At 45.3% G+C, this 288358-nt stretch overlaps 3 protein-coding genes, 1 long non-coding RNA gene and 1 pseudogene across 5 annotated transcripts; all 5 read left to right on the top strand.

The window, feature by feature from the left end:
- The first annotated feature begins 27868 nt into the window (after positions 1-27868).
- VPS4B (vacuolar protein sorting 4 homolog B) lies at positions 27869-53011 on the top strand. Of its 2 annotated transcripts, none has more exons than XM_016223540.2 (11): positions 27869-28075; positions 34883-34994; positions 36191-36347; positions 39123-39190; positions 42405-42524; positions 45397-45553; positions 45961-46109; positions 46599-46680; positions 47601-47820; positions 49893-50033; positions 51444-53011. In XM_016223540.2, the coding sequence occupies exons 1-11, from the start codon at positions 28049-28051 to the stop codon at positions 51543-51545; spliced, it is 1335 nt and encodes a 444-aa protein (XP_016079026.1). In that variant the 5' UTR covers positions 27869-28048; the 3' UTR covers positions 51546-53011. The 2 variants fall into 2 exon arrangements, with proteins under 2 accessions (XP_016079026.1, XP_016079025.1); XM_016223539.2 differs by lacking the exon at positions 27869-28075 and adding an exon at positions 31707-31899.
- An 8014-nt stretch (positions 53012-61025) lies between these two features.
- Positions 61026-98884, top strand: KDSR (3-ketodihydrosphingosine reductase). Its single transcript, XM_087819146.1, has 10 exons — positions 61026-61198; positions 65951-66040; positions 70927-70983; positions 74810-74875; positions 75070-75165; positions 82091-82282; positions 86714-86797; positions 89820-89903; positions 92446-92547; positions 94696-98884. Exons 1-10 carry the CDS (start codon positions 61091-61093, stop codon positions 94813-94815), a joined length of 999 nt encoding a protein of 332 aa, XP_087675272.1. The 5' UTR covers positions 61026-61090; the 3' UTR covers positions 94816-98884.
- Positions 98885-105481: 6597 nt separating this feature from the next.
- BCL2 (BCL2 apoptosis regulator) lies at positions 105482-267132 on the top strand. The gene is made up of 3 exons (XM_087819144.1): positions 105482-106211; positions 106439-107296; positions 264342-267132. Exons 2-3 carry the CDS (start codon positions 106733-106735, stop codon positions 264474-264476), a joined length of 699 nt encoding a protein of 232 aa, XP_087675270.1. The 5' UTR covers positions 105482-106211; positions 106439-106732; the 3' UTR covers positions 264477-267132.
- On the top strand, positions 179272-180958 carry LOC148092798 (proteasome activator complex subunit 1 pseudogene; annotated as a pseudogene).
- An 83-nt stretch (positions 267133-267215) lies between the features above and the next one.
- Positions 267216-269533, top strand: LOC107545432 (uncharacterized). Its single transcript, XR_001604019.2, has 2 exons — positions 267216-267723; positions 269040-269533. It is a non-coding gene; the product is annotated as an uncharacterized LOC107545432 (long non-coding RNA).
- The last annotated feature ends 18825 nt before the right edge of the window (positions 269534-288358 follow it).

The following is a 288358-nucleotide window of genomic DNA, read 5'->3' as shown; positions in this document are numbered from 1 at the left end:
TGGAAGGAATTAAGAATGCTTGGCTGTGTCTCCTGGGTACACATGCACGCACACCCGCACAAGTTCTGGGCAGTTTTCACTTTCTACATTTAGGTCCGGGTGTCTTAGAAACCGCAAAGAGCCTCAGCAAAAGAATAAATTGATAAACAAGACTAAAAGTAGAATTTACAAGTAGTAAAAGAGGGGATGAAGACTGTGAAGAGAGGAGTGTATATGTAATATTTCATACTAAATTTCTTATTAAATAATGGACATATAAGTACTATCACTAAGACAACTTATAATGCAACTTATAAGCTTTTATTGCATACCCAGCCTTTTCCCCAAAGCAATTTTATGTATCTTATCTCTTTCGAGTCGGCTTTGTGTTGGGATTCTAATTTCACAAATGAGCAATTAGAGATGTAAGGAATTTCTAGGAAGAGTTGGAGTCAAGCTCACACCCAGAACTCAGACTCTAAACCTTGAGCCTGTACAAACAGCACCCCACTTCTCACGGCTCACGAGTAAATTAAAGTACATATTTTTAAGTGAACAGATAAGCATGGAGTCCTAAATATAGCTCAAGAATGGAAGGAAACAAATGAATCAAGCACAATTCCCTCCACATTAATTATCAGTGTTCTGTTCAAAGGGGATTTCGAGGGCAAAGCCCCAAGGCCGCCCACGAAGCCGAACCACTATTCTACCCTGACTCACTTGGTTGGAGCCAAGCTCCACCCTGCCCCCTGTGCTGAGCGCCCTTCCCCGGCTGCCCCCCGAGACAGGGTCTCCCACGGGGCCCTCTGCCGTGGAGCCAGAATTCCTGCACACGCCCACACCAAATTATATTGTCAGCGCCAGCACTTGCTAGTCCTACAGAGATGATGTAATCACTCTTCTTGTGCAAAATCAGGCCTCTATGATACTAGCCTTCAGCCTCCTTTTTCCTAGGTCTTTGTGTTCCAGGGTTTGATAAGCAAGCTAGTGATTACCTGCTCATTCAGGTCATGGCTTCGCTGGAAGGTATCATTAGCCAGAGGAGGAGCCCGAGGAAAGTGGAGCGAGCCTTTGGGGGGCTCTGGAGCAGGAGGCGGTTGAGTGAGAAGGGCCACACCCCTCCTCCCTCCTCTGCCCTGGCCAGGAGATGACAGGCTGTGCTTAGATGGCAGGCACCCAGGAGGGCAGAGCTGCCTCCAAGCCCGGGGAACGCTCGAGAGGCCTGCGGCTCCTTGCAGGGGAAGAAGGCAACACATAGGCTCATGGACACATGGATCGAGGGTCAAATAGAAAGAAACACGCCGGACAAATTAAACAATTTCTCTCCCCCAAAAATAAAACATGCAGCATTTAACTCGGAATGAATAGTCTCTCCAGCACCTGAAAGGTGTCAGCCTTTCTTTCCAAGGAGGAGCTGGATTGCCAAGTGGTCATGCATGATGCCCACAGGCGGGTTTTAGGTTAGGGGTGGTCTTATTGGATAAGACAAATCTAACATCAGGGGCCAAAAAGGCTTCTGGGTTTCCCACTCTTGAAAATCACCTGTGTTAACCTCCCCCGAATGCACCGACCACGGCGCCTGAGCTGACCAGACGAGCTCCCCCAAGGTCTAAGCAGTTAGAGGCTGTTGGGGCAATGAGTCTGGGTGGACACGAGTGTCATATGCTCCTGCTCCCAAGTGTTGGGATTCTTTTAACTTCAACACCTGTCCAAGGAAAAATCTGAGTGCCGGCCCCCTGTTGAGAAGACTGAGTCCCAAGAATTATATTGTCTCCTGTTTGAGCCAGACTCACAATGGCATGTGGTTTGTTCGCATGAACTAAACATGTTCAAACTCGAATACAAATACTATCTCCTCTTTACAGGAAGTAATCTGCACACACTACAGAGGCCTAACTCAGAGCAGAAATGACTGTTACCTCCCAGCTGTCTGGTGCTCAGTGATTGAAGAGTCTGAATCTAGTGCAAAGTTCTCTGTCCTTGTCCCACTATAGGGATATCTGGAGTAGCAAACTGTGGCACAGTGTTTGTTTTTAGTCAACTGACAAGCATGTGCTCACACCTATCGAGTGTCAGGCATGACAATATCGAATACTTCATCGATAATCCCCAGTGGCACAGGGTGGCCCCTAGTTTCGGCACACTACACAGCTCATAGTGTCAGAGCTGAGTCAGTGGGCTCGAACCCCCTTTTTCTCTGGCCTTCCCTGCGTCTCTCTTCCTCAGCATGAAATTTAAAATTGAGCCATACATAAATTAGAGTCTCCTCTTTCATGGTGACACTCTCTTAGCTTGGGGCAAGTGGCTCTCCTAGCTTCCTCCAGCCTCCATTTTCTTATCTTTGAAATGAGGTTAATAACACCTACTTGTTATTCCTACTTGTTATCAGGGGAGATGGGAGAAGTAATTAGCCCCGAAATGCTTTGAAGATGAGAATGCGCCCTTACTCTGTATGCTCTATTGCCTGGCAAAAGATGCCGAATTTCCCATTTGCCTTGGCATGTACTTCAGGAAAACCAACGAGGAGACTGTACTAAGAGAGTCTGTATGGTTAATTCTTGGCAAATGAGGTCACATAGTCTATAGCTGCAGTCTTTCCCCCTCAACAACTTACTGTTTTGAAAACAAATGTGAAAAAGCCCAACATTAATTTTTTCTTTCCTATGAAAATCTCAGGTAGCCTAATAGTTCATAACAATGTTCCTTGTATAGATGTGTTCCAGCTGATAAGCAAAGAAAAAATGATAGGATTACAACACCATTTTATAACCCTAATAAGTGAACTCATCTGGGCTATGATTGGCGAAGGCTGACACATCACAAAAAGAGGCACAATCGGACACTGTGTGTTTCTTGATGAACGTTTACAGCATCACCTTTCAAGTAGTCTAACCAAAAAAGAAAAAAAAATCAGACCTGAATATAATAAAGCTTCCAGATTTAACTACAAATTTCAGGAAGTATAAGGAGTAGAGAACTTTATACCGTAGAGATTTGGTCAGCAAAATCCAGAATACAGGAAACTCTACAAGCATACGACCTATTTTCATCAGCAACTGAACTGCAGAAACCAAAAGAGCTCCAGGGGGAACATATAAATTCAATGAGATTTATGAGATAGCAAATAATCAGTTATTTGGGTCATGCATCACACACATTGTAAATAAAAATAATGATGACAAAACCAAGGAGATTTGAACACTAACTGGATTTTGATGATATTAAGAAACTGATGTAGTTTTTTTCAGGTGTGATTCTGATATCAGGGTTATAATTTTTTTAAAAATCCTCCTCAATTAGAGATATCTACTAATATTTTTACAGGTAAAATGAGGGTTTATTATAATATTTCCTCTACTTCTGAGTATATTTGAAATATCCCATAATGAAAGTTTAAAAAGAGGGAGAGAATTTAAAAATTAAAAAGAGAAAGAGGTATACAGCCTCTTGATACAAGAAACTGGGAAACCTGCTAGACATAATGAATTAATTTTGAAGACAGACCATTTTACCAGTTCAGGAAAATTTCAAGGGCAAGTGGCATCAGAGCAATCAGAACCCGGCAGAGGGGGAGAGAAGACAACCAGATGCATTAGAAGAGAGGTGCATTAGAAGCAGTTAATAAAGAGCGCCAGGCTCTAAGCAGACACCACCCATCAATAAAGAACCGTACGCCAGTTAGGAGCCAGGCCCTCGACTCAGGTTTATTTTTTTATAATTTTATTACATTTACTGGAGTGACATTGGCCAATAAAATTATATAGGTTTCAAGTGCACAATTCTATAACACATCATCTGTATATTGCATTGTGTGCTCAGCACCCCAAATCAAGTCTCCTTCCATCACCATACACTGTATTTGACCCCCTTTATTCTTTCCTACCTCGCCCAACCCCCCCTACCCTCTGGTAACTACCATACCGTCCAACTTGGGTTTAAAAACTGGCTTCAGCCCGGCCGGGCGTGGCTCAGCGGTTGAGCGTCGACCTAGGATCCAGGTGATCGGGTTCGATTCCCGGTCAGGGCACAGGCCCGGGTTGTGGGCTCGATCCAGGACTCTCTCATCATTGATGTTTCTATCTCTCTCTCCCTCTCCTTTCCTCTCTCTGAAATCAATAAAGATATGTTTTAAAAAAAAAACAAAAAACTGGCTTCACACTTAGATATGTGAGCTTGGGCCAATGGCTTAGCCTCTCTGTGCCTCGGTTTCCTCATCGGTAAGACAGAAATGATAGTAGTATCCATCTCAGGGTTGTTGTGAGAATGAAATGAATTAATTAAAGTGCTTAACTAATTAAGCACTTTAGTAATTAATTAGCAAGTATAGTGCTTAAGCATAGCTTAGCATATTGTATGTGCATGATAAAAGTTATTATTTACAGGTTCTAAAAGCAAATCAGCTGATGTTCAACACCACTGATTTTCAGAGAAATATAAATGGAAGCCACAATGAGATACCACTGTACATCTATAGGACTGCTAAGCTTAAAACGACTGGGCGCATCAGTGTCGGCAAGAATGTGACGGAAACGACCTGTTGGACATTGCTCGTGGGAAGTAAAATGGAATAGTTATTTTGGAAAGCAGCTTAACCATTTCTTAAGAAGAAAAATATACACTCAGCATGTGATCCAGAAATTGCACCCAAGAGAAATGAAAACATATATCCGCACAAAGATGTGTACAATGACATTCATAACAGCTTTATTTGTAATAGCAAAAAACAAAACAACCCCCATGTCCATCAGTAGATGAGTAAACAAATTTCAGAATACCCATGCCAAGGAATGCCATCAAGCGATTTCTGTAAATGAACAATGAAATGTGCAGCATCCTGGATGAAACTCAAAACTTGGTGAGCCGGACACAAAATGGGTACATACCATAAGGTTTCATTGGCACCGAACTATAGAAAAGATAGATCTAATCTATAATGACAGAGATCAGGGCCTGCCTGGAACCAGGAGTGGGGGCTTGACTGGGGAGAAGCAAAGAGAGTCTTTTGGGTGATGGAAACATTCCATAGATTTACCATGCTGGCGAATACATGAGGCGTGCATTTGTCGAAACGCAGACACTTAAAACTAAACACTAAGAGTGGGTAAATTTTAGCATCTGTACTTTATACCTCAATGAAGTGGATTTGTAAAAATGAATGTGTTATTCTGTACTGGATCCTGAACCAGAAAAAAAGAAAGGAGGGAGGGAGGGAGGGAGGGAGGGAGGGAGGGAGGGAGGGAGGGAGGGAGGGAGGGAGGGAGGGAGGGAGGGAGGGAGGGAGGGAGGGAGGGATATTTTCTTCTTTAGCTCTATCAGACATTATTAAGACATTGGGGCAACTAGAAAAATTTGAAAAGAGGTCTGTGGATTTGATAACAGTATTATATCAGTGGTAATTCTCTGATTTTGATCATTGAACTGTGAACATATAGGAAAATGTCCTTGTTTTGAGGAAATGCACATTGAAATATTCAGAGATAATGGGGCAATGTGTCTATAATTATTCTGAAATGATAGGAAGAGGAAGAGAAAGAGAGAACAATCAGGTCAAACAGTGACATTTGGAGAATTTGGGTGAAGAACACAATAGAATACCATGGAATTATTTGTCTTATCATTGCAATCTTTTCTGAAAGTTTGAAAAGTTAAAAACAATCAATTTGAGCAACTTTAGAGTAGGTGGAATTTTAGAACTTTAGTTGTGGCCAGTAATGCAGTTGAACTGGGAATGTCAAACCAAATATTTTAAACCTGAGAATATAAAATTTGAATATAGAATATTCAAATAGCAGAACCCCAGAACGGGCCTACAAAGACGTAAGGGGTCCCGCCTAGGCAAGAAGAAACCAGAAAGGTCTAGTGATCAGGGTCTGAAGGACTCCAATGAACAGACATGGTGTGTGGCAAACTCAGAGGTTGGCTGTTTCCATCCAAAGCTGAAGGAATCCAGCTTCTTTCTCCGACCTCCCATCCCTGCTCTTCTTACCCCACAGAAGGGTTGAAGGGAAGATCTGGAACCTGGCTGTGATTATACAGATGACAGTAACCAAAGCCATGTACTTTTATGAAGATAAAGAGCATCCACTCTTTATAGAATATTTCTGTTTTCTCTTCATTTTCTTATATTTCCAAATGTACTTCAACATATACTTTTGCAATTTTTCAAGACCCCATAGCACAAGTAACAAGAAGAGAAACCAATACTTTTGCCTTTCCAGAGATATTCTAGATACAAACTTCTGTATTATAATTACTAATTATTATTTTGATCAATGTAATACCTAAATGTATCATAAAAATTTAAAAATCATGTAAAGCTAGAACACAAGCCTACAATAAGTAATCCTTTATGCAGATGAAAATAAGTTTTTTCAGAATTCTCTGTGACGAATACCAATGATTCTATGTTGAATCGCACACATACACGAGATAAAATCTAGGTGTCATCTTTTCCAGTGCTATGGTTAGAATGTCAGAGTTGCGCAAGAGTGATGTCATAAGTCAACTGTAAGCGCGAGTAAGAGAGAAGTAGGCAGCTTGGTGATTACTCCAAGATTCTCAGTGTATCTCCCGATCTAGAACGTGTTTGGCAACACCCAAAATCCCCTTTGTGTAAGCTGTGATTCTCATCTGAGGGGTGTGGTGTCTTTCGATAATCTTATAGTAATGTAAGCAATGTACAGTAATTCCTCACACTAGAAAAAATTCAGGTGTGAAGGAAAAATCCTAGAATGATGAAGAAAAACATTATATGTATCAGAATTGTCTGTCACACACAGAAGCCCTTGAGTTAACCAGTTGCCATGGGCTGAATATAAATGCCCCCCCCCCCATCCAATGCCCAATGGGATGGTATTAGGAAGTGCTTAGGCCACGAGTGCGGAGCCCTCATGAATGGAATGAGTGCTTTATGAAACAGATCCCACAGAGCCCCCCACCATATGAGGACAGCCGTCTATGAACCAGAAAGCAGGCCCTCTCCAGACACTGAACCTGCAGGTAGCTTGATCTTGAACTTCCAGACTCCAGAACGGTGAAAAGCAACTTTTTGTTATCTATAAGCCTTAAAATCTGATGCAATTCACCTTACTAGGCTCTGAGCTTGCTTGGAACTCAACACCATTTCTTCTTTCCTATTTCTTCCTCTTGGAATGAGATGTCTAGCATATGTCTGTCTATTATATTTCAAAAGCACAGGACTCATCTTGTTTCACAGATTCACAGCTGGAGAGAAATTTTGCCTCAGGATGGATCATACCTCAAGTCTCACCATATTTGTTTTAGATGATATTTAAATGAAACTCTGGACTTTAGAGTTGAGGCTGAAGCAAGTTAAGATTTTTGGAGTTACGGGGATGGAATATAATTTGCATGTATGAAGAACATGAATTTTGAGGGGCCAGGGGAAGAATGTTATGGACTGAATGTTTGCTATTCCCCCAATTCATATGTAAATATCTCTCTCTCTCTCTCTCTCTCTCTCTCTCTCTCTCTCTCTCTCTTTCTCTCTCCCAGACACAGAAGGAAAAAAAGCATCTGTCTAAAAGCCAGGGAGAGAGTTTTTGCCAGGAACCAAATTGATCAGCACCTTATCTTGGACCTCCCAGCCTCCAGAACTGTAAAATACACCTTTCTGTTGTTCAAATCACCTAGTCCATGGTATTTATTATGGCAGCCAAAGTTGACTAATACAGATACTAAGACAATTCAATGGGAGAAAAAAATAATCTTTTTAACAAATGGGGCTGGGAGAGCTGAATATCCACATGCAAAAAGATAAACGTGTACCCTTACCTCACACCATATACAAAAATTAACTCAAGATGACTCATTGACCTAAATATTAGAGCAAATGCTATAAAACTCTTAGGATAAAACATAGGAGTAAGTCTTTGTGATCTTGGATTAAATAATGGTTTCTTAGAAATTACGTCAAAGCACAAGCAATCACAGCAACAACAAATAGATAAACTAGACTTCATCACAATTAAAACTTTTGTGATGCAAAAGACAAGAAAGCGAAAAGACAAATATCTGTGGATCACACACACACATATTGCAAATCAGAAAAGGTCTTGGATCCAGAATATATAAAGAATTCTTGTCTCTCAGCAATAAAAAGACAAATGACCCCATTTTTAAAACTGGGTTAAGGATTTAAGTAGATGTCTTCCCAAGGAAGCTATATGCGTAGTCAGTAAACATCTGGAAAAATGATTGACATTATTAGTGATTAGGGAAATGCAGATAAAAACCACAAGATCCTACTTCACTCCACTAAGATAGAAGTAATAATAAAATTTAAAAAAGATATAAAATAGGAAGCGTTGAAGATGTAGAGAATCGGAGCCCTTGTGCAGCTCTGGTTGACTGTAAAATGCTACAGCTGCTTTGGAAAACGGTCTGGCAGTTCTTCAAAATGCTCAATACAGGACCCAGGAATTTCACCCCTCAGTGTAAGCCCCCCCAAAATGAAAACATATTTATACATGAACGTCCATGGCAATGTTATTCATAACTGTAAAAAATGAAAACAAACCAAACGTCCATTAGCTGATGAACAGTTGAGTAAAATGTGGGATAGTCAGACAGTGGATATCACCGAGCCATAAAAAGAAATAAAGTCGGATCCACGCCACGACATGGATGAACCTGGAAAACATTATGCTCAGTGACAGAAACCAGACACAAAGCACCACATATTGTATGACGATTCATGTGAAATGCCCAGCGAAAGCAAATCTGTAGGAGCAACACCCAGATTAGTGGCTTCCTGGCACCAGCAGAGGGGACTTTATGGGCAGTGGTGGCTCATGGGTACAGGGTTTTAGGGGTAATGAAAGTGTCTAAAATTAAGTAGAAGTGAAGGTAGAACAACTCTGTGAATATACTAAAAAAACTGTGTCCTTTAAAAAAGTGGATTTTATGGCATGTGAGCTATACCTCAATGAAGCTGTTATGTAAGTCAGAGTGACCCGTAACTGCTAGTAGCCAGCCGGCTGCGTGTTAGGAGAAAATCATGCTTTTCTGAACACTTGTTGCTGGAATGGGGGCTGTTCTAGAGGCTCTGGGGAAAAGACTGGAGGTGACACGGGGGCTGCCGGAGACCGTCGCTGGGAGGCGGGTGGGCGCAGCCATTCAGCCCTCAGGCTGTGTTATCTGAGTACCAAAGGGGACCTATGCAGATACCCTGGGGGGTGGCTTGTTTTACAATTGCACGTTATACAAAAGTAAGGCTTCTCGGTAGCATCCTAGTTACCATTCCTGAGTACTCCCAAAAAAAAAAAAATCTAAAACCTAGAATATTAGTTCCCCTTTTAAACTCAAAGTCTACCTTCAAAATCAAAGTTTTCGTGTTGAGAAAAATGCACCTATGGATGCAGAAAAATTTGTGAGATTCCTATATTTAATTGAAAGGAGCACTATACAGAGAGCCCTTCCCTTAATATGTGAGTTAATGAAGCGATGGGTGGGGCAGCTAATGGCAGTGTCCAAACCGCCCCAGGCCACTGGGAGCTCTCTCCGTGAGTAGGCAAGAATCTGCTGAAGTCAAGACCAAGCCCATTAGTGGGGCAGCCAGTGACTTCACGAGTGAGGCAGAGGGAGAGAGGACAGGTCACTGCAGTGGTCACACCCCTCCATCGAGGCTGTGTCAGATCAGAAGTGAAACGCTGCAGATGAGGGGATAAGAGATTAAGTAGTCTCTTTGCATTTTTATATGTGAATTAATGTTCCACTCAGATTCAAAACAACTATTGAACTGAGAGAAACAAGAGGCAGTGCCTGTTTGGGAGGAACTAACCAGCTTCGTGGAAGGGGTCTGCGCCACAGTGAGTGGAATCACTGGTCTATATGGGGAAAAAGAGATCTCACTTTTTCTCATGCCCAAGATTCCTGTAAGTCAGAAACTGACGAGGTTGTGTCCAATTGGCTAATCATTCATCACATTACATGCATGTGACCTACGGAAGCTTATAAAATATTATATAATATCTTATATAAAAGCATTCTAATTATCAGTTCATTTGCGTTCCAAAATTGAATCCAATTTACTTTTGTTTTTCCATAGCATTTCTCTGAGGAAGGAGACAGCAAGATATATTGGGTCTCTGGCCCCAGAATCCAATGCTGGTTTCAACGTTTATAAAATATATGTCCTCAGGTCTGTGGGCAAAAAGAGGCCACTTGCTAACCTAACTATCGCAGGGAAGGCCTGTGTGGCCTCCTTGCAAACTCAGAGATCTAAAGTAACCACAAAGGCTGGTCTGAAATGAAAACTTTTGAACTAAATGCAGTTTATGGTGGGTAGTCAAGTTTAAGCTAGACTCTTCCCTGACAAAGGTCAATCTTTACCTTAACTAAGCCTGTCTATTGTCTTTTGCATCTATGATAACATTCCTTTGGAATGTCAGGATAACTTCCCTTTTTTCCAGATCCTTTAGGGAACAACCAATGCACTGAGAGGGAAACCATAAATCATCTCATTGTTTTATCATGTTGATTGTTGATTGTTAACTATCCTGGGCCCACCTATGTAACAGAAGTATGTGTCTATCATATTACTTTTTATCCAACCCCAGAGGTTTTCCTGCTCTGCTTTCTCCCACCTCCCTAACCTATCACCAGTGGATTTCATGTAACCCACTTACAGCTCCTCCTTTGATTGTAATGTATAAAACAAGGTGCACAAATACTATTCTCTGTGGCATTATCTCAGTCCTTTGAGATTCTGTTTCCCAGCATTTGTCAACAGTTTGGCTCAAATAAACTCACAAAAATTCTTCACGGGTTTGAATGTTTCTTACATTAACAGATTAATTGTACAGCTTTTCCTAGCCTCAGTGTTATCATCTGCAAAATGGAGATAATTATACCAAACTCATAGAATTGGTGAGTCTTAAGTGAATACTTTAAATTGTAAGTAAACCCATTGCCCATGTGTGCAATCGAATGCCAACTTTGCCCTACAGCTGTCTAGCTAGAATTCTCCTTGCTCAAGCTACATGTCAGAGCTGCCTGGGAGCAGTTAATATGGACAGTTCCCAAGCTCTAACCCCAGAATTCTAGGGTAATGGATCTGGGGTGAGGCCCAGGCATCAGTATTTTAAAAACGTACCCTAGAAATTCTAAATAGCAACCAGGGTTGAAAATCACTGGGTAGGTGTATTCTCCAATTGTGATCTAGGAATCAGTTTCAACAGAATCACCACCAGGGTTGGTTGTAAAATGAGAATTCTAGGGCAGGGCCCCACCCGATGCCTATTGGGTCAGAATTTCTGGGAGGAGCCCCAAAATCTCCATTTTTAACAACTTTCCAAGATAATTAGTATGTGTACTAAAATTCAAGTCCAGGAGAGGGGGTGTAACGAATGCTTCTTGAACCTGGTTGGAAAGACAGTTCTCTGAGCCCCACCCCCAGAGAAGATGATCGTCTTTCATATCTCGTCAAGTGTCTGAAGCTTGGAGCTCACTCATCTAGGCTTCCCCCACATCTATCATTCAGATGAAAAGGACAAACTGTCTGATCCAAAATCTGTATTCAAGATGAGGACACTCCTAGACCAATTTAACTATCACATTTCAACATGAAAGATTATGTAGGAGACACAGATGCCTATTCAATTAGGAAGGAACGCGACTTAGTAACACGTTGGGATTCCCCCCCTTCCCTCACCTCTTTTGAACTTCTTGCAATCTCCAGCTCAAGGAGAGAAAAGAAATAAAAATAACACACTTATTCAAGAAGAATATATTCATGAAGATAGCCATTAAAATTACATATACAGCCCGCTGGCGTGGCTCAGTGGTTGAGTATCAAGGTATGAACCAGGAGATGGTGGTTCGATTCCCGGTCAGGGCACATGCCTGGGTTGTGGGCTCGATGCCCAGTAGGAGGCGTGTAGGAGGCAGCCGATCAGTGACTCTCTCATCATTGATGTTTCTATCTCTCTCTCTCTCCCTCTCCCTTCCTCTCTCTAAAATCAATTTAAAAATTACATATACATGTATATATACATATATACACATAATTTCATGCACATATACACTCATATACAGACACATATATATGTATACACACACATATTCATTGGATCTATTTAAGAATATGTTTTCAGTGAACTGATCCTGCAGTATATTGGCTTTTGGGAAGTTGACTAGAGCACCGATTCTGATCAAAGGGAATGTCCTGTTCCCTGAATAAACCATTTATTTTTTTGCCGGTGCACCTGGAATATTTCATTTCCCTTCCCTCTGCCAGTGAACTAATGCTAATTAGTATTATTAGATTCGGGAAAGTTCTTTTGGTTGCAAGAACTTTCCCGATCTAATAATACTAATTAGCATCAGTTCACAAACAAACTTACCTGAAAACTAAATTAAAAAGGGAACCGTGTAGGCCCATTTAACCAAGTGGTGGGGAGGGCAGGAGTGGACCAGGAGTCAGTTCCTTCAGAACTTTTCCTCATGCAGCTCATTTCTACTTCTCGCTGCCTGTTGGCCTTACCTCGGGCTGCAGATGGGCTTCCCCCAGGCGGAGGGGACATGGGCTCCAGCCACTTCAGCCACACATAGTAATACATCATCACCAGAGAGCACAGGCTCTTTCCTGCCAACTCCACTCAGAAAACCCTCAAGGAAATGTCCTACTTGTCCTGACTCTGGGCACAAGTCCATCTCCAGATCAGTGACTGTTGTCTCAGCCTGATATCAACAGAATATATATCCTTATAGATCTTCGAATCCAAGTTGTTCATTGCAAAGGGGAACACCCTTCAAATGACCTTGCAGAGACCTTAGAGCAGTTCTCATGTTAATGATTAAGCAATAACTACTTTAATATTCATAATAAGTCAAACATCTCCAATAATTTTGACTTCATTAATTTGAAATGTATTCTCAAATGTGATTCTTAAATCACAGCATACATGATACTGTGATTTGTACTTGCTTAAAAGTTCAAAATAACTTAGCTTTTATATATATGTTAATACACAATATAAGACTAAGCACCCCCCTCTACTGCTCCCATAAAATGTCTAGCAGAACTCACTCGTTTCCTCAGAAGACGAGATATGTGGCTTTAGGATGAGAATCTGATCGGGTAGGTTCTCTGCCCAAGGTCTGGGCACAGTTCCAATGGGATTTGTTCCAATCGGAACACCCCGAACAGGCCCCTACAAGACAATCGCCAGATTCCAGTTTCTAGAAATGAATGCATTCCTCTTACACATCCGAAAAGAACGTTTCTGCAGGGCCTGGGCAAGCCCCGTCTGTCTTCAATGGATCTTGGCTCAACACAGTGAACTCACTTTGAGAAAGGCCTGGGAAGGAATTTGGGGAACAGTTTAAAAAAAAAATCCCATTTCAGGCCCTCAGTCACCCCAGGAATGGACTCCTGGACTGAAACTTTGAGGAGGGAACTCTGAGTACACCAACCCGTCACCTTCCCTGTGCCTTAGGGGTGAAGGTTTATGTGGTGAGAGGAAATCACACATATATGTATGCTTTGCAGAGACACATTTACATCTGAAGGAGCTGGAAGCAGAGCAAACTGCTTCCCTGGGGACCCTTTTCTCTGACTTCCTGTCAGTCCCCTTGTCACTGCCCAGGAGTGACATCATCGCTGCCTCACTCGGGCAGCACATTTTGAAGACTCAACCTGACCGGCTCAGGCATGCTGGGTGTGTTTGCAGGGGAGGGGAGTAATTTTCCTATAAGCTACCACATGCTTTTAATTTATAGCATTTTCAAACATCTAGGTATTTACTCAAGGTCAAAAAAATAAGTGTTAATGCCCAAGAAATAAAATAAGCAATATTGTTTCCTCCAATCACAACACATAAAATAAAAAAAAGTAATACAAGTTGTTTAGAGGCATGGTGGAATGGCTCCCAGAACACAGGTTAAGCTCTGCCTCCTCTGAATTCCTTCACCTCTGCTACCAGGACACCCCCCGACTCAATTCCCCTCAATCCCAACGCCTACTGTCCCTCGTTCCTGGTGCAGACCCGTGATCCTATTTCTCCCCAGGCTCGCTCCTCTGTCCTGACTAGGTCTCGCCCTCCCGAGACCCACAGCACCCACACGGGACCACTTTCGAGCCCTGTTCTCTTGGGAAGGCAGAGGGCGCCTTGTGGGATGTCACTGCAGGTAGCTCCCCCTCCGTATGCATCCCTCGCTGACACTCTCGGGCCCTGCCGCCCCCCCCCAGGAGGGCCAGGATTAGTGAGCAAAGAAGCTGAAAGGCGGAAAGCAGAAAGGGCGAGAAAGGGGGAGTGTTTGGGCAGATGGGGCTCCCCGAGGCCCCACTCCCACTCCAGGGAAACAGAAGACCCTGTCCTTTCGGATGGAGGGGGAAGGTTGGGGAAGGTAACGCTCCGTGTGGGAGCCTCACCATCTGCCTGTCTCTTGGAAAGTCCGGGGGGGGGGTGAAATGAGAAGTAAGGGCACAAGATCAAGTCCCCTCGTAAGTTTCCAAATTCAAGAACAGCCAGGGCCTGAGCCTCAAGCCCTGGAGGAGGCCCAGGGAGACAGCACACCCCACGGACAGGTTCTCCCCGGGGTACAAGCTGTGGCAACCCTGCAGGGGAAAGGCAGTGAGAGAAGGCGTGGGCATTGGGGGGCCTCACCATGCCTCCGCCACCCCCTTCCAGGGGCCTCATGCAGCAGGGATGCAAAACCATCCCCTCCTAGCATCTCTCTTAGGAAAGGAAGTGTGCCCAGAATGACAACCCTGAATGTGACGGAGTTTGTTCTGAGTGTGACCGAGTCTAAACAAGGAACGTCCTCTCCAGATTACTGAAGGTAGCTGGACCGACAGACTGTTTTCTTTCTCAACATTAAAACTAAATTCAGTTATCAAGAGACGCATGTTTAATGTCTAGGTTTTGAAAGTTCGTCACACCACATGCTTAATTGGCCCTATATCGTCCAATGTTTCCTCGCATGCCTTTTTCATCTCCATACATTTAATTCCTTGGGATTTGACTTTTTCCCCCAGGACATCTCCCATCTTCCAATCTTTTCTAGTGGAAAGTGGCTTTAGTCAGGTCTCCCTCGTGGACGCCTTCGATGACCGCCCTGCCTCCTATTTCAAATATTCCCATGGCATGTTCTCATCAGAGGGTTTATTGTACTTATAATTATGTGTGATTATCTATTTTACTATTTATTTGCTATTATTATTTATTATTGCGATTATCTCGCCAACTGGACTATAGGATCCATCTCCTTTAGACGGCACCCATCCCCAGGGTCCAGCCTGGCGGCCGCCCTATAGCAAGCATTCAGTAGAATCTGGTAGACACTCTACACACAAACCTGCACCTCACGAAACCTCACAGATATATCTATACAAACCCTTTTGGAAGGCAAGACGACACCATATGTAATCGCCAACAATATTATGGCCTAATCCACCGCAAATACAGTTAATTTACAGCTGAAGTAAAAGGCTGGCCCATTCCACCCGTTTCAAAGGGCTGCTTCTAAGGACGTGCTCCTGCCAAGAAGCCTGGTCCCCAGCTGTCGGCATCTTACCTGACCTTCCAAGTCCAATTTACAACTTTCAAAATTCTATATCTTACTCCTAAGGGCACTCAGTTCCACTTGGGCTAGTTCAATAAGGACCCCCATTTCAAATGACCTTGACTTTTAGCTTTCCCAATTCTAAGCAGGCCCGGAGACAAAGTTGGCCAATATGGGGAGGGAGAAAGAAGAGTTACGTCAACAGCCCTGCCGGGCGTGGCTCAGCCGTTGAGCATCGACCTGGGATCCAGGCGATCAGGGTTCGATTCCTGGTCAGGGCACATGCCCGGGTTGGGGGCTGCAGCCGATCAATGATTCTCTCATCACTGATGTTTCTCTCTCTCTCACTCCCTCTCCTTTCCTCTCCCTGAAGTCAATAAAGGTATATTTAAAAAAAAAAAAGAGTTACGTCAACATAGAAGGAAAGTCTTGGGAGGGTGTGTGGGATGCTGGTTCAGGCCTGGTCACAGGCATGGAGAAATGGAAGTCCCTTGCCTAATGAATTCCTTGCGGGGTGGCTTTAATTCCCCGATATCCCATACCCTTCTTAAAGCAGCAGCCCACGGACTGCCACCCGGTCAGTTTAATTATGTATTTCTCAGACATTGTCTGGAAGGTACCGTACACCCAGGACGCAGAGTAGAAAGGCATAGACCATGTCCTCGAAGATTCCCGGCCAGGTAATAGAACAAATAAGTGAATGGTTATCATTCAATGGGGGACAGTGACAGACGGGGCAGCCCACGGGGTAAACTGAGAGCAACGACCTGAGGAGCCAGGACACTCTTGGAGAAGAGGAAGGGTTGGGAAGGGAAGGGGAGGGGAGGGGAGGGGAGGGAAGGGGAGGGGAGGGGGGGAGGGGGAGGGGGAGGGGAGGGGGGGAGGGGGAGGGGGAGGGGGAGGGGGGGAGGGGGAGGGGGAGGGGGAGGGGGAGGGGGAGGGGGGGGAGGGAGGGGAGGGAGGGGGAGGGGAGGGGAGGGGGAGGGGAGGGGGAGGGGAGGGGAGGGGAGGGGAGGGGAGGGGAGGGGAGGGGAGGGGAGGGGAGGGGAGGGGAGGGGAGGGGAGGGGAGGGAAGGGAAGGGAAGGGAAGGGAAGGGAAGGGAAGGGAAGGGAAGGGAAGGGAAGGGAAGGGAAGGGAAGGGAAGGGAAGGGAAGGGAAGGGAAGGGAAGGGAAGGGAAGGGTGAGCGGTCGTGGTGGCTGAGAGAGGAGAGAGCGAGGTCCTCGCCTTTCCGAGCGAAAAGCCCATAGGGAAGGACTGAAGCTGGGAAATCCAGAAGCAGAAATGCACCCGTGCCCTTTGCAGAACTGGAAGTCGATTCTAAAATGACCAGTTCAAAAGAGGTGCGAGAGGGGGCCTCTGGGGAGAGGAAACATGAAAGGAAAGGGGGGATGCTTCCCATAACAAACCACGTAAAACTCATGCGTGTCCCTGACAGAGCCAAGAACCAACAATAAAAAGGGGAAACATTCACTGAAGCCTCACTGTGAAAGCTGCCTGATATCCACGTGTGGAGATGCCATGTCCTTCAGCAATCTCCGTTGTTGGCCATTTAAGTTGTTTTCCCCCCTAATAAAGCATGGCCACGCTGAGCAGCGCCATCCACCGAGCTGGGTCTGCATCTCTCTCTGCCTCCCCGGGCCGGCTCCCATCCTGGGCCGAGGCCAGTGGACGCGGTTAGGAGGGCCGTGCCCTTCCGTCAGAGCCCATGATGCCTTCTGATTAGACCCCCAAAAAACCCCCTTGGGGACAGAGACCTTCAGAATCAATAACATACTTAATCCGTTTAATTATATACTTATTTTAGTTAAATTACACATACTCATTCATTTGTTTAATTTTATGTATACATCTTACGTTTAACTAGCCACCCGCAACCTCAGACCCCAGGAGGAGGGGAAGGGAAGCCAGCCAGTGTGCCACCGCCAGAGTCGCGGTGTGTCGGCTATTCCTGGGCCCGGGACACAGCAGCCGCCCGCCCGTCACCTCTGGCCAGGCCGGCGGGCCCTGGGTTCAGCTCTACAGCCAGGGGCTGCACCACCCTGGGAGCCGGCAGAGACTTGCCCGGATCGGGTGAGGGGCGAAGAGCCATCGCCCACTGTCCAGCAGGAGTTCGGCACCCAAAGCCAGCCTCGTGCTGATTCCCCGCCGCCCTTCTCGTAAGCGTAACTCTGCCGGAGAAGGTCCGAGCGGCCCAAAGCTCCGAGCACCGGACACCAGGCCCCTTTCCAAAGCCTTGTACAAAGTGACGCTCAACCAACAGCGAGTCAAAAACACATGAACCTCCAGGCCCCTGCAAACCAATTTATTCGCGTTTAATGATCCTTTACTAAAAGGGTTTTATATCATTGTGAGACGGTGAGAATTGTAACTTACGACACAGCTAATGGCATGTCCCTTAGTCCCTGTGCTTGCTGTTGGAGTCGCCCTGGTCCCGTGCTGTTTAACACCCACTGGCCCCGAGAGGCCACTGAGCACTGGAAATGCGACTAGTCCGAATTGGGAGGCACTACAGGTGGAAAGCACACCCCAGGTTTCAAAGGCTTAGTGCAAGAAAAGAATGTAAAATAACTCACTAACTTGTTTTTATTTTGATTCCGTGCTGAAGCGATACAATGTTGGATATATTGGGTTAAACAAAGATACATACTTAAAATCAACTTTGCTTGTTTTGTTTTCATGTGGCCACTGGGGGATCTAAAATTACATTTATGGCTCACGTTTGTGCTCTGCATTATTATTTTTTATTATTATTAATTTTAGAGAGCAAGGAAGGGAAGGGAGGGGGAGAGAGAGAGAGAGAGGCATAGGAATGAGAGGGAAACATCAATCGGTTGCCTCCCGTATATCCGGGAATCAAACCCACAACCTTTCAGTGCAAGGGGCCGACGCTCCAACCCACTGGGCCACCCAGCCAGGGCGCATTATTTCATTTTTATTGAACAGCATTATTCTGCAGAGAAGCACTTCCCTATGAAGAACTCTATTCTAGGGTCCTGTAGGCCAGTATTTACTTCTCAGCAGGTTTCCTAACCTGTGTCTCTTCTTGTTCCTGCCCTGAGGCTGCTACCACCTCCGACAGTTTTCCAGGAGGTAGGGAGGGGGTACACAAAACTAACTTTTTGAATCCCTGCGGGCAGCTGGGGTGGTGAAGACCTGTAGTTTTTCAGAAGAGCCAGGAGAGGGAGCCCTTACCACACTTAGGACTGAAAAGCAGTTCTTGTGGAATATAAATTCTTTGTAACATTGTTCATTGGTTAACAGATAGGTGGATTGAACTAAGAAAATTAACTCATTCTTATTGAGTGGAAGAATTTCCTTAAAATTAGCAGATAGACCTGATATTTGGGAACTGCTTAACTATCAAAAAAACTATTTAAAAGGAGCCCAGCCGGCGTGGCCCTGTGGTCGAGCATCTACCTACGACGCGGGAGATTGAAGTTGGATTCCTGGTCCAGGGCCCAGGCCTGGTTGCGGGCTCGATCCCCAAGGGGGGCGTGCAGGAGGCAGCTGATCAATGACTCTCTCATCATTGATGTTTCTTTCTCTCCCTCTCCCTTCCTCTCTCTGAAATCAATAAAAAAATATATATTTTTTAAAAACTGTTTAAAAGGAGAAATAATATTTGAACTCCTATTTTAATTTTTTTCTAAAACTGTTTTTTAAATTTTTATTTTTATTTTTTTAATCCTCACCAGAGGATATTTTTTCCGTTGCTTTTCAGAGTGGAAGGGAGAGAGAGAAAGATAGAGAGAGAGAAACGTTAAAATGAGAGAGATGCAGATTGGTTGCCTCCCACTCATGCGCTGACCGGGGCCAGAGATTGAGCCTGCAACCGAGGTAGTGCCCTTGGCCGGAATCGCTCTAACCACGGAGCCACATTGGCTAGGGCCTAAAACTCTTTTAATTAAAAATTTTAAAATAATTTGAATTCCTGCCAGCTGGTGTGGCTCAATGGTTGAGCATCGACCATGAACCAGGAGGTCACAGTTCGATTCCCGGTCAGGGCACCCGCCTGGGCTGCAGGCTTGACCCCAGCAGGGGGCGTGCAGGAGGCAGCCGATCAATGACTCTCACCATTGCCGTTTCTCTCTCCCTCTCCCTTCCTCTTTCTGAAATCAATAAAAACATATTTTAAAATAATAATAATAATTTGACTTCCCCTTTTGGGACTTTAGATACTAAAGAGTAAAATTCCAAAATTTCCTGATGTAGCCAACTACTTTCTTGATAAAGGAGCCTTATCTTTGTCATTTGTATAAAATATTTACTACCAAAGGGTGTCATGGTAGCCAGTATTCAATGCCCTGTCATAATTAATGTTCTTAATGGCAGTTACTCCTCTTAAACTAATTATCCCCAGGTTCTGCTCCTCTTTGGAAATTTCTGGCAGTATTTGTATAACAAATTAGTTTAATTTGATATTGCCATTACTCAGAGTTTTTGCTTGCAAACAAGAAAAACTGACTTGGTCTATTTTAAACAAAGGAGGGAGAATTCGTTGAACAGACATTAGGACAGCGATAGACCTGAAGGGAAGGCCGGAGAATGAAGTTCAGGAATCAAGCAGGAGCCAGAGGAGGGCAGAAGTCTCCCCACTCAGCCACCCACTTGTCACGGCCACACCCAGGGCCAGGTTCTGGGGTCCAGCCGCGCTTCCCCTTACACTTTGGGCGCTTGCTCAGGAGTCGAGAGCTCAGACAAGCTGACATCACGGGTTCGTGCTCTGCGCCCCGGAGGACGGCCGGCCCGCCCCAGCCTCCACACTGAGGCCCTGCCTCCCCCCTGCCCTGGGGGAGCCCGGGTGCTCTGGCTGAACTGTGTTCTCCAAGAAGAGGCACGTTCGCGTCCTAACCGCCGGTACCCGTGAATGGGAATATTTGGAAATAGGGCCTTTGCGAATGTAACTGAATCAAGGCGAGGTATACAAGAAAAACATTGTAACTGCGCGTGGTGATGGATGCTAAGGATACTTACTGTGGTATGTTGCACACCTGAAACTAATATGATGTTATGTGTCAATTATATCTCGATGGAAATAAAACTAAGATGAGATCATACTGGATTTGGGTGGGCCCTACGGCCGAGAGGGCCGGTGTTCTTATAAGAACAGGGACATTTGTTTACAAAGGCTCGGACGCGAGGAGAACACGATGTGGCCACGGAGGTGGACACGGGGGTCATCGATTTACAGGCCGAGGAACGCCAACGATGACAGGCAACTGCCAGGAGCTGGGAGAGGCGAGCAAGGACCCCCCGGGGCCTGCAGAGGGAGCTCGGCCCTGCCAACACTGCACGGGGACTTCCAACCCCCAGGACGGCCTGCCGGTCCTCTCTGCTCCCCTCTCCATTCGGGGATGGATCCTCTGCTCTCTGGGGTCAGGGGCGGTGCCTGCTACAGGCAGCCACCAGCCAAAGCGGCAAAGCAGTTTTTGGCTTAAAAGCAGCAAGAGGTTTCAGAGATGACCTAGCTCATCCCCTCCCCAGACAAGCAAACTAAAGATAAGAGCAGCTTAATGACCTCCCTAGAGTCAAAAAGCAGTTCACCGGGGTCTTCTGGCTAAATCACACAGCGTTTTACCCGAGCCCCCCCCTTGACTGTCTGAGAAAGGCCACGAAGCTGGACACACGACAGGTCGGCACCAGCGACAAGCCCCGGGCCCAAGACCAGGGAATGGGGTAAAGGAATGAACCTGAGGCTGACTCTGGGAGCAAGCATCGCAGTGTGCAATTGAAAGCGCTTCTAACTTGGCGCTTGACGGTGGTCGCTGTGGGTGCAAACGGTGAAGGGAAGGAAGTGGCCGAGGCCGGCAGAAACCTGCATGTGTGTCTGCGCCGGCCTGAGAGAAAGCGGAAGCGCCCACCAGTGTCCAGATGCGGCAAAAATGCAGAAGCGTGGGGCGGCGGGCACGCAGCAGCCAGGGGTGGCGGTGAAAAGGGGGAGCCTGAAGGGAAGGCTTGAGGTCAGTGCCAGGCCGAGAAGCGGCTTCACCCAGGCACACCGGTGCCCTGACCACCTGTGCAAACCGTGGGCATCGAGCGGCAGGGCTAACTAACTGTAAGATCGGAGTACAAGGCATCACCCAATACCTTCCTAGCGTAAGGGGCTCCCGCTGGAGCCCATTAGCAAGTTCTCCTGAACTATCAGGCCCGATCGCCATCTCCATTACAGACGGAGGCATTGCGCTGTGTCTGCCCCGAGATGCCTTAGAAACCGCGGACTGTTACGAAGCCTCTTTTATTTTCCCAGAGGGTTAACGCTACGCCTTGGCGTCGAGTCGTTCCTAGAGGTAAAAATCAAAACCACCGCCGCGTATTGAACGCCCACTACGGGCCAGACATCGTAGTTCACCATCTCTCGTCTTTGCGGTAACCTTGTAAAGCAGGGATCGTGAGTCCCGTTTGAAAGATAAAACCGTTTCAGAGCAGCGGAGTGCCTGTCCTCGGGTCGCGTTTCAACATCTTGAATACTTTCTGCTGTAGGGTAGCACCTCGGCAACCGGGCACAAAAACAGAACTGCAACTTAAGCATCCACGGTAAATCCAAGCGATGGAGTTAAGCTTTCCGGCAAGGCGTTGGTTTACAGCGGCCAGAGCTTGCAGAGAGTCTCTAAGGACCTTTCTAAGCTCAAAACGCAAGGCAGCCTCATAGCTTGAGTATAGAACCGGGGTCTTCTGATTGAATCGCACAGCGTTTTACCCAAACTCCTCTCTTAACCCTCTAAGAAGGGCCACGAGGCTGCTGAGTGGGAAAGTCAGGATTGGAACCTGGGACGTCCAGACTCCAAGCCCCGAGAGAGCCCTTTCTGCCTCACAGGCCGCAGACGCGGGGCAGTAAAATCACAACGTCCCCGTTGGCACTTCTGAAATATATTTGTGTTGTAATACCCTTTGGTTAGACAATGAATGCACAATGCTGGCCTTTTTCACTCGGGAAATTTAGAAGGAGCTTGGAAGGTTAGGTGCCTTTCGCATAATAGTCGCCTCAATTTAGATTTGTTAATCGACATATTGTCCCCTTGGATCAATTACATGATACTTTACAGTCCGGGGTCTTTGAAGAGAGCCAACTTCTCAATAAGTTAGTGTCTCCATCTCTCTCCAAGGTATATGTTTCCCCTGACCTAAATCTACCCCTTAGGGGCTTTTATAATATCCCTTTCCTGGAATTTCCCACTGGCACCAAAAAAAAAAAAAAAAAAAAAAAATCACTTTCTTTGGGGGTATTCCTTGCCTTGAGAGGGAACCTGAATCTTTGGCTTCTACAAAGTTCCACCATCTTAAAAAATAGGCCGTAAAATATGAAGAATGAAAGCTGAGCATTTTGGTCTTTCCACGTCTTTGTTTCTAATTTCCCCGAGCATGGCATTGCTTATTATAACATTTTTAAACACCTGTGAACACCTGATCATAAGGATCAGGTGTAAGGTACGTGTCGTTAACACCACACGACTTTGATAGACTCAGGTTGCCTCTTTATGAAATTTATTACAAAACTGCTTTGGAGGCTGCTACTAGTTGTCATTCACATGTTACTAAGTGTCTTTTGCATGATAAATGTTCGGCCCAATGCTTTGTTGCGCTAGGTTAGGTAAGCCAAGGATCTCTTCAAGACTACCGGGGGTGCAGGGTGGAATTTTCCAGTGAAAAACACAGCTATTTTACAACTTCAAAAATATCATTGGCCAGGAGTTGCCCTTGGGAGTAGCGGGCCTGGCATAGAATATCCTATTTTTGCAGCACGACCTTAGGATACAATTTGGTAATGAGATCATTTGGCAACCTTGAGCTTTAATACAGTGAAATTAAATCATTGAATTGGCTGTAGTTTTTAACCTATCTTTCATCTTCCAAGGTGGACTTTGGCCAAGATTATGAGTACACACTTGAGCTTTCAAGACTTCCATTTTGTAATTATAATCTGAATAATGTGAGCACAGAGTGTCTTTATGTGAACACATGGAAGTTCCTTCGCTGTATCTGAAGTTTCCTCTCTGGACACAATGTAGCCCCCCCCCCCCCATGACCACTGTAGCCAGCATTTCTCACCACTTATTTCTAACTCAGAAGACATACATTGTATTTATCACTCATGGTTACAGTGAAGACTGCTTTCTGTTTGTAATTCCTTGATTTTTCCAAGGATATTAGACGTTCTTGGAGAGGCCTGGTCTGACTTCTCATTTGGATACATTTAAACATTAGAGTCAGGGGCTACATATAACACGAGCTCAATCGGCACCGGTTGGTTGCATGATTGAAAAGCATAACAGGCAGGTTTCAGAGATATTGCAGGTTTGGTTCCAGACCACTGCAATAAAATGAGTATTGCACTAAAGCAAGTAGTAATATTTTTGCTGGCGGAGGGTCAACTGAGAAATGCAATAGAACAAGGTATCAGCCTGTGTTGATGCGTTCAAGTGTAAGTGTGTCATCAAGTCTATTGTGTCTTCTTAGAGTCCCATCCCACATGCTTTGATTCCAAAGTCCAACAAATAGAGTAGGAATGGGAGTATTAAATGTCTTATCTAGTTAGAAGATTGACCTTCAGGGTCATTGAAACAACAGCTTCCAACAGAACGGTTTTTAGGTTTGGCGATTTTTGGTTTTTCATTTCACCATTGAAATACATCAGTTTCAAATCTGTTTTTAAATACTAAATAGGGAAACTGATAAACCAAAAAGAGAAAGTTGCCAGCTGATAGTCAGTCTTAAGGTGGTCAGGTTGACCTTTTACTCAGGGCTCCCGGGTCCTGTCCCCACACCCTCTCTCCCCAGGTTCTCAGCCTCATCGGTTACTCAGACATTTGCCATAGGGCCATTTGCTAAACAGGCAGCTAGTAATTAAATTGTTCTACACATAACCACAACCAACTTTTTTTTTCTGACACGATACCCTTTTGAAAATGTTTGCAGATATAAGTCTATGCACCTGAAAAGGGAAAGACCCGGTTGAGCAGGAGTAGGGAAAGGTGTTTGACATCAACTCTCGTAAGTGCATTATCGTGTGCCTGGTAGTCACAGCCTGGGAGGTGATGGGGTTAGGCTGCAAGCGTCTTGAGCGCAGGGACCTCACCTTTTCTTCCATGCTAATTATGCACATCATATTTGCCCAAAGGTCATCAACAGCGTAGGATGGCTGCTTCAGCCAACACACCCTCCATCACATGGTTGGCTGATGGTTGATGGGTCAATTCTCAAACCCGCTTATCTATCCAGAAGCTCTCCGTGGCTTCCAAAAATAACAAACAGCAATCAGGGAGAGGGCTGGGCCTCCGGGGTTACTGAGCACATTCAGAAAGGTATGCTTCCTCCTCTGAGCACAGGTTTCCTGCCTAGCAGCAGCCTGAGTCACATCCTTCACATGATCGGCACTGTCAGAGCGTCATTGTTCTGTGCCAGGTCAGAGCCGGTGATTCAACAAGTGGCTGGTGTGCTTCGAGGGCTTTCATATTATGCATTTCCTTTAAGATGGTCTGAGTGAGATGGATTCGGTCCTGGGCAGGCTGGACAGGGACCCTGTTGCAAATTAAATATCCACAAATGCCGCCCTACCAGCCTACTGACCCTTCTCATTGTGTTAGGACGTGTGGGATATCGGTACAACTTATTATTGCCGACAAAAGATGGATTTTTGGTTGTTTGGTTTATATTTGGCATTTAAAGCAGCCTGGCATGTGGTGGATTCAATATCTCAATGAACTCTCTCTTTTCACTAGTATGTGTCTGTGTCTTCCACTAAATTGTAAACTAGTAAACAGCGAAGGCCGCATCTTTGTTCATCTTCATAAGTCTCCTAATGCCTCGTAGACGTGTGTCTAGTGGGTGTTCGGCGAATGTCTAGGGATTGAATTGAAAGGTAAATTGGAGTCTGATTGCATCTCCAGGCAAAATCAAGTTTATTTCATAGTTGGTAAGAAACCAGCAACTTATTTTAAGCAGCTCCGTTAAACGGTTTCATACGTGTCAAGTGTCTATTAACGCTCTGAGAGCTGGAGTCAGTGTTTTATCTGTAAATGGAAGGAAACCAAGGAGAGAAAAGGAGCACTGGTAGATGGAGACAAAGAGAGGGCTTTGAGCCTTGAGCCTAGATGACGCAGATTTAGTGATATCACTCTGAGGAGAGAACAGAAAAAAAGTTTTGGGGTGGAAGATAATTCATTTGGCTTCAAATGTGTTGGGAGAACCCTGCGGTTTTTGGAGATCTCTGGAGTTGGACGTAAATGCTGGGCACAGGACAGGATGGGCATAGGGGTTCTAGCTTGAAGCCATTTCTATTCTGTTTTTATCTGAAACCCAGGAAGGGGAAAGGTGAACAGAGATGTGGTTCTGAGGCAGAAGACATCAGGCTGGAGGAAATTCTGCAGGTGGAGAGGAGTAAAAAGGAGGGGCGGTGAAGGAGAAAGAGAAGGAATGTAGAATGCTAGACGAGAGGGATTTCTAAAATTGGGTAGTTGACAGTGTCAAACATGAAGGAGGACAGTGCTTTAATGACGCAGGAGATGGCGGATGATTAGAAAGAATTAGGGAGTGAGGGGACATAAAACGGTGAAGTGATTAAACATCTACTCCCTTTCCTTCTGAAACCGGACACAGGGGTCCAGGCTGCCTGTCGCTACTTGAGTCAGTTAAGCAGAGATGAGGTTGAATCATACATGCGCGTTTATTCCAATAATGCTGGCAATACGGGAGAGCAGCAGGATTTGTCCGCATAAAATCTGCTCCATGGGCCCCTCACACGCCAGTTCCTTATGCTGGGTAGAAGGACAAAGATTATACGGGGAAGTGAGCAAAAGGAACAAGCCATGGGTATAACGGTTTACAGGTCACAGGAGATGTGGGCTGGGAGGGAGGCGAAAGGGCAGGCGCCTCCGGGACCCCTTTGTTCTGGGAACAAGGTTGTTAATCTTTCCACAGCGATAGGCAGTTCAGGAGAATGGATCACACCTCGAATGTCCCCGGGAGCGCACAACTCCCAGCCAGGTTAGAAAGTGCTTTTTCTAATTAGAACAATCACAGTCACCAGATTAATGATTAATATTTCTTATAACCATAGCTAACCATCACGGTCCCCAGGGCAGGACCCACGTCTCTGCCCCCAACACCTGGAGCTTCTGTGGGGGAGGAAGAACATGTCCTTGACCCTCAAGGTTCTTCTGGATGCTCTAATAACCAAACAGATCCGTACGGGAACCCTGCTCACCTGAGAGAGTCAGGGACCCACCAACTCCCCGGGGGAGGCTCAGAGATAGAAGGGACCTGGAGCATACCTGACATTCTGAGCCAGAAGTTATGAGATTCAAAGGGTAAAGCCAGCAGATGCTTAGTAAATAGAAGTACGTCCTGCCCTACAGAGAGATCAAAACACGTTATCTCCAGTAATTGCTTCTTACGGGCCAGGCCCCGCTTCAAGCTCTTCCAGGCAAAGGAGGCGCGGAGGTTCCCCCGAGCCTGCGACTCAGGGCGCCGCAGCTCAGTCCGCCTGCGCCGCTGAGACACACCGGGCGACTCGCTCGGAGCCCCTCAGCCGGGAGGGAGGAGAAAAGGAGGACTGTGCCTGCAAACAACAGCGAGGCGCAGGAAAGGTCTGATTTGGCCCTGCCCTACCCCTCACTTACAGGATCTCATGCAAAGCCCTTAACCTGCCCAGCTATTAACCTTGTTGTTGTATAAACAGCAGCTGATCCCCCAGTTTCACAAGACTCAAGCTCCCCAGGCTGCGGGCTCCCAGGGCAGCATGACATCAGGCCTCCGGGCAGCATGACGTCATGCTTCGGAGCACCTGGCGAATGCCTGTGGGGTGAAGGTGAGGTGGGCGCGCCCTCCGCGCCCCGAGCTCCACGCTCAGGGTCCCGCCCCCCTGAGCGCGGCCAGCACGCTTCGCAACCTGAGGTGGGAGCTACGATCACCCCCGTTTTGCAGAGGAGGCGACAGAATAAATGAGGCAGGTAAGGGACCCAAAGCCCACAACCGGTGGGTCTTGGGAGACCGGATGATTTTTTTTCAACTCAAAGCTTTAGAGACAAAAGCATGTTCCACGATGGGGAGCGAACGGAGCCAGAGCCAAGAGCTCATCCTAAAGCATAAAACTCCCGGGCAAAGAAGAAAAGAGAATTGTTCCCGCCCGGACCCCAAGCCGGAGCTGCCCTGCGCTGCGCCGCGCCCAGCCTGACTTCCGCCCAACCTCCGCGGGTGGCAGGGAGTCCTCTCCTGGTCTCGCGATGCCCCGGGCTGAAGCGAGAGCTGGATGACTGAGAACTACTAGGCAGTGCGCGTGATGATGACGTAAGCGGAACGGCTGGGGACCAGAGGCGGGACGAGAGCCCGGAGGAGCTCGGGATTGCGGAAGTTTTGTAAGGAGGGTCTGGCCGCTGTTGGGGCTCTGCGTTGTTTTGGAACAAGTTCCAGAAGGAAGGCCGCTGCTGGGGGTCGGAGAGTCGCCAGCCTGCGCGCACTGGGGGCTACACCGGGCGCGACTCGACGTCGCCGCTGTTGGTCCTGTGCCCTCTCTCCTCCCCAGGGAACCGCCTCGGATCTCCGCCATGGCGTCCACCTCGCCCAACCTCCAGGTATCACTGTTCTCCCTCCCTCTGGACGGGAGGCGCGGGGCGGGGGGCGGGAGGAGGGAGGCGGCGGCCGCGCCCCCAGTGCGGGGTGGAGGAGGGCGGCGCCCAGCCGCCGGTGGGCGAGTCCGGTGCTTTCCGCCCGCTTCCGGGGTCTCCCAGCCCATGGCTTTCTGAGACCTTTGACTTAGGTTGAGGCTTTAATTTTTTTCCTTCAGACTAGCCGAATTTGAATCGAACCGGGCAGAGCCGTGAACAGACGCTTCAGTGTCAGAGAGTGGAAAGCACATAATGTTTTTGCAGAGCACGGCTCTGGACCAGTTGAAAACAGGGTGGTCTTAGTTCTCAAGCTGGTACGGCAGAGCCCTTCTCTTCCAGCTGCCAAGTGAACAGAAACGTGAGAACAGCCTTGGACTCTGAAGAATCCGTGGATTCATTGATCATATGCAGTTGTGTGCACTTTCCCATGACTCCCAGAATGTAGTATATAAGATCAGGGGATGCTTTTTAATTACTTTGTGGCTCCACTCCCCCACTCCCACCGCAGTGAGCACGGTATTTTGTACATAAATCACGGAATACTAAAATTTTAGACTTAATCGTTAGACTTCTGTGGAGTGGACATTGAGAAATTTCTGAAAGTGTCTCCCATCCTCAGAATGGATCTGGGGCTTCAGTGGGGTTTGGAATGTGGCTTCGCCTGGAGGAAGCCCCGTCTGCCGGGTCAGTTTGGGACAAAAGAGTAGAGTGAAATACTTATATTGAATCCTTGCCTTGGTCTTGCAGTAGTTGTTTGAATGGGCATTTATTGAGCGCCTGGTACAGGCACCAAGGATAATGGAGAAACTACTTAACTCGGGATCATTGATCCTGAAGAAGGACCTCTGAAAGTGGACCCATTTAAATGGAGACCGAAATTTCACAAAAAAGGAGTGGAGGGGGAAGAGGTTTGCTTGGGACCTTGATCTTGAAAATGGACTGAAAAGATTATGGACCGAAAATGTATCTTTCACAAGATATTAAAATTACAACAATGACTTCTTAGAATAAAGAATAAGTCACATGTAGATTTGTGTATCTTTTCCAACAAGATTGTATTAAACTGAAATACAACAATCTTCACTTAAGGATAGTCTTTTGTAGTCCCATTCACAGAGGATCTCCTAGTAAATGTACTTGTGGAAAAAATATTGGTCATTTGATGAAAGTATTGTTCCTGTGAGTATCAAAGGCCATTTCTTTTGAAATGCTCATCTCGCCATCATCCTTTGTGGTTTCCCAGTTAAGCAGTTTCATTCCACCAGGTCTTTATTTGTCAGACCTTGCATGTGACTCCGGCATTCTACATGCCTTTAATCAATTTATTGATGTCCTTTTGGAAGATTTGAGGTTTCACTTTATAACCAGTTTGCATTATATTTGAGTTGGATTGTTGGATGTTCTTGAGTCAGCTACAGATTGACCCACATTATAGGCTTACTGTTAAACAGGGAGAGATATTGAGTTATTTTATTAGTGGTGGTTTTACAGATGCGCTTTCTCATTCATACTTTTCAACCTTCTAACCTAGAACATGTAAATAAAAAATACTCAAATAACTTTCCCACCAAACAAGGCAAATATCTCCATAGCCATGTACTTATAATCTAATGGAGGAATGCAGATAATTAAAAATAAAAAATTATAAAGTAATTGAATGCTATAATAGAATTGGAGGTTAGTGTGGCAGGGCCGAAAAGAAGGGTGTCTTACACTTCCAGGGCAAATGAGTAACAGTCCACAGAGGAGATCATTGTGAGCTTAGATCAAGTGAAAGGTATTGACACTAATTGTCTACTTGGTGGTTGATTTGATCTCATTAATCCTCAAAACAGCTCTTCAAGGGGAATATTATTCCAGTTTTACAGTGTAAGAAGCAAAAGCATATAGTAAGGTTAAATTTTCCCAAAGACATATGGTTAATTAATGTTGAAGATAGTTTTGAATCCAGGCCTGTCTGCTTACAGGTTTGTGCTTTTTTCACTACAGGATTATGCATCCTTAGACAAGAAAGTGGAACTCATTCCAGGCAGAGAAAAACAACACATCCTTAGTCTATAAGTGTAATAAACTTTGGAGAGGTTTGGGAGAAATTGGAAGTAATGCAGTATGCAAAGAGCTCAAAGTTTACTCAGGCCTGAATATTTTTTGGAGTGTAAACTATGCCATACATTTTTCTAAGTCTTGGGGTATCATAAAATAACTATATCATTCTTGACTTTAAAGGGCTTATATTTTGATATGAAAACAAACATGTAAAGTGATTAATAGGATATTGTGTGGTCATTGGAAATCTCTCTAGGAGGCAGTGGAAATCTGGAGGAAGCACAGGACTAGGTCACCTGAGGGTGCTTGGAAGGGCTTTGCAGCAGGAGGACCATGACTGTGCTGGGTCATGTGGGAGACAGGCAGACAGTGGGATCAGGTATTCCAGGTGAAGAATACACCAAGGCATGAAGTCTGGGTTGTCTCAGTTGTCCCCGTAGCTTGGTATGACTGAACTGAGTGCAAGGTGGGAGGATGGGCCTAGGTAGGACATGTCACATAGATGACTGATCCTCATCCACGTCTAGATGGGGAGTCATAGACAGTAATATGCTCAGGTTTTTGTTTTAGAATGAAACTGTCATGTACAGGGGACAACTTGACTGGTAGCAAGCCTCAAGCAGGGAGCCAGTAAGGCAGGGTTTTGTGTGATGGGAGATGGTGCCACCCAAAGTAGTGTAGTCCCAGTTAAAATAAAGAAGAAAGGATTGGTCAGATACAGTTGAGGACAAAGAATAGTCAGGCTTGGATCTGCATTCAGAAAGGGAGGGAGGAGTCTGAGATTTCTTCTAGATTCCTGGATTGGATGTCTGCGTGGGTAGGAATTGGTTCTGGGATTACAAGACAAGGGGCATATTTGGAGCCTGAACTCCTTAAGTTTGAAATGCATGTGGGGACAGTCAGGAGGAAATGTCCATTGAGCAGTTGGATGTGTACTTGCAGAACTAGAGAGAGAGAGCTGGTCTGGAAATAAGGATTTGGGAGTTACTAGCATGCAGATGGTAGCAGAGGTTGTGGGCATCTTACAGAGTTTATAGAATGAGGAAAAGCAAGGACCAGGATAGAAATCCTGGGGAATATCAGCTTCTAAGGAGAGAGGAAGGGGATCCTGAAAAAGAATCATTATATAGTCAAGTAAAACCAAGAGCAAATGGTGCTGTGAGAGTCAGAGGAGGAAGCCATGTCCAGAGGTCTGTTACTAGGGTTAAATGCTGCTAAGAGTGAGATTGGCAGTTGAGAGATTTGGCAGTCGGGGAGCAGGAAGCATTGATGTGGGAGGAATTGAGAAATGGACATGAATCTCAGGTTCTCTTTGGACTTTGCTGTGGAGATGAAAAGATAGAAGATGGTAGCTAGAGAGAAACCTAGAACTGGGGAGAGCTGGTGTGTTTTAGTCTGTGTTTGCAGACATGAGTCTAAGGTTGGATTTACATACATTTTTATGCTGAAGAAGGCAAAAGGGAACGGTTCAGTTGGGGTGAACAGTAGAGTGGCATATAATTGGGCGGAATAAATGTCATAGAAGGAAGGTGGGGATGGGCTCAAGAGCACAGGGAAAAGAATTAGCCTTGACACACAGGGGCTGGGACATCTTTCCTCTTGAGATAGGTGATTCTAGAATTTGCCCAGTTTCCCAGGGTTTTCTAGTGTGGACGCATCATGGTCTCTTAATCTGAAAATAGTACTCCCAGATGTTCCCAAGCCTGTACTTCAGTATTGATGACTGGATCCTGACTCATCCTGGGGTAATGTATCCATTCAGTCTCATGCCAGCCTCTGTGCTAGACTCCGGATTATGAGAGTGAAATCAGTAGTCATAACTCCCATCCTCATGGAGTTTATATTCTAGTGGGAGAGGACAGGCAGAAACAAAACAAAACCCACATGTACAGGAACAAGCCACTGGAATGATTTTAAACAGAAATGAGATGTATTTTAAAACGGAATAAATTTGGAAGTCACCAGCATACAGATAATCAGCTTAAATGATCAAAAACAGATTACATAGGGAGTAATCAGAAAGAAAGGAACCCGGCCGGGCATGGCTCAGTGGTTGAGCATCGACCTAGGATCCAGGAGATCAGGGTTTGATTCCCAGTCAGGGCACATGCCCGGGTTGTGGGCTCGATCCCCAGCAGGGGGTGGGTGTGCAGGAGACAGCCGATCAATGACTCTCAGTGATGTTTCTCTCTCCCTCTCCTTTCCTCTCTCTGAAATTAATGAAGACATTTAAAAAAAAAAAGAAAGAAAGAAATGAGCCCCCTGCCCAAACTCTGAGGAACCCTAATATTTCAGCATCATGTGCCAGAAGAAGAGTCAAAGGAGACTGAGCAGGAGCTTCAGAGTGGTGGAGAAAGACTGGGAGGGTGGTGCTCCAGAGTTCAGCAGAGGGCCGTGTTCAGGAAGGGAGTGATATCGCAGAATATTGTCAGGAGATCACGATGAAGATGGAACCAGCCTTTGGATCTATCATCATTAGAGAGCCCTATTTATTTACTTATTTAAGGTACAGTGGTACCGCAGTTTTCGAATGTCTCCGTTGACGAACATTTCGGTTTACAAAGGCTGTAAACCTGGAAGTAAATGCTTCAGTTTTCAACACACCGCAGAAGTCGAACATGCCACACAGGGTCCACTGAGGGCAAGATCCTGAAGCCTAGCTGTCTGCTGTTGATCCCTCGGTTTTCAAACGTTTCAGAACTCGAACGGTCTTCTGGAACGGATTACATTTGAAAACCGAGGTACCACTGTATGTCTTTATTGATTCCAAAGAGAGGGAGAGAGATAGAAACATCAATGATGAGAGAATCGTTGATCAGCTACCTACTGGGGATCCAACCTGCAACCTGGGCACTTGCCCTGACGGAATCGAACCGGGACCCCCACCCCACCATCCCTGTATCAGTATTCATTCCTTTTCGGTACTGAGTAATACTCCATGGTATGGATGTACCACAGTTTGTTTACCATGCAATCATTGATGGATCTGGTACATCCATGTACAAGTTTCTGTGTGAACTTAAGTCTTCATTTCTCTGAAATTACTGCCCATAAGTGCATTGCTGGTTCATATGGGAGTTGCATGTTCAGATTTGTAGAAAACAAACCAACCAGTTTCCTAGAGTGGCTGTATTGTTTTATATCCTACCTGTAGTATATGAGTGGTCAATTTCTCTCTATCCTCACCACCTGTCCTCACCACCAGTCTCTCTGTTTCTTCACCACCATTTGGTATTATCACTATTTTTTATTTTAGCTATTCTGATAGATGTGTAGTGACATCTCATTGTGGTTTTAATTTGCATTTCCCTAATGGTTAATGATGTTGAACACCTTTTTATGTGCTTATATCTACACATCCTCTTTGGTGAATTGTCTATTCATATCTTTAGCCCATTTTCTACTTGAATTCTTTTTTTAACTGTTGAGTTTTTAGAGTTTTTTATATATTATGAATACTGGTCTTTTGTTGGGTATGTGGTTTGCAAATATTTCTCCCAGTCTGTAGCTTGTTTTGTGATTCTTTTAACAGGATCCTTTATAGACCAAAGGTTTTTAAGTTTATGAAAAAATTTATTCTTTTATATATTGTGCTTTTGGTGTCAAGTCTAAGAACTAAGATTTTATAATTTTACATTTTTTACTTAAGTCCATAATACATTTTGAGTTAATTTTTGTATGAAGTATGGGGTTTAGGTTGAAGTTCTAGCTCTCTTCCCCCACCTCTCTTTGCGTGTCTGTCTGTCTGTCTCTCTCTAGTGTGCACTTATGGATATTCAGTTGCTCTCACACTATTTCTTAAAAAGCCTGTTGTTCTGCCATTTGCTTGCTTTTGCATTGTTATCACTCAGTTGGATGTATTTGTATAGATTTAGTTCTGGGAGTTTTTTCCTAAATACTTCAAAAGTCTGTGTACGTTATGGACATTTTTAGAAGATGTGGATGTAGAAAATGAAAAAATTAAGTCTTATCAAAGATAAGTTCTGTTAAATTTCCTTCCCATCTTTTTTCCTGTGCTGTTTTTTTTTCTGTTTCAAATAGTTGCATTTGTGCTACATGTAAAAATTGTATCTTTCCAAAATCTTTCATTATAAATATATTCCACATTATTACAAATGTTCCTTAATATTATTGAATGATTCTATAATTTTCCGTCGTGTGGCATCTTTGTGCTGTTTAAAATTTTATTTACCGAGGTTTGTTGTTTTTTTTTAAAAGACCTTTCTGGTTACTGTCTTTGCTCAGTTACCCTTTTAGTGAATTACTAGGTTAAAGACGGGTACTTTTTTGACTCTTGATGCTTCATTGGCCTGTTGCTTCTGAAGGGGTTTTACCCGTTTACATTTGACTGTTACATGTTTTAGATAAAGAAGTATTTGATTTTGAGAATTTCCCTAAGTGCTTTTTAATTTGAATTTTAGATTCTTTCTTTATTATTCTGTACTAGCTCTAAGCTTGACTTTTGTTGAGTGCAAATTATATGAGAATCTGAGTGATTGGTACTAGATAAACTTGTATACAGATAGCATTTACCCATATAACATTTAATTTGCATTTTATAAATAGCTACAATTTATAATAAAATGTTATTGTGATTTAGAAAAGAAGATAGATTGTTTCAAGGTTGTTTTTATTTTTTAAACTTTCCGTATGATTATTTACTTCAAACTTATGCTTTGATTTCGATGGTATGATTTTGTTGGTATGATTTTGCTTCTTTTCAAACAGAAAGCGATAGATCTTGCTAGCAAAGCAGCCCAAGAAGACAAAGCTGGAAACTATGAGGAAGCCTTTCAACTCTACCAACATGCTGTGCAGTATTTTCTCCACGTAGTTAAATGTAAGGCCACAGTTTGCTTTTTTATTTAAGAACACTAAAAGAAAAATGTATTCTATTTATGAAAATTGTAATATAATGTCGGAAAATTTTAAACCATCAATTTGCAAATATATATATATATATATCCCACTAGCTTTCTAGTATGCATCTAGACAGGTTTTAGGTACTCAGCTAACAAAAATGCACAGCTATTATAGTTATACTTTGCATACTCGAACATATGAAAATGTCATACAGTCAATGGAAGTAAGTTTTTATTTTAATGTACCAAGATTATGTAATCTGAACCTTCTCATTGTCCAAGCATCTCTTTGAAAATACTCTGTTTTAAAAACAGGTTGGGAAACATATTTTTTTTCCATGTATTTTCCAAATATTGGATGCTCACCATGTGCCAGGCACTGTTCTAGGCACTGGGACCCAGCAGTGAGGGAAAAATGGGTAAAAACTCTTGCTTTCATGTATCTTAAACCTAATGCTGAACATAGGTGAAATAAGATGTTAGAAAATCTATCTTCCTGGTAAACTTCAAGTTACTTTTAAATAAAAATTTTAGCAGTTGGATAATTTAGCATTTTCCTTTGAGCTTCCCATTTAACCTGAGATTTTTCTGTCAAATTAAAGTGAAACTAAGAATGAGTTGTAACATATAAGATGTAGGGCTAATCCCGTGCACTGTGTATAAATTGCGTATATTGTTGAAGTCTACTTTCCAGGTAACTTTCACAGAGGCCTGCCTGTGTGTGGTATAATTACTACATTGATGGTACACATAATATGTGGGATTTCTGTCACTGTTCATACTCTTGACATAAAGCGTATGTAGACATTAATGGAAATGGTTAACCTTGCTTTATATCTTTTTGTCTTATAATTGGTTTTATGTGAGATAAGCAGCTTTCAGCTATCTGCACAAAATGTAAGGGAAGTGTATGAAACCCGCAGAATGTTAAATGATTTCTTGCTATCCAACATTAACTTAAATTATCTTAGTGCCTTGCTCAGATGTCTTTCTGACTCAAACCCACTTTTGGTCTCTGACCTTGCTGAGAAGATTGATAATCCTTGGTTACAATGAACTAGAGATGATCTTCCTCCCCTAAAATAGATTTTGCTTGTTCAAAAGTATATTTAAGAGCTTAAACATGTCCGGATAGAACACTAATGGAGAAATCTCTCTCATTTTCCTTTAATAGATGAAGCACAGGGTGATAAGGCCAAGCAGAGTATCAGGGCAAAGTGTACAGAATATCTTGATAGAGCAGAAAAGCTAAAGGAATACCTGAAAAAGAAAGAGAAAAAACCACAGAAGCCAGTGAAAGAGGGGCAGCCGAGTCCAGCCGATGAGAAGGGGTATGTATTTTAGAGCATTAGATTTTATTGTATCTAATTAAAAGATAAACTTAAATTTTATTTGTGAAATAAATTTCTTTCATTTAAACTAGGTGTTGGCCAACAGTGACTCATGGGACAAACCTGCAGCCTGTTTTTGTAAATAAAGTTTTATTGAAACAGAGCCTCACCCATTCATTTATCCATTGTCTATGGCTGCTTTTGTGCTGTACCAATAAGATTGAATAGTTGCAACAGAGATTGACCCACAAAACCTAAAATATTCACTGTCTGGCCCTTTACGGAAGAAGTTTCCCAATTCCTACTTTACCAAGCTTAGGGTATGATATATCTCAAATGACCCTCCATGACCACTTGGTAGTAGTAGGAGAAAACATTTGTAGGAATGGTACTCAGTTCTTTACTGTCTGGCCATTATGTAACATTGAAGTTTAAAGTTATGATAGGAATGATCTGTGAATTAAATCTTTGATTAGTAGTATTGACTCTTAGTCTGTACTAACCACATGGACAAAATAAAAAATGACTCCAATAATGTGAATAATTTTTTGGATACTTATGTAAAGTTTTTTTATGTTAATTTGCTTTAGATTTGCTTTTATTTTGTCATTGTAAAGAAATCAACACAGCATAATTTATAAACATCTAAACCCAATTTTGGAATGTCTTCCCAGATGGGAGATGTATCATTTACAGATGTAAAGTTTATTATTCAGTATGTTGGTGCCAAACTCTGTGCTGAGCAGTGGGAACATATTCTACACAGATCCTCTGACCATTTTGTTAATTGGTGCCAGAAGTGGTTCCAGATGACAACACGCTCTAAGAAAATGAGATTCTGGGATGGGGTTATCTGGCTTATTGGGTTTGAAGACAGGAAGTTCTGATTAGCTTTAGAGGATGTGATATTCATACTTCATGGAGTGCAGTGGCACAAGCTACTTAGCCAGTCCCTTGTGGTCACCAGGAATGGAGCACCTGGAAGACAGTGCTGTGAGGGCTTGGTGGCTACTACCATAGGCCAGTTTGAAGGACATGAGCAATATAAAAGTAGAGTTAACCAGCAGCTTCAAACTACACGAGAGAGTTTGAAGAAAATTTTAAGCTCAAGGTTTTATATTCTTTGTTCATGGTCAGGGAACCAGGGATTTTTTGTGATACTGAAGGATATTTTACATTGTACAGCTATAGCATTGACACAGACCCCAACTGATCTTGTGGGTTATTGAATTCCAGCAGAGATTCAACTTCACCAGCTTTCTTATATAAAAGTGGGACATTTATTGGAAGACTGGGACTCCAAACTTGAAGTGAATCTGTTGAGAAGAATTCGGTTGACTCCGAGAACCTGGACCCCCGACTCTCCCTGAAACTCCCTTCCCAGCAAACAAGCCCTTTCCTCCCTGAGAGTTGAGGCATTTCAGGTCTTGCTTGAAGACACTGTAATGCTCTCAGATGGTTACCTAGCAAGGGGATGCCAGCTCTGAATTGAACAGCAGGACCCACTTTGACTAATTTAAGCAAAAGGGACTTATGATAGTGGATTACCTTACAGAATTTGGGGGCCTGGGAATGAAGCGTGGATTCCATATCACTAGGAGAAATACCCAGCTCTACCAGGGTTGTTTTGGCAGGGACCCATTGCTGTCAGTTCTCCTGCCATGCACTTCTGATGCCAGGGAGTGGGGTTTCAGTCCTCCACCACAGCTTCCTCAGAGCCAGTGCTTTTGCCTGCAGGTGTAAACCTTGCATGCAAACCCCACTTCTGTTGCTTGCTTCCTTCTTGGAGAAACTAGTTTCATGTGAAGCCCTAGCTGCAAGGGAGCCTAGGAAAGGCAGTGTTTATCAGTGTGGCATTTATTGTACAAGAAAGCATGGTAGAGGGAGGTTGGCTTGAGTGTCAAGTGAATCACTTTGCAGTCCTATGATAACCAAAGCAATCCCATTTTGGGATAACACTGTTAGGCTTTTTATCTGTTTTTATATTTTATATTTTAAAAATGATATATTGCTCTATTTTTTGCTTTATCACCTTTTCACTCAACATGTAGCATGAACATCTTTCCAACAAACTTTGTACAATATTCGTTTTGTCAAAATTGCAGTGCATTGCTGATTTCTGTAATTGAACATGCATTAGTCTGTTTTCCCTGTTGTGAGCAGTGTGGCATGATTATCCTTGTAGTTAAATCCTTGAACTCATTTTAAATTATTTCCTCAATAAATTCTTAGTTATGAAATGTCTGGTTGGTGTGCTTGTTCCTTAGGCTCAGTTTATTTTCATGAGAAGCTTCATTTATCCCTTGGAACCCCCAGACTAAGGGTTATAGACCTTTGTACTTTAAATAATGAATATTGGGTCTTTTCCTCCTGGTTATGGCTTCCTGCTCTAATATGTAGTTTGCCTGGTTCTGGTGTTTTTATTGTTGTTTACAGCTCTTCTGTAATTCATCATAAATCTTTTGTGGGATAAGGTGTGGGGCATGCATTTATGAATTAGCCACATACGTAAGTGTGTCATGGGAATTTGGAGCTAGTTACTGACTTCATTCTGGTCTTTTTGCCCCTTCTCTGTTCATGATTCCATATTGATGGATAATATGCCTGCTTAATAGTTTATTTAATATATTCTTAAAAGTAATAAAATAAGCATAACTTCTCATGTGAATTTCTTATTTTGCCACTTACAAATATTTCAAGTTAATCTTTTCTTCATTCTTGCCTTATTTTGATACAATGAGTCATCATTTGAATATGTTAAATTCTTTTTATTAGGAATGACAGTGATGGGGAAGGAGAATCTGATGATCCTGAAGCAAAGAAACTACAGAATCAACTTCAAGGTTGCTTTAGATTTCATTTTTAAATTTACTCTCTTATTTAAAAAAACTCATAGTGTATTGTCTTATTTTAATTGCTTCCTCCCACCCCGTATTTAAATGAGGTTCAAGAACTGGCTTTGGTTCCCAGTAGTCACTTGCTGGTCTTCATAGGATTTTCTCTTTAGGGTCTCTAATGGGTTTTTTTCCATGCAGTAAAAATATTGTTTGGTTTTTTTAGCTGCCTTAAAAAGCCTGTCAGTTAACTTACTCTCTTTCATTTTGTCTTGCTTTCCCCCTAGTAGAGAAGGTAGCATTTAGACTAATAGCACACTACCAAATCGGAGGGTATTCAAATTTTCTGTCAGAGGAGCAGAATGAATTAGGACTTACACTTGGCTTATTGCTGTTGCTTATTTATTGATGATTTATTTCCTGTTTCCTACCTATTCTCCCTCATCTGCTTTTTTATTTGATTTCAGCACTGCCTTATATTTATCTCTTTCCACGTTCGTTTTTGCCTTCCATGCAGAAGAAAACTCTTTCGTTTTCCTCAGCTGTAGTCTAGTAGCAGGATGGAGGGAGCATAGATTTTGGATTCTACCCCAGGTCAGCGGCTTAAATCTTGGGCAAGTTCCCTAACACCTCAATCTGAGACCCCAGTTCTAAAATTGAAATTAATATTTTCCTTTCAGGGCTAGTAAAAGATTTCTGACAATGAAAAAACTGCCTGGTATTATATTTAACAAATTCTAGGAACTCAATAATTGGTAGCTCTATATGTAGTAATCTATTTAATTGCTGGTTTCTTTAGTTACTGAGATTGGATTGTTTTTTTAATGTTAGCTGATGATTTTTCAAGTTGAAATTTATGTATTTGTTCATTTGAATCTTGCCAAATAGAATGCATAACTGGGACAGATTTCCATTATATAGGCTCAGGTGGGTTCGTGAATGGTGGATAGTCTCTTCATTTTGGTAATATTATAACTGTCTCACCAACTCCACTGGGATGTATAAGGATAGTGTCTTAAAAAGACTACAGTTAATGAGGATATTTTTATATACTTAGAACTTCAATGGTAGATGTAGTCCAAGGACAGAACTGAGTTCCCACTGCCACACCACTGCCTGTGGCAGTGGGGACACACACTTCGTGCTTAGTAAGTTTGGTTGGGCGCAACCCAGTGATCGTCCCGAGTGGCCTTATTTCAGTTGTAAGGCAGAAAGCTTTTTTCGCTCTGTCTTTTTTGGGTTTGGTTTGTTTCCCCTCTCTCCAGCCCTGCCCACCCACTCCAGGTAAAAATCAGATTGTATCTTTAATTTTGAAAAGATACAACTCAGTTTTTAATTGGGAATTTTTCTTTAAAAATCAGTCAAAATAAGGACCAGAGATATATAAAAAATAGAAATGTGTAAGACATTGAAATGAAGATATTTATTTAGAATTTCAGGATGAAGCAGAATCTGAAATGTGAGTCCTAGTCTTTCATATCTGAGAGCCCTTTTTTCTCATCTTTTAATTGAATGGTTTGCTGATCGAGTTGTAGAATATAATGTATAATAAAATATTGTGTAATATATATTTTTTCCTCTTTTTTCCTGAAACCTTTAAATCTTCTGTTTTAGGTTATGACATTAAGTGTAATATTTGATTGATAAAATTAAGAGTTTATGGTTTGAGTTTTTGTTAGCTAAATTTGATATTCATTGACTTTTTGAGGTTAAACAACAAATTAGCATAATAAGTTGGATAGTCAAAGGGTAAAATTATATAACAGGAAACAGTCAGATTATTTGGCCTTTATTTTCCAGTAATCCATCCCTCCGTTTAATTTTACAAACCATTAAGCAATGTCTAATGATTAATATTACTTTTATTATTTTTTAATCACTAAACATTCCAAAATTACCTTTGAACTTTAAGAGAAACAGTGTTAGTTAAATGTGAAGATTAATGTGTATTTAGAAAATTCATAGCAAAAACCTTTAGTTGACCAAATGGTGCTTATATATAAAGTAAATTTACTTTTGTTTAACTCAAATCCTATCTGATGAGGTACATTATTTCCCCATGTAGGGTTACTAATCTGAGTGGAACATAGAGATGAAAAAGTGAATTGGTTTTCTTAATTCATACTCAGTCTGAACTTTAGAATGCAAGACGTGTTTATGGTTTTATTTCATTTTAATCTATAGCTAAAGATTTTCATAATTCAGGGAAGTTTCAGAGGATAGCTACTCTTAGAATAATGGATGATATTTCCTAATGAGAAGAAATACCCAGAAACTTAATTTCATAGGTAAGCAGTAGATTGTGTAAGTGGTAGTGTTTTATTATACATTACACGTCACTTAGGAACAAGCTGCTTAGTGGTTTGTAGATGAGCAACTTCTATATGCTGGAAAATTGGAAAAGCTTTGATGAAAGATAAACTAAAAAGTTTTGCCAATAGCTATATTGAAAGAAATCTTTTGTGGACTCTTACTGTGACAATTGCTGTGGCTTTTGAATATATGGTGTTCAGAAACTAAGTTTTTAAATAACTTTGTTAATATAGAAAGATTGTAAATAGGTCTGTTTAGAAGCCAAACAGAAAATTTTGCAAATCTTAGGAAAGTATTGCAAATCTACAAGAGGACATTTTTCTCTCTCTCTCTTTCATCATCCCCTCCTCACCTTCCTTTATCTCCCTCCCCTCCCACCCCTTCTGTCTGTCTGTCCATCTATCTCTCTATCTTAAGTTAAATTTGTTAGGTGTATTTTCTTTCTGTGGTTAGAGGAGAGTATTAGATCACCATTTTTTGTTGTTTGGTTAAGAGGAGAAATAGTAGATTTCAACCCCCATTGAACAAGCTCTTTTGAAACTCCAGAATTAGTGCTGTAATGTAACATTTGGTGCTTTTCCAAGCACTCTAATATTTATTATGTCATCTGACCCTTACACTAACCTGTCTTAGTAGTTTGGGTAGATGATAGTATTTTCATTTCACAGTGGGGAAGCAGTCATAGGAAAGTGACTTTACCCTGGGTTATCTAGCCATCCACCCCAGGTTCCTGACTCCTACTACTTCCTGCTCGCAGCTACTTCCTCGTCACACTCTTTCAAGAAAGTTGTTAATACATAAAATTTTTCCGGTCTATTTTATAATATATTTCTTTAACATTATTATTTCATGTTGTCTTCTAAATATGATGAAATAGTCCTCAATTTAAAGATGACATAATGTTTTGTAGGTGCCATTATTATGGAGCGACCTGATGTGAAATGGAGCGATGTTGCTGGTCTTGAAGGAGCCAAAGAAGCACTTAAAGAGGCTGTGATATTGCCTATTAAATTTCCTCATCTTTTTACGGGTGAGATGACTTTTCAGTAATTTTTTTTTGATGATTTTTCAAAACCGCATTGAATTCTTGTCACCACATCATGAGTTATTACCTTAAATAAATTCTAAGGCAGTGATATGCCTTTATATATAGATACTTATTCCATATACATATGCATCTTTAATACACATACTGCAAAACAATCTGAATGTCAGCCAGTAGGGCAATCATCAGTATGCAGTGGAATGCTGTGCACTCATCAAGTAGAGTGAACATCTACATCCAGAAGTTTAGATCTACATTATAGTTAACATGGAAGAACATCCACTCATATTATAAAGATCAAAAAGCAAGTAATAAAATTTGTATAGTATGATTCCGTGTTTGTTAAATAAACGCATGCTGAGAAGTAGGTGTAGACGGATAGACATAAATAAGATGGGTGGTTTTTACTTTTTCTTTTGACTTACATCTGAATTTTTTTTTTTTTGTAGTAGACATGTACTAGTTTTTATTTGAGTGTTTCCATTTCTTAAAAAGAGGAGTAGGGATTATTTACTATTTTCAGATGCAGTGCTTATCCCCTAGTGGCGGAGGGACGGCTCGTGGCACTGTGAGGAGAGTGCTGTTAACCCACCAACTGGGTGGTTGAAGTTACAGCTCCAGCACTCGGTGGTTTGTCTGTGCCACACCATGCCTTCTTGTCCTTTTTGTCACTGCTAACCTGTGTTTGTGACTTGGCTATACCCACAGTCTTACAGTGACACAGAGGTGTGGTTTTTTTCCTTCTAAAAACAAGCTGGTTTATATAGAGAGCAAATCTGTGGTGTTGACCTCAAACGGAACAGGCCTGGACAGTGGTGATGTGTAGTGCAGTGATAGAGAGCAAGGATCATGTGGGCCCCGTCGGCAGCCTGGCTTCAAGATACGACTTACAACCTAACTTCAGGAATATGAAATTAGCAGTATAAAAGTTGACATCATAATCCTACAAAGGTACAGGTACAGTTGAGTTGACTTCATTTTATATTACTTACACCAGTGTTTCTCAAGCATGAGTCATTTATTTATCACCGTCATGAATTTTTTTCGTATGTGTGTGCCATTATAGAAAAAATATTTTTCTTTAAACCATTAACTTTTAGAGCAAAGCTTTATTAAAGCACAGCATAAATATACAGAGACATGCAGAAGCCCGTAAGTGTTCAGCTTCATAAATTATCACAGAGTAACTATGCCTGTGTAATCATCAACCAAATCAAAAAGTGCTACCTGTAACCCGGAAGCCCCCCTGCCTCTTTCCTGCCCAGCAGTAATCACTCTCAACTCCAACACCATGGAGTGTTTTGCCCATATTTGAACTTTTTTTTTTTTTAAATATGTCTTTATTGACTTCAGAGAAAGGAAGGGAGAGGAGGAGAGAGAGTTAGAAACATCAATGATGAGAGTAATTGTTCTGCCGCCTCCTGCACGCCCCACACTGGGGATCAAGCCCACAACCCGGGCATGTGCCCTGACCGGGAATCGAACCTTGATCTCCTGGATCCTAGGTCGATACTCACCGCTGAGCCACACTGGCCGGACTGTATTTGAACTTTTAAATCATCTCACTTATTTTACTTAGTACTGTTATTTTAGAAGACTGTTTTGTGTTTACTACAAATGGAATAATTAGTGTTTGTCTAATACACATTAAAAAGGTAATCATTTAAATAAGTATTTCTATATCACCTGAAAGCACTTTAAATGCCACAAATGGTATATGTACCACAGTTAAGGAACACTGACTTATAATTGCAGATATTTAAAATAGGAAAATAGAATTCAAGTAAAGTTGAGGCCTTTGAAACAATAAATATAACAATATTTAGTTTTGCCATTAGTTATCTGCATATCATTCTTATGCAGACACTATGTACCCATCCACAATCTGCATTTAGCAGTTTTTCAATGTATAGTTGATACTTTATTGACAGGTGTAACAGCCTGATTTCTTTTAGGCAGTATCATAATTTCTCTTTAGGGACATTGAGATACAAGGAGTTGTTCACATGTTGTATTTTGGGAAAACTATTTAAGGTAGAATCCCCTTGTCATTACCCAACTATTTGAATGAGAGTATGCTACCTGTAATAATAACCCACACTTCCTTGTAGAATCAAGAATTGAGCAGAACTTCACAAGGGTCAACCAAACTGTTAGTTTCATTTCCCCAAAGGTCACAAATGTTTAAAAGAAAGTTTTTCCAGCTGCTTTTACCTTGTGGATATAGTTTCTCTCACAATACATTTTTTTTAAATTTTTATTTATTGATTTTAGAGAGGAAGGGAGAGGAGAGTGAGCTAGCAAAACATTGATTTGTTGTCCACTTGTTTATGCATTCATTGGTTGATTCTTGTATGCGCCCTGACTAGGGATTGAACCTGAGACCTTGGTGTGTAGGGACAATGCTCTAACCAATTGAGCTACTTGGCAGAGGCTCTCTGACAATATTCTGATATCAAGCAGCATACGCAGTGTATGGTCAAAAGTGCCTTTTAATTGAACTCTTTTTCTGCACTAGTCTGTGAGCCGGTGGGGGGCAGAGATCCTTTTGTATTCTTAGTTCTCTGTCTGCACATGCGGTTTCTGTACAAAGTGGTTGAATGAATGAGCGAGCAAGCAAATTAATTTCCTGTTTGAAGGATTATATTCATGTAAGCTCACTTTTGACAGTGGTCTCTAAAAAGAGCAAATAAAATACATTTAAGACTTGACTTTGATTTGTTAAAAAATATTTTCTTCTACTGATAGCTTTAGAGTGAAAACCTCTTCACAGTATTCTTCAGGATGGAGGATGTCTCTGGTAATTTAAATCAACAGTCTTGAAATCCTCATGTTATTTTTCTTATGCAAATTTCAGGCAAGAGAACACCTTGGCGGGGAATCCTCTTATTTGGGCCACCTGGAACAGGAAAGTCCTATTTAGCCAAAGCTGTAGCCACAGAAGCAAACAACTCAACATTCTTTTCAATACATTCCTCCCACCTTGTTTCCAAATGGCTAGGTGAAAGTGAAAAGTAAGTAATAAATTGATTTCTTTTTTTTTTTCTTTTTTTAGTTTTTCTTTGCCTGGTAGTCACTATATCACTCTATAAAGCAATGGATTTCTTTCATCATTATTGGACATTCAGAGAAGTGACATAATACAGGTTTCATTTCTCTGTCATGTCAGTCCCTAGTTTGGAATTTATTTCGTAGGGGAAAGATAACACGTATGTATAGTTTAGTAAATTGTAAAGTGAATTATCTAGTTGTAGCATTCTTATTTTGTGGACCAAAACATGATTAGGCCTATGAATGAATCTATAGAGTTCCTGTAATACTGTTGTTTACTGTAATACTGTATTGTTTTGTTTTCATCTTTTCATTAAGCCGTATGTTGTGTACTATATTTTAGAAACTGAAAGCTTCTATTTGTTTTTAGGCTAGTTAAGAACTTATTCCAACTTGCCAGAGAGAATAAACCTTCCATTATCTTCATCGATGAGATCGATTCTCTCTGTGGCTCAAGGAGTGAAAATGAAAGCGAGGCCGCACGTAGAATTAAGACGGAGTTCCTAGTTCAAATGCAAGGTGGTGTCCCTGATTTCCAAAATAGCTCCTGTTGTATAACCATTATTATAACAGTAATGTAAAAAATTTAAGCAGAATTTGTTCATTCTAACAGACTGTTCCATATGCTGTGTTTCATTCTGATTGTCTTTCACCCAGTTGTAATCGTCTTATAGGACTTGCTGGTATAAACGTTAAAGAGACCCACGTATTCACTTGTACAAGGAACAGTATCAGTAAAAGGAATGCGTAGACTTGAAATGAAATCTCTCAACTATTTTGAAAAGAATATTAACGGTATTTGTCTACAGTCCAGGAGATTTGACTCTTGGGATATTTGCATCATCTTTTTGTAATTTGGTATTTGATTCAGTACAGTTTTTTTCAGAGAGAGACTCTCAAGATGAGGTACTTTGGTGTTAAAGCATCACGTTGTTGATAGGGCATAGAGATGAGGTTTAATGAACACTAAAATAACAAATTATTTAAAATACTGCCTATTTGATGCAGGTGTTGGTGTGGACAATGAGGGGATTTTGGTTCTGGGAGCTACAAATATACCCTGGGTTCTGGATTCTGCCATTAGGCGAAGGTATGATGCCGCAGTAAATATCTTTTTTCTAACTACAGATGTGCCAAGTGAGTAAGAGTCCCATTCTTTCCAGTGAGGAGTCATTCTGATGAGTTTTCAGAATCTTTTTAATGTGCCCTAACCCTGCAGTCCCCTGCCTTGGGAGAAGAGAGGCGGGCATCTGTTTGTTTGTTTGCTATCTTGAAGATACGAGATTTTCACACACTGGAATCTTTCATGTTGCGAAAGATAACCCCTAACTCTTAGTTTTGATTAAGCTTAGTAGGCACTGATGCTTCAGAAATTTACAAATGTAGTTTGATATTTCAATGAAGAACCCTCGTTTAAAACTTTAGCAAATTGACACTCACACAAGTTGAAGAATGATAACCGAGATATATTTTCAGTTAAAAAATATGTCTGTAATTTTTAAATTGCAGATGAAACTTGAGCTACAGGAAAGGCATCCACTTTAATGATTTTTACTGCTTCACAGTTCCCTATTTCATTCATTTAATTTTACACGTAAAAATTACCACTTCAGTTTTTGCCACTTTTATCCCATGCACTTGATGGTTTACCAGTATGCTAGATTACCATGTGGTACCAAGAAGATATGTTCTGGAGGACATGTCATGTCATGAATTCCAGACATGTAAACACTATGGCAAGAAAACCCAAAAGTCATGTGAGACTCACCCATTTCAACCAGTTCGCTGGCTATTCTGGTTTTATTGTTTTATGTCCTAGACATTTTACCTTCACTTTACCTAAATATATGTTTAATTCTGACACATATGGGCCCATTTAACTTACTCCGCTTAACTTTGTACAAATGAAAATATCTAAATATCTTGTTTCTTCTTGAAACTATCCTAATTTTCAGTTGAAATGAAATATATATAGTAATATTCTTGATGTAATTTGTTTTTCATTTTAAGATTTGAGAAACGAATTTATATTCCTCTGCCTGAGGCCCATGCGCGAGCTGCAATGTTTAAACTGCACTTGGGTACTACTCAGAACACTCTAACAGAAACAGACTTCAGAGAGCTCGGCAAGAAAACTGAGGGTTACTCAGGGGCAGACATAAGTGTCATTGTGCGGGATGCACTTATGCAGCCTGTGAGAAAAGTACAGTCGGCCACTCATTTTAAAAAGGTAAGGAGCTTTTATCCATCATCTCATGGTTTTTAAAACAAATTTCAAGACCATCATTGATTTGTCTCCAAAGAATTTTAGGAAAGTTTTAGTTTTATATAATAAATGAATTTACATAATAGACATACTTGCATTTCATTGAAAATAAGTTCTTGAAGAAGACTTGACTTTGGGTGCTGAACACACAGTATGGTACACAGATGATGTATTATAGAATTGTATACTTGAAACTTACGTAATCTTATTAACCAGTGTCACCCCAATAATAAAATACATACTGTAGCAAATAAAAAAGAGCAGAAGTTTTTCCATAGTTTGTTATTACGTAGCCATTATTAATAGTCCTAAAGTATTTTAAAATTTTCTATGCAGTGATTTTCAAAGTACTTATTATTTTGATGTAAGTGTAGAAACTTAAATGTATAGTTAGCTCTGTGTAAGTAGAATATTCTAGAGCAGAGTCTGGTGTATTTGTACCTCATTAACAAAGTGAAAATAATAGCCAGTATTGTTTAAATATCGACAGGCTGGCACCGTGTTCTTTTACTGTTTCATTGGATCTTCACTCAAACTACAAGAGGTGCATACAGCCACCTTGATAGTTAATCTGAGGCATAGATGTTAACATGGTTAAACTGGGACTTGGAGGGTAACACAGTTTGCCAAGGTACAACTAGAGGGGCAAGAGGTGTGATTTTTTTATCCCCCCCAGGAAAGGAACACTTCTGAATCTGAAGTCTCAATCACTCTGCTCTCCTGCCCCTCCCGGGCACTGTTTTGTGTGCATGAGCAAGTTCAGCATAGATGGTTGAGTTAGAGTTGGGTAAAAAGCCTGTGGTCTTGGGGTATCCAATTTAAGGAACAGTATAGGTAATTTGGACCTCCTGCTGCGGACAGCAGTATCCAGTGTTACTCATGAACAGAGATGTGAAAATCCTGAAAACTGTTAGCACACTTAACCCAGCAATATATGACAAGACTAATATATCATGATTAAGATGCATATGTGTGTCTTATATACCACAATAAAATAAATTATTTTAATGATGACCTTGAATTAAAACCTGAATTTGAAGCCTAACTCCACAATCTGTTATATCTTCCTGAGCAAATTACTACATTCTCTATTTAAGGTTCACTTTCATCATCTCTAAAATAGGGATGGTAACACTACTTCAAAGCGCTGTTGGGAGAGTGAAATGAAGTAATATTAAAACGCCTGTCATGGTACTTAATAGCCCAGTAACTGTTACTCCTCTCTCCTTCTTCTGCCGTTTCATTGCTGGGAGAAGTATAGTAGACTTAGGATCAAGTTCTGCCACAACCATTGTATTTTCTCTTAAATTCCTTTGCCATTTCCTTTCCTACCCAGAGCTTTTCATTCAGCTCTCTATAATGCATACTACCAGGGACAGCCTCGGCGACCCTGAGGCCAGGCCCTCGTTGGGAATAAGGGTGAAGCTGCCCAGTCACTTTTAACATTAGGCCTTTGTATCACCAACTACAGCACAACTCTCTCTCGCTCCATCCTTTCTCCCATCTCTCAGTCACCAAGAACAAGTTTGCCTGTTTATCAAATATCAAAAGTACTAATCTGGGCCCAGAGGTAAGTCACAAAGCACAACAGTTAAAAAACACAAAAATCCCTGCAGCTGAAATTTTTGTGAGGAAAGACAGACAATAATAAATACAGAATACGTATTTCTATTTTTGGTCTCAAGGATTATTACCACTCAGTAAGTGTTAGAGAAATATTAGCCATAGATAGCTGTTTTTTTTTGTTTGGGGTTTTTTTCTGTTTTTGTTTTTTAAATCTTAACTCATTTCTCCCTGTAGTCATTGTAGGAAATTTCAAAATATAGAAAAGCATCAAGAAAAAAATTACAATCAAGCAAAATCTATCCCATCACCCAGAAATAATCACTTTTTGTTGTATATTTTTCTATTTATTTTCAGAAGTAAACATTTTAATGAAACATAAAATAGTAGCATATTTCCAATTTCCTGGCAATCGCTTAAATCTTAATATTTAATTTGTTCAGATAACTATTCTCTATTACTCTTTATTTCAGGTTCGAGGACCTTCACGAGCTGATCCTAACAACATAGTGGATGATCTGTTAACGCCCTGTTCTCCCGGGGACCCTGGTGCCGTTGAGATGACATGGGTGGATGTCCCTGGGGACAAACTTTTGGAGCCAATTGTTTCCATGGTTTGACATTTTGTTTTATTTTAAGAACAATTTTAAAACATACTTTGTAATTTATCAAAGATAAAAATTTTCAGTTATGTAAAATTAGCTAGAAAATGTTAGCATGACCAGGCATGCTTATTTAATACTATCTACTCAGTTAAAAAGGTGTAAAAATTAATTGAACTTAAAAGATAAAAAGTAATCATCTTTAAAATGTTTTCTTAGGCTTTGAGGAAAATTTAATTTTAAGTGAACTATTTTTCAAAAACACAGGTTTCTGACTTTATAGGTCTTATAGTTGGGATATTATTACCAAACTGCTCATATATATTGCATAAATTAGTCAAGACTTACTAAAAAATAGGATTGGTGAAAAAATTTTTCCCCTGAATCTCATATTTGGTAAAACATTCAGAAACTCTAATGCATCTATCATAATATTAATAATGGTATTTTCTGTTTTACTTCTCAAGGCTTTATAGAAAGTTTTAAATAATGCAATGCTGAAAAAAATTCTGAAATAATTTTTATAAAAAATTACATTTCTAGTATTTATATTAAAGGAATTAAAATAATTCATTAGGCTTTATTTTGTAAGGCATACATTTTTTAGAGAACTTACTGTCATTGAAAAGGTATATTTGTCATGTTCATGCTTTCTTATTGATAAACACTCTTTTTAAAATTTTCTGCTTCTGTTACAGATATTCAAAAAGCTTTATGTCAGAATGAACAGTAACTTCCAGGGGAGAAACTTTTACATGATACGTAGACATAGATATAAAGACCTCTGTGAACATATATATGTATATAAATATATGAGTGTGTACACACACACACACAGATATATTTGTGTTAATCATAATACTTCTCTGAGAAGTTATTCAGAAACCCATTTTTTGTTTCAATCCTTGATTTATTAGTCTTGGTTCTTTTGACCACTTTCAGACTATTTTACAGGAGAGACAAAGCCATAGCCTAGAACTTAACGAAACCCTAATATTAGCCTATTTTCTTACCATTTTTATCTTAACTAATAGTACTCTGTTTCATATAAGTGAGTAACTATTTTTTTGAGTTGCACTGGGAAAACCCCTCTCTTGTTTAAGCAAAAAACCAGTAAGGTCAGAAGAGAGATTGGGGGCATATTTTGGAGGGTTCTGATCCTCAGGCTAAGAGAACTGACTCTTTCTGCTGGGTAATGAGGAGCTATTGAAGGTTGTGACCAGGACAAGGCGAGCAGTTGGAAGTTTCTGTGCAGAGGAGTAACGTGGTCAGGGCTGTCCTTTAGAAGACTAAGAGTTTATTGTCAGTAGCTTATGATAAACTCCAAATATTCAGATCTCACCTTAGTTGAAAGTCAGTAATGGTGACGATAATGCAGTGGTTAAAGCTATTACTAACACTCCTCCCTCCTTTCCCTGACAGGCGGATATGTTACGGTCACTATCTAGCACAAAACCCACAGTCAATGAACATGACTTGCTGAAATTAAAGAAGTTTTCTGAAGATTTTGGCCAAGAAGGCTAAACCAAAGACGAGGAAGACGTTTACCATGAGTGTTCTTTCTGACAGGCATTTTTGCCTTTCTTGGACAGCATTCAGATTATTTCCAGTAAAACACTTTTATCACAGGGAAACATAGATCTCACTTCAGCGTTCCTCTATGTTTTACATGTATTTTTGTTCTATTACCAATTAAATGCTCTTATTAACAAAAATTATGAAATAATGGGCTCTGAGGAAATGAGTGATACATGAATGGCAAAACAGAAGTTACCCAGTAAAAAAAATGGTTAAAATTGATTGAAATACAAATATTTTAAATTCTTATGAATAGTGGTCTTTGTAAAGAACATTTATCTTTTTTTTACTGTAATGAAATAGGGCTTATTTCATATTTTGTAAAAATTCTTAAGCAGCATTTTCATCAATGTAAATTTATTTACTGTGTTAAAAATTTTTAATGATAGAACCTTTACTCTCAGGGATGGGTAATAAAACAGCAAAGTTCACTGTGATTGGGCTTGGAAGATTTTGAATTATGTTCTGGCCAAGGTTCGTGGATTTTTTTTTTTGGTAGGTTGACGTTTTTCTTCATGTAGATTTAAATAATTTCTTTAAAAGCTGCAAGCTTTTGTATTAACTAAATAACACCTTTCACTGTGCAATGTCAAGAAAAAGACTTCCTAAATTAGGTACTGTCTTTATCTTGAAGGAGAAAATTATTTCAAATGTGGCTTTTTGTAGCAAGATTAACCTAAACCAGCAGTAAATAAATAATGTCCTTTTAAAATAATTCTGCCATAAAATACTGTAATGGGAACCTGTGCTAAAAGGAATGGCTTCCCTTTGGATTATGGGAAGTGTCTTGTGTGTGATGTTGGTGTGTCTGTGTACATACATACATATATATATAATTTTTTTAATATAGGGTAGCAAGGGTCTTTTACCGTTTTAAGTTCAGGGAACTGTGTCCTGGCCCCACATGTTGTCAGTATGATGTTTTGTGAAGCTTTAGAAATAAACTGATGTCTCATTCAATAATAAAATTCAGACATGACACTATGTTATTTTAATATTTTCAAGTAAAAAATCGGGGGGGGATACACTTTTGCACCAACACTAAGTTGTGCCTTGTACATTTGCACTGGCTATACATGCAAAGGATTATTAAGTTAGCTACAATGAGGTAGATGCCTTTATTACTATAAAGCTCTACCTTGCAAATGCTATGGAATGACTTGCATTTTAAAGTATATTTGCACATTTACATATGCTATATGGTTGCCTTAGGGTTCTTTGTACAGATTGTTTTTTTCATATTAAATGGAAATCGTAGGCCTAAAACATGCTGTTCTTATGTGAAGTAAATTGATATAACCTAGTATTGTGTATATTCTGTATATGCTTCTTTATTTTGGGGTCTTCTGTATAGGAAAAAATATTATCTACATTGATTAGATACAAAAAATAACTTAAAATTATTAAATCTGTTTGAGTTTCTGCTTTCCATTCTTTTGGGTCTACATCTAGGAGTGGAACCGCTGGATCCTGTGGTAATCTGGGTTGAACTTTGAGGATCTGCCGAATTGTTTTCAACTGTGACGGCACCATTTTACATCTGTACCAGCAAACATGAGGGTTCCGGTTTCCCCACATCCGCACCAACTCTTGCTGTTGCTCTTTTTTATTTCGTTTTGTTTGTTTTTTGTAATAGCCATCCTACTGAGTGTGGTACATATTTGTCATTTTTAAAATTAAGAAAAAAAATGTCGGAATCACAATTTACGTAGACCAAGAGTGCAGTGGTAGCCTGCTTGAGGGTAATAGCAGTGGGATGTAACCCCATTACAGACCTCTGCTGTTTGTTCCGTTGGTCATATCAAGACAATCCTTACAACAATTTTGGTTTTGTTTTTTTCTCCATCATGGATTTTGTATTTTTTGAAAGTACTGTTTGTCTTAATTACTGGATTTTTTGGCCTCTGCTTTGTGCCCTGAGTGCCTCAAGCCCTTCACCCTTGTCTCATCCCCCTGTGTTTATAGACAGCAGCACAGTTGCAGTAAAAGAAAGAAGGTCGAACTTACTTCACTAGGGCTCTTTTTTGCTAAACCTATCAAATTAGTAGCCACACGTATTTTACTCTCCAGCCTTTGAGCAAAGAGCTCCTGCTGATGTGCAGGGCCAGTGGGTACCAGCAGCGTCAAAGAGCCATCATTTGGGATTTCCTAAACGGTTCTTGATTTTTACCAAAAGTAAGCTTTTTTGGCAGTTGGGTCTAAAATCTAACCAGGCTTATTTTACCTTCTGCATGAATAAAATGCAAAGAACTTGAGGAAAATACAAATTGCATCTGGATTTCCTAACACCTAAGAAGAGAAGTTGTCGGGCTGGCTGTTGGGTGATACACGTTAGTACAAGTTGGGTTCTGCAGAAGCCATGAGGGCCAAGATCCACACCTGTGAACAGAAGGGGGCGGGAGTTCCCCGGGCAGGAGGGGGAGTTAAAATCAATGCAGAGCCTTCCTGTGTACCCAGAGCTTCCAACCCAAGGCTGACAACATGGTATGATCCAACCAAGAAATTAACCACTAACCACACTACAACTGTTTTGATTTAAATTTTTTCACTAATGTCCTTTTTCTGTTCCAAGGCCCAATCCAGGATGGCATTTAGTCATCCTATCTCCTAGTCTCCTTTAATTGGTGATTTCCCTCAATCTTTCCTTGATTTCATGAGCTTAAGATACTTTCTTTGTTGTTATTTTTGGATTTGAGACACTTCGGAAGAGTTTTGGCCAGATGTTTTGAAGACTGTCCCTCAATTTAGGCCTGCCTGATACCTTCTCTCAGACAGGTTTGGGATTTAGGGGAAGTGACGGCATAAGCGATGTGCCCACCAGCGTATCGAGTCACGGTCTTACTCTCAGTGATGTCCGGCACCTTTGGTCGCGTGATTAAGATGATGTCTGGTGGGTTTTTTCTATTGTAAAGTTACTATTATTCCTTTCCACACTCTGTTCTTAAGCTAGTTACCAAGTCCAGCCTTGAGGAAAAGGGAAAGGAAATTAAACTTAGCCTCCTAGAGGGAGAGACTTCAAGAATTTGTGGGTATATGTTAAAATCACAGTATTAGATAACTCTTTGGGAGAAGCTGCACTGAGGCTATGCATCATTCTGTTTCTCCTTAGTTTTGCACCCACTCGTCGATCTTGCCTACAGCAGCAGTTATTACTCTGTGTTCTAGTGGTGATTTTCAATTTCTCTCATTCCTGCTACATTTTTTATTTGGAATTCTGTTCATAAGAGTGGCCCTTTCCCAGTTTCAAGCCTGTATCTTTTCTTTTTAACTGAAGAGTTTTACATTCTAAGCTAAACCTCAGAAGGAAAGTCTAGTAGTATTTTTAATCTTAATTTATGACATAATATGAATTTAACTGCACTTTTTTTGTGTCAAACAAAATACTATTCCTGAATGTGGCACATGGTACCTAAGGATGATGATGGAGTGATTATGAAGAAATGAACGCCAAAATATTTGTACTCACTTCATTTGAAATAGGATTTGGTGTGTAGTCATCACTGATAGTGAAGTGTTAAAACCGTACGTAGTGTGTCCTTAAGGAGATGCACTGATTAATGAAACAATACAACCGTCAAGACTAAAGTAGAATTTACATTTCTAAAGAAATAAGTTCAAAACCAAAAGAACTTGAAGGAAGATTGAATTATACAGCCAACCAGTAGAGGCTCATGGGGGCAGTAGGGCTGTGCAGAGTAAATGACTAGAAACCCATGTGCACTTGCTGAGCCGTCAGCGCCAGACTGCAGCAGGGGGTGGGTGGGCTTGAAGTGAATCTGCATTAAAGTAGCTGAGGACCATTTTCCAATAACCGCAACTTAACGCTCAGAAACTGAGGACCAATTCATAAAACAAGCAAAGCTGAGTACCTTTATTGCAGTTTCATGGGTGCACAGATACTGGTAATGGCAAATTTTTTTTTTAAATATATATTTCAAAGAGAAGAAGGGAGAGGGAGAGAGAGAGGACCATCAATAATGAAAGAGTCATTGATCCGCTGCCTTCGCACGCCCCTCACTGGGGAACGAGCCCGAAACCTGGGCATGTGCCCTGACCAGGAATCGAACTGTGACCTGGATCCCAGGTCGATGCTCAATCTCTGAGCCACGCCCAGCTGGGTGGTAATGACAATTCTTTTAGTATATATGTAATTTTAACATGACAATGTTTTTTTTTTAACCCTCACCCGAGGATATTTTTTCCATTGCTTTTTCAGAGAGAGTGGAAGGAGGGAGAGAGAGAAACACCCATGGGAGAGAGACACATCAATTGCTTGCCTCCCACACATGCCCCAACCAGGGCCAGGGCCCGAGTCTGCAACCAAGGTTCGTGCTCCTGACCAGAATTGAACCTGGGGCACTTCAGTCCTCGGGCTAAGGCTCTAACCACTGAGCCAAACCGCGTAGGGCCAGAACATTCATTTCTAGATTCCTTGCTGACAAACACAGCTAGCTCAGAGCTTTCTAAAACTTGGAAGGATTCCTTTGTCACCAGATGTGTCCTCTTGTTTCCGTTTTCTGCAGGAGGGTGCTCTAAAGGGCAGCTGCCGGGCCTGGACAACTTGCTGGAGTAGTTGCTTTGATAAGGAGCTTGTGCCAGCTTGTCAGTCAGCTCTCTGCTTCCTTCTTGCTTTGCAAAATAGGCTTAGTGAAGTAACATTTGTGGATTCCGTAATGTTTATAACTTAAATTTGAAATTACTTGACAGCATGATGCCAGCTAGGGCATGCATAACAAAACACTGCAGACGCCGGGGGCGGGGTGGGGGAGCTTAAACAATTTCTCACAGTCCTGGAGGCTGGAAGGCCAAGATCCTGGTGCCAGCAGATTCCGGTTTCTGGTGAGAGCTGTTTCCAGCTTTCAGAAACTGCCTTCTTGCTATGTCTTCAAATCTGCCAGGACCTTGATTTTGGACTTCCCAGCCCCCAAGACTGTGAGAAACAAACTTCTATTGTTCATAAGCCACCCTGTCTCTGGTGATCTGTTACAGCAGCCCAAGTGGACTAAGACTTAATACTTTCTTCAAGAAGCTCTCGTGGGAAAACTGTTTCTTTAATTATTACATGTTCAGTGAGCGAAATACAGATTAGCTGGATCTAAAACCCTGGCTCAACATTCTTTCCTTGAGGATCTTATAGATCTATCATTGTCCTCTCGTGTTGAATGTTGCTATGGAGAAATCTGAAACTAGCCTGATTTCTTTTGTAAGTAAGTGACCTAATTTTCCCCCCCTCTGACTGACCAAAGTCTTCATTCTTTTAAAATCCGATGTGTTTTCTAAAGGTTTCATAGTTTTGCCTTTAAACCCAGGATCCCTCCTGTATTAGTCAGGGTTCCCCAGAGAGACAGAACCAATGGGAGATATGTCCTCTTTGGTGATGTTAGAGAAACACTCTAATGGGAAAGGCAGTGCCCAGAAGAGTTTCATAATGAAGTGGGATGGGTTTTGCCGGAACATGCTACCAGGAAATGCAAAGAGGTTAACTGTGTTCATGGCAAACAGACTCCAGGGCTGACTTTGGAACCATCTGAGGAATTCCTGGACCTGTAGCGCCCTTGGCCACTTGGGCAAGTGTCCTATGCATAGCTCTCTATTGACCAAAAGAAGATCTGCTTGTTTTTATGGATGTCAGATTAAAGATGAATGGACAGCAGCCTGTTTGGAAGGCTGCCATTCTGAAGACGGTAAAAACCAGTTCAGTTGGCTGAGTTACATGCTGTTAGTCCCTATTTGGGTTGAACCAACTCCTGGGCACTGGCTAATGGCCTGGCCATACAGTCAAGTAGAAAGGCAATAGAAAACTGGCCGTTAAAGAGAATTTTTCTGTGCCAACAAGAGCACAGAGGCTACTGATGGCTATTGGGCAGATTCCCCAGAGGGAAGGTGTGACACAGAGCTGGAGGCAGGCAGATGCTTTTAGCCCTGGAAGTTTACAAATGGACCTTGACCAGAATAGACTGACTCTGGACTGGGATTTGCATGCCCAGAGGTAGATGCAGTGCTCAAAACGCTATAAAAGACTGAACCAGAATATTGCACCAGTTTGGACCTCCAAATTACGTTTCTTCAGACCTCGAAGCACATTTTACAGCACACAGAGTCTGACAGTGGTCAAAGAGAGAGCACATCGAATGGACATAGCGTGTCGCACATCATCCTCAGAGTAAAGGTCTAATAGCGCGTCGAAAGAGGCAGTTGGAACAGGGGAGGGGAAGGTAAAGGCAGGGAGGGCTGACTTACAGGCCTTGGTGAGTGTGTGCTCACACTTAGCAGAAGGGGGACCAAGGACAGTCTCCACTACACAGATTCCACCACTTTTCTGGGGTCTGGAGGAGAAAGGGTGGGAGAGGGTGCTAGTGTGCCTATGTAGTTCTTGTGACTACACTTTTCTCTTTTCTCCATATCACCTTAACTTTTTTTTTTAAATACATGTTTTTATTGATTTCAGAAAGAGGAAGGGGGCAGGAGAGAGAGAAACATCAATGATGAGAGAGTCATTGATCAGCTGCCTCTTACACGCTTCTGACTGGGGATCCAGTCCGCAAACCAGGCGTGTGCCCTGACTGGTGATCCAACTGTGACCTCCTGGATCCTAGGTCGACGCTTAACCACTGAGCCACGCCAACTGGGCTCAACTTTCTTTTTTTCTACCTGGTACAATAATATGGTGTAATGCTGTCACTGTCTTATTAGTGAGATTGCAATGCTGATATTGATGGTCAAATCTATAGGGCAATTGAGTTAAGAGCCTTCTACTCCACACTGCCTCCTCCAAATATTAGATATCTGTTTGTTTATCTGTAGGGCAGCTTTGAACAAAGACCAGGTAGTGACCTTGTAGTAAAGAATTTGGCCTTGCCCAAAGAGAAGGTCTGCCTTTGTCTTTGGCTTCTGGGAAGTAATCAGGAATGTCATACCTGAGAGCAGTGTCTTTGTTTAGATGAGGGCTGGCCAAACTGGATTTTAAGGAGGGCGTGGCCATGTCAGAAAGACTGACCATGTGTTATACATGGAAGCTTTGTATCATGCATTAGCAATTGACCTGGTGACTGAGTCCAGCCATAGGGTCAATCAATCAATCAATCATCAATCAATCACACCCATGTAAGGAAGCCCCACTAAAAGTCTCTGGGCACCGGAGGAGCTTCCTTGGTTGGCAGTGCTCCATGTAAACGGTCACACACCAATGCTGGGAGGGTCGCACATCCTGAGTCCATAGGAGATGGCAACAGAAGCTGTGCATTTAGAGCCCCCCATACTCTGCCCCAGGCATTTTTTTCTTTAGCTGACTTTGTCGTAAACCATAACCATGAGTATAACAGTTCTCTGTGAGTTCTGTTAATCCTTCTAGAGACTTAGCAAACTTGAAATTTGTGTCACAAGTCTTGGGGCCTGTGCCCTTACACCTTGTAATTTGGCTAACTCTGGGCAGTAAGTTAATAAAGAAGAAAAACTCAGCTCCTTTGCTCCTGAGCTCCTTAGTGTTTCTAAAAACAACAGAAAGGAAAAGCAAGCAAGCAAAAATATGTGCCTTATGCAAGTCAAAATCACAATGAAATGTCATTTCACACCCACTAGGAAGGCTGTGATGAAAAAGGCAGATGTGCTCCGCCGGTGTGGCTCAGTTGAGCGCAGTCCCATGAGGTCACAGGTTTGATTCCTAGTCAGGGCTTATGCCCGGGCTACAGGCTCTGATCCATGTTTCTTTCTCATTGGAGTTTCTATCTCCTCCTTTCCTCCCCCTCTAAAATAAATAATATAATAATAATAATAATAATAATAAAGACACGAGAAGTGTTGCTGAGGATATAGAGGAATTGGAATCCTCGTACATTGTTGATGGGAATGTAAAATGTAAAATGGTGCAGCTGCTTTGGAAAACAGTCTAGTAGTTTTGGTGAAACAGAGTTATCACAAGATTGTCAATGTAAGAACCGTCAAACCTATAGACAATTTTTATAAAAGTGCATTTGAGCCAAACAGGATAAGCCTGGAAGCAAGCTCTCAACACACTGAGATAAATGCTTCCAAGAAATGAGTGTGCAGCTTCTTTTGTGCATTTAGAATTAAAGAGGGAAGGAAGGAAGATTACCTGAAGGTGGGAGAAAGCAAGGAGGGGATTGGGTTACAGGATAGTTAATAAGATTATGTGTTCAGGGGCCTAAAAGGATAATTTCAAAGGTGTGTAAACCTAGATGCACAGAAACAACAGACAGGGCTTGCTTAAGGCAAAGGTAAGCCTTTTATTAAAGTTCTTGGGGCATGACTACCCAGCACCACCTGCCCAGTTAGGAATTTATGACCAGACCACCCTGTAAGGTTGTTTCCCAGAGAAACCCCTTTCCAGCCACAAGATCCAGCAATTCCACTCCTAGGTCTACGCCCAAGATAAATGAAAACGTGTCCTCACAAAAACCTGGATGTGAACATTCACGGCAGCATTATTCGTAAAAGCCCCCAAATGGAAACAACCTAAATGCCCATAAATTAATGCCTGGATAAATAAAATGTGCTCTATCCATACAATGGAATATAATTTGGTGATAGAAACAATGAAGTACTGACGCGTTGTACAACATGGATGAACCTTGCAAACACTGCTAAGTGAAAGCAGCCAGATACAACAGGCTCCAGAGCATGTGATTCCATTTATATATGCCTGTGATAAGCAAATCTATAAAGACAAACACTGGGGATTGCCTAGGGCAGAGAGGAAAAGGGCAGCGACTGCTAATGGGCGCAAAGTTTTGGGTACAAGGTTTTTTGCTGGGGGGAGAGGGTGTAATGAAATGTTCTAGTATTGATTGCAGTTGAGGGTTGCACATCTCAGTATAGTAAACATTTATTACGAACTTTAGCTCGGGATGTAGATCTCAAGGGTGTTTTTTTTTCTAATTTAAATCTGGTAAAAAAGATGAACTGAGCTCAAGGCACTGAATCATGTTCCTCTGAACAGCGACAGCGGGCCGTGACCATTTTCTCGGCGCGCCCAGGCCGGTGAAATGGAGGCCGGGATTTCGGACCTTGCACCCGGGCCTCCAGGCCGCGGGCAGGGTCCGGCCGCACAGCCCGCGCGCGGATCGCTCCGCACCGCCTCCCGCCAGGCGGGCCGCGCGCGCGCGACGTGGCGGATCCGCACCGCCGAGCGCGCCCGCCGCCCACGCGCCACGGGGAGGCCGGGAAGCCCGCTCTCCGCGGTCCTGAGTCGCCCGCGACCCGAACCGGCGCCTTCCCCGCGCCCGCGCAGGGGCGCTCCCGGAGAAGGGGGCGCGCCGCGGGCGGGGGCGCCGGGGACCCCGGGGAGGCTGCGGCGCGGCCCGGCCGCCGCGGGCGCGGAGCACCCGGCTCCCGCGTCCCCGCGCCGCCGCCCCGCCCCCTGCCGGCTCCGCCTCTTCCCCTCGGCCGCCGCCCGCCGGGAACCCAAACACCGGCTCCCGCTCGGCGACCGCGCGAGATCCCTGCGCCGCCCGCCGGGCCCGCGGCCGCGCGCGATGCTGCTGCTCGTGGGCACCGGCCTCGTGGCGTTCGTGCTGCTGCTCTACATGCTGTCTCCGCTCATCAGCCCCAAGCCCCTCGCGCTGCCCGGCGCGCATGTGGTGGTGAGTGGCCCCCTCCCGGCGCGCCCCTCTCCGAGCCCGGGGCACCTGCCGCCGCGCCGGGCCCCGCCCCCGCCCGGGGCCTGGGGGCGCGTCCTCCGCCCCCGCGGGCTCCTCGCCGCGCTCTGGGGGCCGGGGCGCCCTCGGCGATCCCGGCGCGTCCCCGGGACGGGCTGTTTTTGTCCTCAGCTTCCCGACGGGTCCACCGAGGGGCTGAGAAACTTTGTCCAGGACGCAGCGGGGAGGCGGGAAAGGGCCGGGCCGGGGCGCTCGGGGCTGGGAGGCGGCCGTGCGAGGGGCACACCGAGCCGCTGCCAAAGGCGCCCCGGGGGTGAAACCGGCCGGAGCTCGGGGGGCCGGGCGGCCTGGCCGGCGGGAGGCGCCCGGGGACCCTCAGCCGCGTCTACACTGCGCGGCCCGGGCGGGCTGGGGGCGGTTCCAGCGCGACCCTGCGCCCGCGCCGCGGAGCCCGGGGGACGCGCGCATCCTCCCGGCCGGTGCCTCGGGACCGCGGGGGACCCGCTCGTTTCCCGCGGGAGGCGCAGCGCCCCCCTCCCGCCGAGGAGGGGCCCCTTTCCCGGGCGGCCGCTTCGAGGCGCAGGCTCGGAGGCTGTGAGTAAGGACAGGCCGCTCGTCACTCAGCTGGCGGCACAGATCCTCCCGGGGCCCCGCGGGTGACATGCTTGAGGGTCCTCCCCGAGCCGTGGTCGGACAGGATGGGCGTTTCCTTCAGCGCGCTGGACACCTGGACCGGCGTCGTGAATGAGAAAGGGGGTGTCCTTGAAGTTCTCTTTTGTGAGGCTGTGGGCGAATTGCCCACTCCTGCTGTCCCCGACGGGGCGGGGGGCAGAGGAGGAGGGGAGTGTGAATTCTCTGGGAGGGAGCAGGAGGGAGAGAGGAGCAGAACCTGACCGACCTGCCAAAGGCTGGCGGCGTCTGGTCCCCCCGCAGGATAACGCCGGCCACGGAAGCATGGCTTTCAGAGCTGCGCTCTTTCAGAACTTAGGCTTGCAGAGCATGCCTTGGAAAAAGGCGAAGCCAAAAGGAGTGATGGAAAGCAAGCTTGGGCCAGAGTTTCCAAGAGGGTTTCACTTAACCTTCACCCCGTCCCCCAGCCCCATCAGGCCGCAGGCCGCAGGCAGGTGAGATGCAGGACAGGTCTGGGATAGGCCAAGAGGAGTTTCTTCTTTTCACTGCCCAGGTGTTAATGTGCCCTTGTAAGTAATGTGAGGGTGGTGCAAATAATTCACATGATGTCGCCATCTGTCCTCTTTTTTAATGTCTTGAGGGGAGTGAAAACCTAATTATTTTTCCCCGAGAGATGCGTGAGGACCAGCCCAGGTGGTGGTGGGAGAGGGAGCTGATGCTGGGAATGCCTGCTCGGGTGGGAGCATGGACAGGCTGGCTCGAAACTATTTCGTGTTTCGTTTTTAGAACAGTTCTTACGGGCTAGTGTTATCGCCCTAATTACCGCGCAGAAGTCTTACAGGGTATGTGCTTATTTACATCAGCTGGTTTTGAAAAAGCTGTTTAATCGACTTGCGTACTGGAAAATCAAGTTCTCGTTTTTTGGGGATGGCTGGGAGCAACTCTCCTTGTGACACCCTCCCCTCTCTTGCCCTCAATAAGAGGTTTAGGGTGTGATTAAAGAGTTAGTAACATTTAAACAGTATTTCCAGTGAGTAATAAGAGGGAATGATAAAGGAAGAGAAATTAAACTGTTATCTTTAGTGTCCCACATCTGGGCTCAGTTTACCAATTGTCAGGCAACTCAGTACATTGTGAACATCTCTTATATTATTTGCTTACAACTTCCAGAACAACGTTGCCCCGAAATGGCTTATTCTTAGGTGCCTTCTAAGAATTAGCTGGCTTGACTGAATAAGGTTCGTTTCCCATGAACCATGACCCAGAAGTTGAAGTCCTACTCTTGCTCTTATGGAAAAATCTTAGAAGTGATCAGGTCGAACAATTCTTTGCTTTGCAGTTATTTCACACAGCAGAGTGACTTATTACAGTCTAGAAAAGGGCAGCAATAATAACAACAGCTAATATCTATATGGCACTTTACAGCATGTACATTTTCTCATTAACTCCATAACTTCAACTTCCATTCATTCATTGAATAATGAATAGAAAAATTTTACTTATAAGCATTCTTGTCGTCATATCTTTCAGAGAAATGGTACCATACGCCATTCTGCAAATTAATGTAGTCAAGTGTTTATTTTGCAGCTGCTTGTGTCTTGCACTGTACTAGAAATGAGGGAGATGAATTGGAATGGGTACTGGTCCTCAAGGGACTTACAGTCTGGCAAGGGGACTAAGACATGTACATAAGGAACTGCATACAAGGTAGAAAGTGACAGGAAGAGAATGGGACTGAGTGGCAAGTCAGGAAGAGCTGCTTGGAGGAGGGGACGTGGAGCTGGCCTCTGCAGGATAGGCAGGATTTGGAAATGTAGGTATGTGGGGGATATTGGGTGGAGGGACATTTAGGCAGCAGGAACCTCATAAAACAGCCAGGATATTGTTAGATGTCCTGTTAATTGCTATGGAATTGGAATGTCCGGTGCAAATTTATAAACCGAAACCACCCATGAAACAGCTCCATAGCAGAGGCAACTGCTCACCTAGGCAACAGGTATGTTTTTACAGTAATCTGTAGGTAATTGGTTTGTGACCCATCAAAGAAATTTCATCGCTGGTGGAAAGATGGGGCTAGAGAGAAGGAGGGGGTGGCTAGGAGTGGCATGGAGATTGGTACATTGTGTAGGAGGGGCTTTAGGAAGATTTAAAATCATGGGATGGGTCAGGGATGTTCATTACAGCACAACTAATACCTAACAGTAAAGTATTGGAAATAATCCAAATGTCTGACTATAGGGAAATGGTTAAGTTTTGATAGAGCTGTGAGTGCAATATTGTAAAGCCTTTTAGTTTTTTGACATAAGATACTGCGGCCTGATTATTTTTAAGTAGGATACAGTACCCTGTTAGGACAGATGCGTCCTGACACTTCCCTTCCCCTTCATCTGACAGCCCTGAGCCCCCCACTCCCCTGGCCCATAGTATATAAAAATCTGCATAGGGAAAATGACTAGAAAGAAAATACTGCATTTGTCTTATTAAGTTAAATATATATTGAGTCCTTCCTATTTGTCAGACACTGTGTAAGTGCTAGGAATATAGTGGGGAGCGAAAATAGAGTTGGTATTTTTAATGAAGTTTATGGGGCGGTGATAGGAGAAATGGTTGTGAGTTAAATAATCACACCAATCAGTCCCTGGCTGTTTGCCCCTGTGAGTGCCATAGACTGAAGGATAAAGGATGCACTGCTGAAAAGTGGGTGGAGGAGATGCCGGGGAGTCCGGGAAGGCTTTCCTGAGGAAGCAGTGTTTGAGCTGAGATGTGATGGGTGAGTAGGTGCCAGCTAGATGAACAGAGGGCAGGAGAGCCTCCCTGCCGGGGACATAGGATGTGCAGAGGCCCATTGTGCTGTTGGCGCGAGAGCGTGGATCTGAAAGACTGCCAGGATGGCTGAGCTGTAGATGGTGAGGGGCAGAAAAGCTGTGCTCTTCAGGATTTCCATGCGATCATACATTACTTTATAATAAACAGTCACTGACAATATCACAAGACGTATGCAGGTGACCGTTCTTTGCATCTCTTGTAGAGCTGGTCATGCAGAGGAGGTATGCAGTAAGGAAATAAGATTCACTTAGCATTGGACTCAAAGGCAGACTAATGTTTTATTATTTTTTTTAGTATTTTTCTTTTTTAATTTCAGTTGACATTCAATATTTTATAGTAGTTTCAGCTGTACAGCATAGTGGTTAGACATTTATATAATTTACAAAGTGATCTTCCCCAGTAATTCCAGTACCCACCTGGCACCATACATAGTTATTACAATATTACTGACTATATTGCCTATGTTCGACTTTATATCCCTGTGACTATTTTGTAACTACCAATCTGTATTTCTCAATCCCTTCACCTTTTCCCCCAACCCCCCCCCAGCTGACAACCATCAGTTTGTTCTCTGTATCTATGAGTCTGTTTCTGTTTTGCTTGTTTGTTTATATTTTAATTTAATTTTAATTTTTTTATATATTGTTTTTTAGATTCCACATATAAGTGAAATCATTTGGCATTTGTCTTCCTCTGCCTGACTTATTTCACTTAGCATAATATCCTCTAGGTCCATCCATGCTGTCACAAATGGGAAGATATCATGCTTTTCTATGGCTGAGTAATACTCCATTGTATACATGTACGACATCGTTATCCACTCGTCTATTGATGGGCACTTGGGACTCATGTATTATTTATTAGCTAGATTTATAGGGCTCTTTCCCTCTGCGAACTCCGGAAAATAGTATAGGTATGCAGTGTATATACAGGATGTCCCCCCAGAACGTATACACACTTTAACAGCTGATTCTATTACATTTTGAAAATGAAATATATTTTAATAAACTGCCTTTGTAAGTATTCAAAACGTGTATACATTTTTTTGGGACAACCTGTATAGTTCAGTGCTGAGTACAACAGTGGCAGCAGCCCTGCTGATGGTACCATCTTCTGTGTTTGCACTCATCCCGTCCATGAAGTCTGAGGTGAAAAAGCGACAGTAGCTAAAAATCTAGTTCTTATATTGGTTTTTAGAGCCCATCATAATGATTTTAATTGAACTTCCCACAGAAGGGAAATGCCAAGTGCTAAGGAGACGTTTCTTATTTTTGCTTTTAGGTCACGGGGGGCTCCAGTGGAATTGGAAAGTGCATTGCTATCGAGTGCTACAAACAAGGTGCATTTATAACTCTGGTTGCACGAAATGAGGTAAGTCTTCTAGGCATGTTATTACTAACTCACTCAATTTTCAATTAGTCAGATATCCTGGTGTGATACCTGGCTGGAAATCTCTGGTTTGAGGTTTGCTTCCTGAACCACTGGTTGTTTCTCATATTCTGGGCAATTTCTTGGTCGAAGTCAGATCAGCTCCACAAATATTTATTTAGTGCCAGCAACAATTAGGCAATACCATAGAGGCTGCTGATCTTGGGATGGGAGAAGCCAAGAGGAAGTTAAGCAGCACACTTGGCCGTGGGAAGCCCTGGAGGGCCTTCCACCCACCAGAGGTGCCAGCAGAAGCGATGGTGGAGCTGATATCTGAGTCCTGAAGGATGCGTGGATATTTCTAATTTGCTTATGACATGATGCACATCTCTAGTGAAACCCTGACCCACTGAGGAATCTCAGTCCTCCCCAGCAGTTGAGCAAACCGTGCTTTTCAGTTCATACTTTTTATTTTAATTTTTTTTATAGATGTCCCCTCTTTCCCCCCATAGATCTTTTCCACTCCGAATCCACCCAACCCCCGGCCTTCCCCATACCAATGTCTGTGTCAATGGGTTATGCTTATAGACATGTAAGTTCTTTGATTAATCTCTCCCTACCTGCTTCCCCACCCCCACCTTCCCTCTGAGATCCCTCAGTCAGTTCCATGCTTCTATGTCTCTGGATCTATTTTGTTCCTCAGTTTATTTTGTTTATTACATTCCACATATGAGTGAGATCATGTGGTACTTTTCTTTCTCTGACTGACTTACTTCGCTAAGCATAATATTCTCCAGTTCCTACATGCTGTCCCAAAGGATAAGAGATCCTTCTTTTTTACAGCTGCATAGTATTCCATGAAATAAATGTACCACAGCTTTTTTGTCCACTCATCTACTGATATGCACTTGAGAAGAATGTATATTCTGCAGCTTTGGGGTGAAATGTTCTGTAAATGTCAATTAAATCCATCTGATCTAGTGTACCATTTAGGGTCACTGTTTCCTTGTTTGATTTTTTTGTTTGGAAGATCTATCCAGTGAAATCAGTGGGATGTTTAAAGTCTTCTAGTATGACTATCGCTGTGAATCTCTCCCTTAAAGTCCTCCAGAAGTTTTTTATAAATTTAGGTGTTCCTATATTGGGTGCATATATGTTTATCAGGGTTATATCCTCTTGTTGGATCAATCCCTTTAGTATTATGTAATGACCTTTCTTGTCTCTTGTTATGATCTTCATTTTGAAGTCTATTTTGTTCAGTATGAGTATTGCTACCCCAGGTTTTTTTTCATTTCCATTTGCATGGAAAGTTTTTTTTCCATCCCTTCACTCTCATCCTGTGTGAGTCTTTTGTTTTGAAGTGGGTCTCTTGTAGACAGCATATATTTGGGTCATGTTTTCTTATCCAGTGAGCCACCCTATGCCTTTTTATTGGAGCATTTAATCCCTTTACACTTAAGGTTATTATTGATAGGTACTTATCTATTGCCATTTTAATTTTTTATGCCTATGTTTCTCTCTCTCTCAGTTTCTACTTCTAATTATAGCAGTTCCTTTAACATTTCCTGCAATGCTGGCTTGGTGGTGATAAACTCCTTTAGCGTTTTTTTTGTCTGGGAAAATCTTTATTTCACCATCTATCTTGAATGGTAGTCTTGCTGGATAGAGTATTCTTGGTTTCAGATCCTTGTTTTGCATTACCTTGAATACTTCATGCCATTCCCTTCTGGCCTGTAGAGTTTCTGATGAGAAGTCAGCTGACAGCCTTATGGGAGCTCCTTTGTAGGTAACAGATTGCTTTTCTCTAGCTGCCTTTAAGATTCTGTCTTTGTCTTGAATGCTTGGCATCATTTTAATTATGATGTGTCTGTGCGTGGGCCTCTTTGGATTCTTTCTGCTTGGGACTCTTTGTGCCTCCTGAACTTGTGTGACTTTTTCCTTCACCAGGTTAAGGAAGTTTTCTGCCATTATTTCTTCAAACAAATTCTCTATCCCTTGCTTATTCTTCTCCCCTTCTGGCATTCCTGTGATGCAAATACTGTTACATTTTATGTTGTCTCACAGGTCCCTTAGACTGTCCTCCTGTTTTTTAATTGTTTTTTCTTTTTGGACCTTTGAGTGAGTGATTTTTTTCTACCCTGTCTTCTAATTCACTGATCCGATCTTCAGCTTCCCCTAATCTGCTGTTTATTCCTTCCAGTGTATTCTTTATTTTGGCTATGTCATTCTTAATTTCCTTCATAGTTCCCATATCTTTTTTTATGCTGTTGAGCATCCTTACAGTCAGTATTCTGAACTCTTACGTCTGATAGAGTGCTTATTTCCATTTCATTTAGCTCTTTTTCTGGAAACTTATCTTGTATTTTCATTTGGGGCTTATTTTTTTTGTATCCTCATTTTGGTTGCCTGTGTGTGTTTGTTTCTATGTATTAGGTAGATCTGCTAGGACTCTCAGTCTTTTTGGAGGGTCTGTGGTGCAGGCCAATGTCAGATGCAGTTTGTGACTGGTCCTGAATACCCTGTTTGGAGCTATCAATTACCCTCGGCTTGAGGTCCCCTCTGTTGGGGCTGGGTGCAGTTGGACAGGACCAAGATGCACACCACAGTCTGCTTTTCCAAGGCCTGGGTCCAGAAGCAGGTCAGGCAGAGACTCAAAGCACTCTGAAGTCTGCCTCTTCCTATAGGCTGATTAATCTGATTCTCTTAATGAGCCTCAGGCTGTAGAAACTCCAATGGGTAGGGTGAGAGGTTTTCCATCAGGGTAGGGCAATTGCTTCCCCCTGAGGCAAAAGCTGCTTGAAAGATAAATGTCTTCCAGTGAAAGAAGTCCTCTGCTGTATGGGGGAATGATTCAGCACAGGAATCTAGAGAGGTGACTTCTGAGCTCTATCTCCAGAGCCTACGCAACCCTAGATTCTCCTCACACAGCTCCAGTGCACTCTGCCCTCCCTCTGCTGGAGTCCAAGCTGAGTGGCTGCACATGAAACTTTGTGTGTTGGCCCTTTAAGAGGCTGCCTGCATTTCCAGCTGTCTCTCCCTGGCAGACAGAAACCAGGCTGCTTTTCACAGCCAGATGTTATTTGAGCACCTTTCTCAGTTCTGGTGCTCTTGGCTGGGAAGCCTATCCTGGGGTTTAGACCCCGGAGTCCTCATTGGGAACCCCCCACAGCTGAGATATCCCCCTAAACCTTCAGCTGTGGCCTGTGGGAGCCCAGCCAGCCCTCTGGTGCCTCCGCACTTCCAGTCTCTATGCGGTCTCCACTTTCCCTCCTTGGTTATGAGGGTGCTCTCCAGCTAGTCTTCCCCAGCTGCAGTTGGTTATTTAGGATGGTTTTTCTATATTTTAGTTGTAATTCCAGTTTGGTCCCGGGAGAGTGTCAGTGTAGCCATCTTTAATCTCCCGTTTCTCTTTTAATTCGTGGTCTGTTGTTCTTTCTCAAGTTGCTTCCATGCCCCATGAAGCAGTCACACTATTGTGGCATCCAGTCCTCTTGCTCCCTGGGGCGGGGGAAGTGACCAGGGTTGTATTGTCCACTGTGATTGTTCTGAGGCTGGCATAGTTGGCTCAGCAGGTGCTCAGACTTCCTTGTTGAATGAAGATGTGAAGGAGGTGATGGAGGGAATGGGAACAACAGAGTGGCATCCGTTCCTGGGGACTGGGATGTCCCTGTGCAAAAGGAGGGCAGGAGTATGGTGACTGCTCAGGTAGAGGGTGCACAAGTGAGCAGGCCTCAGTGGAAATGGCTGGCCATGGGGGGCACTGGGGAAACATTCAAACAGTGACAGAATTAGGCTTGGGCATCCATAATCTCTTTAAAATCAAGAAAGGCAGAAGTAGCTACCTTTTATGTATGTAATGACTTCTCTAAGAGAGAATTTGCTTTGGCATTGACGCTGCCTTACAGGAATGGAAGCATAACTGTAATAAAGGCGTTTTGTGAGGTTTAAACAATGCCTGTGTTTGACATGAGGCAGACGAAAAGGAGGCAGGGAGGCCCATGTTCCGAGTGCTCAGAAGGCCATTGTGTGGTCCTTGCGTGGATGGAGGTGAAAGAGCAGATGTGCCTTCTGGCCTCTAGAAGTCCTTCACTTTTCTGATGTAATTTTTTGTTTTGATTTTCGCCAAGTCGAGTTGTGTATATCTTTGTTCATAAAACAATATTATTTTATTATAGACACAATGATGTTTAGAAGACAGTTGTGTCTTTCCATAGGTTCACTTTCTTTTTTGTGCTTTTCTGCTGTTGTGATGTATCTGAATTACATCTTTTATAGCAAATTAAGACATTGTAGTCTGATGTTTGTCTTCTTGAAAATGAGTGAAACAAGTGAAATTGAGACGTTGGAAGAATTACTGTTATATGGACAACTTTGCTTGTCTGTGAGGAGTATTTTTGAGAGTAGCCAGGCATAGATTTATCCAGTCCATCTGAAAAGTGATTTTTACTATGTTTGCTTTTATAGCAGAGGAGGGAAATATTATTGGGCGATCTCTCGACATGGAATCATACGCATTCCTAATTGCATATCCACATGGCTGTTCCTGTTTTATATCAACTAAATAATGTCAAATCAAAACATTGATTCGAACTGATAAGATGACCATCAGCAATTAATATTACTCTTAATTGGGATTTTGAAGTTCATTTATTTTTCTATTATCTTTCTATGCAATGAATTTAAAAACTTGCTTTACTTAACCATAGCTTAACGTACTCTGCAGCTGCTTTCTTTCGTCAGCGGTGGCCCATCGCTGCACAACATAGGTGCTGTCTTGTGTGTTTCCTAGAATTTGATAAGTACTTACACAAAGCATTACTTTTTCTCTCCTTTTGAACAAACAAGCAAATAGACAGTCGCCAGAACTAATTGTTCTTTCTTGCTTTCAGGACAGGCTGGTGCAGGCAAAGAAAGAAATTGAAAAGCACTCCATTAATGATAAACAGGTAAACTTACTGTCTGCCGGATGCCTTTTCTGTACAACCAACACAGATGCATAAAGGGGAAAAAAGGGCTACTTCAACTGAGTAGTTTATTGAAAGATGTAAGAGTTTCCTCATTAAAATTCAGATTAGACTGTTGTGAAAAAGGTGAAACTGTTTGAATTGTTTAGAATTTCAGATTATGACAAAAACATATCATATAGACTCTGACACACATACACACACAGAGACGATTAAATAACAAAATGCTTTACTAGAAAATGATTTTATTTCAATTATTTATTTAAATCAACTTTATACCAACACTTAAGGGGAAAGGGGCATTTAAAAATATCTTTGGGTTATAGAATTGTTTGATAGGTAAAATGGTGTGTGTGTGTTTGTATATATATGTATACATATATATAAAACGTATATTTTAGTGTAGAATATAGTAACACAATAACCATACCCTCATCACCCAGCTTAAGAAATGGAATTTTCCAGGGCTCCGAAGCCCCTCTGTGAGCCCCCGTCAGCCTCATTCCTAGAGGGAATGCCAACCTGATTTTTGTGTTGAGCCTTTTTTTGCTTTTCTTTATAATTGACCATAAATGTTTGATCGTACATAGTATATTGTTTCCCTCTGCTGCTTTTTGAACTCTGTGGCATCATTTTTTTGACAGCTTTATTGAGACAGAATTCACCTAGCATGCAGTTCCCCGATATAAGGTGTACCTCTCAGTGGTGTATAGTGTACCCACAGAGTTGCACAACCATCCCAAGAGTTCATGTAAGGACATTTTCATCACCCCATAAAGAAAGTCCATACCCATTAACAGCTACTCCCCATTCCGTCCCAACCCCTCCCAGCCCCAGTGCATTACTAATTTACTTTTCCTCTCTCTAGATTTGTATGATGTCATTCTTTATGGACCCTCTTGCAACTTGATTTCTCCACCTGATACTATTTTTAAAGTTCCTCTGTGTTGCTGCATAAAGCTCATTCTTTTTTTAATGCTATATAGGATTGTCTTATATGTATAGACTACCTTTTTGTTCATCAAGTCTACTGTTGGTAGATATTTAGGTTGTTTCCAGTTTCTTTGTTAGTTTTGCTTCTTGCTATTACTGAAGTTTAGCTCTTTATGCACATGAGCAAGAATGGAATATACCCAGAAATGGAATTGCTGAGTTGAGTATACGTGTGTCTTCAACCTCAGCAGAATGGTTACACTGTCACCAATGTGGTTGCTGACTTCTGTAGCCCCACATTCTTGCCAACACTTGGTATTGGCCGATTTTCTAACTTTTGCCTTTTCGGTGGGTTTCAAATCATATTTCATCGTAGTTTTCATTGCCTCTTTTTCCCACCAGAACATATTAGAGATCTTTTCATGTCAATAAAAAATAAAGGTCTCATCTTTTATAGTATTGGGTATCCCAGAGTTTATTTAACCAATCCCCTGTTGTTGGGCTCTTGGCATTTTGGTTTTTGTGCTATTGCATTCTTTGCTACAGGTAGAAATCCTCATTCGCGTCTCCTTGTGCACACATTCGAGTTTTTCTCTAAGAGCGTGGCCTCTGCCTATACTCCCTTCTCTGAAGCCCACAAATGTTTGCAAGCTGCCAGCTCAGCAGACCTCATTTTTTCCTCATATTTGTTAACTTCTGATAGAGAAGGAAGTCTCGTCTAAAACCAGGGAGCTTGGATGCTCATGGCTGAGGGCCAGCCAGCCTTGCCTGCTGCCAGCACCAGCTCTCTGCTCTGAACCTCATTGTTACTCTTGCCCCCTCCTCATCTATCCAAGGCTTTAGGTCCTGTGGATGGTTCTTGACTTCAACATGGGGAGGGGAAGATATCCGGGCTGGGGTGGGCCAGAGGGGCCTGACCTTCTGTAGGGCCCAGAGCGAGCTTGTCGTGACTCTTAGCATAAGCAGTGCACTGTGGGCATTTTTTTTCTGGTAATTTGTTAACATTTCTTTTTTTTTTTTAAATTTCACTGTCTGAGGTATAGGTTTTATTTGTAATAAATGATTTAATAATGTATAAAAAGGCATGTTTAGAAATAAATCCCATGATTCCTGTTCCCTTTTTATTTTATTATTATTTTTTTAATCCTTACCAGAGGACATTTTTTCCATTGCTTTTTCAGAGCGAGTGGAAGGGAGAGAGAGAGAGAGAGAGAAAGAAAAATAAACATCGATGAGAGAGAGACACATTGATTGGTTGCCTCCCACTTTCGCCCCAACTGGGGCTGAGCCTGCAGCCGAGGTACGTGCCCTTGGCCAGAATCGAACCTGGGACCCTTCAGTCCATGGGTCGACACTCTAACCACTGAGCCAAACCAGCCAGGCCCTGCTCCCTTTTTGAACAGTTGTATTCTGTGCAATGATACAGGGATAAAGTCCAGGGCAATCTTCATGAGTCTGGAATACGTCACGGCACATTTGCGAAGGGGGGTTTTTCTTTTCCTTAGGAATTTAGATCATTGGATGGGGTTCCCTGCATTAAGGAAAACTTCCTGCCTGAAAACCCCACGGCCATTCATCCCTTTCGCCTCCCATGCACGGCTTCATTTCTCACAGTGCAGTTTCTTAGAGCCAGGAGGGATCTTGGTCATTGATAGTGTCTGGCACCCTTATTGTACAGGTGAGGTCACCGCAGCCTTTCAGGTTCTGCTCAGCTAGTTAACCCTTCCTGCCGTCCGTCTGGGCTGCGCATCCCTGGTCATGGCTGGTTTGTACCAGGTGGGCTCTGGGGCTGGGCTCCCTGACCCCTCGTTTAGAGAATCTATTGAGTGGCTGTCAGTCCAGAGGCAGGGATCTCAAGTGAAACTCAGAAGGAACCAGACATGACTTAGCTCCCTGCTCAGCTCCCGCAGGCCAAGATCGACCCTTGTTCTCCTAAGATAATGTCCCATGGCCCAGCCTCCGAGCAGGGCCCAGGCTGAGGAGGCTTCTGCTAGTAGATATTGTCTGCATCTCTCTCTATTCCACCTGCTGGTGTTCAGTCCCAACAGGGCAGTCACAGCTCTGATATTGCTCCAAGGGGAGTTGTTCTTTAAGCCTATTTATGTACAATTTGTGTATTCTTTATGTAATGCATGTGTTCATTTTAATAACCACACCCATTTAAAGGTATATACACATGTGAAACTAGCCCTGAAATGCAGATACAAGACGTTTTCAGCTTCCCCCAGAGTTGGGCCTCTCCCCTTGCAGGCCATTCCTGCCTCCCTCCTGGCTGCAGGTGGTCGCCGACCTGCTGTCTGTCACTATAGATTAGTGGTATCTCAAGAGGAGCAATTTTACATTTCTTTCTTTTTTTTTTACTTCCAGCCTTAGTAAGGTGTAATTGACAAATAAAAATTGTATATATTTAAGGTGTACAATGTGATGATTTAATGTATGTTTACATTGTGAAATGATTACCACGATCAAGGTGATTAACACATCCATCATTTCCCATGGTTACTTTCTGTGTGTGTGGTGAGAAACACTTAAGATCTGCTATTAGTAAATGTCAATTATACAGTAGGTCAGTATTAGTAATGACAGCCTTCATGCTATACATTAGGTCTCTAGAACTTACCCATCTTATACCTTGAAAGTTTGTACCCTTGACCAACATTTCTTCTGAGTTTGCTCAAAATAGTTTTCTATGAAAACTGCCAAGAAACTTAGACTGTGCTAGTTGCATTGTCAACAGATTTCAAGCCATGCAATTGGTGCATCCAAAATTGGACTCCTTATCTTTTGGAAAGAATCGTCCTCAATCTTAAAAAATCTTTTAAAAATAGTCTCAGATGCCTGCATAGCTTTCATCATTATTTTCTCTTTCTAACAGGTGGTGCTTTGTATATCAGTTGATGTATCCCAAGACTATGGCCAAGTAGAGAATGTCATAAAACAAGTAAGAGGTTGGGCTAATTGGAATTAATTCCTGTGCCTTTTGTTTGGTTCTTAGCATTTTGCTATGTGGTTTGAAATTGGTAAATCTTCCTAAGAGATCTAATAGTTTTATAGATTTTATTTATTGGCATTGATTTGCTACTGAGTGATTCTTCTTTTGTCTTTGTTAATGTGTGCTCTGATACATTGTTCCAGGCACAGGAGAAACTGGGCCCAGTGGACATGCTTGTAAACTGTGCAGGAATGTCAGTTTCAGGAAAATTTGAAGATCTTGAAGTTAGTACTTTTGAAGTAAGTAAAATTTGTTTTTTGATTATGAGGTAGCCCATACACTAAAACTAGAACAAGGCCCTTGGGTAAAGGCTTTACAAGTGAGATAGATGAAGTGTGTCCAGATGTCATAGAAGCTTTAGGAGACTGGAAGAAACCTGAACAAGCTTTTGGTCCCATTGCCATGACTGTCCAGCCTTAATGGTTAGGTGAGTCCCTCAACCTTCGTTTTCCCAGTTGTAAAATTGGAACAGATGACTGTGACGAATTCCTGAGGTAATAGAGAGCCCTGTGTAAGCCGGCAGATGCTGGATTTTCATGTGTCAGTATTTTTATTTTTACTTTTTAATTTTTTTTTAAGTGTCAGTATTTTTAACATGGAAAAACCAAAAAGTTGAGCAGATTCTTGAAGAGTTCTCAAATCAAAATTTAAAAAATAATGCATCATATTTATGATTATATTTTTATATGGGTTTGACATGGAACCTCTCCTAGATATTTATTTCAGCCCTAAAGAAATGGACATCAGACCTGAAATCTTTAAGTGCAAAACATTTTTTTAGTTGACATTGCATCAGCCACCTTTTTCTTAATGTTCTACGAAGCTTCATCATAGTCATGGGTTTTAAATGCTTTAGTCTGTGAAGTAGAATTGTATACCCTTTAGGAAAGGGGACTGTTGGAGCAGTAGCTCAGATATCTTGCTTCTGGGGCACTGTGGGAAGGCACTGTGAACTCTGTGATTTAAAGTCAAGTTGGGAGAGTTCAGATGTAATATAATCAGAGTGGTGCCTTACCTGGGGCTTGAGAGTCTTAAGGCTCCTTTATCAACTAGGCATAAACATGGTTGACTGGCATATCTTTATCTGTGAGTAATCAAGGGGCATTTTGAAGATTATTTCAATAGCTGTATAAAGAATCAGTTGGGGGAAATAGTTGTAGTAGTGACCTTGGCCTGAAATGGTGAGGGAGGGAGTTCAGAGGTGGCCAGCACAAGAGCAGGGTGTGCGTGTGTGTTTGTGTGTGTGCGCGCGTAAGGTGATACAGAGGGACAATCAGTGGACTCCCCTTGACGGAGAGTAGAGGGCCGAGAGGATTGAGGTGTGATTAGTTGCATGGTTGTAATAAATGAATGCCCTGTTTTACAGCTGGGATCTTGGGAAGCGGTGCGTGTCTGCTCCGGGACAGAGGGAGTCGGGTGATTTGCACTGTGCGTCTGATGGAAGTGGGAAGAAACTGAATGACTGTGTTGTAGGGTGTGTAACTGTGAGCAAGAATCGAAGAAACTACCTGTACAGTACCAGGGAAATGCCTGTATGTGGGTGTCAGTGACAGGCAGACAGTGTGACGTAGGTGAGGTGAAGGAGGAGGAAAATAATAATATGAAGCTTGTGAAACAACAAAAAAGCACAATTCTAATCTTTTTTAAAAATTCACTTTTCTCTCAACCTTCAGTCTCCCATTCACACTGTTCCTTTCTGTTCCTTCCTTCATTCCACCCTCCCGCCCCCCTCTTTTGTTTAAAAAATCAAACTCACAATTTATTTCTTTCCCACATCTGCATCTCTCCACACCTGCAGCATCTCTCCACACCTGCAGCATCTCTCCACACCTGCATCTCTCCACACCTGCATCTCTCCACACCTGCAGCATCTCTCCACACCTGCATCTCTCCACACCTGCAGCATCTCTCCACACCTGCAGCATCTTTCCAAACCTGCATCTCTCCACACCTGCATCTCTCCACACCTGCAGCCACCCGAATGACTCTTGCTCTCTGCTCTGCAGCAGGTACAGCAGAAAGGCAGACTCTGGCATTAGGCTAAACCAGTTTGAGGTCTTAGATCTAATGGTTTTTAGTCTGACCCTTTGCTCACTCTCTTATCTCAGGCAGATCTTCCTTCCTTTTCCGGCCCCAGCTCCCATCTCTGAACCGGATAGACAGCCCTCAGAGCTTTGAGAATTAAGTAATATAATGTGTGCGTGAGGCTTAGCCCATGGCAGCTGCTTAGTAAATAATGTTCTTTCCCTGCTACTCATTCAACCCACAAATACTCGAGAAAGCCTCTGTGCGTTCAGCATTGCTCTGTGGTCGAGAAAATAAAGTCTTGGCCCGGTGATGTGGGCCGGTCTCCACAGGAGCAAGCAGACAGCAGTGTGATTTCAGACTGGTACGTGCTGTGGGGAAAGGAATGGGGCTCTGTGAGGTGGTGTGGATGGAGGCCCAGCCTGGGGACTCTGAGACCTGGAGAACTAGGGGAAAGGGACCTGGGAAGAGATCTCAGGTGGAAGGGCCAGTAGCTGCCCAGGCCCCTGGTGGGAGGAGCTTGGCAACCCCAAGGACGGACCAGCAGGCCTGTGTGGCTAGAGCAGCCCAAGGGATGGGTGGAGTGGAGCAGGGGCCAGGTCTGCAGTATGGGTTTTAGTTTGGAGCCTCTCAAGTTTTAAGCTAGGCTAGGCAGTGGCGTGATCTGCGGTTTTTAAAGGATCTCCCACTGTGTCAGGGAGACTTTTAGGAGCTTTTGGGGTCGTTAAGGAAAGAAATGGTGATGTTGGGAAGTGGATAGAGGTAGAGTATTGGGCAGCCATGAAGTGTGGGGGGCAGGGGGCAGGCAGGAGGCAGGGACAGGTCAGCACAAAGACTCAAGTGGCTGATAGGGGATGTTGGAAGTGACCCCAGCCCCAGTGAGAACTAGCCTTCTAAAAACAAAGGACTGTTAATCCCAAACCTGGGGCCTCTATTCCAGTGACAGGGTCTCAGACCAGGAGGCCCTCTCTAGCCTTAGTCCCCTTACAGAAAGGCCCTTCTTCCCCTGGCTGCCCTGAATGGAGGCAGCTGGGGACCATCACCTTCCAAGGCCCCTCTGCCCTCTGCCCTCTCCCATCTCGGGCTCGGGCACTTGCCTTGTTCTGGTCAAGTCGAGGCATGGGCTTATGATCAGTGAGCACTGTTAGAACACACACCACCGCATATGATGCACTTTCTGAAGCTGGGGATTCATTTTTGTTTAAATTCTATCTCAGTTACTTCTGTTTAGCTCCTAGTTTTAAGTTTTACTTTTATTGACGTTCACACGCACATAAGATGCCTGTGCACACTACTTTGCATGTGCTGTCGTCACAACTCATTGCCAGGGACGTGAGCCCGCCCTGTGTGACTCCGAGAGCAGCAGACACCTGGAGACCTGCACCTGGTGTCCTCTGGACTCTACCCTGGGTGCCTTTTGCCCTTGCTGATTTAGCTCTTTGTCCGTCACTGTAATAAATCTTAGTCATGAGCACAACTCTGTGCAGAAGAATCCTGTGAGGCCTTCCCATGAATCACAAAACTGGAGGTGAACTTGGGGACCTCCAACACACTTCACTTTCCTTTTTAATGCTTTTCTTTGTGGTTTCTTGAAGCTGTGTCTTGTTTTTTCTACCTGTGGATATGAATGAGAGTTATTTTACATTTTTGATTGGGATTACATTGACTCTATTGGCCCACTTGGGGAGAACTGACATCTTAACAATATTGTCTTCTAACCTGTGGACATGGTCTATATCTTCACATAGGTTTTCTTTCATTTCTCTCATCAAGGTTTCATAGTTTCAGTGCCTGGGTCTTGCACATTGCTTTTCAGTATTTTTTTTTTTTTTTTGATGCTTATATAAATGTGTTTTTTTTAAATTTCAGTTTCTGAGTGTTCATTGCTAATGTAGAAAAATAGAGTTGATTTTTGGATGTTGATCTTGCAATCTTGCTAAACGCAGTTATGAATTCTAGTGCTCATTGGATTTTCTACATCAAGGATCATGCCACCTGCAACAGTTTTACATCTAACATTCCCTTCTGGACACCTTTATTGAGCTGGCTGGAACTTCCAGTACAGTAGTGAGAGCAGACTTTCTTGTCTTGTTCCTGATCTTAGGGAGAAAACATTCTGTTTAAATGTTTAAATGTGATGTTAGCTGTAGTTTTGTTTTTGGTAGATGCCCTTTATCAAGTTGAGGACGTTCCCTTCTGTTCCTTGTTTGCTGAGAGCTTTTATAAGGAATGGATGTTGAATTTTGTCAAATGCTTTTTAATTTTTATTTATTTTTACTTTTTTAAAATATATCTTTATTGATTTCAGAGAGAGGAAAGGAGAGGGAGAGAGAGAGAGATAGAAACATCAATGATGAGAGAGTCATTGATCGGCTGCCTCCTGCACGCCCCTGACTGGGGATCAAGCCCACAACCCGGGCATGTGCCCTGACCGGGAATCGAACCCTGATCGCCTGGATCCTAGGTCCACGCTCAACTGCTGAGCCACACCCAGCCCGGCGTCAAATGCTTTTTTAGTATTCATTGGGATGATCATAGGGTTGTGTTTGTTTAGTTTATTAATATGATGAATTACATTGATTAATTTTCACGTTAAATCAACCTTTCATTCCTAGGATGAAATCACACTTGGCTATGCTTTCTTATTTCTGTGTTCTTGAGGGATATTTTCTTCTCTCATAATGTTATTTTCTGGTTTGAGAGGAAGGATAATGCTGGCCTCGTGGTACGAGTAGGGGAGTATTCTCTTTTCTCCAGGTTTCTGGAAGAGTTTGTGTAGAATTGGGATTATTCTTTCTTAAATGTTTGGTAGAATTCACCGGTGAATTCCGAGGTTTTTTTCGTCTCTCAAGGAATTTGTCCATTTCCTCTGAGTGACTGAATTGATTAGCACAAAGTTATTCGTCATATTCCACTATTATCCTTTTGTTAATATCCATAGAGTTTGTAGTGATGTCCCCTCTCTGATTCTTGATAGTGATCATTTGTGTGTCCCCTCTCTTTCCTGACCGGGATGACTAGAAGTTTATCAGTTTTCTTGATTTTCTCAATAACCAGCCTTTGGTTTTATTGATTTTTTAAAATTGTTTTTCTGTTTTCTATTTCATTGATTTCTTCCATTATTTTTATTATTTCCTTTTTTCTGCTTGCTTTTGTTTTAATTCACTCTTCTTTTTATAGTTTCGTTGGGTGGAAGCCGAGGTCATTGGTTTGGGGACTTTTTCCTTTTCTAATACAGATGTTTAAGGGCTGCCCATTTCCACCCAGGTCCTGCTCAGTAGCATCCCACCAGTTTTGATCATGTGTGTTTTTACTTTCATTCAGTTAAAAATATTTTTTAATTTCCCTTTTTGTTTCTGCTTTGTCCTTCGGGTTATTTAGAAGTGTGTTGTTTAGTTTCCAAATATTTGAGTGTTTTTCAGAAATCTTGCTCCTGTTGATTTCCAGTTTAATTCCCTTGTGGTCAGCCAACATACTTCGCATGACTTGAATCTTTTCACGTTTATTGAGATTTGTCTATGGCCCAGAATACAGTCTATCCCATAGCCCTTCCTTGTGCACTTGAAAAGAATGTGTATTCCGCTGCTTTGGGTGAAGTGTTGTATTAGTGCTGATTAGGTCCAGTTGACTGATACATAAATCTTCTGTATCCTTACTGATTTTGTGTCTACTTATTCTATCAATTATTGAAAAGTGGTATTGAAGTCTCTGATTATAATTGTGAATTTGCTTCTCTGACTGTTTTTTTTAAAAAACAGATTCTTAGTCGATACTCCTGTCTTTCAGCCTCCCTGAGATACTTGAGGCTTTTGAGGGTTCTGTGGTACAATCCTGCTTTTTAGTTTCTCTGCTCCTTGCTTAGCATTCAGCTTTCTGTTAAGCTGGTTATCACTTGTCATTCTGTTCTTCAACTTCCAAACTATTACTGCTATTATTTTCTTTCCTATTTTTCTTTGCTCTTGTGGATTCTTACCCTTAAAAATATAAATTTTTACTGACATTTTAATGGGGTCTCTGAAGGGAACTGAGGTTAACACTTGGATTCAGTGTGCCATCTTTTTTCAAGTACTGTTTTAGAGAATGTTTATTATTATAACAATATAATTATATTAAAAGGCATTTGTAGGAAAATGGTAACACAATCACATATAATTTCCTGTATTTCCTTGGGTTCACTCCTGTGTACATGTGCTTTTATTTAATATTTGAGATAGTTCCAGTCACAGTGTACATCCAGTCTGCCCTCTGCTTTTTCTAAACTTACAGAATAAATATTCCCCCTCTTGGTTTTTCTGGTCATTATTTCTAGAAGTTATCGAACATTCTATTGAGTTAACATTTAATGGTGGACTCAGAAGTTCCCCCAGTGAAGTGTTTGGTTTTATATGGTGATAGATTTAATATTTTTACAAGACTTTTAACATAAAAACATTTTAATGCAAGTAGTCTTAGATTTTCAAGTTAAAATGTAAGATTTTTAAGAGTTCCCTGGATGAGGGGAAATAAATACACTGTGGATACTTACATAAAATCTTACCCATCATAAATAAGAGCCAACATTTATTGAGTACTTACTGTGGATCAGGTGCTGTGTTAGCACTCAACTTGTGTTTCCTCTTGTAGTCCTTGCAGCAGCCCTGTGAGATAATACCATTATTAACCCAGCTTTTAGCTGTAGAAATAAGTAGAGTGTTTGACTTCCTGGCTTATTGTCAAATAGGTAGTAAATGGTAGAGCCAAACCTTCACACCACAGTCTATGCTGTTAACCACTGTCCCAGTCTTTCTTTCGCATGGAACTAAAGGGCTGGACCTATTTGGAATCTCATTCCTAAAACTCTTTCAAAAAGCACCACCTGCAAGGGGAAAACTAATTTTGACCCGTTTTCAGCCAAGACATAACTGTGGTCATGGTGAGAATGTGAGATCGGCCTGAGACAGACTTCAGATGGTAGATCCTAAGCATTGTGGCTCGTTGACAGGGTCACTCAATCATTCGTTCATTTAACAAATCCACAGAGCTCCCAGTCTCTTGGGCTCCACTGAAGAACTGCCAACTGGAGAGCAGACTGAGTTCTTGGGAGCGCAGCCTTGTGGCTTTGACCTTCCTCACGCCTCATGGCCTCTTTGCTCCCTGCAGAAACTAATGAGCATCAACTACCTGGGCAGTGTGTACCCCAGCCGAGCCGTCATCACCACCATGAAGGAGCGCCGGGTGGGCAGGATCGTCTTTCTGTCCTCCCAGGCGGGACAGGTGGGACTCTTCGGTTTCACGGCCTACTCTTCATCCAAGTTTGCCATCAAGGGGTTGGCTGAAGCTCTGCAGATGGAGGTAAATGCTGTTTTCGGTTTTATATTTTATTCCTCTGGGCTCAGCAAATGTTCCCCTTTAGTTTGTAGCTTCTTTACACATGTTGTTATATTGAGTTAAAGATTTGTAGATTTGACATTAGTGAAAGAGAACTGGTTTGGTGCTTGAATTTTGCAGTTAAAAAGCTAACATTTTTTTATTGCATAAAATGATTCTAGATGTGACAGGCAAAATGGTTGTGATGTTTTTGCTTGCTTAATTTAATACACAAAGTACTACTAATGTCTTCATTGCATTATTGGCCTGATACTGTGTGAGTGTGTGTAATAGGGTTAACCAGATATTTTATTCTCTAAAGATGTGTCTTTAACAAAAAGATCTGTCCTTTATGACTGAATAATAGACTTAGCATGTGTGTGAGGGGAGAGGTGAAGCTGTCTAGCTCTCAGCTTTTACACTAATCATTTAACTTGGTCTCAGTTTACTTATCTATAAAATGAGAGGGTTGGGCTAAAAAAAAAAAAGTCATTTGGCTCTCCTAATACTCCTATTTTAATTCATTAAAAAAATATTGATACAAGTGATTGCCTTTTGTTTTCACAGTTAATAGCACATTTTGCAGAGGAAGGGTGAGACTAGGATTAGTATCAGAGCAAGTGCTTGTCACGACGTGACAGCCTCACACTCAGCTGTGTGAAATAGACTTCTGCATTCCTGTCACATGGGGATGCTTAGAGACTATCACACTTATCTATCCAGAGTCATGCACTGAAAAAGGCAAGGCAGAGTTTCACTATCGCAGTGTATGCAGAAGTATGTATGCAGAAGTATAACGCTGTATCATGATGTAAAACCCAGAAGAGAATTCATTGTGGCCAACCCTCTTTTCTAGTAACAGTGTGATTTGAGAATCTCATTTAATGACTTAGATCAGGAGAAGGAAAATGTTTTTCTGTAATGGACCAGATAGTAATATTTTAGCCTTTGAGGGTTAGGTGGTATCTGTCATAACTACTCAAGTCTCCTGTGATAGCAGAAAAACAGCCATGTGTAATGCATAAATGAATGGTTGTGGCTTTATTCCAGTAAAACTTTATTTATAAACAGGTGAAGGGCCAGATTTGGCCCACAGACCATAGCTCACTGACCCCTGAATAGAAAATCCCTAGAAGAGCCCTGGATGGTACATAGAGAGCCACACTGCCTAGATACTGGACGAGCATTGTGGTAGACAAGTTGTTCAGTCAGTGACAGAATCCTCAGATGCCACTTAGGGACAGATAGGCCGTGCCATTCTCCTATTAAAGGAATCACCCCAAACTTCATTTTCATCAACTTGCTTAATACTTTTAACCAATAATCAGTCATTATAATATGAGTAGCCAAGAGTACACATATGACTGAAATTTCAAACAAGAATACTGGAATTTCTTTTGCAACTTTTACTTTGAAAAGTCCCTTCATAAATCACCATTTTATTTTTATAACAGTTTTGTGAAATATGTGAGGCAGACGATGTTACCTTATAGATCAGAAAACTGAGTTTTTAAGAAGTTCCTGGAGTTGCTCAAAGCACGACTTTGTGACCGAAATAGTAACAAAGCCCACAGCTTTGGGCTCCGCCTTTGCCTCTCTGCTGCAGCAGATGTGTCTGTAATTCAGGTCAGAAGGGCCCTGATTCATCTCACTGGCTGTCTCAATCCTGGACTGTGGTCTTAGAAACCTAGCAGGTGAAGGGCATTGGAAATGACAGCTCTGCCCATTAGGGCTTTTCACCCCTACATCTTATCTTGTGGACCCACCTCAGGATTCACTAATTTAGGGCAAAGTGTATAATGTGAGTGGCCTGGTTTTACTTCCGGTAGAATGGAGATGTTAATGAAGAGGGACACATTGCTAGTGCAGAGACCCTGCAGCCTCTTTGCGACAAGAGTGATTCACACGCTGCAAATAGCTGGGCTGGGCCTGGCAGTTGGCTTGACTTCTGTCTGTATTTGGACTCCATTGAAAATGTCCTCACGTAAACAGAAAATAAAATGAAGAAAACCTGTATCATGAAGAATAGGTTTGGGGGGAAATAAATTCAGTAATCCAAATCTAGTTTGTTCAAAGTCGAACCCTCATCATAACAAATATTTCCCTGCAAACTTCTGGTGCTGTGTTTTTGAGACATGGATAATTGAGTCTCTTTGGCCAAGGTGGTGGTGGTTTCTGTGAATGAAACAGATCTTAGAGAATTGCTCAAACGTTAAATACTTTAGATAACCCTTTTTGGTTTAACTCTTAAGTCTTCCTGTCCACCCCACAACCTTGCCCCCAAACTAACGTCAGGCCCTAGAAATGCTGTGTGTACGGTGAACAGTTCTGAAAGAATGCTTCATTACATTTGTCTTTTGAAAAATTCAGTCTCTTAAGTACAGATACATCATTTAAAGATTTTAGTTAATTTTGGGGGAAAGCAGAGACCCCATGTAAGAACACTAGGGCTCCTGTCCTTCTCTGGTGTCGTCCTGCTCAGCCCCTCTGCCCCCCTTCCCACCCGGCCATAACCTCGAGTTTGAGAAACACTGCTTTGAAATGCTGTCTTACATTGGCTTATGTGCCACCATCCTTACTATTGGGGACACGGCAGCACAGAAGTAACCACTTACTGGCTTTTTAAAAATTTCTTTTTGTATTAAATTTATTGGGGTGACATTGATTAATAAAATTACATCGGTTTCAAGGGTACATTTCTATGGTACGTCATCTATATCATTGTGAGCCCCCCGCCCAAAGTCAAGTCTTCCTCTGTCGCCGTGTATTTGACCCCGTTACCTTTACTACCACGCACCCCCCTCCCCTCTGGGAACCACTGTACTGTTGCCTTGTGTCTGTGCGTTTCTGTTTGTCTGTCTTGTTTGTTGGTTTGTTGCTTTCGGTTTTATGTCCCATGTGTGAGCTCTCTGGTCTGTGCACAACAGTGGGCAAAGCCATGGGAGAGTTTTAAAGTCTCAAAAGCCAGGGGAAGAGAACTCTGCTCATCAGCTTCACTGCCTGGCCCAGATCCAGAGCTACGTAGGCGCGTAGCTGGGCCTTGAAGCCACACGCCCGTCTGTGCTGAGGGAATGAGCTCTGGCGCGCTCGGTGCACCGGAGCCCAACCAACAGAGGTGTCACCTTTGCTACTGCACTTTCCAGGCTGGCTGGCCAGGACCTTCTGTCTGCAGGTTTCTCTGGGCCCTTACAGCGCCCCCAACGGGCTTCAGAACTGTGCTCACAGTTCCCCCACCCACAGGGGGAAAAGGGCTCTATGATAAGAGGGGACCACGGGATGCTCTCAGAGGCTGTTGCATTAGGCAGTCCTGTTGTGTTTTTTCAGCATCCTTAAGAGACTGAGTGGCCGACCTTAGTACCAGCTGCCTTCCCACTTCCAATTCATGGGGACCAAACACCGAGCCAGTGGCAAACAGGTCATGGCAGAGATTTTGATGGTATGAACCATCACCCTTAGAGTCGCTAAGAATCGGTGGAGCAGGGCTTTAGAAAGGGTGTGTCCCACCTGACCAAGCTGTGTCCTGGAATTGTTGGGGAGGTGTTTATGAGTGGGAATGTTTAAATGTAGAGGCACAGCGGTGAGGGCAACAAGCCTAAGGGCAACATGTTCTTCCATCCAGGAGCAGGTGGGGTTCCAGGTAAGGGAGGGAGCTGTGAAGATAAACTGTAAGGGTTTCTCTATGTCAATGAGATACGAGGCTGTCTGCAAGAGAGGTGCTTGGCTCAGCTGACTTGGGGGTTCCACCTGCGAGAAGATTCCTGTTGGCCAGTTCTGTGAAGGAGGAAGTGACTCCTGAGCCCTCACGGGCAGGGCTGGCTACACAGAGAGCCCCTGAACAAGCAAACTTCTCGGGGTGCATACAGTTCTAGACCCGGGTCTGGGTGTCACGAGAAGAACACAGGAAGGGGTCTGAATATCCTCAGCATATCCTGTAGATGAAATCACTGTAACAGGAGTTTCAGAAGCAGCGTAAAGGAAAACACATTTGCAGCCTGACGGTGGAGGAGCAGACTTAGGCCTCGCCTTGAACCCGAGGGGCACGCAGAGGGCCGGGAGACCAAGGGGATTCCTTTTAGCGTTGTCTGTTTGTCACTGGCAGCAGCGGGCGGGAAGAAACCAAGAAGGGGTGAGTGGCCGTACCTTAGGACCAGCTGTCTTCTGGAGCAGAAGTTAGGATGAGCTTTTTGTCTTTATTTCTAAATGACCTTGGTGGAGAGGCGTGGGAGGCATGTCCTGACTCAGATCGTGGGTGGTGGTTCTGCACTTACAGAATGACCTGTTGGTCTGGGCCACCTTTGAGGAAATCAGGGCAGAGTTTGTTACATACACATGCGTGGCACGCAGTGCGGGCTGGCGAGGGTGGACGGGAATTGCATCTTGTTTACCGAAGGGGCATCCGTTGTTTCTGAAATGCAGGTGAAGCCATATAATGTCTATGTCACCGTCGCCTACCCACCTGACACGGACACCCCTGGGTTTGCAGAAGAAAACAAAACAAAGGTAAGTATTCCTCTGTGCCCCGATTCAGGTCTTAACATCGGAAACCCGTTTTCTGATTTTTCTCTTTTCACACTTCAGCCCACAGGCCATTTTCATCAGTTAGGAAATTGAGTTTCTTTCAATTTATGTGCTAGTTAGAGGCCTCTGAAATTTTTGGAACTTTCATTTCAGATCTTGGACAATGCAGCCATATTTTCGAAGGCCGTGAGTTTTGCTAATAATCTTTGAAGCCTTATTGAATTATTAAGGTGTTTTCTTTATGATGGAGAGAGTACAGCCTGGATTTTTAGCTAATGAGACGATATTCTTTAAAAATCATGTTCTCCCCCTGAACTTAAAGACCCGGTGGCTGTTCCATTGTCTCCCTGTGGAGGTCTAATGGGCACCTCAGACTTAACATTTCCAAAACGGACCTTTTGATTTCCTCTCATTTCCCCTTGTTACTTTCCTCTCATTACCTGGCGCCCACCGTTCACCCAGCTGCTCAGGTGGAAACCGATAAGCCAGCTTCAGTCTGCCTCTTGGCTCCACTGTCAGAATATATTGTGGATCGGACCTGTTTGTTTGTTTGTTTTTTTAACTGCACATGTCACTTCCATTCCAGCAGTAACAGCCACTGATCTTTTTGCCCGAATTCCTTTACTAGCCTTCAGAGCGGTCTGCCTGCTTCTGTTCATCTCCCTTGGGGTCTGTTCTGTATGAAGTCGATAGTGACCTTTGTGAAGCTTAAGTCAGGCCTTGTCACATCCCTGTTTAAAACCCTCTTGTGCAAAAACAAAACAGAAAACAAACCCGAAAGAACGAACACCTCTTGGGCAGCATGGTCCAATAGAATGTTCTAGGATGACAGAACTGTTCTGCATTTTACTCTCTAATATGGTAGTCACATTGTGGCTCTTGAGCACCTGAAATGTGGCAAGTGGGGTTGAGAAATTGAATTTTTAATTTTATATACTTTTAAGTAACTTCAAGTTAAAACATTGCATGTTGGTCGTAGCTTCATGTTAGTGCGGTACTGGTGGCTCCCATTGTGCCTGGAACAGAATCCAAAGGCCTTGAGCCTTGTAAGGTCCCACAGTTGTCTGGACCTCGGCCACCTACCTGCCCACAGCATTTTCTCCTCTTATGCTCGGTTCCGTGAGCTTGCGAGGCCTGTGGTCACCTGCGGGCTTCACTCTTGCTGTCGCCTCTGGATGTTTGCATGGGTGATTCCCTGTGTCTTCCCATCTCTGTACAGAGGCCACTTCCCTGCCCTCTGCGGCTCTGCCAGCACCCCTGGGCGTTCACCATCCTCTGGCTTTATTATTTCTCCATGGTGCTTATGACCGCTGGGCACCTACATGATATACAGGACTCTCGGTGGTCCTGAGCTGAATACAAGCTTTGCATTTTTTTTAAGGAACCTCCTCCATGCCGTGATGCATAGTAGTCACCGAGCAAAATCAATAAAGTGGAGAAAGGAGTCAGTCAGAACTTCCCGCCTGCACTGGCGCTGCTTGTTTTCCTCTCTTCCGTAATAATGCTCAGTGTGAAGCTCCACAGCATAAAAATGGGCACTTACGCTCCACACACCGTATATTTGCTAAAAGGTGTTTATGATTTAGAAGCTTTTTTCCTATTCATTTCTCTTCGGCTCTGCCTCTTTGAAAATTACTGCTATTTCAAAGGAGTAAATTTAAGCCAACTGTCTGTCTTAGAATAAGCGGGGAACCTGCTAAGCGGATTTGCAGCATTTGCTACGCAGTCTTGTAGTTTGAAGCCAACACTGACAGGGTGGAGATTTCCCTGTGAAGATTTGATTTTGATGTTAAGTTGGGTGGGGTTTTTCCCCTCCACTAAAATGCTGGACGGACTTCTCGGGGCAAATCAAATCCTGCACTGGTCTGTGAGCCCTTTAGGGGGCGCCATAGTGCTTTTAAATCTAATGTGTGTTGACCACCTGGGGTTGTACCAGCCTGGTGGTTTGGAAGAGTGAATGGCGGCCCTTTCAAAAGGGCCTTTCTCCTAATTCAGATTTGTCAAGACGTACTGGACTTTCATGAAGTGCTGTGCTTTTCTATTTTAAGAAGATATATTCTGGTTTTAATTTTAATTCTTTTAAGCCCGCATGCTAAATACAAATTATAGTTTCATGCAGTTTAAGGCTTCAGCTTTGAAACTTCTGACTGAAAGTCCCTAAAGAGTTTTTGAGCATTTGTGTGCAGGTTTCCACAAAGAAGACTCAAAAAACAAACAAACAAAAAAACCAGGGAGAAAGACCCTGCCCACGAAGAACTTAGGAGGTAAATTGTAAATACTCAAGTAGCTATAATATATATTAAGGCAGACATGTTCAAGGGAAGAGAAATTGCTGCCACTTAAGAGCTCACGGAAGGCTTTTTGACCTCAGTGACAATTGAGATTGACCTTTAACAAAAGGCTAAGATTTGGGGTTCTGATGTCCCCACCTAGTAAGAGCACACAGCTACATTTTATCTTCCAGCCTCCTCATTGCCTCTTCGCAGGTCCTTTAAGAAACAGTTGTGGTGCTGAGCAGAGCTGCAGCTGTCCCTGCTCAGGACCCCAGCTCTGTCCAGGTGCCAGTCCTCTGCTGGCCTGGGCGGACGGTGAGAGCAGAGATGCAGGTCACAAGAGCAGACTTGCTCAGGGCACCCAGTCTAGGCTCCTCGTAAACACCATCAGTCAGGTGTCTGACCAGCAGTGAGGACTCAAGGAGGGGTGTTTCTGGTCTTGTACCAGTGATGGGTTCTCATTCAGGCTTTGATGGTCCTCGCTGGGGCTGAGACCCCACGTAATACAGAGAGTGTGGCCAGGGCCTCTTTGTCTGGGTTCAGCTACTGGGCTGAATTTTACACAATGACCAGGTAGAAACTGATTTAGAATCCAGATGGACCTAATTCTCAAAATAGGAATCTACTGAAAGGTAGAGAACTGGAATTATTTATAAATCGGGGGAAGAGGGATGTAAGAATGATTGGTTTTTTAAATTAATGGTATTGATGTGTCTGTTTTTCCACTTTAGCCTTTGGAAACCCGTCTTATTTCAGAGACCACGTCTATTTGCACACCAGAGCAAGTGGCCAAACAGATTGTTAAAGATGCCATAGTAAGTCGTCCTGATTTTATTTATTATATCTTTTGGGCCAGTCAGATTCATCATATCTAATATGGGACTCTGCTTTTCTTCCCCCAGACACGTTATCGATTCCACGTTAATTAGCAGGCTTCTGGAAATGAATTATATATCTTAACCTTAGGAGTAGACTGATCAGTGTGGGTGCCTGGGAACATTAGTCCTTTAAAGAGAAAATGAGACTGACCTGTGATGTGTCAGCGTGTGTTCTATATACTGCATGTGGCATGCTGCTTTGTCTCTTCTTTCCCACAGGACTTTTAGTTCTAGATTAGTTGAGGTTCCTGATTGCCAGACCCACCAGCTTTCTTTCACCTTCCTGGTTCACAGAATCCTTTTCCCAAATGTTCACTAGTAAGAAAGTACAGCCAGCCCACTGGGCCATCCCCTGTCAACCCAGCCACGTGCATCTGGGCTACTGAGTTAATTTGGAGTCCAAAAAGTGTACCTTCAGAAACCACGTGCTATTTTGTAGAACAGCGCATGTGCCACACGCAGGCTTTTGACAATATTCCTGTGACCACAGCGCAGCCAAACAGCCAATTATGAGGGATGTCTGTAAACCTGAGGCTCACACTGAACTTAGGAAATTTGGGGACCACTGGAATGAGACGTGTCAGGACGCTGTGCCTGAGGCCCACCAGAGCAGAAAATGGGAAATCTCAGACTCTGTTAAAACACATGCAGACGTTGGGAGAACTTGACCCTGCCGTGTTCAAAGGCATAGAAAGTCAGCACCATGGATGGGGCGGGCTCTGTTTTTCCTGCTTATCTCCAGTGAAAGCAAACACTCTGTGTTTTTAATGATCTGAAACAGCTCTTTGTATCTTGGCAGGATTCATTTTGTCTGGTGGTGCTCAAACTTCCTCACCTCTTGACCGCTTTACACACTAAATGGTTGACAACCCCAGAGAACTTTGGTTTACATTGGTTACGTTTGCCATATTAGAAGTGAAAACTGTATAATTTTAAAAATATTTATAATTCATTTAAAATAATAAACCGACTACATTTTTAAAAATGTTTTTATTGATTTCAGAGAGAGGAAGGGAGAGGGAGAGAGATAGAAACATCAATGATGAGAGTGTCATTGATGGGCTGTCTCCTGCACACCCCCGACTGGGGATCGAGCCCGCAGCCCGGGCATGTGCCCTGACCTGGAATCGAACCCCAATCGCCTGGATCCTAGGTTGATGGTCAACCGCTGAGCCACACCCGGCCGGGCAGCCCATTATATTTTAGTGTAACATATTTACAACCATAATTATTTCTCAGAACAAACCTTTGGTGAGACGAGAGTCTTGGTTTCACACTTCGGTCGTCTCTTCAATGTCTGTGTTCTTGGAAGACAGCCAGGTTCTCAGAGCTGCTTCTACCTTCAGTCTGTTGTCATATGTGGTTTTGAATGAGGGACAGAAAGAAAATCTGGCCTTACACACACATGTGTAGTTAGAAAAGGGAGGGGTATTTTATAGGCTTTTCAGATCATTGTGGACATTCTTTTTTAGTATTAAACCCAAACTGGATGAATGGTAGTTTCTTAGAGGTTAGTTGCTGTGTGGAATTGGAAACTCCATTAATGAACCTTTGTTCTCTGTTGCAGTAAAACCCACTGGTCTTTGCACTTGGAGTGCTTTGTACCCATTCATGATTTTGGAACATCATACATTAGTCATTTGGAAAATATGGGTTTGCTGCGTTACCCAAAAAATTATATTCATTGATGTCGCTGCTGATCTTATAAAAGTTCACATACCAGGAAGCTGACAGTTTCATGGAAAGCTCAGATTTTAACACTGGCCACAAAAACTGCTCATTTCATTGATTGTCTACAAGATATTTTCCGAATACCGAGCGTGAATAACCGTAGGTTCTCTGTTCATGGTTCTTTGATGTAAAAATGGTATTCCATGGAAAAAACAAATTTCATGACGTAGGCCGTAGGAAGAGGGCATGTCTCCAGGCAGCAGCCCCTTGGGTTTGGTGCACAGCGGAGTCTCCTTTTGTTACCCAGAATATTAAGAAGACATGGCCTCAAGGGTTGAGATTTAATAAAATGATTCATTTTCGTGCCTTATCAAGAGCATTTTAAAGCAAAATTGACATTTTAAAATTGTATAAGCTCTTTCAAAATTTCTATTTTCTTTGTATTTATTATGGCTGGTGTGTGTGGCAGTGGAGAGGTGCCACTGCTGTGGTTTGTGCTAATGAGCCATCATTTTGCAGATGTCACTCAGAGAAAAAGGACTTTAGCGCTTTAGTATTATTATGAGAATTGTTTTGTCCTCATGGACCTCCCCCCCGCTTCATGGACACCCAGGGCCCATGGACTGACCCATAGTTTGAGAACCTTCCATCTAGCCATTCAGCCCCTCTGCCAAGGCCACATTCATTTCTGAGCTGCAGCCCATGGTCTGTTACCCTCTTACCCCACTTAAATGACACGCTTCCCTGTTTCTGGGACGTTGAATTGGTTAATAACTACTATTGCCTCTTTTTTTTCTCTTCTGTCCAGCAAGGAAATTTTAACAGTTCCGTTGGCTCAGATGGGTACATGCTCTCATCCCTGACCTGCGGGATGTCTCCAGTCACTTCTATTACCGAAGGGCTCCAGCAGGTAAGCTGTGCCGTGGACAGCAGATGGACAGACAGACAGACAGATAGTGCCTCTCATTAAACCTCGATGAGGAAAGGCTAAATAAAGGAAGACTTAGCAACTTGATCTGAGCAAGTGAAAAAGTTTTTATTAAAGTATCAACTTTTTCCCTTCCTCTACGAGGGATGTCACTGGGAAATAGGTGAAAGGTTTAAGGGGGCATTTGGACTGGGAAGAAGCTGTCGGTGCTGGGCCCTGCAGACGCAGAGAGAAAATGCTGTCTCTGCGGTTGGGCGTTAATCTGGGCTCTCCTCTGGTCTGAAGTGTTTGGAAAATGGAATTCTCCTCTGTCTAGAGTAGTTTAGGGGTGGCCTTGCCTGACAGTACTGGGATATTAGACCAGAACTCTTTGTCTAGGTGAGTCAGAACACAGATAACCAACTTAGGGAGATAGAAGTAAGGGACTCAACACAATCCCCACCCTAATGGCTACTATAGTTCATCCAGGACGCAAACACTTAACTGCTCCTTGAAGTGCTCGGTGCTGTGTTTGCTGCTGAAGAATCAGGTGTGAACTCCAGGGGATTCACAGTCTGGTGGGAGAGACCCATATGCATGGTGATGCTAATGTAGTGGAAAGTGACTGAGTTGTACCAGAGGGATTGCTCTGGAAAGACAACACCGTGGACAAGAGAGGGTGGATGGAGGGCAAGGAGAGGGCGGGAGGGCTGCCTGAGCAGGGGCTGCCGGTGCCCATGGGCAGTTATAACAAAGGGCTGAGTTAGGTGCGGTAGACCGCATCCAGGCGAAGGTCCGAATGACTTAGCTGTTGGTTTCCTCTTTTCTCTGTGATACACCCGCGATGTTGTGATTCCCTCTCCGGCGTAGGCGCTCTAGTAGACCTAAGCTCTCTGAGGGCACAGGTGGTGCCTGGCGCGGGGCAGGAACTTGAGAATGCCTGCGTGGAACACGCACGCGAGTGCTGCACAGCCCCTGTGGGCCGCCTTCATTCTCCCACGGCTGTACGAGTGATGTCAGATCTAAAGCTTCAGCCGGTGCCTGCGTCCTGAACTCAGTCTGGATACATTTCTTTCCCTTGGGTTGTGATGTTCCATCCACATTAGGATCATCATTTTTATGGCTATTTAAGTGCTATTCACAGCTGAGCTATGAAATATAGAAATAATGAATTTCCCTTTTTGCACAACCTTTTGTTTTCCCTGAACTGTTATGGCTCCTTTTAGTGTCCGATTTCTGTGTGTTATTAATAATGACTGTCTTCTTCTTTGCTCAGAAAGATCAGGTACTCTATCAGCTTCACCTTCTGGAACAAATTCCTCCTGAAACCTGCCCCTATGTCTGTGCATGGCTGACCCTCCCCTCAGCCTTTACGGTCATCCTGGGGAACGCCTCTGCCTCTCTCTTGTTTGGGGTCCCCTGCCTCCTGATTCACATGACTTTACCTTTCTTTGTTGTCCCCCTCACGGTGGCTGTTTACTTCTAGTAGCTTTCTGTAAAAAGGGTGCGCGGGAGGCAAATTTGAGACCTTGCATATTTGAAAATGTTTCTCTTTGCAGTTTTATGCCTTTCAAGAATTCCATTTTGAGATGCTGGTAGTGAGTCTTTTAGAGTAAAAAGTGAAAGTTAGCGGATATGGTTATTTGCCATCTTAACCCTGAAACAGTAATTGTCTTTCTCCAACTGATTGTCTTTGCAGCTGGGGACTAAGTTCCTGGAGGGCAGGCCTATATCTGTTCTCAGAACCCGGCATATGGTCTGACTTTGTAACCAGAACATAAATCTTAAACCAAAAAGCCTTGATTGTAGTTTGGATATTTGAAATGCCAGAGTGAATTTTCCCTAGCTATTAGAACCTCAAGACTGCTAGGAATCCCTCTTTTGTTCTTTGTTTAATTTGAATTTGTTAATTGGACATCTATTCTGTGGTTACCTATCTGGCAGGCACTGTGTATCCAGTGGTGCAGAGCCGACAGCTTCTGTCCTCAATGTTTTACTGACACTAACAAAGTTTTCATTATATGTATCCTTGCAGCAGATGAGAAAATGTGGCTCAGAAAACTATTTTTTAGAGACATATCCTAAAATCTCTTGAAGTTACTGTTGTATTGTACTGTTGGCTGAGTTCATGGGTCTATCTTTTTCTTACAGGTGGTCACCATGGGCCTTTTCCGTATGCTCTCTTTGTTTTACCTTGGAAGCTTCGACAACATAATTCGTCGCTGCATGATAGAAAGAGCAAAATATGAAACTGCAGACAAAACTGCCTAAAACCTTGGGAAAAGAATATTTCTAAATAATGTGAGCAGCTTGCTGCTGGATGGGACCCAGTTGTTGGCCCACGGACACTTGGGTATTGCTTTGAATATGTCAGATGGGACCAGCGGACTTCGGCAACCTGGCTGCAAAGCGAGGGGGTAGAGGTTCAACTGCAGACAATATTATTAATACTATGCAAACATGGAATAGGAGAGCATCTGATCCCTGGGTGGAGAGGTGATGACGGTGTGGGACGTAATAGGTGCTAGCAGGGTTGTTAACCGGATTCCAGAGTGATCATTTACATTTTCTCTAGTTACTCTTTTCTTCCCCCATAGAGATCAAGTCCAGAAATCTACTTCATGACACATAAGATGTTGTGAGGACTTCTTAAACCTTCCGTGAGAGGCAGTTTATGGGTTTCTGGGGCTTTTTTTTCTCTTTTCTCTTTCATTTAGTGTATTTTATTCAAGATGAGTTTACGCGTTGCTGATGAATCCCTGGCTCACTGTGCTTCTTGCCAGTGGACCCCTGTGGATTCTCTCTCTGATCCTATGAAACTCCAAAGGGGATGGGAGAGGGCAGTGCAGGGAAGGGAAGGAGATGGGCATTTTCCAGTCAGAAAAAGAATGCTTTCTTGTCTTCTTTAGATTCAAACGCTTCGGGCACTTCTCATTTTTCACTCGTGGGGAAAGGCAGCCTCCTAAAATGTTTCTTGAAGAGAAATAAAATCTTAGAAGCCTAAATGTTTACAATTTTTTTCACTAGCCACGATGAGCTGAAGTTTCATTCCATTATAGTTTATTCTTCTCGTCTTTTCCTTCCCAATTTTGCTTCTACTACTCTAATATTTTTGTAAAAAAACACAAAAAACAACCCATTAAAAATTTCTGATTTGACCTTTTCAATTCATTCACGAACTAACGAAAACTAAGAAAAACAATGAAGCAGTGTGATGATGTTCTCGTGGTAGATAGTAGCTTTTAGGAAAGGCTGGCGTCACATATTTAAATTTCACTCATTAAGAAAAGAAAGTTGGACACCAAAGCCAATCTCGAAGATACTAGATTTTGAAGTAAAACGACTTCCTGTTGTTCCTGTGACCGTCGCAGCGACCCTGAGAACGTTCCCTTTGGAGCACGTGCTCGGGAAGCGCCCTGGTCACTGGAGCGGCTCAGCTCCGGAAACCTCGCCCTGCGCGCTGCGTCCAGACTGCGGGCCCTGCCGTTCATTTGGTGGATTTCCATAGCAAGTGCCTCTGGTGAGTCTTAGCCAGAGCCACCTGCTTCGTCCTGTCCTTGTGCTCCTTCGAGTAAGGACGGCCACCTTCATCACGACACGATGCCCCCTCCTTGCCGTCAGGATGCGTGTCTGGAGCACCTTCCAGCTCATCTGGGTGAGAACAGACCACTGCTTTCAAAGAGGAAAGTTGTTTTTTTTTATTGTTAAAAGAAACTCTACAAAAGATTAAAGACCAAAAAACCATAGCAAAGCTTTTTTTGCTCTTGAGCGTTTGAACCTCTTGACTTAATTTTTTAAAAGTAAGATGTTTGCCTGCCCGGCCAGAGTGGCTCAGCATCATCCCCAGCACCAAGAGGTTGCTGGTTCGGTCCCCAGTCGGGAGCATGCCTGGGTTGCAGGGTTGATGGGGGGCCTACAGAAGGCAATCGATCGCTGCTTCTCTCTCACATCAATGTCTCTCTCTCCCTCTCTCTCTAAGCATGACCTTGGGTGAGGATTTTTTTTTTAAGTTTAAAAAAAGTGAGATGTTTAATGGCTCTAATCCATGGGGTCTTATTAATCAAGATGTGAGAATGGCACATTAAACACTATCAAAGACAAAAGAAATTACTATTTAATGTTTAAGTTGCTTGGGATGATTTCAGTGCAGTTGATGGGGGTGGGTTGATGCCCTCATGGGGTCATGAATCTTTCAGTCTTAGGTCGCCATTGTCTGCAAACTCTGCGGAGTCATATTGTGCAGACTCTAAAGTCGAGTAAGAGCTGTATTTTCCTAATTTGAAGAAAACAGTTACATTTCATATCTGGATTTTTCTCAATTTTATTCTTTTCTCATCAGTGTTCCTCACATGTTGGCATCTTCTGCTGGTCTCTATGGAAATCTAGTCCAAGACAGTGTCTCATTTAATAAAAGTAATTAACAGTAGTTATTTCAATATTTATTTCTCAAAGTGTCCTCATAGATAGTCCTGTGACTGCAGGTGATCTGCTGCCTGGACCCCTGGTCTGTGGTGGGAGATGATGTCCCCAACCCGTAGCTGATGCTGAGGCATGAGAGCAGATTTGTGGAGATCATGATGTCAGGGAATGGGCTTGTCAGAGATGTCACAGATCCACAGTCCCTTATCCAAAAAACTTTGCGAACTAAGGTGCTTTTTTTTTTTTCTATCTAAATTTGGTGCCATAATTCACTTGATAGGAAAACCTGACATAAACTGACGTGAAATTATTATAATTTTTATTCATACCACTTCATGGACTTCATTCATTTCACCTGAAGAACTACCATTGGGTTTGATTATGGGGATTGCCCCAGATTCTGTGGAAGTGTTTCGTCACATCCAGTATATGCCCCATACTACCTGTTCAAAATGCAAAGAATTGTGAATTCTGAAACGCACCTGGCCTGAAGGATTTTGGATAAAGGGATTATAGACATTTAAGCAGCAGCATGCAAAAATCTGACTTCAGCAAAAAAATGAAAATGTCACAAGGCAAATTCTATTTTTTATGTTTTTGGCTCATTTCTTGTACAACTTTTTTACATTGCCCTTTTTCTTGGGGGAAGAAAAGAAAAGGCCCTGAGTCAGATTATTAGGGAAATTATTGGCTTTTAAAAATTTTTTTTAAGGGATCACATTGATCCAGTGCTTTCTGTCATATTAGAAGTGGATCAGTCTTCCCTATGGCGGGAATTTAATTATAATTCTGTTGAAATGTTGGTTCTCTGACCAGCAGCAGCTCATTTATGCAAGTTTAGTTCTGAAGAGCCTGCCGCTGCTAGGTTGGTTGTACTGCTTTATTATAACATATTTGTGAGTCTATGTATTTTAAAATGTTTAATGCCACTCAGCCAGAGAAATTCTGAAATGTTGGGACCCTTTGTAGTTGAAAAAGGTATAAAAAATACTTTTTTTTTCTTCACTAAAACAGAGTCAAGGGAATTGTTTTTTCCTATATTTTTTAAATTTAATTTTCACAGCTGAAAAAGCATTTTTTCTCTTAATGATAGCCTCTGTGCATTAATAACTGGTGTTGAGTTGTAGTCTTTATTTGGTTATGTTAAACCATATATTGAAAGGTAATATTGAGAGACTCTTTCCAACACTTAGATGACAAAGTATTTTGGTAATAGTTGCTTCCATTCCAAGAATTGTATGTCATTGTCTTTCTAGAAGAAGGCAATGCTATAATAATTTTTTTTTAACTGAACTATATCATCAACAGACTTAACTTTATTGTATCATATTCTAATTTAAACTTGTCTTTACTCACTCGACACTTAGATACTCATACTTTCAGACTCAAGATGCTTTGTCTCATTTCTTTTAATTCTTAGTAACTCAGTTTTTAAAACTTCCTACTAATTATAACCTTCCGTTTTTCTGGACTAAATCTCGTTTAGTTCATTCCAGTGATGGCAGATTTGCTATTTTGAGGAGGCGATAATAGGTATTTTACATTTGCTTGATGTCACAACTCTAAAAACATTTTTATTTTTTTAATTTATTTTATTTTTTAATCCTCACCTGAGGATATATTTTTATTGATTTTAGAGAGAGAGGGAGGGGAGAGAGGGAGAGAGAACCATCCATCAGTTGCCTCCTGCACACACCCCGACTGGGGATTGAACCCCCAATCTTTTGGTGCACAGGACGATGCTCCAGCCGAGCCCCCTGGCCAGGACTCTAAACACCCATGAGAGTGCACATGGATATTTTGATATACCTGAGAACTTGGGTTTGCTACTTTGAAAGCTTTTGCAGCAGAATTGTAGCCTAATTTTCATACCTTGTATTTCTGAATCTCAACAAAAAATAAATGGGGAATAAGCTTTGCAGATTTGAAAACTTACTTTTCTAGAAATTTGCATTTATGAAGATACACTTAAGCAAAACATGGCCTCTTCCATAACCTTGCATCTTAAACACTTGACAAGGCTTGATTTTTATCATTTTTAGATGGTGATTTTTCAACATACTTGATAAAATGAACTCTTGTTTCAAATAAGTTGTGTTTTTGTGACTCTGATGTGGGATATATGCGTAAAACCAAAAGAAAGGTGGAATTTAGTAAAATTTCTTAAGTAATTATGTTTCATATACAAATAAGTTGATTTCCCATACTTTAAACCTTCATATTCTAATAATGAAATATTTCCTAGATCTTGAAGGGCATAAAATACTAATGCGTAAAAGAACACGCCTTGGTATTTCTCAGTCCTTCAATAAAAAATTTTAAGTCACATTGGGGAGAGATTCCTTGGACATCTTGGTTTGCAAACTCCACCTTTCTTTAAATTTTAGCAATTGATATACATAAGTGGCATATGATATCACTTCTAAAGCTTTTATTTTCAGACCTTTGAAAAGAAAAAATATTTCTTCTGTTCCACTTCTGATTTTGTAACTTCCATTTTCTCTCATTCGACATATATTTGTTGAGTGCCCATGATGAGCTCAGTATCCAGGCACCGGGCACATAACTCTGCGCAAACAGCATGTCCCCCCACCTCGGCGATTACATTTCTTGCTGCTTCCCCCCCCATCATCCCTCTGAGGGCTCTTACAAGTCTTCTTGGAGAAAGGACCACTCCTCATTCCTTTCTTTGGCTTGGCGCCTCTGAATTTTATGCCACAAGTATTTGAATGCCAGGCACTATTCTAGGCTTGGAATGCTCAAAGGAAAATATGGTCCCTGCTTGCAAATGGTTTATAATCTAGAGAAAAAAAGTATGTCAGAAATTAGGACTGGCTCCCACACTAGCTGTGATGAAGATGTAAGTAATTAAAGTTGAAAACATAACCAGTACCAGTCACTGTTGTGAGCGCTTCACGTTGAACTCATTTAAATCATACTCTAACCTTCTGAGTACACAGTCCGTCCCCCCCCATTATTTGAGGGGGATATGTTCCAAGACTCCCATGGGATGCCTGAAACCGCAGATAGTACTGTACCCTATAGATACTATGGTTTTCCTGAGTTGAAGTTATAAATTAGGCACAGTAAGAGATTAACAATAGTAATAAAATAGAAGAATTGTAATTATGCTGCTATAAAACTTATGTGAGTGTGGCATTATTAAATAATACTAGGGTGACTTGAACACAAGCACTGCGACACCAGGACCATTGATGTGATAACTGAGACGTCTGCTAAGTAAATAATGGGTGTGGCATACCCACTGTGTGGACAAAGGGATGATTCACCTCCCCGGTGGAACAGAGTGGGATGGTGAGAGATTTCATCACAATACTCAGAACAGTGTGCAATTTAAAACTTAGGAATAGCTTACTTCTGGAATTTTCCATTTAATATTTTTGGACCTCAGTTAACTGTGGGTAAGTGGGGGAGTGTCGACTGTAGTGCCATTTATATCCCCATGTTATAAACCAGGGCACAGGAACTCGCCCAAGGTCCACCTACTAAGTGATAGAGAGGATCCAGATCCCAGCTTTCTGACTTCTAAACTCCCAGCCTCTACTAAATCTCTTCTAGTGGCACAAGTAAAATCCTAGGACTGCCCAGGAAAGTCAGGGATGGTCTCACAGGGGAGATGAAACTTGAACAAGTATGAATTCGCCATGAGAAGCTTGGGTGCATTTCAGGGTGACAAGCAGGTGTGCAGAGGTAAAAGATGTGAGAGATGTTGGCATATTCCAGAAAGCACACGAAACGAATACAGCTGCAAGAAGAAAAGTGGAAGGGTGCCCAGGTGGTGGGCTTGGGCCACATCATACCAGGCAAAGGAGTTGAGATTTTAGTCTCTGACAAACTTTGAGCAGAAATGTGAAATGGCCAGATTTCATCTTTAGAAAGATCCTGGTTCCCCTTGAAATTCAGGGGTTGCTGAGTCCGTAGGCCTTGGAATAAACAGTCATTTGTTTGAAAGGTATCACGTTAGATGCGTATTATGGGTTCAGTCGTGTGCCCTCAAAACAAGTTGATGTCCTAACCCCCAGTACCTCACAAGATGGTCTTATTTGGAAACAGAGTCTTTACAGAAAGAACCAAGTTATGGCGAGCTTAGTAGGGTCCTAAACCAGTATGACTGATGACCTTACGATAGGAGAAAACAGACAATGCAGAATGCCATGTGACCACGGAGGCAGAGACGAGTGATGCCGCTACAAGCCGAGGGCTGCCAGCCACCACCAGAAGCTGAGAGGCAAGGAAGGCTTTTCCCCTGGAGCCTTCAGAGGCAGCGTGGCCCTGCTCACGCCTTGATTTTGGATTTCAAGCCTCTAGAACTGTGGGAGAAAACACTTCTGGTTTAAGCCCCCCAGTTTGGAGTATTTTGTCATGCCAGCAATAGGAATCAAACATATTACTCTTGATATTTCTACACGTGTTCATCGGGAATTAATACCTGGGAGATACTGTGCTCTGTGCTAACTAGCATAAGAGAACAAAAGTTTTTGCACATTAAGAATGTCAGTTCTTTGTCTCAACCCCCTCAATACCTTGGTGGTTCATGTTGTTTGGTTCTATGAGTGCAGTTTCAATCCAGTGAGAGCAGTAGGCATTTGAAAAATATAGGTTTCTCTTCTTCTTTTATTTCACCTTAAAAGCAAAGTCATTAATTTGAAAGGAAAAAATTACCGCAGGTGAATTTCCTGTGCTTTCCTTTGTAAACCAAAAGTAAACGTTATTTGCCTGCTATGAACTTGCATAAAGAATGATTGATCTGCTGTTCATTGCCTAGTTTTAAAGGTTGTTGCTTAATTGCTCTAAACATTTTTGAGGATTAGGAGCCATCATAAATTAGTCAGGTGGGTTTCTGAGTTAAACCAAGGCTTGTTGGTTTAGATTTGACAAGAGTTTTCTGAGGATGACAAGGATGGTTTGAGAGCATGGAGCGGATGACTCAGGTGTGATCACTCTTATAGCAGAAGACACTCTGGAGCATAAGTGAATTGGGAACAGTATTACTCTTAGTATTTATATTAGTAACTAATTAGTAACATTATTACATGATGTTTGCCAACAGAGTATACGAACTATCTGAAAGGGTGTGCCACTATTTAGCATAAGAGTTTATAATGTATAAGATACTTATGCCAACTATATCTCAATAAAGCTGGAAACAGTAATTTAGAAGATACTTGAAATTGGAAATTAGTACTTTGGATTGTTTATCCAGGTCTGTGAAATGTCATTTTTCAAGCAGTTCATTTTTTTCTTTTGTGAAGACTAAAGGGACTACTTGATTTTACTCTCTCTAGTCAGTTTGTTTTGTGTGTGGATTTATTTCCACTTCAATTTACCTAAGTGGTTTGAGGTCATGTTTTATATTTTTAACTCTCTCATCTTACCTATTAGTTATCAATTTCCTCTGTGAATCTGTGAATGGTGTCTTTCCTCATTTTAAATAAAAAGTTTAATAGTTGGGAAAATTTTATGCATACCTATATTAAACATTAGTATAGTATGCCCAGATTAGATTAATATTCTTTTCGAATTTCATAAACTTTGGAAATATTTATGTTGGTGATGAAGAGAACTTTCTGAATGATATTGCTAAACATCAACCAGTAGGTGGCGAAAACTGGCAATAAAAAACTTTTTGTTTGGCAGACTGGAGAATAAAGAAGGAAAACACAGGCCTTTCCGACTCTGCATGCAGTCTCCACTCCCTGGGTCTTGGTCTTTTCTCTTCCTGGTGCTCCCCTCGTCCTAGAATCCAGCCAGGCAGAGCTGGCAAAGGCTTGTCCATTGGCTCCTAAAAGTGGAAGACAGCCCTAGCCAGTTTGGCTCAGTGGTGAGAGCACTGGCCCGAGGACTGAATGGTCCTGGGTTTGATTTTGGCCAAGGGCACATACTTTGGTTGCAGGCTCAGCCCCGGTTGGGACATGTGAGGGAGGCAACCAATCAGTGTGTCTCTCACATCGATGTTTCTCTCTCTCTCTGTCTCTCTGTCTCTCTGTCTCTCTCTGTCTCTGTCTCTCTGAAAAGCAATGGACAAAAATATCCTTGGGTGAGGATTTAAAAAAACAAAGTGGAAGACATCTTAGGAAATGAAAAGTGCGTAGCAGAAACATTTGGAGGTTGTTGGAAGGTCTCTGTCACAGATCTGAGGTTAAAACCCAGGACTCCTGACCCAGGCCAATGCTGCGTCTGCCACCTCATCAGTGCCCAGAGACAGTTCATGCACACACTTCTAAGGAATACGTGACCTCTTTAGAGTCTAAGACGTGGAATCCAAATGGAGGAAGGGTTTCCCTCTTTCCATTCAAAGTCCCAGGGAATATCATCCTTAGCCAAGCAGCTCATGCAGATCTGTCCTGAGAATGTTAGAGGATGGTCAATACGCCACGTAAGGAATGGGCCTGGGACATCCGTAAAGCGGGGCTCTATGCGGCAAAGGAGGGGAGGGATACGGAAGCTTTTCGTTCTCTGGGAATGGGGTTATGTTTCGTTCTGGCTGCCCCTTTGCAGAAGTACAATCTCTTTTCCAGCTCTGTCCTCTCATTTCCTCACTCACAGGCTGGGTCTCACAAGCACCGAGGCTTTCAATTCCTCTTAAGTAGCTTTGGAGGTTCATGACAAGGCTCTGAGAAGATCCCCAAACCAGAATGCTGTGGCATTAGGCGGGTTTCTACTAATTCTGTGGGAACATATTATCTCGGGTCAATCTATACCCAGCGTCCACCTCCAGGCCAGAACGCCTCCTGTCACTGCCATGGGTCAATGGGGACTCTGTCACAGCCATCGGAAGACAGGGCAGAGCATCTCCCTTCCTTCCCTCTTGCCTGGACAAGAAGTTTGGACCAGGCACCCATTCCCACATGCAAGAGGTTGGCAGGGGGGCTGACTGGGAATGATAAAGAAAGGAACATCATTTTCTGTGCTTATTTTACGAATAAATGCTTTGATTTTAGACACGGAGCAAGACAAAGATAGCGTCTCAACAAATTCGTACAAAGTGCAGCGCTCATTTGTCATGTTTCTATGACCACAATAATCCAGTGTCCCTATATATTTGTACTTGGGCCCTAATAAGTAAGCTGCTATGCTTTTAGTAAACATTTTTTCTCTCCGGGCTTTATTCGTCAAAGACTCTTAGAGATAAAAATAGTGAAGCTCCTGCAACTTGATTGCCGACTTGGGCTTTTCTCCAAGGGGCTATTCATGCTGATGAATTAAGAAATGTGTGTGCTTGTGTGTGCCTATATGTGTGTGTGGCTAACTTGAGAAGGTGTGGCCATCTGGGATAGGCTGCTAGGCGACCGTGGAGGCCTTTGGAAACCCACCCACCCCGGTGTTGGGGCTGCGGGCCTGAAAGTCACCATGTAGACCTCAGAGCCCAGCCCTAACCCGGGGCCCAATGTGTCAGGAGCTGAGCAAAAGCATTTAGGGAACCATTCAAAGCCCCTCGTTCCCCCCGCTGGCCCCCCGAGAGCCCCCTCTGGCCTGGGTCGGGGATGGTGTCCGCAGAGTGTGTGCTCTGCCTGGACACCTAGGAAGCAACTTGAAAGTAAACAAGACGCTAATGAATGTGCGGCGACGTCTCCCTTTACCCGAGGGGAGCGCTGAGGTCCCTGGGCTCGAGGTCAGGTCGGCCTCGGCGGCCGGGCGCTGGCAACACGAAGGGTGACCCCCCCCCGCCCCAACGCGCCCCCCACGCCGCTGGGAAGGGTCGCAGCGACTCCCCCGCGCCTTCCCAGCGCTTGTTTTCTTGGACGCACCCAGCCAGCCAGCCAGCCAGCCAGCGGCCCGGCCGCGTGCGACTCCCCGCGCGCCCGGCTCCTCGCGGCCCCGAGCGCCGCAGGCCGGAGGAGGCCCCGCGCACACCCACCGCGCCGCGGCCGCGCGGGAGGCCTGCGCCCGCCGCGCCACCCACCGGCCGGGCGGAGCGGGCGGAGCGGGCGGAGCGCGAGGAGCCGGCGGGCGGGGGCCGTCCCAGGCGCGCCCTCCCCGGGCCGCGGCCCTGCGCGCCATGTGTCCCCGGCGGAGCGCGCGGGTCCCCGCCCGGCCGCGGCTCCTTTAACCCGGGAAAGGGAGCGGGGCGGAGGGGGGCGGCAGAGCCGCTCAGAGGAGGGCTCTTTCTTTCTTCTTTTTTTGAATGAACCGTGACGTACTACAGGAAACCAGTCGGTTCCAGCGGAGAATGAAGTAAGAGGCCGGCCCCCCCGCCCCGCGCCCGCCCCCGCCCCCTTCCTCCCCGCCCCCTCCCCGCCCGCCCCGCGCCAGCCCGCCCGCCCTCGCGCCCTCGCGCCCGCCGCTCTCGGTCTCCCCGCCGATCCGCCGCCGCCGCCGCTGCAAGCGAAGGTGCCGGGCGCCGGGCCCTCCCCGCCGGCGCGGCCGTCATCGCCCGGAGCGGGTGCGCGGCGGGAGCGCGGGGAGACGGCCGCCGCCAGCGCCGCCGCGCAGGAGCAGCAGCGGGAGCAGGAGGAGAAAGGGTGCGCAGCCCGGAGGCGGGGTGCGCCGGTGGGGTGCAGCGGAAGAGGGGGTCCAGGGGGGAGAACTTCGTAGCAGTCATCCTTTTTAGGAAAAGAGGGAAAAAAATAAAACCCTCCCCCACCATCTCCTCCTCCCCACCCCTCGCCGCACCACACACAGCGCGGGCTCCTCGGCTCTGCACCGGCGGGCCGGGCGCGTCCTGCCTTCATTTATCCAGCAGCTTTTCGGAAAAGGCGTTTGCCGTTCGGAGTTGAATCAGAAGCGGATTCCTGCCCCCGTGCCCCGCGCGCCCGCCGGCCCCCGAGCCCCGTCCCTCCCCCCGGGGAGGCGTGAAGCGGTCCCGCGGCCGGGGGTCCATGTCTGCGCCCGCGCGTGTGTGCGCGCGCGTGTGCTGCCGAGAGGGGGGACCTCGCAGGACTTAGGCAAATACCGGACTGAACATTGTAATTCATCTGCCGCCGCCGCTGCCTTTTTTTTTTTTTCTTTCTTTTTTTTTTTTTTTTCCTCTCGTGCTCTTGAGATCTCCGGTTGGGATTCCTGCGGATTGACATTTCTGCGAAGGAGAAGTCTGAGGCTGCCTCTGCCAGGGCTCCTCGCTTTTACCGCGCCCCCACGCACCCCCAACTCCAGATTCACTTGGAAGTTTCGCAGCAGCTGTCACCGGGGAGCCCCGAAGGTCGATGGGTCTCTGCCTTACGCGTCTGTTTTGTTTTCACAATAAAGGAAACTTGACAGAGGATCATGCCGTCCTTAAAGAATAACAAGTAAGTTCTTCGCGCAGGCAGTTGGCTTTGATGTAACTTTTAATGGCAACATTTGAGATTTTTCACTCTAAGTGCATTCGAGGACGTTGACTGTCCAGGCAGCTGAATCCGTTCCTTCTGGCGTGTGGTTGTCGTGCGTGTGCCCTGCCCCCCCCCCCCCCCGCGTGTAAAGGGAGATGCACCTGATTTTGGCTTATCGGTGGTGTTGTTTTTTTTTAACCTTTCAGGATCACGGAGGAAGTAGACTGAGACTGACAATAATTAATAATGTGCCTCATGAAATAAAGATCCGAAAGGAACTGAAATAAGAATTTCCTGCATCTCATGCCAAGAGGGAAACACCAGAATCAAGCGTTCCGCGTGACTGAAGACACCCCCTCATTCAAGAATGCAAAGCACATCCAATAAAATAGCTGGATTATAACTATTCTTCTTTCTTTGGGGGCCGTGGGGGCGGGGACGGGGGCGAGAGGTGCCGTTGGTCCCCGGCTGCTTTCCTGTCGCTCTTCCTCCGGGGAAGGATGGCGCACGCTGGGAGAACAGGGTATGATAACCGGGAGATAGTGATGAAGTACATCCACTATAAGCTGTCGCAGAGGGGCTACGAATGGGATGCGGGAGACGCCGGCGCCGCGCCCCCCGCGGCCGCCCCCGCGCCGGGCATCTTCTCGTCGCAGCCGGGGCGCAGCGCCGCGCCCGCCAGGACCTCGCCGCCGCCGCCCCCGGCCGCCCCCGCCGCCGCCGCGGGGCCCGCGCTCAGCCCGGTGCCGCCCGTGGTCCACCTGACCCTGCGCCAGGCCGGCGACGACTTCTCCCGCCGCTACCGCCGAGACTTCGCGGAGATGTCCAGCCAGCTGCACCTGACGCCCTTCACCGCGAGGGGACGCTTTGCCACGGTGGTGGAGGAGCTCTTCAGGGACGGGGTGAACTGGGGGAGGATTGTGGCCTTCTTTGAGTTCGGTGGGGTCATGTGTGTGGAGAGCGTCAACCGGGAGATGTCGCCCCTGGTGGACAACATCGCCCTGTGGATGACGGAGTACCTGAACCGGCACCTGCACACCTGGATCCAGGATAACGGAGGCTGGGTAGGTGCACGTCTGGTTGGATGGGAGTCCGGGATGGCAGGCCCCGGGCGCGACGCGGGGGCTGGAGTGTGGGTGGGCTCCCGGGCCACGGGCTGGCCCCCGAGCCAGTGAAGTAAAACCAGGTGTGTTGTTTCCCACCCTCCCTTCCCTCGTACCAAACGCGCCCCGCCTACCCCACTGTGATCGTTCCCTCCTACCCAAAAGCGTTTTCCTTGCCTGCCAGCTGGTGAGGTTCAAAGACCCGGCATTTCCTATCCAGTAAGATCTTGGTTGATAAATGGGATCCCTCCAGGGTTCCTCAAACTGGGAGTCCCAAGAATCCCCAGCGCCACAGTTACCTGGGCCTGAGTCGCTTGTTGAAATGGGAGAGCCCAGGTTGAGTCCTGGGAGTCTGCATCCTACACAGACTCCCCCCCCACCCCCACCCCGGGGGTTTTCTTCTTTGTACTAAAATTTGAGAACCACCCAATTAGAAGAACAGACTGCACCAGAGGACCAAGGCACCGAGCCTTTTCCGACTCACTTGGTAAAATCTACCCAAAGCGGAAAACCAATGCAGCCCCTGTCCCTGGAAAGCTGACTTTCCAAAAGCCCCCGGGGACCCCAACCTACAGGTGTGGCTCATCCCCAGTGGGCGTGCCCGAGTGACTTGAAGAACATTCAGCCGTGGATGCTTTACTTGGTCTCGTCGGTGACAGAATTTGCATTGGCTGCACACTTTGTGTTCTATTTCTATACCTGGTGTATGATTTTAAAGTTTACGGAATTTTAGCCTCTTAGTTTTCACCACCTAGAACCCACGTCACTCGGTTCCTCTGCTGAGCAAACTTGCGTCTACAGTGCCTGCATGGAGCAGAGAAGAATTGATTCCTAGCTGTGACTTTAGTTGAAGTGATCGGTGTCTGTAGTTTGAAAGAATGCCTGTGAGATGATTTTGTTTTATTTTTTTCCCGGTACTGTGTCAGATAGAGCTTCCATCGTGCGACCATAAAGTTCTTTTTGTGTGTGTGATTCTTTGGGGGAGGAGAAGCATTGGCATTGAGATCTACACCTTATATCTAAAATTACTAACTGGTGAAAAAGTAAAAGAGGAATAGTTTTTGTCTGAATTTTTTTTTCGGACTTTTGTTTTAATCTGAAGAATTACCTTTGGAGAAGGAATCAATTCAGTGCTTCCTTCTATAGTCTCTAGGGAGAATTACTAATGTTATTGTTTTATAGGACCTAACGGGAGCAAAATGCCTAGGAATGATTACCAGTGGATTTGATTTCAAGAAGCATGTTATGTATTTTACTACAGTTTACAAAGTGTGCTGATATTAAGGGGCCAAAAAGAGGAAAGGCCAAGAAAAAGTATCTGGCTGACATGAACATCTGATCCCACTTGACCAAAGTTGACAAAACATTGATGACACTTTTCAGTGTTTAAAAGGAAAATCGACTAAGATACCACCCCTCCCCTTGTTTAAATCTCTATAATCTAAATGCTCCTTGGAAATTGTTTTTTGAGATCCTATATTATCAGATCTTTAGTAATTCTGGAAGAATTCACCAAAGGGTGGGAAGAATATTTTTGTTAAATGTTTGGTTAAGTAGGTGGTTTTATTTTTAACCACTATAACCAAAGAAGTAGAGACTTGCAGACGCCAAAAACGATCATTTTAAGGCCAAAGTAAAACTGATTAAACAGCTTTTCTGTTTCATATTTTTTTATGAAAAATAAAATACCTAAAAATGTTCTTTCTAGTCGAAAGAAAGCCAAGGTGGTAACTGTCATCTGTCAAGCTATTTAATAAAAAGATGGGAAACAGAGACATATGGTTATGATCGAAATTAAGACATAACCTTGATCTTTGTTGTTGAGTTGTAGTAATCTCATGCAGTTGAGTGCTCTTTTTAAGTGAAGCCTTGCTTTTCCTCCTTATAAAATAGAGTTTTTGTTGTAGAGCCCATCTTTGTGGTCAACAGGTATCTGAGGTTAATAAATGTAGAGGCTATATTTTATGATGCCAAACCACAACGACATACCATAGAACATGATAACATTTTTTTGACAAAACCTCTTATAGTAAAAATAAATCAGAGAGAAGCACAGATGGCTGATGGTAAAATGTGTAGTTTTCGGAACAACATATAGATGGGCGACTCTGGAGGAAAACAAAGGAATTTGGCAAAAAAGTCTATATCAGCAGATGCAATCGTAAGTGGACATGCCGGAATAAAAGTGGCAGAAATGATTTACCCGTCCTTTCGAATGTGCATTCTTAATCTAAATCCTTGTTTTAGACGTCTGGCGTACAGACAGATTTTCCTCCAAATTTGCATCTGTTGAGGGTTCCGTCTCTAATGATATGTTGCATCTTACAGTGAAAAGTACTCTTAATAACAATAATAAAGTTTCAGGAGAGAGCTAGCACATTCTTTTGACGTTTGACAGTGACTTGCACTGGGTCCAGGACTCTGGATCAGCTTGCCTACTGAATATATACTGATGGGGGCTTTAGACTTGACATCACTGCTTTTCTTTGTTGCTGCTGCTGCTAAGTCAGAACCTCTCGTGGCCGAGGAAACGGTTTGCGTTCCACGTTCCATGACTTGGAGAAAGCAGGGCCTTGGGATGAGAGGCAGTTGAGAGATGGTCCCAGAATCCTACACATTAAAGAAAGACTAAAGAAGAAATTGGGTGCCGAGTGGGATGTGGCTTTATTCCTAAGTCTGCACAAGGCCTTGTGTGGCATCCAGAGAGAGGCACTGCAGAGGGAGCAGAGAGATAGCAGCAGTTCCGGGGAATGTCTAAGACCCTGCTGGGCGAAATGGGGTTCGTGGACCAGCAGCGTGGGAACGTCGCGGAGATTCAGAAGCTCAGGTCCCACCCCGGAGCTGGGGAGTCAGAATCTGTGGTCCACACGATCTACAGGTGTTTGTGCGCGTGTTGAAGTTAGAGATGCTTGGCCACCATCATCTACCATTCCTGGGGACATCTTTTACAAAGAATGACAATCTGGGATGGATCTTCCGGTGTCCCTTTCACAGGGCCATGGTATTACCTAGAATACTGAGTATCTCCCACATGTCCGCTCGACTGATGGGACCCTTGGAAGATACAGGTTGGAAGGAAAGAGACGGGAGATGAATTATGATAAGCTCAGTCTTCTCCGGAATGTTTTTCATGGTAGCTATAGAGTTTGTATTGGCATCGCCCATTAAAACAAGATAGCTTTCCTGCTCCGACGAAAGGCGGGAGATTTAGCTCCTTTAATAGCTGCGTTAGTTATTATTTTATCCCCTCGTAACACCGTTGAAATTCTGTAGATGGGTTTACTGGCCCCGACACTACTTCCAGATGAAGGGGCTCTCGCAAGCAAAGGGCTGAGATACGGGCAGGTTGATGGTGAGTGAAAACTGACAGCACCCTCCAGACTGAGAAATGTGATATTTAGTTTCATGTCTTAGAAGAGAGCGAGATGTGGGCTAATGAGATGGCTTACCAGGAGCCTGCCTTCATTCTGTTGATGAGATGGTGGCCCGCCTTTTTTTTTTTTTTGTCTTTTGGTCTCTGTGGTTAAGGAAGACAGAAACTTGCTTCTCCACATCCAGTAGAGGTAGCTTCCTTTTTATTAGTTGGTCGACAAGCAGTTTCTCTTTTCTGTATCTAGTCCATGTCTACCAAAACATTTGATTAACTGGAAAGCAATACCATTCTCATGCCTGTGTACAAAATACATGAAAAAGCATCCTTTTTCCAGCGGCTGAGTATCGGCCGGCTAATGGCCAATTTTGGCAGCAAAATGATAAGATTAAAAATAGTCTGAAGATGATCCAGCCTTAAATGATATATTTAACGATGAACTTTCCTTGGGAAAGTGCATCTTTCTGCCTGCTAAGAGCCACGTGACCCCTTTCAATAATTCATTTTGTAGGGAAAAAAAATAAGGGCATTATTGCTCCTAGAGTTTGCAGTCATGTGCTGTTGAGTAATTATATTTCTGGACCTTTGTAAAATTTCACAGTGCGCTCAGTTCTCTTTTCTGTGTTAAGGCCTTGGTCGCTCTTTCGCGTCCCTTGAAAACGTGGCTCTCTTTTACGCCTCCTGCTACCTTTCGCTGCGCTTTCTAGCGAGAGCTCATTGATCTTTTCAGCAATCCTTGATCGAACTGGTACATTTCTGATTGCTTAAATGTCACTAGGCCACACGGCACACCAGGAAACAGAAAGCCACAGATTTTTTTTCATTTTTTTTTAAGCCAAACTCTCATATATTTTCCCTTATCTCTACTCCCAGGCGTCGTCAGCTTTTTGGAGGAATGATAAACCGCTCACAAAGCAGGGGTGTGGGTGCCCCATTCATAGTGGCCTCTCCCACGCAGACACCCCGCACCCGCTTCGGCGGCCCCTCTTCACGTCTTCGCAGTAGCCCGGCCAGGCAGGGTCTCAGCAGCGGTGCCTTCGCCCTAGGAAAACAACACTGTCTTTGTGGAGTATAGGGTAGTGCGCAGGTAGAAAGGTTTTTCCCCCAGAGATATATTGTATTTGAGGTTCAAAGGTTCTGTTAAACCTTTTTAAGGTAATCTAATATCACCTTATTCAGGTATAGCAGTAACCTCGAAAGCTGGTCGCCCTTTCCCCCGGCCCCATACAGAGACCACTCAGTGAATTTATTTCACTCTGAAGCTTCTCTTTCATTCCTCTTGGTTGAATTCAAACAAAATTAGTGTTTGACATCTAAATGGAATTGACCATGAAAATCAGCCAGGGACTGAGACAGTTATTCAGACACGATTGCGAGTCTTCTGCGTGCCCTGGGTTAGCGAGGGGGCGCAGGAAGGGAAGCCTTACCCTGTCCCGGGTGACCTCACAGGCTCGTGCTAGGCGGCTCAGTAAACTAATAGTTACCCTGCAGCCAGCCGATGGGCATGATCCTAGAGTTTAGAGGCAAAGGAAGAAAGCAAAGTATGTGTTCTTTTGGACACACATCGATCTTTGTCTAAGAAAGTTATTTCTAATCATGTGGCTGTTCGTATGTGCATTAGGCCTGATGTAAATGGGAGGAGAAACGTAGATACATTTTGAAATTCTGTGTAACACAGACATAGGCTTAAGAGAACTGAAAAGTAGGGGGAGTTCCCTTGTTAAATATTTACCCATTAAGCGCTCTTTCTACACATTAAGAGGACTTCATAAGCACCAGTCTGTCGTTCTTAAAGGATTTCATTAGTTCTTTCAAGTAAAAGGTAATCAAGGCTCTGATTAGGGTGGCTAGAATAGCTTCCTTTGGAGGACCGTCTTCCTTAAATCGTTCTTGCATGCAGGAAAGTGCAAGTCGACTTTGAACCAGAACAGGGGGTTCTTCCTTTGGGAGAAGGGAAAAGAAAAAAAGGGTTTGTTTTATTTTGGTTTTAGGTTATAGTGCTGTTCGGTTGATCAAGAGGCTCCCCTTCCAAATCGCTCTTTGCAGGAATTCCTGGCCCACCGTAACCGGCTCCCAGAGAGCAGGTGTTCGCCGTCTCGCTTCTTGGCCCCGTGGTCCTCTCTCTTTAAATGGAGGTTGTAAAAGTTTTGAAATTACAACAAAGCCGTTTGCGTTTTTAAAGTGTTTTTGTGGACGGCCTCTCGTTCTGATCTACGCTCCGTTCTGTAGTGCTGACATTATTTCTCCCCTCTTTATTTGCCAGACAGAAGAGAAAGCCTGTCCTTCAGGGAGAATGATGATTGAGCGGCTATTTCTCTCTCCCCAGCGCCATTTGGGCTTTCTCATAGGGACCCCGCCGCATCCCCCACCGCCCTCTACCTGCCCCTGGCCCCACCCCAGAGAGGACCCTGGGTGTGGTTCTGTTACACTCGAGCACACGAGGGGTAGGCTTCGGCTGAAGAAATAGCGTTATGTGTGGGTAGCCGAAAGAGGCAGCAGGAAAGGGGTCTGACCCGAGCTCGAATGAACCTCCAGTCCAGTCTTACTAGAGGCAGCAAGGCAGGGACCATTTCTGCCCACAGAGGCCGCGCTTTCCCCCGGGGGCCATGCATTCCAGCGCTCTGCAGGGAAAAGGGAGCATCTGCCGGCGGAAGCTTTCCCCGCTCTGGCCTCAGCCGCGGGAGATTAGCGTGAGGGCTGACTTACTAAACTCAAACTAAAGGCCCTTACCCTAAAGACACTTCCCCAAACACCCTCTTGAGAGTGTGCGAAAGGGACTGTCCCTGCGATGCCGGGGTGGCCATTTGTAGCAACGTGCTGCGAGCTGCCTGGGTGGCTGGCTTGAGCGACTGGTGGATTCTCCCAGAGGGTCCACTGTAGGCCTGCCTCTCGACATGCTGCGCACCGAGGCCACGCTTCACCGGGAAACGCTGTGTTTGGAAAATTGCTATTTCCATGCTTCTCCTGGTTTTTTTTTGCCTTCAGGATTTTCAGGACTAGAGCCATATTTCGTTTCTAGTTAGTCATCAGCTCACCAGCTGCCCGGGGCTTCACCATAACGACTCAGAAGCTTATGACGGACTGAAGTCTCCTCTTGACTCTGTCCCTGAAAACCACCCAGGACCCACTGCGTCAAGTGACGCTTCCGATTTTCAGGAAAGATTTTACCATTGACAGTTCCAATGACTATATTCCTCTATTTTTTTAAAAAATTGATTTTGAAGAGAGAGAGAGGAAGGGAGAGGGAGAGAGAAACATCAACGTGTTGTTCCACTTGTTTGTGCGTCATTGGTTGGTTCTTGCATGTGCCCTGACTGGGGATCGACCCGCAGCCTTGGCGTTTTGGGACAAGGCTCTAACCAGTTGAGCTACCCGGCCAGGGATCTATAGTTCTCAGTTTTTAAGCCTCTTTCTTAAGCTTTGAAAGGAAATGGCGAGTTAACATTTGGAGCATCAATGTTGCCGGTTGACTTTTTTTGACTTTTTCCAACTCTTCTTAAGAGATACTAAGATTTCTTCTGCTTTACAACGTGATGAATGTTATTTCTATGTATTAACTCTGAAATTGAATTGCAGCCAAGCATTCCACTCCACTGCATTAGAATGTTCTGAGAGAAAATGGGACAAATGCTTACTGCCATTCGTTCAGTGCCTACTGGGGACATATATTACCTTCTTACAATTAGGGTAGGAATAAAATTAATTACAAATTATATCATCAGCTTTAGATATTGATTTTTTTATCTCTTTGGGGAAAGAAGCAAGTTCATAAAGGATGCCAGTTGGCACTTCTGAGTCTAAAATTTCAAGACTGTCTCCTAGCCATTTCCATGATGAATTCCAGCCAGCCAGCCAGCCTCCCTCTCTCTCTCTCTTTCTGCCTTTCTCTGTCTTCTCTTTCTCTCTGACACTGAAAATTTAGAGGTGGTTTTGAGCCATTTCATAACAAAATTATAAGTACAATGAGGTAGAGCCACTTATTAATATTAACGTGACAGTGTAAGAAGAAAATGATTTGAAGAAAATGAGCGAAACTTAACCGCAAGTTCCTAGTCACCAGGGCAGTGATGGGAATGGAAAGGGTTGTACAGATCTTATTATTATTTGAGATAACATGCAGACTAACTTTTTTTTTTTCTGAGTGAAAACTGCTTATTGAGAGTCTATTACATACAAAGCTCTATGCCAGGTGTTTTAATTGAGTAAAAAAATGTGTAAGATGACATTTGCCTTCAAGGAACTACTTCAAGGATCCAGTAGTGAGACCACGAAAAGTCCATATGTGAATTGCTGGGCAATTTTCACTCTTTAGTGGATGGAGAGATCAGGTCCCGGTGGAAGGGGGTCTGGAAGGGTTTCAAGCCGGAGATGATGCGCGGGAGATATGGGGACGGGGCATTTGAAGTAACTGGGCCAGAGGAGTCCAAGCAGGCGGGAAGGTGTGAGGCACGTTGGGGGAACTGCAAGGAGATGGACCCAATGGGGGCATAGAGATCTCTCTCGTGAGATAAGACCGGGTCCTAAGTCGAGAGGTTTGTTTTTAACTTGGTAGCCAATTAAAAGGACATTGAAAGGGTTCCGAGGCATCTGTGGGTTTGCAGAAGAGCGACAATGACCAATGCTGGACAGCGGGAGACCAGGTAGCAAATTTGAAGCATGGTGGTGGAGTGAGGAATGGAAAAGATGGGACCGGCCTGGGGGATGGTCCAGTCAAACCAAAGGACTGACAACAGATGGGACATAGGAATGAGGGGCGGGAGGAAGCAAAGGACTTAAGTTCAAAACCCAGCTGGTTCAAAACATGATACTGTTCTTAAGAGAGAAGGGAAAAGTAAGAAGAGTTACTGTTTCCTGGAGCTCAAGAGAGAAGTTGGGGCTGGTATCCAATATGCCTTTTCCCCCAAAGCTATGTAGATTTCCCATTTTCTCTTTCAAGTCCCAAAGTGGTCCTAGCAGCCGCTGCTGATCCTCCTTTCTTTTATTACTGCTGTTCCCACACTGCCTTTCCCCAAAAGTTTTCTGTAGACTTCTAGGGATTGGGTTACAGTTACTCATTTGGAGTCCTACTGTTCAAAAGCTGGCTTCTCACTATCAGTTTGCCTACTTACAAAGTAATTCAACTTGAGTGAAATCAGTGTTGCTCTGCTGGCCTAGTAGAATCCTCCACTTGTGGGCGGCTTATACAGTCAAGGTGTTCTCCTTCGCTGGGGCTTCCTCACTTGATAAAATATTTCTCCTCTTAAATTTGTCTTGGCACCTAGCATAGTAGGGTAGTGGTGCACACATTGATTGTTTACTGAATTAATGAATTAATAAAACGATTATGTTAGAAGCATTTGGGGGACTTAACTCATCCTAATCCAACTGACATTTTCCCACTCCCCTTATTATAGTGTGTGTGTGTGTGTGTGTGTGTGTCAAATGTCCCATCCCACAGATCTGTTAATATTTAATAGAAATGAAAAAAGAAAAATACCTGTTAACTCTTTTGAATTCATCCATCATCAGTGAATTGAAAAAGTATGTCATTTATACCTGAAGAGAAATCGTCTAGATTTTGCTTTATATTAGATGTTAGACACTAGCCCATTGATCGTCATGTTTGTGTCTTGTTTACACAAAGAATATAGACATACATTCTACATACATGTGCACAGGTGTTCTCAGTCCTCATGTTTCATATCTCACGTCCCGTCCAGACGGTGAAAGTCTTGATGTCTGAGATTATTCATCATCTTATTACTAAAGGACGTCAAGACTTGCCCAAGGTCCTCCCGGTAGGAACAAGGCGGGCTTTCCCTCTGGTCTGCGTCGTAGCTCAAATATAAAAGACCTACAGCACGGGAGTCGTGGGGGTAAATGGTCCTCCAGTTCCCATGAAAACAAGCAGCCAATTGAAGGTGGAAGTCAGCACAGCTCAGTGTTCCCAGAGGTAAGAGAACCGAAGATAAGATTTCATTTCCCCAGACATTGACCAACAAGAAGACCACCAGGGGTGTCATGGGGAAAACCACTGGCCAGACAGCTTTGGGCCACGTTTTCTGTTCTCTTTGATGCGAGCATCCCGCCTCTCTTGGTTTTACCAACTGGTGGAATTTGTATTTTGAGAGTCCCCATTCCCTGGCACGGAGCAGACTCACAGCATTATTACTCACCATTTGTCATCTGTTTGAGAAAGATGGTATGATTTGTTTACTTGTAATGAAGCTTGACCGTACCGCTCTAGGGACTTTTTAAAAAGAGGGATGTGTCAGCTTACAGATTTGTCCCCATGAATGAAACCGCAAGCAGATTTTCTCTTCTCCCCCATCCACCCTTCCTTCGGTGACCATCTGCGCGGCATGCTACCAGCGCCAGGCCGTCTTCAAGTGGCTTATCTAGGAGTGAATTCAGAAACTTCAAATTATAAAGGACACCCAGATAATTGGCCTGTTTTCCAAAGTATCTATCCCCTGTGCTGCTGCCAGATTCCTTCTTAATGAATGCATCCAGTGACAGTGGGATTCTTGAGCTCGTCTGTATCCGTGAGAAAACGAGCTTCCCTGCTTTGTAACAGCTTGCGGCTCGGGGAGGAAAAAAATGACAGCCATTGCACAAGTTTCCTTTGAATGTAGTTTTCTTTCCCATAAATGATACTTTGAGAGTACACTTAAGGGGTTATTAGTTTTCTATTTCATGCTTGGCCTGTGTGTGAGAATAGCGCAGGCTGTCACTGTAGATCGGTAGCCGAACACGCCTTGTCTGGTGAATGTGAGCATTTAATATTTAGCGCAATTAAAAATTAACTGATGAAAGTGCATGTCAAATGGAATTTGAAAATACCTTGTGGAAGGAATAGCGAAAGGGCATGACCAATGAGTAAATTAGTGGTTTGAAAATGTGGAGACTTTGGGGAAATTTAATAGGAGTTGAGATGCTTGACTTGGCCTTCAAACTTCTCTACCTGCGTGGCTGGGCACGGAGCTAAAAACTCCGTGTCCTGTTTCTTCCTATTAAGGACCCATTTGCATCTCTGTTTTCTCGGGAATAATTGGTTTTGGGGGCTGGGTGATACGGTCAAAGCAGATGGAACAGGAGGTCAGTTATTCATTTATCCCACATTTTTTTTTTTAATTGAGCGAGTGCTGTAGGCCACACCCTGGGAAAGTGGGAAAGTGGGAAGTGGGAACCGGTTAGATGTGGTTCGTAGTCTGGGGGGCGAGGATCATTAAACAGCAGATACAATCAAGCAAGGGTAGAGCTGAGAGGGAGGAAATGCAGTCCCAGTAAGGGTATTTATTACACTCAAGGAAGCCTTCCCAGGAAAGGGGGCTGGAGCCTGAAGGATGAGCTGAAATTACCCCGGAGGAGCGGGAAGGAGGCCCAGAGTGTGGCCAGCAGGCAGAACACCGAGAACAAATACCAGAGGCAAGAGAGCATGGACGGGGCGAGCTGCAGGAATTGCGGGGCCGGCCTGTTCTTAGCGGGGACGCCAGGTCACGGAGATGATGCTGGAGATGTACCGGCGTGGAGGCCTTCGCTCCAGAAAGGTCATTCTGGCTCCACGTCATCCAGTTAATGAGACTGGCGAGAAATCAGTGACAGCTCAGTAGGACTGTGTGCCTGACCCAGAGGAATGGAGTGGAGACAGTAAGAAATCCATAGCTTTGGGCAACGATTAGGACCGGAGTGGAGAGATTTGGGGGAAGATGTAGTGATCGACTGAAGGTTTCGAAACATGGCTCATCTCATCGTCAACTCCGGTAGTCTTTCTCTACAGCCCTTGTGAAAAGAGTGTGGTCGTTGTTGTGGTTATGCACGAGCCTTTGCTTCCCTTATTTCCCATTCTCCTAACACTGCCTGGTTGAAAACTTTATTTTGTTAGAATTCATGTTGCAATACATCTTCATCGACAGTTAGAAGAGTGTATGTGAAGAACAAATTCTGTTAGGAAAAGCAGTTTCCATAGAGTTCTCCTCCAGGTGAAAAATTGACAACAGTGTTTTCCTGCCCTCGTGGAGGATTTTAAAGTTTCCAGAGGCATTTCGCATCTCCTGGCCCGTTTGAGCCTCCGGACAAACCGTAGGCAAGGCGGGTATTGTGTTCCCACTGGCCTCTGCCTTTCTCTCCCCACACCCGTATTGTTATTTGTTTATTTCCGCGCGAAGAGAAAACTTTACCCAACAAAGTTCCGTGAGAGCCAGTAAGTCGAGAAGAGCTGGTCTTCATTCCCAGACCGGAGTCCGCAGCTATTTCGTTACACTGAGCTGCTTGTCCGGATATGTTTTCATAAGGACGCCAGATTCCTCCGTAGAAACTGAATCAGGTATCTCTAATTTAAAAATATCTATCCTCTCCTGCTTTCTATCTAAATGTTTCAGAAAATTTAAATCTAGCCTTCCTTTCAGGTTGACGTTCCTCCTTTGGTTTAGCTTTTGAAGTGTGTCTTATAAGTGTACCGCAGAGGGACACCCACCTGCCTGTCGTTTCATTCCCACACATGCTCTCAAGACGCCCTGGGTGTGCGTGTGAGCTGGGCCGTGGACTTGACCCTGCGACGCCTCCTTAGGGGACAGCAGCGTGATGGATGTGAGCATTCCCTGAAACTCCGGGTGAGAGTTCTGGAGAACAGCCCCTTTCACAGGGACAGGTGGAATTATATCATTTTTGATGGTTGGTGTCTAACTAGCAAAGTCACATTTGTATTGACTTTTAAAATTGGGCTCCTCTCTTTGGGTAACAGACATACATTTGCCTAGTGAAGTGCTTACTGAATTTAGAAAAGGGGGAGCCTTCATCAGCAGGGCTTCTGGTGGTTAAAGAGCATGTGGCTATGTGAGTTCAACTTCTCAGTCATTCAAATATTTATCACAGTGCTTGGAGCTATAACAGAAAACATGACATCCAGGGGCCATCTATTACCATTCATGAACCCAACATTGTACAGGCAAATAATTCTCAATATGCTATAAGGACTAAAATGTAACAAAAACAGGACAAATTGATACAGGAGTACTGATGGGGCAGTCTTACCTTCTTAAGTTAGTCTTTTTGGTTTTTTTAAGTTTATCTTTTTTGTTGAAAGTATTATAGATGTCTTCTTTTTCCCCATCGATCCCCTCAACCCCCCTCCCCGGCTCCCCCCAGGCTTAAGTTAGCCTTGGAAGTTCTTCTGCTCCTATTTGCAATTTACACAGAGGTGGTTGAACGGCTTTTTAAAACGAACAGCTGAAAACAGAGTTTTCTACCTTAAAACTAATATATGTGATTGGTACGATGCAGCCTGCATATCAGTTTAAAACGGGTTTCCGTGCACACTATGGAATGAAAGACTGCCAGTATTTTTGGCTAAAATGTTTGGAGCACTTTTCCCTGCTCCCTACCGATCCTGTCATGTTCCCCATTTTCATTTATCATGACACTGGTCATTGGCCACAGTCACTGAAAGTCAGGAGAAAGGAAGGAAACGAGCATGTTTGAACCCCAATATGTGCCAGACTCTGGGTGTAACGCTTTTATGGACAGGAGATTAGTTAACCCTGATAACCTCTCCTGAGGGTAGGAAGTGGAATATAGTTGAGGAAACAGAGGTTCTGCAAAGTCAAGTAAACTTGGCCTCGTAAGGTTTTCGGCAACCCGAGCAGTAATTGATGTCCTCTGCAACTTAAAGACATTTAAAAAACTTTAAAACAGAAACCTCTCAACTATAACCACTTGAGGCGAGTAACTCTGGGGTTTCTCTTGTGTCTCTTTAGGAAGCCAGTAGGCTGTCTTTCTTTTGGTAAGTAGGACGTGGGTTTTTAAAAGTTTTCATCCTTTAAAAGGAGAGAAACACTTTGTTTCTGTCTCTCTCCTCTTTGGCTCCAGTCGTCGGCATAAATAGCCTTTGAAAAATAAGTAGTAAAAACTGCTTCATACCAAGACCAGACACCTGATTCAGAAGCTCCTCCGCGGCCGGCCGTCGTGTGCGTGGGTGGGTGTGTGCGTGTGTGTACACGCGCGTGTGTGTTGGAACAACAGGCCCACAGTGCGCTCCGTTTCAGGAGAAATGACCTCACTGTCCAATTGTGAGAAGCCTCCTGCCTTAATCAGAAGGTGGGAAGGTCTGCGGTTTCACCTGGGGTGTGATCCCCAGCCCTGGGCCGTTCTTATTTTAGGCATGACCTCCGTGTGTTTTCCAGAGTCCAGAAGTGGAATGACATGTTCCCCAAGTTTACAGGATGATGATGTATCTGTTTTTATATCTAGCTGTAAATTTTATTCTACTCATAAACAAACCCACCTTCAGTAACCCGGGTGTACCAGGGGAGAGTTATTTCCATCCCCTCGGTTTAATTTGGATACGTTTGGCTTAGAACAGCGCAGTGTTTCCATAATAACATTTCCACAGGATGCTGCTGTGTTGATTCGCAGGGCTCAGGGAGTTGCACCACGGGCCAGGAAACTACTTTCTTAAAGAAACTTAAACTTGAACTTCTGACAAGATAGGAAAGTCTTGCTGGGCTCCTTGTGAAACTTCTCTCTTTCTTTCCCGCTTTCTCATGCATTCACGAATCTCTGTGTTATTGCCCAGGTATAGATTGAATATTTAACTAATTTGAAGTTCGTATGCTACATAAGGAACTCAGATTCAGAAGAGAAAGAACTATTTTAAGGGCTTTGTTTAATAAAGCCTGTATAAATAAAAAATTAAATTAAACCTCTCTCCCAGGCACAACATGTTATAACTTTTAGAATAGAACTTCATGGTATTTCGTAAGGAAGCGAAAAAGGAAGGGAAATTATTATTCAGGCAGAGGGACAATAGTAACCTTTCATTAAGCGAGACAGAGTTCAACACCAGGTTCCCCAAACCCCGGGCCTGCGTTAGTGGAACTGAACATGCCCCCAGCTATTTCCTCTCTCTTTTATGGACCAGACTGCTTTAAAAATGTTGGTCCAATATAATCTGAAATGTCTAATTTATACTCTATAACTCAACAGTATAATATTTAAAAGGCTGCTTTATGTATTTTTTAGAAATCCTTAAAATCCTAATGACTTCAGATAATTAGGATTTTGTTCTCTAAGGGCTTTAGATGTGACCTCTTGCTTATAGGGACTGATCCCAGCACAGGAGGGGAGGCGTGGATTCCAGGCCCGGGATTCGGTGCCCAGGGTAGACTCGGTGGTTTCCAGGGCAGAGGAGAAAGCTCCACCCCTCCTTGGCCCCGGTTCTCCCTGAGATGATTTATAACATTCACGTGGGAGTGAAGAGCACCTGAGTGTCACCTGTGTTATAATTTGTGCAGAAAAGGCCTTTATGGCCGCAAAGCCCACGAACACCTTCGAGATCTCTGTTTAGCAGTTTTGATGGGACTAGGAAGTAATTTCAACCCCGGCTCTGCAGAACGATGTCGCAGAAGTTCACACTCGAAAGGTCACACCCGTTACTCATAAGAGTCTGTGCATCGTTGTGACAGGTTTGCTTTTTAAAAAGATTACATATATAGCAGTAAACACACCTAACAAAGTTTACCCTGTTGACCATTTTTAAGGACACAGTTTAGTGGCGTTAAGCACATTCACATAGTTGTGCAATCATCACCACCATCCATCTCCAAAATTTCTTCATCACCCAAAACTGAAACTCTGTATGTACCCAGTGAACAGAAACCCCCATCCTCTCCTCCCCTCAGCGCCTGGTAACCACTGTTCTGCGTTCTGTCTTTCTGAATTTGACTGCTCTACGCGCCTCATATTAGGGGAATCATCTAGGGTTTGCCCTTTTATGTCTGGCTTATTTCACCGAGCGTGATGTCCTCAAGGTTCATCCATGTTGTACCATGTGTCAGAATTTCATTTCTTTTAAGGCTGAATAATTTTCCACCCCATTTGTTAAAAAAAACGAATACAGTTTCTCACAAGATTGGTTATCATGTTTTTTCCAGTCAGTGGAAACACTTGATACAGTAAACTAGTACTGAGTGGGCAGGAGAGGCCTGCGAATTATTAGAAAAGTTATTGGAAGAGTCTGACGGTAAGGGAGAGGAGAAAACTGCTATTACAGCTGGGTCAGGAACTAAGAAACTCAGCTGTCGGAGGCTCCTCTGTGTGGGGCGGACAGTAACGGAGGCGTCCCCAGCCCTTGAGGTCATCCCTGCCTTGTGGCACGGGGACCGTCTTCCTTAGTCCTTTAATAAGATGCTGCTGAGTCATCAAGAGCGGGTGACTTTCCATAGGAAGAGTTGAAGAGTTCAGGGAGGGAGGGTAATTGTTTCAGAAATATCTCCATTCCAAATGCTTAAAATTTTTAAAAAGTTTCAGCTTCAGTCATCTGAAAAATCCACTTATGTGAAATGATTCATTCCAGAACATGGCGAAAGAGGGGAAGCAAAGCAATCATCGTGTAAAAAAACAAAACAGGCAGAGGCTGGGACTTTGAATGGCACCTGCTTACCGGTTCTGTCTCTTCTCCCACCTCACTTTCTGAGTAGAGAATTCACAGGAACGTGACTCAGTGGCTGTGGAGGTGGTTGTTTCTGGGGGAGTTTTTGCTGTATTGCTGCATCTCGATTATCCTCCCGGTGCAGGGCTGCATTGTTGGCATAGTTAGAATAGCGGCCAGTCCAGCTGCAGGACGCGTAGGAGCTGCCTTCGCCGCCTTAACTCTGAACATCTGCCTCGTGGCTCCAATCTGAAACCTTTGTACAGTGAAATGTGCTCATGTCTTCCTCCAGCAATCTCTGTGCCTGCAGGGTTTCTGGATGTGTTCTCTGGCCTTGCAGAGGGCAGTCTCCTGGGGAAACAGATACACAAACAGAAATATTACAATCCAGTGAGTTCTTCCCAAGGAAGTGAAGGGTGGCTTCCCGGAGGAGGTGCCATTTGGCCTGGGTCTAGATGGGTAAGCAGGAGCGTGCCCCGTGGAGAGTGGGAAAGGGTACCGTGTGTAAATAAACAGCGTAATAGGAGGTTCTGACACGAATGGTACAAAGGTCAGCGTGACCAGAACGTGGGGGACACGGGGTGGAGTGGAAGGAGGTGAAGCTGGGGGCTGACTCCCGAGGGCCCTGTACATCGCCTCAAGGAACTTAGATTTGCCCTTTTCTACAGCGGAGAGCAGTGAAGCTGTTCAGCTGGGTCGTGGTTTTTGTTGGTGGCAGAGAGGACAGCCGGAGGCCAGACGGGGCAGGTGCCTGTCTTGGGATGGCTTGAGCAGCTGCACCTGGGCACCTGCCCCACTGGGATGGCATGGCCTGGAAGGGCATTTCAAAGGTAGAAACAGCAAGGTTGTTCACAGGAGTTGAGGGATGTGGTGCAACTGGACCACGACTGGATCCTCAGTGCTTAGCGCAGGGCAGGCACATAGTAGGTGCCCAGTAAATGTCGACTGACTGAGTGACTGCATGGACAGTCATTTTGGTGTACTTCTGCATGAGTACAGCCAGGGCGTCCCTGGCCTGTGGATGCTGCAAGTGCTGGCGGGGCACTGTGGGTCTCTCCTCATGGTGAAGCAGATGCTCATAGGTGTGCGCTCTGGACCAGACGCTTTCTAAACATTTTTGTCGACATTAATGCATTTACTCTTTACGGCCGTCTGGGGAGGTCGGCGTGGGTTTACTCTCTTGCAGGTGAGGCTTGGGGAGGTAACTGGTTACAGCTGCCTCGGTGGCTGAGCTGGGATTCGAACTCAGGTGTCCGAGGAGTACTCGGTGCTCTTAGTCACAGTACTCTGTCTCCTGTCCTCTTCCGGACTCTCCGGGAAGCTGCTTCGATCCAGGCCCCAGACGTGGTGACCTGGGCAAACGCGACCAGCAGCAGGATGCAGAAAAGCCTGTTTAGGAAACCATTTATCTCCCGTGGACGTACCATCTGAGATGACCGCTGTAGGAAAAACAGTGGCCGTAATAACAGCACCGCAGTCTTTACCCTGGCATAAGAAGCCAGTTTTGTAATGAAAATGGAATTTCTCTGGGAAGTAGTCCTAGAAAGAGATAGGCAGCTGAGATAAAATAACTAAATGCAAATGGGTATCATGTTGTGTTTTTCTGTCGCACTCACCTTCTCTTTTGTGTCATTTACCATGTGCACTTGCCTGTAGATGGGGCCCCTCGGTCCCGAAGGAAGAGAGAGGTGTGTGCACCTAGAGGCGGCCACACCTCGCCTTGAGTTCACCCCTCGCCACCCCTGGCCAGAGGGAGAAGGGGTCCTTTAGGGTCAGCATTGCGTTGGGGATGGAGGCCTGTGGCTTTCTGGAATGAAGGGTGGTGAGTTGGTTTCCCGGGTGGCCCCCAGGCTGGCATCGAGCTCGGAGGCGTTCAGGTGTGTGTGCCGTCATGGATCATTACAGCCCAACCGAAGCTGTGTTTTCATGTCACAGGTCAGAGTCATATAAAATAAACTCTTGTCATAACAAAGGATGCGGCCGCCAGATTACATCTGAGTCTGCCCCCGAGGATTCTGGTTTTCATGTCAGTGTGGGGAAGGGATTCCATTTTTATGCTGATTCTAATTGGGGGGTCTGTCTTGCTCCACCACCCTTGTGAATGGTGATAAATAGCGGTGGCCATAGCAGCTCGGAGCAAGAGTGGGGCCTGGAAACCCAGCCAAGATCTCTTGGCTCCAATTTTATGCAAATTCGCTGAACAGTATGCAAATGACTTCGCAGTTGTAGGGGACCCAGGGACAAGCGCTCATCTGTTTTCAGCAGTTTCCCCGGGCCTGTAACAGCAGCCACTGTAGAGGCAGGGACAAGTCCTCAGTGAGGTAGGCTAAAGACGGTTTGGGGAGGAATGGTCACTCCACCCGTAGACTCTGAGCCTAGGATTTCATCATGACCAGCAGCTCGCCTTTTGGCAGCCTGCAAGTCAAGACTTCGGTGCTTTGAGAACTGGAAAAGGTCAATACAGACCTAACGCTTTTTACAGTTCTTTACTCCTCCGCATCCCAAAGATGTTCCACAGTGCAGGCTACATCCAGACACTTACACATCCCACACGTATTGACTGGGCATTGGCTCACTGCAGGGCACTGTGCTGGGCACTGAACAAGGGCTCATAGGCACCATCACTGTGTGGAGCTGCATGCCACGTCTAAACTCTGCACCGTCCAGCGTGGTAGCCACTAGCCATGTGTGGCTACTGGGCACGTGATGCATGGCTAGTCCAAATGGAGTGTGGTTGGAATGTAAAATACACACCAGATTTCAAAGACTTAGCGCAAAAAAGTGAGTGCAAATGTTCTACTAGTAATTGTTGTTAATTGCATGTTGAAATTATGATCATTTGGATATACTGGTTTTGATAAAATATATGTGGCCCGTAGCAAATGTAAAATTACGTACGTGGCTCACGTGGTATTTCTGTCGGGCAGCACTGGCCTAGACCGCGAACCATTTATAGCACAGGGTGGTCCCCTCTTTATTCCCACATTTCAGTATCATCATATAGGGGGGGAGAGAGACCTTTCTTTTTTGCACAGATGGGGTGGAGCTTGGACAGTTCCATGGCACATTGTGCAACTCTTTACAAGCGCGTTCACATCCCGGTTCTTGTTGATGGCTCTGATGGTCCACTGAGGTAGGCAGGGGAGGGCTGGCCACACATATGCAGGTGAATATGTGGAGGTATTAGAAAGGAGCTTGCCCACCTCCTCTACGAGTTAGAGCTGGGAGTAGGATTTCAGAGCTTTGACTTCTAGTCCAACTTCTGTTAGAAGTATACTAATAATTACCCGTGGAAATGTTTGTTTGTGTTTCTGTACCAAAGATAATAGGACAGAGTCCTCTTCAGAAGTAAATATTTATGTGCGCTTGTGTATTAAATGGACACAAGCATGTCCTGCAGCTGGCTAATGTGACACATTCGCCAAACGCTGTAGCTGATGTTCAGTGGGAAGGTGACTCATGTTGAAATTTTAGACCCATCAGGGCAAGGCCAGGTTTGGGTGGTAGGCATGTTGCCATGACAAGGATGTTTCTTCTGTTGGAAGCCAGCTATTGTCATGTCAAATTCCTGGCAGCAAAGTTGGTGGATCTCACCCGTCAGAAAGGCCCGAGATTGAGGTCAGTCACCACGGGGTGGAAGGATGAGGCAGGTGCCCCGCACCAAAGAGGCAAGAAATCAGATCCAGGAAGTCACCTCTCAGTTATCTTATTCACAACACTTCTAACACCAAAGGTGTTAAACCAACAACCAGTTCTCCAGATCTCTGGACATCAACAGGGTGTCCTATAATTTAATTCAATCTTGACGCTAACTACCTGGATTTAGCATCTGATTCCACAAGTGAAGGGCTCAGTCCCACAAGACTGCCCCCACTTTAGACACCAGTCACGACCGACTATAAATCACAGGTTTCCATGACCCCCAGGACTCAGGAAAATGTTTTACTTACTATGGCTGGTTTGTTATAAAAGATACAACTCAGAAACAGCCAAATGGAAGAGGTGCACAAGGCAAGGTATGGAAGAAGGGGCGTGGAGCTCGTTACCTTCCCATCACCTTGACCTGTTCACCCACCAGGGAGCTCTCTGAACCCCATCGTTTAGGGGTTTTAGTGGAGGTTTCCTAGGGTAGGCACAATTGCTTAAATCACTGGCCAATGGTGAGTAACTTGATCTCCAGTCCCTCTCCTCTTCCTGGAGGACAGGGGGTGGGGCTGCAAGTTCCACTCATGCCTTGGTCTTTCTGGTGCCTGGCCCCCATCCTAAGGCTATCTAGGGATCCCCATCACCAGTCATCTTATGAGCATACAAAAGACACTCATCACTCTGGAGCTCCCAAGGGTCTCGGAAGCTCTTAATTAGAAACTGGGGACCAAGGTCAAATATTATGACAATACATGCTCCTCTCACCCCTGTCACTCAGGAAATGACAAGATAAGTTTTCGGAGCTCTGTGCCAGGAACTGGAGATAACTACCAAATATATATTTCTTACTATATCCCAATATCACACACCCAGTATGGACAGAGGGTGGGAAGCTGCTCTCCCAGGGGAGAGGAGAGGAGCTGTCAGGGTCAAGAATAGGAGTGGGCGCGGCGGGTGAGATCAGCATAGTGCTGGGGACACTTAGGGCCGAGGGCTTGAGTTGTGTTCTCCTAGCCTTCCCGGGACCTTGCTGTTTGGGGCACATCGCCCACTTCTGAGCTTCAGTTTCTTCATCTGCAAACAAGGGAGTTGGGTTAGAGGGTCTCTCATGAGAAAAAAAATTTGTGATTCTAAGAGTTTGGAAGGCCAGAGAGTCAGCAAGAACAGCATTAACAAGCTATCGATGACAACATAGGGGTTTGGTTCTTACTGCTGTTCTGTCTTCAAATGTACTTGGGGGGGGGTGGCACTGAGATTCATGGGAAATACCGTCATTGGTCTGGACCATTCAGTCATCCCTGGGTGAGACGGGCTGGGTCTAGGTTTATCTTATAGCTGAGCCAGGACACAGGTACTGTAGTGCAATACCTAAGCCCATGTAGACGCCTTGGTCTTTCTTGGCTCTCTCTGCTGACCCTATCCCTATACTTTCTGTGAGTTACCCTAGGTCTTATTTTATGTCTTGCGAGTCCAGTGCTATGCAGGTAATAATCCCTCCACGTTGATCATATGCTTTTGTAAATCACTGCTGTTCTCTGCCCACAACTATTTTCTCTGCCGTATTCTTCCTATAAATTAAAAAGATCCTGGGCCATAGATGAGTGACATAAAATTTTAACTACTTTTCCTTTGTAAAGTGTATGTTTTAATTGCTTTTAGTAGGTGTGGGGAGACTGAAGCCCTTGGATCTTGAGATAGTTTTGTGTTTCGTAGAGAAGCACCCAGGAGCACAGTCCCCATGGAGGCTTCCAGCCACCTCTTCAGCCTCATTAGACCTTGCTGGGCCCCGAGAAACCTGGCATCATTTCTGTTGGAATGAAAAGATTGGCAGAGCTGCCCTAGACAACAGCACCGCAAAACACTGTGGCAGAAGGTTTGGTCTACATACCAAGGCAGCCAGAGTATTAATTGCATTTTCTGTGATCACAAAGAAGGCGCCAAATTATTTTCTTCATGTTTTAAGAATGACAGGCTTTTGCTCTGCCAACTCTAAGCATCGTGGCATCACATGGAAAGGAGATGCTAGATTTGAAAAAAAAAAAAAAAAGTGTAGAAGTGAAGATGTCTGGTAGACAGCTCGTTCTTAACAAAGATCTAAAGATGAACTGTTTCATAATTGGTACCTGTAGACAATCAGGACCTGGGTGAGGAGGTGTTTCCATAAATGTGCATGATCTGTTAAAGCATTTTGAAATAGGACTTTAAATTTTGGAATGGGACTTTTCCAATTTCCCACTACAGTTTGATCCTGTTTTCCTTGGTGTGTGGACTTGAGAAAAAGTGGTGATTCCTGTATGTACGTATCCCCTCCAGGCCCTGAACAAACACACAGTCACATTCCACATACCCAGGGTCCTCCAGACACGCCGTGCTGCTGTGCTGTTCCACACTGCCTTGCTGTTCCATGTAACCGTGCTCTCCCCTGCTGCTGCCAGGCTGACCCCTGGTGCCATCCTGTTCTCCGCAGCCATTCCTTCGAGCCTGTTGTTCCCTCTCCAGAAATACACCCCCTCCTCAGCCCACACTCACGCACGCCACCCTGGCACAGGCACAGCGTCTCCCTGGTCACCGTCATCTCGGAACCCGGGGAGGACGTTTCGTCAAGAACTGTTTGTGATGATTTCACTAGGTTGGGCGGATCGTGCATGAAGCAGGTGTCTGCCTGGGTGTTGGGGGTTTTCCTGGGCTGAACATTGTTATTCGGTGCAGCACCTCACCCTCCCTTCACAGCCCCCCAAAAAAGAGAAGTACAAACATGGCTCGTGTTCAGGATTTGAGTATGTTTTGGTTGAAAATGCTCAGTGGATCAGAGAGCATTTCATTCTGGGCAGTGCCATCTGGAGAGTATTTTGATTTCATGTGATTAAACCTCCTGTCCCTATTCCTGCTTGCGGGGCGGGGGTGGGGGAGGCCGAGTCGCGGCTGAGGGCCTGGCTTGTCCCTGCTGGGAGGAGGGCTGGGCCCAGCCAGGAGCTGGGGTCGTCAAGACACGCATGTCCCATGTTCACAGGTGGCGTAGAGCCCAGGTTGACTCTTCTGGGCTTCTCCTCTCAGAGCACACCTCCCACCAAAGTGAGGCTCCAGCAGCCACCAGGTCGTGGTACAAGAGCCATCGCTGAATGACCTGTCACCTGCAACAGGAGGAACACAAGGCCAAAAATTAATAATGAGATAATCATGCCTAAAAAGATAAGACGGATATGTCCAGGGCTATTCCTGCAGGTGCCCAGACCATGCAAATGTGCCTGTAGGCCTGCTTGCCCGCCGCACGCAGTAGAGAATTCGCTTTGCTTTCCCGGCGCGTGGTGCGGAGAGCGCTTTCCTCGCTCTGCGGGACCTTCTGCAGCTGAAGCCTCCTCTGATGGTCCCTCCTCCCACCTACACACACACCTGTTGCACCCGCAGAATCAAAGAGAACTGTGAGCCTTTCCTCAGTGTCGGATCTTGCGGCTGAAGAACCATTCATATGAGACACTGGTTGGTGAAAAATCTTTCTGTTGTTCCTGTTGCTTCTTTCAAAGACCATTTCACCTGCTGCCCATTTACAGAGCAACCGCCTGGAGCCACACGGTCACCCCCAGCCCCCTCCTGTGTGCGAGCCCCACGCCTTAGTCTCAGAATGCAACTCCCAACCCAGAGTTGGATACGTAGGTGCAATACATACAGTCTGGGTTAGTTATGAAATGTATTGCGCAATTCAGAAGGGAAGCCTTTCTAAAATTTTGTATCTTGTTTCCATGTTCACTTTAGTTATTAGCTTGCCATCCTTTCAGATCTAGGATGACTAAACTTTATTGTCCAAGCCGGGATACTTGTGCGGGTGAAAAGCAGTGTCGCTAATTGTTTCCCTGGGCCATCAGGGTAAACTGGGATGGACCCAGGCAAGCTGGCACCTGCAGGAATAACCCTGGACATATCCGTCTTATCTTTTTAGGTATTAGGCATGATTATTATTCTTATTAATTTTGGGCTTTGTGCTGAGTCTTTCCTGCATTTTTGTGAAAATCAGATGAACTGTTTGTAGGTGTCTGTGTCATGATAAACCACCCTCCAAACACATAAACAGGAACCACTCTAGTCGGCCTGTCTAGTCTTTCCTTAGGTCCTAGCCAGACCCTGCATCTCCACCCTCATGAGGCAGCCCCACTCCATTTTCTCAGGGCATCCCATGAGCTCTGCACTGATTTAAAGTGCCCTTCAGCCTCTTTGGACTCTGATTGAACTTCCTTCCCGTGGGATTCTTCTTGTTTAGAAATTCGTTTCTTTGTTTAGGAGTCTGAGAATAGGACTAAGAGGCATTAGCTAGATTCTGTGTCTAACTGTTTTAGTAAGGTTGCCTTCTGTCTTTTCTACATGATAAAGGAATGTATCTAAAAAGTCCTTTCAACATTAAAAAATTTCTTTTGTTGAGGGGGGAAAAGAATGACTACCCGTGAGTACCTTGTTTGATAGGGTGACAAACGGGTTTCAAATGAACTAAGTCACTCAGAGCTTATTTGCTAACCTTCGCGCAACTGAATGTGCTCTTTCCAGGGCTGTCACAGGTTGGGATAGGCCTCTTTGGTTTAAATTGCAAACACCAAGAGGGTGGGAGCTCTGTTTGTTTAACTGTCGGTAAATGATGCCCGGTGCAGGGCTGTGGACCCTTGATGAGCCTTGATTTCCATGCGAGCAATGATCTGTTGAAGAGCATCTGGCCGTAGGTGAAAATAGCCGTCCAACTAGGTCATGTTCCCATCAACACTGCCTTGTGAGTCTTTGATAAGAAGACTCACAAGTGATGACTTTTTTGAAAAATGTAGAATATGTGTGTGTTTTTTTATAACCATGAACTTGTAGTCAGAATAATAATACATTTGGGGGAATTATGTAGAGATTCTTTCAACAAATAAAGAAGAATAGAAACCAAGAATCTGATATTGGAAGAAAATCAGCTTCATCTTTCTAAGTAACTCTTGAAAAACCTTACCCACGTTTTGCTTTTGTGACACTTTTCAACCTGCAGCTGAATCAGGCCACAGGTAGAGGATAGGTGCCTTCAAAGAGACAGTTGGGTCGTTGGGGTTCTTTCTCTTTGTGGAAAACAGCTGTGGGTGCCAAGGGTAGAAGTCGGGCTTCGGTTCCGCGCGAAGGTGGGAAGGCCTGATCCTGAGATGCATCTCTCTTCTGTGGAGGAGTTTGCAGATGGGGAGCAGCTTTATCAACATCTCCGAGGCGTTTGAAATGTGTTGATAAAGACCTGGGAAAGAGACGGGCGTGGTGAGGGTGGGAGTAAGAAAGGAACATTCATCCTACACGGTGCTCATATCTCCTCTTGTTTTTGTAGCTGTGGTGACTGAAGGTTAAATGAACTAGGTTCTTCGTTTCCATTGCCTTCCACCAACTAGAAGTACTTATATGAGCCCTTCATCCCCCCCCCTCCCCCCCCGTGAAGTATGAGTTAAGCCTGGGAAAGGAGAGCCGTAGGAAGCGATGGGTGTATTTCCCTCCTCCCACCTGCCCTTAGCTGAGCTTTCTTGAAAAGGATTACTGCTATTACCCTTCTCACCAATGAGGTGTTTTCTCTATTCAAATGAAAACTCCAGTCCTGCTTCTATGCTATTTCCCGAGGAACCCACCTTTCCACCTGGATTTCCCGTTGGCAGCTCAAATTTAACATATAATCAAAACATTTAATTCGGGACGAAACTCATCATTATCCCTCCAAGGCCTTTCTTTGACTCAACAGTTTCTCGTCACGTCCCCACCGGTCTCCCGGCCACCCAGGAGGTGCATTTTAACGTCGGACGCATTTTTACTGTTTCTGCTCGCTCCCTAGCAGGGAGTCAAGAGCCCCATCCTTGCTCTATCCCTCCCTAATCTTGCGGCCACCATCCTTACGAATCTTACTAGGTGATTTCAGTAACCCACTCCGGTTTCTCCTCGCTGGTCTACCTGATGCTTTGTAACAATTTTGATTAAACATTTTCCCTCGTTAAAAAGAAATAAAAAAGGCTTAGCCTCTCCTGCGAAGGAACCTGATGCTCAAGTTCCTCTCTGGTTGAGAGTGTTGGGCGTCCAGCAGCCCCTGCTGCTGATTAGCGAGATTTGCGGATGTTTTTATTCTCTGCTACTTTTGCATCCCAGAATACTCTGCTTCCAACCAAGTTTTACAAAATTCTTCATCCCTTAAGGCTCAGACCTCCTGGATGAAGGTGCCCCTCTTGGGAGTGACCTCACCGACCTCTAAGTCTGCACCACACTTTCAACCTTTTTTGTGCCCCTTCCTGACATGCTCTCTGATACTGTTTTGATACACAAATGTTTGTTACTCTTATTTTTCCTTCCTCTCCTAAGTTATAAACATGCGGAGGCCCAGAGCTGTGTCGTCTGCATTGGTATTTGCACCACCGTGCCTGGAAATGGTCTGGCACTAGCAAGTGCTCAATGATATTTGCTGAATGGATGAATGAATGAATGAATGAATGAAGTATAGTGGCTTTGCCATCTCTCACTTTGTGACTTGTTCACGTCTCTCCTAGCTTCATTCATTCATTCAACAACTATACATTGAAAGCCTGCTACAGTGGTAAGCACTGGATACATCATTGAGCAAAACAAAGATCTTTGCTCCAAGGCTCTTACTTTCTAGCTTCTTCCTAAGACTCACCGTCTCAGCCTTCATCCTACTCAGCCCTTGAAAAAACAGGAAGCAGTTATTTTAAATGTTATTAACTTTATACTTTGTTATTCTGTGACTAAACTTTATAGCCAAGAGCTTTATGCCTTCTTGTTGGCTTGTAACCTTGAGGATCTGGTTCTTAAAATTGGTTACATATCCCAGGGGCTGGGAGGGTGTTGAATGCTTCTTTCCCCTGCCTGTTACATCAAGTCGTTTTGCAAATTGCTCTGAAATAGTGACAAAAGTCTCCTTGATGCAGTCCCATCTGCAGCACTGACACTTTTGCTAGGCTGTTGTCAGTTGACTAGTAAAGTCAAATCTCACCTTCCTTTGGTTATTTGCTACATGTGCTCAAACAAAAGCAAAAACAAAGCAGCGCTGAATTACATCCTGGCGTCAGTCAGAGTGGGAAGCAACTGGCTTTCAGAGTTTGGTCTGCATGGATGTCACAGATAAAGAAGAGCAAACTCTGTTGCACTGATATATGAACATGCGGTAGTGTTAATGGCAAACACGTTAATGAAGAATGTGCCTGAAATCTTTATTGGATCAGTGTCATTCTTTATTTGTGATCTCCCGTGGCTGTCGGGCACACGCACACAAACTCGGCATGTTCTAACGTGTCACCGTCACGTAGGACTCTATAGCCACGAGTTCTTTTTTATTGTAGCTGCCCTGAAACCGTATTTGGGGAAAGAGTCTGCTCTCCATGCCAAAACCTAACCATTTTGTTTTCAAATTCCTGAAATCTAAAAAAAGAAACCTTGGTGACATAAATGTTCCAAATTCAAAATATCCAAAAGTGAACTCATCAACTTCCTCCCTGAGCCTGCTGTTCCGTGCCTGTCCCGTCTGGTTAATGATATCACCAGCCACCCAGACAGAGCCCAAACCCTGAAATCATCTTCAACTCAGTTTTCTCATCAGTGAGACAGAACTTTCCTGGATGATCCCTTCGGATCCTTTCCAACTCTAAAAATCCATAGCCTCCCATTCTGCGATTCCCTCTTCACGCATATTCCCACACATCTGAGCCTCACCTCTGAAATTTCTCCCCCCTAGATCCCCCCCTTTTCTTATCTCACTAATGCTGTAATTCAACTTCTAGTTACTTCTTGACTATTCTATAATCTCTCAGCCAGCCTCCCTGTCATTTTTAAAAAATTTATCTTTATTGTTGAAAGTATTACAGGTGTGTCCCCCTTTCCTCCCATTGACCCCTTCTACCCTGCCCCCACCCCCTGTCATTTTTTGAAATTTATTTTTAAATTGACATACAGATTGTGTACCATTTGGTGAGTTTTGACAAATGTCTAGGAACATAACCACCACTGTGATCAGGACACAGAACAGTTTCTAGCCCCTGGCCACCGCTGACTCTTCTCCCTCCGTGGAGTTTTGCCTTTTTCAGATGTCATATAATTGCTCTCCCCTCTCTTTGAGCACCTGTTTCCAAGCCTTCCATTCTCCTGGTCGGTGCCATAATATCTCCCTCAAACACCTGTTCTAGGCCTTGAGCAATCCTGACTCTCTCTGAGCTTCCATTTCCTTGTTAGTATAAGTCTGGGCAGGACTATACAATTAGCTTAAATAATTCTAATACTTTCTAAGAAGGGTGGTTCCTGAAGAGGACCCTTTGTCTCGCTCATTTGAATGGCTGATGGGGGAAACCAGAAGAGCTGTCCGTGGCTGTAAGAAATGGTGCCCTGGAGCTGTTGGGGAAGGAGAGGTGGGAACAGCCACCTCAAGGAAGAAACAGTTGCTGGGAAGAGGTGTTTGCAGAGGAGGTGGAGGGTGGGCTTTGCTGTGCCCCCAGGACCCTGCATCAGAGACCTGCATTCCTTCAGCTCCAGTAGAGCTGTCTAGGCTTCCTTTTGAGTGGGTCTCTACGCTGAAAAGGGAGTCAAGCGACCCGATCTACAACGGGAATAACCTTGTTCGGTGGGGTTATCATGAAGGTTTCAGGAGGCGCTGTGCCTGGAAGAGGTTTGTACTGAGGAAATGGTGACGTCTTCCCATGCTTCTCCGTTCACATTCCACCCCTGGCTCCCAAATTGCCCCCAATCCTAATTCTTCCTTATTTTATCCAGTGAAGAAAGTAAGGGTTTATTTTTTAGGAAGTGGCCCATGCCTAGACACAGGTGAGCTAATGCTCAAAGACCTGGCTCCCTGCATGGTTCGAGGGAATGGGTTATAAAGGGGAGAGCCATTAATCACGGTGACCGAGGGAAGTTGGAGTCACGGTCAGGGCCGTGGCCTGTACTGATTGGTCGGTGCTAAAGGGGGGGGCAGTTGATCAGTGCATCTGGGCCTGATGTCAGCTGAATCCTAACTCTTCAACTGGGTGCACAGGGACCTGTGCCCTGACCCCCCGGGCTGGCACCGAGCTTACCCCCCTCCCCCCCTCTCTCTGTCTCTCCCTCTCTCTCTCTGTCTGTCTGTCTGTCTTCCCCACTTCCTGACTCCTCTCCTCCCCCTCGGCCCCAATCTCATGCTCCAGCTGTGTTCAACTCCACTTTGTTGAATCCTGTTTCCCCTTCAATCCGAATTAACCTCTCCTTTGTTTACAGCCTCCTTCTGTTTATATAAAGCACAATAGGTTTTGTACCATAATTATTCATCTGTGTCTCTGTCACTCCCCCCCCCCCCCCCCCGAGCTGTGTGAAAGGTTCTCAATTCCTATCTGATTATAAATGGAATTAATTCCTCAATAATCCCAGCAGGCATGTCTTTTACATCACGCGCTCACTCTGATGTACAGGTCGTGTGCCTGCGGTGGGGCAGGTTTTCTCTTACAGGTTTCAGGTCCCGAACAGCTGTCATATGGTCAGAGCTCCTCAGGTGACCCTTTTAGGACAGAGTCCAGATATACCCAGAGTAGATGAGCAGCCAGCCCGGACAAAGCCAGGCTCTGCCCTGCCACTGCACCTCCCCACATCCCCGTCCAGTGCTTTGTGCTGTCCGATTGAAGCTGCCAGAAAGCGCAGGGACAATAAAGACACAGCTAAGTAAAGTTCAGTGAGTGCACGTCCAGTATCTTCCTGCAAACCCAGGCAGAGATGCAGGGCCCCCCGCCCCACACTCTCACGTGCCTTCCACGAAAACCCGTACCCCTTTCACATCCACGTCTCTGCCCCGCACCGTGAGCCTGTTTCTGAAACCCGAGCTCAGGACTCCATTCCTGTGTAAGAGACACAGCGCGCGGCTGACGCGGGCTCGGCCTGCGGCCCACACAAGCCTCTCGAACGCTCCTCCTGTCCAGCACCTCCCAGCGATTCCCCTCTTGTATTTACACGTGTTCCTGCACAAAACTGTGGGTAGGATGCGGTCCCCAGCTGCCTCCCTGCCCAGATACAGCTCCGGCTAAGGCCGTGCATCCCAGGGGCCATGTCAGGAGACTCGCAGGGGCCCCTCCGCCCGGGGCTCGGTTCCAGAGGTCAGCCAGAGAGAGAACCCACCAAGGCCTCTCCTCGCACCAGCCCCTCTCCAAAGCAGCGGCCTTCAGCAGGGAACAGCACCCCCTCACTCCTTGTCGGGGTGGAGTACGCAGGGCTCCCGGACCAGCGAGAAGTGCCCCCAATGATTTTGTTTTTCCGTTTGTAAGGACCCCGCTTCCCGCCTGTCCTCCGGCTGCGGCCTGCGCACCTCCCGTGTCCTGTCCCGCGGGTGGTGTCGCCGTAGGCGAGCAGGCCCGGCCAGCACGCAGGGAGAGCGAGGTGGGAAGCCCAGCTTGGGCGACCCCTGCTCCTCGGGGAGGCTCTGCAGCCAGTTGCCGGCAACATCTTTGCCCCCTTTTCCTGGCATCTACACTCGCTGCCAGATTCTCATAGTCTGGAGCCAGAGCGGCCTAAGCCTGACTCAGGGCCAGGGGAGAACTGTTTTGAGTAAAAACCCACATGGTTCCTGCCCTCGACCCAGAATACGCTGCCACCAAACATTTCGTCAAGATGTCCCCACGCCGTTTGACAATGAGATGCTTCAACTACTAGGACAGCAGAGTCCTCTACTCTGAAACCCTGTGCTCTTGAGTCGTGGATTTGAAGGTACCTTTCTTGGACTTAAAATTTTAAAATAGCGGACTTGTTGGAAGTCCTGTTGAGCATCAGGAGCCCTGAGCATAAGCTCTGCAGAGCCGACCTGTGGTCCAGGCCCGTGGTCCTGCCACCGGAGCAGCCGGCCGTGGGCCTCCAGGCAAAAACCCCCCTTGTTGAGCACGACCCCTGTGAAGAGTCTGGACACTTTTGAGACAACTCAGATGCTTGGAGTATTTACTTCTGGGGCTCCCCAATAAGGGAGACTGTGATCAATGTGATACTTGGGTCCACGCAGAATTCTTTGTTGGGGGATTCTTGGGCTTCCCAGTGGGGAGGAAGCTGTGGCTGACTGTGGGCCTCCTTCCCTTTCTAGGAGCACCTGTGCCCTCAGCTCAGCCCTGACTTCATTCATCTCCCTCACAAGGCTTCAGTGAGCTCCACGCCCAGAGGGAGCCCCCATTGGCCCTTACCTTGAAACGGAATAGGGGCATCTTGACCAACTTCCTGGTTGCTATAGACTGTTTGTGTCCCCCCAAAATTCATATGTTAAATCCTAACATACACCATGTGATAGCATTAGGAGGTGAGGCCTTTGGGAGGTGGTTAGGTCATGAAGGTGGAGCCCCAAGAATGGGATCAGTGCCCTTATGACAGAGACCCCAGAGAGCTCCTTCACCACCCCAAAGGATGGGAACACAGAGAATGGATGTCTGGGAACCCAGATATCGAACCTGCTGGCTCCCTGACCTTGGACTTCCCAGCCTCCAGAGCTGTGACGAATTGCTGTTGTTCATAGGCCATCCAGCCTGCGGTGTTCTGTTCCCAAACAGACTGTGACACCAGGGTTCTCAACCTCAGCTGCACGTTGAAATCGCCCACGGAACATTTAAAAGTCCCAGTGCCCAGGCCACCTCTCAGACCAGCTGCGTCAGAACATGTGGGGGTGGAGGGTGGGACTCAGGAATCAGCATTTTTTAAAGCTCCCCAGGTGCTCCAGGCCAAGGCCGCCAACATCGCACTTCCGAGCATTCAGTGGCACGTCGGTGCCCCTTTTGTTGTTCTGCCTCAGTGACGGGACAAAAGCTGGATTCTGGTCGCCCAGAAAAGTAGGGCTTCTCTTCTGTCGCTGCAGAGCCTGAAGTCAGAATTTCCACTGGAGTAGGAAACAAAGGCCAAGTTTATTTTAGAAGTGCTCTTGATCTACCTAAAACTAGGAAGTTAGAAGGGCTCCTGCGGGAGCAGTTTATTCTCACATTTGAATGCACCTTTGCTTCTTCCGAACCAAGCCTTAGAGTCTGACCCATTACCAGAGGGGTCCTGTGACTTCCTAGGAAGAGAATTGACCGGGAAATTCTGGGGCCGTGCATCGGGTGACTCTGAAAGCGAGTGAAACACGTTTTCGCAGTGCACTGAAAAGTGACTTGGAGAGACCACAGGTCTCTATGAATGGCACCCCTTCCTGCCGTGTTTCTGGGCTGGGATGCGTATCTCACCAGCAGATTATTCCTGGCCCATCCTGACTGGGGGTTATTTGTTTAAAATTTAAAAAGAAGAAGACCAGATCCAGTACATTTGTACTCTGTTAACCATGCAAACATTTTTAGGCTGAGAAAATAAACAACTAAATTGGTGCTTTGTTTTATTACGAAACTGGTTGAGTTCCGCAGGCAGGAGTCTAGCTCCCAGACCTGAAAAGGTTAAGTATTCTGGTCAAGGAAGACTAGAGACTCGAAGAGCTTTACTATTGGTTGAATGTCACTGAAATCAGAAAGCGACCCGTTTGATAGCCAGCGACCAAAGACCTTCAGTGGTGACACGGAATGTTTTTAATTCTGAGAGATGGGCTTTTCAGGACTCTGCAAGTTACGTCTGTTTGGGCGTTTGGTGTTTTTGTCGTCATATTTATTGCCTTTCATTCCTAGTGGGAGTAGTTTTCTGCTCCTAATTACCCAAAGGCAAGAAAAAAAGCTGGAATAAAAAAAATGGGGAGGGGAAATATGTCTTGAAAGTTTCATTAATTGCAAAATGAAGTTAAACGGAGCGTTCAATAAAAGTACTTCTCAGAACGATGGAGGATTTCTCAGAAAGAGCCCATTAAAATTGGATCCTCTAAAGCAGTTGGAAATCCCAGGAACAAAAGCCAAATGCCTAGGAATTGAGTTTCAGAAGAATTTTTGAATTGGTGCAGCTCCGTAATTTACAAAATGGAATGGAATCGTTGACTGTTCTAAAATCTGCTCAGCTAAAATGGGATAATATGTTTAGCTTACATGCACCATGCACGTTCAACTCTTGCTGTTATTGTGTGTTTTACTGCCATTTATTAAGCATTTTTCTGTGGGCCAGGGCCTGTGTTTTGACATTCATGATCTTACTTCTGATGATTACAAAGATTCAGTGCCTTTCACGGGAGTCATTAGTCGATTATGGGAGGGTCATAGTGCCGACTCCGTGTTTCTGTAGTGACATTTGAAATGTTGTTTAGATGTATGGTAAAGCTGACCTTGAAAATAAGATTTCCATTTCATTCATATACGTTACAAATTGGACCTCCATTCAGGAAGGAAAAAGTAAATGAAGTCAACTTTCTTATTGCTTAAACCAGGGGCTAAGGTGGGTGTTTGGGCCGATCATTTTCAGGGTCACTATAATAGGCTGGTACACGCATATCTGGATTTCTGTAGATTGGAAGCAACTTTGATGAACTTCTAGGGTAAATTCTGACCCTTTGGCACATGAGGGAAATAGCTACTAGTTGCATCTCATGGACTGGAATTTCCATTTAAAGATAATGAGAATTTCACCTTAAACATCATCAAAGTGTGACTGGTAGCTTAACTTTCTTAATTACACATGTCAAGAACTTGGGAGAACAGTCCTACGTGAGATGAGTTGTCAGGTACTATTAATGCCCCTTTAATTGACTCTAACCTTTAATTTACCTCACGAGCATTAAGTTCATCTTACCTAATGAGGACTGTGGGCCACATCAAACAACAACTAGCACTTAGTTAATATTGAGAGTAGATCTGGTACTGCTATGGACTGACTTGACTTCATTGTTTACTATTGGAAATTCTTGTTGGTATTTATGTTGAAAAATGAAATAACTTAGGGAAGTTGTTAGCTGAGTGATAAAAGTTGTTAGCATAGGGTGATTAAAAAAAAAATAACATCCCCCAACAGCCAGACAAACATCGCTGAGCCTGTGGTGGATGCGCGGCCTTCGCTCTTCTGAGCGTTAAAATGAGCCCCTCTGGTTTGTGGGTGTGCCTTACAACAACTGCTGTCATTTATTTACTTTTATTTTAAAGTTGCTTTAAAAATTCTGGTAAACACTCACACATACATAAAAACATAAATTGTACTATTTTAACCACCTTTAAATGTACAGTATAATCACATGAATTACGTTCACATTGCTGTGCAACCATCATAATCACCCATCTCTAGAACATTTTTTTTATTTTCCCAAACAGAAACTCATACCTATTAAACAACAACTTGCCAGTCTTCACCCCTTCACCCCCCCCACCCCCAGCCCCTGGCGACTGCCATTCTACTTTCTGTCTCTGTAGATTTGACTGTTCTAGGGACCTCATATGAGTGGAATCCTATTTGTGTCTGGCTTATTTCACTCAACATAATGCCTTCAAGGTTGATCTGTGTGGTAGTTTGTGTGAAAACTCCCTTTTTAAAGCTGACTAGTGTTCCACTGCATGTATATACCCCATTTCTGTTGGGCTCATCCCAAGTGGTGGAGTTGCCGTAGATGTGATGCCGATTGGTTTTCTGAAATGGTTGGATGAATTGACACTCCCGCCAGGTGTGTGAGAGTTCCTGATATTTTGCATAAATTCCAAACTTAGACTTTTCAGTCTCTTTATTTTAGCCATTCTGGTGTGTTCATAATGGTATCACATCGAGGGTTTGTTTTGTTTTTGTTTTTGCATTTCTTTCATTACCAATTACTAATCACTAGTGCTCCCCATGTAGCTAATGACCATCCTCTTTTATAATGGGCCCGGTTTTCAACCGTGTTTTGAACCTGTCTCTTTCTGATGGAGTTGTAGGAGTTCTTACGCCTCCGGGACGGAATTCTTCACTCATCCTGTGCTTTGCAAATCTCTTCTCCTCTCTGACTCGCCTTTTCACTCTCTTGATGGCAAGAAGTTCTTCATTTTAATGTAGCCTTATTTGTCACGCTTCCTTCATGTCTTGCTTGAAAATGTTTCCTATCCCACCGTCGTGAAGATTTTCTCTAATGTCAGCTTCTTCCAGCCTTATTGTTTTGCCGTTCACGTTGACATTTATATAATGCACCTGGAATTGACTTCTATGAATGTTAAGTTTTCTTCTTTCTCATACGGATGTCCAAGCATCTCGGCCCCGTTTACTGGGGAAAACATCTCTCCTCTAATGCGCTGCAGTTAGAATTTTCAAAAAGTCGGTTCTGTACGTGCGGGTTCGGATTACGGGCTCTCTAGTCTATCCCTGTGGTCTCTTTGCCTCCACCTGTGCCAGCGACACAATGTCTTACTCTAAGGCTTGACATCCAGTAGAATAAGTTCTGTGCCTCATCTTCTTTTCTTCAGCTGTATCCTGGCTGTTTTTGGCCTTTGGGGCTTCCCTTTGAGGGTCAGCTGATCAAGTTCCACAAAAATACCTTGTCCGGAAAAGGTGGTTGTTTAAAACCAGTTACCCTCCTCCTGTCCACGGGCTCCTTTCCCTCTTACACTCCCTCGGACGGGGTGGTGTGAGAAAGGTGGCTGGTGGAGAAAAGGGCACATTTTTCAGCAGCGGTTATGGGAGGACTTGCTGGTTCCCAGGGACGCCACACCCGTTGGGATCAAACTTCAGGTTGTGTGTTTGTTTGTTGCTCTGTTGGTCAGGAAATGTGAATAAGTGCCTTTTATGTGTGGGGCACTCTTCCTGGTGCAAGGGAACAAGACAGACAAGTCCTTGGTCTCATGGAGCTTAACTCTAGTAGCAAAGTCAATATATAATTAAGTATAAAAGTTAATATTGAGAAAACAAACAAAAAACTTATAGACACAGACAATAGTATTGTGGTTACTAGAGGGGAAGGGAGGTGGGGGGATGTCAAAGTGGGTGAAAGGGGTCAAATATACAGCGACTGAAGGAGACCTGACTTGGGTGGTGGGCACACAATGCAATATACAGGTGATGTATTAAAGAATTGTACACTCGAACCTCATATAATCTTATTAACCAATGTCACCCCAATAACTTCAGTAACATTAATAAGAAAATGTAACGTTGGGCAGTGTAAATTCAATAGAAAGGTAAAAGGGGGTCAGGGGACAATGAAAGGGGAGGAGGGACGTGGCCGTGTGGAGTCCGAGAGACACACGCAGGAGCCGGGCTGTTCACGGACTAGCAGAGGGGCGGCTCCGGGTGAGAGGAAGGTGGCGGGAAACCGATGGAGGGAAGCGGCCCTGGCCAGACCCAAATCTTGCTTCTTATGATAGGTATTTAGTAACGTTCCTTTTACTCTCTTGCCAAGAAATTTGTAGAAAACACAACCTGCCTACCCACATCATTGCAGACCATCCATATAAGGCCTTAACTGTCCTGTAAAAGCAAAACTACAAACAGAGAGTCAGTTATAATAAAGTGACTATTTGACCATATTAGTGTTGATCCTGGCAGTTGTGACGATATGGTCATGTCTTGCGCCCGCAGGTAGGATCACTGGGAACATGGCAGTGAAGAAGGCAGACGGCTGGCTGCGGGTGTGTTATATGGGCGACTCAGTGACAATCAACGTCACCTTTAGTGATGTGACAGTTGTGAAGGGGTGAAGGCATCTCAGCAATGTTCTACACCAAGCAAAGTACGTCAATCCCTGTTGCCTTCCTAGAATTTGGTGTTTATGACAATCACTGAGGAAACACTTTGGGCTGACCTGTAAATGGCATTAGGTTTTTCACCTGAAGGAACGCCTAGAGGTGTTTGGACGGTCATGGGGGACGTGGACATTTCTTGGTTATGCTGGACTATTCCATGCATTTCAGGTTGTCCGCCCTCTAAATGCCATCAGTGACCCCCAGTTATCGTGTGACTACCCAGTGGTCCCCGTGGTTTTCCCCAATGTCTCCTGTTTCCATGGAGAACTTCAGTGGGGCCGGTGGACTCCTGCAAAGTTCTGGATTTTGTTTTGTGTGCGATGGGAGCCAGTGAACAGTGTTGAGCAGGGACATGAAATGGTCTGACTTAGGTTGAAAAGGCGTCTGCTGACCATACAGAATGCAGTGGAGACAGAGGTTTCTGTGTCTCTCAGCCAGGACTGTTCCCCAGAGACAGCTGCAGAGGTGCTGAGCGGACCTCAGTCCTCCCTGCCTAGAAGTCTGTCTGTCTACCCCAGAGCTGGCCAGCCACCCCTCAGAGGGCCTCTGAGTATCTCAGCAGAGCCTTGCTGTCCACTGCAGCGTGGCCCCCCCGCGGTGCCCTTTGTGCCCCGAGCCCTTTCCAGGGGCAGGTGTAGGCTGCCACCCAGGCAGGTTTCAACAGGGCCACTCCCCCACTCTTCCACACACCCCTAATCTGTTTTACTCCCCTTCCTGCAGTAAATAACAGATCCAAGCAAAGTGGCCAGGAGCAGCTTTGTAGCTGAACTTCGCACCGGCTGCTCTGCCAGGCGGCGCCTCTCCCTCGGAGCCCAGCCCTCTGGCGCACACCGCCCTCGCCCTCGCCCTCGCCCTCGCCCTCGCCCTCGGGAAGGCGCCATCTGCTCCGGGGCCTGCTTTGGGCCTGCGATCACAGGAGCGTTTCCTGTAACTCGAATGCTCTGCGCGGGCCTGCCAGACAATAGAGAGATAATTGGATAAAGCCTAAACTGGAAACTGCGAACAATAAAAAAGAAAACGCCACAGCACGGCGTGGGCACACTACTGGGAGCCGGGCTGTTTACACATGAAACTACTTAAGCAGGTCCTTTATTTTCCAACAACAATGAAACTCCCTTAGTGGTGGGACTCCGGGCCCTCTCAGAGCGTGTTTAAGAAAAGACTCAGGGCTGGATCACACTTGGAACCAGAATGGAAGGACAGGTCCAAGGTCTCTGCCATCCCATGGCTCCGACGGGTTCAGGGCTGTCGAGGAGGGGACAGTAAGGGTAGTGTCGCTTGTAACTTGCGGTGCCTGGGAGCAGGTGTGGGAGTAGTGAAAGGTATTATTGTTGATGTGCATGTTTTAATGAAATCGAACATTATTTAACATAGCCTCAGTAACTCAGTGGTCTGCAGTTCATCCAAACTTTGGCCATCAAAAATCGTTTACAGATTTTTGGATACAAAAGGACATTGGAGCGAGGTAGCAAGTGTGTTTACCATAGTAGCCAAATAAGTGCTTCCCCAGGGACCACACATGGAATATGTAGGCAGAATCTATCTGTTCTTAAGTGTGTTGATGAGCGAAGGTTCGAGTCCTAGAATGTAGTGATAGCGGGACTGTATTCTTCACATTGCGGGCATTCCTGGAATCAGAATTTTCTGTTCGAAAAATTAATCTTTTATTTAGATTTACTAAATAGGTTGACAAATACCTGGATTCAGCCAAGTGCCCAACAGTTCCTTCCTTTGGAGGAAGACAGGCCCCTGACACAGTGCCTTTGCTGATAGGTGGCAGGTTGAAGAAAACGTTATTGCTTCAAAAATAAGGGTGGGGAGAATTCAAATATTGACCTTTGTGGATATCCACTGTGGGAAAGTGTTATTTCAAATACCTTTACAGAAGGTCAACTCCCATGGTAGGTGGGCCTTGATCAAAGTATACCAGGGCCTCAGAAATCAGGGCATGGACCCCTAGGCATGGAGGGATGACCTAGACTTGGCCAAATCGGAAGGCAGAGGACCTATCTTTCCATTGAGACAATAAGAATCAGAGCTTCAAGAATGGGCCCCGAGGGAGGGAAGCATGCAAATGGCTTTCTAGATCCCTTCTTGAAAAAAAGGACCGGAGAGTCTCCAAAAGTGGTTTTGCCCTCCTCATGCGTCTTCTTTCTTTTTTGAGGCATATCACCTCCATAACCTTAGCTCATTCTTTGACCTTCTTCTTACTATTCATTTGGTTGGAGATGCTTATAAAACCAAGAAACAGAAAGCATCTTATCACGAAGGCCTGCAAAAGATCTTGCCTTCGCCCGCCGGGCCCAGAGAACACAGTGTAGACGGAGCTTCGAGGAGATGAGTCAGGCGAAGCTTTGGGGGAGTCAGTTAGGGGGCAGACACAGCCTTTGATCGTTAACTGTGGACAGCTAGGGCTGAAAGGAAGCTCAGAGTCCCCTTATTCAACTCCCTCGTTTCATAGATAAGAAAAGTAACAGAGAGAGGCTTCCAGAGGTTGAACAGTTCATTGGTGGCTGAGCGAAGAATCTAAAGGCAGGTTTTTGAAGAGGAGCTTCTGGAGTTCTTCAGATAGGCTCACATACCTGCCACCGAGAGGACAGGAAGGACTTAAAGGATTTATTTATTTATTTTAAATAGCCATCGGCTGTTTTAATTCTTTATCATTGTCAGTTTACTGGGGTTTGCTTCTGACCTTCACCACCCCAGCTGGCGAGCGTAAACTTCAGCCTGGTCTTCACTTGCTTTCTTTGACATTGTTTGCGAAGGACTCTCTTTTTAAGGAGTTGGGAGGGTTAGGAAGTGAGAGCGTCCCTTGTACATGGTGCCTCTACTCTGTGGTCAATGACTGTGGCCTTGGAAGTTCTTAGTAGGTTGACTTAATGCAAAACCCGGGCCCTGGGCCTGCAGAGATTGCGTGATGCGTCTCCCATGTGCGTTGGTTGGTGGGTTTTATGGGAAAATCTTAACCAAGGGAAAGCATTCTGGCACTGGCATTAGCCCAGCTCCTCATGCATCCCATTTACGCTCTCCGCTTTTTGTCTGTAAGATTTGCCATGTAAAAAGGACTGTCCTTTCCTGAAAATGGATTTATTTTTCCACCGATAGCATTACGGAAATGCTTCTGCATTACCAAACCCTTCCCAAAAGTTAGGAAGCTAATTTTTATATTGTCCTTGTCTTTCCTGGGATTTGAGACTTGGTTGTAAACAAGCCATCGGGCGAAGGGGCTACTGAGAGACGTACAACAGAAGCAGCCTCAGAAATAGAAATTGAATTTATAGGCAGTGAGATAGAGTAATTATATTTAAAAATATCCTCAAACCGGAGGAGTCTGTTGTCTCAGACAGAGAATGGAATTGAGTTTGAGTCCCAGTACTTCAAATAATAGTGCAGTGGAAACCGTCTGCTTTGTATAAAATGTATACATAAATCTGCCGTGGACCTGTAGAAATGTATATCATATGTATATTCCTCTCAAACACACGAATTAAAGTGTCAGCTTAAGTCCAAAGATTCAAATGGCACAAATTGTTTGTACTTAACAATTCTTAGCCTTAAATGTTGTGGATATAGCTAAAGATAATCTGATTAGCCCGCTATCTGCCTTTTTTTCCTCCAAGTTATTATTTGGCATTCCAAAATCAATCAGACAAAAAAATTTTCTGCTTTTTGCATGGAAAGCAAGAACTGTATCTGATGTTTCCTCAAACATGTATGTTTTTTACCCAGCTGTTGTTCACTGCAGAATATTACATTTAAAACACGATCAATACGTAAGTAAAACAATCAAAGACACAAGAGTATGAAGTGTCGGTTGATGTTAAATACGTGTAAATTCAATGTACCTTCTGTAACTGCAGTGCTTTAGCCTCTGGTCTCTGTCCTTCTGAGTTGGCAGAAACCAGATTCTGGTTTTGGATCGTGAGCAGATTTTTTTTGGTAGGGTTGCATCACACTTTTGGGAGGGCATCCTGTCTGAAATGTGCCGTCTCCCCAGCCTGGGTCAATGGGGACAGAGAGAAATAGTATCTGTCAGCTGTGCTGAAGTCTCCCACGTGTGGGGTCAGTCACTGGTTCTTTGCTGAGTGTTCAGCTAACGAAAGTGCCACTGCTTGTGGCAGCCTTGTTTCCCAGAGAAAAGTCGAAAGAATGGGATGAACTTGAAATCAGGAGGAGATGATGCCTTCCCCTGCGCTTGAGCAAAGAGAAGTCAGAAGCACGACCCCGCTGGTCCCTGCTCTGTGGGTCCCCAGGAGGGTTTCCTCAGCCCTGGGATCGTTGTCTCTTTCTCTGCCTCCTGTCATAAATCTGTTTCAAAGGAAAGAAAAGAAATGGTTGTTAAAGCATAAACCTCCAGGTCAGGTCTCATTACATCAAACTCCAAGATGATGTCCCAAACCTTTTGTTGAACTGCAATGCAAGATTGGTTTGAAATAACTGAGCCATTCATGGCCTGGGGATAGGAAATCTTTCTGTTGTAAAAAGGTGGCTGGTTGGTCAGTGTGTGGGAGTGTTTTCTTATGTGAAAGTGGAATATCATTTGTCTCGTGGAGACCAAACACAGCAGCAAAACCCGATTCGCCTAAAAACTAAAGACGGTGAGATAGGAAAACGCATCCGTATTTTTACAGCAATTTTAGTTCAGGTACGATTTCTTCCGGTGGCTTGAAGTTTCCAGTGTCAGATCAAGTTTTCTTTCTGACGCCCCAATACCTCATGTGCTTGTTTGCCATCTGTTCATTTCCATTGCAAACTGCTCTTAACACAGTGTTACTCAGTGTTAATTAGAACATGTGTCTCTCTGTCATTCATCTGGGGAAGGGGTTAATGATGATTTATGTCCCTTTAATTGGTTTTCCTCCAAACTGTTCTATGTCATTTATTATTTTATAGGAATGGAAAGAGAAAGAGCACCTCATTTTTATTCTTTGTAGCTTTAATCATATGGCCCTTTTAAAAACCAATCTTGGCCTCAATGGTTTGGTGTTTAAAAAATGTGGTCCTTCAGCTCTTGTTAAGCAGCAATACATATGAGTGTGTATTTATTGCTTTGCAGTGAACAATTTATTATTATTTACATTTGTTAATTTATTTCTCAATAGGTAACATGTTCACAAGGCTCAGAATTCAGTGTGTGTGTGTGTGTGTGTGTGTGTGTGTATGTTCATGTCCCCCTTTTATACAGAGGGAGGCAAGCATGTTGTTCTGCACATGTGCTTCTCACTTAAATACATCTTGGAATGCAGTGCATGTCAATGTTAGGAGCAAACTTTGTCTTTCTTTGTTAAGGCCACATTGTACTAAAGTGCCATGACTTATTAACTAGTTCCTTATTGATAGATATATGGGCTGTTTTCTCATTTTTTTCTGGGACAGACAATGATGCGGGAATAGCTTTGTGTTATTTTTTGCTTCTACAGGAAAGAAATCCTAGAAATGGAATTGCTGCCACCCAGAGTGAGTGTGCCTGTCATTGTGATTGAGTCTGTCAAACTGCCCTTTATAAGTGACCAGTTTACAGCTCCCTGGCAGTGTGAATAGTCAGCAGGCTTTTTAAATTTATTTTTTTGACATCTGTGAAAATAACAGGTGAAATAGCTATCTCAGTTTCTGGTTTAATTTGTCCTTTTTCTTATTTTGAGTGATGTTGGATATAATGAACAATTTAAATATATATATATAAATTTCAAATGTGGAAGCATGTTTCTTCATTCCCCCCCCCCCCCCCCCCACACACACTATCTCCTCAAAACACCAGTAAATGCTATCTGGTGTCTAGTAAATTAGCTGTCTAATTTCCATATTGCTGTGTTATTAACAGTAAATACGCTATAACTGTTGGAAGATACCTAACATTCTCGTTTATGTAATTACCAAAAGCATATTGCTGAAATCAGATTTCAGCAGAAAAATCTTAAGAATAATGTATTTCCAACTAATCTAATCCAGCTTTGATTTGTAAGGATACATTACATGATATCTTTTAAGATACAATATTTTAAGTCAATTAAGCTCTGGCATATGTTGCTTTTTACTAAAAGTACACAGATTCTAGAGAAATTACATTTTGAAAGACATGATGAAAAAAATTGCTTTTTTTTTTTAGATAAAAATGACCATCTCCTCGATATTTTTCTTTGTGCTGAGCTTTGGGTGAAAACCCCTCATGACTATTTGCCTCGCTATCATAACTGAATTCATCTCACCGATCCCATGACCTCTGTCAGAGAGGAAAGTCGGGAGTGTTATTAGGATTAGGCCTACTAGTCCATGCTTCTTCCTTGCTCTCTCACAAGTCACATAAATCTCTACAAATAGGAAAAGACATTGTCCATTTCTTGGTAGACTGAACTTTCTATTTTCTATTTTAAAGAGGCAAGTCGATTGTTTACACTGTTACAGACTGAATGACAATTCTGTCGTGTGAATGTCTTTTTTTTTCCCCCTTCTCTGAGGGTCTCAGCTGTGGATTCTCCAGGCCATGAAAAGAGATGGCTCCTTTGGCAAGTACAACATCTGAAAACTGAGCACCTGCTGCATTATCATAGCAGGGGTTTCCCTTTGGGATAAATATACTGGCCATTGCACAAACTTTGTGAATAATAAATGGGAATATTTCTATTGCCCAGACAGGAAATCAACCAGTCTTCAAACATGAAGTTGCTTTGAATGTTTAATGGCAGTTTCAAATTGTTGAAATATCCCTGTCATGAAACCAATTTCAATCTTTCCTCAAATCTAGACTCATAAAACTTTAGAACCAGAAGGAGATTGGAGGTGACCCAGCAGTGAATCCCAGTTTTATAAGTAAGGAAACTAAACGTGAGCGTATAGGATCATTTTTGTGAGTAGCAAAACTGGCACTCTTGAATCCTGGCCTCAGACTTCACCTGGCTAAATTGTTCCAGAAATCTTGCTTAACCATGACTTTTTTTTTTTTTTAAACTAGAAAAATGCATGCTCTTTGAGAAGTCAGCTCTACGGTCTCTTGGCAAAACCCTGGGTAGGTGGACTGTTAGCGGGGAGGGTGGTGTTGCTGAGCACCCACAGCTGGAGAGAACCACAGACCGCCCTTTCTAAGAAACGCCTGGGCAGTGAGCCTGTTGATACAAGTATAGGGAAAAATAAGGCCTGCAGGGGACGCCCCCTGTGCTGTGGACAGGCACCTACAGGGCGGTGACAACTTTCTCGGGGCTTCTGCTGTGTGTGAACAGGGAAGCAAAAGGAGGGCAATGTCACCCGACGGCCAATTCAAATCCCCAATTTGGGGTACAGAGAAGGAAACAACAGCTCCACAGTGCTACAGCGTGGCTGTGAAAACCGCATGGCCGTGAGGCAACCCTGCAGCAGAGCTGCAACCTGCAGTCCTGCGTGGGAAATGTGCGCCTGCGCCCCCGGGGAGCGGGCTTATATAGACAGAAGGCCCCGCCCCTGGTCCCCGATTGGCCAGAATAGAACCGCTCTGATAGGTCGAAGCTGCGCAGCTCCAATTGGCCGTGGAAAGCCTCAATTTCAATTGGTTGAAATTGGACTCCGGGAATTTCTTTATAAGGACTCGCCCCGGGCTCAGGTGGCAGAGGCGCAGCACAGGCAGGTCGGCGGGGCTGGTGGGTTAGCACGGAGCCCGGGAGCTGCAGCTTGTGTGAGGCCCCTGTGCAGAAATGGCTGCGAGGCGCTGGTTTTTGTATTTTTATATTTTTTTCTAGGTTTTTTTTTTTTTTTTCATTTGAGTCCAGTTAGCCAGCAAAAGCCCTTTTTAATACTCAGGGTCACAGCCGGAATCTTGGGAAATAATAAAGGCGTCACCAGCGATAAGCCAAGCTGGGACTGGTCATAAATGGGTTGCTTTCTGTGAAGTATTTAAGGAAACTTCTTATGAGGACAATTATTATGTGTTTAGGAAGGAAGGAAGACGGGGAAGAAAGAAAAAAGAGAAGTGGAAGGAAGAGAGGGAAGGAGGGAGGGAAGGAGGGAGGGAGCATGGGTCTTACCTGCATCACAGGTAAGGGTTCCTTCTCAGAAGTCTCCTACTTGGACCAAAGGGACCATTGCCGTTTTCGTGGCAGCTGCCTTCGCCACAGTCCAGAGCTCTTAAGTGTTAAAAAATGTGTCTGGTACCTCCCAGAGCTGTATTTCCAATGCCAGTCCTTCAGCTGAAGTTCCCACACCTGAAGCTAACGGCAGATTACCTATGAGGCACTTGCACCTCAACAAATTTGGGACTTAACCCACCATCTTACCTCTTCCCCAATCAGTTCTTTGTCTGAACTCCTTACCTCATTGAGTTTCGTCACAGTCCTCCTAACTGGCCAAGTCATAACTATGGGAATTATCCATCTTCCCTCCCACCCCAGGGCCTTCCCAGTGCACAGTCCCCATGGATTCCACCTCTGTGTTGTCTCCATTCCTCCTCTTGCACTCACTGCCCCTTCTTAGCTCCCAACCTCATCATTTCTTCTTGACTTGCTGCAGCAATCCCCAAGTGGCCTCTGCCACCCAGTTTTTGCCTGTCTCCAACTGTCTTCCAGACAGTAACCAGAGAACTCTTTCTAGGAAAGCCTGTCTGATCATGGGATTCCTCTGCCTGAAATGCTCCATTTGCAGCCATCCTCCCTCAGAGAAACTGTCCTGACTGGCCCATGCTTACTCCTTTAGCCACGTCTTGCTGTCCTGTCCTCATAGTCTACACTTGTTTCCTTGGGGGCACCAGTGCATTTCCTGCCTCCTGACCTTTGCACGTGCTTTTCCCTGGCCCATTTGTTGCAAGGCTGGGCCAGAGAAGCTTTGGCCACTGTTGGGCACCTTGATTTTAATTTGTATGGGGCATATATCTATACATATACATGTGTGTATATATGTAATTTTTATGTGTAATTTGTATGTGGCATATATCCATGCATATGTGGTTTTGCATGTATATATGTAATCTATTAACATAAATTGTATATACACATATAAATATATATACAGTTTATTTTTGAGTAGGTAATATAAGCATATATTATTAAATTCAAAAGACCCAAGGTGAGGTCTTTCTCCTAACCTTGCATCTCCCTGACTCCTCCCTGGAAGCACTGTTGCTGCCAGTCTCTCATGTATCCTTCCAGGGGCTACATGTAAATGTGTAGGTGAACACTATACCCTTTGTTTTTGCATTCGTGGTAGTATATTCTGCTTGCCGTTTTTAATTTGCTTTGTTCGCTTAGCAGTATTCCTTGGGGCTTGTTCCATATCAATACATGAAGAGCTTCCCCTTCCCTTTTGTGGCTAAATAATAGGCCATTCGAGGGAAATGCCATAATTTATTTAATCGGTCTCCTTTTGTCGGGTATTTAGATTGTTCTCAAACTTTTGCTAGTACAAACATTGCTGCAAAGATTGGCTTCCTACAGGCATCGTTTTGCACACATACGAGTTTTATCTGCAGGATAAAATCCTGGAATTGGAATTTGGGGTCAGAGGCTAAGCACATTTATAATTTTGATGGATAGTGCCAGATTGTCTTCCTAGCGGATGTATCCATTTATTCTCTCATTAGTAATTTATGAGAGCGCCTCTGTTCTCATACCCTCACCAGTGCGTTACAAGAAAGCGTTTTGATGTACGCCAATCCTAATAACGTTTTGTCTGCATTTCTCTTATGTGAGTCAAGTTTAGTATTTTTTAATGTATCTGTGAACTATTTTGATTTTCTTTTATATTAGCTGACGGTCTGTTTGGCTTTGTTGGATCTTTTCTTATTGACTTACAGGCATTCCTTATGTATTAATGAAATTGGCCTTTTGTCTATGATTTATGTTCCAAATAGTTCTCTGCTTTGTCATTTGTCTTTGTCTATCCCCCCCTCCCAGGCAGAATATTTTTATTTTCATGTAACCACATTTACCAGGTTTATTCCTTTACAGCCTGTGGGGGTTGCGTTCTAGTGCGATGGGCCTGCCCTCACGCCCAGGTTAGAAAATCCTGCCCCATGTGCGCGCGTGTACCCGTGAAGCTGTTTCAGAGACAATCAGTAGAGCGTAAGAGCTTGGAAAACAGGTTCTGGGGTCAGACCGACCTCACATTTAACCCTGGCTTCATCTCTGTCCAGTTCTATGGTCACGGATGAAATGTTTAAACGGGTTATTAGTGTCTCTATTCTGGGGCTACCAGGAAGATCCGATGTGACACCACAGGGGAAGTGTCTTGTGTTTAGCTCCCGATAGCTGCCTTTATTGTCTTCTTACTCCTTGAAAATGCAATAGTAGTTGTAAGAGGACAGAAGCCCATTCTTCTCTCCTTTGCACTCCTCTTGCCATATGCTCGGCCCTCCCCAGCCCCTCTCCCACCTTAGCTGGGGCTCTTCTTGAAGGGTTGTTGCTTTTCGTGGGTCATCGGTGAGAGTCCAAGTGCTTCCCCGAGACCGCCTTGCAGCTCCCTGCCCTGTAGGGTTCCCTTGCCTCTGTGCCTCCTGCCCTGTGGATATTCTTCCCCTGTGCACAGTCGCCTCACCTCTCATTGCTCGATCTCTGTGGGCTGCACCTTTCCTGGTTCTCGCTCATATGTGAGGGGACTTGAAACAGAGCAGTATAGTCCACACAGCAGGTGCCCGGGAAATACTGTCGCCAGGTGAGTGGGAGAAGTAAGAGGCGTGGAGTGTAGGCACTGCCGCTAAGAACCATAAATCACTTCACTTGGTCTCCATTCCCATCAGCCACATACGAAGGGGGGAATGATCACCCTAAAAATTTCCATGATGTCAGCTTCTGTTAACATTGACTCAATTTTAGTTGTCATAGCTGTTAACTCCTTAAGAATGTTTAATATTTTGCAGGCTGTTCAAAGACACCAGCACTTTGGTGCCGGAGCTGGGAGTTCGGCCTGAGTTTCCTGACTCTCATCTCTGTCGCTCCCTTGGCTTCTTTAAGCATTTCCTTTGTACCCTCAGTGTTAGCCGAGGCCCTTGACGTTCCAGCGGTAGGAGATGCATCGAAGCAGTAAGATAGCCCCCCCGTTTAATTTTGCCACTAGCTTTGCCATCAGTAAAATAATGCTTGGAGCACAGTGTCTGGCTTTGCAGTGCGGCGTATCGAACGCCAACCATGGCTGGTCCGGAGCGGGCTCGGTCAGTGAGTTTAAGGGCCAGGGCAAAGGACAGATGATGAGGGGAAAATGAACAGAGGAAATAAGACATCTAACTGTTTTGTTCAATTTAATAGGAGCCCCACTGAGCGAGAATAATACGGGACAAAAAAGATGAGCCCGTCCCAGTCTCTGCCCTCAGAGCAGGGCGCACTGCGCGCTGAGCACTCGACTTACATTTTTACATTTGATACTTGCCGCGATCCTAAAAGAGGGGCATCTTTATGCCAGTTTTACGTGTAAGGGAGTTGAGTCGAAGAGAAGTCGAGTAACGTGAGGTCGGTCCCATAGCGACCGTGGAGCTGAGATTGAGGTGGTGGACCTGGTTTCAAAGCCCGGGCTCCTTGGCTCGATAGCGTCACCTTCCAGGCACGTGACTCCGGCCAAGGGGAGAGGGTGACTGACTGTTTGCAGTGGGAAAGTAAAACTAACGACGCAAAAATAAGAGGAACGTGTGGGTTCCCCTTGAGCTTTCTTTCTGGTTGGGGTTTTGGCTCTGAGTTCTGTCGTGCAGTGAACATTCAGAGGAGAAAGGTCACTCCCCAGCCATCCTGCTCCCCCAGCCCCCACCTGGATAAAAGAAGTCTCCTCACCACCTGACTTCGCCTGCAGGTAACAAAACAGGTTTCGAAAATATGTAATAAAGAAGCACTGCCTGTTCCTTTCTGGCAGCAATCCCGGGGGAAGCAAAACTACCTGGTCTGCCTGGAACCCTGGACCCAAGGGGTTAATTTTTAAAAACGCTTGAGGTTCCTGAATTCCCATGATACGTTGCCAGAGTATTCTGTAGCTTTAAAAACTCTCAGCCCTCTTTCTTCCCCACCCCTACCCGCTCCACATATCCGGGGCCAGATCGGCTCACCGTCCGCACTGGATGCCCCTAAATGCCGACATTCACGGTGCAGTTTTCTTGGAAGAATTTCAGCCTGTCTGTGAAAGATTTTACTTATCTCCTCTCTTGCTTCCAGAAGGAGCTTCTTTACCCCAACTTGCAATCTTGCTGTATCCCTAAGTGTTTTGGAAACAAAATGTGCAGTGGGAGAATTCCTGCCTTGTGCATATTGGATCACTCTGTTCCCTGGCACAACAAGCTCTCCTTTGTATTACACATCTGAGAACAGAAGTTCTAAATAACATTTTTATATTCCCTGTTGATGTGAGTTCTTTATTTGGGGACAACACGGTCAAGTTCTGATGGGCTTTTCCCTTCCTCAGTGTCAAGGATGCTGCTGACCCACAGCCTGGAATGGCACTGTGTAGGGGGAGGAGCGGGTGCCTACCCCCTGGGACTTTCTTGTTGGGTGGCGTCTCCTGTCTCCAGTGAGTGTCCTGTGTCATGGTGGGATTGCCAAATGGTCAGAGCAAAGGCAACTAATCGGCTGGCCAGACCGTGAGCTGGAGCTACAAACAGACCAGATGGGCAGACAGACCAAAATAGCCACTTAGCCACCTCCTTCCTGGAAATGCAAAAGGGCTGCCCTCGAGGCCCAAGAAGGCCTAATTTGGAGTTGAACTTACTCTGAAGAGGAGACTGAGCCGTGACCCTGGCGAGAGTTCCTACCTCCAGTGTTTTATTTTCACCACCTACCTATTTGCACATCCTCGGGTTTGATCAGCCACATGCGCAGCAACTACTTGGTAAAACACCCCTCACCTTCAAGCCCCTCTGATCACCTTCCTTTATTTTGTGCTGGTACAGAGAACTTTGTACTCTTTGAAAATAAGCATATATGTTCTCATCTTTAGGCAAACCCACTATTATAAAAATTTAGTTTTGTATGGCAGAGTGGGATATTTTAATTTATTTTTCAGAAAATGTATCACCACATTCCTTAAATGGTATAGATATAATAAATATTATTATTGATAGTATAATCAATAATACTTATAATTAATATTATTTATTAATATTATCAATTATACTATTTTATTCATAGTATAATAAAAATATGATTTCCTCCTCAAAGATGTTTTTGTTTCTGTGTCAGTTTCAAAGCTGACACAGCCTTTTCTCATTCATTCAACAGATGCACATGGAGTTGTGCTACGTGGGGCCAGGCTGCCGCGAGTGGCTCATGCAAGGAGCATGTGGGCTCTGGTGTTTAATCACTTTGGGTCAGAAATCCGTTTCTTGCTCCTCACTTCTTCAGTGAATATTTATTTCGTGCTTCCTGTGGGCCAAGCTCTGCACTGGTTTGCTCATGTCTGCCTTGTCCCTGGTGGGAGTGGCTGGAATGGGGGTGCTGTGGTCCCTCTTGGAGGGAGGGGCACTGTTTGGTCCTCGGTGCAGCCAGGAGAGCTCCTTGGAAGCGGATGGGCCACAGGAGGCCCGCGAGCATTTGGCACTGGGATGCATTGGATTATTTCCTAAGTGGATGAACGTTCGACTTTTCCTAGTTAACCTTTTCTTGCAAACTAATATGGGAAACGGACTCTCCAAACAGAAAAGCTCGAGTGATGATAAAAAAAATACCCTCCAGTGGGCAGCCCGACAGTACCTGCATCAGTCAGTGTTTGGATAAGAACAAGCCCCTCGAGGGGGATGGAGCCCTTCTCTGAACCTTAATTGATTTTTGTGTTCATTCTGCGCTCTTAATTCTTTGTAGAAAAGTGATTTGTAGGGCAAAGTGGCTTTACATGTTGTAGGCGCCGTATTATGTAATGCTCGTCTTATCAAAAGATCATTTCTGCTTGTTTTGCCTTTTTTTTTTTTTCTGATTCAGCTCATGTTTATTTTTCTTTTTCTTTTTATTTCTTCTTGTTTATACAGTTATTGTTCCTCTTGCTCTTCCCACTTGGTCAACCCCCATCGTCGTCTGCCAGGAGATGGGGGTACTTGGTCCAGGCTCCCCCCGTCCCCCTTTAAAATCAATTGGCTAGATAGCTTTAGAAATAGTCACCTCTTCCCTAGTGAGTTTGTTACATAATGTGGAGCCTCATTAGTTCTAAATTTGACCCCAAAGGAGCTGGATCATGTTCATTCTTAGGGACTGAGGGACCGCCCTGGCCTGGGTGTCCCTTTGGGGTCTGTGCTATCATGTACCCCTGCTGACGAAGGGGAGCCCAGCTCAGGAATGGGGCTGCTCCGTACAGACGTGCCCTGTCATGTAAGAAAGTTCTACAGGATAGTAGCTGCTATAATCTCTTTTTGGTAAAATGGGGTCACGAAGCCCTCCATCCTGTGCCTCTTAATTTACGTAATAAATCCAGGACTTGGAGATCTACAGGGTATTGGTGTGTTTTCAGTGACGTTGCTAGGAAACTCGGCCTGTGTCCTCAGATGATACGTGGCTCTGGGTGTGCGCGCACATGTGTGTGCATGCGGGTGTATGTACCGAACGAGGAAAGTGAGATAGTCCATTGTTATGTGCTAGCAAAGACTGGTGAGGCTTACGGCGTAACTAAAAAGACAGAATGTGTTTACGGCAGCATTAACGTGGCCAAGAACAAAGCAGATGAGAAGTAGCCAGGCGAGATCAAAGCACATCTAATAGATCAGGTTTCTGGAACGTCTGCGTCTAAGGGTTTGGTCTTCATCACGATATGTTGAGAGGTGATGCTTTAAAGCAAGAAAGGAGAAGAGGCTAGCTGTGGAGAACAGTAACCGAGACGATTGGGAAGCAGATGTATGCGCTTGAACGCATCAGTTCTAGGTGGGTGCCCGGTCCCTTCTCTCTGCGGGGCTGGAGGGAGAGGTCTGCGGGAGGTCACGTAATGAAAACCGAGCCATTCTATTCTTTGTGTTCAATATAGATGCACACATGCAGGGGCCTGTGGACTGTGACTTGTTTTCTCATGGGCGCAGTTCACACCTGTCCTTGGAAGCCCATCCTGGCTGACCTTGGCCCCTGCAACCGGGAAGGGAAGACGCCTGCTGAACGTGGATGTGCGATAGTCCAGTGGGTAGGGAAGGTAACCTCCTGGGTGGCTGGGAGGTGTTACCCACGGAAACCGAAGGCTGGGCTGACGATAAAAGCAAACTGTTTCCCCTTGGGCACTTCAGGGACTGCAATCAGGATGCTGCTCCTGATAAAACCCTCCGCTTTGTTCCGCCTCCTGCGTGTTCATCCATGTGATAGCTGTTAGACGTTTCACTGTTTCCAGCCGACACATGGCAAGGTGCTCCCCAGCTGCCCCCGAGACGCGTGCGAACAGCCCTGTGCAGAGGCCTCCAGTGCCCACACGCCGTTTGTCCCCTCCGTGTTCTGTTCCTCTCGCGCAGGGCATGCTAACGCTGACACGCTTCCTGCTCTTTCTGCCACCGGGGCTCTAGGTCCCTCAGTCATCAATAGGCCCGTTCATGTGGGAGGTGACAACACAGCTTGCCACCACAGTACAGGCTGCTGGGTTCAATGTGAGCTTTCTTCTTAGAGTGAGCAAAGGGCATGGGACTTCTTAGGGCCGGGAGAGTCACAGCCCGCAGCACCGATGGAATATCCTTGATCCAGGCCACAGGGGAGCACTGAGCATTTCTTTTGTGGGTTAAATAAAATTTGATGAGCAAACGTTTGTGATTAAGGCCTATTGTGAGGTTTTCTGATAGCACATAACCTCATCACTGAAATCTTTGTCAGGCATTGTTTTGCATGTTAATCTGTAAAGGAAGCTAGTGACAAGCTCTCTGATGTTCTGTTTTCATTATAGTCAACTCTTCATCACCCAAGTCAATAGGGAAAATTACCATCATCGATGATAAAAACCCACAGAAAGTCCCAAAATACTTTGTGTTTGATTTCGAGATGTGCAACAGCAGGCATGTGAGCACAGAGCACCCGGACATTCAGACATTGTGCCCCCTGGCCCCCCTCCCTGCTCGGCTCCAGACCTCCCTGAAGACAGCTGGGGACAGTGTCCAGGGAGTGTCCACTGGAGTGTGGGGGTGAGGCGAGGGGGACATGGAGAAAGTTGACTGTGCCATCCCAGGGATATTTTATTTATACATTTTTAAGATCAAAGTAACATATGTGTGGTTCAAAAGCCAAAGCGTCCGGAAGGCATTTAATAAAATATAATGGTCTCTGCATTCTCCTCTCCTCCCTGAGGCCCACTTCCCAGAGGCAACAGCCTTTGCACCCTCCCACCCTTTTTAAAAGTTCTTTTGGTAGTTGCCTTCATATCTTTAAATAATATATGTATACCATTTGTACCAGTGTTTGAAGACTGGGTGGCTTAAAGCAGTAGAAATGTATTCTCCCACAGTTCTGGAGCGTGGAAGTCCCAATCAAGGTGTGGGCAGGGCCTCGCTGCCGCTGAAGGCTCCAGGGAAGACTCCTTCCTTGTCTCTTCCAGCTTCTGGTGGTGGCCATCCATCCTGGGCCCCTTGACTTACAGCTGTCACTGTCCACCTCTCTGTCTATCGTCACAAGCAGTTCTCTCTGTGCGTCTGTTGTCACTTGGCATTTTCCTCTTATGGGAACAGCAATCATTGGATGAGAGCCCACCCCAATGACCTCATCTTAACAACATCTGCAGCCCACCCCAATGACCTCATCTGCAAAGGCCCTATTTCCATAAAGGTAGCATTGGCAGGTACCAGGGTCAGGACTCGAATGTATCTTTTGGGGAGACGCAATTCAACCCATAACCACTCTTTCTCAGTTCATAAGCATTTGGCTCTGTTGACTTCCTTCTAGGGTAGATGAGGTTTCTCTCCGTTACTCAGCCCCACCTCTCCCCTGAGCGTCTTCCCTCCCCGGTATGTCACCCTTCTCGGCCCCTCCCTGTAAAGGACATTGCTTCAACTTCAAACACATTCTTGCAACCTCATTTCTTATTCTGTTAACCATAGAGAGCATCGCTTAATTACTTATTAAAAAAATGAGAATATGAGCTCTTCTGACTCCCTCCCGTGCCCCATCTCCTAGCATCTGTCAAACAGTGCCAAGGTTGACCACACCTGGGCTCCTTTGGGTGCTCTGCATGGTTCAATCCTCTGCCATCTGTCCTCAGATGCAGAACCGATATTTGTCTATAGCTTCCATAGAGGGGATCTACAGGTGGCACACCAGTCAGCAGTGTTTTCATTCTTTGTTATTATGACGATGTCTGCTGGATTATATTGCCTTTGTATGCCCTGTGGGTTTTAATTAAAATGCTTTGTACCATTTGAAGAAGGACAATTGTATAGTGTGTTAGAATCTGCGTTGCGTTTGACTTAGATGGCAGCATACTTTTCTAACTCAGTTTGGAAATCCTTTTCTTAGTACAGCTTTCAAAAGGCTTTTGCATTACGTATTGAAATGGAGCTTTGTCTCTTATTAGGAAATGTTCGATCCCATGAAATAACATTCACGTGGGTCCCTACACTTTATGAGTGGTGAGTAGCAGGTGACTCATTCTAAGGCAGCACTAGTCAAACTTTTGGATTTCAGAGCCTCTTTGGTTGATTTCTTTATTTTTCCTTTTAATTTAAGGACCAATAGAGAGATGCTAACTTCTTACTTTGCCAAGTTGGGATATTAAGAAACTAACTATTTACTCTCACTGGTAAAATAAAGAACATTAAACACCAAAAAAGTAGGAAGGACATACTCTCAGTTTAAATTACACTATGTATTTTAAAATGGAATGAATTTTAACTTAAAAAAAAAAGCTCCCTCTCTTCCCTAATTTTTCCCATTTTGGGTAGACTGGTGAAAACAGTCTGGAGGAAGGCTGTCCTGGGTGATCCATGTCTAGTGGACATGTGTTTGCTTTTAATGGATGTGGAACATAACTGTTAATTATGCCACTTATTTTGTGGCTGGTTAAGTGGATTCATTAGAACCTGGGATGGAAGGTGCTCAAGACCAGGGCGCAGGCTCCATGTGGGGGGGAAGGTTGGCCACCCTATTTTGTGACACCCCCCCAGCTATAATAGTTCACCATCTCCCAACTATGTACCCCGACTCCAGGCCAACTGAGCTGACTCACAAATTCGGGGTATCGGGCAGGAGAGGAATTTAAGATTTATCATCTCTGCATGTGTAGCCCTTGATTAAGTCACCCCTTAGTCCTGCGTTAATTTCTTAAAGTTAAATAGCGTGGCCACAAAACAGTATCTGCCGTTCGTAGCCCACCAGGGTCATTCTGTAACTGCGGCGCTGAAACAACTGGCCAAGTCCAGCATTCACCAGATGCAGGGTGGCAGCATTTTTACAGTATTCTCCAGCTAAATTTGAAACAGAATGAGATTAATGACTATATTTGTTCCATCAAATATATTTGATTAATTAACCATCTGGTTAAGTTCTTTCTCTCCGTAAAGAACTTGCAGATTGGGATAGTAGCATTACCAAGTTTTATTACCTTCCTTTGCTACATTCAATGGAATTTAGGTTCCAGAATGCTCATGTTTTAATGACATTTTGTGAAATTCTCCCCAAATAAGAACAGAATTGATTCCTTGTCTTTTTTTTTTTTTTTTTTGTAAACATTGGTGTGTGTGTCCATAACGAAGCACAGACGGTTTTAACAGAGCACACAGTGCTGCACTCGGACCACGTCTTTAAAACATCAGTCGGGTCATCTTCATATCATCCCTGAGAGGTAGTTAGACTTTGCTTTCCCACGTTTTCTACACAGGGGAAATCCAAGGGTAAGAAGCGAGTAGCCCAGCTTTACTCAGCAAGTGAGCTGCGAAGTGAGAAAAGGAAGTCCAGCGTCTTAAAACCTCACCACCCACCCTGGCTCGTAAGTGGCATCTCTCTGGATCCACATTCTCGACTTCCAGGGTTTACACTGGGCCGCCTCAGGCGCTGAAGAACTGAACGGTCCAATGAGTCAACCATGGCTTTCCAGTTAGAAGCAGCGATCGTCGTGTCCCTCGAGGTCTCAGATGGGGCTCTGAACCCGCAGCATCTTAGCCGAGTTTGCTCTGTTTATGAGAAGTAATGAGCTGGGTGGAGCTGTCCACAGCGCCCCTCCGTTTCATTGGTCACCCATAACACGTAACCCCGAAAAGATCTGGCTCTAATTTATGGAGCTGAACAGGTGCTGGCCTTATTCTGTGCTATTCTGCTCTGTTGGACCTCAGCTGTGCTATTGGTAAAATGGGGGAAATGACGTTAACTGCCTGAAGGCAGGCGGTCAGACCAGACCTTCCCGGTGCTTTGATTCTTCTAAATGCTCTTGAGAGGAATCAGACTTGCAACCCTGTGCTCCTTAGGTCTACACAGTTCACAGCGGGGGTCCCCCACCTGAGGACCAGGTCTGGATCCAAGCAGGGCCCCTGTTCTGTAGCTTTGCATCCTGCCCCTTCTCCATTCATCTCTGTCCTGGTTCCCCTTGACCTTCAGAGGACCTCATGCCTCGCCGTCTCTTTGTTCCCATCCAGTGGTTTTTGCTGTGATACAGGGAATGTGCTGCCTGTGTGCCATGGGTGGTGTCTGATGGCAGCCCCCTTGAAGATCTGAACTTCATTTGAGTTGAAATCTAACACTCTGTATCGAGAGTGAGGACATCACAACTCAAAGGCCTGGACTGCTCCAGGCTGCATCTTTCCAGAACCCGTATTTGGAATATATGCATTAATTGGTAATACAAACAGTCACATTGGACTAAACAAAAGAATCTGGTGTCGATCATCATGGTCCCCATGGTGAGGTGCGCTCATCAGGAAGATGGAATTCGGTTGGAGCACATTTTGGTTTTTGTCCGGTCATGTTGTACATGGTAATTGTTATAAAACAGAAAAACACCAGGCATCCCTTTAACTCCCAAACAAACATTCTAAATAGTCGGGAGTCTGCTGTACATAAAAGGAAGCTTTCTCTCACGCCAAAGCTTGCCAAACAAATTGTGAGTCCTAAAAGTGAAGCCCAGAGAAAGAATAACTTCAGCTTTCCGTGGGTGGAAAACAAACACTCACTTTATATGCATTTCAAGAACGTCAAAGACACAGGTGGGAAACGAATCCTCCCCGATAAGAAAGAAATGCTTAGTCGTGTGGAAAAAAAGCAAACATTCAGCTATTTTTGGAGCTGTGCAAGTCCAGACAGTTTCTTTCTTTCCTTTTTTTTTTTTTTCTGGTTAGCTGCTCATAGCCACAAATATGTATATTATTTCCTTCTTGCCCACAATTATACTAAGAATCATCTTTCTAATATACTGGGGAATCCCAAATAAAAATCTCATTTTCCTAAAACACAGACACGTCTTTAACTCTAGCAATGAAATTATTCATCTCTTGACTGTAAAAGAGAGAATCAGAGGGGTCTCTAATGTCCACCTCAGGTAGTTTTCTCCCCCAAATGACACTGTAAACGGATCATGTGCTGAAGGAGGGGTTTGCCCTGGTCACTGATGTTTTGAAATAGCCCGCAGACATCTCCTCCGGAGGTCTCGCCAGTTCTTCGATATCGTGGCAGGATCACAGAATAGTTTAACCCTTTTCTGAATATTGAAATATATTTTTTGTTGTTGTTAATCCTCAGCTGAGGATATTTTTCCATTGATTTTTTTAGAGAGAGGGGAAGGGAGGGAGGGAGAGAGAGAGAAACGTTGATGCGAGAGAGACATGTCGATTGGTTGCCTTGAGCACATGCCCCGATCGAGGCCAGGACGGGGATCGAGCTTGCAACCCAGGTACATGCCCTTCATCAGAAACTGAACCCATGACCTTTTGGTGTGCTGGGGGCGACGTTCTAACCACTGAGCAACACTGGCCAGGGCGGGAATATATTCTTATATGGGAAATGGTTACTAACTATCTTGACTATGCTTCTTTTCCAAGCACGTCAGTGTAGTAAACCCAGCTAACCTCCTATTGGGTCAGTAGTGTCCAGTCTTAGCAGCATGGACCCGAGCCAGGCTGTCTGGATTCAGACTTCATCTCTGCCCTTTTCTACCTGGTTCTCGATGCTTCCTTTTGCTCATCTGCAAAGTGCATATTACAGAACACCTTCCTCGTAAGTGTTGTCATGAGTTAACATGAATCAAGTCCTTAAAACAGTACTGGGCATGCACTATGCCCTGCGTAAGTGGCAGCTGTTATTTTGGAAACCGAGGAAGAAATTCAGACTGTTCATTGTAGGAGTCATTCCATTTACCGTTAAAATAGGTTTTTGTTTATGCAGTTGATATCTGTTGTCTGCACATTCCCTTAAAAAAATTAGATCTGGCCCTGGCCGGTGTTGCTCAGTGGTTAGAGCTTTGGCCCACACATCAAAGGGTCGCAGATTCGATTCCAGATCAAGGGGGCACGTAGCTGGGCTGTGGCCCTGTCCCTCGTCGAGGCCCATGCAGGAGGCAACCAGTTGATGTGTCTCTCTCGCATCGGTGTTTCTCTCTCTCTCCCCCTCTCCCCCTCTCTCCCCCTCTTGCACTTTCTCAGAAAAGCAATGCAAATAATATCTTCTGGTGATGATTAACAACAAAAAAATAGCAGATGCTAGGAAGCTAATTATTTGCCTGTTCTGCTTCCTTCTTAATTTCTGCGGCTACCTACTCCATTCCAGGTCTAACCTGATGGCTTTCTCTGTGTGGAACCTGTGCAGGGCTGACCCTGTCAATTTACTTGGATATGGGAGGAACTGAAACACTATTTCTTATCGGAGCCCTTCCGCTAAGCCATGAAGACATACGCAGAAAGCGAGCAAGTAAAGGAGCTTGGGACGTTCATGAAGCAAGTGAGCTTGTCCAGTAGGAGCTGTCAGTTCACTTGAAAGTAAATTTTCTGTCGATAAACCATGACATGAATGATCAAGATTTAACAAGCTCTGTTTCCTTGTGAACTTTCACTTCGTTTTATCTAATAATCTCAGTGAACAAAGATTTTATTGATGGCTGTTTTGAAGTATCAGGAAAATTGGCATTACTCTGATTTCAGAGATAAAAGATTGGTGGAGACATAAATTCACCCTTGTAACTTGGTTTTGTTTTTAATTTCCAGATGGTAAACCTAATGCTAAAAGGTCACTACCTAACAACTGACTAAATAATGACATTCAGATATAAAATGGCCTTCTTAGGCATTCTTTTTCTTAAGTTTACGCAATCATGGTTGACTTTTAAATACTAAAATTAAAAATTTCCCCGTCTACCAATATTGCAAGTCCAAGGTATCCAAGCTGAATTGCACATTAATTATCATTATAAAGAGCACCATAAATCTTCCCAAGCCCGTTTTTTTTTTTACTGATTACTCGTGGAGTTGTGACTACTATTACTTGTTGTTGGTTTATTGTTGTCATTTTTAATATTTTACTTGGACTTATGGAACCACATGTGGCTTCAGAAATTCTTCAAAAGACGGTACAACTAGCAGTAAGCGGAATAAATCACTTAGCTAGTGTTCAGAATGCCTCAAATTAAAATAAAGAGGTTTGACTTTAAAATTTGAATTACTGAGAGATGAGTACGGAAAAAGGATGCTCTCAGAGTTCATCAGGTGATTAAATCTGGAGAACGTCTCTGCTCCATGTTAGGACCACAGCAGTTTTGAGTCGTATATGTTTTTGCCTATAAAATGTAAATATATCACTCACCGTCATCGTCATCATATTAACTGGACTCGTGCCCATTGCAGATTTCGTGAAACGTAACCAAAGGAATCGACTCTTGAAAGAAGCCCGTACATTCTAACATGGAATGATCATGCAAAACTTTGGCAAATATATTATGTGTGATATTTACTAATACCAGAGTTCTGTTCCCATTATTTGATTAACTTGATTCAGTGCTCATTAATTAAAATTTTGCACTTCATTAACAGTGAATTCAAAAGCTCCCTACTATCTCCTTTACGTTCGCAGATGATAGAAGATGTCGATGAAAAACAAAGGCTCACTCTGTGTGCCTCCTTGCAGCTGTGGCAAGAGCCTCTGCCTCTAATTTCAGATATGCAAATTCCTGGTTTAATATGTAATTCCATGTGCTTTTATGGAGGGCCTCTTTGTGGAGGGAGTTTCATATACTAGCAGGAGTATGTGTTTTGGAGTCAAACTGTTCTTGGCTGAAATCCTGGCTCAGCTACTTGCTTACTGTGTGGCCTTGAGCTCCCTGGTCTTTCAAATACCAACCTGCGGACTTGTGTAAGAGTTAAGGGAGAGGATGGGGCTGCAAGTCTGTGGCCTTCAGTGGGTGCTCTAGTGGCTTCTCTTCTCATCCTGTCCCTTCTCTTGCCCACTGGGGGCCCACTGCTGTAATCCCTGCACACAGTGTGGGTGGGGAGACAGAGCATTCGTGCTTGAAAACACCCTTGCCATTAGGGAGCCAAATGCATTGTACTGTGACATATTAGGCCAGCCCCTTCCCCGAGGGGGGTTTTGGTTAACAACTCTGTTAACTTTAGGGCCGACCTTTACCTTGGGATCGTCTAAGAGCACTTCCAGATCTGACCTTTTGAGAGTATGATTCTTTTTTTTTTTTTTTAAAGCATTTTTTAAAAAAAAATGTATCTGTATTGATTTCAGAGAAAGGAAAGGAGAGGGAGAGAGAGAGAGAGAAACATCAATGATGAGAGTCATTGATCGAGCCCACAACTTGGGAATGTGCCCCTACCGGGAATCGAACCTGGATCGCCTGGATCCCAGGTCAACCGCTGAGCCACGCCCAGCCAGGCTGAGAGTATGATTCTTAAGAAGCGATAGGCTAAAGAACAAGGAAACTAATAATAAGGTGTGACGTGGGCGGCATCGGCCACAGTGATAGCACGGGAAGGAAGAATGAATTGGACTTAAAGGATGGAGTAGGTCTGATTGGCCAGGAATCGGAAATTCCTCGAAGGTAGCGCTCCTGACTGCCCTCTACCAAGCGCTAGTGCCTTGGGATAGTACTAGGTATTCACCCACTGGGGAGAGGTTCTGAAATCGCTTGGGAAGCGCTGACTTCCACAGGTTTCTCTCCTGCAGGCCTTCTCGGACCCTCTCCTTCGCTCGTATGCATTACCATTCCAGAACGGGGGGGCTCTAGTAACGGTACGAAGCATTTCCCAAGTGTATTTCGTCACGTAATCAGAATTATGTTGCACCCACGTAATACCTTGCCAGACTAGTGTTTCATGGGAGTTATTTTGCAAATATGCTACTTTGTGGTTTTAGACCAGGGGATGGGGTACCATATGGACACCATCTACTCAACCCATTGAAGGTGCTTGCCAGGCCCCGCCAAGCCAGAGACCAAGAAGAGCAGTCATCGCAGTGAGTCTGGCGACAAGGCTTCGAGTGTGGCCGCTGTCTGCAAGGCTGAGGCGGGGGTGCCCAGGGAGACCGCATCCCAGCAGAATCCTCTGAGGCAGTGTCCTGGGGGTGAAGAGACCTGGCTTCTGTCTTGGATGTGTCTTCCTCTGTCTCTCTCTGAAGCTCTTATCGTGGTAATTGCATTCCGTTCACAGAGAAATTCGGAAGATGACATGAACATTCGGGGCCCAACCTCAGGTGGTTGGGGTGAAACCAGCTGCAAATTTCACCCACGAGGAGATTTTTACAAAGTCGACTGAGCTTTAGCTCTGAGGACCTCATTACTTCCCCACCCCTTGGACACTCAGCTCTAAAGTCAAAATATAATCCAAGGAGAGGAGCCTAAAACAGCAAACCACACACGTAGGCAAACTGCTTCTTTATGGGGGGGCGTGACAGTGAGTGCCGGTTGCACCTGGAGGCAGAATCTATATTTGAATTACTTATTGATGAAATGCGAGCAGGTTTTGCTCGGGGCAGATTTTCCAGGACGGGCCTTTCTTCTCGCCATGTGGATCTGTGCGCTGCTTCGCCACTGGCTTTTTCCGCCTGTTAGGCCTTAGGAAACGTTTTGGCAGGTTGTGCCGTTATTTTGCTCATGTTGTGAGTAGCATTTCTCTGACCTTTTGTTATTTACTGAAACAGTCCGGCCTGTTTTCTTTTAAGAGAAGCGTGAAATGAAGGGGAGTCAGGGAGCACAGGCTGACTTTGGTACCAGAAGACTCACTTCAGGCTGCTTGGCTCCGAGTACACTTTTAAAGTCAAGGGGTCACTGGCCTCCTTCTCTCTTATTCCCAGGATTTTAAGAGGTCTTTGGGGGGAGTTTTTTCCTCCCTAAAGCAGATACATGTAAGGTTATTTGAAACATTTCACCGCACCTAAAAGGCACAACCCTCCAAGAGTTTTCTTCTGACATCTTGGGCATGGTGGGTTGTCCGAAGCCTCTCCTGTTTTGAATGATGATGTCACCTGTTTCAGGGGAGACTGACCCCATTTCAGGGCTGACCTTTACTTTAGGATTATTTCTAAGAGCATTTCCAGATCTGACCTTCTGGGAGTCTCTGATACCATGAAGCGATAGGTTCAAGAATAGGTCGGGAGAGTGTCAGGTCTCAGCAGCCTGGACGTGAGTTCTAGGCTGGTGGCTTGGTGGGTAGGACGGGCCTCATCCTGACCTCTCACGGCCCTTGTGAAGCCACATGGTGGAGGTGATGACATCATTCCAGACCCTCTCAGTGTCACACTGCGGTTCTTTCTCTTTTCTCTCTGCTTACCTGTGCCCCATACCTGTCTCCTTCATGCTTTTCTGCCTCTGCCCAGACAGAGGACTCGGATCCACTGCAGGATGACTTACAAGGGTAAAGGAAGGACTGCCAAGATTCCACTACATCTTTGGAGATGAGAAAATGGGCGCGTATGTGTATTTGGGTGTATACATTTGTTCCTATTTCCCCGTATGTCTACTGACCTACTGGCCTTTCTACCTCAGAAAATTCAAAGGAATCATGCCTTTTCCTTGGGATTCTCATAGGTCTTGCTAGCGTTAAAGACAGCACTCAAATTTTTGTCATATGTATTCCCTTTGTCAAACGTAAAATGATTTTGAGCCCTAGCTGATTTTGCTCAGTGGTTAGGGCGTTGCCCTTGGACTGAAGGGTCCGGGGTTTGATTCTGGTCAAGGGCATGTACTTCGGTTGCAGGCTCAATTCCTGGCCCCGGTCAGGGCGAGCGCAGGAGGCAGCCAATCCATGTGTCTCTCTTACTTCGATGTTTCTCTCTGTGTCTCTCTTTCCTTTCCACTCTCTGAAAAACAATGGGGGAAAAAAAGATTTTGATGCACAGGCCCTTTCATAATGACCTGTGTCACTTCATAATGATCTGTGTGTTTGAGAATTACCATAGTCTGATAATAGGCCATTGCTTCAGAGATGTTTCTTCAGTTGTTCAGTCAACAAATACTGCACTGTCCACAGTGCTGGGGACACACTGGTAAACAGGGGCCAGCTGCTCATGGAGCTCCTGTGTGAATGCAGAGATACAGATGATAAATACGTAAGGCAGGAAGTAAGGTGGTGGTAGACCAGAGGGTCATGTTGCAACCAGAGTGTCACAGGAGGTGTTTGCTTTGGCCTCAGACCTAGAAGATGAGGAGGAGCCATGAGAAGTCTTGGGGACGATTTTTGGTGAGCAAAATCTGCCGTCGGGATACAGAACTATTTTATCACCACCAGGAAACTCCCTTTTCCCGTGGCACCTTCGTGTATGAGAAATAGCCACAGCTGTCATTCTGCTTCTCATCTGGATGACATTCTGTTCAATTCCATAGGGCAGTTGGATAAGTGCCTAAAATCTCTTGCTTGGTGTGGCTGCTGGGGAAGGCATAACTGACTTATAGCGAAGATCCTTGGTCCGACCTGTGTGAAAAGTACCTCCAAGCCTGGAACAAAGAAATGCAGGTGTCAGTAAAGAGTCCTGACCTCATCATGGGAGCCCAGCAGTTGGTGCCCAGTTGATTTAAGAGGCTAATACCAGTTATGTGACCTCAGTATTTCCTTCTAAGGAAACCCAAACACTTTCTATGGCCACTACCTTCGGGGACTTAATCTACATGGGACGTTTACTCCAATACTTCTTGAAGATGACAGAGGAGGAAGCCACCCGAGTGTTGGGTGGCCAGGTTACCCGATGAGTGGGTACATCCCTTATAGAAAAGAGAACAGATGGTAGAAAATGCCCTGTGTGTGTGGAGGGAGAAACCTTTAGGACGTGCAGTGAGCAGGAAGAGCTTGAGGTGCAAGTAAAAGGGAAACAGCTATAAACAGATTGAGAGAGACAGCGGGTTTAAGGAAAAACATCTGCCTGCTGCATCTGACATCCAAAAGCTGCATCTGGGGCCCAGAATCGGTCTTGTAATGCTTAAAAAAGGAATGCAAAGGGGCCCAAAGCAGGCTCTGGAAGTTTCCCTCGCCTCGCGATTTTCTGTCCGCTGTGCCCAGAGCGCTGCCAGGGCCTGATGAAAGAAACTCGGAGGGTCCCGTTCCCCGATGCTGAAGCAGCATTCCACAGACACTGACTTTAGAAGGGCTGACTTAAAAGGCATTTTATTGGTGTTGGTCCAGACACATGGGTTCAGATGAGCCCGTTAACTTTACTCAACGAAACCTCTGGAAATCTTGAGACGGGCTCTTCAAAGATTATGTATTTCAGGTAGCAGTTTTCGGTATTAAAGAAGCTGGAGCTCAGAAGGGAGGCGCAGGTAATGGTCTCATGAAGTCTCAGGAGGGAGTCAGGGCATCTTTCTCCATGACTGATTCAACTTACCATGTGTCCAATAAGTTCCTTGATTTATGCATTATTTTTTCTCGTGAGGCGTTGGTTTGTATCCTGTAGGTAGGCACAGCCCAAGAGGCTAATTTAAAGAAAATAGGGATGGGGTATTCTCCGTGGGTATGCTATTTCTTGATCCCTCCTTACCCACACTTCGCGGTGGGATGCCCACACACCTGTGCTTCAGGGCCAGTGAGTTTTTTCGCTTGGAGAAATGACCCAATCCGTGTCACCATACCACCATGCTGAGGCAGAGGAAGTGGTCCTGCACGATCGTGAACAACCTCTGGACATTTCACTCCCTAGCTTTATACTTTCCTCTCACTGTCTACTCCGTGTGACCCCTCTTTTTAACTCCTGACTTTATTTTTATACATCTTACCCCAGCCCAAGATTGCAGTAAGATTCCTATGCTCCGTTGCCCCATGTGTTTGAAACCATTTGAATCCTTTTGAAAGTTTATCAAATAGGAATGAAGTCCATGTCAGTAACATCACTTCATGTACATGGTGCCTGCTTGCTGGGGCTCTGTTCTGAACCGCGACACGGGAATGTTGCAGTGAGGAGCAACTGATGTTGTGAGACGGTGACAAGACAGGAGGGAGGAAATTCAATAAACAGAAGAGAGGAACTGAGGGTGGTTGGGCGCTAGTGTTGGGGGAAAAAAGCTGTCCATGATCATCACCTGCTCTTTGTGCCCAGAATCTGCTGCGTCTTCATTTTCCACTCTGCAACACTGACACGAGAGGCTCTGAACATTTGTTGAAATAAATCGCGCCATAGACAGTGTGTCCTTCGATTTCCAGATTTCTCTGCAATGTGCTGATCGTAGCCCTGTGTTAAGCATGAGGACAATTACATTAAAGTCTGATGATTTCCTCAAGTCATATAGGTTGAATGTGGTGGATCTGAACTCAGGTCTTTTGATTCCCCAATGGCACCTTCAATGGTTTCTCATTTTCTTAAGGCAGAGAATCCTTATTTTTTGTACCTCGTCTGGGTATTGAGGAGAAGCTTGGAAAATTGGAAAGGCTCGAACTTCAATTTTTTCTTCTTCAAGAAATCTCTAGAACTCTTTCATGACACCCTGGGGAGACTGATGCAGTTTGAAGATCTCCACCTTAGACTAGCTCATCTGTACGTTGTTTGATGTGCATTTCCTCATACCTGAATAGGACAAGTTGAATTTTCCCAAACTAAGCAATTAACCTTAGGACTTTGCATCCTTTGAGTTTCCACCACAATTCAAGTCTAACTCTTTTTTAAAAAACTGTATTTCGCACAAAAGGTAGCCTAATAGTGAGGGAAAGAGTAATGATGGGTGGGGTGCTCTTTAATCAGGCCAGGGTGACAGCCTGGGACATCTTGTTTTCATCAATTTCTCATAGCTATCCTTTACTTCTAGGTGCGTTTGCTGGGATTTTGAGGTTCTGTTGTGCTTTTTGTAGCTGGATGTTTTCCAGAAGGTCATCAAGAAAAAGGAGTACCCCACTCTGCATTAATAACCTTTGGAAGGAATTTAGCAGTAAAGTCAGAGACCAAATGACCTGGTGGAGAGCACCCGTGGGGTGGGGTTGGGGCGTTCATCCCCCTTTCCAGGAAAGTGTCAAGTTCACCATGCCCCAGCACAACACTTTCTTCCCCCAATAACTCTGAGATCTTGTATCAAGTTTACTTAATAATGATGATATAAAAGGCAAAACAGCTACCCTCATTTGGGGGGATAAGAACTGTGCCTTTTAAAGGCATATGAAGTACAAAATAAGTGAATGTGAAATACACTTGGAGTAATAGCTGATTTCTGTATGTGTTTTCCCGTTTTTTGTGTGTGTGTTTTAGTAAATTCATTCATGTGGAGTTCCAAAACAACTCTCGAATGTTTACATACTCTGCACTTTATCTAATTATTGAAAAGCACAGGCCATATGAAAATTTAAAGAATATACTGAGATTTATGGCAAAAATAAATACCATAGATCAGGGATCAGAAAACTATGGCCTGTGGGCTAAATCTGTCTTGCTACTTGTTTTTGTAAGTAAAGTTTTATTGTAACCCAGCCATGCCCACTTGCTTATGGATTGTCTGTGGCTGTTTTCCTATAACAGCAGAGTGGAGGAGTTAAGATAGAGACTGTGCACCTTGGAATATTTACGATCCAGTTTGTTATTCAGAAGCATCCAACCCCTGTTGTAGACATCCCCATGATGTTTATTTACTTACTTATTTATTCTTTTAGGGACACTCTGGGAAATATCAGGTTGAATAAAGCAGTCCCTAGTGTGCAAGAACTTATATCACAGAAACATGTCATGTACTCAGATTGCCACCTGGCCAGGTGGACTGCAGTGCATACTCCAGACAAGAAACAACTAAATTGCTGTGTGGAGATGGCGAAGGCCCTTGACAAAGGGAAGGATTTGGGTTAAGCAAGAGGATATCGCTTTCATAACTGTGGCTCATGGTGATTTCCCTGTGGGAACTTCATGAGAAATAAGAGTCATTTCCTTCATGGAATTTTATCAATTGTAGTACCCAAAGGGTGGAAGTGATTGAGGATATTACTTAGCATCCAAATTTCTTTATCTGGAAGCTTATTTCCCCTGTAACTATGGGGATAATTATATCTCTAGAAAATTTTAAAGGTTTGAAGGACGGCTTCCTACTTCAGGGTGGGAAGACAGGGAATTCCTTTTCTTTTACTGACTGTTCACTAAACAAACAAATATTAAATATTGTGGACAGAAAAAGAGGGGTTCGATGGAAAGTAGCCTCACAGGGTGATCTGACCATAAATTCCCAATTAGACTGGTCATGGTGGGTAGTCACACCCCAGACATGTAACTTTTTTAGTAAAAGGTTTATCTTTGCCTCAAGCAGGTTCTGTCCATTGTCTCTGTGCATCTAGGTTAACACACCTTTGAAAATGCCTCCTTTCAGACCCTTCTTCTAAAATGTGGCCACCCTCAAAAGAACACACAACCTTGTTAATGTCCTGTAATTTAATTCCTGCCTTGCTTTTCTCTCCCACCTTCATGTAATCTTCCTTATGTCCCCTCCTCAATTTCAAATACGTAAAAGAAACTGCAAAATTGTTCTCGGGAGCATCTGAGATCTTGCTCTTCGGCACATACCGTCAGTTTGACTCAAATAAACTCTTACAGGTCTGGATACCTCTTATGTCAACAATGGCCTAGGTCTCAAAAAAAAGGAATCTTGACTGGAAACCTCACAAGTATCAGATGGATTAAAAACAAGGTAAAATTATAGAACCCCAGCTAGGAAGAAGCATGGCTCCATGACAGTTATATGTCTCTTTCCTGTCCAGAATGCTGCAGTGTCCAAGTGTGAGCAGAGCTTTTAGTAAAGGTTCAGGTCAAATGTCACCTTCCCCTGGGAGGATTCCACGCAGGAAGCCTTCCCGAATCCTCCAGGTGGGATTCATGTCCGCCTCATCATTCGTGGCCTGCTGGAGGGCAGGGTCCATGCCCTTTTGATTTCTGTATCACCCATAGTGCCTACTTTATTATTTGTGTTTTCTAAATATCTCTTGAAGTAATAAGAATTGAATGCAGACCGATACTGTGCATTCAAAATCTAGGTGACTGGTTTTGGTAAAGGACCCAAGAATTTCAGGTTTGAGTAAAGATGAAACAAGTGAGACTCTTTCCATTCTGCTTCTATCAAAATTGTTGGCTAAATTCCAGCCACCCCTTCTGTCTTCCTAATGATAAGACGCTGGAGTGAATGCAGTTTAGTTTGATTTTAGAAAATGGCCTTGTGACATTTTATTCACTGAAAGTATAATATTTTCACTGCTAAAGGAAGTATGTTTGGTGAGAAAGCTACCGAAAGAAAGAAAATAACGTTGGACCCCCCACAGGTCATTTTCATATTTTAGGAAGCACGAAGCCCCAATGTTTCACATTTCCTTCCTCTGAGTAGGAGAGGCCCCGAAGTGAGCTACCGACCCTGTCCCCTGGGGCTCCGGCCTCCTGTGAGCAGGAAGCCCCAACCAGCCTGTCTTCAGTGTTTCCTCACTGCTGCTCTTTCACAACCGTCTGGGTCTGCCCCAGATAGAGACTTCAGGAGGGAGATTGTGTGAGTAGCTCACCCTGCTCAGCCCCTTTCCCTCCCTCTGCCCAAAGAGGAAAACCCAGCCCTGTGCATGAAGAACGCACTTGAAGGCATTTACTGACAACTAGGCGGAGTCCCTGCGTACACGTGTGTCCTGTTCCGTCAAATCTGTGTCCGTGGACACAGCCTCCGCCGTCTCCCTCCCGCCCCACGTGCATTTATGAATGAGATCGCTGCATCCCTGCCTTTTCATGTCAGTAGCAGGGAAGGCAGAAGGCATCACCCCTAACACGGGAACATTGCAAATGCGTCCATTTGCAGCAGCAGGGACAGTCTCCAGCAGGCAGGATTCCTTGCTGCACCCCATCCCCCCAGGATTTTTCCTGAGCTTCTCATTTGCAGAGATCCCTTCGGAAGGCCCAGGAGTAAATGCTTGGGTACAGTGAGGGGAGGCCTGTGCCGCAGTGTGTTTGCACTGCAGTCTCTGGCCGCCTGCGACTCCGACTCGGTCGTGTTTGGAGCCTTCTGTGGCATGAATCCGCTCGGTTTCTGCCCACATCACTGCATTCCTGGGATGCCTTTCACAGGCCTCCGCTGGATCATCTGACAGCCGCCTGTGAGGTCAATGAACTTTCTACATAATTAAACATTCGCAGTTAGGAGAATTCATTTCTTCTCCCCCCGAGAAGCGGAGAAAGAGTATGTGTGCTGCCCTCCGTGACCGGGGGAAACTTACGTGGACTAATCAGGCGAGTTTCACATGATTTAATGCTGAACCGAGGAAGAAAGTGATTGCATCCTCTGCTGGGCCTCACGGAACAGTCACCACCCACACTGTTTATTCAGACTCGGATCTTGGCCATTTGGGGTTTAAGCCAGAAGAACTGGGGGGAAAAAAAATCCATCCCTGGAACGAACGCTTTTGAAACTCTGTATTCTTGATGAAATGTGGCCAAGGATTCTTTTAAAAATCTATTTAAAATCAATTACTGGGATCATATTTTCATTTACAACGGATTGTTAGCAACAGCTAATTTTCTGTGTTTCCATCCAGCTTTGCAGTTGAGGCTGGGCTGGGAACCGTGGCTGCGCTTTGCCTGGGCATCTGATGCTACCAGCGGAGTGGGGGGGTAATTGGGCAGCTCTGACCTTTGGCCTTGGCCAGCTTTTCCTAAAGCAACAGGCAAGGTGTGAGGAGGCAGGGGTGGAGGGAAAACAAGCCTGCGGGCTGCAGTAAGTGTGCCTGTCCAGGGGGAAGACAGTGAAAGGAGGCATTTTGTATGATGGGAGGAGAGAGGGGAAAGCAGGAGGCAGGACCGGATGCCAGGAGGGTAGGCACCGGGCCCGTCTGTCCTTACTCGGTATTGCAAAACGTCATCTCGGATTTGTGAGATTGTACAGGGTTTTTAAAGATCTCCAGAGGAGATTCCAGAACTTCCCTTGGTTACCCACCCTACTATTTGGCAATCCCGACAGGCAGGAAGTCCTTGTTTCAGCCTAAACTGTGCATGGAGTGCTGTTCTGGGGGCTACGTTCTGGATCAGGACCACCCAGCTCCCCGCAGTGTGTATTACTCCCAGGGTGGGACGGAGCGTGTTACTTGCTGCTTAGTTAAATCTACAGTCACTTTGACCTTGGTGCCTGAGAGTCTGTGGACGCCAAGGGTGGGAACAGCGCTGGGGAGTAGGGCAGAGGAGTGGCATTTATTGCAACGTCCAGGTACCAGGTACTAGGACCAGGCATTTCGTGTATGTCACCAGGGGGAAAGAACGTAGCTGTGACACGTCCAGGGGCTGAGCCTCAAAACCATGTGCAAATATTAAATGCCGAAGCTCTTCTTTTGGGTTTTAAAAGAAAAGAAAGAAGAATTTTGAAGAAACAGAAAGGAGATAGATTCTAGAATCTCAGTGGCCCTGAAACGGTCGTCCACCCCCTCAGTTTTCAGTAAAAAGGGTGTTTCACGGACCGATCCCCTATTGGATCTCAGGCCTCATGTCCCCAAGGCAGCATCCTGTCCCTCCTTCATAGAAGGCTGTGTTCTGAAGGCGAAGTGATGCTGGAATTGAGGTCGCTTTTCTCACTTCCTCCGGCCGCTTCTTCCTCCTCAGCAGGTGCACAACAGAAGTCAGCTCCACCACGAGCAACTTACAGATTCATTGAGAAGCGGTCAGATGACCCAAGCAGCCTGGCCTCTTCCCTTTTTATCAAGTTATGTCATTGCTCTTCCTTGGCTGCGGTTTGTTCCAGAAGGGAAGAAGTTGTCTTCTCCCCCGCCTACCCTAAGCTTCATTAAGTTCCTGTTCCCTGTTACAGAAATTACTGAATGAGTGGGGCGAGCGTCACAATTCGATGATGAGGCCTTGAGCCCTCGGACAGTAAACCATGTGCCTGTGTGCCTGCTCCTGCCCTACCTACCTCGGGGGCTCTGAGGAACAAATGGTCACATCCATGGTCATTCTAAAAATGTGCAAAACAGCAGTGATTTTTTGTTATGAAATATTTCAAGCAAACAGGAAATATAGGGAGTAAGGTAGCAAACGCATGTGTGTCCTGCCGTCCTTTTTTCATGTCTTTATGCCAAGTTTGCTTCAGATCTTTGCACCCGGAGATAAAGCACTCCCCATCCATGCCCCTTCTCCAAGCTCCAACATCAGTTTAAATTTGACGTCTCTTCTTACCATGCAGGATTTCGTCTTCTACACGTGTGTATCCACAGATAATACGCACTCTACTTGAAATGTTTTTAAACGTTCTCTCAGTGACATCATTGGGTTCGTGTTCTACATGTTATTTGTAAGATTTATCTGTACTCTGCTCCACCCATGTTCCGTGCTGTGTAGTATTTTATCAAGCGAAGGACAATCAAGTCGCTTCTAACTTTCTGACGTTGCAGACGATGCTGCAACATGCACGTGTTCTTTGCACACACGTGGCCTCCTACTCACCCGGGCTCGGTGGTCTAGCCTGTTGCTCCTATGCTACAAACCTATTAACATGTCACTGTACGAAACATGAGATAAATCAAGTGCAAGAGAAAATGACGCAATCGAGAGACGCTGTCAGCCTGAGAAGTATTTGGCGCCTGCGGGAATAACGTGGCCACCGCTTTACAGCAAACTTTTTTCTGAGTAGGAAGAGTGCACTCTAAAAGATCGATGCGTGGTATAGTATCATAAATACATAAACCAATAAAATTAATAGCCGTTTATTAATATCATCAAGTATTACGCACCGTTCATAGTCGTGTGTGCTAGACCTTTACGTGACCGGCAGCACAGTAGGTTTGTTTATACCGACATCCCCTCGTGAGTAACGTGTTGTGCTGTGGCGTTGCCAGGGCTGTGATGTCACTAGGCAATGGGAATTTTTCAGCTCCGTATGCTGTGTGGTCTGTCGTTGACCGAAACGTCATCGGGCAGTGCGTGACCATATTGCTAAAATCCAGCTTCAGGCAGAACTTACAAAAATACGTTCAGGAGCTTTTGTATCTTTTTCTGTTTTTGTGTGTCAATTTTGGCAACATTTTTCTAGGAGATTTTCCATATCATCTGTTTTTTGATTTATTGCTTTGAAGTAGAGAATAGAATACTCATACTTAAATAGAAACTTAACTATATTCATAGTGTTGGCCCCTTTTCATGCCTAACGGTGTTTATTTGCTCTTTTATTTCTCTTGCTGCTGCTTGTTGAATGTCTACTTAATTTATTAGTCTTTTGAAAGACTCAACCTTTATTTTGTTCCTACTCTATATTTATAGTTTCTTTGTTTTTATCTTACTGTGTTGCTATCTTTATTATTGCCTTCCTACTGCTTTATCCATTTGTGGGAAAATAATTTTTTTCTGTTGTCTTTGAGTTTCCTTTATTGCTCTTTATCTTTTTACCATTTTTGTTGTTTTCTGATACTGTATTTAATGCTAAACATTCCTTCTACTGAAGTCTAGGGTTTTAATTATTGTTCCGTTCTAAATGTTTTGTTACTTTCATTTTTGATTTCATATTAATGTCTTAGTAGTATGCTTTTGAAATTTCAGAATGTACTGGGTTTGGAGGGCTGTAGTTTTGTTACTGATTTCAACTTTGTCTTTTGGTCAGTGGATGGGGTCTAAATGTTAGGAGTTTTTTGGAATTTGTTGAGCCTTGCTCTGGGGCTTAGAACCTGATCAATTTCTACAAACATTTCATGTGTATTCTTTATCAATTGGGTGGAGGATTCTTTTTTCATATCAATTAGATGAAGCTTGTTATATGCATTATTTAAATCTATTTTTGTCTATTTTTTTAGCTTGGTCTATTGATTTCTTAAATTAAAAATCTTTCTTAGATTTCTTGTATTAAAACCTCTCACTGTAATTTTGAATTTGTTACTTTCATATAATTAAATATATATATACATATATAGTTGACTCTGTAGTGTTAGATATACAGAAGGATTCCTGGTGAATATATCTTCTTATCATTAAGCAATGATCCTCTTTACTCCCCAAAATACTTTTGGCTGTAAAGTTCATTTTATTAGATTCACTCAATCATTCAGTTAAAACAAATATTTATTGAACATTTATTACTTATAGGGACACTTATTATTTGAATACATTATTTTATGTTTATCCTTGCTTGCACCATTATGTTTTAGACTTCTTTCTTTTAAACAACTGGAGTTGTACAGAATTCAATCTGAGGATTTCTGCCTTTTAACAGATTAGTTTAAGCCATTTACATTTATTATGATTAGCCATATGTTTGGAATTCACTAGGAATCCAAATGTTTTCTGTATGCCATGCTTCTTCTGTACTGATATTTTTCTTCCTATTCTGTCTTCTGTTAGATTTCTTGAGTTTTCCTATTGATTTCCCTTTCCTTTCCCTGTGCCTACTCTTTGCTTCTCCTGGGGCACCAGCCCCCTGGCCATGGCCACACTCAGGGTCCAGTCTGAAGCCGGAAAGCCCAGGTGGATGTGTTTGGTGAAGAGCTATGTAAAAGACAGAGAACCTAGTCAGGAGCTATTTCCCCTAGAAGCTTCCTGAGTTGAGTGCATTTTTAAAGAAGCTAGATGTCAACGAAGCCAACCTGAGCCATCTGAAGTCCTGGAGCCTGACGCACTCAAGGAGAAAGAAGGAGGAGTGGAAGAAACAGGAGAAGGATGATAAGAGTGAAAAGACAAAAGGGAAAGATGAAGGCAGAGGTCCTCCTGGTGACCTAGTAAATGGCAAGGAGCCAGAGATGTCACTGAGCAGTCAACCTGGTCACCACAGGGTTGCAGCTGCAGCTACCTTGGATTGAGGATGGGAACAATCTTCAAGTGGCTCTTCAGGTGAATGTTTGAGCTGATGACCACCTTTCACACCAAGTGGGTAGACTTCCACACTCAAATCTCCAAGGATTCCCAGGAGTGGGGCGCTGTAGCCAAGCAGCCCCATGTGCGCAATTATCAAAAGCTGGCGTGCAAGTGAGGCAGAGCTTCCAGGGCCTTGGCCGATGGCCATGGATATCTGCAACGCGTGTGACATCATCCTGAAGAACTTTGAGAAGCTCGAGAATCCCAGGGGAGAAACAAAGGGAATGATGCATTGAGAACCTTCTCTCTCATTCTGTGTTGGGTTCTGCAGGACTTTCCTGCCTCTTCCTGGGGACTCCAGACTTTCCCCCACTTTCTTCCTGCTAAGGTTTCTCCCTCACCTTGCCTCCCAGGCACAACAAATATAGTCATATTGTTCAAAAATCTATTACTGTTTTCCTCTTGCTTTGTAACGTATATGTTTTGTTCTGTTTTTATAGCTGTTACCCTTAAATCTTAAAATTTATATTGGAACATATTTTGTTCATCTGTTTATTATGTTCTTTAGATTCCACATATAAGTGAGATCATGTGATATTTGTCTTTCTCTGCCTGGCTTATTTCACTTAGCATAATATTCTCCAGGTCACAGGGAATATGGGGCTGGGTGGATGGGGAGAGATTAACCAAAGACTTTATATGCACATATGCATAACCCATAGACACAGACAATAGTGTTGTGAAGGCCTGGGGCACGGAGTGAGTGTGGGGTGGAAGGGCTTAATGGGGAAAAGAGGGACATCTGTAATATTTTCAACAATAAAGATAAATTTAAAAAAATTATATTTGAATAACAAAGTCTAAAATTAAAGTTTACCTGCATCTCCACTTGCTTCCCAACCAATATAATATAGACTCCTTAGAACACTTTAACCTAGCTTTTTTCTCTCAAGATGATACTATTCAGTATTTTATCATTTATCATTTTGTTTCTGTCTTTTTTGTTCCCATCCAATTTTGTTTTTTACAAATCTACTTTTTAGAATGTTTCAAAATAGACGCCATTTTATTTGCACTGTGGTTGAGAGTATGAAATCAAGAACCAGACTGCCTTAATTTGGATCCCAATGTAGTTGTAAATCACTTAGAATGGTGCCTGGTATGCAGTCAAGTACAAAGTAAGCCCTCAATAAATGTTATTGATGTAGCTTCTTGGATTCTGCCCTTCCTTTTTCAGTTCAGATTCCTTCTTATGGAAGTGCATCCTTGAGTAGTTATTTCATCAAGGATTTGGGAGTCTTAAACTATTTCTCTCCATCTCCACCTGAAAATATCTTTAATTCACCCTCAGTGTTGAATAATCGTTTTCTAGGAATAGACTTCTACCTAGATATTTTTCCTCAGCATCTGAAAACATTATGTCATTGCCTTCTGATATCTATTATTGAGGAAGTATTGTTAGTGTCAGTCTGTTACTCATTTAGAGCTGTATATTTTCTTTCTCTAATTACTTGAAAAATTTTTTTCTTTTTGTTTTTGTCTTTGATGATCTGTAGTTTCACCAGTCTTGTATGGGGGTCAGTTTGCTTCTTGAATCTAGAGTCCTAGTATTCATCAGCTCTGAATACTCTCTCCCCAGCTCTCTTTGTTAAACCTTCTCAGCCCTCTGTTGTATGTAGAGTGGGCCTTGTTCTTGTCGTCTTCATGTCTCTTAACCTTCATATCTCCCATGCCTCTATTTCTCTGTGGTCTATTTTTTTCTTGACTTCCCTTATCCTTTTAATTCCTAACTTTCTAAGATGATCAATGTTAACATCTCATATGCATCCTTCTACATGTTTCTCCAGGTTCATATAAATACATGCACATATATATTCATATAAATTAAATAACAGTATTTTATTGTTGTTTGCCAAAAAAATTCAAGCATACCACATACATTGCTTTACAACTTGTCTTTCTCTCTTAACAGTACATTAAGGATGTCCTTCAAGATAAGTAGATGTCAATTTAACTCATTTTTTTAAAAATAGCTAAGTAAATTCCATGGTGTGGCTGCACTACGATTTATTCAGCCATTGCACTATTATTGGTGAACATTTAGGTTATTTTCAGTTTTATGTCTCCACAAACACTGTAGACAAAAACATCCTTGTATCTGTTGACTTGTGCTGGTTTCTGTGTGAACAAATCCTACCCTCCTGCCCACCCGCTTCCCAAAGAAATCACTTTCTATATTTTAGCTTTCTTTTGGCATATATACATTTCTACATTTCTAAATTATGTGCTTGCTGTTGTGTTTTGTTTAATCAATTTTAGTTATGATATCTTAACTTCCTATTAAAGTAGATAAAAGTTCAGCTTTCTTATATAACCATATCCACTGCTTTCTTTCCCCCTTTCACCCAACACAATTTTATCGCCATTTTTTCATTTTTTGTTAAATCAGTTGTTAGTGTTTTCCCTATTTTGCCTATGTAAATCGCATGAACAGCTGAACTTTTTATTTTTACGAAATTAATATCAGTCTTGTTTCTCATTTCCTTAGTGTTTTTTGTACTTACTACAGCTTTCCCCTGTATCTTTCATATGCTTACAGTACACTTTCCACAAGGCTGATCACATCTGTAACCTGCCCATTTGACCTTTTTTCTTGGTGACATCCCTCCTGGAGACTTCCATTTTCCTTTGATCTGAACTTTTCTCTAGGCCTGGTGCTCAGCTGTCATGTTGGGGTTTCTCTTCCTTAGTATTCTAAGAAAGTATTCCCCTTTCTTTTTTCTTTAAATATGTCTATTGATTTCAGAGAGAGGAAGGGAGAGGGGGAGAGAGAAACATCAATGATGAGACAGTCATTGATCGGCTGCCTCCTCCACGACCCCCCACTGGGGACTGAGCCTGCAACCTGGGAATGTGCCCTGACAGGGAATCAAACCTCGATCTTCTGGATCATTAGGTCGATGCTCAACTGCTGAGCCACACCGGCTGTAGGTAGATACTCTTTCTTGATTGACTCCATTGTTTGGGGAGTACAGTCTCCAGCAGGTTATCAAAGTGAAAACCTGGTGCAGTGGTGGCCTTCACTGTGCCCTTCTCTCTCTCTCTTCCTCTCTCTCTCCCTCTCTCTCTCTCTTTGTTAATCTTCACCCAAGGATATTTTTTCCATTGATTTTAGAGAGAGAGGAAAGGAGGGAGGGAGGGAGAAAGGGGAGAGAGAGAGACATTGATGTGAGAGAGATACATTGACTGGTTGCCTCCCACACTCCCCCTGACTGGGCCAGGATTGAACCTACTGCCCAGGTACATGCCCTTGACCTGGAATTGAACCCAAGACCCTTCAGTGGGCGGGCTGATGCTCTAACCACTGAGCAACACTGGCCAAGTTACCATGTCCTTCTCTTGATCCACTGGTCCTGTCTGGAAGGACTGCTCTCTGTGCCTGTGACCCTGTTGACAGCTCACTTCATCCCATCATCCCTCTGCTCTAGTCCTGTGGGATCGCATACAGTTCCCTCATTTTTGCTCACTCATTTTTGTAGCTCTCAGCCTGCCATAGCCTGGGATAAATGGATCCATGAGAGATGCATGCACACTTTGAATATTCGTTAAGGCCTTTATCTTGTCTCCTCACTTAATGGCTTGTCTGTCTTGCACAAAGAAAATCTAGGCCAAAACCCATTTTCTTCAGAAGGTTGAATGTGTTGCTCTATTTTCTGCTATCTTCCAGCATTGCTTTTAGAAGGCTCAACTCTTCTGAATCTTGATGTTTTGTATCTCACCTTTTTTTTTCTTTCTCCCTGAAACCTGTAGAATCTTTCCTTTCACCCAGGATTGTACATTTCACGATAATTTTCCCATGTGTCTCTTTTCATCTGTTGTACTGAGCAATCCTTGTGTTCTATCGGCCGATGTTTGCTTTTCTCAGTTAGCACCAGTTTTTCTTTCCAGAGCTCCTATTATTTGGGTGTTGTACTTTCAGACCAGTTCTCTAATTTCCTCATATTTTCTCTCTTGTGTTCTCTCTCTTTATCTTTTTGCTCTCTCTTCGGGCAATTTCTTCAACTTGAATTTCTAACCTGTCTGTTGGGTTTTCATTTCTGTTATTGTTTTAAATTTCCTCTTTTCATCTATAAATAGTTGGTGTGTGTGTGTGTTGTTGTTTTTTAACAAAGCATTCTGTTCTGTTCTGTTCTCATGTGTGTGACATTCTCTTCACTTTCTGAAAAAGAAATTTTATTCTCTTGAAATCGTCTTCTCCCTATGGGGTCTCTGTTTCCTCCAGGATGCCTTTTTCTGTTTGTTTCGAACCCTGTCTTTTGCGTAGAGACCTTCCTTGCATGTTTGCTAATCCTTGACTGAAGAATGAAGAACTAATAAGCTTATTGAAAACACTGAGGCTGTGAAAGGGGCTTGTGGACTTCAAGCATAGCTGTAGAATAATATGTTTTTGCCGTTTGTTGGGGAACTCCCCATGTCAACCCCTACAGTCACCCACTGGGGAACCTGGGGATGGCCAGATTCTATAGAGAACACTCATTGTCCAGACTCTCCCCGGAGGGTGAAAGTCTGTCTGTCCCAGTGCTGAGAGCTGAGGTGAGGAATAAGACTGGAGGGGCCAGCATTCAATATCCACTATTCTATTTTTTTTTGATGTATGGCATCTCCCAATCCAGGAACCCTGTCTCCAGAGACCAAATCTCTGGTTTTGCCATTTGGGATAAAGGCTGCCGCCCAATGGGGTGGAGTTATGGAGGGGACCTGGGGACCTAGGGATATACTTAATCAGCTTTCCTTCTGCCTATTTTACCTCCTCTCCTCTCCCCAGGGGTAACTAGTGTTATCTGTTCCTGCACCTGTGGAGCATCTGCTGGTTGGTTCCTAACTTTCCTTACTCCTAATTTAGGATTCACTTCCTTTGGTCTGTTAGTTCTGTTACTACTTGTCCATCTGTTTTCCATCTTCCAAAATCTTATTACTATTAATTCTTCACCCCTTCTTCTTGTCCTCGTGGGTTTATGTTTTTTAAGTGGTCACTTTTCCTAGTTTCAGTGAGGTTTCAGGTGAGCCCAGTGTTAGATATAGAGTATTCAAGTCTTCGTTTTTACTTGGAACTCTTATGTTACATTTTGGTTGATTTCCTCAAATCTATTTTTCCAATTCACTAATTCTATATTTGTGTTACTCTATTGTCTCACTTTTCCATTGTGCTGATTTCAGGAGTTTTATTTTGTTCTTGTTCAAATCGACTTTTTTACTTCCTAGGATTTTAATTTTAAAAAATGTCCCTTTGTGACTGCCCCTCATGGCACTTTATTCCCTTGTGTGTGTTTGTGTGTGTGTGCTTGCACACAGTGTGTGTTTTGGCAAGTTCATCTTCACAGAGATTTATTTTCTATGGAAATCTTGTGAGCCCTGAGTTGTGAAGTTATTTCTACATAGTGGCCACATATTTGTTTTATCTGGGGATCTAAGGAGTTTCAGTGGTCCTGGAGTTGTGCCTTTGTTCATTTCTTTCTTTTCTTTTTTTTGAATGCTAAGCAACTGTTTTTATCTTTATTATTGAAAGTATTACAGATGTCCTCCCCTTTTTCCCCATTGACCCCTTCCACCTCACCCCCACCCCGCACCCCAGGCCTTCACCGAATTGTTGTCTGTGTCCCTGAGTTCTGCATATATGCGTATAAATTCTTTGGTTAATCTCTCCTCACCCACCCCCAGCTCACCCCGCCTTCCCTCTGAGATTCCTCAGTCTGTTCCATGCTTCTGAGTCTATTTTGTTCATCAGTTTATTTTGTTCATTAGATTCCACATATGAGTGAGATCATATGACCTTGTCTTGTTTTGTTCATTTCTTCTCATGGGACTCCCACACCCACAAACACATATAGTGTAAATTCTGATCCTACCGCTGAATGTGGCTCTTGTTTAGGTGTTGATTTCTCAAAGTGCCCTGAGCTCTGGATTTAAGGCAGTTTTCTGCTCTTCATCTCTGGGCCACTGGGCAGAGTGTTTTCAGTCCTCTTTTCAAGAGTAGGGCAACTTTTTAAGGCTTTGAGATTTATGAAAGGGGTTCAATTCTGCACTCCTCCCCCACGCCCTCCTGCATGCATGTCCATGGGCATTAGAATTTAACCACCATCCTCTGATCTCTGGGGCATCTGTATAGGTCTGAAACTCCCTTCGGTACTATGGAATCAACATTTTGTTAAAGCTCTGCCTTCAGTTTTTATTTTCACTCCTGGAACCCATGCTTCCCCCCCCTCCTCCCCCTTCCTAGCTCAGCTGTGTAACATTTTCTTGAGAATTTCACATCTTTCTAGTAAAGAGACCCATAGGATCAGCCCTGGGTTTGCCATTTTCTGGAAATGGACACACACATCCACTATTGAGCTAAGCCAAGAACATGCTAAACGAAACCTGGAACTGACTGGAGTCATGGATTGCCAAAGATGAAGAGGTTCATCCAGCATATTATTTAAGGAAACTGAGGCTCAAAACTGATGAAACCACTTGCCTACAGACACATGGCCCACTAGTGAAAAAGCTGGCCACAGAACTCAAAACATGGCTCCCTTTTTTATTACCGTGTCACAGGGATGAGCACTGTCACCTAGCAGCTAGCACCTGTCTGGTTGCAAGACACCTCACCTGGTGGCTGGTGTGCCTTCAGTCCTGTGAGATTTGGGGAAAGCCACACGGATCATTTGTGTTTGCTTTTCTTGTCTTCATTTTCTGGAATGTAAAGAAATAATGATTGTAGAATCAATTAAGTGGTGTCTGTTCCTGCCTCAGTGTTCTTTGTTTTCTACTTTCATTTTTTCAAAGAAAAATACCTTTCCCTCTTCTTTCTTCCCTTTCCTCTCCTTATGGCCTAGTTAAGCTTCCATCATTTTCCAGAAAACTTCCCTGAATCCCACAGAGGCTTTTCTCTCATTCCTTTTGAAATGGTCGTGTAGCTATATAGCTGGCACCGTGTTCTGAGCATATCTGACCCTGTTGCATTATTGAATGCGTGTGTGGTTTAGCTCCCCAGCTCCATGGTAAGTGCTCGTTTGCAGAAGCCATGCTGATGCCATCTCGACCATTTCCCAAACTGGTTTTCTTGATTAATTGATGAGGAAGCAACTCAGAGGAAATATGGTCTCCGAGATAGAGCCTGAGCTGGGGGTCAGGAAGCCTGGATTCGGCCCCGTTTCTCAGCCCCTGCTCCTGTGCGTGGGAGCCCAGCGTCTCCCCTCGCGTGGAGGGGCCGTGAAGCCTGACCCGACGCTCCTGGAGAGAGTGGCCCCGCAATTTATCACTCAAGCCAGGGCAGTTATGAGAGTGAAGGGTCACTATTATTAATGTGCAGGGACAACAGGTGTAAACCGGGACTCTCCCCGACAAGCCGGGACATGTGGTCACCTTATGTCACAGATCACCTTGAGCTCTCCAGAAAAATTTGCACAGCTGTTATCAAAATACCAACCTTTAAACAAAAAATGTTATCATCTCTTCCAAAAGTTTTCATCCACCGGCACAACTTCAGGGCAATCAGATTTTTAGTTTTCCCAGACATTCGTGTTTTCCCAGCTACTCTCATGGTTTTAAATGCTCACCATAACTGAAGTTAAAGTAAATCATGGGTTCGAGAGTTAGTACCGCTAAGAGGCGAACTCCTTCATTTTCCAAACCAACCCACCCTCTGTCCTGGAAGGAAAGTTCAGCCCTGGTTTCCAGAGCTCCGGGCCTCCTTTGCTGGGGTGCTTTGGGGACCCTCAGGGTCTTACCCCGGGTATATCCAGTGATGGGGGGAATGTCTGAGATGAGTGCTGATCCACGGGTCTGGAGGTGTCTTCATATAACAGTGTGCCTGGTGAGTCAGCGTGCTCAGGTGAAGGAGGTCTTTGAAAAGATGCATTAGAAGCACACTGCTCACTAGCTGGCGTGCTTCTGCAGCTCCTGTCAGAGTGGTCTGCACCTAGTAGGCACTTTATAAATGTTTGTCAGCTTGAAACAATAGTTGCTAGTAAATTAACTTCCCAGTGCTAGTGACTTCATTTCAGCCTTGCTTAGGGAGTGCTGCCGTGGCCCACGGTGTTGGGCTACAAAGAAAAGCAGATTCCATCTCTACCCTCCAGGATTTAGTGATCTAGAGACAGCGGCAGAGCTGTAAACAACAAAATCTAAGAAAGTTCAGAAGAAAGAACAATCCGTTTTGACGGGGGAACTGGGTGGCATTGGGGCGAGCTTTGAAAGTCAGATTGCGCTCTAGGACAGAGGCGGGAGGAGGGCCCCGCACGCAGCAGGAACCTGCTCCAACAAAACCTGCAGCAGGACAACTGCTTGGGACGTTTGGGGAACCCCAAGAAGTCCTGTGTGTGTGGAAGATAAGCTTTAATAGGTGGTGGGCGGTGCAGGCGGAGGTCCTTTAATGCCAAACGAGGGAGCTCGAGTTATATTATGTAGACAACAGGGATCCCATGAAGGTTTGGGTACCTGCAGTGATATCCACCAACTCATGCGTTAGAACGATAGCCTGGTGGCAGGGAGACCAGAAGCGGGGGGCCAGCTGTGGGGGGGTACACAGGCAGGGAATGAAAAGGAGGAGCCGGACCTGAGATGCAGGAGTGGCAGCTGCTCCGAGGTGGGGCTGCGGGGCAGGGAAGAGCCAGGCGCAACACGAAGGAGCTGAGTGAACGGTGATGCTGCGAGAAGACCCTGGCACGTGGGACAGGAGCAGGATTAAAGGGGCGGACAGTGCTTGATATCTAGGGAGGCTTGAGAGGAGATCGAGTGAGATGTGTGAGCGGGGAAAAAACACCTTGAACGGTGTTTTGCATGAAGTAGGTGTTCAGTCATCAATAAGTTGAAAGAAGCGGGGGAAGCCAGGGAGAAAGGAGCTTTTTCTCTGGCCACACTGTGCCACGACAGGGGGAAATATTTAGCATCTTAGGGGACCTGCTGGGAGTCATTCACTGGGGCTGTTTCTGTCAACACACTTACTAATTATTTCATGTTAATCGAGTGCACAAGTCGGGAGGGGACTCAGAAAGAATGAGAGACCAGAGCTTGCTGGTGTCAGTCAGAGGAGAGTTTTGAGCCAGGCTTGGAGGGAGAGAGCGAGCTGGGGTGATGGAGAGGCCACCCTGAGTCAGAGGGCGTAGCAGCAGAGGAGGCAAGAGGGCCGGAGCCAGCACCCAGACCGAGAGGGACTCCAGTGACCTTGGAGGTAGGTTTGCATGTGGAGAACTGTCATGAGGGGCTCTGGGGGCCCATCTGGGGGAGGGCGCTGCTTACTTTCTGACAAGCGTATCCTGAAACTCTATCAGGAGAACCCTGTTTCCACCCCAATTCCTCCTAAATTTTTTCTGACCTTCGTGTGATGTGAAAGCAAGTCACATGTGTAATGCTGGCAACCATAAAATACATTTTTTTTTAATAAAAAGAAAGAAACCAAGTCACAATGACTTCTTCTGAGGAGCCATTTCAGGATAACACTCAATAAATTCTTTTGTTGGGAGCACTGGCCAGTACTTTGTCTTACAAAATGCCTTTCGCTCGCTTTGCCTGAGTCTTTGATTATTGGGTAAACATTTCAGTTTCATGATTACGCGGCGTTTAGATGGCAATGCATGAGTTGCGTTACTAAAATTGTTTGCCTTCAGTTGCATTACATCTGCTCCAGGAATGCCAGAACACACAAACACAGCTTATTTAGCGAACCACCTCCGTTGGAGCCTCTGAGAGAGGGAAGGCGTAAAATCTGGCAGTTGGCATCCTGTCTCATCTTGAACCAGAGACTCGTGAGGCCGGGAAGGTCTTTGGAAGCCGCTGCTGTCCCCTCCTTCAGCTGGGTCCCACCCAGCCTCTTCCTGGATACTTCGAATGAAGGGGAGTTCTCAGAATGTGCCAGCTTTCAGAAAAAGGCAAACCACAATTAAATAGAAACGTTTAATTTCTCCTAACACGGATCATAAGCTTGCTATGTTGGCTGCAGTAGAAAATGAATGCAAGCCAGAAGTTACCTGGGAACATTTTTTGTTTGATCTCCAAAATCCCAGTGGGTTTTTGAGGCAATGCTTGTCAGTGATGTATGTCCTTTTTGTGTGGAGGAAAGCTCTTTGCATCATCTTATCACATAATTTCTCTTCATCTGCTGTGGTTTCCACCACTTTTGTCTTTTTCCTTGAGCACTGCAGTTTTCCTGACTATGGCTTCCAAAAGGTGGCTGCATTTCGAGGCTTGATAGTAAAAGTGGGCCGGTTTCTAAAACAATTACAGCTCTCTGTAATCTTGGGGTCAAATCAACTGACTTTGACATTTGGCCGTGTTTCTGCAGGCACTCACATAACCTTGCAAAGGCCACTGAGAGTCAGCAGCTCTACTCCAGCAATGTTTCACTCATGCATCCCTTTATTTAGAGAACATCTAAGGCCCACTGTGGTCCTTCCATTTCCACTGTTTCTTCCTTATGTGGGGCTATTATCAACTCACATGGACACCATTGCTTCATAAATGGGGTTCAATCTCTTAAAATGTCACCTTGATGATGACCCCCTCTCACTTAGGAGCCTTCATGGCATAATTTTTAAAATAATACTTTTGTTCTGATTACAAAAGCAAGGTATGGTTTTTGCATAAAATCTGGAAAATCGAGAAAATAAAGAAGAAGGGTGTTGGTGGGAGGTAGAGGAGGGTATGGGGGGATAAATGGTGATGGAAGGAGACTTGACTTGGGGTAGTGAACACACAGTGCAGTGTCCAGATGATGTGTTGCAGAATTGTGCACCTGAAACCTGTTACCCAGTGTCATCCCAATAAATTCAATAAAAAGGAACAAAAAGAAGAAAACGTTCATAATTCACCACCATAAAAAAACAGCCTGTTATTAACCAGTCTGCCCAGCACTGAGAACCTCCCCACTCTGGTCCTGGCCTTACTGTACAGGTCCGATCGCTCTACTTGCTTTCCCTCTGGGACCTAGAATGCCTTGCATAGGGCTTTTCATATTTCCCCCCTCAATGGATTTTTTTTCCTAATTATATAAATAATACATGTGGTTGGAAATTTTTTAAAAATACATGTCAGGAATAAAGTGAAAATTGTATTTCAAAACATCTTAACACCCTGAAATACAAACCATTGACATTCTGTAGACCATCCTGTCATCGTCTGTTTATACGCGTGTGCCTAAGTAAACACACATGATTTCCGATAAGTGAGATCATAGTGTCCATGTGGTTTTTATGGTTGACATGTTCTTTCATTTTCACTTATTTCTTTCCTCCTGCTCCCTTCTTTTCCTCCACCCCAATCCCTCTCCCCCATGCTGCCAGCGTTATCAGCCTTGCATAGCCTTCCATGCTTTACTTCACGTTCAGATAATCATACCAAACATTTGGGTAGCTAGACATACATACAGATATTCATGTACATGTGGTTTGTCATTGTTTTAAGAAAAATGAGATCATACGCCCCTGTCTGCATCTTGCTTTTTTCTCACTTGGTGATTCATTGTTGAAATTCCTGCATTTTCTTTTTCATGCCTGCGTACTGTTCCTTGGTTGATTGTAGCACAGCTTATTGCATGATTCTAGTATAAACAAAGCTGTAGTGACTATCCCTGTGCTCACATGGGCACGAGACGGCTTGATCAATGACTGTATGTTTAAGTTTGGGTAGATATTTCCAGATCGTTGGGACAGCAATTTCTATTCTCACCAGCAGTGTATGAAAGTATCCTGCCTTGTGGCTGTGGAGTTGTCACAACCAAGGAGCAGTGCCTCTAAACTGCAGGAGAACATCAGAGCGGGTCCCTTTGAAATCCCAAACTTCAAAACAAATATGGGGCCATAATTAGACCATCATGGTAATATAAATCAGAGAACTTACTAAGGGGAGATCACGCTTTGCTAGAGTTGGGTTCTGGGGAAGTAGTATTTACAGAAATGAACCCTTGGCCTGAAGTGTTATTTTATTTTTAGGATGATTTTTTTTTACCCAACATTATTTGGTTAGCGTGGCAGCTAGAAATTTCCCTTTTGTCTTTAATTTACTTCTTTACAGCTTTTGTCAGAACTCAGTAAAACACACCACACACAAATTCTGAGCGTTTGAGTCAACCTTGAAACTATGCGGATGGATGGATGTCAAGCTGAGATCTGACTGAGAGTTGCCGTGAGCATGGTTTATACTTCAGATGCTTCTAGAATACCTGTTGACGTGGAGTTCCAAGTTCAGAAGCAGGTGGAGGGCGTGGATCTCACCCCCCGCCTCCTGAGCTGTGTGAGGATGTTCGCGTCTCCCCCACTCAGCACAGTCCCGTTCTCTAAGCTCGGACCGTCTGGGGCTTTCTGCCCTCATCCTGGGCTGCCGATATCTGCCACCACTTATTGTCCTTCTTGCTTTTTCTCTTACTTGTCCTTTCTGAACCCCCCCCCCCCCATTTCTTCATATTACTCAGCTTTCCCCAAATAGGCCGCTTGCCTTTGGAGCAGTTGAGATTGCACTGTGGGGCCAGCAAGCCCACCTCCCACGTTACAGTGGGTGCAACCTCAAGGTCATTGGCCTGTCTCACCTATTTTTATTCCTAATTTTGAAAGGCTCCCTACCTGACAGAAATGCTTCTCTGGGACCCCTTCTAATTTTTTTAATCTGACATCATGTTGGGACCTTGAGTCCCCAAGAGCCTGCGGCTTCTCTGTACTTGGAAGTGGAAATAATTCCATCTCTGAGGCAGCTCTGACCAGCCTGTTCTGCAAAAGAATGCTGGCTATTGCTGCCCACCAAGAACCTCTGGGCCATTATGGGTTGTCAGAACTGTATGGAGAGCAAATGAGGAAATCTGGAATATAGTTTCATCATTTTTCAATATACTCTCAATGTCAGGGAAAGTCATGGGTGGGATTCTGGCCTTAACTCCTTGAATCCTGAATTGACTCACACTTGTGGATCAGACAGAGCCTAACCATTATTTTGATACAGTTCGTGTGTGGTTTAATATGTACAACTTGCCTGAACGCAGTAGCTCTGTGGTTTATCTTTTACTGAGAACTGCTTTTTTTTTTTTCTTTTTCTAAGAAAACGCGTTTCCTAAACTAAAGCCTTTCTCGTGAGTTCGTCGGCAGCAAGTGGTGTTGTGTGAGGACCTGTTGGTGATACTAAGATCAAACAATCACCCGATTCAGGTGACTTTAACACAAGTCATATTGACTAAAATAGTATTAAGCATGTGATGCCGGCGTGTGATATTTGAATATTTGCCAAGGAAAGCACCCTGGTCGCTATGACTCGCAGCAAGAGTGAGAGATTGGCCTGTTTTACTGTTTTGACATATATTTTTATTTGAGAATCTGAAACCAACCTTTATAGTTTGGGGAGGGAAAGTAGAATATATAGTCAGACTGAATCTGTTTACCTGCATTTTCCTTTCACTGCTTGTAAGAATTCAGGCCTAGTCAAGAGCAATGTATAAACGAGGGGACATGGATCTTAACAAATTTGAAATTTCTGTATGTTCTTTCTTGCTCACAGCCCCTTCCTGCAATTCCTTTCCACACTTCCATTCTTGTAAAGGTAGCAACCTGTACATTTGATGAAGCTTGAAATCCAGATACGTACCTGGGTCTCAGCTGTGGCTTATGGCCACTTACTACCACCAGACTCACTCTCTAGCCTGGCTTTTCTAATCCTTAAAATGGGCCATTAAAAGCATTGTACCACTTCTTTCTTTCCTTCCTTCCTTCCTTCCTTCCTTCCTTCCTTCCTTCCTTCCTTCCTTCCTTCCTTCCTTCCTTCCTTCCTTCCTTCCTTCCTTCCCTCCCTCCCTCCCTCCCTCCCTCCCTCCTTCCCTCCTTTTGGAGTAACTCAGAAATTTCAAAACTATTAAATGCACTATTTTTAGGGCCACTTAGAAGTTGTCCCTAACTAGAAATGCCATATTTTATGAATGTATTCATTAAAATACCCCCACTCAGAGCACACAGGTTATATTTCTGGTAAAACCTGATTGCATTCTGATTAAACTTATGTGAGGACAGGGCAGTCACAGGTGTTGGGTCCCCTGATTTTCATGACGGAAGAGCTTCACCCTGTGCCTCTCTCAAAGGGCCTTTGCATAGTGGGCTGTGCTGTGTGGGCCATGAGCTATGTAGAGACAGAGATGGCAACCAAGTTAGAATAATGCCAGACGCCACACTGTGAAGTGCCTGTTTCACTGGGCACATCTGAAGGACTGTAGTGAGGCCAGACTCCCTAAAATAAAACATAGAAAGTAGGGGTTACTTAAAACTACAGTGCTTCATCAAAGGGAATTTTAGTGAAGGGTTAACAGTGACCACTTAAAACACAGAGATGGCTTAAAACTGGAAATAAAGGATGCCACACAGAGATTCCTGTGGGCATGAGTCAGGATGCAGGTCTGAGTCAAAAGAAAACAAGATCAGTCCCTCTCGAGAGGCAGTTTTCTGAAGGCTTTGGAAAGACGTGAAGAAATATAGGCCACGAAATGACGAATGGACACAGTGAGAACAGAGCAATCTTTGAGCGTAAAACTTGATATTTGGGACGAGGTGAATGAAATCAAGAGAGGGCTGGAGATTTGGAACTGGGTCAGAAACAACGAGATCATGAGTGGGGATGGAGCCTGCGGGTTCCAAGCAGGGGCCAGGAGGGGCCAAATCTTCAAAGATTTGAGCAAAGCCACCGTATTTATTTAGCGGAGCCCTACAGAAGTGAATGGCAAGAAAATTAAAAACCTACCCCACAGTATGAATGGTGGGGGGGGGGGTGAACTGAAAGGAAAATAGAAGTCTTATGGGCAAGATAAGCTCATTGGGAGACATATGACTGAACTGAAACCCAGATAAAATATTATCTTTTAATCCTGTGTCTTTCATTAGGAGTTCAGTTTCTTTGTATTTCATTCACAAAAGAGCACTAGGCATTTAAATTAATATATCTGCTTATAGAATTGTTGCTAGAAACTCATTGCTGATGAGGATTTTATAAATTAGAGAAGTTTTTAACAAACATCCTTGGAACGCCTGACATGGGAATGAAATTTTAAGCCAGTGATATGATAGTAAAGACTCAGTACTAATCTTACAGTGACTGTTTTGTGAGGAATAAAAGATGATTCTTCCTTGGGCCTGAAGCCTTCCCCTGCTACGGCCCCCACAAATCACCTCTCCCTCCTGGCCTCTCGTAGGAATAATCCAGGCCCTCCCAGGGGACCCCAGCCTTCCCTCGCCTTCTAGAAACTTCACTGCGTCCCCTTCGCTGCCCACAAGTGTACTTAGGGCTCTCAAATCCTAGAAGGAAAAAAAAGGCCTTTAATTCTGCTGCTCCTTTGGACTGCCTTCACGTCTCCTCTCCATGTTTGTAAGCTTCTTAAAAGCTGGATGATCTCTCTCTAACTCCTCACTCCCTCCCCCTACCCAGCCAGTGGGCCTTCTGTTTCTATCGTCTAATAAAACAGCTGTTTTATAAGGGGATTATGCACCAATTTCCGAGGACCTCCAGAGCCATGCTGTTTTACTTTTCTGTGGCTGTTGGAACCCAGGGAGACGTCTCTCTTTAAACACTAGACCTTCTCGCTTCCATTACACGAGGCTGATTCTCCTTCTGATCTGGCCAACCAGCCCATCTCTGTCCAGATCACCGGCTTTTCTTCTTTCTCCCACTAGCATCAGACCTTGGTCCTAAGGCAAGCCTTATACTCTATTTTCTGTCTCCAGGGGACCTCATGGACTCCCTCCAAACCTTTTACTTGTATGCAGGTTGTTCCAAAAGCCCATCTCCAGACCTGGGAGCTCTTCCGGCTCCATCTCACCTTCCCAACTCTGCTGGTCACATGCTCGTGATAATCCACCACCAGTGAACTGGGCTCTGCCTCTTCCCTGCCCAAGCCAAGCCCCCCTAGAATCTGGTAATGGGGGCACCTCACCCTGGTCCCCACATCTTAGTCATGTTGGTTCTTCTTCTCGCTTCTTTCCATATCTAATACAAATACCTCATTTCCTTCCTTTCAAACTCTCTCCCCCGGTGTTCCTGTGAGTGGAGTGGATGGGCAGCCTGCTAAGTTCTTACTTGGTCTGTGTAAGCAGAAGAGTTCCAACCCAGGTGAGCATGAGTCTAACCTGAACCATGAAAACAGAGCGTCATGGCCCCTCAATCAAGTCCCAGGCTGGAGCCAATTTACACACCCATACCACCTGAATGAGGGGGTGACCGGCTCCCCTTGAGGAAGGACCCTGTTACTCTGCCAGATATTTATACTGTTAATCTTTCCCCCAGCCTTCCCCAAAGGGACCTACGGCCTTTCACCAGGGTGACTGTGTACTGGGGGACAGGAAATAGACCTATCAGGGATCACTGGACACTGGCTCTGAGCTGACCCTAATTCCGAGAACCCAAATGTCACTGTGGGCCACCAGTCAGAGCAGGGGCTTACGGAGGTCAGCGGATCCCTGGCGTTTCGGCTCTATTGTGGGTCCATTCCCATGACACCGTGTGGAGGCTGCTGGGGCTGGGCGCGCGCCCCGCCGCTGGGCTTCCTGGGGGCTGGCTGTCCTCCCCCTGTGACCTGCGCATTCCCTGGTGCCAGTCCTGGGGAGGAGGCCGACCTGCCCTAGCCTGATCATTCACGCCCTCCACCGAGCCTCCTCGGCTGCAGATCTTCTACCCTGCACCCTCCTCACCCGGGGTTCCGTCCCCCGCAACGGTAGCGTCCCTTCTTCTCGATTTTGCCTTTACTCACGCTGCCCCCTGCGCCTGGTATTTCTTTTTGTCTCCCTTCTCTGGGATCGCATGGTGCCCGTTTTTAGCACAAATATACCATGACCCCTTATAAAACCGTTTTTCTCCATTTCAGCCCGAAACAGCCAGGGGAATAAACAGAAAAGTGTGGGTGGATGAATTCACCAGTCTTGGGGGAAAAGAGGGGTCCTCTTAGGAGTGGGTCATTAACAATCTTCATAAACAAAAGATTGCCTTGTTTGTACCCGTTCTTCCGAGTCAGCATTTCGTAAACCTGCTCAAGGTGAAAGTGAATGCTTTGTGTTTAAAAAAATCCTACGGGAAGCAGAGCAACAAGAACTGCTCACTTTGTTTAACGCACGAGTCTGTTGCGTGACAGGTGGCCTCTCAACGTGCACAAATAAAATAGAACTGGCTGGCTGACGCCTATCAGCAGAGCAGAAGGCACACTGGCCCGGTGGCGGGACCAGGAGCAGGTGGGGATATTGACTTAGAGCTTCAGGTCTTCTTGTCAAGAACCCTTCTCACCGAGCCCCTTCCCTCAGCGTGAAATAAATGGCCAGTGTCTTCAAGTAGACCTTTTTTGTTAAAAGTAATTCCGATGTCAGTTTTTCCTTTCAGCAAAGTCGAGGTTAGAACAAACAGATAGTGTCGGTGAGGTCTGTGCAAGCTTGAATATTCCACGTTTCCTTTCAGTTTTATTGGAAATTTCTAGATCTCAGCCAAAATTAAAACAGCGCCGAAATTAAATTGAAAATATGATAAATCCCAGGGATTTTTTTTTTTTTTACACTAGATAGGGCAACATCACCCTGGTGGTGTGTGCGGACGCTACGTCCAGGCCGAGCTTCTGTGACTGGGTCACCAGCCCCAGCTGGAACCCTCCCTGTGAGCCCTTGGCCTTCCCGAAATCTTGTGTAATTCCACAGCATTTGCCCTTCACCATCTGAATTCCTCTCCTTGGACGTGTGTGACATGGCTCTGTCGCTGGTTTTCTCCCCACTTCTGTGAGAACTGTATTTCCGTGTCCCCTGACAAACACTTATGAAGAAGCATTTATGTAGCACCTACTGAGAGCTCAGTTGCATGGATCTGTACAAAGGTGAATGGGGCATGCCCTGCCCTTTAGGGGACCCTGCCCACGCCCTTGCCGACACCCTGCCTCTCTGCGTCTCCCTCCTCCGCTATCATGCCGAGCTCTCAGAGCTCAGAGGGCCCTCAGAGAGGAGGTCCCCAAGCCATTCCTTTGCCCTCTTCTCCCCTGTGCCCTCGCTTCTTCAGAAAGGCTATGCTTCCTCATGGCTTCAATGAGAAAACTATATCGCCAGTCCTATTTTCTTACCTGTTCGGTACCCAGTTTCCTCTTGCTTTCTCCAAGTTCAACATGTCCCATGAGTGAGCTGACAGCACTCTCCGCCTCTGACAGGAGTTGTGCCATTTTAATTTCTTCCTGGGTCACCCTCTCCTCTCTTCCCTGTGTCCAGGAATCAGCGTTCAGGCTCCTTCCGACCTTCTCATGGACTCCCTGCCTCTCTGCCATTCGCACAGCCTCCATCGTGCCTGGTCCTGATGGGCGCACACCTGCCTCAGCCCTTCCAGTGAGCTCTGCATATCCAAGCCAACATTCTCTTCTTTAAATCCCATCTTCTGGATGACCCCTTGTTAGGTGGCAGAGGTGATGTCTCACTCTTTCATATCTCTGGGTTAGAGAGCATCTACCCCAGCTCCTTGCACACAGTAGGCATATAACCAATGCTTGTTGGTCTGTTGTGGCAAACACATGCCTAGATTTTACATTGCCAACCTCAGCTTTCTGCCTCTTCTTTCTTTCCCTTGTAGAACCTCCAAATGGTGACCCCTGCAGTGACAGAGGCCCCACTGTCATAGCTATTGGGCGGGGGGAGCATTGCAGAGAACAGTGAAACAGATTTAAAAAACTGGGAAATGAAATCTGGGAGAAAGTTAAGGGATTGGAATGATTTGATAGGGGGGAGACTAAGACAGTGGGAGCTTACAGGGGGAAGATGCCCTGCCTCTGTCGTGATAATTGTGTCCACACCCTTAGTTTCCACTCTTACTCATACATGTCCTTTAATACTTAGTACTTTACCTTCTACCTTGTCATCGCCCATGGCTCTTACCATGTGTTATGTTCAAAGAGCCTGGACATAGTGCCAAGGCTGTGATGCTGCCTGATGACTCAGTCCAGGCCTCACGAGGTGGGATGGCTCTGCACACTGACCGAGCACATCCTGGAGGGAGAGATGTGGACACAGTCATGGAGGTGACCCAGACCTCCTCCTCGAAGCGGTTAAGCTTCCCCAGGGATGAGACATGGAGTCAGTGAACTATAATAGAAGAGGAAGCGGGTAGGGCACAGTGAGAAGGGTACAGGTTCAAAGTAAGTGACGATTTCCAGTGAGAATTGTCAAACCCCGAAATGGGTTACAGAGAAAGCTGTGGTCTCCTCTTTCGTAGAAATGCCGAAGTCACAACAGACAAACTGCACCATGTCCCGACTTCTCTGGAGGCCTGCGTATGGGACAGGGAGGCTCTGGCCCTCCATCCCCACAGCTCACTTATCTGGATTCCTCAGCATGCTTTGCAGAATTACTTTGCTACAGGCTGCTGCTTACTCAACCACAGAAGTGAAATTTGTTACTTATGAGAAATAATAAAAGGCCTTTCTTTTTCTAGACTTCCTCTAATCAAATGGGTGTTGTTGTTGTCTTTCTAAATGGGAGAGTTTGCTTAGCTTTTTCCCCCTTTCGTGGCATTCAAATTTAGTTTTTGTATGTGCCCAGCCCATAGTTCTAAGTATATACGTAAGAGATGCAAGACCCAGATCATACTAAATGCTTACATTTTCCTCAAAGATGGTGCGTGGATATGTGAACAGATGGAAGAAGTTGGCTGTTGAGATTTAATAGAACTCCCGAGCATTGACAATGGAGACGTGTAGTGATGTCAGACTCAACAACCATTTCTTTACTGAGCGCTTACTCTGTACCCTGCACTATGCTTATCAGTTGCAGAAGAAACAAAAATGCATGAGATGTGGTCCCTGTTTGCAAGGCATTCACAGTCTAGCAGGGAAGGTGAAAGGTATGTGCAAATAACCATATGCATTGCAAAGAAAGGGTTATTCGGGCTCAAAGGAAGGCCATTGGGAAGTGCGGCATCATGGTGGGATGGTAATAATCAGTGTGAAGTTCAGCTTTTTCCAGCTTTGTCATTTCTATGCTGTCTTAGCCTGGTTTTTCAATTTAAAAAATATATATTACCTCTCAAGAGGTAATATATTTACATGGTTCATATGCTGAAACAGTTTAGAAAGATATATATTAATTACTGTCACTCCCACCATGTCCCCATCTGCCCAATTCACTACCCCCTTACCCATCAAAACAGGTAACAACTATGTGTGTGAATTTCTTGAGTATATATCCAGTGTCTCTTCACTTGGCCTGTTAATTTAACAGTTTACCTTGGGGAGCTTAGCATGTCAGTACATAGAGTACATCCCCTTTCTTTCTTCATAGGTAGGAGACTGCCTTCATAATATTTCATTGTTTGGGGATATCGTAGTGTGTGGGCTATCTATTGCTGCATAATGAACTTCTCTGTAACTTAGAGGCTTGAAACAACAACGGTTTTATTTATTCACAGTTCTATGGGTGAGCTATTTGGACTGGGTCGACTGAGTGGTTTTGCATGGATTTACTCATGGATGAGGCCACTTGGCAGCTTGTCTGGGGCTAGGTGGTCCACGATGGCGTCACTCACTTGTTAGTGATAGATTCTGGCTGCCAGCTGGAATCTGTAGCTCCAGGAGACTAGCCCAAGTTTCTTCACACGTGACTGGATTCCGAAAGCAGACAGGGATTACACCCCAATCCTACAGGGCTCTGGGCTCTGGGCTCTGGAGCCTCTGCTTGCATCACGTTGGCTAATGTTTCATAGCTAAATTGGGTCACAGGGCCAAGCCCAGCGTCAGTGTGGGAAGGACCTACAGGAGGGAGCGAACAGTGGGAGGGGCCATTCATCGGAGGTCACCGCGTAACTATCTACTACACATGTTTCATTAACCACCCCTGTTGATGGGTGTATTTCCAACCTTTTGACATTACAAATAATGCTTCAGTAGGCAGTCTTGTCCAGTGGTCAGTGCACATGTGAGCAGGATAAAATACCAGAAGTGTGTTGCTGGGACAAAGGGTAGATGCCTTTAAAATGATGTGTCTCATCTATTTCTGTGGTGCTATTTCTCTGGTTATTTTAAGCTTGTGTTCTTCTCTCACTTGTGTAGGAGCTTTGAAAATGTGTAAAGAGTTTAGATAAGAAATGCATCTAAACTGAATTCATTAGAAACTCATTCCTAAAATAACCCAAAAGATGAAATACTAGACATCAAATCATTTTGAATAAAGTGACATCCATTTGAATACGTCTATGATAATAATTCTTTACATTTCTGTCGTGTTTATAGTATAGAAACAGTTTATTTATAGTGTGTCACTTAATTCTCACAACAATTCTGTAAGTTGAAGTTATGACTGGCCTCATTATATGTATACATATATTCATATGTATAGTGTGTGTATGTGTATTTTTTAAGACTTAGAGAAGTTTCATAACTTTCATAAATTTCCCCAACTAGCAGGTTAGAGCCAGGATACATACCCAGCCTGTGACAACAAACTCGACCTCTCCCCATGACTGCATTTCTTTAGGAGGGACTTGTGTCTTTTAGTTTAGCTTCAAATGACATTAATTTGCTCTGCTTGCTAGTTGCCACATTCAAACATGACAATCACATGTGACAATCTCCCCAGGAGGCTCTCTGTTAAAAATTAGACATAGTTCATTTGTCCTTTCTGAATACTTGTGGAAACATCCCTCAGGTTTTCTGTTGTGCAAGCAACATGGTTGTTCAAGTTGAGAGCTCTGTTTCCTGATCTCGGTCCCCAGCGAGTCTAGAAAGAGGGATTCTCTTCCCAGCCATCTGCTTGCCTTCAGTCTTTGGGAAAGAGGAGATCTTTTTAAATAAAACCCCATCTTGGCCCTCCTGCGGTGGACATGGAAGGTAGACTGTTGTGTTTTTCATTCACACTCAGACATTTTCATACGGGCTTGGTCACGGCAGAGTGGGCCCGCGGACACACCACGCACTTCCCTGAAGCATGATTGATTAGCAAAGCTGTTCTGCCCAAGGGCAGACTGTTTGCCTGAGCCCGGATGGCGACAGGGTGACATGCACAGATTTTAAAACAGGTTTCTTGTCCCTGGGCTGTGGGCTGTGGGCCAGGACACTTGTTTCTTGAGGGAGGAGAGAAGATCCACTTCGGGGAGCGAGGCTGCATGAATCAGGAATCGTCCCACCTCCTAGAATCCCCCAACCTGGCAGCCCAGGCCTGGGGAGTCCTTATAGAGGGAGCTCCCGATGGCGCTGGGGCCCTGAAGTCCAGCTGCAGGGGAAATGGGAGCCGGGTGACCGTGAGGCTGCCGGGCCGCGCCTGTGCAGATAGGAGTGACCCCGTTTCACTGAGAATCTCTCAGCATCAAAGAGAGGCGTCTGTTTAAGGAAAGGCAGACATTTGATTCCTAGTCAACGTAACCTCTGACGGACGTTTGGAAACACATCCAGGCAAGGACACTGTAGACAGAATAAGGTCGTGGCCATGTCTTTGCCTGTTTTGCTCCTTCTGGCATCCAGTGGGGTGTCTTCCATAGAGTAAAATCCACATAAATTTGTTGTCCCAAAAATGCTAAGGCCAAAACCTGAGAAACCATCTTGTCCAGACCTTACCATTTTAGAGATCAGTAAACTGAGACCCAGGAAGGTTGGGCAGGCCAGGTAAATGGCCTCAGGCTGTGTTCCTGGTTAGCGACAGATTCAGGTCTTCTGAATCTTAGTAAGTTCGTTGCCATAGAATTGTGCCGCCGATATTAAGTGAAGGAACGAAGAAATGAACCTCCTTTAGAAAGAAGCTTATTTCAAAAACCACTCATTTAGTAAAGTCACAGAATCATCCACTTCCTTTCGTGTAAATCTTAGGCGATCACCCCAGGAACATTGCGTTGGGCGTGGAGGGGAAAGGGGCATTTGTAAGCATGAATTGGTTAGTGTCTTTTGAAAGACTTTCAGGAATCTGGGCTTGAAGACATTTGGGCCATCTTATGGAAAATCTTCAGTGTCAGCACTGGATGGAAGAACTGGACTTTTCTTATTTGTTATGCACTCAAGGTCAGGGTGCAGAGAGCCTGGCTGGGAAGGTCAGCCCGAGTCCGAGAGGCTTCCCTCCGGTGACTTGGATGTCAGTGTAGCAGCCAGAGCAGACATCGCTGATGAAGAGGTCCGAGCCTGCTCTCGATGCCCCAAAGTGCCGCCTGCTCACCGCCCACTTCAGGTGACATGTGCCTGACACCCTCCTGATGGGGCTCGGGGCTCAGCTGATGCAGCCACTTCCTGTGAAGGCCACCCCTTTGTTCACAGCTCAATTTTCCATCCATCTCGTGGCCCACTGTCGGTTCTCTCTCCTCTGACTCCTGACTGTCTTGCCACCTGGGATGATAGGAAGAAACTTCTACGAGTCCCTTCACAGATGCCTTTGGCCACATCTGTTGTCCTGAGTAAGTTTTGACCCCTGACAACAGTTCTAGATTCTTCCTCTCCTCTACAAGGTGCAGGGGGGAAACCACTATATCCCTTTTTGGATATAAATCAGTTTTTGTTTTGCCAGCCCCGGAGAACATTTTAGAAGCCCATTTATCAGTACCTACAACAGTGCCTCATGTTTGGTTTCCTGTGTTGTAAAGAAAAACCTGCAAATAACTAAAAGTAGGGATTCCAGTGAAATGTGGTTCTCTTCGCTATATCGGGTGTGGGAGGCTTGTAGCTCTAAGAATACCGGTAGTGGTATCTACCTACATTCTAAGAACTGAGCAGGAGGCGAGGTCTATACAGAATTAAATCACCATGTCACATCTGCGGGGCCCTGCAGGAGGAAGGCAAAAATAAACCCAAACAAACAAAACGGGGACAAGGCTGAGGCGGTGAGACGTGTGCCTCTCTCTGCAGAGTTAAGGTTTTGAATTGGCCCTTGAGACGGCCCTTGGAGACCTACTTGCTTGAAAAGATGCTGTTCGTCTTTCGAGTGTTGTTATTGTTTTGATTTTGGTTTTTACCCCATATTTCCCCCGTGTGTGGTTGGAAATGTGTGGATTTCCTTGATAAAAAAGGGAGGGAAGATAGGCTCTGCCACCCGCATCGTAGGGGAGGTGGGATAAACCTGAATAGGATGTGTGGGCGTGTGTGTGTATACATATGTGTCTGTGTCTACCTGTGTGTGTACGTGTCTGTGTCTATGAGTATGTGCGTGTGTGCCTGTGTGTCTATTTGTGTGTCTGTGTGCGTGTGTGTGCCTGTGTGTCTACGTATATGTGTCTGTGTGTGTTTATCTGTGTGTGTCTGTGGGCGTATCTTCGTGTGTGTGTGCATCTGTGTGTGTCTGTGGGTGTATCTTCTGTGTGAGTATGTGTGTCTGTGTGTGTGTGAGTGTGTGTATCTATGGGCGTATCTTCTGTGTGTGTGCACCTGTGGGTGTCTGTCTGCGTGCCTGTGTGAGTACGTGTGCGTGTGTGCCCGCCTGTGTGAGCGCCTGTGTGTGCCCGTGGGCGTGCCTTTGTGCCGTGTGGGTTGGCGCCCGTGGCGCAGGTACACAGCCCTGTGAGCTGGCCGTCTCCCCTCAGCACCCCGCTCTCCTTTCCTTAACCCGAAGCTACTTCGCTTTGTCGTTAAAGCAAATGTAACTGCTTTCTCACCAAATAAAGACCAAGGAACCCGAAGAGCTAAAGAAAGTCCACTTAGGACCCAATATTAGAAACAGGAGTTTTCCGTGGGGAAAATCCCACAGCACACGGAGGAAGACGGGCCCGTCTAACGGGAGCCTCTTGCCTGTGTGGCCCCCCCCCCCGACTCACCGGCCGCACGCTCCCCTCTCCGTGCCTGCTGATTACGGCTTTTATTTGAACTTAAAATATTTGGTGATGACTGGAGAGGGATGAGGCTGAGAGGCTGAACGTGACATTATCTTATGAAAGCTCTCCTCCCTTCTCCCTCCCCCCCTCCCTCCCTCCCTCCCTCCCTTCTCTCGGTGGCTGCCTCTCACCTCCCAGGCCCAATTCCTGGAGGCAGGAGGCAGTGCCTTCCCCCAGGTGCCCACAGAAAACGCGGGCACAGTTGGACACACCATTGCATCCCGCACCGGTCCAGCAGGACAGGCCGCGGCAGAAGGTGGTGACGGAAATAGCCAGCAGCTAGAGTCCTCACCCCAGGACAGACGCCAGGCTCGGAGCTCACCTTGCACTCACTGTCTGAGTCCTGGAAGCCACTGGCAGGCAGGAACCCTTTCCTCACGTTCCAGCGAGGAAAGCCAAGCTCAGAGAGAGCGAATGATCTATATCAACGGCACAGCTCGAGCCCAGGGTGGCTCTGCTGTCCCAGCTCCTCCTCACCGCAGCATCCCCAGAACACCCCAGCCCTGACAACCCAACACACAGTCAAGCCTATTTCAGCCCGCGGGCCCTGGGCTGCCACGTGTCACTAAGCCACAATTACCTGACCTATTTCAGGAAAATGGTACTTTTTCTCACCTGTATTTATAATCATCCTAGTTTCTGTTCCAAGAAATCAAAACATTTAAAGAATTGTTTTTTGCCACCTCTGGTTGTGAGGTGCACAGTCTGGCAGACGGAGTTCAGATGTGAGAATATTGAGATTTATATTAACAGGTACATGTATAATATTAGTGCTTAAGAGGAAAAGTAGGTTGCAATGTGCAGTTTAAGAAATCGGAGAAACGGGGGAAATCCTAGCCAAGAGGAATCCATCGCTGCAATGCTTCCCAGCCTAGGAGACTCTGGTCGCCTCCTGGAAGGGCGCGTGTGTTTCACCCCGTGTGACAAGGCCCCCGCAGTTCTTTCTCGCTGCCCGAGCTAACTAAGCATATTAAGTGCATGCAATGCTCAGCTCGCATTACTTTCCCACATTTGGCTTTGATCTTTTCATTTCAAGCCCCCAAAAGCCCTATAGAGAGAGCCCGCACGTTGGAGCCCCCTCGCCATGCCTTTCGATCAGGAAAAAGTTACAAAACATTCCCCCGCCTCCTTTATCAATACTTAATTAGTATTGACTCTTTTCTGGGCTCGATCCCATTTCAGAACCCTTGCCAATGAACTTTTTGCATAACTGAGCCTTTGAAAGTATATATTTGAAATATCTTTAAGCCTCAGAGAATAGCTTTGAAACAAGTTATGCATTGATTTCCTCTTACCCTGAATTATTTCTTGCCTGATTTTCCTGAGGTTTTTTTTTTTCCCTGAAACATTCTTTGTGGTTCATTGAACACAAAAAACAAACCGTGTACCTACGGGGTTGGGTCGGGGGTACGGGGACGTGGGAAACACTGAATTTGTTCTCAAGGAGCTTAAGTCTTGTCAAGAAACTAAGACACTTTAAAAATAGCCATAAGGTAAAATAGATAATTGCCAAGTGCTATAATTTTAATGCTGATTATTACATACCTAAAAGCTGGTTAAATTACAGTTTTATTGAATGCTAACGAATTATTACTCCCCTCCTGCACAGAATTTTTAAAACTTTTTACTTTCTCTGGCTTATAATTACGGTGACCACATTTTCCATACCAAAAATTAAGACACATGGTCTGACAAAGGATTCTTGTACCACTTCTAGGTGTGAGACCACCCATAGTTAGATTTTTTTTTGAAAAGCAGACTTTTTCAAGGCGGGCTCTATAAAAATAGAGGTTTGTTAAATAGATGTGTTTTTAGACTTTTCATTAAAAACCTACCATGCAAACAGTATTTTATTTTGTTTCTGAATCAACATGTTATATCCTAAAGCATGATTTTACAGCCTCAGGGTATGTGTTGGCCTATTCATAAAAACATACTGCTGCATGGAGTAATAATACCTGCCATTATCCAGGTGTAATAAAAAGGTCCCAAGTGGTCTGCTCCAGGCCTTTAATTTTCCTTTTGAAGATAAAGCTCCTTATTCCACTTTCAAGGCTCAGTGTTTGTGAACCTTGCAAATGATTACCATTGGGGCATGCCAGATGTGAGCAGTCCTGAGTAGTTGTTCTTGAAAAGACAGTGAAGGAGTGACTGTTTCTTCCTTAATTCCTTCCCCTCTTGTTATCTGTGGTTTCTATACATGTACTTGTTACAACAGCAAGGCCTTGTGGATGGATACAGGCTGGGGTCACCATGGGACTTTTGAACTTTTAGAGATAAAATAGGCCATTGTTGCCATGGCTAGTGTTGCTCAGTGGTTAGAGCGCCCGCCCAAGCACTGAAGGGTCATGGGTTCAATTCCCCCTCACGTACCTGGGTTGCAGGTTCGATCCCCGGCCCTGGTTGGGGCATGTGCAGGAGAAGGCAGCCAATCAATGTGTCTCTCTCACACTGACGTTTCTCTCTCTCTCTATTGCCCTTCCACTCTCTCTAAAAATCAATGGAAAAAAATATCCTTGGGTGAGTATTAACAAAAAAATAAAATAAAATAATAGGCTATTGTTGGTCATTTAAACACGATGAAACCAAGGCTTCCTTGACCAAACATTAAATGATTTACCCAAAGTCACACAGCTTCTTGGTGGCAGTGCCATGTCCTGATCCCCAGCTTTCTGACTGAGACGGGTTTCTTTGCCCTAGCATGATGTTTCCTTCTCTTCTGGAGTCACTCTGGTTAATTCCCAACTGCTCAGATGTTGAGGATTGAACAAAAAAACACCTGTCATCACAGACAATAGCATGGTGATTAACAGAGGGAAAGGGGGATGGGAGAGGTAGAAGAAGGTATAGGGGGGATAAATGGTGATGGAAGGAGGCTTGGCTTGGGGTGGTGAACACACAATACGATATACAGATGACGTTTCATAGAATTGTACACCTGAAACCCATATAATTTTATTGAACAATGTCACCCCAATAAATTCAATTTAAAAAAAGGAATGCATCTTGCTGAAGGTCATGCTAGTAAGGAAAGAAGGTCTTTTCAGTACTGCACTAGATGTTCTCATTTCCTTTTGAACAACGCACTTGATGTACTATGTATTTGATGTCCGGCCACCACTACCACGGAAAACTACGCTGAGAAACCTTAGGGCACATGGTTGCCGATGTTAATAATGAATATCAAGAGCTGTCATCTCATTGGACTCTTTTGAAATGTCATTTGAAATTTAGTTATTAAGTCCGTGTTCCCTTTGCTATTTATGCCAATTTTTAAAAATTTCTGAATAGCAGCGATCACCCTAGGACACTCTGTTTTCATAACAAGCATCTTCCTCGGAACCCTTCACCCGGATTAGCTGCTTGATAACCACAGTAACACGTGCTTCTCAGATAACACGTGACCTTTCATTTGGCTCTGAGCTTAGTGGTTGACTTTCTAAAAATAGGTCTTTAATGGTTGAGTAGGACATTCATCACGGGGTGCTGATATTCGGGAGTTTTCCTCTCCATATCATGAAACATGCCCGTGTTTTGCTTCAGAATTCATTAACCCCGTTCCTTTGATGAAATGCATTCAGAATTTCAGAATTCCCTATATTTTTGTCCCCAAAAGTAGTTAACAGGAGAAGTGTGGAATCTGCCAGTGCTTGGGGCCCCAAACCCTTTGGCACGTCTAAGCGCAGAGAGTAGACTGGCGCAGTATTTCTGGGGAGCAGTGAGATGCTGGATTAAGTCTGGGCGCTGGAGCTGGGTCAAGGGAGAAGGTCTTTGGCTGACCTTGGTCTTGACCAAGTAAATGCTGATGTGATGGCATGTGTGATGCTGTGGTGACACACCCTGATGTCATTCCAGGAACCCAGCTGCCATCCACACTTCCCAGAGCCCCACTGGTTGAGTGAGGAGTGTCAGGAGAGGGGTACACTTCAGCTGTCCCCTCCCCGCTCACTTTGGTCATCTTTCTACTTTGGGCTCTTTGCAGAGGGGTTGTGTTCAATTTGTCTAATCACCCCAAATACTTCCCGTCGTCACTCTTTGGATAATATTCATACTCCTCGGCCTGATGGGCCACATCTTTCACCTCCTGACCCTTTCTCAGCTCCAAGCCTCTTCTCTTACCACTTCCCCGGCGCTCACAGGCCACGCCGGCTGATTTCCTGATCCTCTGACATAGCAAGCTCGTCCCCTCTTGGGGCCTTGTGCTACCTGTGACCTCTGCCTGGGTTGTGCTCCTCCTAATTGTCCCAGGGCCATTTCTTTTTGCCTTTCAAGTCCCTGATTGGTCAGTGATTAATTCATCACATGCCACAGCCTGTCCTAAGGGGACCCAAATGCACTGCTCTTTTAAGCTTTGCAAATGCAAGTGTAAAGCTGGACTAAATGGTTTCATGCCACCAAGTGTTCTCTGTGACTTGCTAATATAAAGCGAGTCCAATTTATACTTTAAAAAGTTTCCTGCCCGGCCGGGCGTGGCTCAGTGGTTGAGCGTCTACCTGGGGTCCAGGCAATCAGGGTTCAATTCCCGGGCAGGGCACATGCCCGGGTTGCAGGCTCGATCAATGACTCTCTCATTCCCTCTCCTTGATGTTTCTCTCTCTCTCCCTCTCCTTTCCTCTCTCTGAAGTCAATAAAGATATATTTTTTTTTAAAAAGTTTCCTAAAAGTTTTTCAAAAGTCAGATATTTGAAATTCAATCTATATTTTCTACCCAAATGAATCAGGTTCCATCCCCCGGTACAAAGCCTTGTCCCTTAGAGTAACAGAAGCCTGACTGGCACCAAAGTCGGAATCCCCGCTTAATGCACCAGAGGCCTTCAGGGCTTATCCTGAACGTCAAGGTCGGTTTCACTTCTTCATTGAACAGCTTGTCTGCACAGAGGCCCACAGTGAGTGACTCCACAGAGCCCCGCCCCTGATCCTTCAAGTCTGATGTGTTTCACACACACCTAATACCCTTTTTCACTGGAGTAGGTTAGTGACACTACTGAACACAGATGACCTCTTCGTGAATACTCTGGAACTTCACAAAACATTTTCTGGCTAAGAAGTGGCATTCAGTCGAAGACAAGCCTGTCATAGGCAGAGCAAGGGGATTTACCTGGACTCAAAAAGATTCCTGAGGTGGCTTCATTTGCTGGGGCAGGCCCATGGTTTCTAGGGCTCCGAAAACGTCTCCAGGGACTTGGCCTTTCGCAAGGGGGCTGGGAGGATGCCTTCCTCCCCTGCAGGGCAGGCCGGGTGAGGGTTGTGGTCCTGCCGTCTCAAAGTGAGGTGTAGACTCCAGTAAGTGGACACTTAAGTCCCACAACACTGTTGGTGTCTAGCTTCTGATACTTTGAGGAACATGGCTTCATACTTGGGAGTGTAAACTTATTAATTTGGGGAGGAAATGTAGATCGAGTTTCACAAAACCTGACTTTTGAAAAAGTTTTAGAATAAAAAATTAAATATAAATTAAGGGCTACCTTGATATTAGCAAATCACAGAGAATATACTGTGGCATGAAACCATTTAGTCAAGCTTTGCATTCCAGTCCAGTTACTGATTTGCTCTAATTAGTGATGTAGCTGTTAGCTGGGAAATCATTATCAAGGGTGGATTTAACAGTTACGCTGAATTCTGACAAGGGGGAATGATGGGAAAGAACTGTTTTTCAAAAAAAAAATTTTAGCCTGGGAGGGGGGCATATGTTCTTTTGCCCAGTTTGACAGTAGGAGGGAAGTACAGAGTAAGAACTTTTGATGGTGCGATCAGGGGTGAGTAATCTGGTAAATGCCACTTTATCTTAAGTACAGTAAACTCTCCAGTTAGTGAGAAGAAGGGTGAGGTGTTCCCGTTAACATTCTGTTTAACCTAGAGGTACCTAACCAGACCACGTCTCTATGACCAGTTTCTATAGAATTCAAGTACAACGAAACATACCCAACACCAAATCTACACCAGACACGTGTGTCTCTTTTAATAATTCAGGAGATATCTGAGGACCTCAGTGAGCCTCGGGGTCATTAAGAAGAACATCAGTTATCTCGGAAGTGGCCGTTAGCAGGGATTGGGGGCTGATAGAAGGCTGACTTTTGGCTGCTGGTTGAAAGCTGCACTTGATTTCCTGATGGGGGACGGGGGGAGGGAGGGGTTGATACCATCTCCACTGCTCCTCGGAGGTGAAGGCCAGTTCTTATTTTCCCAGGTCTCATCAGGCAATCCATGAGGCTTTTATTAGGCTTATAAATACTCACAAATACACAGTGAGATAAGGCCTGTGAAGTGTCTAGCACTGAGCTTAACAGAGAGAAACCTTGAGTCCATGCAAAGTAAGTTCACCGAGTTTATCTGTGACTGGTGTGGCTTATTGTTGTGTTTTCCTCTGGGGGGTTGGGGAGCCCTTCCTACGCCTCCTTCTTGGCTGCAGGAATGCTCTGCAGGACAGGCAGGAAAATTTTGACCCTCAGCATTGCCTATTTTTTAAGAGGAGCATCTGCAGATGAAAACTGCAAGAAATGACCATGAATTAAGGGTAAATATTTAAATCAGTTACTATTATAACTTCAGGTTATACCTTCTTCTCTGGGACAAGTCTAGAAGGACAGAGAATTAGGACAAGCAAGAGTTAAAAAAACGATATGTTCTAGTAAACTTTTTGGAAGGCAATTTGACTTTAATTTTGAAAATTTATGTACCCTTTGACCCAGTAATTTCATATCTAGGGGGTTTCCTACATATATGTAAGGACATCCGTTGTAGCATTCTTTAAAAGCAACAAAACAAACTGGGGGGAAAAGAAATAGCTATGCAGGGGGCAGGCTAAATAATGGTGAATTGACACTATGACATAAAATGCAGCTGATAAAGAACATGATAGACCTATATGAACTCACTTAGAAAGGTGCCCAAGATTATTGTAGAGTGAAAAAGTTGAAGTCTGTGATCTCATTAATGAGAAAAAAAGTTAGATACACAAGCATATGTGTGTATGTGCATAGTGTTTTCTGGAAGGATACACATCACACTGTTCTGTTAATATAATAAATTTAAAAACTATGAGCATTATAAATTAAAATGAATAATTGTGACAAAATAAGATGAATTGATATAAACATATTATTTATAGTAAGGGTATTATTAAATTACATGAAAGTTTGCTTTCTTTGTGTTTGTTAAGTATTTTCTAGTTGCAGTTTAGAACAAATCACATATGTAGTTACAATTCAGTCCAGCTTAGGGTCATTCATAATTTCCAAATTGATGTTTGACTGTTTCCCCAACAGTGTTGAAAATAATGGTGGCCACACTAGCTAGTACTTATTGAATCCCCACTATGTGCTAAGCACTTGTATTTTCTCTAAACCTCAAAAATCCTGAAAGATGATGAGGCAACAGAGGCTCTGCCAGCTTAAATAACTTGCCAAAGTTGTGCAGCCAGGAGGTCTGGGAGCTGGCACCCACACTGGTCTAACTCCAAAGACCATGCTATTTCCATATGTCCCTCGCCTGAGATATGGCGCTGGCGAGCTGAATTCTCATAGAGTCTGTTTTGCTGTTGCAACAGAGAATTTTGAAAAGAGCTGTAACAGAAAACACGCTTCAATTGTTTGCTATTGTTCTTGCTTTCTAGCACATTGCACTCACCATTGTTATTATTTTTTGTCCTGTGCCTCACATGTATCTGAACTTTGAACGTATACTTAGGAAGCTAATGGAAACTCCCCAAGCCCATGTGATTCTGCTGATATTTCCATCGTGTGAACGCCAGCCCCGTGTTAGCAGGGCCAAGTGGTGTATGCCATCCGAAAACAGCTCCAGCCTTCAGGGTTGGACCTGATTTCAGATGAGAATGCTATACCATTGTTTATTTTCTTGAGACAAAGAACAAAGGAAAATAAAAGGGCAAAACCTGCTTTTGAAAATGTTCAAGTAATGTAATTTTTATTCGTTGCACTAATTTTAGGCTTGGCCTGGTTTCTATTTAAGAGATTTCCGCAGTTCCGTAGGGTGCGCCCAGGGTGGCCAGGGAGGAGTAACCAGAGGAAGGCCCTTCCACGCCCGTGTCCCGTCTGGCTTCCCTGCCCTCCTTCACCCAGGCTTCATTCACCTCCTCCCTGAGACCTGGTCTTTCTCTGGAGGCGATCCTGGCATTTTCAGCCCAGTAAGATCAGTGGGGTGGGCCTAGGGAGCTATGGCCACGAAATAGGCATCCTCTCACCCAGCATTAGGAAGGGCTTTTTGGAGAAAATGATAACTAAACTGAGTCCTGAAAGGCAAATAATAGAGGCTCCCAGTTACGTAGGAAGAGAGAACAATGTGCAGAAGCCCAAAGGAAAAGAGAACTCGGGGCATCTGTCCAGCTCTGAGCCTCCAAGAGTCTACCCTTCTCTTTTGAATGATGATATTTACTACAGATAAGTCCGTGGCCCTCATCACATCAGCACGACTAGGGCACAAAAACATTCCTAGAATAAGTGACTTTGTTTCTAGACACCCTTCCAACGCCATGACTGATCCTGTGGGTATTTATGACTCTCTGATCACCCGCATCTGGCCACACCTGTCCCATCCTCTTATGTTCACACTGGCAGATGGCACACCTGGGCCAGGCGAAACTCCAAGGACTCATGTAGGAAGAAATGATAACCGCTGGTTTCTGAAAAGGGACTGTTATCCTTTCTGCAAAAACAGGGAAATGCTTCGGGCTGGAGTTTCTGTTTTCAGTAACGAATATGGATATTCAAGTGAGGGGAGGGCCAAAGAAAACGGGACACCCAGCCTTAGGCTAAGCATTGGGCTATTTTTATTTGTCACTGACAGAAATATCAAATAACAACTCTTCCTTCTTTCTCTGTATGAGTCCAGCACCTAGTCTGGGTTCTAAATCTGATGTCCTACCAGCTCCCGGCTGTGCATAAACCTAGTTTACAGCTCATGTATGCCACAGTTTGGGCTCTCATCTGTCCTCCAGCTCATCAAGGAAACCTTTCCATGGAGTTCTTTTCCTTACTCTATTTCATCATCTAAATTTATTTTTTGCCCATGAACATGAAAACTGAAAAAAGCGAAAACCAGATTTATAAATTCATGTGTGCCGGCGCACTAATCAACCTGAAAAAAAATGAGAATAATATACACGATGAACTTCAGAAAGTCAACTGAGTAAAACGAGGCGATTGTACTGATAGTTTGAAAATAACAGATCTCTCCTGGTTCGAGGGCAACCATTAATGGAATTGGAAAGAAAGGATAAACAATTATATATGGCTAATATTCAGGGACAAGAGTGGTCATGTCAGCTACAGGATGAATTTCGCTAAGAGAGACAGTAAAATGCTATTCTTTAAATGTCAACAAATTTCCACTAATTATAAATTAAGGGCTGGCAGTAAATCACTTAGATGAAAAAAGATAGTTGAGAACTGAGGATCCTGTAGTAAATATTAAGTGTGGTAGGGCATATCGGTCACATGTGTGTAATAAAGACAATAAATCGACAGAAGTGGAGCTATGAAGAAATGTGTGTAAAGCACTTTGAACTGCACAGAAGTAAGCAAAGTATAAATAGATAGCATGCTCGGGCAGAGAGCAATCAAGTGCTATTTTGCGCTTGGGCTAGTGATAATTTATTGTTCGGTCACTCCAGTTGAGTCAGTGTTTACGTGGCGCTGTAACTTAACCGAGACAAAAATAGTTGGCACACATCACTGCCTTGGATAGATCACTGAGCAATCAGCCGTCACTGTCCCAAATGACCACTCCCCAACATGCGAGAGATTTATAATATTTTAAATATTCATCCTAAAACCCCAAGCTGCTTTGACAATTTTGTCCGGTCGTAAATATGGTTCAAAGAGAACGTGGTGCGGCTTAAGTAGTGGGAAGAGGCAGTAAACTGGCTGACATTCCAAACTCGGGGTGCAGGTTGCCTGGATTCAAGCTTTAGCTCTGTGTTGACTTTGGGCAAGTTACTTAACCTCTCTGTGCCTTGTTTTGCTCATCAGTCAATGGGGTTAATTAATAATAGAACCTACTTCACAGGGTTGTTGTGAAAGTGAAGTGAGTTAATACAGTAAAACATTTGGATAGTGCCTGATGCAGAGAGAGCGTCAAGTTGGTTTGTATCTCACTTCATCTTTCTCAACTTCTGTGTGAATACTTTTGAATGACCATTTCTTTGGGCACCTCCCAGGTGTTCGGTACTTTGTTTCCACCCTGCTTAGCCTTGCCTGCACCTTATGAGGTCACAGTCAAGCCTCTGAGCCCAAGTCTCTTTGACTTCCAAGACCCATCCTCTTATCATGACGCTGAGCTGCTCTTCCTGAGAAATTCTTCTTTCAGAAGGCTTTTCCAGATGAACGCCCAGCACTGGCTCACTCTGTTATCAGTCTGGGGTATACTTTTATTTGTGATGTTGAATGTTGAATATATTTGATCATTTCATATATATTACTTCTCCCCAGTCCTGTGTTCTTTGAGAGTGATTGTCTTACACCTTCTGGTCAACCTTTGACTGGCTTTAGTCTGATTATATCAGAATCAGGTATGGCTGAAGGATTCATCAGATTAAAATTGATATAAACTGTGCTTACCCTGTAGCTAAGGAGTGGAACAGAGATGCCCCCTGCTTCTGGCACCGTGACAACCATGCAGAGCACCCAGGCCCTGACAAACTCAGCCCATCTCTGAACCTATAGTCTTTACTCGAGAAGTGTAGAAATTCAGTGAGTGGCCATGGAAGACTTTCACCAATTTCTTGGGCTGTCACTAGGGAAAGACTAAGCATGACCTCAGAGACCACTAAGGGTGGCATTACTTTCTGAGTTCACCCCAATCCAGGGTATGGACCTCATCATGGCACCTCTGAGACCTGAATTCTCTGTCGTCTGTGGAATGATCCATTTCTTAAGGGCTGACTCTCATCAATGGCCCACTGAACAGGTGTTCAAACCAGAATGCCAGGATATTCGTTTGCAACCAGACATGTGTGCTTTCCTGCCCCAGCCCTTGCTGTCTCTGTGGGCTGATTTTTCTGGGAAACCAGGTGGGCTTCAGATGAAGCTTGGTGAGCACAGAATCTGAACAAAGGAAGTTAGGAGAGTGGGTTGGTGTCGAGATTAAGGCACCAAGACGGCCTCACTCACTCCGAAGATTGCCTCGGTGAGTTGGCCAAGGTTGGCATGGGCAATGCCAGTGTTGGCCTCTCCAGCTCATTGACCGCAGTGGACAAGCCTCTGTTCTGATTGGCCTAACCTGCCCCTAAACACACCCGGCAGGCTGTAGTTAAACACTGCAGGATTGGGTCCATTCTGTTGCTTTAAGATGCCTTTTGCTTTACTGCCCTGGCCACCACCTGTCTGCGCCTGTGGGGACCCGGGGGCAGCGCGTGCTGGTGGGCGGGGCTGCCGTGCAGGCTTGGCCCACGGTGGAGTGGAGCATTGGTGCTCCAGGGCAGGCGACCTCCAGAAGGAGCTCAAAGTCAGGCAACAGGAGGGGGGTAGTTATTCTTGCTAAAATAAATCACACAACTGAGTGTACACAGAGATAAGACAGAGAAGAGAGCAAAGGAATTCTCTCCAAGCAAACGTTTACTGCTCCAGATGCGTGATTACAGATGTCCATACCGAGTTCTCAGACACATTTTCGGGCCGCACCCCCGCGCAGGGGCGATGCCATGCTGTCCCCTTCCTGAACTCCTGCCACACCTATAACCATCCAAATGCCACCCTTGTCTCCAGCCACCTTTCTCGGAGTTGGTTTAATTCTTGATGTCTTTGAAACTCCTCTCGTTTAGAAGCTGCTTCAGCTCTCCCAGGTCCCCACGGGCACAGCTGAGCTGGCGGCCAAGTGTGGGGCCCCCCTCTGCAGCTGTCTCTCACGAGGAGCAGCTGTCCCGGCCAAGAGAGGGAAGCCTCTGTCCCTGACTATCTCTGAGCCCCACACCCCTTGTGCTATGGCTCAGCTAGCGTGCAGCCCCTTGGGATCCGGGGCGTGCCCCACAACACCAGCGCCTAGAGGCGGCCCTTCCAGCTCGGGCCCTTCAGCTCACCTGGGAGCCAGAGGGGCAGACAGGGCCCTGCTCTTCTCTCCCTCCATCCTGGCCCACAGCCAGGACGGGGCTGTCCGGAGGGGTCATTGCCCGCCTCCCTGGTGCCGTAGCTCCCTCTGCACTCCGCCTTGCCAGCGACCTGACTCCTAGAGGAACGCGTGCTGTTTGTTATCCTTCCCCAGCGTTTCTGCTCGTGGCAAGCAGGGGGTCGAAGCCCCGCTTTCAATATGACGTGCAGTTTGCTCCTTCGCTGCTGACCCGTGTGCACCAGCTCTGTGCCAAGTGCTGCATATGCAATGCTTGCTTCCTGGGGGGGTGCCGTGACTCTGTGTCCAGCCTGCTCGTCCCGCGTGGGCTGCAGTCTGCATTACACACGGAATCCTTGGCAATGGCTTGTTCTGTCCTCAGGCAAACGCCCAAGGAAGGAACAGGAGCTGTGTTAGAGTCTGAAACATGAGGCGGCTGGTGCAGAGCAGGGCTGCGTGTAGCAATGCTCGGTCCTACACGGGGTGTGTGTGTGTGTGGCATAGACTGGGAGCTGGTTTGCAGGAGGGGCCAACGAAGCCAGGTTTATGGTATACTTGGTGGCATTGATCTCACCGGGAGAGCAGAGTTTGCACAGCCACTGCTTGTTTCAGGCTATTTACTGTGCAGGGAGGCCCTTCTGTCACCTGCTCGTGGACATCCCCTGGTCCCAAGGGAGCAGCATGTGTTTCCCCAGAGTTCCTCTTCCGAGACCAGCCAAGGCACACTTTGCCCTTCCAGGTGCTGGATTCTCCACTCCATGTGCTCAGGTGTTTTCTCAGGGGATGTGGCTGGAGAGTCGCTGGAGCTGCTCTGGTGGTCAGCCACCTCTTCAACCTGAGTGTGCGCAGGTGGGGTTTCCAGATTCTGCAGGCCGTGTCTGGCTGGTTTAAATAAGGCAGGTGTCAGTCTGAGTTGCATGTTAGAATTACCTAGGAATATTTTAAAATCCTGATGCCCAGGCTCCGTACTGAACAAATTCCATCCAACACTCTATCTATGGGTGGTCCCCTAGGACTCCCTGAGTGAGGTCACTGTGTTGGTAAGACTGAGAGTCACTGGTCTATGGGAAAGGAGAAAAGGTCAGGGCAAAGCAAGACAGGAGGAGAGAATGATCAGGGAGAAGAAAGGATGGCTGCCCAGGCGTGGTGAAGAATGGTGGTACCACCAGCAAGTGCCCAGGGCTCCCCCGCAGAAGGGCCAGAGCCCAGCCCTGGGCTGTGAATGTGAGCAATCGCGGAGGAGCTGGAATCCACTTGTGGTATTTTGCACGTGGTCTTTCCCTCAGACCAACTATTTAGCAACTGTGCATCTCCAGGCAGAGCTCACTCGAACCTCTCTGAGCTTCTGGGTCCTCGCCCACGAAACAGGGAGGTTCAGTCCCACCTGCGGGGGGGCTATGGGTTTGATGGAATGGGGGTGAAGTTGGGCACAGGCCAGGCATTCTGCAGGCCTTACCAACGTTTCTCGTCCTTTCTTTCTCCCTGCTCACCTGAGAGGCAGTGGTTCCGAAATATTGGTTTAGGAAGGCAAATAAAAAGAACAGAGGCCCTGGGCTCAGGCAGGGCCCAGCATCTGTGTTTTCACCAAGCTGAGTTGCTTGATTTTCACCTCCTGGTTTCCTGAACTTTCTAATGATTTCAGTGAACTTCTGCCCCACCCCAGCATAGAAAAGAGGGGGTGCGAGGCGTGTTGGGGTAGGGAGGTGCACAGAGGGGTAATTTTGGCGAGGTTACACCTTTCATTTACAAGTCAAACTGAGCCGAACTCTAAAACCGGCATCCTCCAAATTAGTAACCCCAACCAATAAGGGGAAAACCTTTTCAGTTCTGACTGCAGAGGCAAAAATGAGTTATTTCACACCGTTTTTATCCACGGTTGTCCTGAGAGCGTCTCATTTCGAGCCTTCGCTCATCAGCTCTGGGAGTCAAAGTGAAAGAGAGCACCCTCTCAGCCTTCGTGTTTATTTGTAAAGCGTGAGAAGCCCCTGGGACCACAGTGAATCCAAGGGCCTGTGCACTGACAAGTTTCCATGGGCAGTGTGAGAGTGTTGGCCTGCGGGAGCCTGCTAGGACCCTCGGTGGGTTTACTGCTTGTTGTTTTCGTTGTAACTATAATAGGATGTGTCTGTCCACAGGGACAGCTACTGTAGGGACCCCCTCCGGGGCCCAGGGGATCAGAAGTGTGGAGCTTTGATGCTGCAACCCCGGTGCTAGAAGGGGGGGGTCTGTGGAATATAGATGGGAAACCCACCTACTCTCCCCTGTAGCACCAGCCCCACTGCTTCTGGAACGGGGAGTTCTCACCCCAGCCTAGCTGCTCCAGCTGGCTGGCAGCAAATCATTCACGTTGCCCTGGTTGGTCTGGGAAAGTGGAAAATGCCATGGAGACTAAGCCTGGGCTGCTGGGTGGGCAGACAGCTCGCCTCTGCCCCTCTTTGCAGGGGGGTAAATGCTGCCCAGGAGCCCCAAGCGCAAGGGATCTGGCAAGTGGTTCATTACGAAGGGGGAAAGGGCATTCCTGCTGCAGGTTTTGCTTAAGGACAGGAATTCCTAGCAACACCAAGGGCTCTGCTTTATGGCAGGATTTCCTTTTTTTTTCTTTTTCTTTTTTCTCCTCTGCTTTGCAAGATTTGGCCAGGGTGCTGGTGTTTGATTCAGAAAAGCAACTTTATACACGACATCTATCTTCATTTTGCTGAAACTCATTTTCCATAACCTGTCAGGGGTTAATGAAATATCTGCTAGGACTCTTGAGAGGATTTGGAAAGGACGAGAAGGGGAGAGGAAGGAAGGAATGTTGCAGAAATATAAGGTTTTTTTAATCATGTGAAACATCGTGCTTAATTGATAGATGACCAGCTTATATTGCCATCGGCTCATTTAGCTGGGGACCCCGGAGTTCTTTCAGGAATGAAGGGGAGTATGTAACATTCATCAAAGTACCTTTTTGGCATGTGTCAAAATATAAGAAATCTCACTGAGTGGGAAAACAAAGCCAAACGAATGAACAGAAAACAATGGCCTCACAACAGAATGAAGTTTAATATCTATTGAGCACCTACCAGGTGCCAGGCTCCACTCGAAGCACCAGGCATGTTGACTTGTTTGGTCTTTACAGGGGCCCTAACCTCTGAGTTAGGTGTAGCATTATCTTGGTCTTAGAAAGGATGAGCCGACCTGGAAAATCTTTTGACTTGAATAATTAAGGAATATTACTTCAATGTCAGTGTCCATCCAAAGATGGTACTATTCAGACCAGATCAGGCCCCTTGCTCAGGTGTGCTCCCCTCTAAGGTGGAGTTTGGGGCTCCCCAGCATGTGGCTCTCTGGGAACCAAACCCATGGGATTAGAACTGCTTTGGTGTCACCCGTCTTTCATCATCTTTACCAATGGTGCGGGGAGAGAACACATGGAGGGTTCCTATGTAGAGCAGGCACGGTCACTTCCGAAGATTTGGAACCAGATGACAGACTCAGGGGGCCCTGGAGGATCCTTCTGGAAAGCTGGGTGTCCTGTACGTCTGAGAATCAGGCAAGGCTGCCAAAGCAGGCAGCTTTCTTACAGCCTCTTTCCGGCTCTCTCGTTGTTTCTGCCCATGCCTTGAGAGCTCTCTACTTTTCCTGGCCCCCACTCCATGGACTTTGCTGAGCACCTCCCGGGCTGGCTCTCAGGAAATGTTCAGCGTGGGTGGACCATTCATTCTCGCTCTCCAGTGCAGAATCTTTATGTGTCAAGGGCAGGGAAGTAGGTAAAAACAGCTGCTCGCTCGGCACCCATGCTGGGCTCCAGGAAACTGCTCCCAGGTTCCCAGGCAGGCTCGAGAATGGAAACAGAGAACAAGCCAGACTATCCTTGCCGCTTTATTTTACTATGATTTTTTAAATTGCGGGCTTGTGATTTCCATTATTTTTAATTGAGTCAAGTCCCATGACTTTTTGTGATCCTCAAATCCTCCATAAATTTGCTGCAACTGACTTTTTCCCTCCTTGAACCCCTCTGCCTTCTGCGCCTGGGAACCTGCCCTTTAAATTTGACATGGCTCGATTTTAATCTCAGTGACAATTTCACAACAAAGCAGGGAGGTTGGTTGGGGGCAGGGAGTTTTGTTTTCTGCTCCCATTAAGAGAGCAACTGTTCTCTCTTTGTCCCGTGGGGCCAGCTCTTGGCACCAGACAGGGGAGACCTCTCACTCGGTGTTGCAACATCCATCAGAGCCAAGCGAGCCCGGGCTCCTTGAAGGTGAACTGCAGCTGTTTGGATAAAATTCTAAAATCTTGTTTGTGAGATTCTCAGCCCTAGTTTTACAATTGCTCTTCCTGGCAGACAAACCAGGAAGTTTTACTTTCCCAGGATCCCGGGCAGGTAATTGTTTTCCCAAACTGCATGTTAATCTCTGATGGGACGGACATTCTCCCTCCGGGGACCTTCGCCCACGTCTACAAACCGTTCGTATTGGCCTCGTGCTCTGGAGAGGTCAGCCACCCCGAGACCCGATCACAGGATGTCCTTCCCTCCTTCCCCATGCATTTCCATCTCTGCTTATCATTTAGGGCCCATTTACATTTCTAAACAACAATCTGAGCCTTTTCATCTCTTGGGACCTTGGAACCCTTTTCCTGCTAAGCGGCTGGCCTTGTCCAGGTGGCGGGCGATCTCCTGAGAAGGTGAATTGGCAGAATTCGTTACTCGGTGCCATTTTTAAGCCAAGTAGCAAAGACTGCGACTTGTGGTAGTTTATGCCACCAAGCTCTCTCGTGTTGGTTTATCATGAGGCCCCTTGCTCAGAGGACACCACTCAGGACTAGAACCCCTATTCCTGCCCCTCCAGCACATCAGGACTGGGAGCTTAGGAAAGGGACTGATGGGCAAAGATTGCTGAGAGGTGTGCAGATGGTGTGCACCTGTGCAGGCTGGCTGCGTGGTGCTGGTCTCTGGAGGAGGGGGGCCAGCGAATTCTCCACCGTTGTCTCTTCCTGGAGGTGGAGAATGTCCTGGGGGTAGAGCACACCCAGCCCTTCCCTGGTGAATCGTCAGTCTGCAGGCAGGTCGGTGTGGAACCTCCACTCCCCAGACCCGTCCTGGGACCCTGCTCCTCCGGCCCCTCTGAGAGCCCACCTGCACTTCTCACCCAAGGGTTTGGGGCTCTGTTTCCTGAGGGCCCCTGAAAATGTAAAAGCTGAAACACTTGAAGGGAAAAGTCTTAACTTTCTAAACTGTCTTAGTTATTCATCATCAAATACCCATCTCTCAAGCCTGCTGTGGGGTTCCTAACACTGGAGCTGTCGTGATCCAATTTAAAACGTGAGCAGAGTCCAGTCCAAGGCAGCCGGCCAGCTCCAGGAGAGGCGGGCAAACACTAGTGCGTGGGGAGGGCCTCCTGGGGTGGGCTCTCCAGGCCAAGGGGACAGCGTGGCAGTGGGAGGCTCAGGGTGGACATTCAGAGAATTGCAAGGGAACCTCTGGCATTAGTACCACGGAGGGGACTGTACCTGCAATCAGAGGCCCAGGGCTAGGTTTTGTTTTTAAGCGTTCTTTGCGCTGGCCTTCATTCGTGTAGAGTGAGTTAGATGCGAGATGCAAAGGTGTGGCTGGACGCTTGGCCTCTCCCTGCCCTTAGGAAAGGCATGTTTCCTACATTCTACCCAGGGGCTCCAGGAATGGACTAAAACTCTGAGTTATTACTGCTCTTGGCCACTCACCTACCGCTCACTCACTCATTCACTAACTCCATTTGTTATTTCACTCATTTAATCACTCGCTCATTCACTCACTCAATCAACAAGCATCTCCTAAGCAAGCACTTGGCACCGCTAGACAGACAAACATCTTATCTTGAGCCAACAGCAGGAAGGTTTGAGAACCCTGATCGTCACCCCCCCCCCCCCCGCCCGTGCCCTACCACCCACACTGGCCTCCTGGGTCTCCCTTTGCACGCTCACTGGGTCTCTGGTGTCAGAAGCGTGTGGAGAGAGGACAGGAGGAGGCACAGATCTGTGTCTCAGGCCGGCATTATGGAGAATGCTGATGAGTCTGCAGGTGATTTTGTCACAAGGGTTCTCAAAACACTCGTTTCCATTCCACCCCTGGTCTGATAAAGTATTATCTTGTCAGTGGACCAGGCAGATTGCTGACCAGAACAAACTGAAGCCCCCGTCTGGGACGGGACAGAAGCAAGTGACAGAGGCAGCGGTCGGAGCTGAGATCACTTTTTGATTTACCTTTGCTTGACAACGCCACCCACAGCTTTCACCCGCCTCCCCATCATCCCAGGCCACTTTCACTCGCGTCACCCCAAGTCGGATCCCTTGTGGGTGCCTCCCCGTCTCGTGCTTCGAGGACTCCTGTGGAACCGGTGCTTCTGACTCAACGCCCATCACTCTGTTCTGAGAGGTGTGAGCCCCACGGAAAGCTCGAGAGTGGAGGTCGCCTGTCCCGCAGGCCCTAAAAGTGTGTCTAAACAGACCGTCTCCTGAGTGGTCCCGGTAGCCTCACTGTCCGTATCTCATGGGGCTCCAGGCAACCTAGGCTCCCAAAGAGTATTTTTGGTCACCTGTGCAGTGGCAGGAGGCTGGAGCAGGGCTCGGGTCCGAATTTGAATCTCATCTCTACCACGGACCAGCCCATGAGCCCAGGCCACCTCTTAACTTCTCTGAACTTGGGTTTCTTCACCTTTGAGTTTCTTCTTAAACCCGTTGGTAAAACAGGTTTAGTGCCAACAGGGACCTCGGATGAACCAGCCAGGGCTGGAGTTCAGCCGGATGCCCACACAGCCCTGCGAGCTGCGCAGAGCCCGCTGTTCTGATTGCACTGGGTGCACACCATGCTGCTCATTCCATATTTTGGGTATGGCTCCTGGAGATAATTTGTAATTTTAAAGAGTTTGTAGACAGTACAGTATATCCTTAGGTAATTTGACTATGGCATTTGGGTGGTCACCACTTCACGTCTAAGTCTAACTTAAACTATATAGTTCCTATATACATTTTTCTTGTTAGTTGACAAATTAACAGTTTTCAGATTGGAGCCTATATCTTTTGAGGCTCAAGACAGGAGAGTTACTGCAACATTTAGATTCAAACATTTCTATCCAGTACTTTTTCATGAGTGGTAGTGGCTTGGCTCCCCTGGGATCCAGGGAATGAACCGTATCTGAACTTTACAAAGTGACTCATGTCAACCTTTTGAATGAAGATTATAATTTGAGGAAGCTGACTTTTGACAAAATATGGTAGACTCGTATAGAATGTCAAGGTCTCCCTTAACTTTGATTTGTGGCTCAGGGTGACGTCTTAGGTAAAATGGCAGACCATAAACATTTTTAGAAGGGGGTATTATAGTTCATAGTAACAGGGTTTGATATATAATAACAGGAAAAATTATTACATGGACATATATTAATTCATTTCTAAGCTTAACTTCATACAAAGACTACTTTTTCATTTCTCACTTGTACAGGGTGGTGGTGTACTTTATTATTTCAATTTGTTTTTCCACAGCTATTTAGAGCAACCGAAATAGGAAAAGTACCACACAGGTCCTGAAATTCACTTCCTCCATTTCATTTTCTGGTCCAGGTATGATGAATATAACTTTTTAAACATGTCATTTATTTTTATTTTTATTTTAGCCTAAATGTCCCTTCAGAAACACCCGGGGAAAATATTTTTAACTTAACTAAGAAAACAAACATGTTTAAACAAATAACACCCAAACTGTTGAGGGAGAGTTGATGTTTTTGGTGCTTGCGTATTTTAACAGTGAGCCAGGAAGACATACACTGAAATAGAATTTTTTCTTCTGAAATGTGTCAGTTTCTTTCAGAAATAAAACAGAGAACAATTGATCACAACTTTTATATTGGAACCAAACTTTTTTGTTGTTTTGAAAAATAATTTCAAGCTGCCTCCCCCCACAAAAAACAACAACCAGTTTTAATGACTATTTATAGACATGCTGTGCAGAGCCAGTGGAAATGTGGATAATGACCTCATAGGAGGATTTTTAAATTTTTAGATGCAATTGACGATTTAAAGCTCATCGCTTCCCATTTGATCCCCACTCTTAGGGCATGATCCTTGACACTTCAAATATCCAAAGTGAGAAAATAATTATATCTTGATTAAAAAGCAAAGCCCTGGCCAGGTAACTCAGTTGGTCAGAGTGTCGTCCCAGTACACCAAGGTTGTAGGTTCAGTCCCTGGTTAGGGCACATACAAGAAACAACCAGTGAATGCATAACTAACTGGAACAACAAATTGATGTCTCTCTCCCTCTTTTTTCCTCACGTTCTCTAAAAATCAATAATTTATTTATTTTTTTATAAAAAGCAAGATTCATCTCACCAATTCTCAGGGCCAAGCAGTCCCCCATTTTTATGTCTGCATTGTTCCTGCTCAATTAACAGATGAACATGGGTTAATACTCGTGGATGAGTAAACAGAATTTGCTGAGTGAGTAAATGAATGAAAGGATGAATAAATAATTATCCAGGGAGATGCTTCATCTATCTTTAGAAGTTGTTCATTCATTCCCTGAGTTTTTAGCTACATAGACATGAATGGGCCCAGTGCTCTGCATTACAGCTGTCAGTTGGAATGCTCGGGGCTTGTATGTGTTACCCCAACTATAGTCAGAGTTGAAATCTCTCTTCTATTCTTTGTATTTATTACGTTGATCTCCTATAACTGGAAGCATGTCTACTATGTATATTGGACTCGCTTTCTTCCGAAAGGTTTCCCAGTTTCATCTTACCCATTGTATTGTATAGCTCTTTTGTGAGTGCACTTAACTAGACTGGTACAGGAATAAATGGTGTTATCAGTCTGTTGGTGGTTGTCATTAACATCGCTTCTCTTCTCATGATTATAAGTGCTTTTCTCTTGCCAGCCTTCTGAACCCTGCTGGGCCCCCAGTTGCTAAGCATTTTCATTACACTTGATCTGAATTTATCAGGATCTCCTAACCTTCCTAACCCTGACTGTGAATCAGGCTCTTTAAATCCTTTCATTTCCTAAAAGGTGAGAAGGCCAGAGCTTTGAGGTTAAGGTGGTCTCTCTCTCTCTTTTCTTTTTCTAACCCATTAGTCTGGCATGGGGACTGAAACTTGGAAAGTACACAGTACACTTTAGCCATTGGCAGAGTGTTCAACACACATGGCTATGAATTTGTAGGCAAAACATGTCTTTCAAACTTATACAAAAAAATTTACTTTGAATTCAAAACAGAAGAAGACATCAATTTTAACAGTGAGAAAAATCTCACAGAAACTTGGTTTATAATATTATAATTTCATTAACATTACCTCGAAGGTAAATTAATCTTCTTCTGATCTTCTTAAAAAAATCTGCCTACCAAGAATTCCTAATGAAAAGGTTATCTTCTCTGATGCTAAGTTTTTGGAAGAAGGCACCTGATTGGTATAATTCTCTTTGTACCAATGCCCAGTCACTTCCAACAGCAACATGTGAGACAAGCATCTGTGAGAGCACAGTGACCTTCTGTGATTAGCTTGTTATCATTTGTACCTATGTTTCCTTATGTGCAAAACAGAGGTACTAGTGAATGAGACTTCATAGGGTGCAGGGGACTCCATGATCTGAAGTCTTCAGGACAGTGAAGGAGGGGAAAGAACTGCACAATGGGACCCAACTTTCTGGTCATGTATGGGAGCGTGACTCTGCATCTCCAGACACCGAAGATGGCAGAGAGGAAGCAAATTGTAAAGTAGTACCATGGAACTCTGCAAGAATAAGTTAAGGTCACTGAAAAAAATAATTTAAATATGAATTTGTTCCAAATAAAAGTGGGGCCCAGATGCCCAAGGTATTCATTGCTGACGCTGAGCAGGTACAATGCACGAAGTTCTTTGCTGTTATTGTATCCCATTTAAAACCCATCTTCCTAGATGCTGCTGCTTCTGCTTGGTGTTAATTAGCTCCATGATTTATTCATCCCTCATAATAATAGTAGTAGTAGGTAACAGAGTGTGCCTGGCACTGCTTTAAGCATGTTCCATGTAATAACTCATTTAAGCACAATGTGATAGGTACTGTCATTATCTCCACTTTGCAGATGAAGACACTGAGGCACAGAGACAGTTAGCACCTTGCCCAAGATCAGGCAGTAGTAAGTTGTTGAGGATTAAACACAGGATTAAACCTGTGTTTCTGCTTTTCATCTTCATGTCAGGCTTCCTCTCCAGTACTGATCACTGTTATAACCATAATATAGCTATTGATTATATTAGTTTGGTTGTTATAATTGCAAAGAAAACATCAAAAATGTAAAGGAGTATGAACAGATCACCTCTGATCCCCAAAACAGGATTGAAATTACCTTGTTGATGGCCTTGTATCTACCCCTAAAAGAAAGTGCATCTAGAAAACAAAGCCTGGTTGCTTCTGACACAAAGCCACAAAGAAGCCCCCTGGGGAATCAATTACAGAATGAATGGCACCACATCCAATGGCACAGGTGCCTCCCTGTGCCTGTAGACCTGTAGAGGCCTTGTTAGACTTTCAGCATCAGAGGCTGGAGCTTCTCCAAGAAAGTAAAGCAGAACCTGAGAATCATCTCTTTTGATTCAATGTAATTAGGCCAATCAGCAGCTCTTCACAAAGACAGTTAAGGCCTCAAGAGAAAGACTGATGACCATGGGCCTGCTCTGTCTGTAGGACACGGTGGTGTTGATGTTCAGTTGTTGAGGGCGGCTGGTGCTTTGGTTTGGATTCCAGTAGAGAAAGGGCAATAACCATCAGTTAGCAATGTTTCTAGATACCACCCTTGGATTACCTTTCCTTTTCCCATGGACACACAGACCACCTAAAAAGTCCTGGCATTCAGGAGGACTTTATACCTAATAGAAGATGAGGGGACCTTTGGAATTTTGTGCTACAGAGGCCAGGTTTACCAATGAACAGAGCAATCTGCACTTCTCTCCAGCTGGAAACAGATCAGAAGCTTTTGGGGCATTAGAAAACACAAGCTACGTAACAAATGCTAACTAAGTTCAAGCATCGCATGGGTTTTTGGCTCTTAATGTCAGCTATGGATGATTATAACCCTGCTGCGACTCTCCGCGCAGAGTTGGCAGTCTCTGTTAGAGCTGCAGCCAGCTGCAACGGTGACCTCTAAGATCATGGAAACGTGCCCTCCACGGCTGCCATTCGTCACTTCAGCTTTTGGTCTGGGTGGTAGTAGTTGCTCATGGTCCAAGAGGACTTAGAGGTTCTTGGTGATGAAGGAAACAACGGTGTACAGAAGCCTTTGAGAAGTGCTCTAGTCGGCCTTGCTGCCTTCAGGCAGGACCACCCAGCCATCCCAGCCAATGAGAACGATCCTATTTTTAAAGACCCCTGAGAAGCCACTCCAAACTTCCTTTGTCAGCTTTCGTTTTGGTAGAGTGATCTTTGGTGGCCAGGCTGTCCCTGCAGCGAGAAGAGGAACCTGCCTTAGAAGTTATTTGATTGAAAAAGTTCTAGATAGATGAGATGATGATGATGATAGATAGATAGATAGATAGATAGATAGATAGATAGATAGATAGATAGATAGATAGATAAATGCAGATAGATGAATGAATATTAGAGAGGGGGGGAGAGAGAGAGAAAGAGAGAGAAAGAATATGAATAGGTGACTGAAAGACAGTTAAACCCCTAGCAATGAGATGTATGAGAAACATTTATTATAGAAGCATATGCCAGAGGAGCCCTCTAACACCCATTGCAAACGGGTGCCACCTTTAATCGTGTGGCCATAGCATTTTTCCACATATCTCCATCATAGCCCCTTACCATGTAGCATTAGAATTTGTTAGCTTGTGGTCTCCCTGGCTGAAGTGTGAGCTCCATAAGGCAGGAATCCTACCTTATTCTACTGTGTGGTCTCAGCATCTAGCCCAGTGCCCCACTCCGTAGAAGGAAGGGAGGAAAGGAGAGAGGGAGGTAAGAAGGTCAACCAACATGATAAATAAAATTCATACAAGATAATAACGCCCTTTTGAGGAATGCCTCTTTTCTAATGGTGTGCTCTTTAATGTTTTCCTACCCAAATTTAACCTATTTGATATTCCATTTCTTCTCAGTTAGCTACCACACTTAGAGTCAACATAGTTATAAAATCTGCCCAGTGCTGGAAGGGTTTTATAATACTCCAGTTTAACACCATTCTAAATTAGCATTCATTGTTAATCTCTATATATACATTTTCCATGATCTGGGTACAATTGCGTGGTCTTAGCCAATGAGAGCTGGTGTGGCAAATGGTGGAGTATCCTGTCCAGCGATGACTGTCGGTGTACCTTATGCATGTGTTCTCAGCCAGTGAGTTCTCTCTGCATTTCCCATCGTTGCATATGTTCTGTTTCCTTCGTTCTCTGTCTGCCGTTGACACAAATGTCTGACAGAAGCTGTGTGTGAGGGGAGGGGGCAGAAAGGATTAGCTCCAAATGCCATCATGGGGAGTTAAAGAAAATGGGGTAAAGATCAGCTGCAATTCACGTTTGCCGGGAAGTCCAGGGACCTGGTGAAAGGTGTCATCTGTATCACTGAAGTTTGGAGGAGTAACTATGGAGGGGCTGGGAGGAACTGCGGCTGGGGCGTGGCATGACTTTGAGGGGATTTTAGGAGAATGGGAAGTGACAGTGTGTGATGCTAGGGATGTCATTTCACAGTGACCCTATACACCCAAGACAGTGTCCCTGAGTCCATCAGGGTATGTGTATTATCCCTGCCCATCCAGAGCTCCTGCCAGCTATCTGTCTGGAGTAACTCTCCTTCCTTCTCTGCAAATCCAAATCCATCATCTTTCAAGGCCCGATCCAAGGTTTGGCCAAGTTTCTCCCCCTCCGCAGAACATCCCTGAAGCTGTCTCTGCCCTCCTTAGCACCTCCTGGTGCCCCTCTTTTCCCAGCTAACCATCTCTGTCTGGGTCATTGTGTTCGGCCGCCTGCCACACCCACAGTCCCCTTCTGAGAGGGGCATCCAGCAACTGTCCCTCACCCCAAGGGGCTTGGTGCTGTGTCTTGTGCGCCTGCAACCCTGACCATGACTGATACTGGTCTGAGGTCCATGGTTTGGCAAAGGCAGCGGACTTACTCCAGGGTAGACAGCACAGATGCGAGATGATTTGACACATATGGGGCCTTTGACTTTCAACAATAACTGTCTGGTCCAATGAGACCCTTCCTGGGAGTCACTTCTGTTCTTAACGTTGTCATAAAGCTTGCTTGTTAATTGCACTTTCCTGTGGGCTGAAGTCTTTTTTATCCCTTCTCCAGGTCATAGGGTCCTCTCGGACAGAGCCTTGCCTGGCCCTTCTTCCCCCGCCACACCTGGGTTATTGGCATTTGGTAAATGTTTGTTGAGCAGGTGAATGTGAACCACGTAGGCCTGATGCCTTCGCCCAAGGAGTCAGTTCTTCAGTGGCTTCTTTTCAGGTTGTGCAGCCAAGTAGTACGAGGAAGATTTGGGACAGAGCAGTCCCCCAGCTTTCCTGACCAGTTGAATCCGGCCGCTGAGCAGGGCAGTGGGACAGGAGCAGCAGTTTGCCCAGGACATGGTTGGAGGGATGAACACAGAAGTAGCCTGTGGGCTCCCTAGCCAGGGAGGTCGGAGGCTTGGGGCCTGGTTGATGGGATCAAAACAGTCCCAAAACAATGAAGACAGAGCCAGAGACATGAACAGTGACAGCAGCAAGTCCAGGGAGGGAGACAGACTCACAGACAGACAGTTCAATCAAATGATGTTCATCCAAACCCCGGTGCTTCTCCCATTGCTCTTCAGCCCCGGCTGCTGCTTCCTCCCTGGGGTGTAAATTCCTCACGAGCGTGGGTTTCATTGTGCTCATCTGGGTGTGCTCAGGGGCCACAGAGCCTCCTGGGGTCTGGCCTATAGCAGGCTCTCAGTAATGGTCTTGAACCTGAACTGAATCAATTGAAGAGGATTTCCCAGTCCTTCTTAACAATATATCCAAAGGGCTACCTAGGTTTTGATCACTTCGAACATTATGAAGTTGTCTCCCTTAAATCTAACTGTGCTTTCTTGACACAGCTTAAGTCCATTTCCTCTCCAATGGTTTAAAAGGCTTGGAGTGGTTTTTCAACCATTCAGGAAGAAGGAATGCTGTGTATAAAGCCTGGATTCAATAAAACCAGATTTTTAAAAACAGCTCTTAGCATCTTCTACTACAGACACTGGTCTGGGCAGGGCTTTTTATTTTATTGAATCCAGCTGAATAGCTTGACTACATTAATAATGGGGCTTCGTTTCCAACCACTGCCTCCCAGTCTTTTCCCCTAAAAGCCTTATAGTACTTAAGCAACTGCTAATACATGAATAATTGCTGGTGGCATCATTTCCTGCCATGATCTGACCACCAGGCTGAGGTTTTTCTTCTTGTCCTTACTGTGGAGTTCTCGAGCTTGCCATGTGTGGGCGTGCATGAGCCTATTTAAAGTATAGTGAACTAATCTAAGTGCCGCTGTATGGTTTGGGTTCTTTTGAGTTTCTTTATGTTGAGAAATTAAGGGTTTGGGAAGATTCTGTTGAGTGTGTAGTAACACTGAGCTGAAGGGGATCCAACCTCAAGGTCACCCCAAGGTTAGAAGCTGGTATTTCTGTGGAGCACAGGCAGTGCCATTTTGCGGGGTCCCCACGATGAACTGGGAGACTTTATCCCCTACACTTCAAAAAAGATACTCTTTAGCTCCCACACAGTCATGCTCCTTTTTTAAGTTTCCCTGTAAGATGACATCTAACCATCAGTTCTCTTTACATTGGACTTGAGTAATGATGGTTCTTAGCAGACATACTGACAAGGTATCCGTGTAGAAGACAGACTGTTAAAAACACACACCTGTCAACACGAATGTAGCATAGCACCTAAGAGCACAGAGTGGAGCCACACTGGCTTGAGTTTGAATGCAGCGTGGCCACTCTCTAGGTATGTGACTTTGGACAAATTACCTGCTCTGCTGTCTCCTCCTGTGTGAGGTGGGTCAGTATGAAGTTCATATGAAGTGATGTCTGTTAAATGCTTAGAGCAATCTTATACGCAGTGCTACATAAATGCCTGTGGTTGCCTGCCTTTGTCATTCTGTTGAATATTCAATGTATTTATTCCTCTCCACATAGCCTCTAACTAGGATGGATAGTAAAGTTTATCTTCCAGCTGACATACAGTCTGAGTTAACAGAGGGCTAAAAGTTAGGAGAGACCATGCGTATTACACTTTTTTGGCAAAAACAAAAAAGCTTTTTTTCATCTGTAAGCTCGATTCGCCTATTGCTGTGGGGCTAGGCACTGTGAGGACATATAGGAGTAAAATATGTAACTCCCTCCTCGGAGAGCTTGCCATCAAACTGAAAAAAAATCTGACTATCATGTCAAGTAGCAAAATAAAACTGGAGAACAGACATAATGGAGTATAAGAGAAGTTTAGGAGACAGGGATGTGAAGACCACTTGAATGGCCAAGTAAGTCCCTGTGGAAGGTCTTCAGGTGGCACGAGCTGGGATAAGGCTCTGGCGATGAAGACAAGAAGACACCATGAGGCTGAAGAGAAGGAGAGTGACGAGGGTCCCTGCGGGGCTTGGAGGGAGGGAATGGGTGAAAGTCTGGGGTGAGAATCACTCAGCTTACCGGAGGGGCCGTGAAGACACCACCGCAGCCATAGCCAGGGATGAACTGCACGGTTAAATAGACAGTGCTAGGAAATAGTGAGGCAGGTGAGACTATGGAGGTCTTCACCACGAAGGCAAGAGAGCTTTTAGATTTGGTTGAATAGAAAAAAGGAAGTGAGAAGGAGGTAGGAAGCGCTATCTAGAAGGCTCGGCAGCTGTCACCCAACTGTGTCCTTCCTGCAGTGGTGGCGTCCATACTGGGCCTTGTCCACTGTCCAGTGATGGAGGAATTAAGTCGGTTGGAGAAATAAAAAACACGTTCATATACGTGAGTTAGCAAGTCAAAGCACAGCAGTTCCCAGGAATGGTCTTCTGTTTTAGAAATGAAGAAATGGTGGGTTATGCGGGGGGTGCGTGTGCGTGAGTGTGTGTGTGTGTGTTCTCTATTTCTTTGGGTCTGAATTTCTACTGGGGCAGAAAGAGACAGAACTTAGGGTAGTTTTTGTTTATATGGATCCTCATTTTTATGGCCTTTTCTCGGAGCTTCTTGATAATCTACTAATACAAAATAGATGTATTGGGCGGTTCTCCCGTTCGTTCCTCCTCAGGTCTCTTCTCTTCTTCTCTTGTCAGAGGCTGTCTGTTCCCTCTAGCGGGCCGGCTCCTGCGTGAGTAAGGAGCAGGCAGTCCCCAGCCGCTCCTCTGCACCGGGGTTCAGTCCCTGTGAAGTGAAGGGAGGTAAACAGCACGTGGGAGGGGGGAAATCTGTGTTCTAAGAACTGCTCTGGTTTACACATCTATAGATACACTCAGCCAGCACTGTGGGTCACATGTACCGGCTGGTGAAGCTGAGCATGAGTCACTTTTAAATTACTCATGGAGAAAGAAATATGCTTCTAAAAGCCAGCCCCGTTGGCTTACACATGGAGCCGGGGGAGTGAACAGGCAGCCTCGTAAAGCACTCGAGCCTCCCATGACAGCTGGCGAGCAGGGTGCGTCTGGTGCAAAGAAAGGGTCCCGGACCTGCAAGCTCTTGGCTGTGCTTTATATTTGGAGGTGAGAATCTCCATCAGTGGGAACCCCTGCCCTGGGGCACTGGGTGTTCAGGATAAAATTTCCATCTGACCAATTTCTCTTACAGTCTCAATGGGGCACTTAGAACCCTTGATTAAGGCCTCCGATGTCCCGATCTGGTGGTGCAGACCAACCCCTCTGAGCCTGAAATGTGGTGAAGTGTCAGTTCAACCAGAGGTCAGGTGGGGAGGGGCCAAGGAGAGAGACGTCTAAGAGCCTGATGGAGTCAATGAACTTCAACTGAGCCTCAAAGGACTTAGTTTGTCATGAAGGACAAGAAATTCCATCCCAACAAGATGGAAAAACCACCTGAGCAAAGGGAAAGACTAAATGGCCAAGTCTGTACCTTCATTTTGTCCATTGGGACTCTAAACAATTTTGATAGAAAAAAACATATATGTAGCAGACAAGAGGACAGTCACAAGGAAGACCAAGGCACTGCTTACTAAATTGGTCCAAAGGAGGGATTTCACCAAATGCAAATGAACAAAGAACAATACATGTGACTCAAAATATCCGTTATGCTCTTAATTGCGAGAGGGTGTGAGGCAGGGAGGTGACCTTTGAAAGGTTTTAAAGTTGTAAACTTTTGCAACCACATTGTTTTGATTGCTGGGAGACTTAAGAAAGGATTACCTCAGGGTACCATTTTGGAAAAGTGATGTTTTTAAAAAAACTGCTTCCTGCATAATATTTTGGGACTTTTTTTTTCTTCTTCATTCTGTTTTTGCTTTGAAGACACACAATTCAAAGGTCCACAAAGTAGCTCAACCTTTCATGAGAAACTCACGCCCAGGAGTGTGGAGGTTCTGGCTCCGGATCCATCTAGTCTTTGGCTCCCGAGCCCTCTGCCAGAATTTCCATTCATTGGAGCAGGGGTGCCCCCACCCCTGTCCACAAAGGAAGTGCATTTGGCCTTGGTCTTCCTCCCAGCCCTGCCCCTCCCTGCTTTGACAGGCCTCTGGGGCAACATTTTGCCTAAGTGGAGACATTGTCCCTCACCCTGAATGTGAGACTGTGGGCCAGACATTCCCTGAAGGATCTCCTCTGAAATTTGGGAAACAGGAAATGTTAAGAAAATTTCTAATTTGCCTGGTCATGTGAACTCCTCTTTCGATGTTGCAACAGAATTTTGGAAAGCGGTGCTCTGAGCTGCGGTTGTACCCTCCTCATCGGAGAACATTTGCTCCTTTGAGAATATGGTAGATTTGACTATCCAGCCCCAACTTCCCTCTTTCTAAACCCTGTCTGATGCCTAAAGCACAAAACCAGAAAAGAAACCCACTCAGTCTCAGCTCCATGGTCAAGTGCCAGCAGGGCTGCTGAGAGGGGCCCATGCGCCTGTCCCTGAAAAGGCCCTTGGCGTTTAATTAAAGCGCCCATCCCTCAGACAGGTCCGTGCAGGCGCGGGCCCCGTCTCCAGAGCCTTCACTACCTGTGTTTGCAGTGGATGATTGATGATTAGGCTCTCTGCCCGCACATTTGGCTTTGATAATCTCCACGCAAAGACATTCAGATGCCAATAATTTAAAAACAAAGTGGCTTCGAGCGATCTTTCTGGGGAGATGGAAATGCTCCCTCTCTTGCCGGGGGCGCGGGCTCTGGGGTTGTCTGCTTCGGTGAATATCCATCCAGTTGTACCCAGGAAACACGTTCCTTTTGCAGTATGTAAATTTTGCCTCCATGAGAATTTTTTAAAATAATAAAGTGGCTTGAGTTTGCCAAAAATAAAAAGTCGACCTGCTGTAAATGGCCCCATCAAAAAGGATCTAGAAACTTTTGAGTTGGCCAGCAGAAACCAAAAAATGCATGTGGGCAGCCCCCACCGTACGAGAAATCTTCGCAAGGTGGGCAGATTCAGCCCAGTTTATAGAAACGACAGCTGGCTATATGCACGAGTCTGCGCTTTTGTAGGTGTTTTTTCTTTTAATCTTTATGTCCATTTTTGTTTGGCTCATTTCCCCATTCAACTGGGTTTTGTCTTCTATTTCCTGAACACGACTCCCCCGCAGTACCTAATATCCCAGGCCTGTAAAAAGCGAATGCCCAATAAATGTCCACTCATCCCCTGAGATGGAGTGCTGCCCCTCGCTCTGGAACATTCTACTGAAATTAGCCCAGTGCATGTTGGCCCTCAAGGCATATTGTAAAAATGGAAAGTGAAAGGAGAAACATCCATACTTATACTAGTTTTGAGAAAATTCCCAGCTATCTCTGCTGCTATAAAGCCCATTTCAGAACTTTTACTTTGGAAAAACTATTTTTGCCCAGAGAGAAAAATATGACATGTACCCCGTAAGCAGTGATATTTCTTTTACAGGAAGAAAGCCGAGTTCATGACTGTGTCTGAATGTGGGAGGATGGGGGCAAAGGCACCCTTGCCTTTTTTCTGTCTGCTCCCCTCCTCCTGGCAAATCAGAAGAACGGGTGTGGAAATTCCCACAAGTTAGACTGTGTCGGTTTCCACGTTTGTATAGTTTCGTGTTTTTTGTGACAAGTCAGTCTTTTTTCATCACCTCATCTTGAAACTAGAGGGGAAGGGAATGGAAGGGTGAATTGCTAATATCAGAGGCCTCTGGAAATTCCCCTTCTATGGTACATGAGTCTTCTTAAGATAGTGTTTTTCAGTTGTGTTTTTGTGATTTAGGTGAAAATCTCTCTGCCCAGACACACCTCTGGCTTCCTTCGGCACGATCCCCGCTCTCTGTCGGGCATGGGGCTGGAGACGGTGGCATGCAGGATGACTTGACTTGCACTGCCCAGGTGACAAGAGCTCAATGCAGATACTTTTGTAAAAAGGTAGATAACCTGAGCGTAAGTCTGTATTCACGTGATTTTAAATAATTACCTTATCCAGTACCTTTTATAAACTGGCGACTCGCCCACGAACTAGTGACTCAGCCCTGTCTGAATGGTGGGCAGACAGGCAGCTGTGTAAATTTCTGTCGGCATTTTGTGTGTTAATGCACATGATCCGTTCCAGGTACAGCCTGGCTTCACTGAAGCTGACCGACCTGTTTACAAGTCGTTATAATACAAGGTTATTTTAAAGCAAAAAGCTCTTTTCCCCACACAGCTTCAGAGGATGCCTCATGAAAGATGGACGTGGACCTTGGATGCTTGGTGCTGGGACAGGCTTGCGTGCGATGTGCCCCAGGTGGGCAGGGCCAGGGTGGGGCCAGCAGGTGGAAGGGACAGCTGGAGGAAGGTGGATCTTGTTCGTCTTGGGACTGGCTGGCCCGCTGCCTGGGGGCTCGGAGGGTCCAGCGTGGACTGATGGTTGGAATGTGGGAGAATATGTGACAGCCAGTCCCAAGGCTGGGCTATGAGGGACTGTGCTAATTGGTGAAGTCCCTGCTAAGGTCAGGTCACTCCCAGGCCAGGTAAAGGTATCAGGTTATTTTTTCTAAGGCAAAGGGAGGCAGTGGGCTAAATGCTTTCACTGCAAGCTGCTCTTGGCAGTTACTTATTAATTGCACCTCAAGGCACCACTAAGTTAGTCTAGAAAACTACTCCCCAACATCTTCCCCATGCATCCCTGGGGCGTGGGAGACAGCAGGCACCTCCCACCTGGGACAGCTGTTCTCCCAGGCCTCGGGGTTCGCAGCCTGCTCCTGCCTCAATCAAAGGAACCCCAGATTCTAGACCAGGTGGGTTCAGACCCAGTCAGAGCCCCTCTTATGAAATGTCTTGACTTTTGAGTTTCTTTTCCTGCCACTTTGTGCCCTGAATATGTTTGTTTTCTTTCTAATTTTGGCTTTAAAGAAGAAAAAAAAGAATGTTTGGGTACAGTGTAAAAGTTTTTTCATGTCCACGGTGGAAACTCCCTAGTCATCCTGAAACTGGACAGGTGCCTGTTTGCCTCTGTCAATAAACAGTGCGTGTGGGCCTGGAAGCAAAGCACCCATCGCCGTAGCACTGGCCTGGTCCGGTGTGTGAGGACTGTGTGCCCCGTTAGGAGTCAAGCCTGCCTCTCCCCGTCTTTTTTTTGACCTTCTGATAGAGACCACATAGTGTTCTCTTCACGGTATTTTGATAGCACATGGTGTATAAACACAGGTGTGACCTTTACAGTGTGCACAGCGTTACAATTATAATAAGTGAGAGAAGATAAAGCCAGCTGGAGTTTAAGGTTAAAGCCGAAAACAGCTAATGCTCATTTTCACAGAAAACAATGCCACAGAGCCAGGCTAGGTGCCCCTTTAGTGGACTCTTTCCTGTTCCCTCTTGCATGGTTTTATTAGCCAGTCCCAAGCAAAGGGTTTCTATGAAATAAGCCATCACTTGAGGTGCAGACGCGGTGGTGACACTCCATGGATCCCCTCCAGGGCCTTCCTCCCTGGAGCATGTTCCTGATGTCCCTCTGGGTGGAGGGGAGCCAGCCATGGGAACTCTTGTTTCGAACAAGGCATCATGATGTGCCTGGTCCTGGCTTCCGTGCTGGCTGGCATTTTGCTTCTCCAGGACTCAGTTTAGTCACTTAAAAAAATAAAGGGACTTGGACCTATTCCTTCAGTTTCTTGCATTCTGGTTTTTCCGGGTGGAGGCTCAGCCTGGGAACCTAACCCTATTTGGGTGCTTAATTCCTCAGGAAAAAATAAAATTGTCAGGCCCACAATTAACTTAATTGTTTATTTGTGCAAAGGCTTTCTTACTTAGCTCCAGGACTTGCTGTCTTAATCTGAAGGGGGGCGACCCCAGATTTCTGCTCACATGAGCAGCTGCGGTGTTTTTTTCTTGCTGAGCACCAGTGGGGCGGGTGGGGGTGGAATGAGGGGAGGAAAGGCAGAACAAAGTCTCCAAGGTTCACACCTCCAACCTCAGAGCTGCCCTTTGGGCAAATGCTTCTACCTGAACCTCTGGTCTGGGAGGAAATCGGGACTCTGGGCACAGGGCCCCCTTGGGGTCATGGAGTCCACTGGTTTTCAGTTACTGAGCAGAGAGGGCCCTGCAATTCCCAGGCCTCTGGAGAAAACCTGAGGACAGGCAGGTAGACGCAGCACTCTTGCAGTGCTCAGCGAATGGCAGGATGGGGAAGGACACCTGGGGGCATTTGGGTTGGTCTTCCCAATGCTCCCAGGCAGCTTCTCCGTGGGGGTGAGTTTGCCTCCCAGGGCACAGTTGGCAAGGTCTGGAGACATCTGTGGCTGTCCTGACAAGGCAGGGGCAGGGGCAGGGGCAGCTAGTGGGTAGAGGCAGGGGGTGCTGCTAAGCATCCTCCGATGCCTTCCCCCAACAAAGAATTACCAGGCCCAAAATATCAACTGATCTAAGTCCTACAGCCTAGTCACATTTTGTAAACGGAAAGCCCTGGGCTGACGTGAATGGGAAAAGTTATTTGCTGTCCCCCCACCACTTCCAAGGGGCAATCCTCTGACACTTGCTGCTGGACAAAGCTTTGCGTTCACTCATGCTCCCTTCCCTTCTTTGCCCCTCCCTCTTTTTTTTTTTTAAATTTTCTTTTCAACAACCCTTATGATTATTACTGGGCATTATTCAGGGCTAAAATGTTTTCTGGCCTCACATCTCACCTTGGTCATACCCGTGGTCCACACTTGGATACTGCGAGACGGAAGATGAGCCTCAGGCCTGCAAAGAGAAATCGGGTCTGGGGGGGACAAAGTGACCAGCAGCCTTCCCCACCTCCACCCCCTGTCCCCATCGCTGTATTTCTCTGTCCCCTCCTCACCTGCTTTGCCCTTCCTTCCCTCTCTCCGTCTCAGCCACGTCTGCTCTTCTCTCTCCACACCAACAGGGGCAGCAGAAAGCAGCAGACAAGCCTCAAAGCTCAGCACCTAAGCTCTGAACCACCCCCTCACCTAGCGCCCTGTCTCCCCCCCCACCCCAGTAGGCTGGCTCTCTGAGCCCCCCCTCTTTCACCAGTCTCCCTCCTCCCCCTCGCCTCCCCCCGAGAACCCTCCCCACTCAGTGAGCCCCATGTCCCACGCTGACCTGGCTGTGGGTCAGGTTTAGCCTCTTGACTCATCTCATATTATTGACTTGCTGGATGGTTTCTCAACCTTTCAAGTGAGGATATGTTGCCTCTTCAAGTTGACTCTCTATCCCTGGAGACTCCTATGTTCTCTGGCCTGCTGTTTCCCCCACACTCAGGATAGTGCCTTTGCGAGCCGGCGCTCAGCTCAGTTCTGTTGATGGATGGAAGGGGACACTGCCATCTGCTGCCAGCCTGCTGTGCCCCCTCTGAGGGACATCATCTCAGCATTCTCATCGCCTTTGCAGCCAATGCTAGCATCCCCTCATCTTTGTAGACCAATAAACTAAGACTCAGCGGCATTAGATGTGTTGGCCAAAGTCTTAAAGCTACGAAGCAGTGGACTTGGAAATCTAACTCCGTTCCAGATTCTTCCACACACCGTATTGCTGCCCCAGTCCAGACAGTCCTGAGACTCTGTGACAGGAGTGTAACGAGTCCATCTTCCTTGAGCATAGCACAATATTTATGGATTATGGTGCTTAAATACTTTTAACTTCGATTCATTTATTTATTCATTCTGCAAACGCACAGCTTTTACTAGGTGCCAGGCACTGTGAGAACCTGGGAAGACAGAGATGAGTGAAACACAGGTGCTGCCCGAGGAGAGGGAGACAGGCGTGTGGCCGAGAGTTCAACAGCGAGCAGAGATGGGCAGGAAAAGAAGTGGGCGTGCTGGGCAGGCGATGGGACTTGGTCAAGAAAAGCTTCGGGAGGAAGTGATGTGTGAGCGGAGTCTTGAGAGGCACGAGGGTGTGCTGCGAGTCGGGGCCGGCTGGCGTGTGCGCTTGGGGCTGCTGCCGCCAGTAGATATGTGGAGTCGAACGCACGAGGTGGACATGGGGCAACGTGAGGCTGGAGGCGGGGGTCAGTTTACCCTGTGGATGGTGGGGAGTCAGCCAGGGCATTTGAGCAGACAGTGGCTTCGTGGTTTAAGAGGAGCCCCTAGCAGCAATGCCGAGGGCAGGCTGGAGGGAGCAAGGTGAGGTAAGGTCAGGAGCCGTGCAGTGGGGCTCTGGGAGCTGGCATCAGTGGGACCGGAAAGAGGATCCTTATGGTAGAGATGACAGTGATGGTGTGTCAGTGGGGAGGGGGAGGGAGACGCTGAGGATCATTCTGTATTTCTGCCTGAGTTGTAGGCTTTTACAGGCAGATTCAGGGAAAGCTTAATGAGGTCCTTTTGGGATTGATTGTGTTTGAGGTCCCTGATGTATATGTGGGCACATGTGGTTCCAAATTGGGGTTTAAGGTTCATAGATTTGGGAGCCATCAGCCTAAAGGCCCTCAGCAAGGTTGTAGTTGCAATCAAGGAGAGATGTGAGGTCTCTGCTGCTTGGGGGGCAGGTGTTTCCATAAACCTGTCCCCCTTTGTGGAATAGCATTGCATTGTCTTTGACCCTAAACTACCTACCCGAGGTTGACAGGAATGGCTCAGAGTTGGAAGGTTTATATATGTGATGAATACGTGATTGTCATCCTTTCCGTACCTGAAAAAGTTTATGAATATCCCCAGCATCCACCTTCAGGCTTCCCCTTTCTGGGGCCACACTTGAGTTTTAAAACGTATTGTCTTACAGAAGGTCCTCTCCCCTCTATGTCAGCTGCCTGTCTTTCTCTGTACCTGCCATTGGCTTTTGAAATGGCCATCTCTGCACAGAGCATTCCAGGTGGGGACCTGGTGGCTTAGTATAGGGTCAGATGTTCTTCCTGTTGGATTGGAAATCCCTTCCTGATGAGGACCAGGCTGGCCTTTCTGCACTGAAGTCTTGAAGAAATAGCTTCTACTGATTCCAGAACTCTTCTTCTAGGCTTGTAACTGATAGCTCAAAGGTATCATGGTTTGAAATTTTTTTTTTTAGAACTTACCTTGTCAAGAAATAAAATTCTTATTTCTTGTTAAGAAATAAGATTCTGCCTGGCCGGGCATGGCTCAGCAGTTGAGCATCGACCTAGGATCCAGGAGATAGTGGTTTGATTCCCAGTCAGGGCACCTGCCCGGTTTGTGGGTTTGATCCCCAGTTGGGGGCGTGCAGGAGGCAGCCAATCAATGATGACTCTCTCATCACTAATGTTTCTAGTCTCTCTCCCTCTCCCTTCCTCTCTCTGAAATCAATAAAGATATATTTTAAGAAAAAAGAAGATTCTAAAATTATAAACTTACAAACCCTGCGCTAAGAGCTTTACCAGCTTCAAACTTCTCACACTACTGTTTTCACATGTGCATTTCCTACCCCTCCTTGTACTAAAGAAGGGCCCAGGAAAGGGAAGTTGGGATCTCTGACAGTTAAGTGGAAAGTTGAGAGAGGAATGGAAGGAAATCACAATTACCGAATGTCAGTGCCTGTGCTACGCTTGTTCTGATGACAACTCAAGAATAGTCTTATTTTCCATGTTTTATGAATCAAGAAATTGTGGCTCAGAGAGATTAAAGGTCTCATCTAACATGAGTTAGATTTAGGCATTCCAGGTAAAGAAAGAACAGGTAACTAACTCACCCAACTCATTGACCAGCTAATAATCTGCAAAGTCAAAGTTCAAGTCCAGTTCTGCCTAATTCTAAGTCTGTGCCCCTTGCTCTGCGTCAAGCTGCCTCCTGGAGGGTGAGAAGTGGAGGTGCAGAATCAGAGGCCGAGTGAGGTGTTTTCTCAGGGGAGAGAGGGCAGGCCATGGGTCTTCATGCAGGCACACTGGATGCCATCTGAAATCTGAGCTGAAGTTACATGCATGTGATGGCCTCTTGTATTCTTTGCTGAAAGAGTCAATGTCAGAGAGGTAGGACATACTAAGATTGAAGACATGGTGAGTCATTGTCACCTGACCAGTCCACCATCCTTTATAACAGGTATCCTGCAAATTTCACCAAACCCAAGTAATTACGTCTGTCAGTAAGGAATAAACTTCTAGCAGGTGCTGAGGACAGGCACATGAGTTATCTTTTTGTTGTTTGTTTTTTGTTTTCGTTTTGCTTTGTTTTGTCTTAGTTTTGCCTCCTGGGAATACTTTGCACTTTATTACTTAGTAGTAAGAACAGTGAGGAGTAGCACACTGTAAATTGTTTGGTTGGTTAGTTTGACAAGAGCCCTGTGCACAAAGTTAGAAAGTTGAAGACTAGATTCTGTCATCACAATCCCTTCTGCCTGCATTTGACTTGACAGTAACATCTCAGGCATTTGGACCAACTTTGGGGAACGTGTTTACAAACTAATGAAAAGAACCTTCTACTTTAGAATTTTCTTGAAAGAGATATGTTTTTACAGTTCAACTACCTAGCATCGGGTACACAAGGTGTTGCCAAGCGGTGGTTCTGCACCGCGAGAAACGACCACATCAAAACCCCAGGCTCAGAACAAGTGCTTCGTTTCTGCTCCCAAAGCATTTGCATTGGTTTGGTGTCAGATGCGTGTTTCTAAAGAACGTGAACACTGTTTTCTCTTAGTTATATAAACAAACTCCTTGATGTCTATTTATAACCGTTTGTTAGTGAGTCTCTCGTAAGCGATACAAAGCAGCTAGAACACCAGGGAGATGTTTTGCAGGTTGGCTGTTGAGCAAAGGCCGTCTGTTTGGATCAGGGCCTCGGTGCATCCTACCCAAGCCCCTACTTGAAGTTCTGATTTAGTATTTCTCAGATTGTCATCCAAAGCTGTCCTGCCAGCTGCTGTAGATTATATACATAGAGAGCAGCTACTAAGCTTGTTACTTGCCCAGAAGGAGCCTGGCCTTGAGAATTAGCCGACGGGCCCATTTAACTCTGTTTTCTAGCTCGTTTATTCAAGGGTTCAATGCACCACTGAAAACCTTCATATAACAGAAAGCCAGTGTTTGAGGGGCATTTGGTTTCAACTTGCTTGTGTTTGAACATTTATATTTATAATAGTGCTAATCTCTAAGGGACTCAAATCACATTAAGAGCTTTATCTAAGGCTGCCAAGGAAATTAGCATGTATCCACATGACTGGGAACGGTGAGAAATTGGGTTGGGCCTACAGAAATTTAATAAGCTCTCTGACTTTCATTTCAATTATCTTTTCCATGAGATTTTTGTTTTGAAACCCACTCAGGCAGGCATTCCCCATGTACGCATCTCTCCCTCCACCTCCAGCTGGGGTGTCACCCTCGCCCCTGCCCCTCGCCCACTGTGGGCTCCTCGCCTGCACAAACTGACCTGTTCCGTCTTGTCCTTCTCAGAACTCTTGCGTCTGTGTCACACGTTCTGCCACTTAGGCTGTTCCTTCGTATGTTGCCCCCTCCTGGCTCCCTACAGACTTGCCTAGGACTAGAGGGAGAGGAATGATTGCAATTTTCTCTTGAGTCCACCATGGAGTTGAGGTCATGCTGGTCACATAGCTGATGCCCAGTGAAGAATGCAGATGGAGGGTAGGTCAGTCAGGGGGCGGGATGGTGTGGTAGGAGGGAGATGGGCCGCAGGGGAAAGTTCGGGGAAGGGAATTTTGGGGGGAAATCTGCACAGATTAATTTGACCAGCCTATAAGGCTAATTTATAGAAAAAGCACAGGAAGGGGAAAATTCCCTCTGCGCAATCAGAGAGATGAAAGCGAAGCAGGGAGTGCCCCTAATCGCATTACAGAAGAGGAAACCGAGATGACTTACCGAGTCATTTGTTGACGTTAAAAAAGATGCTCAGTGGAGTCAGGATGAAAAGAGGCCCCATTTGCTTCTCAGTGGAGATGCACCTTAGTCCTGTGACCCGTGTTCCTGTCAAACTAGACACACAGGGCGGGAGTTGCCCAGGGGAGGCTAGAAAGTCAGTCCCCACTCTGCAAACCCAGATAACCCCTTCCTGAGCATCAGGCTTTGTGTTGCAATCGCCATTCCCGGAACTTCTACTGCCAGTTTTCCGAAATGTGTTTGCTAAGCATCAGCATTTTGAGGAATCCCGGGTCTAAATCATCTTTACCCTCCGTGGGGACTGCGGGTGTATCAGACTGAGACAGCTCACCAGAAGGCTGACCAGAGTCTGGTTCTAGAATGCGTGCCCTGCTGTGGGGTCCAGAGAGGGCTTATGGGAACAAAAACAAATGCTAAGACAACGCGGGGGATGGCAGAGTAACTGGGGCAAGAGAAGGAAAAAAAGAGTAGATATACATAGCAATAAAAGAAGAAAAAGTATTACAATGCTCAATGGACAGAAAAGTGGTTTCCTGGTTTTCTTCGGGCCCTACTGGGTGCTTTCTTTGGAATCCACTCCTGAAATCCTACTGGGTGCTGCTGAAGAAAGAAGAGAGAAATCTTTGAAACCTTTCTACCAGATCTCCATTTCTTTTATTTTCAGGCTGACAATAGCCAAGTGGGGGAAAACATCACATCTGGACATAGGAAAGCTCTCTCCCCAAATCTGACAGCCTTAGGTCAGTAGAAGCCTTTCTGTAGAGAGCAGGATATAGTTTAACATTGTGTTTGATTCCAAACAAAAACGAGATAAACGGTTAGAAATCAGTATTATTAGTGGCATCTCGTCTCTTCCTCACTGTAACCCTCTGCCAGGCCACTATAATAACAGTGTTGTTTTTCACGCTTGAAAGGAAAATAAGAGATTCCATCAAGAAAAGGCTTTTAAAGGAAGGCTGTGCTATCGCATTATTATTTGGACTCTCACTCTAAACATATGAATGATCCCAAATTCTTTTAATATGGGTTAAAGGTGGTGGAATTAAACCTCTCTGGGTTAGAATAGTGACTCAGTCAGAAACAAGTCAAAACCCCCTAATGTCAGCCCAACATTTACGATATTAATGAGCTTGATTTTTTTTCTCTCATAATTTAAACGTCTTCAAAGAGACAAAGCTGTTAGAAATAGGCAAGTCACCACTATCTTCAAGCTTAGGACACCCTGGCTCTGTGAAGCCCATTTAGCTGGGAGTCGTAACGATGTTTGGGGAGGCCGTGTGATAGCAGGGAAAGGCAAGATATTTGATGTCAGAATTCTGGATTTGAGTCCTGGGTCCACCATCCATTAACCATGTGTGCTTAGAATAGTTACCTCTTGTTGGTCACCTGTAAAGTGGGGGTTACAGCTGTAATAACTTACCTGTTGCTGTGAGGGTCAAACCAGTTGATAGATATGGAAGCTCTGTATCAACTATGGTGTGTCATGTGAGTATTTGCTTTTATTTACAAAGGTCCCTTTATAATCAGGGGGAAGAGAAGACTCTTGTTTCATCCTCGAAATAGCTCACTTTTTATTTAACATCGCTTTTGGTGTCTTACTACGTTCCAGGCAGCAGACAAGAGACCAGGAGGGTCTGTTGCTACTTCCTAATATGATATTGCATTAGTGTGAGGGTTACTCCTTACCCAGCACCACATGATCATTTTTGACTTTTAAAATTAAGGATAAAAGCCCAAGAGCCAGAAAGATAAATGATTAAGTTAATTTTTTAGAACAACAAATCTTTTTATATAATTCTCCTCTCATTTATATGGTGCTGGTAATTTTTAAAATTAGATTTTCCTTTGGGCATTTCATACTAAAAGTGATGAAGTTCTTTGTTTCTCGTAATTGCGTTTCTTTTGATTTTCTTTTATTATGACTTTCATATCACTGACACTTTTTTCCTGGAATGTTAAAAGTATACATCATCCAGCTAACAGGGAAAAATACTGTCTTAATAAAAATGAAAGAGGGAGAGAAAGTGGATATTCCTCTCTTTTGGTTCCAAACAAGGCAAAGTCCTCATTCCTGATTCTTCATACAGGCCAAGGTTGATGTCATGGATCCAGACCAGTTCTGAGTTATCTGGGGGGGGGGGGGGGGGGGGGGGGGGAAGGCAGTTCAACAATCTTCTGAAGCTTGAAAAACAAATTTTTCACAGTCTGATAACCTGAAAATGACTGAACGGATTTTTCTCTGTGATTTCCAGAGGGGGTGGTGGGCGGAGAAGAAAATACTCTGGGAAAAGACTTCAGGATGCAGAGTTTGAGCTCGAGAGGTTCCGAGAAGTGCTGGAGTAACACGGAGATTCTGAGTAACATGTGACTGTGTTATCTGAAAACCATAAAATTCCCTTGATCGGTGTGTTAACTTATCATTGAAACTTACCACTAATGATGATTATTTATGAGTGGTAGGCAGGACATGTCCAAGGAAGGTACCTCTTAAGTTTTCATAAAATCATCTTAATTTTTCATGAAATCCTTGAAACTTGGCTTTTATTCCATTTGAACCACCACCTGAACTGGCTGTTGCATGGATTCCTAAGCAGGGCTACTTGGGGCTATAGGAAGCCTGCCTGGGGTTCTCATCCCCAGTGCCTCGAAGGTTTGGGCATTTTTTCCTTCAATGTCTAGACGATCTGGCACATTCCTGGCTTCTTTGTTAGGGCAGTGACTTCCAGGTTCCCGCTTGTAAAACCAGCTCTAGTGTTCAAACCTCCATTTGCACCCAGAATAGCAGGAATGACAACTCTGGGCTTTCATTGAGAACCCCACATGCCCTGGTGGCCTGTTTCTCCCAGTCTCCCAATTACTTAACCTTTGTCATCCTTCCTGCTTTTAACACAAAAGCACAAAACAGAGTCCCAGAATCTACAAGTTATGTAACTTGGGAATCGGAAAGGGCCTTCAGAGGACACATGGGGGGGCTTCCCCTCTTGTTACAGATAAGGCTCTTAGAACTTGGAGAGGTGACTCCCTTGAGCCAGGAGTAGTCGGCACCCAGATGCCACAGTCTGATCACTGTGTGGAATGTGATGTGACAAGGACAGTAGAACAGACAAGTGTCAGCCGGGGGTGGTGTGATGGGCTTCTGAGCCAGGGAACAGCTCTGTTCCGACTCCTGCTTGGAAAGGGTCTGCTCCGTCATCAAAGATGAAAACTTGGAATTCTTACTTTCTTATTGAAAGCTCCTATAAAGATGATGGCAGTGAAATTATAATATTTTAACATTTAAAATTACCCATAATAAAATTACCCCTTCCAACTGATGTACCAAGTTAGTAAAATGTACCTATTCAAATCTGTAATCCGTCAACCATGAATTTATGCCCGGGGTCCAACAGCTCTCAAAAACCCTCCAGGTGCATGTGGAATAACCCTACTATTTTTTTCACAGTTTTTCGGGTTGTTTTAGTAGGTCAGGATTGCCTCTGAAGACATGTAAATGATGTTTCAGGTTTAAACGGAAATGAAAAGCACATAAAGTTGTAAGACCCAAGAATCTCAAGGACTTGGCAGAGGTGAAAACTCACCTAGGGAACATGACGTTTAGATGTTTTCATCTCTCACTTCTCTGACACACATCCCTGTCCACTTGTCCCACCACTACAGCAGGGTGTTTCACCAGAAAAGGCGAATGGAGGCTTGTGGAGCAAGCACGTGGCCCAGGCCTCAGGCAGGACGTCAAGCTGGCATCCTCTCAGGCTTCATGACCTTGCACCTTCTCCTGTAGGTTTCAGGTCCAGTCCAGGTTCTCCCATCAGTGCCCACGATCAGGGTCTTGTCACCAGGACGAGGGCCGGAAGGTCCCTGCGCAGCTGTGGCCAAGCCCTTGCTGTGGCTGCAGAGACCTCGGGTGTTCACTGAGCCATCCCAGAGGTGGGGCATCACCATCTCCCAAAAAACTCGGAGCAGCCTGTCCTGGAGAAAGGCGGACAGAGGGAGACCAGGAACAAAAACCAGAGCTAAAGAACAAACTTCAGCTGAGAAAGTGCAAGAACAGGAGAGAACAGGAAAGCAAAGAAAAAGGCAAGGGAGCAAAAGAGAAAGGGAATTTCAGGGGGAAAGGGACTTGAGATATAGGAGAGGCATCCTATGTGCGTTACGGTGGGGTCCGGACACCAGAGAGGTGTCCGAGGACCGGCTCAGGTCTGGCCTTCTCTGTCCGCCTCCTGCACCCCACTGATCAGTAAACCGTGGGCAGGATGGAAGGGGTCCCGCCGGACTCGGTGACTGCCTTCCCTTGTCTGTGATCCGGCGTTTGCAGGCATTGCCCTGACGTGTTCTCTCTCAGCTGCAACTTCTGAGCTGTTGAAGGAGAGTGGCCCTGACTCCTTTGGCCTGTACTGCAGCGAGAACTTGCCCCACACACTTCCAGCCTTCCAGAAACACGGAACATTAAAGGATTAAATACCCAGAGCAGATGGCTTCTTGTAAAATGCTCTGTGGGCAGGTTCCTAAGAATTGAAAGGAGCCTGGCTTTGTTAAGTAGTGAAAATGTTCCAAATATCAATCAGCAGAAAAAACTGTCACTAGTCCTGAGACAGAGTGGCTGGTGTCTGCTGGAGGAGGGCCATGGGATGCTGGCGGTGGGGACAGGCTGCTAAGCAGGGTCGGGAGTGTGGTGGCTTTGCCTGCAGTGGGGGAGCTGCTCCTGTTCCTGCCCTGAGCGGAGCCCTTGGAAACATCCAGTTGCCACTGGAGAGGTTCTTGGTTCACTGTTTTAATATTCTGAGTAGGGCTCAAGTTGGTTTGTTTGTGTGACTCAAGGAAATTTCTCTCTCCTTGACATCCCAGAATTCCCTGGGAAACAGCCCCATCAGTAGGAGGGCTTTTCATGAATCCCACGCAGGCGTTGCTCGTGTCTCTACCCATGTGGCATTTTTAAATACTCTTGAGGGGGCATGTGCAGTATCGCCCACTAGGGCCAAACCAACCACAGGCTGAGGGGTCCCAGGCGCCCGGGTGTGTGTGTGGGGGGGTCCTTGTGACTCGTGCTTTCTCTGTGGTCACAAGCCTTCTCTCTGTTACTGCAACCCTGCTCGCTCTGCCTGCAAACACTAGCCCACTCGAGGACCTGCCACAACAGGGCCCCAACCCCCACTCGATTCCATGCCCTGAAATGCCATCCCCACTTTGCTGTCCTTATGCAAAGCCCTTCAGGCTCAGCTCCTTCTAACCTTCTGTCCCCTCCAGCCCATCTTCAACACGCTGGATGCATTTCCTGAGCCTTCCCTGTCACTCCACAGGACTTTCTCTTTAACCTTTCATGTATCCCTTGTCTCCCTAAGGCCTGGATCTTACACTTCTTTTCCATCTCCAACAGGAGAAGTGAAGTGTAGTTGAAAAAGAACATGCTTATGAGTTGCACAGTCCTAGATTCAGATCCCAGCTTTCCCCCTCTGAGCTGTGTGACCTTGGGCAAGCTATGGAGCCTCTCTGACCCCAGTCTCTTCTGTATAATGCCCTTTGGAAGAGCCACCTCGTGGGGTTTGGCACAACAGTTAGTTCTCTCTCCTCATCCCAGAAGTAGACACTAAATAAATACTCCGATAAGTGGTTTAACTGCGGTTGGATGACTTGATTCAGACATGTCCAAAGGAGGGATCAAAGCAAGAGCAACCATGGCCACACTCATAAAAGGCAGTGCTAACAAGAGCCATCCAAAGTTTGCACCAGTTTTATTACGAAAAGCATGTTGCACATGGATCCAAGATTCACGCACTCCGCCAAGGAGTTCCCACGGTGGAAATAACAATTTGCTAGACCCAAAGACCACCCTGAAGGCTTCACCAGCCCAAACTTGAGTTTCTTCTTATGACCTTAAGAGGGATCAGTGTTTCCAGTGAGACACTGCCGTCTCTGAGTTGTCCCACTGGAGGAGAGTTTGCTGAGTCCTTGATCTGGGTGAGACACTGTGTTGGGTCTAAGGAGTTCACTGCCATACAGATGCCATGGTCACCTGTGTTTCCCCTGAGCGCTGAGTGCAGTGCTGTGCACAGAGCAGGTGCGCTGCATGTTTGCACCATGAATTCAACTTGAGCTGACCCTCTCCAAGGGGTCGGTGATGGCAAGACCTGTAATACCATTCGTATAGGCCAGGACACAGACTTGGACCTGTCAGGTCCACCTGTGAACTTCCAGCTCTGCTCCTTGCCTGAGGGTAGTTGGTGCGATAAGGCCCCAGAGCATGATTCAGATCTCCTTGTGGTCCAGCCTGCAAAGCTTGAGCACCTTCTGCAAGCAGGGCTCACAGGCTCTGCTCTGTCAGCAGCAAATGTGTCTGAGCTCATGACAGTTGCCTGGGAAGCTGAGATCCTGGGAGCACAGCTTCTCTCCTTGTAAACGCCCACTGCCAGCAACTCTGACAGGCCTTGCTAGGTGCACACGTGTTGTCCTCTGACCTTGTTGATGTCCAGAACAGGCTTACTTCACTGCAAGAGAGTGTCCTTGAACCAGGTCAGCCAGCTCCCAGCTGTCCCCTGGAGGCTGTGCTGATGGAAAGTGTTTTAGCCCCTCATTCACCTGAGGCTCATCCATGAATGCTTTCAGGATCTGTCTGTCTATCTCTTTCTGTGTCTATGTGTCTGTCTCTCTCTCTTTGTGAGTCTCTTTGTCTCTCTCCCTCTCTGTCTCTCTGTGAGTCACTCTCCGTGTCTCTCTGTCTCTCCGTCTCTGTCCCCTTGTTCACTTGAGGCTCATCCATGAATGCTTTTAGGATCTCTGTCTCTCTGTGTCTTTCTCTCTCTGTCTCCTCTCTGTTTGTCTATTTGGCCCTGTATTGTTCTGGCAGCAGAGAGCACACATTGTCACAAGTCCTTCACAGTACGTGTCCGTTCAGACGAGAGGCCACACCACACACCTGCATCCATGTGTCCTCGAGCCTGAATCCAGAGCCACAGTGCTGACCTTGCTGGGCTTTGCACGTCCCTGCACCAACAGCTGCTGCCCTTGACGGAGACTTTGCATTTCCCTTGTGCAGGAGAGGTCTGCTTTCTTCCTTGGACACAGGAAGACCATCTCCTGTGGAATGGAGGGGATTGTCAGAGAGCCAGGCAGTGCGCCTTGACATGCATCTGTTTCTATTCATGTTGAGCCTTTCCAGGTGAACTGAGCTAAATCATAAACTACAAAGTGAAAGCAGATTTTTCTTAGGACGCCCATCTGGAGCCCACTGAGCAAGCTCCCCAGCATGCTCCCGCCCCTGCCCCCCCAGCGCAGACCGCACACTGGTGCTTCTCTTACTGGAGGGTGGGTCCACGTATGGGGCAGCCCAGGGGATCACCTCAGTCATGCCAGCCGGCACACAATGACACCCGGGCAGCAGAATTGGGGAGCTGGGAACAGGGTAAAACTTGTTATATCTTGGGGTGCTTTTGAGCACAACGTTAGGCACCTGGGCATTTTAAGCAGAGTTTGAGACTTATTTGCTGCAGGCTGAGAACGCAGGGACTGGCACCATCATGGGGGTAGATCTGGTCATGGGCAGATGTCTGAGCCTGTCATCAAGGCAAGGACCTGGGGCCAGCGGGATTCGGAGCTTCCAGAAAAGACATCCATGCTGATTTCTTAGCCCGTCCTAAAGCAAGTGTGGGAGCGGGCATGGCTGGAGGCTGGCCGTGCCCTCGAGGCGCTGCCCACGCAGACTCCTTCTGCCCACTCCTGTCACTCCGACACACCCCACTCCAGGTCCCAGGCCACTTTCAGCAGGTTCCTATTAGGAAATGCGGGTTCTTTGTACTCCCCACCACTACCCACCTCAGTCAACACTTGCTGATTTAAACAAGTGAGAATCAGACATTTGGCCCCCAACCCTGGCCCTCCACGTTTAATAAATGAAAGACCCCTCTGCCCCTCCTGATGACAGTGATTAGGCCAAGCTGCGGAACTCAGCAAGCATCTGCTTTCAGTTCCCATTTTTGGCATATTTTCATGAATTAACTCTTGCAGCGGCAGTGAGAAGGGTAAGCACCTTGGCGGTGCCATCATAGCCCACGTCGCAGGCACCTCGGAGCGCCGCGTGCGTGCTGGCCCCGGGCAGCAACCTCCAGGGAGGCGCGCAGGGATGAAGGTCATGCTCACCTCCACCGAGGCAGGTGTGCACCGCAGCAGGCAGGGGGCAGGGCGGGGAAGCCACACCTGTGGCTCCAGAACCCAAGAAAGAACAGTTGGTGAACATATTCCAAACGCTGGTCTGCCCAAGGAATCCCCGGCCCACTGCAGACGCGGAGAGTCCCTCCTGATTCCGAGCAGAAGCCACGGTCCCACCTGGTCCCGGCGCTGAGGCCCACTGGCGACTCTAGTTCTGATTATCACTGGCGTGAGAGGTAGAGAGGGCTCTGTGCAACAAATGCTTGAATTACGGTCATAAAAACAAAGCCATGGGACACACACAGGCGCATCAGAGGCCACCGCAGTGTGGCCACCATGCTGCAGAGAGGAGGGACTGTCTGGGGTTCTGAGGACGAAGGTCACAGCAGGAGGCACAGAGGCCACATGGATCTGGGGGACAGGAGGGTCTTAGAGGCCAGAGGAGGTGGAGACAGGCCCCACAGAGACCAGGTCAGTGATTGATAGTGTTTGGGGTGACACAGTCTCTGGCATGCATCTAGATTTCTCAAATCGCATCCTAAGAGATGCACGAGAAGAGATGCAGGAAAAGGCCATTACCTGTGAGTGCGCAGGTGGGCGCAGTGGAGAGAGGACCTTGGAATGAGCAACCCAGAAAGCGTTCAGAGAGGAATGAAGGAACTCGGAGGCCCGGGAGATAAAGTGAGTTGCTCGCCCAGATTGCCACTCAGCCTTCCCAACTTCTCATCCAGAACAGTTTTCACCCACCATGCCACCTCCTACGTCTAAAAAACTCATTAAAAAGATGCAGAAACTTTCTCACCAAAGGAGCCCCGGCTCCCACACCCACGAGCAGGAATTACAGAACCCGTGAGTCCTTCTGTCGAATGCCATGCGCTGTAACAATAGTTAAGTCCCCTTCTTCATGTAGTGTAAGACCTGTAATTTTTTTTTTTTTTAATAACTGGCATACCCTAGAATTCCATTTAAAGTGATTGGTTTTAGTATTTTACAAGGTTGTATATCATCATTATTTCCAGAACTTTTCTATCACTCTCTATTCTCTCTTGCCAGCCCCTGGCAACCACTGAACCACTCCTGTTCCTATGGATTAGCTTAATTTGGAAATTATGTATAAATGGCATCATACAATGACTTCTTTCACTGAGCATAATGTTTTCAAGGTTCATCCATGTGGTATGAGTACTTCATTCCTTTTTATGGCCGAATAACATTCCGTTGTATGGATATACCCCATTTTGTTTAATCTCTTCATTAGTTGCTACACTTTGGGGTAGTTTCCACTTTAGGTTATTACCAAGAATGCTTCTGTGAACATTCTCTACCAGTTTTTCTGTGAACATACATTTTCAGTTACCTTCGGTGTCTATCTAGGAGGAGAATTGCTAGAATGTATGGTAAGTTCAAATTTTTGAGAAGCCACCACTGTTTCCCACAGTGGCTGCGCCATTTCCCGTTCTCACCAACTGGGTGTGAGGTCTCCAGCTCCTCTTCCTCCTCGCCAACACTTGTGATTGTCCATTTCTTACGTTAGAGCCATGCTGGTGGGTGTGAAGTGGTATCTCATTGTGGTTTTGGTTTGCGGTTCCCTAGTGACTGATGATGTTCCGCGGCTTTTCTTGAGCTTATTGGCCATTTGTATATCTTCTTCGGTGAAATGTCCATTCACATCTTTGCCCATTTTTAATTGGGCTAGTTGTCTTCTTACTGTTGCGTTGTAATGATTATACTTTCTTTACTCCACATACTTTCATGCCCAACACAATATCATAAAGTGGTATTTTCCCAAAATGAGTGAAAACAGCAAAGCAAGAAAAGGCCAAGTGCCAGCAGCTGCAGGGCACTCAGAGGCTTCCAGCCAAAAGAAGGTAGTGGAATGAGGAAGGTAAGGAAAAAAAAATGGAGAGACTTTGTTTTGAAGCCAAATGCTCAAGGCAGGTTACCCAGGCCTCTGTGCTTGTGAGATCCAGCGAAAGGTACCCTTAAAATGAGGTCAAGTGCCTGGGTCTCTACTCTCCTCTACAGAGCCCTGCAGGATAAATGCACCCCCCACCCCCCACCCCCCCATACACAGTGCTTTGAATGCATTGAGAAAACTCTAAGGCCCATTAAAGCTGCTGTGAATGCAGGAGAATATTACCCAGCAGCTCTTAGAGGGCAGGGCCTGGGTCTCATTTGGCTTTAAGCCTCCTCAGCTCCTTATAAAAATATTTAGTTCCTGAATAAATAAGCAACTGGAAGATTAGATTTCAAGGTCTAATATAGATATGGCCTTTAGTCTCTCCTGCTTTGGTTTGTCATATGAACACGATGAACTGAATAGCACAATTATTAACATATTTTAGCACATTTTGCTATAGATGCATTGTTGTTGCCCTATTCCACCTATGGTCTTTTATTTTTTAATCCTAACCCGAGGATATGTTTTTATTAATTTTAGAGAGAGAAGAATGGAGAGGGAGAGAGAGAAACATTGGTTGGTTGCCTCCTTTACACATCCCAACCAGGGATCAAACCCGCAACCTGGGTATGTGCCCTGACTGGGAATCAAACCCGTGTACCAGAGGCTACTCCAACCAACTGAACAACCATCCAGGGCTCCACCTATGGTCTTCTGGAGTATGGGGCTGTTGGCACCTCCTGGCAGGAGGGACCTAAGCCCACAGGTGGCTAAGTACCTTCTGCCTGTAGTATTTGTGTGGCTAGTAGAGCAGGGTATTTGTCTGTGGTCTTCCCTCCAGAGGGCACCTCCCAGCTTGGCCTGGAAGGCAGTTAGACTCTCAGAACCCCTGCGATCCCATCCGGGAACGGCCAGCTCTGGCCCAGTTCTCTGCCAGCAGGTGGACTAGGCCAGCGGCCTTTGACCTAGCTCCTTGGCTTCAGGGTCTCTAGAGCATCAGGCTCCCTTGCAAATTTTTTTCAGATTGTGCCCTGCTCAGGAAAATAAGGAACCATATAGGCTTCTCATTTTCTGCCCTCCCTAACTCTTGAGGGCCCCTGCCTAATTTGCATCCTCAGCTCAATTTGCATCACAAAATACACCCAAATGTCCATGGACTTACTGCGGTAGGCGGGCAAGTTTTGTTTTTTGTTTTGTTTGGGTTTTTCATCTTCTGCCATTTCTCTAGCAGGTTTCTAGTTACATCCAGATGACACTTAGATTAGGTTTCACTTTATGTCGTTGGCCTGTGATTCAACTAGCCCCTCCCCCTGGGCCCAGACCCTCCAGGAACCAGCCCCATTCACTGGAGATGGCTTCGGGGGTGGTCCTGCAAGCCTGGTGGCCAGAGTCCCTGCGCTTCTCCTGCAGGCTGGGCAGCTGTGTGTCCTTCAGTTACATGCGCAAGGGTTGTTTTTTTCTCCTTTCCTTTTCCCCCAAACCTGGAATCAATATTTTAGGAGTAGCGAGGGATGGGGTGGGGGTGAGAGGAAGAGCAGGGGACAGGAGCTTGCCACTGCCACAGCGGCTCTGATCTCCAGGCAGAATCCTTCAAGACTCATTCAGGACAAAGCGGCTGCAGAGGAAATCCTGCCCAGCCAATGATAAGGGGGAAATGGAGTCACTTCCTCACCAGCTGCTTTATTCAGGCAGAAAGTGCCCTCACTTCCTCGCGTGTGCTCTGCTGGCCACCACTCAGAGCAGCCGGCCTGCTGGCTTCCCCTTTTAACCCCAGGCACGTTGGTGTCCGGAGAATTGCTTCTTCCTGGGCTTCAGGGGGCGCTCTCCTCTCTGCTGCATGTGCCTCACCTCCCTCCTTCCCTCACTTCCTTCTTTCCTTCTCCCCACACCCCCTCTCACCTGGCAGGTGCATGTCCGTAGGCTCTGTGGGCTGGAGCAGACACAGACAGCACTGGGGACGGGCCTCACACCCATGAGTAGAGTGCAGGACTAGTTACCACGGGGGACTTTGTGTCCAGAAACAGCTTGGGACCCCCGATCACCTCTCCTGTGCTGTCCAACGGGCACCAGAGGTTGCCTTCCTGGTGAGGGCCGGGGGGCTTTTTACCTCCAGGCAGCATCTTCCAAGGGTGTCTTCATAACCCAGCAGGAATCTCCCTGACAGAGGGGTAGGTGGTCCAATGAGTTTGGAAAATGCCCTTGTAGACTCACAGGCATTCAGGTGGGGTATTATTCAAAATATGTAGCAACCGGCATGGCACAGATGCTGACCAATCAGATCCGATGCTGACAGTGCTGGCCGAGCATCTGCCCCTCATAAGAAGACTAAAGTCTGCCAAAAAAAAAAAGCACTGAATTTTGTTTAAGCCTGTCACCACATATTTGTCCTCTGAACACCTTCCTTTAACAAAAATATTATCTATTAAGATATATTTGGAAAACCTGTTCTATAGCAAAAGAGCAGTTTACTTCAGGTCCACAGACACTTGCTGAGTGCCTAATATGTGACAGACACGTGCTCCAGGGATCCAAAGATAAATAAAATGTGGCTCTTGCACCTCTAGGTGCTAATAGGGAGAAGACAGACATGTGAACGCACGATCTTCAGACAATACAGTGAGCAGGGAATAGCCCAGGATTATTTAATTCAACCTGGGAGCTTGGAGAAAGCTGCCCGCAGAAATGATTGCATGGAATCCCTAAGTGAACCAAAGTTAATTTACAGGCAACAGAAGCTGAGCAGCAGAGCTAGGTTGGGGCCAGAGCCCGGGAGCCCTGGATGGTACAGTAAAGAATTTGGACTTACACCTGGAAGTGACAGCTTTGATTCTGACTAGATAAGTTGGATGGCAATATGGAGAGTGTATTGAACCGCAGGCCGCAGAGTGGGGGCAGAGGGATCAGTGGGGAATCGCAGCAGTAATGCTGGGGAGAGAAGGTAGTGGGGATGGAGAAATGGGCGGTGCATGCACTGCCTCGCCCAGTCCCCTTGCCCTTCACTTCAGTGCTCTCTAGCTGACCTCTAGCTACAAGAAGTACAGCATCCGCATCCTCTCCCTAAGGCCTTTCTCTGGTCTCTAGAGCCCAGTTTGCCTGTGCACATGAGGGGCCAGAACTTCTGGGGTACTGATGCCTCCATAGGAGCAACCCTTGGCCAATGAGAGCAAGGAGTTGGTCTGTAAATACCCCAGCTCCCTGGCCCCTTAGTGGAGTAACAAAAAGCACATTTTCTGCACCGGCGCCCAGATTTCTCAGTGGGATTAAGTTCTAGTTACCAGCAGCAGCAACTTGCTTGCTAAGGTAATTCATGGCTGCTTTCCTTCCCGGCCCCCCACTAGTGGTTCCTGGGATCATCTCCCAAATGAACTGCTTACACTCAAGTCGTCGTCTTGGGATCTGCTTCTGGAGGAGCGCCACCTTCTGCTATGGGATTTACCAGTGAATGAAGGGTGGGGGTGGGGGGAGGAAGAGGAAAATCTCTAGAAATCTCTCAGGGTGTGGGTTTACTTAACAGCACAGATACGGCGAAGGCAGGAAGGGAGGCGTGCTTGCTGGAGGAGGCGATGGGAACTCCAGCTCTGGATAGGCTGCAACGGTCACTTCCAGTGGGACCTCTTAGAAGGCGACTGGGATCGGAACCTGGTAGTCAGAGGATCAAATGGGGCTGGATATAGAGATGTCAGAGACGCCACCACGGGATGGTGTCTCAGACCAGGAGAGTGACGGAGATTGGCCAAAGGAAGAGAAGCGTGTCCAGACAGGCCCGGGGAGCATGGGGCCCCGTCGGGCCTGCGGCGGAGGAGGTGCCCGTGGAGACAGGAGAGACCCCAGGAGGCTCGGCGTCCAGGGCGCAGAGCACCAGCGAGATGACCCTGCAGAGCACCCAGTGCACAGAACCGGCTGAGGGCGCTGCTGGCCTCTGGGTGGTGGTTTCAGGGGCACAATGCAGGAAGGAGCCTGGCTGCGTGGATTAAAGTGAGGGGGGGAAGGCACCCAGAAGGTGGGTTAGCTACTGGCCCAAGACGGCGAGGGGAGAGGGGACGGTGGTTCATGGTCACTGTGAGGAAACCTGAATTTACTTTTTTTTTTGTCAGTGAATAAATACCCCCAACTCCCTCGTCCTTCAAGGATTAACTCAGGAGCATGTCCTCTACTGAGGATACTGAGGAAATCTGAGTGTTTATGTGCCAAGAAAAAAGAGCGCAAAGGAAGGGTGAGATTGAAATTGTAGTTAAAAGCAGGGATAATTGATGGAGGAAGGTTCCAGAAGCCACGGTAGACAGTGGAATAAGAGTGCAGGACAGATAGAGATGTGAGCAACTGGGGGCGCCCGGATAGGGAGCTGTGGTAATTCTCACCCAAGGGCCCTGAGTTTCTCAGAGAAGAAAGAAGTGACATCAGCTGCTAAGCAGCGAGAAAAACACATGAGAAAAGTGGTGACTGTTTGGAATAGTCATGAAAAGGAACAGAGAGAGCATCTGAGCAAGGGTAAGAGCACGTTAAGTGGTTTCCAGAACTCAATGGGTTTGGAGGCCATGGATTTAGAGCCACACTGGTCTGCATGGTTGGGCGACTTTCTTCGGCAACACTTGAAGGCCAGAGGAGGCTGCTGTGGGATGGGGTCAGGGTTGGGGCACAGAGGAGGGTCGGGATGGGAGGAAGCACATTGGGGGAGGCAGGGGGGAGGCACCCGGGGAGACAGACCAACACACTGCTTGTGGATGTTCTAACCCATTAAGCACAGGAGGCGGGAGAGGAAGCCCGGCCTCTCCTCTCCTCTCCTCCCCACCTCAGATGGGCTTCTTAGTCCCTGCTATAAGTAACTCGCTTTACCTGTCTGGATTACATTTGCCTCACCTATTTAAAAGGGGCCAATATCTTCATTGGGCATTATTACACCAGTCTGGGAGATCTGAACTTGCTTGGAGTGTCCTTACAGCTCACGGTTTTGTGTGACTATGTTCCATCCTTGCCTTTTTCGTCTCCTTCCCTAACCCTCAGGTTGACATGAGAGAGGTGATCCCCATGGAGACAAAGTTAGAAAGCCATGAAAAATGGAAAATACCAAGGGCATTTGATAGCAGTGTTTGGTTTCCTGTTGGCACCATCTGATTTTCTTTTTATTTCCTTCTTACCGCCGACAGGTGTGCTCTGGGCGGGATACAAAATGGTAACACATCTGGGTTTTGGTTAGTTCAGAGGTGCCCACAGAGGTGGCATCTCTCTCTGTACCTTAAGCTCTTCGAGGGCAAGATGGCTTTTCCCCTTGGGGTCTCCCATGACCATAGAATGCTTGTATCCACCGTCAGCTCAAAGATTGTGGAATGAAGCTGAATTTCTCATTTGTTTACAGCCAGCGGAGCCATCATAAGCTTCCCCAGGTCTAAGGAGAGCTGAGAACCAACACCCAGTCATATTTTCAGACATTTAAGTTGTTTTCAGGTTTTAACTATTATAAACAACCTGTGCATTTTATTAATTACTTTTTCAAGCTCAATAACTAGAAGGGGGATTGCTAACCAAAGGGAAATATTTTTAAAGTTTTTGATACGCTTTGCCAAATACAAAAAGGCCTCTACACTGACCTTTCCCTGCATCTGGGGCCCCCACCCCCATCCCCACTCCCTCGGTTTCAGCAGAATTCAGCCTTTTTCAGTTTTTGCCCATCTGATTCGTTTCTCTTTCAATCTCATTTTATTTGGAATCAGGTTTAAGTGAAACTTTTTGAAGGATTCTTAAGAGGAAAAGGGAGAATTTGGAGGGTGCCTCCAAATTCGATGCCTCCCTCCCCCTCCCCCCATACCTCCCAGGAAGCAGCGAGAGAAAGTGACAGTGGTCCCAAGACTGGTCCCAATGCAGGAGAGACAAGGACACTTTTGCTGCCAACCCTCTCCCCCAGCTCAGGAGTCTGAGCCTGGCCTGTTCCGGTCCACACCTCCCCGGCTCACTTCCAACCCTGCAGCACGGGCCTGGGGGTGGGCGTTGGGCTTTCCTGCCCCACTGATGCCAGCCCTGGGTGGGATTCAGACTCAGACCATCTGCGGTCTCCGAGCTGAAGTTTGTGGAGAAGCTTCTGCGAAACAGCAGGAGCGACCAGAGCTGGGGCACCGCCTGTCTCCTCTGTGATGTGAGGGGCCAGCCAAAGGAGAAAGGACCCTCCCCTAGGAACCTTCTCTGCGCATCCCTGAAACTGGGCAGAGCCCTTGCCAGTCCTGACATGAGCAAGGCCTGCGGTGCCTCCTAAATATATAGACTGGGGTATTGACTGAGTCACATGACGACAGCCCAGGTTTTCTTTTTCCCTCTTTGTTGCTCCTAATACATAAAATGAGCATGTGTTTATTTAATACAGCTCTCAAACTTAAACAAATAATGACAGACTGTTCAAACAGACTTCGGAAATCGCCCTAATCAGGATGTTTGAAAGAGCAAGAACACTGTACGAAAGTAGATTTTAGGGCCTTCAGGCCTGAAAGCACAGCGTCGGCGTGGCACTTTGGAACGTAGATGGGCAAAGCTCGGAGGCCGATTCAACCTCAGGGGGGCTAATGAGGCCCCTCCGCCTACAACCTGCCTTAACAATTGATGAGGAAGTATAGCCGGGCATTGTAGTTTCACTTCCTGTCTTCCCCCGAACACATCACGTGTGCATTTTAATTCACAATTTCTTTAGACATCCCCAGGCATCTTTAGAGGGAGCTGGCCAAGGGCTCTGTGAAAACCTGCCCTGCCGTCGGGGGGCCCTCTGGAGGGAGGGGCAGGTTTAGGAGGCACGCAGCAGGTTTGCAAGGGCGCCGACTGCTAATGTTGCCACTAGTTCACCGTCCTGGGCCACGTTGACAAATGGCTTTGAGTCACCTACGTTAATCTTCACAATAACCAATTTTATGGGTGAAATAAATGAGGCTCGGGATGGGGTAATTTGTTCAAGGTCATAAGCAATAAAACGTCAAGGCTGGGATTTCACCCAGATCTTCTCTCCGAGTCCAGAGCTGATCCCAGACCCCTGGGGGCTGCGTCAGCACCGCTGTGCTCGGTCTCCAGGTCAAGAGCTGCTGTTAGCTCATCCCACCCTGGATATGAGGTTTTTCTTTGTAATGCACATCAGAAATGGCCCGTTAGAAGCACAGTATTTATGTGAGGCGATGGGGGTCGGGAGGGGATTATTCCAGCCCCAGAGGAAGGGTATTTGGACAGGCATTTCTTCTGCCCCTTGGGCCGGTGCCCCAGGCACATGGGGAGGGCATGCCAGCCCAGGTGTCCCTGCTTCCTCCACTTCTCCAGGATGGCTGCTTGTCCAGAAAGGTCAGATGGCCAGCGTCTCAGTCCGTTTCATAGTTAGCCACAGAAAACTCCATTGGTAACTAAAGAAATGCGGAGTCCAACCACGGACCTTCTTCCCCAGCGTCCGTGCTCTGGGGCATCCTGTGGCCGGGCGGCTGGGGGTTCCAGCCTGCCCACCCCTGAGCGAGAGCATGAGGGAGGGGAGGGCTCGGAGGCCTTCCCAGCTGGGTCTGTGGGATCCCAGACTGCACTTCACAAAAGGCAGTTTCTCCTGCCTGTAAATACGTCCTGACCCCTTCCCGCCCGTTCACCCCTGACTGTATATAGGGAAGGTATGTTTCTCGACAAGCAATCACGATGATTACCTCAGCTTTGTGCTAAGAGCACTAAGTACATACTTCATCATGTCTCTCAGAGCCTCGCTTTGCTAAGGCTCGAATTTGGAACATTTTAACAACAGATTGAAAAAGAAGAAAACCCTTGCGCCCTCTCCTGGTGCAAGTTAATCCAGTGCATCTGAAGGTCCAGCTCTCCCACTTGTGGGCTAATCTTATGCTAATTTGACCAGAGCTGTTGACACACTAGGTAGAACATTGTGTTCTGTGGTCAGTCAACACAGAGGTTCTTCAGAATCTTTCTTCACAGGTTTTCTCAGGCATGGCACCTTGGAGCCTTGGGCTGGATGATCTCTGTGGTGCGGGCTGTCCTGTGCATTGTGGGATGCTGATCAGCATCTCTGGTCTCTACCCACAGATGACCCCACCCCAAATCATGACTACCAAAAATGTTTCCAGATATTGCCAAACGTCTCCTGGGGGGCAAGGCCACCCACAGTGAGAACCACTGCCCTAAACCGGTGCCTGCCTTTTGTAAAAGGTGTTACTGGTCCCAGGGCAACCAGTGAGAGAGTGGGGATGACTCAGCAGAAACCTTTTATGACTTTAGTAAACAATTTTGAGTAATTTGTCTCCCAAAAAAAAAAAAAAGAACACATCTGAGCAAGTACATAAAAATTTATATAAGAATGTATCATAATATTGTTTCAATAGTAAAAGTTTAGAACAACCCAAATAAAGCATTGATTTCATAAAGCGCAGCATATATGGAATACTACGTAGTCGTGAAAAATAATTGTGTAAATCTATATTTAATAACGTGGGAAGCTCCCCTAATGATGCCTTAACTTTCACCTCCAAGATTGCCAGAGGTTGTATTTAGAAGGAATAATTTCAAACAGGCAGAGTAGGCATCTGGGTGACGTATTAGGCCAAAGAGAATTCAAACCAGTAATTGAATTCAGAAAACCTGAATCATTCATTGAAAAAACATTTATTAAGCACCTACATGTACAAGACCTTGCACAGCACTGGGACAAAGAGGATACCTGGTCCCTTCACTGAAGTACTTGCCCCAAACAGACAAAAAAGCTATGAAGGTCGTCAGAGCCTTCTCCGCCCAGCAGTGCCAGGAGTCTCCGCGTGTTCCTGTCTCCGTAATGAAATTGTGTGCTCTAATTCCAGGTTGTTAGAATGCCTAAATAAATCGCACTACATGAAGAAAGCATTTCATTTACTGATTTATATATTTTGATTTACAGTTGTCCAAATACTAATTGGGTCCAAATGTGGAACCTAATCTTCCCCAACAAATCTAAGAAGCTGGTTCAAGCTAAGACAAGCCAGAGACCTTTGCTGCAGCACCCTGCAGGCCTGGCTTCCAAGCAGTTATACGAAGGGAAGACAGGAGCCATCTTCTTTGTTCCGGGACCTGCGTGCCCATTGACACATTCTGACCATAAAGACCACATGCTTGCAAAGTTCACAGCTTGCGTTAAACACAAAGTTGTGGTCATTCCAGTCTAACCACCCTGGGGAGAAACCCCACAGTGGCTTCCTTTCCCAGGGAACACCCTGTCCCTGACCTCAGAGGCTAGGCATGCCACCAGTGGAGGTCACCCTGCTGTGTTCACCACATCAGCATCCAGCGCAGACCAAGCACTTACCGAGCTGCTGTTCCGGCATCAGCAGAGGGAAGGGCACTGGTTTGGATCTGTGTTCAAATCCCGGCCCTATCATTGATTAGACAAATCCTTTAACCTCTGTGAGTCTCAGGTTTTCCCCCCTCTACAGAACAGGAATAAATAAAACAACTCCATAGGATTAGTGTGAAGAATAAATAATGTTAGGCGTTCATTACAAGTGCCTGGCATATAGCAAGCATTCAATAAAGGAATGTAATCTTGGTCGTGGGTTTTTTATTATTTTTATGAATGGCCACGCTCACGAAAATTGCGAAGCCTCCCATATTTCTAACTGCCTCTGCCGTTTTATTTTTTTCTCTCTCACTTGCCGCTCTCCAATACACTACTGTATATCATACATTTATTTTGTTTGTTGCCCATCCCACTCGACTAGATAAAAGCTTCGTGAGGCAGGAACTTTCCGTCTGTGTCATTCACTGCTGTTTCTCTGTGGTGCCTGGCACATATATAGGGTCTCCATAAATATTTCTTGGATGAAAGTGGAAAGAGTGGGTCTGCCCTCTGTCCCTAACGCCCTCTCTTTGTCTTCCCTCCTCTCTGCCCTGCAGGACGCCTTTGTGGAACTGTACGGGCCCAACATGCGGCCTCTGTTCGACTTCTCCTGGCTGTCCCTGAAGGCGCTGCTCAGCCTGGCCCTGGTGGGAGCTTGCATCACCCTGGGTGCCTATCTGGGCCACAAGTGAAGGCAACAGGCCTACCACAAACAAATATGCAAAAGGTTCGCGAAAGCAGTAGAAATATATGCATTGTTAGGGATGTACCATGAAACGGAGCTATAGTCTCTTAAAAACAAGCAAGCAAACAAACAACAAAAACAGCTTTCAGGCTCAACGTCGAATCAGCTATTTACTGCCAAAGGGAAATACCATTTATTTTTTACATTTCTGAGAAAAAAGATTTATTTATTTAAGACAGTCCCGTGGAGCATCCTGTCTTTGGAAAGCCTACCACTCATTGCCAAGCGTCGCCGGTGTGGCTCCACCTGGATCTCCTGTGCCTACAAACAGATTCGCCTTCCATGTTATTGGCCGGACTGACTCACCATCTGAAGGGCAAACAACCTGACGAAGGACAGGACTGTTCCAGAAGCCGAGCTTCTGGCTGCTGGAGGTTTGGAAGGAGGTGTTCATTTTCCTGGCATTGATTTGCCCCCGGGGGCTGTGATATTAATAGAGGGAGGTGCTTGGAGGGAGGTGCATTCTTTCCCAGCCAGAAGAACCTACACTTTGCATATGTCTCACATGGTACATTCCTGGTTGGAAGAAAAAAAAAAAAAATCGGGAACTTCAGATGGACTTGGTATCCGCCAAGATTTCCACACCGAAGGACAGTGGTAGGAAAAATGCCCTTAAACCATAGGAAAGTATTTTTTTAAGCTACCAATTGTGCCGAGAAGCATTTTAGCAATTTATACAAAATCATCCAGTACCTTAAGCCCTGATGTGTATAGTCGTATATTTTGGATACGCTCCCCCTCCAAAAACTGGCTCTGCACGTGAAACAGGATCCTCGGGAATGCGAGGAAGCGAACGTCTGGGTGACTTCTTCGGCATCAGCGTCAGGAAGGCTGCAGTTACAGAGCATCAGGCCGCCGCAAGTGCCTGCTTTGCCGCAAAAGGCCGCTGTCTGGAGTCCCGCCTCGCCCCAGCTGGGAGGCCCGGCCCTGGACCTTCGCCTGGGCGATCGCTGGCCTGCTCCAGGGATTTCAGACAGAGCGCTGTGGTCTCCCAGTGTCTGGAAGCTGATGGAACTCAGAATCCCGCTGTCAAGGAAGAGCAGTAGGCTGGGGCCTGGACCCCTGGGCCCCAGCCAGAAAGGTCCTTTCCCCCTGGAATGTGGAGCCTGGAGCCTGGAACCTGGGAACCAACGCTCCTGAGGCATTTGCCACTGTGGAGGGAAGGTGGCGAAGGCCGGGAGTGCCACTCGAAGGCCGGGAGTGCCACCACCAAAAGGAAACGCGGAGAAAGGAGACACGCGCGGCCCTTGTGCAGCGTGGCCACGGCGCACGTGCACCGGCTCCACGGCCGCCCACCTGTCTGAACAGTTGAAAGCAAGGCTTTAAATGACTTAGGGGAGGGTCATAAATCCTGAGGAAGCGTTGAGATGAGGTGTCATGGATTAATTGACCCATGTCTATGGAATTACGATGTAAAACATTATCTTGTCATTGTAGTTTGGTTTTATTTGAAAACCTGATAGAGGGGGGAAAAAAAAGTTCCAGGTGTGGAATGTGGAGTTTATCTGTACATCCTGGGCATTTAAAAAGGAAAAAAAAAAAAAGCAGTGGCGGAGAGCTGTAGAGAAGTAGCGAAAGAAGTGATCTTCAGCCGGTAAACTAGGAAATGTTTTCAAGTTTAGAGAGCCTGAGACACGTGGAATAACTGTGGCATTATTGCATTATATACCATTTATCTGTATTAACTTTGGAATGTAATATGTTCAATGTTTAATGCTGTGGTTGATATTTCGAAAGCTGCTTTTTAAAAAAAAATACATGCATCTCAGCATTTTTTAAAAATTGTATTTAGTTATGGCCTCTACGTTCTTTGTTAGCGAAAATGATCATTTTTTTTTTTTTCCACTTGAGATTATTGTCGCTTAATTCTTTAAAAGCATTTCTGAGAAGATGAGCTAAGCCCTGGGTCTCAGCTACCTGAGAAACTCTGGAGCATGCCGGCCACGGAGGCGATTCTTTCCACAGAGTTATGCGCTCTTCCTTGACAACATAATTGTTTATTGTGAGGGATGTATGTGTTGTCCCTTTGCCCTTGTTCCTTGCGGGTTTATTTGTCCCCGGGCAAATCATAATTTAACTCACATTATTTAGGATTGCATACATGTTTGGTTAAACCCATGAGGTTCATTCAGTTGAAAATCTAGATGAGAAGTGACCAGGGGATTAAATTCTGGCTCCAATGGTTTGGCCTTTCGAGAGTTGCTTTACATGGCCTGTTTCCACATAGACTCATCTAGAGCCCTCCTGCCCTCCTTCTGCAGGGCCCTTTCCCTGGCTGTCCTTCAGGTTTTTCCTGAAATGCAGTGGCACTTACGCCCCATGCCCCACACCGAGAAAGCAGGAAACCCCATGGTATGAAGCCAGACCTCCCTGGCGGGCCTCAGGGAACAGGACGATCAGACCTTTGAATGATTCTAATTTTTAAGAGAAATATTATTTTATGAAAGGTTTACATTGTCAAAAGTGATAAATATGGAATATCAAATCCTGTGCTGCTATTCTGCCAAGATCATCTTAATGGAGTCAGTTTGCAGTACACTCCAAGTGGCGACAGCCTCCAAGCTGCTTTAAAGTAACAATGAAGAACATGGACGTTTTTAATATAGAGTCTGTTTGTCTTTTATTGTTTTTGTTATTGTTCAAACTGGGATTTGCAGATTATTCAAAAAATGTGTATATATATAAATATATATATATATATATGTTAAAAAGAAAAAAAAAAAACTCCCAGGGGTTGGCTTCTGGCTGGTTTCCTTTTGCTGTGGGGTTTTGTTATCTGGTTTTCATGGTGAACGTGCCCAGCCGCCTGCCCCAGAACTGTACAGTATTGTGGCTGCACTCACTCTGAGAGTAGTTATGTTGCATTTTTCTTGTTGTTAAAAACTTGTTAGAAGCAATGAATGTCTATAAAAGCTTCAACTAGTCGTTTTTTCTCCTCTGTTTTTCCTTGTCTCAATTATTCTGTGATCGGACAACCAGAGAACCGTTCATACTTCTTTCTTTCTGAGAAGGGATTCCCACCTGAGCGCGGTGCGTATGTTGGCCAAGATCAAGGTTACATGGGACGCATGCACTTTCCAAATTGGGGTCAAGGGCTCTCACAAGAACCACAAGGAGAAAATCACCCAAGAACCTCCTCGGTCGTCCCGAGCCCTCAGTGCACAAGCACCCGGGAGGAGAGATCTAAACAACCGGTATGTCCTGCAGCAAACGGTTCATCTCAATTTGCCCGGTGGCTGAAAAGCCTTGTACGTTTGAGATTTGGGTGAAAGTCACATTTTGAATTAAGGAAGCACCTTTCAGTAGTTCAAACAAACAAAAAACCATATTCTACCCCAGGCCACTTTTCTCTGCATATTCAGATATGGCCTGACATTTGGATATGACCTGTATTTCATTCGTAAATATTTATTGTTTATCATTCAAAGGCCTAGTCCTGGCCCAGTGATGGAAACCTAGGAAGTGATTATAAATCAAGAGGAGTTACAATAATCAGGATGAAACATAAATAAGTAAGGCAGCCCCCAACGCGTCTGGCTTTCATATTAAGGATCTACTGATTGAACAGAATTGGAAATAGACCATCTTGCAATTAAACTCATGCTAAAATGACTAATTTACAAATGTGAACTTAAACTCTCCTCTCGATTGAACTTCTAAAGCGGTGGTTGTTTTTATACTTTCTTATCACTTATAGTTCGTAATGTACACCTGCTCTATCAGAAAGAAACAGGAAGGGCTTGAAATATAAGCCATTCTAAGGAACTTAGGGAGTCAGTTGAAATTCTATTCTGATCTCACTCTGTGGTGTCTTTTGCTCCCCAGACAAGTGTGGTTGCACACTTTTTAAGAAATACAATTCTACATTGTCAGGCCTATGAAGGCTCCAACCAGATCTTTGTTGCTATTCAATTTGGATCTTCCAGAGATTGATTTTTTTTTTTTTTTAATTATTATGGGACAAAGGACATTTGTGGCAGAGGTGGGAGGGAGGAATTTTCAAATGAGCAAAACATTCCCAAGACTGGATCAGGGCCTGGCGGTTTCGGAATAGCCAGAGCTGCGGGGGTATGAAATGGAAACAAGCGCGACCTTTACTAGGGGTCAATGTCATACCTCCATGAAGGGCCTTATGCAACAAGGGAGAAGTATTGTTAAGTTCTGTAATATGTTCAGATTCTGGAGAACTCAGAGCAACTCAAAATCCAGCTCTGTTCGGCAGCACAGAAGGACCAAAGCTCTTTTCAACATTTGCCAGCAGCGGCATATACTTCAGGCCTGGATATGTCTAATGGCTACTTAAACAATAAATTTGCAGTTTTAAACAACAGGATATTTAATGAAAACCTTCTGGTTGGTAGGAACATCTGTTTCTAAATACGTATTATGCACAATACAGAAAGAAAATCAGAACAAAACAAAACAATGTGAAACTGAGCTGGGTAAGTGATAATACAGGTCCCTTGTCCTTAACTCAAAGAATCATTCTGTTCCATGTCTGTACTCATAGGACAGACCTTGGACAACCATGAAATATGCATCCCACTGGGCACAAAGAAAACCAGATGGAATATGAACGGTATTGCACCAATTCATCGTGACTACCCAGAAAAATAACTTAAAGCCACTATCCTACCGATGACAAGTTTGTTTTGTGTATCAATGTGAGCCCAGCAGACAAAAACACCTGTGCAAGACCGAAAGGCTTCATCAAAAGGTCCTGGAATTGTTACTAAATACGACTGTGATGTAGATACATAGCAGTGCCATATACTGGAATCTTTGGGGGAACCTGCTGCAGTGGGCCTTCCAAGCTAGCTCGTGTTATTAAATTTTCCCCTCTGGGTACCATTTGAAGGAGTGATAGCCAATCAAATTTCTTTTGGGGACGTGGGGGTGGTTGTGTTTATTATACTATCTTCTTAAGTTTTCAACCGAGCTTTGCTTTTGTTTTGAGTTACTGGGATGATTTTTGTTTGAAATAAAATAAGTGTATAAAAAGTGTTTTCGTAGTGAAAGCTTTTGTTATCAAGATTCCACTTTGACCTTCCATGGCTGCTTTTAAGATGAATACTTTTTCGGGGTGGCTGCTATCCTGCGGCGCTTCACGCGCATGCACACACACACTCCCACACACACACACTCTCTCGCACGCACATGGTAAGCATATTTTAGTAGTTAAGATAGGGTAAGTCTCTAGTTGACCGGCATTAATATAAGGGCACTTTTTTGTGTTATCAGAAAAAGCCACATTGCCATTAAACTTTCCTTGTCTGTCCAGTTAAAATTGAGAAGAAAAATAAAGTACAGTGTGAGATATTGGTTGTGCCCTAGAATTGTTTATAATGTGGTGACAAGACTTTGCTCTGCCATTCATCGTCATTAAACAAGACTTTCAAAAGCCTTCTTAACAAGCCAGTAGAGCCACCAGAAACCTCATGCTAATGAAGCCCCGGGGGACCAGGCTTCAGGATTGCCTTACAGGTGAAACTACCTTAGAAGGAGGCCCTTCTGTTTCTTGGTTACTAAACCCCCTGGTTAGTTAGGTCCAAGATGGACCAGGCTTGGATTCTACTTCCAAAGAGAGCCATTGTTGGGTGTGTTTGTCTACATCAAGTGGACATGCAGTCCATAAGGCGAAAGATTGTATAAAAACGAGAGAAACAAGCTGAAAGTTTGGTTTTGAAAGTTTGAAGTGAGCATTTTAAGACAACCAAAGCAGTCACTTGCTTTGGAGAAAAAAATATATATCGGCCCTAAGTAGCAAGGGTCCTGTGTTTCCCCCTTGTGTGATATTCCAAGCATCAACCCTCCAAGTCTCTTCCTTTCAACTTAATTAAGAGGACTCTGGCCCTGGCCAATGTAGCTCAGTGGTTGGAGTGTCTGCCCATGCACTGAAGGGTTCAGGGTTCAATTCCCCGTCAAGGGTACATACCTGAGTTGCAGGTTTGATCCCCAGCCCTGTCGAGGGCATGCAGGAGGCAACCAATTGATGTGTTTCTCTTACATCGATGTTTCTTCTCTTTCTCCCCCACTCTCCCTCCCTTCCACTCTCTCTAAAAATCAGTGGAAAAAGTATCCTCAGGTGAGGACTGACACAAACACAAAAAGAGGACTGTGATAGTAACATCCATCGGTGGAGCATCTGCTGGATGCCAGCACTGTACATAGACCACCACCAGCTCTTACTGCCTTGGTAGGTAGGTATTGGCTTCTGTCTTGCAGGAGAAAACTGAGACTCACAGAAGTTAAACAATATGCCCATGTCCTCAAACATTACAAGTTACAGGAGGCGGGATCTGAGGCGTGGTCCTGAGAGCAATCAGTGGTATTTAGAGGGCTGCACATGGAGCCCTGGGGCACAGCCTTTGCAAAAGGTGATCAGGTGTTTAAAGAACTGAAGCTCTCAACGAGAGCCTAGTGCGCAGGCGCTGGGGAATCACTGCTTTTTATGTTTTGCGTGTTTGAGTTGGGGGGGTTGGTAGGCATCCCTGGTGGGTTTTGACCCCTTAACGTTGAAAGGTCATTCTAGGGTGAATTCTTCCTTTATAGCGCATGTCTACTGTCCAACTTCAAGATTTGTGGCTTTGTGGCCTTGTTCTGTTATCTCTGAAAAACAACTTAGTATCTTATTAGAAATAGGAGGCGGCCAGTTTAGACTTGTTCTGTGGTTACAGAAGTATTTACACCAAGGAAATGAGCAAAACCTCCCAAGCAGCACTTTTTTTGTAAGTACCCCCCCCTTTTTTTTCCCCGTTGAGCCAATTTACCTTCACATTCCTGGGCATTGCCCTTGAGTATTAAAACACTCTGGTTAAAGGGTGAAAGATTTATGCGATCTGAAACTGTAAGTAAAAAATTTAAAAATATATTTGAAACAAACAAACAAACAAACAAACAAACGCTCCAGTTACTAAAAGGTCTGATTAGAATCCTTAGGAGGAGGAACTAATCCTTTTGCAAACCCTTTTTCCAATTCCTTGCTTTCAGCGAAGCTGAATACCTAGTCATGACAGCTGGCAGATATGTTGTTTTAAATGTGATTTCGGAATATAACTCAGAAGTCCAAAGAGTTGAGTAATATTACTATAACGAACTCCTTCCACTCCCATGTACTTAAGTGAACAACACGCCTCAGAGCTTACATCTTAAACACAAAAAACAAGAATAGACTTGATGGTGAACCCTAGCTCTTCGTAGTAATAGGTCATTTCTATTTATGGGTGCATGTCTTTCTTGGGGAAGTGGAATAAACCAGCCCCATTCATTTCATTAAGAGGTGTATTTCCAATGAAATTTAAAATTTCTTTTTAATAATTATTTATCAAAATGTGTAATATATTTGTACATTTTATTAATTGTGTAATAATAATCACTCAGCTCAGAAACAAAAAAGTAAAGCCTTATGGTCACAAAAATTTATAGACTTACTTTGTTGTAGAAAATTATGAGAGGTTAATTTTAAGCTTTCAGTTCTAAGAAATATATTAGGATAAAATGGAGTGTTGAAATATGAATTTGAGGGGAGAAAAGGAAAATTTAAACTTTCTAGGTATCAAAAAATAATTTTTGTTCTAATATTTTTCATGTAGATGATGCTGAATATAAAATCATTATTAAAAGTAATGTAGCAAATTTATTTTAAAGTGTCAGTTGTTAAAATACCTTCTAAAAGTTTGTAGTATATGTAAAAATTCTATTTCAAACTAGCCTCAATTCAGGAATTCTCTCTTGGGACACACACCTAGAGAGACAGAAAAAAAGGTGCCTCAACCAAAGAATAGCCAAAGTTTGATTGATGTGTTTTAAGATAGCCGAGAGGGGGACCCTAAATTCTCAGGATTTCTTAATCCCATTAAAGTCTATCCGGAAATTACTCAAGCATTTTATCAGCAATCACAATTACTTCATGGAAGAGGCTATAAATTACATCATTAAAAAAAAAAAATCCTGCCAGTGACAGTTTTGGGACAATTTTCTCTTTCATACTATTAGCAATGCATTGGAAATTAATTCCTTTGCAACTATTTACATTTAAATTCTAAACATTAAATGTCAAGTTAAACTTCCTTTAGTGGCAACTTTTTGGAAGACCCCTGCCCTGTATTCGCCTCTCAGCACTCCTCTGGACTTTATTGGAAGTTCCAAGGAGGATGGGGGTGAAGGTTGGAGGGGGGGGGGGGGGGTGATGGGAGGGGTAGCAGATACACTCCTTCTTCCAGGACCTAGCACCTAGATTGTATTGAAATAAATCTTCCTGTCAGCACCAAGGAAGCAGGTAATTGGGTAATCATAATTGTAATAATTACTCATTCCAAGACCAAAATAAGTAAATAAAACCTTGGGGCCACAAAAATTAATTTAAATGCATAGACTTACTTTTGTTCTATAAAAAAAAGTCTGAGGCTAATTAATTTTAAATGTATTCTTTTTGCTTGCAAAATTTATGTTAAAATTTCTATTTTTTTTTTGGTCTTGCATTAAAAAAAACCCCTGCAGCCCATTGCCCACCTTATCTTACTTGTCATTTGTCTGTCTGTGTGTGCGTCCTGGGTTGCATGCTCCTAGACCTCTCTTAATCTATGCTGCTGAAATATCTGCGCCCATGACCATAGTGAAAGGCGTGCCCCAAAGCAATGAGGCCCTTTTTTATCTTCCCTCTTTTCTCGCCCCCTGGAGAAGAACTCTGTATGAATTGACTTTCATTATAGACTCCTTTCAGGGCCTCCTACAGTTTCTCCCGGGTCCAGAATAAGAATCCCTGAGAGTGACTTTCAAAAACTCTGAAGGGCCTGAGACTAGCCAGCCTGCCACTGGTTGAAAACATGAGATTCCTGGGTCAGAGACAAAGACTGGTGGCAATTGCAACAGCCAGACTCTCAGCACTTTTGGAGCCAGGTCCCCAAGCTCCTTCCAGTTCCCACAGGACAGCATGAGGAGGATCTGCTGACATCTGCACACAAAGTGGGTTGTGACACAGGAGAGGAACTCTGAGCTCAAACTCGAATATTTTACAATGAGCAGTAAGCACGTCAGCTCTTTGCTGTGGAAGAAGACATGGTATGTGTCTTCCAAGGCTGTAAGTAAATCTGTGCTTAGCTCTGGAGGGGGACCTTATCTCTGCCTCCCAAAGCAGTTCATTATACTTCATCCTTGGAGAGATAGTTTGGGACCAAGAGCAGTCGGTGCATTGATTGCGACATGAGCAGAAACACGGGCGACCCATGCAGATTGTCTCCCAGCAGTGGCACAGGACAAGTCTACACCTGCCGCAGGTCAGGCCCCTGAATGCAAAGACAGCAAAATATATTCCTGTAAGCTTTGCTCCTCACGCTGACTGTTCTGGCCGAGATTCTCAGCCCTATACCATCCTAGCTCCTCCATTTGGACACACCCCATGTGTCAACATTTCTTTAAAAGGATTATACCAGCCCTGGCTGACGTGGCTCAGTAGGTTGAGTGTAATCCCATGCACTGAGAGTCACCGGTTCAATTCCCGGTCAGGGCACATGCCCGGGTTTCGGGCTCCATCCCAAGTAGGGGTGTGCAGGAGGCAGCTAATCATGTTTCCCTCCCTCTCCTTTCCTTCCTCTCAAAAATCAATAAAAAACTATTTTAAAAAATAATAAAATAAAAGGATTTTACCAAATATGATTATAGTTTCTAAGCTAAGAGCTGACTCAGTGCTGCTGATCATCAGAGATAACCTTGAGTTGTCTCTTCTCAGCCACCTGCTGTCCATGAGCAACTGGATATTTACTATCATCTCAACACATCAACCAAATCTAAGCTACAATCTACTCCCAAAACTATGTCTTTCCGTAGCTCCCCTTTTCTATCCATTTTCCAGGTTAAACGCCTTGGGCACATCATTCCCACTCAAAGCTCTTTTAACAGGTTGATTAATGGATCCACCAAACAGTTGCTGAGCTTCACTTGAAGGACAGGTGTGGGGCTGGCTCTAGGTATTAGGAATGATCAAGACCCAGTCTTGAGCCTCAGGAACTCTCAGTCTAGTGCCTTCCCTGTTTTCTGTTCTTTGAATGTTTTTCAAGTCCCATCGTAACTGCAGAACCAGCTCAAGATGATCGTATTCTGTTTAAAGAGATGCTGAGTTGCTCTTCAGAGACAGCAGACCAATACTGCAAGTCATGCAGCCGGGACATGCACAGAGGGGAGAATGGTGACCACAGCTGCGCCTGGAACCAAAGTCTCACCCCCCCCCCCATACGTGGGGAACGAAAGGACCAGGACTGGAACACTGGACCCCTTTCAGAAACCAAGGGTTCTTTGTCCAGCAAGATCTGGTGTTGACGCCCCGTTACATAAATGGCCAAGTTCCAAGGCCCTCCGATTAAAACTCGCTCCACCAGCAGTGCCACATACCAGCTCCCCCAGCCCCTCAAAATCCCTTGGCCTGGTCCAGCGAGCAGGGTGGATCTGACGGACCACTAGGGCTCTCATTTTCTCCGTTGGCGCCTTCTCCATCGATAAACCTTTCCTTACTCCAAACCCTAATGTTTTGAGTTTTAGCCTTTCAAAGCGCTGGGCACACGGGCTCTGGTTGGGGAACGCCACTTAATGGGCTCTTTGTTTTCTGTAGTCATCTTTGGCATCCATCAGGAGTCACTGACCATTTACACTCCTAAAAGCCTTTCAGAATGGGCAGGTTCCCACAGACAAACCATAAGCATTTGTCTCTCTAGCCAAGCCTTGAACCTTTTTGTTTGAAACAATTGGCTCAGATGCGATGTAGCTACGAGAATTTTTTCTCCGCGTTCTTTGTCTGTTTTTCCAAGGTTCTGAGCCCACTTCATCTCAGAGCCCTGCAGGCGGGTGGAAGCAGACACTGCAAAGACTGTGAGTCAAATTCAGCAGCAAGGAGGCCAGGGGGCTTTGATCTTCTCTCCCAAGGGGAACATCAGCTCCTATGTCCATGTGGAAATCCTCAGCTGGGGGACAGAAGAAAGAAAAGGAGGAATAAAATATTTATAGGAAAATTATTTCTCACAAGCAAGCATTTGTTCTAAAAAGCTTTTAGAAACATAATTATTTTCCTCCTCCTTGGGCTTTTCTGTTTTTAATATGAAACACTTTCAAGTCCCCTGCTTCAATTTCCAGGAAGCAATAATCCACTTTGCCTGGGGGTAGTTTAGGAAAGAAACTAGGCTTCAGAAGTAAAAATGTTTCCATTGAAATTGCCACGTGGGACTCTAGCTGCTTCTTGAACGTCTTGCATAATAAGGGCCCCATTCCCAAGGGCAGGGTGGACCGGCCTTCCTCGGACGCTGCAGCGAGAGCCTAGGCTCTGTCTGAGACAGGGATGTACCCCTGGCCTCGCTTCCCGTCACCTCCTCAGGGCCTGTCTCATCCAAAGGGGAGACCTCCGGACCAGCCCTGCCCAATAGAAATAAAATGTGAGCCACATATGTGATTCTGCATTTTCTAGGAGTCACATTAAAAATTAAAAATAATACCTGAAATTCATTTTAATAATATATTTTATTTAATCAATATAACAGTTATTGATGTAGTTTCCATTCTTTTTAAGTATATATACATATATATATACATATTGTGGAACAACAAATAGATGTTTCTCTCTCCCTCTCTGCTTCTCTCTAAAAATCAATTTAAAACATATGTATACATACATATATATGTGTGTGTGTATATCTATGTGTATATATGTATGTAGGATGTCTTTGAAATTGGTGTAGAATTGACAATTGGAGCACATCTCAGTTCAAACGAGCCACGTTTCAAATGCCCAATGGCCACGTGTATCTGGTGGCTACCATGTTGGACGGACAGAGCAGTTATAGACTCTGTCTCAGTATGTTACAGCTCACACACAAATGATATGTCTATAAAATAAATGCCTTCTGCTGCCTTCCCCTGCCCCCTCACCCCCTACACTAATTAAGTTGCTAAGGCTGCAAAGCATCTTTCCCTTCAACTCCCTCAACTTTTCTTTTCCAGACTTACCCAAAAGAGTTCTTCCTTTTGGAACACTGGCTGCCAGTTGAAAGGGAGAACTAGATTGTGCTGTGTTCACTGACAGTATTGCCAACCCTGTTGGGGGGTGTTGAATGCTTAATATCAAAAGATCTGGGTTCCTGACCAGGCCGAGTAGCTCAGTTGGTTAGAGCATCATCCCGATACATCCAGGTTGCAGGTTCAGTGGCAGGTCAGGGCATATGTAAGAAACGACCAGTGAATGCAGAATTAAGTGGAACAACAAATAGATGTTTCTCTCTCCTGCTCTACTTCTCTCTCTTTCTAAAAACCAATTTTAAAAAGATCAGGGTTCAAATCCCCACTTACTAAAAATACGAGCTTAGGTTTCTCCCCCGCTAAACGGATGTCCTGTCTGTCCCACCGTGTCCTACCAGCCTCCTGGGATAGGGGATGTGAGGACATCACAATGGTAAGTGTGAAGGGGTTGTGGTGCCCTATAAAATGGGAACTCACATTATAGTCTTTATTCTTCCAAAACATTAAAAGCTGTGCAGCCACAGAAAATAATAACCCACAATATCTACAAACACAGAGTAAAGATTTAAATTTCAAAACTGAATTAAAGAAGCAAATTCCTATAATGACCCACAATGTCAACATTTTTTTTTAATCACTACCAAACCTTGACGTTTCATTTTTATATACAGAGACAGACACAGAGAGAGGAAGAGAGAGAGAGAGGCGACCTCCCAGGGTAATAATCGCATGTGGTCTTTGGAGCCAGGTACACGTCATGAGAATCTATCTTGACGGTACCGAGCTATAAACTTAGTAACAATCTTGACAATGACACTGCAGAGAACGTCGTCGCATGTGAACCTTATTTTCAAAGGCTTGCAATTTGAGATGCCTGCAGAGACTTCCTGCAATATCTCTACCCCATAACCACCTGGATATTTCCTTGCCCTGATAGCTCTTCGATTAGTAACGTTAGCTTCTAACATTCCCAGCGACACCACTTAAACCTTACCTTCTCATTGTTTCCTTCAAAATGAGATCTGTGTGCAGGGGACTAGGGAAATATGTTGTCTTCATTTCTAAATTGCCCTCTCCCAAGTGTTAGTTAAAAACAAAATTCCAATTTTGGGCTTTTCCCATTTGCCTTCCCTAATGACTTCCTTTATGTCCTACCCAGTGGTACCAGAACTAATTCAAGTTCAAACAGAACGTTGTCATTATTTCGTCACACTCACCCCCTGCTCCTAGGGAAGCCACGTACACGCCACAAAGACGGAAACCAAGAGGGGTCTTGGGCTTCATGAGGCCTCAGCTGTCACTCCGACCTGATCACGTGACCAAACCTGCCCGTGGCAGGTGCGTAGAGCATGTTCTCCCGCTAAAATCCACGCTCGCCGCTGTGTGGTGCGTGGAAATAAATGAAGACCAGCCAAACGGGAACAAGCAAAGGCCGTCTATTCAGAGCTTGCTCTTTGTAGCAGGGAGTCGGCACCATCGCTCACGTTTGGCTGAGACTCAGAGGCAGCAGAGGAGAGGGAAAGCTTTATCGAGGGACAAGGAGGGCTTCGGGGTGCCCGATTCAGGGCTCTGGGCCTGGGGAAGCCACAGAAGGGCCAAGGAGAAGCAAGGCATCCTACGCGATTAACCAATCTTTTGATTTCTGTCTTTGTGGCCTGTACGTGGCTTCCCTAGGAGCATTTTTGGCTTTCTCTGGTTGGTCCTAAGTTGGAAGTGGGGACAAGAGTCAGGGAAGTTGTCAGTTACTAATCAAATCCTGGCCACTCAGAGCCGATTGTTTCAGGGGTTGTTGTTTGGCTTCCTAGATTGTTACTAGAGATACAGGGCTGACTTGCTACAGCCTGATTTATAGAGAGCAGGCTGATTTCCTGCGCCGGTTGCTATGGATTGCGTTCGGAGTTCACTTTCACATATGGTCTGGCCCTTGTCTGTTTGTATACATTCAGTCTCTCAGATACAAAACAAAGCTGGCGAGGATGACAGGAACCCAGGAGGGATCCAAGCGAGTGAGCAAGAAGTTATCACGTGAAGTCACCAGAGTCATGCAACACCCTGGCACCTGCCCAGCCATTTGCTAATGACATCCTCTGAGCCTCTTACCCACTTCACAGCCGCATAGCTGCCTGGCGTTTTTCAGCCTTCGCTGTTACGTTATCTGAGACAGTGGCTCAAGTGCACCTGCAATCCTGTGAACACTGTGAGAATGTGGCTGAGGAGCTAGGATGAGGGAATTCTGGAGACCCCAAAGCTTCCTAGATAAAGGTCTAGGGAGCATCTTCTTGGGTTCTAGTAATTCTAAAACACTTGACCATAGTTTCTTTGGGAGAACTGTATCCACTCCCAACCACCCCAAGTTCGCTTTAGTATAGTGTAGTGGGTGGGCTTTAAGTCAGACTTGGGATTCAACCCTGGATCTAATAATATAATTTCAAAAAACACATGATAAAACCATCTACCATTTACTGGCTGACTCTGTTATGTGCTGTAGATGACTTGTATTATTTAACCTGGCACAGAAGCTTTGTCAGGTGGCTACCATTACTGTTGAATTTTATAGATCCCATTGGGCTAAAATGAGATGTCAGTTTCTAGAAGAGGCTGCCCATGTCCCTTGGTTCATGTCCCCTTCCTATCATCACTCCAGTCTTTGCTCCCATCGTCACACTCCCTCTCTCATGCTCACTCTTTCCTGTATCTCTCTCATAAGAACCTTGGGATGACATTGAGCCCACCCAGACAATCCAGGATAGTCTCCCCATCTCCAGATCATTAACGTAATCAATCTGCAAAGCCCATTTTAGCACGTAAGGTGACACATTCACAGGCTCCAGAGATTAGGACATGGACATCTGTGGGGGACCAATTCCAGCCTGTCACAATAGATAAAGAAGTTGAGGTTAAGAGATGTAAATTTATTTTCACAGAGCCTCCAAGCTCATGGTCCTGGAGCTGAGGTTTGAGTTTTCTAACGACCTCAGACTTCCCTTTCTGAGTTCACCACAACTGCCCATGAGGCCAAACTCAGCACCGTGTCATGAGTGCAAAGCATAACCTTCACCCCTGCTCTTCTCTAGGCACGTGGGTCCTCACTGTCATCAGCCAGTGCAGTCAGCTTCTGGCCATCTCCACGTCTTGATCCAGGAGCTCTGGTGTCAGAGATCATCCTCTGTGGGGATAAGGTCTGGCGGCCAGAGGTGCCTCCTTTAAAACTCAGCCTTCACTTCCACAGCCACAGCTCAGCAGTTTTCCTTGGTTTCATTTCATTTCGCTTCTTGTCTTCCATGCACCACACTCCCTCTCTGGACCCCTTAAAAATTCTTCCCTAGCTCTGTCCTGAAAGCTTATGGGGGTAATGTCTTCCCTACAACTCTCCCTCTCTCAATTTCCTTCTTAAAATAGGTCAAGGGTTAGGGAAAAAAATCTGGTTTAACCAATAACTATTTCCAAGAAATAGGAGCACACCAGCACCTGGATGGTCAGGATGCTATGGACTGGAGGACACGTTCCGGACACCTGCATGGCACAGTGCACCTCCAGGCTGAGCCCAGGCGGGGGAGGGTCTCCCCTGGAGAAGACGATGATACACTTGGCACCGCCACCGCGGCCTCACCTTCTGCCCCACCTCAACCCTCCCTCTTGACTAGGAAAACTCAGCGAGCCCTTGCTCAGCCACGCAGGGCAGGATTACAAGAGAACACTGTACTACTGTTGGGTTTGCTAATTCTCCGACCTCTGGGCTCTGGCCCTTCCTTGCCTGACCTGTGGTATTTGATGTAGGCTCTGCGCTCAGCTGGTCTTCCTCGCCTCGGTCTCTTGTCTTTTGGGTCCTTACAAGTTGGCTTGTGATTCTGGAACGCAACTCTTGATCATGTAACTCACTTGAAACACTGGCCAGAACGTCTCCCTCTGCCCTAATTCAGTGTCTGTTCAATAAAATCACATCCACGGGGGCACTGGCTGTTCAGAGTTTCTTCCTCGACAAGCCAAGGCCTCAGAGTCAGAGAAACACAACCCACTGTGCCAAGAGGAGATGCTCCATCGCTTTCTTTTGTGCCTCCTATTGCACATGGGCCGGCAAGCACTTGGAAGCCATAAGGAGAGGCATTCATTATAGCAAGAAGATTAATAAAGACCACGGTGAGCCCAGATTTTTTCTTTTATCTTCTTTCTGTATCATGGTTCAGGTAACCGTTGGAATAATTGCAGATCAACTTCACTAAATTAATAATTTAAAACAATTGTCCCGAATTTCCTTTTATCTCTATGGGGACAAGTTGTATACAAGGAAGCCTATCAGGAAAGGTAGCTTCTGGACCCTACTAGGGGGGGCATCTTTCTCTTAAAAAAAAACCTAATCCTCACCCAAAGATATGTTTTATTGATTTTTTACAGAGAGGAAGCTGGGGAGGGGAAGAGAGCTAGAGAAACATTGATGTGAAAGAGAAACATCTATCGATTGCTTCCTGTATGTGCCCTGACCAGGAGTCAAACCCACAACCTTTTGGTGTACTGGACCATGCTCCAGCCAACTGAGCCACCCGGTTGGTCAGGGCTCTCTTTTATTAATATATATATATTTTTTAATTTGGTAAGTTTATTTTATATATATTTAAAATTTTTATTTTTCAATTAAAGTTCACATTTAATATTATTTTGTATTAGTTTCAGGTGTACAACATAGTGATTAGACAATTATATACTTTACAAAGTGATCTCCCTGATATGTTAAGTACCCATCTGGCACCATACATTGAGGGGACCTTTTTCAAGAGTCCCTAGTCCTGAATTCCCTATCATTAATGCTCTCTGGCTCATTGCATTTGATTTCTGCAACTGAGCAAGGCTTTAACCTCCTGCCCACTGTGACTTCTGGCTCCTGTGAGATCTTGCATGAGGCACCAGTTGAGGGAGAGAGATATATATTCTCTGCCTTGTCTGTAAGTGACACTCAGTATCTATGAAGAATATTTGGGACACACATGCTCTGTGTAGTGAGCCTGTCCCTCTCACCCTGGATCTGACCAATGAAGCTGACTGGCTGTGGATGTTACAGTGACAGGTCTTGTGACTCCAGGGCTTAGCTGACCTGTCGGCCTCCTCATGTCATTGAGTCCAGTGTTCCCTGCATCTTTAGCAGCATCACAGTGTTGGGTAGGGAATAAATACAGCAATGTTTCTCCGTTTCCAGAAATTAATACAGACTTCCTCTTTCTTGTGAAATTCATGGGTCACTGAAAATAGGAAAATATTTAGACATAATGGATTATACAGTGTTGAATGTCTCCAAAAAGGAGCATTGTTTTCATACTACAAGACCATCATTATATTAGACTATTTTACTTGCAAAAATCAAATATATATTTGATATAGAAAATGTCTTTCAAAAAATCAAGATTAAAATAAAGGACATCCTCCAGGATTCCAAAATGGCCAAGAAATATATTCTCATAAATCTCTGGATATCCTTGGGAAAGTCATTTAAACTTTATGGGTCTCAGTTTTTAAAATTCAGTGAATTTACATGAAGGCCGGGACTGGGTAACCTCTGAGGCAGCCCAGTCCGGTGGGGCTCTCAGGGTGACAGAAATGTTCTCTGTCCACACTGTCCGATGCCTTCAGTGTCTGAAATGTGACTAGTGTGACCGAGGCACTAAATTTTAAATTTTCTTTAACTTGGGTTCATTTAAATGTAAAGAGCCATGTGGCTAGTGGTTATGTACCAGACAAGCCAGCTCTACCCGGTCCCTCCTGATGTCAGGAAAGTTAGAAGGGACGTGGAGGTTGATGTTCTTGGACTGTGTGGGCCTTGTGACCAAAGTCTATCTTCAGCCTCCCGCGAGAGCCACCCCTCTGCTGACAGTTTGCTCTCAGACACCTTCTGCTGGCTGAGCAAGGAATGACTGCAGGGCCCTGGAAACCACATGTCTGCTCTGTGATTAGCAAGACCACCTAGAATCCAAAGGAGAAAGGAAAGAGGAACGGGGTGAGCCCTTCTCAGTCGCAGCTCAACAACAGTGTGACGTCAGCCGAGAAGGAACAGAGCAGGCTCTTGGTGTTCCTGGACCTTGTGGGTTCTTGGAGAGAAAGCGGGAACCTCGTTCAGTTAGATAAGAGAGCTGGCTCCCTGCTGCCAGTGAATCACAAAGCTCTTAAGATAGGAGGCTATGGAATATTTACCAAAAAATATATCAAACGAAGGGAAGTTTTCACTTAGAAGCACCCCTGAGGGCCAGATTCCAGGTTCCCACAAAATAAAACCTGCATTAGACTTCATTCCATGTTGGACTCTCAGCTACCTGTCCTAGGGGGTCAGTGAGGTCCATCAAGGTATTTCCCCTTTGTGGGGTGGGGTCTGAAACATGGTACTTTTCTACCTTCCCCAAGAACTAATTTTCTTTCTGAAAGAAACAAAAGCAACAAAAACACTCATTTGTGCCATTGTGTTTAGCACAATCACTCACCTTTAAGTTGCCACATTGAAAACTTTCTAGGGCCCTGAGGAGTGAAGTGATTATGTTTAATATAACCTTCTGGGTTTGGTTTCCTGCGGACCAACAAAGAATATGGAAGCATGTAATCCCATACGGCCCAAAGAACCGCGACAGTTCCAGTCTCAATCAAAATGTTTGTTTACTTATCTGATAATCTCATTATTTTCCCCCCTCGATTCGCTCTCAGTGAGTGAGAGTGCAGAATCTGAAGTTCAGCCATTTCTGAAATATGACCAAAATGGAAAGTCGGAGAAAGAGAGACTATTCAAGTAGGGAAAAGAAATACACAAGCCCCCCAATGAATGACTTGGAGTGTCCGTTAACTTTCTCCTAACAGAAGACCATTTTCTATGGATAAGGTATGTGTACAAAGGAGTGACTTTTTAGAAATTTACCAGTGATTTTATCGTGGTAAATTGAGCCACAATCCCAATGAGAGTATGTGCTATTATTGCTAGAAATGCATGGAGCCTGTATTTATTTTCAGAGGGGTTTGGTATCATTTTTATTAGTTGCTCTTCACAAAAAGCAAAACAGAAACCACCCGAACCTCTGAGAGGTAGATCAGATTTTATCTCTTTTATTTTTTCTTTCCAAATGAGGAAACCACACAAAGTGATTTGCCCTGGGGTCAGCTGGCTCATTGGTGGCTGGACTAGCGTTAGACGTCCTGGTCTCTAGATTCCCAACCTGCTGAATTGTCTCTGGAGCCAATCCTTCCGTCTCCGGAGGGACACACCACGGGGGTGCTGTGTAACCAGCAACTATGCCGACAGACCACTCTCCCTAAGTACTCCCCAGTCTCACCATCCCGCAGTCCCTCGGGGCTCAGGACCCCCTCCCGAGGGAGCCCTTCCTTCTAAGGTGGTGCTTTTGGTTCCTTTGTAACTAACACCATCTGGATGGAGTCCAAAATCCTCTTTATTCTGAATTCTCTCATAGCAACTAAGTCATATTATTATTGTTACTGTGATCTGGCCGTGACCCTTGGGCTGTCCTAAAGACCCTGTGGGCTATCTTCCCCGAGGCAGAGCGTTATTCAGACAGAGTGGGCCCTCCGAGGTCTGCCTGGACGGGTGCGGGGGAGGGCTGGGCAGAGCGCTTCCCAAGCTTGGCACAGGATTGCCAAGCGGGCTAAGCTTCCCCCTGTCCTCAGGAAGCCCAGAGGAGAGCCTCCGGCAAGGTGAGCCCACTCCTGCCTGCAGGCTGGTCAAGGATGGCACCCGCATTGTCCCAAGGCTCCCCTCTGAAGAAGGGGAGGCTCTGGGGGAAGGGGTCTCGGCTCCTAGAAGGGGCTGAAGCAAGATTAAGAAAACAAAACAAAAAAGAAAACCTCAGAGATTAGTGAACCAAGAGCCTCGGCTCTGCACCCAAGTTTCTAAGTTAGCAAGTTAGCCACGTTTCCTGTGACTGGCCACTACGTGTTTCCCGAAGAGTGTTCCGGGGAACACCAGCTTCAGGAGGCACTTTGCAGAAACGGGGTCCCATGGTCAAACGAGTTTGAGGAAGACCACAGATTACATCTCCCCCTTGTCGAGTCACATTCGCATAGCAAAGGCTATGAGAAGTCCCACAGTGAAGAACCACAATGAGTGCTCCTGAGACTTGACCAGTGGGAGAGCCTCCTTTACACTAACAGCCCACAGAGCACACTCGGGAGATGAGAGGCCCAAGGCCCCAGCCCGAGTCGACGCTCGCCTCCAGGGCCCTCCCCCCTGAAAGCTGGGTTCTGCTCTCGCCGTTGCCTCTCCAGGCAGTCTCCTTGGCTTCGCCAGTCTTGACCTCAGGTGTCTTGTGTCTTTACCATGTTGTTTCATTCATTAGAAGATGCTTCCCAGCTAATATCAAAAGGGAGTAACCCAGTGGAAGATTTCCATCACTGCGGGGCCCCGGACCTCCTGACCACCGGGGACACGGAGAGACGGTCCTTGCCTGGCTGCAGACTCCCTAAGCTGTTGCCTGCTTCTGCTGACGTGGGCCTGGGTTTGTCCCAGCTCAGAGAAGTTCTTGAGTCTTCTCTCCCTTTTCTCTCAAAAGAATTTGTTCTTCAGTTTCTATTTTAAAGAAGCAGGGCTTGTCTAACACAACGGGGGTCCTAAGGAATCCAAAGGTGCATGTTGAACCAGGTTCTAGTCAAGACAGAGGTTTTCTGGTTTCCTTCTTGCTCTTGGCCCTCAACTCCTGCTCAGCAGGACCTGGACCCTATCCCTTCTCTCCTGGCTGCTCCTGACCACCAACCAAGGGCTTTTGAAATAATTTATTCCGGCCCTCTCCAGTGATGTTCAGCTGCTTCCTTCCTCCTCAAATATTCACACACATATACACACGCACTCACACACACGCATGTATGCACACACCTACGTATACACATACACGCACACCTACATACACGCATGTACACACCCACACCTACACCCACATGCGAACACCCACATGCACTTGCACACATGTACGCACATGCCTACACACACATTCACACACACGAACATACGCATGCACTTACACACATGTATGCATGAACCTACACATACACATGCATGCACACGTTTACACACACCTATACACATGTGAACACATACATACACACATGCAAATACACACACCTACAACACATCCATATACTCACACACATGCACACACGTATGCAAATACATGCGTATGCACACACACCTACATGCACGCTTGCACATACACATGCACACACATACATACATGCATGCAAACACACATACAAACATACATCTACACACCTACATACACACGTGCACATACACACACCTGCAACACACATACACATTCACACACACGCACACACACATTCACACATGTATTTGTGCACACACACATACACACACATACACACGCACACACGCATGCACACACGATCTCCTGCCAAGCCCCATTCCAATCTGTGACACCGTCCTCCTGCCCACCTTTGCGTAGGTGCAGACAACCTGGCACAGTCTCGGTGGCAACGCCGGCTGGAAAAGGCAGGGGTTCTTCATCTACCTGTCAGCGCCTCTTCATTACGGACGAGCTCGTTTAAAATGTGGAGACTTTGCCTCCCACCGGCCATACCCCAGGAGGCTCTTTTTTCACCGCAGATGTTCACGCACTTGCCCACAGCGCGGGGACGAGAGGCTGTCCCTCCCAGGTGGGCACAGGTGGGAAGGCGCCTGTCAGTGCCCTGGGCGTCAGAGTGATGACAAGGAGGGCAGAAGCAGAGGAGGCGCAAGGCCCAGGAGGAGCCAACACCAACAGGAGGGGACACCGTGAGGGTAAGGGCAACTCGCCGATGAGGACGGGTGGGTTCTTGTCCACCCGTCCCAGGTGAAGAGTGAGCTGCCTGGAGTCTTCACAGGTTCCAGTGAGCTCTGCCGTTATTAACACTCTCTTCACCATTTCTTTCCTCTTTAGTCCTGGAATCATGCACAGCACATAAACTGCTGACATTTATTGTCTCTGTCACAAAAGACAGTTTCGAATTATTGGTGAGCAACTGGTGGTCCCACAGAAGGGGGGACAGGTGGCCCAAGAGAATGATCGGTTGTGGGGTTGGGATTAGATATGCGTAGCAGAGCCCGGGAGGTCAGCCTGGGGACCTGCCGTCCTTGACCACATCTGTGTAAATTCAGCAATGATAAACCATGAGCCCATGGGAAGGCTGTCCGTGTGTGCTGGGAAGAGGGTGACCTTCCCATCCCTCCCCCAGCTCCAGGCCCTGCCCAGAACAGGAATCAGATAGACTCATGTAAACAGGCTCTAGTGGAGGCGGGAGACAGAGCCAGGCAGTCCAGGATGCTGGGTGGCTCACCTGTGTCCCCCAGGTGAGAAGTGGGAGCAGTGGGAGTGCAATGTTTAGTTCATACCTGCATATACCCCATGCGGCTTGATTTAAAGCATTGTGTGGTCATCACAGCCTTTATTTCTGTTGGAGCCTCAATATCCTCAAATGTGCCACAGGATCTGTCTAAGCCCATTCTGTCAGGAACTTGGAGCTTCATTGAGCCTCCTCCCCTTGATGTCCGGGAACAGAGGTGAGATGACCATGGGCTCAGGCCCCAGGGTGCCCCCTTGCCCTCCTGGCAGGAAGCCAGCTGCCAGTCCCTCATACCTGAGTCCATGGTCATCTGAGCCCAGAGGAGCAAAGATCAAGGAACAAAGGGCCATCCGAGCTGGCTCCTTCCCCTCCACACAGTCCCGGGGACAATGCCCGCAGTACCCCAGCGCAGGCCCGGAGGAGGAGTGGGCCTCGGACAGCTGTGCCCGGGCTGGCCGTCTGGCTCTCCCAGCCGCAGGGGCTGGCTGCTTTGCACCAGAGGCTGCAGCAGCACCCGGCTGAACAAGCCCAGGGCTGAAGTTCGTGCAAACTGTGGGTGGCACCCGCCAGTCCTCCCCTCACCCCGTCTTCCCTCTCCTGCCCTCTCTTCCCATCTTGTTCATCTTTGGGTTGTTTGCCTCTCCTAGTCTTTTTCTTTTTCTTGAGCCATAGGGCCTCTCAGTGCAATCACAGCTGTGGCTTATCCTGCCTTGGAATTTAAAAAGCCCCCTGCCGCGGATGGTCCTGGGGACGCACAGTTCCTCCATGGTGAGGCTGAGCCACAGAGGGTCCCGCGTCATAGACTGCACGGCTGAATTAGCTTATCATCAGGTGAAATCTCGAGTTTTCTGTCTTCGCTGCCTCCGTGAAGTCTTACACCTGCTGCCACACAGGCGGCTGTGACGGGGACGCAGCGAATGAGCAGCCATCGCGTGGGAGGCAGTGCAGGAGGTGTGGGAGCGCCGGGTGCTGGCGGGCTCGCGGGGGAAGGTGAACCGCTCTCCCTCCCTGGCAGCGCGAGGGCCTGATTGGCGAGCTGTTAGGTGTGAGTTTGGGGACGCAGCTGCCAGAGCTTTGTGGCTCCGCTGACCCTGCTGCAGCTCTGAAGTCACTGTCTGCCACATGGCTAAGCTCAAGGGACCTGTGGCCTGGTCCCTGCAGGCGCCCAGCCCCGGTCCACAGTGAACAGCAGCCCTGGGCACATCTCGACCAGGAAAGGGAGCAGGAGGCCAAGGCAGACACCAGGCCGGAGCTTGAAGGAGGGAAAGGAAAATGCCCTTCACTCTCCTCACCCACCAAAAACACAGCACCCAGTTAAGACCAACTTGCAAACTAAAAATAGGGGCTGGGGAGGAGGTGGTACAGAGAACAGCCCTAAAGGAAAGTCGTTTTGACCATAGGGGTCGGAAAATGTCTGTCTGTTCCCTCTGTTGGCAAAGTAGCTGATTGTGCAACCTGTGAGCCCAGCACAGCACCTCTTATCTGGGTCGTCGTGTCCGTTAAACTGACAAAGGGGAACTG

The sequence above is a fragment of the Miniopterus natalensis genome, chromosome 7 (genome assembly GCF_054644295.1).
Source record: "Miniopterus natalensis isolate mMinNat1 chromosome 7, mMinNat1.hap1, whole genome shotgun sequence".
Classification (NCBI taxonomy): Eukaryota; Metazoa; Chordata; class Mammalia; order Chiroptera; family Miniopteridae; genus Miniopterus; species Miniopterus natalensis.
This window is presented reverse-complemented; position numbering and strand designations above follow the sequence as displayed.

Excerpts from the sequence above, each read along its gene's own strand:
- KDSR (XM_087819146.1), top strand. The coding sequence starts at position 61,091 with ATGCTGCTGCTCGTGGGCACCGGCCTCGTGGCGTTCGTGCTGCTGCTC. Across the intron at positions 74,876-75,069 it reads TAGAGAATGTCATAAAACAA|GCACAGGAGAAACTGGGCCC; the intron begins GTAAGAGGTTGG and ends ACATTGTTCCAG. Across the intron at positions 75,166-82,090 it reads TTGAAGTTAGTACTTTTGAA|AAACTAATGAGCATCAACTA; the intron begins GTAAGTAAAATT and ends TGCTCCCTGCAG.
- BCL2 (XM_087819144.1), top strand. The coding sequence starts at position 106,733 with ATGGCGCACGCTGGGAGAACAGGGTATGATAACCGGGAGATAGTGATG. Across the intron at positions 107,297-264,341 it reads TCCAGGATAACGGAGGCTGG|GACGCCTTTGTGGAACTGTA; the intron begins GTAGGTGCACGT and ends TCTGCCCTGCAG.
- VPS4B (XM_016223539.2), top strand. The coding sequence starts at position 31,846 with ATGTTCCCAAGCCTGTACTTCAGTATTGATGACTGGATCCTGACTCAT. Across the intron at positions 45,554-45,960 it reads TGGCTAGGTGAAAGTGAAAA|GCTAGTTAAGAACTTATTCC; the intron begins GTAAGTAATAAA and ends ATTTGTTTTTAG. Across the intron at positions 46,110-46,598 it reads GTTCCTAGTTCAAATGCAAG|GTGTTGGTGTGGACAATGAG; the intron begins GTGGTGTCCCTG and ends TATTTGATGCAG.